Source organism: Mustela putorius, unplaced genomic scaffold (genome assembly GCF_011764305.1).
Source record: "Mustela putorius furo isolate JIRA1106 unplaced genomic scaffold, ASM1176430v1.1 tig00000193_pilon_pilon_pilon, whole genome shotgun sequence".
Taxonomy (NCBI): domain Eukaryota; kingdom Metazoa; phylum Chordata; class Mammalia; order Carnivora; family Mustelidae; genus Mustela; species Mustela putorius.
The window spans coordinates 338,897-599,342 of record NW_025421309.1 but is presented as its reverse complement, the minus strand read 5'-3'; the positions used below and the strand labels follow the sequence as shown (position 1 = coordinate 599,342).

General features: G+C 47.4%; 6 protein-coding genes and 1 long non-coding RNA gene across 24 annotated transcripts; 3 read left to right on the top strand and 4 right to left on the bottom strand.

Moving 5' to 3' along the window:
* Nucleotides 1-6,118: 6,118 nt before the first annotated feature.
* On the bottom strand, nucleotides 6,119-41,980 carry TRPV4 (transient receptor potential cation channel subfamily V member 4). Of its 2 annotated transcripts, XM_004779126.3 has the most exons (16): nucleotides 41,895-41,980; nucleotides 27,702-28,124; nucleotides 24,993-25,165; nucleotides 20,670-20,822; nucleotides 19,846-19,986; nucleotides 19,007-19,305; nucleotides 17,455-17,634; nucleotides 16,057-16,215; nucleotides 15,709-15,801; nucleotides 15,194-15,267; nucleotides 14,302-14,467; nucleotides 13,981-14,047; nucleotides 11,601-11,917; nucleotides 10,497-10,624; nucleotides 9,112-9,233; nucleotides 6,119-8,639 (listed from the first exon to the last, which is right to left on the bottom strand). In XM_004779126.3, the coding sequence occupies exons 2-16, from the start codon at nucleotides 28,091-28,093 to the stop codon at nucleotides 8,482-8,484; spliced, it is 2,622 nt and encodes an 873-aa protein (XP_004779183.1). In that variant the 5' UTR covers nucleotides 28,094-28,124; nucleotides 41,895-41,980; the 3' UTR covers nucleotides 6,119-8,481. The 2 variants fall into 2 exon arrangements, with proteins under 2 accessions (XP_004779183.1, XP_044932647.1); XM_045076712.1 differs by lacking the exon at nucleotides 19,846-19,986.
* A 9,411-nt stretch (nucleotides 41,981-51,391) lies between these two features.
* Nucleotides 51,392-72,750, bottom strand: LOC101687804 (glycolipid transfer protein). The gene is made up of 5 exons (XM_004779129.3): nucleotides 72,520-72,750; nucleotides 58,122-58,180; nucleotides 57,053-57,186; nucleotides 54,156-54,306; nucleotides 51,392-52,576 (listed from the first exon to the last, which is right to left on the bottom strand). Exons 1-5 carry the CDS (start codon nucleotides 72,620-72,622, stop codon nucleotides 52,394-52,396), a joined length of 630 nt encoding a protein of 209 aa, XP_004779186.1. The 5' UTR covers nucleotides 72,623-72,750; the 3' UTR covers nucleotides 51,392-52,393.
* An 18,343-nt stretch (nucleotides 72,751-91,093) lies between these two features.
* Nucleotides 91,094-120,731, top strand: LOC101691778 (trichoplein keratin filament binding). 3 transcript variants are annotated; one of them, XM_045076711.1, is made up of 13 exons: nucleotides 91,094-91,234; nucleotides 92,672-92,865; nucleotides 93,679-93,889; nucleotides 94,472-94,528; nucleotides 97,030-97,098; nucleotides 97,785-97,958; nucleotides 98,865-98,977; nucleotides 99,155-99,221; nucleotides 100,130-100,302; nucleotides 101,087-101,168; nucleotides 102,820-103,005; nucleotides 103,581-103,724; nucleotides 119,526-120,731. In XM_045076711.1, the coding sequence occupies exons 2-13, from the start codon at nucleotides 92,672-92,674 to the stop codon at nucleotides 119,553-119,555; spliced, it is 1,500 nt and encodes a 499-aa protein (XP_044932646.1). In that variant the 5' UTR covers nucleotides 91,094-91,234; the 3' UTR covers nucleotides 119,556-120,731. The 3 variants fall into 3 exon arrangements, with proteins under 3 accessions (XP_044932646.1, XP_004779206.1, XP_044932645.1); XM_004779149.3 differs by lacking the exon at nucleotides 119,526-120,731 and adding an exon at nucleotides 104,909-106,198; XM_045076710.1 differs by lacking the exons at nucleotides 91,094-91,234; nucleotides 119,526-120,731 and adding exons at nucleotides 91,646-91,664; nucleotides 104,909-106,198.
* Nucleotides 116,835-168,111, bottom strand: GIT2 (GIT ArfGAP 2). 14 transcript variants are annotated; one of them, XM_013049249.2, is made up of 21 exons: nucleotides 167,904-168,111; nucleotides 166,777-166,836; nucleotides 163,162-163,295; nucleotides 161,327-161,439; nucleotides 160,581-160,686; nucleotides 158,731-158,817; nucleotides 158,485-158,615; nucleotides 156,204-156,298; nucleotides 148,105-148,150; nucleotides 146,934-146,985; nucleotides 143,455-143,527; nucleotides 143,138-143,235; nucleotides 142,002-142,113; nucleotides 138,231-138,373; nucleotides 136,125-136,274; nucleotides 132,278-132,526; nucleotides 130,308-130,397; nucleotides 125,846-125,928; nucleotides 125,058-125,246; nucleotides 120,798-120,861; nucleotides 116,835-120,072 (listed from the first exon to the last, which is right to left on the bottom strand). In XM_013049249.2, the coding sequence occupies exons 4-21, from the start codon at nucleotides 161,437-161,439 to the stop codon at nucleotides 119,860-119,862; spliced, it is 2,094 nt and encodes a 697-aa protein (XP_012904703.1). In that variant the 5' UTR covers nucleotides 163,162-163,295; nucleotides 166,777-166,836; nucleotides 167,904-168,111; the 3' UTR covers nucleotides 116,835-119,859. The 14 variants fall into 14 exon arrangements, 13 of the variants coding, with proteins under 13 accessions (XP_012904703.1, XP_004779189.1, XP_012904701.1 ...); XR_006605753.1 differs by lacking the exon at nucleotides 166,777-166,836 and adding an exon at nucleotides 121,788-121,994 and having other exon boundaries at nucleotides 120,025-120,072; XM_004779132.3 differs by lacking the exon at nucleotides 166,777-166,836.
* A 2,752-nt stretch (nucleotides 168,112-170,863) lies between these two features.
* ANKRD13A (ankyrin repeat domain 13A) lies at nucleotides 170,864-203,661 on the top strand. Of its 2 annotated transcripts, XM_004779153.3 has the most exons (16): nucleotides 170,865-171,245; nucleotides 172,671-172,969; nucleotides 182,715-182,847; nucleotides 183,637-183,761; nucleotides 186,168-186,213; nucleotides 187,767-187,910; nucleotides 188,585-188,774; nucleotides 192,520-192,586; nucleotides 193,938-194,019; nucleotides 195,096-195,157; nucleotides 195,895-196,025; nucleotides 196,542-196,699; nucleotides 197,492-197,605; nucleotides 199,265-199,425; nucleotides 200,981-201,048; nucleotides 201,629-203,661. In XM_004779153.3, the coding sequence occupies exons 4-16, from the start codon at nucleotides 183,672-183,674 to the stop codon at nucleotides 201,822-201,824; spliced, it is 1,509 nt and encodes a 502-aa protein (XP_004779210.1). In that variant the 5' UTR covers nucleotides 170,865-171,245; nucleotides 172,671-172,969; nucleotides 182,715-182,847; nucleotides 183,637-183,671; the 3' UTR covers nucleotides 201,825-203,661. The 2 variants fall into 2 exon arrangements, with proteins under 2 accessions (XP_004779209.1, XP_004779210.1); XM_004779152.3 differs by lacking the exon at nucleotides 172,671-172,969 and having other exon boundaries at nucleotides 170,864-171,245.
* Nucleotides 203,662-205,927: 2,266 nt separating this feature from the next.
* Nucleotides 205,928-210,910, bottom strand: CUNH12orf76. Its single transcript, XR_201265.3, has 2 exons — nucleotides 210,732-210,910; nucleotides 205,928-207,248 (listed from the first exon to the last, which is right to left on the bottom strand). It is a non-coding gene; the product is annotated as a chromosome unknown C12orf76 homolog (long non-coding RNA).
* A 25,030-nt stretch (nucleotides 210,911-235,940) lies between these two features.
* LOC106004568 (deoxyuridine 5'-triphosphate nucleotidohydrolase-like) lies at nucleotides 235,941-236,480 on the top strand. Its single transcript, XM_045076738.1, has one exon. The coding sequence runs from the start codon at nucleotides 235,941-235,943 to the stop codon at nucleotides 236,478-236,480; it is 540 nt and encodes a 179-aa protein (XP_044932673.1).
* The last annotated feature ends 23,966 nt before the right edge of the window (nucleotides 236,481-260,446 follow it).

Genomic DNA, 260,446 nt, shown 5'->3' with positions numbered 1-260,446 from the left:
CCAGAATGGTCTGGGGATGGTCGCACTACATTCCTTCCCAGCTTCTCCTTTGTCCCCAACACTCTCCAAGCCTCCTTGGGGGGGGAGGGGCAGTGCGACTGCGAGCAGGCCAAAGAGGCTGGGCAGCCCCAGCACACACCCACCTGGGCCCATGTGCCGGGTCAGGCGCAGGGCATCTGCAGGAGACCACCCAAGGTACTTTATGTTTATCAGCAGTCCATTTGTGCTGGGCCTTTTCATACACACTGTATGTCCCTGGAGCCTCACCACATCCTTGCAATGTAATAGGTGTTTGAGAGGAAGAAACCGAGGCTCAGATGTGAAGTGACCTGCCTAAGGTCACACAGCAAGTGTGGGCTTGGAACCCCATGGTTTGGACTCTTCTTTACATCCTGTCTCCGCCTTAATTGCCCAGGCATGGAGGAGCCTGCCGTCTGGCCTGGGGCGGGAACTGGAGAGCCCCCAGTTTGATGCAGGCCTCCCCTGCTATGCACACAGCCCTACGTGGGTGCCAGGACGGCACCAAGCCCTTCGGAACTGGGTCAGTGAACCAAGCGTAGCACCCCACACACCCTGGGGGGGCAGTCCAGGGGTCGTGCTGGGTGACCAGCTATACAGAAGGCCTCTAGGGGTAACCATAAATGGTATGTAAGCGGCAGCTGACTGAGCTTCACTGATCTCCCAAAACTCACAACAGCGACATCAGGTATGTGACAAAATCATCCCCGTTTTACAGATGAGAACACAGAACATGAGAACAGCTGCAAGCACGGTAAAAAGAAGCCGGGTTCCGGCATCAGGTCCCACACCCTGGCTCAGGCCGCCTCCAGACACCCCAGACACTCCAGCAGCCTCTCCCCTCACATGGAGCCGAAGCCCACCTGCGGCCTCACAGCACCCTGGGGGAACCCAGGAGGCAGGCAGCCTGGGAGGCCCAGCCTCTGGCCTGAACTAGAAGCAGGTTGGAATCCTGGCTTTGCTACTTGGAATGACCATAACCCAGACAGGGAATTCAAGGGCACAAAAGCACAGGGCAAGAACTTGGGGTCTAGAGCCAGGTTTAGGGCTGGATGGTGGCCTGTGGCTTGGCTGTTCCCAGGGGCCCACCCACACTGGGGCATCAGGGGAGAGCAAGGAGGCAAGACTGGAGCCACCCCTCTAACTAGGCCAGGTCCCCCATCTGGAGATGTGGGCTGAGGACGGACCTGCCTCCGATCTGGGAAAACCTCGCCCTCAATGGGCAGGATCTGTGGGTCTACACGCAGCGCAGTGGGAGTGCATGGCACAGACAGTCTGGCTGAGATTCTAGCACCACTGGCTCCCAGGTGCCTTGGCCGGGCTCCTTCCTGGGAGCAGGGCTGGCTTATCTCAATGAACCCTCCAGCATGCAGCACCCCTGCACTCCATTCACATAATCACCTTGGACTACCTGCCACATTGGAGGGGCAAGGCAGGTGATGATGACATCACCATCAATGCTATAATGCCCACGGTCACTGTTAGCAGACGGGTCCCCAGACTTGGTGCTAAATGGTATCTAGTCCCCTATAGATTATGCAACATGACATAGATGCATGTCTCCATAGCAGAGGTGGGGTGAGTGAGGCCCCTGGAAGGCCAATCACTTTGCCCAAGGTCAGCCAAGGGTGCAGAATGGAGAAGCAGCTGGGACAGAACCCAGGCCTATCTGACTCCAAGCCTCCCCTGGAGTGGGCTGCACTTTGCAGAGAACATAAAACTACCACCACACCCCAAATATGGCCAATTCGCTCCAGCGCCTCGGTCCAGCCTTGGGTCCTGCACTCCCGGGGGCAGGACTTCACACTGGGTGAAGGCTCAGAGTGGGTGAATCTGCCATCTGTCTGACCCCCACCTCAGGCAGAGCTGCAAGCCTTCCTCTAGGTCTTCTGGGGTGACACTGGCCTCCTCTCCCTTTAGCGGTCTTGCGCTCACGCCCCTTAGTGTCCGAGGTGGTCGCCACATATGGCTGGCACATAACCACCACTATGTGACGCCTATTGTCATTAACAACTGCTAGGAGAGCATCACCCCATCTCACACTGACATCAGAGCAGCCCCAGAGGGGCATGAAAGCTTGAGCAAGTACAGGAGTGGAGCCGCTGCAAGGAACACTCACCTTTCCAGGATAGCTCTGTGCTTTCCCAACTGGTGTAGGCCGGCCTTCCCATGCACCTCCCCACTCCTGGACAGGGGAAGCAGACAAGGTCAACCCCTGACCTTGCCTGGCAACAGCCAGAGACTTCAGCTTGGAATCTACACTGGGGCTTCCAGAGGGGCGCCGCTAGCGTGGGTTTCACATGCACGCCTCCCACTGCCTCACCCACTGTGCAATCCAGGTGGCCTTCAAGGGCCCTCGGGGACCCCACCTGCCCCTGCTCAGGCCTGGAAGGTGTGGCCCAGCTAGGAGGACCGATGGTCAGAGGATTTCTTTCTTTCTTTCTTTCTTTTTTTTTAAAGATTTTATCATTTGAGAGAGTGTCTGGGAGGGGTTGGGGGGTGGGGGGACGGTCAGAGGGAAAAGCAGACTCCCCACTGAGCAGGGAGCCAAACATGGGGCTCTATCCCAGGACCCGGGGATCATGACCCAAACTGAAGGCAGATGCTTAACCAAATGAGCCACCCAGGTGCCACCACCATGGGCCAGCTCCCTAAGAGTGGTAGTGGGAGGGGAGGGGGCAGAAAAAGTGGCCCTCCTTGATGCCGTATGTGACCCTGGGTGGACTTGTGTGGCCTGAGCCTCGATTCCAAATCTATCAGAGGAGGTGGTGGCCTCTGAAGACCTGGGATGTCCACAGGTGACGTGTGATCAGGATGACAGGGCAAATGAGTCCCGAGGCAGTCCCAGGGCAGTGGGGCCTAGGGGCTGAGGATCGGACAGACCTGGTTCCCTCATGAACACCCAGTCTTTGGCAAGTGACCACCTCTCTTTGAGCTGCCTCTTTTTCCACTGCAAAGAGCAAGCACATTACAACCACCAGGGGTTGAATGTTGGAAACAGGTGGTCAGGTTCCCTAGGGGACAGAGCCTCCTCGGGAGAAGATGCCCCCAAATTTAGGCGTGTTACTTCTGTCATCACCTGGTCCAGATGCTTTCACCTTGGAAAATGGGTTTCTAGGTTAAAAGAATTAAAGAAATAGATGCATCCCCCTTCCCCCACCTTAGAGCTGCACAAATATTAGCATATTGAAGGCTCTGAAAAGTCCTTCAGGCAAGGTACCTTTTTAGCTTTAACCCAGCATTTCCCAAATATTTTTGATCACCTAAGTTTTTGTTTCTATCCATTAACATCCCAAGGAACAATACTTCAGGAAATATAGAGTCCTACCTCTTGTGTTGCAGTTAGGGAAACTGAGTAAGCTCCTTCTCTCTGGTGATGTGTGGCCCTCAGTTTCCCCAGTTGGTGGAGCAAGACTGGACTCCAACCCTGACCTGGAGTCATTGGGCCTCAGTTCTGGGGCCACCACATCCTAACTGGTTTTTGTTCACTGTGTTGTGCTAGGCCCAAAGGAGAGAAGAGACCCGCAAGGAAAGTGAAGGAATCCCTCCTTTGACAAGTGGGGGTGTACCCCGATTTTGAAAATGAGGTTCAGAGAGGGAAGGCAACTTGCCTGAGGGCACACAGCAACTAGGTTCTAGACTGTCCAGGGGCAGATCTGGGCTGCCTTCTCTCCTTGTTGGGAGGTGAGGGAATTCCTGAACTCAGAGCCTCAGGGTGCTCCTAATGGACAGCTCAGTGAGGGGCTCTTCTGACCAAGTTGGCTGGTTCTAGGTTCCCTCGGACCTCTGCTGAGCAGGCCACTGGGTATGACTACAGCGGCCCCTGGTGGCCAAACTCGAGGATCAGCCGTCCCACCCTGCACAGGCCAAAGGCTGATCGGTGGGATTCGGTGGCTGCATCCCAAAAGGAGGTGGGGGTAGAGGGTAAGAACAAGCGAGACTCTCTGATGTCACAGAGCACCTGGAGATGCTGAGAAGGCTGTCTGCTGGAATCTGGGTACCTGGGTTCCATTCCCAGCTCCATCCAACCTCCCCTGTCCTCACCTATTGGAACCCATTACAGGCTGTTACAGTGGAGAAATGATGACCACATGCTTTAGAAAGGCCAAAACCCCATGTAAAGACAATCCTACAAATCCCTAGAAGGGTTCTCCTCCGAAGACAGAGGGGGCAAATCCTGACTCCACCACATCTAGGCTGTGTATAGGACACACTTAGGCAAGTGTGTTTACTTCATTGGGGCTCACTTTCCTCATCTGTAAAATAGGAATCAAAACATATTCTTGTATCTGCAGGAATTGGGCAAGGTATCAGGAAACCCTGACTTGCTGGTTTAAATGAGAAAGAAAAATTATCTCCAACAATCATAAGAAGCCCTAAGGTAGAGAGATAGGGTGGCCCCAGGGTTGGTTAATTCAATGTATCATCAAAGATCTCTTTCCACTTTCTATTCTACCCAACCCTTTCATGGTCACAAAATGGCTGCTGCAGTTCTAGGCATCACATCACAAACCCGACTGCCCAGCAAAGACAGCATCTTCCTAGATTTCTCTTATTTTCCCAGGACCCCCCTCCTTCAGCAGACTTCTGCTTTTGTCTCATAGGTCAGAAGCCATAGGTTCATGTGGCAATTCCCCAACCAATCCCTAGTAAGGGAAATAGACTCACAGTGGTTGGCATAGGGAAGCTCCTGACTGTGGAGCAGAGTGGAGAACTCCGAACAAAACAAGTGCTGCGAAGAAGGAAGGGGGACATGGTTTCTGGAGGGACATCCAACACCTGTCCTCCTGTTCCCACACATGGCTCCTGAGACGTGAACACCAAACACTGAGTACAGTGCCTACCAGCACATGATCACCTGCTTCCTCCCCCTATGGTTCCCTCCAAGAAGAGAAGATGCCCAGCTCGCCTGCCTTCTCTGGGCTTGGGTCTCTGCAGCCAGTGCCCTTTCCATCCTGTCCTCTGCCGCGACCATCATCCCTCCTTTTGCTTCATCTCATGAGCCTGGGGTGAACGAAGATCTCCCCCAGTGTCCCGATGGCTTTGTGCTCCTAAAAATGAAAAGGTAAGGGGTGCTTGATTCTCACACCAACGCTTTTGCCAGGGAGTCAACAATTAATAACAGTATGAAGAGAGGCCCGGAGTCTTTACCAGCTCCGTCCAAACAACTGAAATGATGATCAGAACACATGTCTTCCGGGCGAGGTGTGGAGACTGCCGGCTACAACGTTATTATATTCGGAAATGTCAGGAGTGTGCGTTCCGGGGAGATGAACAGTGTGGTTGAAAATGACTTTTGATTTTTAAAAATTCCCCAGCATTCATCTAAAACAATAATAACAGCTAATAATAACAGGGCATGTAATAATGAAGTATTCATAGGCATAAGCGGTAATTGTTCAATTAAGATCTGAGAGTTTCTGAAACTGTCTTTTCTGATGGGGTCCCATTGTTTTTGACTCTAGTAGCACTAATTATTTCCCAGTAGTGCTTTAAAGTTGAGATGAAAAAGCCCTCCTGTCAAATATGACATATAAGTGCTTTATCATTATTAAATACACATACACGCACATAATAAGAAATCTGGGTTGGAATAAAGTTAGGGATATGTTCAAAGAGAGAGGGTTCTAAACAGGAGCTGACAGTCTCAGGGGCTGAGCGAAAGTGGCAGGCAACAGCCAGGGGCTTCAGAGCAAAGGAGGGATCTGGCCTTGTCACCGGTCACCTGTCAGGGGTCAGAGTGCATTCTCTCCAGGATGGGCTCTGAGGGCAGAATGTGGGCGTTCAACTTCCCAGCCAGATGCCCTGGGCAAAAGTCTTCACTTCTCTGAGCTCTGGCTTCCTCATCCGAAACATGGGGGGCAGTGGACATTCTGCAATCATTAGCTGTTGCTGCAAAAGTGATGCCTGCCCTTAAAAAAAAAAAGTAACTACCGCAAAAACTCATCGGCATGGGAGAACAATTCCTTCTCATGCATCTTTGGGGTTCCTCTGTGGTCACCCGGGCTTGCTGCACTCCACGGATCTCGTAGCCTCCTTTCGGGGAGCCTAGACCAAGCATGTCCGCTGATTAAAACAAAACTCACAGTCAAGCCAGGGATGCAAAATTCTGCTTTGTGCACAGTGGGAGAACACCATAGGGCTATCTTGCAAATGCAAAGGCAGAGGGAGGAGCAGGGTAGGGGGGCACCGACCCAGTCTGGCATAGGTACCCATGCTGCAGCTTTCCTCGGGAAGTGCCCCCATTCCAGGCCCTGTGGTCTGGGGGAAGCCCATGCCATCCCCGGCAGCTCGGCCTCTCGGGGGTCCTGAGAGATTAGCAGGTATTGGAGAGCCATTGGGGTGGAGGGTGGGCATCTGGGAAAAGGCTTGCAGCCACTGCTAGCAGGCCCAGTCAGTATGGATTCCTGGCAGGAGAAACTACCTTTCTCCATGTGCCTGTGGGCTTTAGGACTTTGTGGCTTCCTGCCTGCTGATTGGCTGAAGCAGGAGACACGGGACACTATTCTGGCCAATAACAGAAGAGGGGAGGTCGTTCAGGGACAGGTTTCTGCTCTCCTAAAAAGAGACACAAGGAGAACCACCACCATTACTGTCCTCACACCAACGTTACCCTTCCAGCCAATATTACTCTGCCCATGTGCATTACTCTCCTCCCACCAACATTATCCTTCCCCACCAATATTACTCTTTTCACCAATATTCCTCTCTTCCCACTGTGAATCCACCCATGAGCTTTACTCTCACCACCAATATTAATCTGCACCAGCATTACTTTCCTACCATCAACATTATTCTTCCCACCTGCAGGGGAATAATAATACTCTCCCCCGAAAAATACCCTTCCCCCCCAGTAATACCCTTTCCATCAATATTACTCTCCCCAACATTACTCATGCTCACCAATATTACTCTTCCCACTGACATGAAGCCACACCAGCATTACTTTCTTCCTACCAACTTTACTTTTCCTCACCATTACTCTTCCCACCTGCATTACTCTCCCCCCAACACCACTCTCCCCCAAGAATACGCTTTCCATCAATATTACTCTCCCCAACATTACTCATTCTCACCAATACTACTCTTTCCTATCCACATTACTCTTCCCACCAACATTGCTCTTCCACACCAGTATTACTCTCCCCCAACAATTACCCTTTCTCACCATCTGTCCTCACACCAACATTACTCTTCCCACCAATATTACTCTTTATATCAAAACTACTCTCCCCACCAGTACCCTTCCCACCAATATTACTCTCCTCCCACCATTACTCCACCCACCAGCATTACTCTCCCCCTACCAACATTAATCTGCACCAGCATTACTCTCACCCATCAACATTACTCTCCCCCCACCACTATGCCCGTGCCCCACTATTCTTTCCCACTAACATTCCTTTTCTCTTCAACACTCCTCTTCCACGCCAACATTACTCTTCCCCATTAACATTACTCCTCTTCTTCATTACTCTCTCCTCACCAATATTACTGGTGCACCAACATTACTCTCCTCCCCCAGTATTACTCTTTCCTACAAACATTACTCTCTCCTACCAACGTTACTATTTCCTGCCAATATGACTCCCCCTACCCCTGTGTTCTCTCCCTGCCAGTAACATTTCTCTGCCCCTCAGCATTACTCCCTCACCCAGCCAACCTTACTCTTTCCCCATTCCCTTCAACTCCATCTTCTCCCTCCCTTCCAATCTCACCCGTGTCTCCTAGGCTCACACCACCAAATGCCGCTGAGTCCAGCCTCTGGCCATCACCACCACCGCTCCTCATTCTCATCCCTGCCCCCACCAGCATTTCTGAGCTCCCCCGTCTCGCTGCTCTCATCCCCGTGCCATTACCACTCCTCTCATCAGGATTCCTACCAGCCCCAGCATCAGTGAATGAACATTTATTGGGCACCGACAAACCCCAGCCCTTTTACAGAACACACTGAAGGCACGGCCCCACTGCAAGGGCCCCAGCCCCATCACAAAGCCACAGGGTGCTTTGTGCCACCCGGGCCCCAGGCTGGGGCTGGGGGTTGGCTGGCAACGACCTGGAATGGGGTCCTGAGGCTTCGGCCAGGTTCCCTTTGGGGACGAAGGTCACACCACTTTCCTGAGAGCAGAGCAAATAAATAATGGAGAGGCAGGGGACCGAGCCCCCGTGGGCAGAGAGGCCCTGGCCTTGGCTTATGTGACTCCATGGGAGTGAGACCAGCAGTCAGGAGCCACATGCCCTGGGGCAGTGGGGGGGGGAGGCGGAGCTGGGGGGACAGGAGCTGGGGACCAGAGGGTCCTGGGGCCTCCCCTTCATCTCTGCCCAGCCCTCGCCTCTGGAGGTCAAAGGAGCACGTGGGGGATGCCCTGCAGAGGCATCGCTGAAATGCAGGTGGAATAGAAATAGGCGGGTGGAGGGACAGGCTTGGGCTGCAGGCCAGAGACCCTGACCCGCCCACAGCTCCTAGAGGGGCGCGTCATCAGTTCTCCACTTGGGGGGGTAGCTCTGCTGGGGGCCGTCGCAGCTGGGGTTCCCCATGTTGTCCAGAGGCACCACCACCTCATCTGGGTTTGAGTTCTTGTTCAGCTCCACCACGCGCGGCACCACCGAGGACCAGCGATCTGTCGTGAGCATGGCGGAGGGAGGAATGAGGGCGGGGGGGAGAAGGCACACATGGGCGCTGAGCACCTTCTGTGTCCCGGGCACTCTACGGTGATCTAAAGGGGGAGGATTATCATCCCCATTTTACAGAGGCCAAAACCGGGGCTCCGTGAGGTCAAGCCTCCAAACCCAGGAGCACACAGGGGCAAGCGGGAGAGCCAGAATTCAAGCCCGGGTCAGAATGGCTGAGGGCCTGCATCCCCACATCTCATGCACCCAGTGCAGGGGAAGGGAGGTGCCCCAGGCGTTCATGAGTGGCAAAGGCAACAGCTCAGCGGCCGGCCCCTTGGGCTCTCCCATTCTACAGATGTGAACAGGGAGTCTGCGAAAGAGGACAGGACTGCCCAAAGCAAATTGGGTATGAGGACGACCCAGTTCCCCCTCTGCACCTCTGGATATCCCCCACCCAACCCCCCAGCCCCCTGCACTCACCCCTCCGGAGGCGGCCCACAGTGTGCGAGAAGCCGTAGTACTGGTAGTTCTCACTCTTGCCTGGGTCCTCATTAATGATGCCCAAGTTCTGGTTCCAGTGAGACCAGTTCACCTCGTCCACCCTGGTGGGCCACAGCAGGCAGAAAGGTCAGGGGGTCCCCTACACCGACTGAAGCCCTTCCCGGCCCCCAGGCAGCCTCCCTTCTCCAGCTCCCCAACCCATCCTCCTACTTTCCCTAAAAATTCTGGTAAAATACACGTGACATACAATTTGCCATTTTCACCATTTTTAAGTATACAATTCAGGGGATTAAATAGATTCCCCCTATGTTGGGTCACCATCCCCATTACTTCTAATATTTCCTATCACCCCAAGCAGAAAATCTGGACCCATTAAGCCATAAGTCCCACTACCCCACCTCCCCATAAGCTGTGCTCTGCTTTCTGCCTCTATAGATTTGCTGATTCTGGATATTTTGTATAAATGGAATCCTACACTGCATGGCCTTATGTGTGTGGCTGTTTTTCACACAGCATCACGTCTTCAAGGTCCATCATTCTGGAGTGTGCATCAGAACTGTACTCCATTTTACTACTGAATCATATTTCCTAAGGATGCTTCGCATTTTGCTTATCCATTCATCTGCAATGGACACCCTGCTTCTCGACATTCTCTCCCTCCTCTTTATGGAACACCCTGGCAAAGGCAGCAGGCAGCCCCTTGGGCTCCAACAGGCTCAATCTAATTTCCCTCTTGGAAAATTATTTTTTGTCATTTTCATTCAACTGCCCTATTTGGAGCCATTTCTACAGGTTAGTATCCAGTGAGGAAGATCCGTTCACTGTTCCCCTTTAGACAGGCGAGGAATCTTGGGCTTGTTATACGGTTCATAAAAGGTCACGAAGCTGACCGATCAGAGGGTCAGGATTGGAACTTTGGGTTCCAACTGAATAGGACTGTCTGGCTTTCCTAGGAGGCGGGTGCCAGTGTGCAGTCTGCTGCACAGACCAGGAAACTGGCTCTGCCTGACTCAAGGCATGACGGTCGCACTCTATGCCAGCAATCGCTTTACGAAGAATGAGTCATGTTGAAAGAAAGGATTCACCCAGAGGTTCCCCTAAGAAGGGGGCACTCCCTATGCATCTGGGTAACAGCCCAACTCTATTGATTCCATGCAGCTAACCCCGGGGGGTGGTGTCGTCATCCATGGAAAAAACCCAGGCTGGGAAGAAAACCTTCTTGCCCGAGATCACCCAGTAGAACTGAACTGCAGTTGGGCCCATCAGGCCTCAGTGGCTCAGGAAGTTGCAATGGGTAGAAAACGTAAGGAGGCTTGACCAACGCAAGAAGGTTCAGCTCCACTCTCCTGCCTGCCCCGGCTCACCTGAAGCACCACCTGCGGTCTGGGGTGCCATCCGAGCTCTTGCCCACAGTCACCATCTCACCAGAGCGGAAGGCCTTCCTCAGGAACACAGGGAATGAGCGCTCGATGTCCAGGATGGTGGTGGCCCACTGCACGGGGGAGAGGGGCAGGCTATTGGTGAGCCTCCCCCCACCAGCGCCTACTGCCCTTGTGGCAGAAATTACACTCATCCCGACTGCCCTGGAAGCAAGGTCATACATTCAGATGCCCACAGGGCCTGCCAGAAGCACAAATGGGCAAAGCAGCATCAGAGGCAGGAAGGCTGCAGCCCAAGCCCCAAGACACATGCACAATGTCACCACTTGGTGCTGGGAACCACCAAGGAAGGGTGGGGACTGGGGCAAACCAGGGAGTACAAGCCCTGTGTAGAAGCAGGCAGCTGCCTCTCATCCCTGCAGGCACTGCCGGAAGGGAATGTGGACCTGCCCTGCCAGGCTTCCAGCTTTCCAGAAAGGCCAGAAGTCTGGCCTTTTACGAGAAATCTCTTCATTTTAAAATTTTGCATTAATTTTTTTAAAAATCTGGCAATGCAGAAAACATAAATCTTTAAAGGTCAAGCCCACAGGTTGCCACTTTACCTCTTATGAATTATACCCTGTGGAGAAACTGAGGCCTAGGAAAGAAAGCTAGCAGTATGCATAAAGATTAAGAGCAGCCAGACGTTCCCCAAGACCCAGAACAAGGAGGATGACCTTGGAGCTTTCTTTTTTTCCTTCTCATTGAATCATTTCCTTGAAATGCTCCATAAAGGGGCTGCAGCATTCCTGGGTCTCGTGCTAGTGCTGTTTATTGTGAACCTCCCATTTGTGAGCCGTATGTGGCCTGAGAAGGGTGTGACCTCCAAAGGCCATTGCTTTCTAGAATTGCATAGAGCACTTGGGGAAAGCAAAGGCAGCAGACCCCTGTACCAACAAGCCCCACGTCCACATGTCCATTTTACAGACAGAGAAGTCGAGGCAGAAGGAGACAACAGAGTTGGCCCTAAGCGGAAAGAAGGCAAGGAGGGGCCTGCCATGGATCAGGCCTCCCCTGTTCAGGAAGGGTGCGGGGCTCCTGAGGCATCACCTGCAGCTTCCAGATGTGCTTGCTCTCCTTGGAGACCTGACCCACCGTCTCACCCATGAGGGCAATCAGCATGTTGAGCAGCAGCACGAAGGTAAGGATGATGTAAGTGACCAGCAGGATGATGAAGACCACTGGGTATTTGGTGCTGCTCAGCATCTCCAGGTCACCCATGCCGATGGTGAGCTTGAAGAGGTCCAGCAGGAAGGTGCTGAACGTCTCACTGTCACGGCACGAGGGGTATGTGGGCACTGTGCAGTTGGTGTGGTCCTCGCTGCACACCTTCATGTTGGCACATGGGTTCAGAAGGGATACCAGGGCTGTGGGAGGGGCGGAATGACATTCACTGAGTGAAGACACACACTGATGGGTAGACAGCAGCATGCCCCTTCGACAGAGGTGACAGCTGAGACTTGGTGAGGGGAGCGCACTGGCCTGGGGTCCCCCAGCATAAGGGTCCAAAGCCTTGACTCATTCCACAGACTCTTGCTAACAAGGAAGACGGTCCTGGGATCTAGTCTACAAGTGCTCAGCCAGGAGCCGCATTTCCCTTTGGGGTCGTCTGGCAATGTTTGGCTGTCACAACCAGAGAGAGCACAACCAGTGCTACTGGTACCTGGAGGGGAGAGGCCCCAGGGGATGGTGCTAGACATCCCGCCATGCACAGGAGGGGCCCCTATAGAGGATCATCTGGCCCCAAGAGGCAACAGGGCTAAGGTTGGGTAACCCTAATCTAGCCTGTTGCTGGTAGAGGTCTTAGGAGTCTGGAAGGCCAGCATTCCTGGGGGCACACCCTCTGCCACGCTCCTGTTTCCCAGTCCACACCAGCTCACAGAGAAGGGCAAGCTGAAAGCTGGTACCGGGCCCTACTGTTCTAGAGGCTGTGACTGCTAAGGTCGTTGCCCCTACTCCAGACATCTCAAACCGATCCTGGTGCACATCCCTTCCCGCTGAGCCCAGATGAAGCTGCAGGATTCTTCTCAACACAGTTCAGCAGCAACAAGGGTCCCCACACCATCCCAGGCGGGTAGCACAAGGAGGCTGAGCTCCTCAGTCAGTGGGGCATACAAGCCCCTAGGACCTTCATCCTGGAATTACAGTGAACACATTTCAACCCATATGCTATCACTGTTAAGTTGTGTAGTGGCTGCTGATGCATGTGTTGAGAAGGATTCTAAGACCTTATCTGGACCTATCAGAAAGAAAAAATAAATCACTCTATGATCCATTAGCAATGTCGGCCATGGACACAAAAGGCTCATGTGTCATGTTTGTGATAGGTCAGCCTCAGAGGAGGGAATCTAGTGTCCCCTCTTGGGAGAAGCCCTGCAACCAAGCTGACCACTCATTTGCTAATTTAACCCCTAAGCTCCTGTCTTGGTTTCCATAATTAAGACCGCCGTAGGGCTAGACCCTTGACCTTACAGATCCCCCGGCACTCTGTCTAGTTCTTCCCAGTCCTAACCCTGGGAAGGGGCAGCTGTAGCCTCTTGCTATCTCCTCAACCCAATGGCTCAGTCAGCGTCCCCATCCCTGACTTTTCCCCCGCAGCTTGTGCCACTGAGGTTCCCTGGTATCCTGGCATCATGACATCATGGAGAAGGCACAGTGGAGACAGCCAGAACTGACCTGCACTGGTAGATTGCATATTCAAATTCACCCTTCCTTCTACCCATGACCCTTCAACTTGACTTTGCGGGTCTTTCCATCAAGAGGTAGAATCTATTTCCCGACCCTTCAATCAAGGCTGGCCTGTCACTGGCATTGGCCAGCAGAGTAAAGCAGAAGGGATGCCAGGCAGTGACCTTGAACACTTTCACATACATTCTCAGAACCCTCAGACCTGCATGTGAATGCTCCTGAGCCAGCTGGAGGACAGGTGGCCACAGGGAAGAGAGCGAAGTCACCCCCACCGAGGCCATTCTTGCTAGACTGGCCAGCCGGCAGCTAAACCACAGCTGGCCACGGACACAGGAGCTTCTGGAGATGGGCCAAACCTGGCCCAGGTCAGCACCACTGCCCAGCTGACCCAAAGATTTGTGAGCAATAGTAAACAGTGGCTGTCTTAAGCCCCTAAGTTCACGTGACTCCTTTCACAATAATCACTACTATGCCATCTCTACCATTTTCTAGCTTTGGAACTTGGGCAAGTTTTTTTAACATTTCTAAGCCTCAGTTTTCTCACCTGTAAAGGGGACAATAAAAGCACTGACCTCACAGACCCATCAGGGGGACTAACGAGGCGGGGGCGTAAGAGGACTCAGCCCAGCGCCTGGCACACAGAGAGAAGCTCGCGTGCGCTAGTTATTGTCCTCCACACACCAGGCTGCCCTTCTGGTCCTGGCGACAGCCCCACCACATCACCTGGCTCCCCAGAGCTCACCTGAAGCATAGCCAATCATGAAGAGCAAGTAGACCAGCAGGAAGCGGAAAAGGTCTTTGAAGAGGATCTAAAGACCCCAGTGGGAATATGGAGACAAACATGAGACATGTGGTTTCTCATTTTTCTGACTTCTCCATCCCAAGTGTTCCCACCTCCACCATTGTCCCTTCCCACCTCCACCAATGTCCAGACCCTCCCTGCAGCCCCCAAAGAGCCCCATATCCTCAGGGCCAAGGGCACTATCTACACACATAAACTGCACACTTCATGTGCATGGCTCCCACCAGGGACACACAGTCCATCAGGTTCCACGGCCCCTACCTTCTGGATCATGATGCTATAGGTTCCCGTTAGCTTCAGCCCGCGGGTAAAGTAGAGGGCATTCATCCAGCCCAAGACCAAGGCAAAGACCATGACAGCCAGGTAGGCTTCAATTCCCGCCAGGTAGAGGGCCGCAGAGACAATCACTAGCACGGAGTAGATGAAGCTACAGGCAGCAGAGACCAAGAGAGGGCCCAGAGGGGAGAGGGGACAATGAGGCATCAGAGAGGGAGACATGCCCCCAAGCCCTCCAGGGAGCCAGGCCATCCCGATGCCTTCTGGACCCCCTAGAAGAGAAGCAAAGTGGATTCACTGGGTTCTTCAGGATTCTATTGACCAGAACGCTCAATTAGCGGGCAAGTAATATGTGTACAATGGGCCTCAGGCCCTACAGGATCCCAAAGTAATGCCCTTTGAAATTGCTAGAAAAAGTGGTGTTGAGAGGAGATTTTGTGGATAAGTGAATTTCATTGCTCCCTAAGAAAAAGGGGAAAGATGTAGTACCCAGGCAGCAACTAATCCCATGCCCCAGGCAGACATCATTAATCAAGTGCAGTACTCTTTCCCACCAAACACAAAGGTGCCTCGGAATTCTTCACATGGTACTCCTAGCAGACATTAGCAATCAATCACCAGCCTAAGAGGTTACATTACTTCTATCTAACGTGTATGTGGTGATAGCTCTGTAGCAACCAGTATCTTGCTTTAATCAGAAGAGTCTATTGCTTGGCATTGGTCTTGTCCTAACTTTGGGCTAAATTGCCTGGGCTGGGTGAATACACTCCTAATAGAGTCACCTCTCCCCCGCCCCTGTCCCCAAATCTGGATGAAGTCCCAACCCCAATCCCACCTTCCTCACCCAGAATCTGACAGCCTGGGGACCTCGACTCACTAGAGTAGCTGGAAGGAGCCATCAATGAAGAGAGAATTCACTCCTGGGCATTTCTTCATGAACAAGTCTTTGATCTGGAAGAGGGGAGGAGGCAGGTGAGAGGGGTGGAGCTGGCAGGAATGCAGAGGGGAGGGGAGGAGAGAGAGGGAGGCAGAATGTGGTACAGAGACAAGATAATGGGCTCTTTTTTTTTTGGTAAGATTTTATTTATTTGAGAAAGAATGTGAAGGGTGGGGGAGGGGCAGAGGGAGAGGCAGACTCTCTGCTGAGCAGGGAGCCCGATGCAGGCTCCATCCCAGGACCCCAAGAACATGACATGAGCCAAAGGCAGACACTTAATTGACTGAGCCACCTAGGTGCCCCAAGCTGATGGGCTCTTTTCTGTTGGGGAAAGAGGAAAAAGCAGAGAAGGAGGGTATAGGCCTGGAGGAGAAGACAGAAGAAGGGCATGGAAGGGGAGAAATGAAAGGAGGAAGGATGGGCAGGGCAGGTGCTGCAAGGGGCCAGGCACTCACGTTGGTGAAGAAGAACAGCACCCCGGTGAAGAGTGTGACGATCTCGCCAGCCAGCCTCAGGTAGTCCAAAGTGGTGTGGTACGGGTAGGGGGGCTGGGGGGCAGATGGCACACAAGTTCTCACCCAGCCCCTCCAACATTGGCCCCAGATCCAGATGTTCCCCCAAGGCCCCCCAAACCCCTGGATCCTGTGGATCCTCTTCCCTCACTCTCTTCCCCCACCCAGGTACAGGGGAAGGGGGCACTTCCATCATGGGCTCTCTCCAGTTTCTCCCACAGGGACCCCCAAAGGAGGACCCAGCCGTGCCCCAGCTGCGCCCCAGCTCCTGCTGGGCTCCCAGCCACTCACGGTGCCTTCCAGTGGCTGGTAGTAGGCGGTGAGGGTAAAGATCACCATGGCGCAGAGATAGGAGACCACGTTGATGTAGAAGGACACAGCGCCAAACTTACGCCACTTGTCCCGCAGCAGCTCGTTGATGGGTTCCACGGCCAGCATCTCGTGGCGGTTCTGTGGGGGACAGGGCGAGCGGGGGCCACATGGGGTCCAGGCAGGCCGACTCTAACACACCTGTCCCCACCCTTGGCCCCGAGAGCACTCTCTCCTCCCTAAGCCACTCTTCCGTGACACTCAAGGATTCATGGGGAACTGGGTGGGGATTCCAAATCAACCCCACTGGGCTCTGCCCAGTTCTGCCAGAGCTGACCTCTCCAGGCTATTCTGGACTCAGAGCTATTCTCAGAGAATAGCTGGAGAGCTATTCTCATGGTCCCCAAACTCCAACCTGAGCATGGCAGGTCCCCAACTCCTGGTGGCAAAATCACTTAGTTAGGCTTGTCAAAATATATAAATCTCTGGGCTGCAACCTCAGAAGGTCTGAGTCAGGAAACAGGATGGGGAAATTTAGCCCCAGGATGATAGACACTTAACTCATGGGTGACTCTTCTCCATAGGGTGGATGGGGGGAAGTCATCAATAATTGAGCCCTGCACAATAGTTCTTCATACCGGTCCCAGACAGACAGTACCAATCCATCAAAGCTTGCACCAAGATGCTAAACTTCCCACCACCCCTAACCTCAATCAGATTCATCCCTAAGTTCAAAGATGGGGGAAGTGAGCTCCAGCAGCGGAAGGTATCTGTCCAAGCTCATGGAGCTGGGGAGGGAAGGGGAGACCTACACCCTGTCCCCAGCAGTTTCTGTCCCATTTGTATAGTGTCCTGTCCCATTAATGACATGAGTTCCCTCATCACCATGGATTTGTGCAACAATGCAGCCACAGAGATGCCATTGCAGTGTTATTCCTGGTAGTTAAAGGCAGAAACAAACCTAAATGACCAAGAATAGAGGAACGGTTAGTTAGAATGTGGTACATTTACTTGCAGCAATGATATTGCAGAAGAATATTTAATGGTGCAGAATGATGTTCATGAAATACTGCTAAGTGAAAAAAAGGAGCTTTCAAACCTTCGTCTAACAACTACTGATGATAATAGCTGACATATAATGTTTATTTGGTGCCAGACTCTTCTCAAAGGAACTCAGTTGGTCTTCCCAGCAACCCTAAGGGACACGAACTATCCTTATAGATAGATAAAGATAGAGGAAACTGGAATTCAGAGAAGCTGGGTCACTTGTCCTGAGTCACACAGCAAATAAGTTACAGACCACTCCCGGTGCCAGGGTCCTTTCCCTGCTCTCAGCCACCCCACCCTTCCCAAGGCTCTGTCTCCTGCCCCAGCACTCACCTCAATCTTGCTGTTATACACCAGGATTTCCAGCACAGAGGCCTCTTCCCCACACGTGTCCAGAGAGGAGAGGTCATACAGTGAGGAATACACCGGCCCATATGCCCAGTCCTTGAACTTGCGAGACAGGTGTCTTGTATCCTCGTCTGTTACCTCCCGGCGGATGATATGCTGAAAGACCTACACGGGGTGGGGGGTGGGGGGGAAGGGTGGGTCAGGAGGCCCCGGGGAGGGACACCCATACTCAGCCCCTCACATCCCAGGGACCCGGGGACCCATCACAGCCCATCTCGTGGCGCCTCCCCAGAGAACAGGATGCAGAGGAGAGGAAATATTTATGGGGCATGCCTCTTGTCCTTACTCTTATGGTCTTGGTTCCCAGATGACCAAACAGAGGCTCAGGGAAAAGAAGGGTGCTCCCAGAGGCCACACAAACATTCAGCTGACATCAGACTGAACTGGGCCAGCCTTAAAAATCGGAATCGGAACGAATGTCTTGTTTATGTAATTAAAACAACAGTGAATCCATCTTATTGACGTGTTAAATGATGCCACTATCTGTAGCTTACATGCAGGGGATACTGAGGAACAGAAAGGGGGGTGGGCATTGCCCAGAACAACACAGGTTAATGGTGCAAAAAGCCAAAATTTAAACTCAGGCTTTCTCCAGTACCTCAAGCCTCTTACATGAACTGCAGTTTTTGTAGTCTTCACCATGTTTTTAATAGAACAAGAATAATTCCTGCCACTTACTAAGCACCCATTCCAGGGTCTTCATTAAAGACCTTCCGTGGATCACCCTCTCTAGTCGTCGTGGGACATTCATCCCCATTTTACAGCCAAGGACACTGAAGCACAGAGGGGGGAGGGGAGATGCCTGCGGTCACACACCGGTCACACACCAAAGCTGAGCCAGGCTTTGGACCCAAGTGCTCCTGACTCCAGAGCACTGCAGGCTTGGTTCTCAATCAGGGCAACGGTGCCTCCCAGGGAACAAGCTGGCACCATCTAGAGTCTTCTGGGGTTGTCACAGTGGCGGGGAGTGCCACTGGTACCTGGTGGTTCAAGGTCAAGGATATAGCTAATCACCCTACTCTGCACCAGACACATTGCACACCCCAGAACCAGCCTCCGATGTCATCAGTGCCCTGTGCTGTGAGGCCAGAGATGGAAAGAAACTGCGCAGAGCTGCTCAACAGGTTAGGGGCTAAGCTAGGACCCCTATAATGGATTATAGGGGAGTATCCAGGGGTGGAGCCCTGGGACTTTGATTTCTATAAGTGGCTTGTCCTGGCTGGTGGGAGTGGGGCCTGATCATCCAGTGGCATGGGTTGAGAACAGAGGCTCTGGGATGAAGCTGAGTTGTGTGGCTGGACAATAGGGAGCCACAGCAGGTTCTTGGGTGAGGACAAGGGGTTGGCATAATAGGAGGTGGGTGTGCACATTAATAATAATGAATACTACCTATCGCTCCTCCAGTGTGTGTGTGTGTGTGTAGAGGGACAAGAGTGGGGGATGCTGGCTGGTTGTGCCTCCCACTCCCTGCACTCACCCCAATCTTGCCCGTCTTGGCTGCCATCATGAGGGGTGAGAGCCCATCGTTGTTGAGCACGGCCTCCAGGTTGCTGTCAGGGAAGAGGCGGGCACACTTGAGCAGCAACAGGTCATACATCTTGGTGACGAACTTGGTGTTCTCGCGGGTGTTGTCCGCGATGGCGACCAGCGCGTGCAGCACGGTGTTGCCACGGGAGTCCTGCCGCCGCATGTCGGCCTTCTTGTGTGGGTTTTCCGTCAGGTAGTTGACGATGTGGGGCTGGTTGGTGCAGGCTGCCAGCGACAGGGGCAGCTCACCTACAGGCCGGGGGGGAGGTGGGGAAGGTCAGTGAAAGGGGGCCCGGGGTGGGGGAGCTCTGCCCATGGATCCTCAGGGAACAGAGCCGGGGACGCTAGACACAGTCCTGACAGTCAGTAGCAAGGCATTAGGCAGGTGCACATTCTGTGGGTAACATGCTGGAGATGGGGTATGGCTCTGTGATGTGGAGGGACTTTGGCCCTGAACTACTAATAGCGTGTGCCTTAAGCAGGGGTGATGTGGTAGTGATGGGGGGTATGGGATCTGTAGTTGGGATCCTGGTCCCAGCTTTGGAAACTAAAGGACGAGCATGATGCGGTGCTGCGTGTTGGGGCTGACCATCCATCACAGCGCTGGGGGCGCTCATGGTCCCCACAGTATAGATGGGGAAGCTGAGGCTCCAGGAGCCAGTGATGCTCTACTCCTCATAGTAAGACCCTGGGGACCAACACGACATGCGAGCAGGGTTTAGGGTGTCTGGGGAGGAGTCAGGGCTATGGACACCCCATGTCCCCCAGCCCTCACCACCCCCTCCTCACCAAAGTAGAAGTAGCCTCCCTCATCCTTGGGCTGGAAGAAGCGGCCCCGGGCCTGGGCATGGACATCGGCGCCTTGGGCCACCAGGAGCTCCACATAGTGTTTGCAGCGCCGCTCGATGGCGATGTGCAGAGCGGTCTGACCTGGGGGGTAGGGGTGAAGGGCTGTCACCAGCTGGGGGCAAAGACCGGACCAGACTTGAGGGCGGGGGTGGAGGGCTGCGGAGTGTGGGCTGCAGCCCCAGGCCTCGGCCGGCTCCTCCCAAGGGCAACAACGGACCTCTAGACGCTGACTGGATGTGGGATCTCTGCCGTGTGAAGGCCTAACATGTGTTGGGCAAGAGGAATGTAGACTCAGAGGAGAGCCCACGTGTCAGATCCCAAGTGTGGGGACTTGTCAAGACTCACAGGGGGCTTTACCCCAGGAGACCAAGGCATTGTGGTCCCACAGAATTTTGGACTGAATTTATAAAATTCATAGGCTTTGAATCTCCACATCTGGGAATCGGGAAAGTCAAGTCTGATTCATGGAATCTCAAAACTTTGACCCCGGGGATCAGGGACTGGTGATCCCCTTGGCCCTTAGTGCTGCTGGCCCATAGGACTACTATCGTGGAGACTTAAATCACCCAGAGCCATGGCACCTCAGGTCCCAAAGCCAAGTTCACGGACTATTAGAACCAACGGAAGGGCAAGTCATTCAGTGATCAGTTTCTGGACGTGTGATGGCACCCCGGGTGTAGACGAAAGCTCTTGGGGTGGCGTGGGTCAGAGGAGCACCCCCCTCCACCACCCTGCATCACCCCTGCCCCAGTGCAGGGCCCCACCTCGGTAGTAGATGTCCCGGAATGGCGAGTTGATGAACTCTCGCATGTTGCCCGTCCGCTCAGCGATGTCCAGGAGCACAGGGATGGTGTCATTGCGGCCGTTGCTCAGATTCAGCAGGGCCTTGGGCAGGCAGGTCTTCCCCGTGGATGGCTCTGGGGGGACACACATATGGGATGAGGGACAATCAGTCCAAGGAACTAATTGGGCAGCAGGGGACAGGGCACTGGGGCCATGTCACACCTCCCCTCTGAGCCCATTCCCTACTGCCCCCATGGTGCTGAGAGGGGTCCAATAAACCTGGAGGGGCAGTTCTACAAAATGTGGGAAGCCACAGCCTGTTGAGATTGGGATATATGGAACCATAATTTGGAGGGAATTTTAAAAATCCAATAAATGGTGGGGAATCCTGGGTTAAAGAAAGCCAACCAATATTTACTTGTTACAGGACTTGTCAGAGCCTTTATATGCCAATGACAAATGTGAAGCTCTAAAGCCAGACATAGCAGGAAGCATCTGCCACCTACTTGAACAGAGGATCTTCTTCCCATGAAGTATTTACATGAATGCCACTAGAAGGGGGCAGATGGGGTACAGCAGTCCCCAAAGTGCAGACTGCCCACCATTGTGGACATGAAATTATCTTAGGAGGGGCGGGAAAGGGCTTTGGTGTCCCACTGATGACACTGAAGTCCCGCTATGAGCTTGTTCTCAAACCTCTCTCATGAAGCCAGTGTCTGCATGATAGAAACTGGTCCTTAACACTGTCCACTGACACTGGTAATTTTCTTTCCCTTGGGTTGACTTTTATGGATATACGAGTTGACTTATATCTTAAAAGAATGAGTTAATGCAGGGCAGCTGGGTGGCTCAGTCGGTTGAGTGTCTGACACTTGGTTTGGGCTCAGGTCATGATGTTAGGGTCCTGAGATCGAGCCCTTGCTCAGCAGGGTCTCCTTAAGATTCTCTCCCAACCATCTGCCCCTCCACCCGTCCCCTCCCACTCTAATAAATAAATACATCTTAAAAAGCAAGCAAGCAAGCAAGCAAGCAAGCGTCAATGGGAAGAGAACTCCCCTAAGAATGCTAGGGCCTCAGGAACGGCCAAAGCAGAAACGGGATCAATAATAGATGCATGGGGCGCCTGGGTGGCTCAGTGGGTTAAGCCTCTGCCTTCGGCTCAGGTCATGGTCTCAGGGTCCTGGGATTGAGCCCCGCATTGGGCTCTCTGCTCAGCAGGGAGCCTGCTTCCTCCTCTCTCTCTGTCTGCCTCTCTGCCTGCTTGTGATCTCTGTCTGTCAGATAAATAAATAAATCTTAAAAAAAAAAAAAAAAGAAAAAGAAAGAAAGAATAGGAGATGCAGGTGTGAGCTGAGACCTGGGGGATCCATGCACCTTGGGGTTCAACTCCTGGCTTTATTCCCCATTCCTTTGTGACTCTTCTTCTGCCTCAGTTTCCCCTCTGGCTAAACAGGTCACAGAGGACATCGAAGAGCTACCAGATATTGGTTGATGAGCCCAGCGCCGGGCAGGTAAAAGTTCTCAGTCAATACTCCATTACAGGGTGGCATAGGAATTTCTCCCTAGATGCCAGAAGTCAGCGGGAAGAACAAGAAAGACTCACAGAGACCTGAGTTCCAGGCCCGGTGCCCCCAGGACTGAGGTCCCATGGACAAGCCTCATTCCTGACAAGGTGCTTCATGCTGGATCCCTGGTGCCCAGCCCAGAGTCACCAGGAGCTCTACCTTGAATTGAAGGAAAAGCGGACTCCAGTTCCTCATCTGCATAAGTGTGGGGTGGGGGTGCCCCAAATGCTGGTCAAGGGCCCTGGCAAGTCTCTCTGGACACACTCACACTCAGCTGTAGCCTCGAGGAGTTGTCAGTCCATTTCCTAATTCAGGCAGCTTGCAACTCTCTGCGCTCCCTCCCAAAGCCAACTCCCAGCCCACCTATGTCCCCTCCTCAGAGGATGGGGTCTCCCTCCAGCCACAAACCTTTGTGTCACCCTTGTCCTTGTCCTCTTTTCTCCCTCACATCCCCTTCAGCATGTCCTATTCAATCCCTCCACCACTCCCCATCTCCACTGCCACCACCTTGGCCCAAGACACCTGCCAGGTTTCCACTAGCCTCTCTGGCTTTCCTTCAATCCTCAGAGCAGCTAGAGTGGTCATGGAAGAACATGCTATTGCAGTGAGTCACAGGGCCTTTGCACATGCTGTGCTGCACCCCCTCCCTGGTCCTTCCTCCTTTTTTTAACTAGTTAACTGCAACTCATTCTGATTCAGCTTAAGTGTCACCTCTTCCAAGAAGCTCTCCCAGATTTTCCTGACTAGATCAAGCTTCCAAGACAGCTGCTTGTTGGCACACATTACAGTTTATAACTGTTTTTATTTCCTTGACTGCTTGATGAATGTTGATCTGCCCCCAGGAAACTGCAAGCAACTTGAGGACAGGGTTGTGTTCTGACTCATTCACCATTGTTCGCCCTATGCCTGGCACAGCACCTCATGAACTGGTCACCACAGGTAACTCCAAACGACAGAAAACCCAAAATGGTTTGTGTGGAGTATGGAATGAGACCTTGAATTTGGGCTCCAACACCTCCCAGACCCAGGCTATAGCGGGGTCGGGGGCTGCCAGCCTGAATCTTGGGATGAAATGCCAAGAGTGGCGTCTTCCCAGAACCAAGGAGGGACACGCAGTTCTGAGACTCGGCCACCAGGTGGCAAAGCGGCTGCTAGGGTAGAGGGGCCCTTAAGGAATCCCAGATGGGAGGGTGTCAAACTTGGAAGGGTGGTGGTCAGACTCCCCTGAGAATCAGATGAGCTCATGAGCCTCTGGCTAGAACAACATGCAGGCGTGGATCCGGGTTTTTCGGGGGCCTCAGACTTGCATGATTTTAGGGTACTGTTTATGAAATCAAATATGCAATTATGAATTCAAAATTAGTTGTAGGGCCTTAGAAGGGGCAAGAGCAAACGAGCCACCCTATAGCTTACTTAGCCTCATATGCCTCATGGTTAATCCCCCAATAACATGCACTGTTCTCTGCAGTTTTGGGGGACCCCCCACCTCTGTTCATGCACACAGATACACTCGCCTGGGGGCTCCTGGCCTAGGTGACAAGCCCCTGACTTGGTCGTAAACCCAGGAGCAGCTGGAGCCTTGGGAGCCCAGCCCAGAGCTATACGGTCTTGCTGGAGACACAGGAGTTTGCTCTCCGCCTAGCCTATCCCTTCTTGTGCAGACTGCTCTAGGGGGATCTGCAGGGGCCGTTTGGCCAAGGGCTTAAACATAGTCACTGAGACCATTCAAGGACAGGGAGGAGCCCCAACGGGCCACAACTCTAAGCTCATGCCTCCAAGAAGCCCCACCATCCGGCTGCACACCATGAAGAACTATTTTTGATAAATCCAGGAATTCTCTTCTGACAGTCTAGATACTGCACCATATCGCGTTGGTGTTCAAAGGATCTGGTTGGGAAAGATACATGCAAAAAATACATGCTGGCTAGGTACCCCCTGCTCTGGCACTGAATTTAGCTGAAATACTTGAAGTCTCAGAAAACGGCCCCTCTGACCTTCCAGAAGTTTCCCCAGTCCCCAGTGGCAGACAGCCGCCAGCCTTCTAGAGATAGGCTCTCCTCTGTAACAGTTCTCAACATCTTATGTTGATTTGTGGGGTTGTTTGGCCAGTTAATTATGGCTCCTAAACCTGGCACCCGGCACACAGTAGGTGACTGAGTCAGGTCTGGGGGCTCAGAGGGCAACTTTGCCAATTTGCAGGGAAGGCCAGGGTTGCAGGGGGAGCTGATCCCTGGAGGTGCAGGTTGGAGCCCAGACAAGGCTCAGGAGTGAGCTCTCTGGGTTGGGAGAAGTTGCGGGCAGTGGTGACCTGGGCTTCAGCCTAGGAAGGCGAGCCCCAAGAGTTGGTTGGGGTAGGGCAGAGCCCACAAGCAGAAGCCGAAATACTCTGCCAGGGCTAGGCTATTATTATTCCTCAGTTGACAGATGGGGAAATTGGGGCTCAGGTAGGCCATACATCCCTGAAGTAATGGAGGTGGGATTTGAACCTGTGTGAGTAAAACACTGACCTTGCCATAAATTAAGGTTGAAAGAATGAATGAATGAATAACGGTAGCAAAAGCCCAAAATGGTTAAGTAGTATGGCAAAGGACACACAAGACTAGACTCCCTCTCCAGTGCTCTTCATGCCAATGCAGGCCAGCAACACAGGAGAAGAAGCTGAGAGGAAAGGGGGCCCCCATGCCAGGCTTCCCTCATCCCCTGGCTGGCCCACCCACGACCCCCACCTCAGTGGCTCACCCCGGAACTCCTCGTCAGTCAGCCGCTTCTTGTGGGTCAGCAAGAAGGGAAGCAACCCATCCAGGTCAGAAGTGGAGCCCCGGGACACGATGTCAAAGAGGATTGGTCGGTTGAAGACTTTAAGGATGGGGGGTGGCTGTGGCGCAGGAGCTTTGGGACTCTGTGGCTGCTTCCTGGAGGTGGAGGAAGGCAGGGTGATGGAAGGGCTCATCCCCCTCCCACCCCACCATCTCTGGCCTGAGGGGCCCAGGGGTTGTGGTGGAGAGGTGTAGGGAGCTGGAGCCCTAAGAAGGGACTAGAATAGAGGGGAGGGACAGCTGGGGAAACAAAGGAATATCTTATCCCAACAAACTCTACCTAATACCTACTGTGTGTTGGGTAGAAACAGACAAAAAGAAACATAAGCCTGCCTACGCATCCATCCACCCACTCACCTATCCATCCACCCACCTACCAGCTGCACATCTACCACTGGCCCATCCACCCATCCTCGCATCCATCTGTCTGTCCATCTACCCACCCACCCATCCATCCATCTGTCCGTCCATCCACCCGACTGTCCATCCATCCATCTGTCCACCTACACATCCATCCACCCACCCATCCACCCATCTATCTACCATCAATCCATCCATCTGTCCATCCATCCAACCACCTGTCCATCTGTCCATTCATCCACCATTCCACCCCACCCACCCACACTTCCACTCTTCTATCGGTCAGTTACTGAGTACTTAGTAAGCCAGAGACCAAAAAAGAGAAACCAGTAAGAAAAGAAAGGAGGAACTCTGGGCTAAAAGATAAAGCAACTCATTCATTGATTCCGCCATTCACTCACTGGTTTATTCACTCAACAAACATTTGAGACGAATGAGGCCCTGCACACAGGTGCCGGTTTCAAGGCCCCCTGCACAGCAGGACATGGCACATGTTAGTGGACACTGAGGCTATTATCTGGCACCCACTGTGTGCCCCAGAGCCTGTGGGGGAGGGAGGAGGTTGGGGAGAAATGCCAAGCTACAGAGTCAGGTGGAGACAGGGCACAACCCGCAGGGGCTGGGACTGGCCAGTGGAGAGACAAAGTGGATGACCAGAGATACTCACCTGGTCATTGGACAAACACCACTTGGACTCCTACTGCATACTAGGTTTTAAGAGACAAAAGCTGGGAGCAGCACTAGCCCGGGGGTCCCCAGGAAGAGCAAGAATCCTCTCTGTTGTGTCCCCACCCACCCAGCGCTAGCACATGTGGGGCACAGGAAGAACCTGTCCAAACAATTGAACAGAGGGTAGAGCAGAGAAAGACAAAAACAGAGACAGTGGGGGAGACAGAAGGGGAGCTAAGGGGGAACAGTGACAGTGGCAGGTTGGCAGGGGGGAGACTGAGTCAGGAGGGGCTATAGGGCAGAGAGAACAGGTAGCAGGCCAGGGGACATGGACAGTTGCTCTCCTTCCTTCCTGGGCACCAGGCTGCACACTCCCCACCAGGGGCAGGGCCCCACGCAGGGGAAGAAGTGCCCTCCTGAGATCGGGGCATCGACTGGGAGAGCACCTGGACAGCCCCAATTTTATCTGCTCCTGAATTGTGAGCTTGGAACCAAAAAATGAAATGAAAAGAATGCCCTCACCCCCACACCTCATTAGGTGGCATTCGGGGTCTCTGAAGACCTCAGTGCCTGCACAGCCCTCCTATGAGCTATTGGCCCTGACTGTCTGAGGTAGGGGTTCAGTGAGGGCTTGAAGAAGGGGTTCTGAGGATGAGGAAAGGAAGACATGGAACCCACCAGCTTCCAACAGGGCCTGAAAGGGATGGGGACCCTTGGGTGCTTTGCTCTCCTCTGAGCAGAGGTGAAACACACTGTCCGGTAGCATGTAGATGACCACAAGGCCTCATTCCTTGGGCACACTTACACCCTCCAGCCTCGGGTCCTGGTACATGCATGTTGCTCCACTGGAACACCTTCCTCACCCCGTATGGCCACTCCTTCTCATACCTTAGTATTGAGTTAAAATACTGACTCCTCCAAGAAGCCTTCCTGGACTACCTTTCCTGTATCAGTTCCTCTCTCTGCCTCAGCACCTCTCCCAACCCAAACTGTATGTTCATGTGCCTATTTAATTGCTTATTACCTGGCTCACCCTCCAAAATGAAGGTGCCAGTGAAGGCTGCTCAGGGTCTAATCTCAGTTGGAGCAGGATCGGGTGTGGCTCACCCCTAGAGCCACAGGGCCAACCGCACTGCCTGGCATGTGAGCTTGGGGGATGGGTGCTTGAGACACATGCACTACATGAATCAATGACTCAGTGAATAAAGAAAAGGGACAGCTCCTTACTGAGCAAGGGCTTCATCCAAGGGCATAAATGAGTCTGTGACTGGCAAGGAGAACTGGCGGGGATCGGGCAATAATGGGCCATCTCCCGACTTCAAGACTGTCCTCAAGATGCACAAAGAGGCCTGAGGGGGTTTGTTATGGGTTCCGGTGGGTGGGTGGTGGAGCAATCGAGGGTAGAGGGGTACGGCTGAGTGGATGAGCAGGTGGAAAGACGAGTAACCGGAGAAATGAATGGATGGATGGTTGGATGATAGCTGAACAGACAAATACATGGAAAAGTGGACAGTTGAATGAACAGGTAGGAGAACGGATGGATGGATGGGCGGTTGGACTCGACACAGAGGAAACCCTTGGCCAGGGGGCCCGCGATACTCACTCGATGACTTTCCTCCTCCACCGTTTGTTGTCACTGGGGTGGTGACGATAGGTGCCATAGTCAAAGAGCGAGTCCATGGGTGCCTTCTTGGGTCCTGGCACCACCGAGGACTCATACAGGGTGGACTCCAGGAGATCGATGGGGTTGGGCACCCCCTTGCGGAAGGCACCCTGAAACTTCATGCGTAAGTTCGGTCGTGCATCCCCGGGGGCGGCGGGGCGGCCGGGGTCAGCTGGGGAAGGGGAAGGGGAAGGGGAGCCATCCTCGCCCTCAAACAGGTTGGCCAGAGAAGACAGGGGGAAGGCCTCACCGCCAGGGGTGCCGCTCTCATCCACGGGGCTCTCGGCCACCTCCCCAGGCCCGGTGTGGGGGCCTTCACTGGGATCTGCCATGCCGACCCACGACCCGTCTGCGCTGCTCTGCCTGCAAGGCAATAGGAGGAGAGTCAGGCGGAGCCCGGCCAGTGGTGGGGGCTCCAGGAAGCCCCCTCCCATGTGGGCAAACAGCACTGCTGCCAGCTGCTTCAAAGCCACCGTTGTAATGACAGGGGTGTGGGGTGACCACTCCCAGATGTGGTTGGCTGCCGGCCCCAGGCAAGGGCTGCAACAGGAGCCTCTTTTAGGGGCCTAGAAATGCAAATGTGCCTCAGGTCCAACTACCCTGGGCACTAGGGGGAGGAAGAAGGGCCTCAGAGTCACCCCTGAGGCCCCAAGCCTGGGGCCTGGGGCTTTACTCCTGCCCAACCTGGCCAGATTCAGAGCCCCACAGAGCAGGTAAAAAATCTGGGCACCACACTCAGCAACTGCATGGCGTTGGGCAAGTTGATTTCATGACCTCAGTTTTCTACCTGTAAAATAGGGGCGTCCAAGCAGAGAGCATGAATTCCCATGGTCAGGCACTAACTAGAACATAACGATTAAATGCATGCTCCAGGCCCAGCAGGTGCTCAGAAAACAGAAGTGTGAACCCACTGCGTAAGCCAGGGCTCCTCTGTCTCTCCTAGCGCCCATCCTCATGATTCCCCTTTTGCAGACCAGGAAACTGAGTTTCCTAGACTATAGCTGACTTACTATAGTGCAAAACCCTGGCTCCCCTGGGCCAAATGCCCATCCCTTCCCTCCCCTGTTGTTCTGGCTAACTCCTACCCACCTGTGATCCCAGCTCAATTGTCCCTTCCTCTGGGAAGCCCTCCCTGACCATCTGTCCATGGGACTTGTTCATTCCCGGGCCATGAGCACCAGGAGGCAGGGAATGCTTCTGTCTTGTTCACTCCTGCGTCCCTAACACCTAGAAAGGTGCCATGTGGACAGAGGTGTGATGTGTTCCCATTTCTCAAATGGAGAAACTGGAGCTTTAAGAGGGGCCGTCACCCAGCTTCTAGGGAGAAGAGTTGGACTTACACCCAGGTCTCCCTAGCACAGGGCCTGACAGTGAACCAGGAGCAAGGGCGGGGAGGAGTAAGGCCCCTCGGGCTGGCAGGCTGCTGCCCTCTGTGGTGCCCTGCCGGGCGTGCGGTGCTGAGCGCTGAGGGCGAGTGGCCTGGAACTTCCGCCATCCCACCCCGGCCGCAGGGAGATGTCTGAAAAGCTCTCTTTTCTATGTCTTCCTCTCCCTGCCCGACACATGAGCAGGGAAGCAAATAAACACTGCTTCCCGCCTTGTTTGTTTTGTGACTGCTTGAGGGGAGGCTAAGGCCGGGGAGGCAGGGGCACCACCAGAGGCCTCTGTTGGTGGGTACAGAGGAACTTACAGAGGGTCCCCTCTCCTGCTGGGGACTGGCCCTTTTCTGGGCACCAGTAGGGAGGGAAAGCCTGTACTCTCGGGTCACTCAGGCCTAGGTTCTAGGCTCAGCTGCTATTGACAAGCAGTGTGACCTTGGGAAAGTCACTTCAGCTCCCTGAACCTCAGTTTCCTCCCCTTTAAAATGGGTACAGGGGCGCCTGGGTGGCTCAGGATGTGATCTCAGGGTTATGAGATCAAGCCTTGTGTTGGGCTCTGTGCTCAGAGGGCAGTCTGCTTGTCCCTCTCCCTTCCCCTTCTGCCCCTCCCCTCACTCTCTGTCTCTCTCTAAAAACAAATAAATAAAATCTTTAAATAAAATAAGATAAAATAAAATGGGAGTAAAGGCAGCAGCTTTTCATAGCCTTGTGGGAAGAATTCAGTGAGGTCAGGCATTTTCCGTGCCAACCCTGGGAATAAATCAGGGGCTTTCGATGAGTCTAATCAAGGGAGGAAGGAAAGGTTAGGAGCACAGGTGCTGAAATCAGACACACAGGGTTCTTGTCTCGGCCCTGGACTCCAGCAACTGTGGATCTTGGACAAATCACTTCCTGTGCCTGGGTCTCCATTTCTCTCCTTGTAAAACCGGGGTGACCCCACATCCTCCTAGAGATCTTGGGAGGTGTCAGATGGCTTTGTTCCACAAGAATGAGAAGCATGTTAGGCAGGGACAGGAATCTACTGGGTGGAGGCATGGGGGGTAGGTTGTACTTCTAGGGGCAATAGCTCTGCCCACCTCTCTGGGGACCTTCCGGGAGGGGAGGGAAGGCACTGAGGCACGTTCCTCTGCTGTCAACACCCTCCCAATTACCATACCCCTTTCCCCACTGGAGCCAGTGGGGAAATCTCCTGCTTCAGAACGCTCCCAATCCCCCATCATGCCTGCACCCCATCTTCTAAGGAACCCCAACCCAGCCGGTATCTACTGTTTTGGAGGGCTCCATGATGAGGGATCTAAATTCAGCCAAACCCAGGTTCAAATCTCCTCTCGGCCACTCTCTCCTTGCTTGTAGTCTTAGGAAAGGCACGTAGGATCATTATTAGGGTTTAATTATGATAAAATCATAATTATGACAATGCACAGGGGAAACCCCGCTGCCTGGACCGATCTAGCCCAAGACATCAGTAGTGCTGAGGTAGGGGAACCTTGCCCTGGAGGGATGTAAGGCTCTCATTCCCATTTTACAGATGAGGATGCTGAGGGTCAGCGAGACTGAGTGACTTGCCCAGGGCCACACAGCAGGCTAGTGGCAGAGCCCGGATCCAAATCCGAGCATCTGGCTGCCAAGCTTGGGCTACCCTAAGCGCTGGGTTGACTGGGTCTTGCCTGGCCACCAGGCACCATGTCAACCACTGATGGTATCTTGTTCAAGCTGCATAAACGCTGGGAGCTAAGGATGATCCCCGCCAGCCCATGCCAGTCTCTCTGAGCCTCAGTTTCCCTACCTGTCAAATGAGGGTAGTGGCAACAGCCTCCATCCCTCAGGGCTGCCGTGACATAAGGCCGATCACAGGCCTCTCGGGCTCCTAATGAAGCACTAGCGAATGCTTCCATTGCCATCATCACCATTGTGTGTGATATACGGCATATTAACCTGCCCTCCTCACCCCCCTCCCCACGCACAGGCACATGCAGAACTGCAGCCTGCCACCCCCATGCTGGCCCACGAAAGCCTAGTCAACAAAGCTGGGCCCCGCCTCCCATTTCACAGCTAAGGGCACTGAGACCCCCAGAGGCCACCCAGGAACAAATGGCCATGAAGAAGGCTTCTCGATCCTAAGCCTGGGCTCCTTCCACACAGCCCATGACGGTGTACATGCTAGGGAGCACATGCACGTGCACATGCACACGTGTGTGCGCACACACACACACACATGCACGCATGCACAGCCCGCTCTGCTGCTCTCTCACCATTCTATACCCAAACACTACCCTGTCCTTTGCGGTCAGGAAAAGAGTTCCCTCCCTGTTCTAATTTGCCCTGTAGGCTGCTATTACACGTTCCAAACCCATGCCAGGCTTGGGATGGAAGGGGGTGCGGGCAGGGAAGAAAGGCAGAAGAGTCCCCGTGGGCCTCATCAGGGCGGGAACGTCATGTATACTTCTCTGTGTCTTTCCCTGCGCAATGTGCACACACGTGTGCATGTGCCCGTGGTGAGCCCCTGGGGGCTGCCCCACCCAAGAAGGCCTGCACAGCAGGCAGCTCCCGGCTGGCACCAGGCCCACTAGAGGCCCAGCGGAGGATGGGTATGCCTGAGTGGGAACCTCCCCACTCGCTGAGCGTCACTGAAACCAGTCAATTTCACGTGTTGTTTTAAGCATTGAGCTTCGCTTCCAAACATAAAAACCAGATTGTGGTCCATGCAGAGGGTGGCCGGACAGGACGAATGGAGGGGGATCGGAATCTCAGGGCCCAAGGAAAAGGATTAGAAACCACTCCTCTACTCATTTACTCGCCAAATGATTCCTGGAACCTACGGCATGCCAGGTACAGAGGACACAGAGAAAAACCTGGCCCATCTGAGGCTGATCTTCTGGTGGGGGGACAGATTAAATGGCCAGACAAAGCAAGAGCAGTCATGACCAGTGGTGTCAGAGTGGTATAGACCAGAGGGGCTCAGGAGTGACTGGGTTAAGGCCTGCAGAGGTCCCGAGCAGGGTGAGGAGACACAGTACTAACCCAGGGTCCCCAAGCCCCCCTCTCTGCCCCAACAGAGGCTCCGGGCTTTCCAGGAAAATAGCCAAAAGCCACACATTGTGCTCTGACGGACCTGGGGACTCAGTTGGGGCAACCAAACCCACTCTCTCCCCCAGAGGTCCCGCGGGATGGAACTAGTGGGGAGTGGAAAGAGTGTGCATTTTGATCAGACAGATCAGGGGGTTGGCTCCCCCACCCACCACTCTTGAGCTGCGTTACCTTGAGCAAGTGACTTAGCCTCTCTGTGCCTTGCCTTCCTCCCCTGTCCATGGGGATCTTAACCGGGTCGTTGTGCGAACTGTACAAGTCGAGTCAAGGCCCTGGCACAGAGGAAGCCCTCAGTAAACAGCGAACCACAAGTCTAAGTGAAAGGCAGGTCCCTTCTCTCTGAGAATCTCAGGTCCAATAGGGGGTTGAGGTCTCCTGAGCCTTTCACCTGCCCCCTCCTCATGCAGTGGGTGGAAGAAAGGGCCCATCCTCACCATTGCCTGTAGCTTTGCCTGATCTCATGGAAACTCTGGCACGTATTTGTCAAATCCCATCCTCCTGATTCCATGACCTAGGAAAGCTGCTTAAATCTGGTGGCAAGTTTGGGCGTGCAAAACTGCTCTACCCCAGGGGGAAGAATTCCAGGGAGCTAGTTCCTCTCTGATCTCTCCCTTCTGGGATCAATTCACCCCGATGGGCATCTGTTGAGTGCCACCTGTTTGCAAAGCACTCAGGGAAGCATAAAAGTATGGAACCTCACAAAAGAGTCTGGGGGGAGAACATGGATTTTCCCCCTCCAGATCTTTTCCAGGGCTGTCCCCACTTCCTCCCCCTGGCTGGGGCTCCTTGCTCGGGTCCCCTCTTCATAGACATCTCCTGTGAAAAGCCTCTCTGACCTCCAGTCTCAACCAGCTCACTTGTTCATTCATAGAGCACTCAATACATGCCTCCCTTTATAGCTCCTGTGTGATTCAACTTGTACATTGACTTGTATTATTCCTTTAGTCCCCTTCTCTCTTCTCTGGAGTGTCAGCTCCACAGGGAGGGACTCCTGTGTATCTGTTGTCTCCTCAGCTCCCAGCACAATGCTGGGAGCAGAATGGGGAGTCTGTAAATATTTGTCACCTTGAACTGTAAGGCAGGAGCCCTCTGAAGTCCCCAGAGGGTACAGGCATGGGGAAGCAGCATTAACTCCTCTGATGGGGACACAGACAGGGCCATGGATGGGCTGCAAGGAAGGGTGGCCAGGACTGGGCCAGCTTGAATGGGGGCAGCAGGGTCCAATGAGGAAGTGCAGGGGGCACTAGGGAACAGCCTGGGCTGAGACACTGGGACAAAGAAGGCAGAGTAAGAAAAGACAGGTGAGTGGGTGTGGGATGCGTAAATGGGTGGGAAGCAGGTAGACCTCGGGAGAGGTGTGGGGCTCCTACATGGACCCAGGGCACTTCCTCCTCCCTCCATTTTGGGGCTCTGTGCCCAACCTGTGGGGCCCCTGCTTCCTGCGGTCCCCTGGAATAAACAAGACTGCAAGCACCTGTCATTCCCGGTCAGTCTTGGAGGGGCGGTGTGGGTGATGAAGGGGTTAGGAAAACGGGGATCCCACAGAGACAACACCAGCTCTGTCCAACTGCCCCCCCCACCTTCCCAATAAGGAAACTGAGGCTCAGAGAGGCAGGGTCACTCCAACAGTGTTGGCCGGCTCCCAAGGGGGAGGACCAGGAGTCACACCTATGTGGTCCCCAGGATCTGTGCCTCCAATGGACACCTGACAAGGACTGGGAACTCCAGAAGGGAAGGGTGCAAGCAGGAGTTGGAGGAAGGGGTGCTGGATGGCTGGTGGGGACCACAGGCCCCCAAGGCAGATGAACGGCTCACCAGCTGTGTGGCCCTGGGCAAGTACCCTGGCCTTCCTGTGCCTTGGTTTCCCCACCCCTACGAGGCAATGGTCAGAGCACCTACTCCGGGGACTGCTGTGGGCTTAAATGAGATAAATGTATAAAATACTCAGCACAGGACCTGGGGGAGAATGCATGCTCCGTAAAGACTGGCTCAGTGGGTTAGGCCACTGCCTTCGGCTCAGGTCATGATCCTGGGGTCCTGGGATCAAGTCCCGCATGGGGCTCTCTGCTCAGCAGGGGGCCTGCTTCCCTTCATCTCTCTCTGCCTGCCTCTCTGCCTGCTTGTGATCTCTCTCTGTCAAATAATTAAATAAAATCTTAAAAAAAAAAAAAAAGGACTGGCTGTTTTAACATCATTGGTACCACTGTATTATTATTATTATTATTATTACTATTACTACCATTATTATTTTTTATTAATTCTTGTCAGAGGGCAGAGGAACAAAGAGACAGAGGACCAAGGAAGGTATGTCTGCCCGGGAGGGCGGAGTGGCCAGGCCCAGAGCCTGGGACCACAGCCATCTCAGAGTGGCGACAGCTGGGAGCAGCGGGCCGGGAGCTCAGCCCCTTGGCCAGGCGACGCCCGCTGCCTGCCAGGCTGCTTGAGGCTCCCTGGCTCCCTGCGGGCAGCAGCAGCAGGGGGCATCCCGCCATGCCAGGCACCTTCCCCAGCCAGCCTGTGTTTACCTAGCAGGTCTCAGCCCAGCCCACTTCCTGTTTGCTGCACAGTGGCTGCCTGTCCAGGGCAGACAGAGCCCCAGTGTCCTGTCGTCCCCCTCACACCCAGGAGAGTGCCCCCCTCAAGCTCACACCACCCAGGCGGGGCACTCACCCAGGGTGAGTCACCAGGCCCCACAGAGGACAAGGCTGGTGTGGCCACTGCAGGCCCTCATTGGGACATCATGCAGGTCCTTGGCTGGAGGGGCTCCGACCATGTGCGCAGACACCACTGTGAGCTTTCTCGGGTGGCCATTCACTTCTGAGGGCTCCGCGCCCTGGGAAGGAGACCCCAGGAGGTAGTGCGGCTCGGTGCTTTCAAGAGCATGTACCGTGCAACCCAGAAGGCCACACGCTGTGGGATTCCATTTACAAGAAATGTCCAGAATGGGCAAATGCATGGAAACAGACAGCTGATTTGTAGTTCCAAAGGCTGGGAGGGAGTATGGGGATAGTGACTGTTATGGGTCTGGAGTTCCTTTTTGGGGGTATGAAAATGCACTGGAACAGAGAGTGGGAATGTCTGTCCAACTCTAAACACAGTAAAAAACAAAACAAAACCCGAACAAACAAACAAGCAAACTACTGAATTGTACACTTTGAAAGGGTGAACGGTATGGTACGTGAATTACATCTTGATATCCCTGCCTGGCTCAGTGACCTTGGGCAAGTGGCTTCCTTGCCCTGAGCCTCAGTTTCCTCGGCACAACATGGGAATGTCCTGAGTACTGTAAAGGGTCCAGGATGGGGTCTAACCCAAAGCAGAGGCTCTCCCTGTCCCAGGAGGCTCTGCCTCCTTCCATGTCCTCACCCCCTTCCATCAGAGCACAGTTACAGGATTCCATCCAATGTTCAGCACAGGAGGTGGGAGCCTTCAAGAGCTCAGGACTCCCTTCTCTCTGGCCCAGCCCCTCTCCCAGAGGACAGTCAAGCCCCAGAAACTCCCAGAAGGGATTTTCTAGCCTCAGGAATGGCTTGACCCATGTTCTATTTCCCATCTGCCACTCTCAGCCTGGGTGGCCTTGAGCAAGTACCTTCTCTCTGGGCCTCAGTTTACTCATCTATAAAATGGGGGGAATATACACCTCTACCCATATTTGCTTTAGAATTTCTTGTTGTACCATACAGTCAAGCTTTAAATTAAAGAATAAAAGGACAGCTCCTGCCCCAAAGGGCTGGTACAGGGATTGAATGAGATTATTCAAGAGTGTAGGACCGTTCCTGGTGTCTAATAAGTGCTCAACAAGTAGTATTTGTTGTGGGGGGGATTGTGAACATGCCCTCTGTTCACAGCTGGAGAGATGAGGCCCAGAGAGGGCATGGTGGACTGGGCTCTGAGACCCGACTTCCTGGCTCCAAGGCCAGGGCCGGTGATGATGCTCAGAGACCTTACCTTCCAAAAGAGTTTTCTCACCCCACATGTCCCTCTCTCACCATCTCGGGTAGACTATCAGGACGGGCATGGCCCCATTTCTCAGCTGGGAGGCTGAGTCCCAGAGGGGACAGGACCCCACCCACCCACACGGGCATCCCTCAACTCATTCCCATGTGCAACCGGCCCGAGGCTAACCAAGTCAAAGGAGTGAGCAGATCCCCAGGGAGCGAATGGGTCCACCAGGAGCCCAGGAAGGAAGCCAAAGCAGCAGAAAGAACGGTTTGAGATCCTCTCTCTGCCCCAGCCTACCCCTCCACCAGCCTATGCCAACAGCAGGCCGAGTCTCCAGGTAATTGCTTAAAATTGTGGCTGAGGGTCATGCCTGAAATCCCACCATAAGCAGGGTCTGCCCTCATCGGAACATTCCACACATCCCCTTCTCCCTGTCCTAAACCAAGTAATGAATCCAGAAGTCAGGTATTATCGTCTCCATTCTCAGATGGATAAACTAAGTCCTGGGGGAACAGGGGCGGGCAGCTAGCCACCCAACTCCTCCCCCTCACTGAGCACCTTTGCATTCGCCCCTCATCTGAGATAGGCATTGTCATCGTCCTCATGTCACGTGGGTGCCAACTGAGGCTTGGAGAGACGAGGGACCCAGCCGAGGTCACAACGCAACGAGAAGGGAATGTGGCTAGGGTTCCAAACATCTGCTTAGAAACCCGTGTCAGTTTACCACTTCGGGGTCTCCGAAGTCCTCTCTCCAGGGTCACCCTCTTCTATACGCCACCGCTCCTGGAGCTCAGCAGGCAGCTGGGACAGTGGAAAGGAGCTGGGGCGCTACAGACAGACACACTTGGAGTTTGAATCTCGGCTCTGCTGCCTTGTAGCTGTGGGATCCCCAACGGGTCACATCACCTCTCTGAGCCTCCATTTCCTCTTCTTTAATAGGGAGCTAAGCACAGCACCCACCCCTGGGTCACCTGATCATTGTGGGCATCAGAGCCTCATACAGTGCAGCCCTGAGGACTGTGTGGGGCACGATGGCAGCTCTTCTGTTCCTGTCCCCGCTGAGTGCCCAGGGCCTAGAACACAGCCTGACACTAAGTGGCTTCTCAAGATAGACTTGCTGAATGAATGAATGAACTCACAGACACAAATGAACCTTTTTGCCCAATGAACCAGCTCGCTGGCTAACTTCCTTCCTCTCTCCCAACCTTCAACAGCTCATTTATTGTGCAACTACTGACCCGGTCCGCCGGCACTCACCCCTCGGAGAGGCGCACCTGACTGCAGAGCGCTCGCCGCCCAGCCACGGCCACCGTATTGTGCAACTACTGTGTGCTGGGCTCTCTGACCTGTGAGACCCACTGTCGCCAGGAGAGCGACAGTGAGCATGAATCCATTTTGCAGAAGAAGAAATTAAGGCTCAAGGAGACCAGGACACTCGCCCAAGCCCACTTGGTCTCCAAGCCAAGTAGGGGCTTTCTGCTGATGCCCCTGCCTTATTGAGATATATCTGTTCAATCATTCCTTCCTTCATTCACTCTGTTTACTGGTATTCCCGAGTTCCTTATCTTTGCAAGGGGAGACATAAGGGTCCAGTGGGTCCCCCTGGACTGAAATCAACTGGCCCCTTGCCCAGTGGGGTCTCCCCTGAGCCTGTGGGGCCCACTCGGGACATGCGGTGGAAGTCTGCTACCCCATCATACACACACATGAGGAGCTGTCCCAGAGGTAGTCAGGCCTCCCGGTCATCTGGGTGGAACCCAGGCCACTCCACCCTCAGGGAAAAACAGGCACCCGGGAGACTGAGGAGCTCTTTGTGCGGGGGGGGAAGTCAGGGAGGGCGGCAGGCAGGGCGGGCGGCCGTTACTCACCACCCAAAGAAAAATAAGAGTATGCCCATTTGGTCAATGGCTTGCCTGTCTGCCCCGCCAGTTACACCCTACTCCTTCTGTCATCTTTCTTATCCTCTGATCTCATCAAGAGCAGACCCAAGAGCATTTATGGAGAGCTTCCTATGGCCCTGGTGTGGTGTCTGGCCCTCCATCACCAATGAAGAAACTTGCTCAGAGAGGCGGGGTGACCTACTTGGAGTCACACAGCCAGCTGTGGCCAGGGGCTAGGGACTGAAAGAGGAAGCAAATGATCAGGAAGGGGCTCCGCAGCAGGAAGGAAGTTGGAGTCATAGTGAAAGTAGGGGGCTGGCCTCTCTTCCTCATTCCTGTTCAGCCAGAGTGTCGGGACCCAAGGGAAACCCAGGCAAAGGGAATCCAGGCTGGGGCAAGAATAGCGGCCAGAATTACCCAAATCCCCCTCCAGCAGAAAGAGCTCAGACCTCCAGCAAATCCCAGGCTGCAACTCCAGGAAGAGAGAGGTTAAGCTACCTTCCAAGGTCACACAGAAGCAAGCGGCAGAACTGGACCAAGTGGGTCAGACTCCAAGGCAGAAGCTCTTCAGGGACCCAAAGGAACAGAGTCACTAAGATCTAGCTTCCAGATCCAGCTCTGCCTGGAGCCCTGAGTAAATTGCTTCGCCCTCAGGAGACTCAGTTTCCCCAGCCATAAAATGAGATCCAGCCTTCCTGCCTCTGCCCACCAGCAGTGGGGGCCAGGCTGTGACATCACCGAGATGAGCATCATGTGACAGACACTGTCTATCCACTAAACGATTAGCTAAGTATGAAACGTTGACTGCTCCTGGCACTCAGTCAAGGCCTGTAAATATCTCACGGCTGAAAAGGCATCGTCCTTTGTCCAAATGCAAGTCTAGCTTTGCCCCTGCTCCCTTCCGCCTGCCTGCCTGGCACAGAGGGGCTCTCAGAGGCTGCCACTGGGATGAGCTGGAGGAAAGCATGTCCAGGAAAAGGCCAGGGAAACAGAATGAGGAAGAGGATAGTGCTTCGGAGCCCCACCTGTGTGCCTCGGACTGCCTTGGCAAAGTGGGAACCGAAAGCCCTATTGACAGACAAGGAAACTGAGGCTCAGAGAGGCCTGGTGACTTGCCAGAGCTTCCCTGGGGAAGAAGCAGCTGACGTAGGTCTTAAGGCAGGGCCTGCCTGAGCCACCAGGGTTCTTCTCTCTCTCTCTATACTGCAGTCTCTTCCCCCATGACCCCGGGTCAGGACAAATGGGGACAGGCCACCTTGGAAGTTAAGGGTGTGGATTTTGGAATCAGGTGAACAGAGTGCAGATCCCAGCTTTGCCCCTCCCCAACTAAAAGACCCCACAGCAAGCAACTGCACTACCCAGACCTCAGCTCCTCCCTCGCAAAAATGGGTACAATTATAGTTTTGTCTCCAAATGTACTAAGAGTGTTTGGGCCAGGGCCTGGCATACAGGAAGTGCTCACTAAATGCTCACGACCATCATAAGGACCACGAATGCAGCCCAGGCTTGGCTAAAGCGAGGCGGAACATTGTACCTGGTGCTCCAAGCACTAGCTGCGGGGCCCAGGGCCGTAAGTATCTCGGGAGATCGGAATTAATCTTTAACAGGTGAATTCCGCTCTAAATGGGTAAGCATTCCAGAAGGCCTGCTGGCATGCAGTGTTCTCTTGGCTCCCCCAAGAGAGCCAAGAAGTGGAGCCAGGGATTTGGGGAGGGGCCTGAGGTATCTTTCCCAGGGGGAAAACTGAGGCAGAGAGCAGGTCAGGGGCCTGTGAGGGGTCAAGATGACCACTCACACAAACTCCTCCTCCATCCAAGGAACAGATGACGAAGCTCAAAGAACTCGGGCCCTCTCAACAACGTGTCCAGTCCCTCCACTGGGCAGTAGACATTATGGCGCACCTGCCCTGTGCCAGGCCCCATGAAACCAGCTCTCAAGTGGGTCTCTCCCTCCTAGGTCTTCTGTCGGCCACGCCTCTCCAGTCGCCATCCTGGGCCTCCCGTCTCCTGCCTGAATGACTTCCCCAGCCTGGGGACCTGCCTCCTTGCCTGGCCCCCACTACCCTCGGCCAGAGGGACCCTTCCAGACCACACACACAGCATGTCCCTCCCAGCCTGGTCTTCAGGGCTTCTGGGTCTGATCTAGCCCTGCCTGCCCGATCCCTTACCCTTCCCGTCCACATCACACATTCCAGGCCAAAAGAACCATGTCTTGGCTCTACGAAGTCCAGTTTTACCTACCTGGCAACAGGTAGTGCCCTTCCTTTGCTAGTACCCTTCTCTTGATCTGAATGCCTTTCCCCCAGTCTGCATTTACTCTTGGAGGTGTGGCTCAACCCCCCACCTGGATCAAGCCCTCCCTGATCCCTTCCCAGACTGCTGTCTCACCCCACAGCCTTCTCTCCTGGCTCCCATTCATTCAACAGCACACATTTGCAAAGCATTTACCACACCTGCTCACCTTGCCAGGTGCCCACAGGTGGAAGCAGCCGAGGCCCCGCTCCCACCAGGGGAGGCAGCAGAGGCGCCCCCTGACCCCCTCCCCAGCAGTAAGGCTCCAGATTTCTCCAAGGGAGCCCCAGGCACCTTTTCAGAAGCTCTCACCCTCACGCCCTTCCCCTCAGGTGCCATTCCCTACACCTGGGAGCACTCCATGCCAAAGGACCCCACCTCCACCTTACACCCCTGACCCTGACCGGTCCAGCAGAGCCATCTGCCATTTGTTTTGAGAGCCCCTCCCCCTGCGATTTACCTACAAAGGTTGGAAAGAGGGGTTCCCCCGCTGTTATTCAAACCGAGTGAACTAGGAAAATGAGGGAATGACCAATTAGCATTAAGAAGCCCAGGCTGGTGCTGAGCTGGGCCATCTGTCCTCACCATATCCCTGGGGTGGCCCTAAGTCCACCCCCATTTCAGAGACTGACCCAAAGTCACTCAGCAGCAGGGGTGGGAGGAACGGGGGCCACACAGGCCCCGCTTCTAACCCCGCAGGTGACCCGGACCTGACCCTTCTCCTTGACTTCTCTAAAGAGACCTCCTTTTCACCTTCCTCCCTGGTAGTCAAGGAGTCACCTCCCCCTGTTCTTGGCCCCCAGATAAAGTGGCGAAGCTTAAATCCTCCAGCCGTTCTTAGTGTCCCCAGAACGAAGTCACACATGTCATCACACGTCCCCAGCCCCAGCAGAGCCCCCAAAGGCACAACCCCTCCCCTATAACTCACAGGGCACCCCTGGGTACCAGGCAGGGAGCTCCAGGGGCATGTGGTTGGTATCTCCAGGCAAGTGGGGCGTGAGAGGTCTCTTTCTGCCTTCCCGGACCTCCCCAGAGTCTAGAGGCAGAGGTGGAGGTTAAAGATTGTCCTGCCTCTTGGGGGAAGAGCCATCTCTGGGCCTAACGAAGGCTAACTAAGAAGTGGGCTTTGGAAGTTCCAGACTTCCAATTCCCTCCTGCTTGCTTCCCGGTAGAGGGCAAACCTCAGCCCCCCACCTTCCACCCGCCCCCAAAATGGGGGTGCCCCCAAGGTGGGCTGCAGGGCCTCCTAACTTTTTGGGTTCCTGGGCTTGGATCTCGAGGACTCCGGGACCTCCCTCCTGCAAACTCGCGACCCCAAGGCCCACGACCGTGCCCATTTCACAAGTGATAAAACTAAAGCCCAGAGTAGGGTGGGGGGTTGGCCGGCCCAAGGGCACCGGGCGGGGTGGCAGCAGCTGGCGGGACCCCGCGCCTCGCTCCTGAGCCCTGGGCCCAGACTTTGGAACCTTGGAGAAGTCCCCAGGGTAGCGAGAGGACCTCGGCTGAGCATGCCCTCCCGGGATCCCTCGCCCCGAGGGCCCAAGCCCCGCTCACCTCCAGGACGGCGCGGCGCTTCCTGAATCCCGGCCGCCCGGCGCCCGCCCGCCCGGCACGACTCTCCTCCCCCGGCTCAGGTTCCAGCGCCGCGCACCGCCCCCGGCTGCCCCCGCCCGGCGGATCGCTAAGTCTGCCGGGGCGGGGGCGGGGGCGGGCCCCCATCCTGGGAAGCGGGGCGTCACGATAATAGCGGCCCGAGGGCCCTGGCGCTTCCCGGGGTGGGCCCCGCTTGGGACCCTGAGTTCCCTCCGGGGCTCTTGATCTCGCCACCCGGGGGCTGCCTCCCCTCTGGTAACGGACGAGGCCGTCCTCGGTGCATTGGCTCATTCATTCAGAAGACAGTTCAGTGGGACGCGGGCCCCCGGGCCCGTGCCCTTAGATCGCTCCCAGTCCCGCAGGCGAGGTGCAGGAGTGGCACAGGGGTAGATAGCGAGTCTGCTGTCTGGGGCTAAATAAATGTGAGCTCCCTTTCTTCACCTCTTTACCAGCACGTGGCATGCAGCCCGGCACCTAGGAGGTGCTCCGGTGTGTTTTTTTATTGGGTGGTGAAGGTGAGCCCCTACCTGCAGTCTGGCTTTTTACTCCAGCCACTTGAATGCCTCCACAGGATGGGCAACTCACTTCTGCTGGGGTTGGTTGGGAGCCTAGTGGGCCTGAGCTCCATCCAGCTCCAGGCTCCCTGAGCCCACACTCTGGCTCTGGACTCATCCCCTGAGCAGCCAATCGTTCCACCTCTGAGCCTCAGTGTCCCCACTGTAGAGTGGGGAATAGCTATGTTGTTCCCCACCTCCCACAGTCCTGGGGGAGATGCTGGGAGCTGCCGGTATGTTCAAGGCACAGGAATGGTTTTAGCCCTTTTATCATTATTGTTTTTTTATTTAATTGAGCTAACTCCCCAAAGACAGCGGGGTAGGTCCTTCCCTCCTTGGCCTGCAAACAGAAAGAGCTCCCATACAGTGTGGTTCGGCAGCTAGGAAGTGGAATTTTGAAATTGTTGGAAAGAAAGAGAGAGAGAATCCAAAAGAAGCCATGTGTTCATACTACAAGTACAAGACATTTACAAAAAGAAAGAAAGGAAGGAAGGAAAGAAGGAAAGAAAAGAAAGAAAGAAAGAAACTTTAATAATTAACTCAATAAGCACAAGGGGAGATTCCTTTTGAGGGAGGGGTTGCTGTGCCCACTTTACAGATGGGAGTCTTGGAGAGGACTTTGGCGTCTCAGAAAGCTGCTGCCTCCATAACAGGGTGAGAAAAGGTTTCCTGCTGGGTCTCCAGGATCTTAGCCCAAACAAGCAGCTATCTGGCTTGGGGTGAGGAATGTAAACAGAGGAGGGTCTGGGCATGCCTTCCCAACAGAAAGCCTCTCTCCGGCTGGGGCTGGACCCAGCTGGGAAGCGGAGGGGGTGGCAGGAAGACTAATCCAGAGTTCATTCCTGTAGGGAGCCTCCACGCCCCACCATGAAAAGAAAAGGACAAGGATGATCCTGGCTACCAGGAGGCTGATGGAGACAACTGTAGGAGAAAGGGCCAGGGCTGGTATCTACTCTTCCCTGAAGTCAGGGGGAAGTGGCATGAGCCCTCAGTCCCAGTGTCACTAGCCCAGCTCCCTCCTGACCCTCACTTCATAGACTGGACAACTGAGGCCCCGTGCAAGGAAGGAACTCATCTTGGGCCAGGAGGCTGGATCTTGGCCTCTGGCTGATTCACTGGGAGGCTGTGAGCAAGAGCCTCCCTGCCCCCGGTGCCTGTGCCCTCATCTGGAAAGCAGTACTGGTTTCCATGAAGCAAGGGATCATGTCCGTCTTGCTGACAGTCGCGGGTCCCATTCTGGGCACTCAGTAGCCTCTTTAAAAGCACTGGTGGAGGAGTGTCTGGGTGGATCTGTTGTTAAGCGTCTGCCTTCAGCTCAGGTCATGATCCCAGGGTCCAGGGATCAAGCGCCACATCAGGCTCCTTGCTCAGTGGCTCAGGGGGAAACCTGATTCTCCTTCTCCCACTCTCCCTGCTTCTGTGCCCTCTCTTGCTGTGCCTCTCTCTGTCAAATAAATAAGTAAAAAACTTAAAAAAAAAAAAAAAAGTACCGGTAGAACCGGAGGTAGGAGTGGGGATGGGGAGTCTGTGTGTGCTGGAGACAGAGCTTTAGTTTTAGGAGATGAAAACTCTTCCAGAAGTGGATGGTGGTGACGTTTGCACGACAGCCAGAACATACTTCACGCCACTGACTGGAATTTTGAAATTGTTGGAAAGAAAGAGAGAGAGAATCCAAAAAGAAGCCATGGCTTCTTGTGGTGAATTCTATTATGGGCATTTTACCACCGTAAAAAAGCAATGGTGGGGGGTGGGAGGGAGGGATGGGGGAGAGAACTACTGGTTGATTGAGAGCATGAAGGTCTGCCTTGCCAGGAAGGGGTGAGTAGGAAGAGCAAGTGAGGTGCTCAGGAGAATTTCCCGAACGTGAACAAGGGCCACTGTGAGGATGTGACTGTCATTATTTTGCTGTTCTTGTCACTGGTGAAGCTCTTTGGCTTCTGTTCTGGAAGGACAAGAGACTCTTAACAGGGACAGACAGAACTTCTTGTCTTAAGGAAGGAGCAAAATCATAATGCCTTTAGCACACATAGGCTGTGGCCCAGCCCAGCCCTTTGGCCAATGCAGCTTCTGAAGTGCCGGGGGCGGGGGGGGGGGGCTCTGCCACCACCATGAAGGGAGGTCCTGGACTGCACCTAGGGTCTATGCATAGCAAGCACTTAGTGCCAGGCACTGGGGAGAGATCTGTGGGCCAGAGGGGTCAGCCCCAGATGGACTTCATTACACCTGGCGCACCTGTCCCCAAACCCCGTGGGGGAGGGTCAGGTATAAAAACAAGAGGTGTGCACCTCACTTGACCGTTGGCATAACTCCAATGAGGGGCCACACCTGGGTCATCTCCTAACAGCCTGGAAAGGAAGGATTCTTTTTTTTTTTTTTTTTAAGATTTTGTTTATTTATTTGACAGACAGAGACCACAAGTAGGCAGAGAGGCAGGCAGAGAGAGAGAGGAAAGGAAGCAGGCTCCCTGCTGAGCAGAGAGCCTGATGTGGGGCTGGATCCCAGGACCCTGGGATCATGACCTGAGCCGAAGGCAGAGGCTTTACCCCACTGAGCCACCCAGGTGCCCCGGGAAGGATTCTTATACCATTTTCTGGAAAGGGACACAGAGAGGCCACTTGCCTGAGATCCCACAGCTAGTAGGATTGGAACCACAGCCCGATGGATGGTCCTCAGGGTAGCAGAGTCGGTAAGGACGTGGTCTCAAAAAGATGGACAATGGTAAGTGTCAGCAAGGACACTTGCGGGGGAAACAGGGGTCCTCAAACACGGCTGGTGGAATGGGAAATAGGGCAACGACCTTGAACATCAGCTTGGCGGAGGCTCAGAATGTTCAATCTAGAGTTACCATATAAGCCAGCAACTGCACTCTGAGGGATTAAAGCCAAGAGAAAAGAAAACGTGCGGCCACACCAAAAACTTGAACGTGATTGTTTGTAGTGGCATTATTCACAAGAGCCAAAAATAGAGACAACTCCGATGGCCAACAGATGAACGAAACATGGTGGAGCTATGCAACGGCATACGACCCAGCAATAGGAGGAGTGACATATTGACATGGATGAGCCTGGAAAAAGTGATGTTAATGAACAAAGCCAGACAGACATCAAAGGCCACGTGTTGTGTGATCGCATTAGTACGAAATGTCCAGGAGAGGCAGATCTAGACAGACAGAAAGTAAAGGAATGGTTGCCAGGGGCTGGGGAGAGGCGAGGCTTGGAGGGTGTTACCTAAGGCATCTGGGGTTTCTTCCTTTCTTCCTTCCTCTCTTTCTTTCTTTCTTTCTTCTTTCTTTCTTTCTTTCTTTCTTTCTTTCTTTCTTTCTTTCTTAGATTTTATTTATTTGACAGAGAGATCCCAAGTAGGCAGAGAGGCAGGCAGAAAGAGAGGGGAAGCAGGTTCCCTGCTGAGCAGAGAGCCCGGTGTGGGGTTCGATCCCAGAATACTGAGATCATGACTGGAGTTGAAGGCAGAATCTTAACCCACTGAGCCACCCAGGCGCCCCTGCGGTTTCTTTTTGGGTGTGATGACAGTGTTCTCAAGTTGACCGATTGATGCACTGTGAATATAGTAAAAGCCCTAGAAAAGTGCATCTTCAACGGGTGAATTGCATAGTATGTGAAACTTATCCCAATAAAACTGTTATAGAAACAACTTTTTTTTTTTTTTAAAGAATGTGGTCCTGGGACGCCTGGGGGGCTCAGTCTGTTAAGCATCTCCCCTCAGCTCAAGTTATGATCTCAGGGTTCTGGGATCAAGTCCCTATATTGGGTTCCCTGCTCAGCGGGGAGTCTGCTTCTCTCTCTCTCCAGTAAAAGAAATTAAAAAAAAAAAAATCTTAAAAATAAAAAGAATGTGGTCCCTGGGGCATCTGGATGCAACCGTCCCCTGTGTGTTAGCTGTGTGACCTCAGGCAGAGGTCTGATCCTCACTTTTTCCTCTACAAAATGGGGAGAGTAACCGCTCCTACTTCGCACAGTTGGGAGGATTCAACGGGTAGTGCTCTGGAGAGCAGGGCAGGAACAGGGTAGCTGCTCAGTGACTAGTCCCCAGAGGTCCCCATGCTTCCCCCACCCCGCCCAACTTCACATCCCCTGCCAAGCACCCCGACAATCACCCAATGTCCTCCCTCCTATTACTGTAACATCTTCCCCCTTGTGATTCCTTCAGGAATCTGGGTAGGTTGCCACCGCTGTTCCCATTTTACAGGTGACAGCTATGGAGCCCAGGAGAGAGTCGGCATCCCTAACACAGCCCTTCCACCCAACACTCCCAGGCAGAAACTTCTTTCCTCTCCCCGCACACCCCGTGCTGTTCCTGTCCCGTCCAATTAAATCCCCTCTTTCTCTTCACAGGCAGTGACTTAGCCCAGCCCAGCTTGGGCTTGGTTAAGGCCAAGGGCTGGGGGGCCTAGACACCAGGGCCCCCTGTGAAATCGCATCTACCCAACATTTGCCAAGAAGCCGCCGAGATAGGATAGGAGTGGCTGGAGACAAAGACCCTGGTTTGTCCACCTCAGTCCCGCATATGGCCCTGACCCAGAGACTGGAGGCCCTGCCTCGCCAGACACCTTCAATGAGGCTCTTCTGGAATTCTCCCTGGGGCAGAAACCTGAGAGCAGGTGGGAAGGAAGCCCCTCCCTTCAGAGGACTGTTGCCATGGGCACAGCCACCCTCCTATGGGTGTGGTTGGGCCACCACTGCCCACTGGCATTTCAAAGATGGCCTTCCTCTGGAGTTGTGGTCATGGAGTGGGGGTGGGGGGCATGTAGACCTTGGTGCCAGCAGGCTCTCAGTAATTCAGGGCTCCCCAACTGGGGTCCCTGGGTAGGCTGCTGGGGGTCTGGGGCGATCCCTGGAGTGATGAGTGAAATCATCACAGTGAACCTGTACTTTCTGCAGAGAGGCCCAAGGTTTTCACAAAGGCCTGGGACCCTACCTCGCTCACACATACATGTGATGAGGGCTCCATTTTCCCAGCCAGGAAGAGGCACAGGTGGGGGAGAGGAGGTAGCCTCTTTTCTGAGTCCAGGAAAAAGACTCATGAAAATCCTTGCAAAGAGCTTTATAAACTGTGAACTGACTTTGTCACCCTCTACTCACAGAGGCTTAGGACTTCCCTTGCTCTTAAAACAAAAAGCGAAGTCACATTGGTTCCATCCCTCACTTTAATCTCCAAACTCCCACTTTAATCTCCAAACTCCAGCCACTCTGGCCTGACTCTGTCCTTAGACCATGCTGCTTTCTCTCCTGCCTCAGGGCCTTTGCACTAGCCGTAGCCAGCCTCATTTCATGGCTTGCTATTTTTCCCCCTTCAGATCTCAGCTCACATGTTACCTCCTTAGAGAGGCCTTCCCTGCCCTACCCCATCTATGTCTCTTCCAGCGGTCCATGGGCCCCATGGAGAGTAGGACCTTATCTCTCTTGTCCCCAAAAGACCTCCTGAGCCAAGCTCAGGGCCTTGTGCATAGTAGGTGCTCAGCAAACAGCAGCTGAATGTCTTGCCTTGCAGATACTCCTCTCTGGGCTAGATCAAGGGCCATCTAAGGGTGACTCATCATCATAGCTCTCCTTTACCAAATACCTTCCAAGTGCCAGGCCCTGTGCTGAGTGCTTTGCCCTTGTCACGCCCTAGATGTCACAAGGAAGGACTAATGGCCTTCGTGTCAGGATGTAGCGTTGATTTCGCTGGAATTCTGAATACAAATCAGGGGCTCCTTACAAAGACAAGGGGTGTATACTGTTGAATGACAGAGCCAGGAGTCTCCTGATTTTACATATGAGAAACTGAAGCCCAGGGGGAAGAAGGAACTTGCCCAACATCCCCAGCAGATCAGCTGGGAGTGAGAAAAGCAGCCAAACTGCACTATGTTTTCGGCAGTTTTTCTACTGATCTGTTGACAGGGACCCTGCTGTGTCTTTAGGAACAAGGGGTAAGTGAACATGCTGAGGTTTAACTGCATGAGGGGCCGGGTTGCCCCTTCAGGAGCCCCTGGTTTGTATTCATAAGTTCATTGTGTTCAAATCCTGGGATGCTGTAGCACGGTAATAAATAACTACAGTCCATTTGTTGAACGTGTCAGGCACGTTACAACAGAATTTTATGGACTCCGGCTAGGTACAGGGGACCCTGTCCCATTTTACAGATGCAGAAACTGAGGCTCAGAGCAGCGAGCTGGCTCCCGTGGATCACGCAGCCACACAGTTATAGAACCTGGACTTGAACCCCAAAGGTGCTGGGTGGCAGTGGTGATGGTGCTATGGGTAGTAGCAGCAGTAGTTGTCAAAGCGTATCAACAGGACACATCTCTGACACAGACGCTGTCCTGATGTCAGAACCACAAAGCATCGGCTTGAGAGCCTTCCCCAACAGTGTTCAAACGGGGCTCCTCGTGCAATCCTCGGAAGCCACCCCATCACCAGTAGAGGGGCGCGGGGCGGAGGCGGGGAGGTCCGTGCACCGTCTGGCGCGGACTCCCAGCTGTGCCGCGGCGGCGGCTCAAGGCCCACAGCGCCACCTACCGGGACTCTTGGGAACTGCAGGCGTTCAGTGCGCAGGCGCGGGGCGCCTGGACGCGGGGCCCCAAAGTCCAGCGGGTGTCAAACTCCGGGAGCTCTATCAACGAACCCACCAAACCCAAGGAAGGAAAGAGCCCTCTCTTTTCCCATAACGCTCCGTAAATGATAAGTGGACCAACACCAGACGATTACACCGCCCAGGGCCCAACCTGAGCCGGGAACTATTACATCCCCATTGCACGGATCAGGGGACTGAGGCTCAGAGGTCTGTCGGTGGCGACTCAGCTACAGCACAGCCGGGACTCCAATGCTCAGTCACATTATACACACCCGGGTGCGTAAATAGAGCCTTGCAGTTTTCTGTAATGCTTAGCTAAGACAGCTTTCCATATACTTCAATTGCTTTACAGATTGTAGCATTTAATTTAAACACCTCACACCCCGTGAAGTGGGTATTAGCGTGACCTCTGTGGTCCAGAAAAGGAAACTGAGGCTCTTTTTAAGGGAGAAATGAGTTTCTGCTCCTTGTCTGTAAGAGAGATGTATTATGATGGGTTTGAAATATTTTATGAGGGGCTTGAAAGTTCAATGATGTTTAATGGAATGAACCCAATAGGTGAGTAAATGGGTCAAACTGTGTCAGACTTTTGGGGTCATCCGGGCTTCTGAGCGCTGTCAGGTTAACCAGGGTCCAATGAGCGACTCCCCACGGTGGGAAGGTTGTGGCAGTAGGATGTGCTGGAAGGTGGGCTCAGTCTCTACTGGTAAAGAAGTGACCATGGTCCAGGGGAGATACGGAGTAGGATGTGAAACCACAGTGCCCCCCCAGGCCTGGCCAGGTCACCCTAAGTCCTCTTGCCCTGTTGTCAGGGGTTCTGCTTCCTCATCTGACAAATGGGGCTCCTGATGCCCACAGCTCAGGGGGTTGCGAGATGGTGTCTGTAAAGAATGTGTGTAGGGTCAGGTATATAGCTGGTGCTCAAGGTGTGTTCCTTCCTCCCCGCCCCGGGGCAGAAATCAGTCCCACTTTGACAAAAATGAAATGGGAGAACACAGCTGCTCTACTGGCTTTGTCTCTGGGCATCCAAAGTGCTCCTCGGGGCCCAGCAGGTACCGAGAGTAAAGGAGGCTGGCCGGAGAAAGTATGGGCCTTCCACAAGAAGACCCTGCCTTTCTGGTCCCATTGTGCTATGTTAGAGACATAAAGAAAGGCTATTTACTTATTTATGTATTTAGATTTTATTTATTTATTTATTTGTCAGAGAGACAGTGCGTACAGGCCAGCAGATGGGGGAAGGGCAGAGGGAGAAGCAGACTCCCCACTGAGCAGGGAGCCCGATGTGGGGCTCCATCCCAGGACCCTGGGATCATGACCTGAGTGGAAGGCAGATGCTTAACTGACTGAGCCACCCAGGCGCCCCTCTTTTATTTTTTTTAAATAATCTTTACCCCAACGTGGGGCTCGAACTCACCACCCCAAGATCAAGAGTCACATTCTCTATGGATGGAGCCAGCCAGGTGCTCCCAGAAAGGCTGTTTTTAAAAGGAAGATGCAGAATTCTTTTTACGTGTTGGCAGAATTTTGTGTTTCCAGGAAACCCAAAGTTGGGAGGGGAAAAAAAGCCTGAAAAGCAGTTACAGCTTAGAAAGGTCAGTAGCATTCCTAGACCAGCAACAGTAGAAAATATAATGAAATCAGAGACAGTAAAAAACTTAGTTCAGGTGTCCATCCCTTGTTCATGCTGGAGGCAGCCTTCCAAACTGGCTACCAGGCTGGCTGGAGCAGGAGACTTCTGAAGGCGTTTCATCATTTTCAGGGTCATGTTCAAATCCCTTCGTAGCACAATTGAGTGCGTGCACATTATGTGCTGTGTGTCAGGCCACCAGGTCTTTGCCTATACCTCACCTTGGAGTGTGCCCTGCCCCTCCTCCTCTGCCAGGCTCTTCCCCACCCCCCACCCCTTCCATGGAGGCTCAAGGAATGAAGTAAAATAAAGATTCTGTCTCCATTTAATGCTAGTATCAGAAGTGTCAGCCTATGAGAGAGTGCCGAGAACCCTGCAGGTCAGGGAGGCAATTGGGATCACTGGAGACTGAGGCAAAGTGGCGAATGCGTTTGTCCACTTGTCCCATCTGGCCAAGGGGGCGGCTATCTCTCGGCATTTGCCACGCAGTCCTTTTTTTTTTTTTTTTTTTTTTTCCGGAAGAAGCTAGAGATCAAGATCTGTGTGTGAAATGTCCCCTGTTTCTCAGTGTGGTCACCGTTTCTATTTTGGTAAACCATAGAGGCCAGAAGACAGGTCCCTGGCTGGTCCCCAGCTGTAACCTCTGTTCCAGGGCGGGAGAATGGAAAAAAAAGAGAATCAGGAACCAAAACAGCACACTGATGTGATTCCAAAATAGAGATTTATTTATTAAGGATCATTTAGTTTCTCACATAAAAATCACCAAATGTTCCTCATTGGGTTTGGAACACACATCAGTTCCTCTGAGGTTGCTCTGTTTACCCCAACGCGTTAAAAAATACAGCTCTTTTTTAGTGCCAGAAAGGATAGTTAAGGCAGTGAGGCGTTTTCCTGGGTCTCAGCAGATGGAAGGGTTTGCCCTCTCCCCTTTGAGAGAATACACATGGTCGGTAGTTTCTTAGGTTGGAAAAGCTGTCCCTGAAGAAAACTACTATGCAGAAGAATGCAAATAGTCATCTGTGGTCACTTATTTGTGCCTGATAGCTTTAAAATGCCCCCCCCCCACTTGCCCATCAAAGGCTTGCTGGTTGGTTTCAGCTATAAAAACACTGTCTGGCCAAAGACAGTAAGAAAAAGCAGGATCGATAATGACAGTGTTGTGAGGTCGGGCCATACAAACCACATGAGAAGACACAACAGTTTGCTTTAAAAAAAAAAAAAAAAAAAGCCCACTGCAGGGGCCCTGTGTAATTTCAAATCAAACTTCTCATGGTCCTTAAAATACCCAAAACATCATTTGGTCAGATCCTAAGGACATGTGCTTCTTTTTCAAGTGAGGTGTATGACACACAGCTCCCCGCAGAGTTATGCTCCGCATGCGGAGGAAGAAAAAGAAAAAGGGGAAAAAAAAACACCCCTTAGGACTTGATTAGAAACATTAATTGATTTTTACCACACTGAAATGGAGGGATGGAAGTCAGTCTGTGCTGTTGTGAAATTCAAAGGGGATTCGGAAGTAGGACTGTTATATATTGCTCCATTAGGATAACCCCCCAAAATGACTTTTTAAAAAATGAAAACCAGGGCTTGCCGTCCCCTGTAGGCCTCCACTGGCCTCTGGGCAGCTCCAGGGGTGGCCTGCGGGCTTGCTTCACAGTGATTCGGGTTCACCAGGTGCTGTGAGGGGTCCCCTGCCCCGGTCGCATCTACACCTTGTAGTTGAGCTCGGCGTTCATCTTGGTGTACATCTCGTAGATGACGTCAATGGTGGCCGTGTAGTTGACCAGGAAGAGGCGGACCTTCTCCAGGCACTCCTCCTCCGTCACGTTCTGCCCCTTGGAGAGTGCTTTCAGGAAGTCGGACTTGTAGGGAGCCGCATACAGCGCTGCCTTGTGACGGGCAAAAGTGGGGGGAGTAGGCGGCATGGCGTTAGGGGACTGATAGGGCCACCAAGCGGGGCCGCAGGGCCAGGGATGGTGGGGTCCTGGGAGGGGATGTCCCTGAGATCCATGCTCCTTGTGGTGTCAGAAGGGAAAGGAAGAGGGAGATGTGTGTGCCCTTCTACCCCCGTGAGGGACAACAAGACGGACACGAGCTCTGGGGACCGACAGACCTGGGTTCAAAGTCCAGCTTGTGCTGCCGACTAGCTGTGAGCCTTGAGCTAGTTACTTAGCCTCTCTGAGCCTCGGTTTCCTCATCTGTAAAATGGGGATGATGATGGCACCCACCGAATCAGGTTGCTCTTGTAAAGGATCAGGGGGTGGATGGCCAGTGCTCGGCATGATACCAGGCATGGGGCAGGTGCCCAGCACCCCGGAGCCTCTGGCCTCTGGGTTCCCTGCTCTGGAGAAGGTGGACCGGGGGAGCTCACTGCTAATACAGACTGTGGCCTCTCCTGGCCTTCAGGGGGCACCGCTTCAATAACTCTCAGGGTTTCCCTGATTGATGAGAAGTACAGAGAACCAGAAATGCACAGAACTTCAGAACCAGAAAGGAAAGGACATTGCTGGATGAGCAGCTTAGGCTGAGTCGATAGGCTGAGGCAACTGGAAATAGTATGGTCATAACGAATACCACCGGCAAGACACAGAATGACAGTGTAGAGTGTGCACTGAGCACTTTGTATGTGTTAGCTTGTTCGATCATCACTATGACCCCTGGAGATGGGGCCTAGTTTACGCCCATATGCAAGAGGAGGCGGCGAAGGCTCAGGGAGGTAGAATCCCAGATCCCCTCTTACTGTGCAACCTGGAGCAAGACAGTTAACCTCTCTGAGCACTAATTCCTCATCTGTGAAATGGGGGGGAACTGCACCCGTGCCCCCCCACCCCCGTGGTGCGTTCATGAAGAACACAATCTGATGTGGGCTGCACACACCCTCACCACCCAGGTGCCGGCTGTGAGGACTTGGCAAGGAAGCAGCACACGGGGAGGGCCGGGCTTCATCGCGCCCACTCAGGATGGGCCCTGTCGCCAGCCATGCCGGCGTAGCCTGGAGGGGGCCTAGCTCTTCCTGCCTATACCCAGCCTGGCTCCTGGCCCAGCCCGTGGTACCCTGTGGGAAGGAGGCAAGCCTGGCAGACCCCAGTTCGCAGGGGGGTGCAGATGGGCTGCAGGCCAGAGGCTGGGCCAGGAGTGCTGGACAAGATGAATGTGCCCAGAGAGAGACAGTGTGGCCGGCAACAGTGTGCAGGGTGCCCCACGGGCCTCTTCATCTCCAGAGTGGGCCTTCAGTCTGGCAACCCTGGGAGCCTCATTTCCAGGAACCTGGGCCAGTATCATCCCAACATAAGCCACCAAGACCCCTGCAGGCCAGGGTCTCTTCAACAGATGCCCCAGTGGGTCCAGAAGCCTTTCTTCTCTTCTGGGCCCAAGCACATGGGACAGGGCCCCCTGGTGCACCCACCTCCCCCCGCAGAGACAGGGAGCCCTTTGGGAGCCCGGGGAGCCCACAGCTAAGGGGCTCACCTGGAAGATCTTCTGCACGATCCAGCCATGGTACTTCTTAAGGGCCATCTCGTAGGCCTTGGTGGCGTTGACACGGATGAGGTTGGGGTGATTCTCATCCCTCTCCCCGTCACAGATGCTCTGGAGGAAGACCTGGATGAAGCGGAGGCCTCTGTGGCACAGGAGAGACAGCCCTTCAGGATCCCACATGCCACAGCCCGTTGCCTGGCTCATGCACTCCAGCCTGGGGCAGACCCCGATGTGCCTGGACTCAGGCACCTGCTGTGCGCCACAGGTATGCACACGCACACAGCAGGGGTCAACCCCCAGCTGTTGTCATGAACCTGCCTCACGTAATGTGACCAGCCGGTTCAACGCAGCCTGTCCCCAGCGTCTTGCTGACCACGGTCGCCACTGGGCCGTACAATCTATGAGGCAGGTCTGGGTCCGCCTTGCCTATCTCTATGCCCACCTGGCCTGCCTCAGCTGGCGCGGCAGGCAATGGTTGTCAGCACTTGAGGGCTGAAGATGCAGTACTGGCCCTCTGAGGGCTCACGGACCACGGACTCTGGACACACTGGGCATGCTGAAGAGCCTGGCCCTGCGACCAGGATCCCCACCCTGACCGTGGCCCCAAGCCACTGTCCACACTTACAGAGGCCAATTGGGCCCTTCCTCCAGGGTAAGGATGATGTTTTAAGAGTCAGGAGAAAGTCATGGCCATGGGGTACAGCAGGGTAACTATGTCAAAGATGGGAACAAGCTAGTCCCTTAATGCACAGCATTTCACCTCCTGCTCCCTCAGCTCTATGGTCCGCCCCTTTCACAGAGGAGAACACTGAGGCACCTCTGAAAGCCTTGGGCAAAGGCCAGGATGTGAACTCAGCTGTCTCACCCCCGAGCTGGACTCCTTCCTTCGCCGTCCCTCACTGTCCCTCCAGGGTTCCTGCATGAGCTGCTCTGCTCCTTCCCTGTAGGGAGGTAGGGATCGGATTGGAGGGCTCTCAGGGGCAGGAACACTGAGACTAAAGGATCTTTTATCGCCTATGACGTAAATGGAAGTTCTCTGTGCATGAGTTAGAACCCCTATCCATCAGGAATCAGCCTGGGCTGTGGAACTGAGCCCAGGAGACAATCCCAGCCCTGCCCTGGGTCAACCACCTCTCTTGAGCACCTGCCTACCCCCAGCCCGAATGACCAGCTCTCTACCCAGCAGCCAGGATGAAGCACCATCTGACTCTGTTGCTGACCAGCTTCATGGCCCTTGGTGGCTCCCCAGCACCCCGATCATGCTGGGACTCACCCTTGTCCAATCACACCTGGTCCCTCCCTGCTCCTGCCTCACTTTCAGAGCCTGCTCCTGCCTCACAGAGCAGCAGATACAGCAGGCCTCTCCTGCCCTCCCACCTCTCAAAGTCCTCGTCCTCCTGGGACCCTCCTGCTCAGTGCCGGATAATCTGCCTGGTACCCCTCCTCCAGGAAGCCCTCCCTATTTTCTCTCTGCTCCAGGCTCTGCTATCCTGCTGTCAGGATCCACCCACCAGCCCGATGCCCTGCCCAGGCTGTGATACCCCCAGTGCGGCCCTGCCTCATTCAGTGGGGCATCCCACACACCCAGCACAGAGCAGGTGCTTATCACATGCTCAGCCTGTTGGCATCTCCCTTCACCTGCCCTCCCTGTCATCTGGCTCTGTCCACGTCTGACCTGGACACGAACAACCTAACTGGGCTGAACATCACCATCTGCCTTGCTCCTCTCCAGAAACCCACAGAGCATGCTGATGGAGAGACCACAGCAATCCTCATGCGAGCCCGGGAGTGTCTTGTTGACAGAGCCAAGTGGGAAGCTCAGTTCCTACAACATGCTGTAAGGATGTCAATCACAGCCCACCTACCCCCTGACACGCACAAGGCTGTGCCCTCCAGGGAGCTGACTGTCCCTGCTGTATTTCACCAGGGAAGTATGTGTTGGGGAGAGGGGACTGGCTCCAGGGGATGTGGGGAGAGACAGGGGAGGAGCACCCTTCCTGACACCTGACATCAGGCCCAAGAGAGGGCAACACCAGGAACATCTGTGGGGCCAAGAGTGCATCCCTGGCTTTGTGGTGTCTGCACAGCTAAGTGAGAATTCTGTAGCTGGCAGAGAGCAGTGGGAGTGCAGCAAGCAAGCTGTGTAATGCGTAATGTGACCAGCCGACTCAACGCAGCCTGTCCCCAGCGTCTTTCTGGGCCTCGGTGGCCTCATGTGTAAGATGGGAACAACCATATCTGGCTTCAGGTATTTGATGGAAAAACAATGTATATAGTGATTATGAGCATTCTCAAGTCTAGGGTAAGATCATCTGGGTTTAAATCCCATATCAAGGTACCCTGCTCCCCAACCCCCCAGCCCAGGGGACAAATCTATGCAAATTAGATAAGAGTTTCTTCTCAAGACACTGTATTTATGTCAAGTGCTGTCATATGAATCTACCATATACAGGATATAACCAACCCTAGACAGGACACCTCTGTGTAATGCACAACCTGTACAACGGTGCTTGGTCACTGCATCCCAGCTCTGACCTTGTGACCCAGGCACATGATTTGGCCTCCCTCTTTGAGACGAGGATAATCATCACACCTAACTCCCACCACATGAGATGCGATCAGGCTCAGGGAATATTTAGCACAACGCCCAGAGTATGCACTCACTTGCTATGTCTCTGGTGGGGCTGGAACAAGGAGCATCACCAATGGGCGGGCCTTGACCCCTTGGGCACTTTTCCTCAGCTACTAACTAGCATCACACAAGGGCGCCTATGTGGAAGAAACGGAGGTGACCTTGCAGGGCAAGAATAGGGCCGGACGTCCCTCTTCTGCAGAGCGGGGCCCCCGGGCCGCACAGCCACACACACCCTGCCATCCAAGCCCGTCACCTTTTCAGCCACATGAGCGCCAGTGTGGCTCCCACTTTGGGCCACTCTGCTCCATACATTTCCTTCTCCACCTCCAGGATATTCTGCAGGGTCCGGAACTTGGCTGGGTTGGTGTCATAAACCGCCTTGATTTTCTGAAATGGAGCACATGGGGTTGTCCCCTTGAAGAAGCTGTCCTCACAGATGGCCGGCCCCCACGCTCACCAGGGGAGCACCCCCTCCCCCACCCCCCCGCCCACCAGCACCAGGCCCGGCAGTGGGGCTGGTAACTGTAGCTGCCATGACTGGTTCCATGTACTGAGCACCTCCCACCAGCCGACGGGTCATGGGCGCACGGCTGTGTTTGGTCTGCACAGCAATCCCGACACAGCTCTGACATTATCCCAGTCTGCAGATGAGGAGATCGAAGCTCAGAGAGGGGACAGTGACAGCTGGAATGGGTGGCCACAGGTTCCAGCGCAGACGAGCTCCAGAGCCCGTGTTCTCCAACCACTACTGAGAGCTCCCCAGACACTGAGCATCGGAAGTAGACGGGTGTCCAGGAACAAGGCTCCTGAAGGGGAGCCAGGCAGTTCGGCTCAGAATCCCACCTCTGCCCCCTCCTTGCTGTGTGACCTTAGGTGAGCTTCAGCTTCCTCATCTGTAAAATGGGGATAAGGACAGACCAGCTTCAAAGGGCTGCTGGGACGCGCCCAAGACTGCAGGCCAGGCACTATGTGGGTGCTCATGGGGAGTGGGGGTAGCTAGGGGATGGCAGCGGGAGCTCCCAGGAATAGGGTAGGCTAGGGCCGAGCCGCTGCACCTGTGTGCTTTGGAATTTATTTCTGATTTGGTCAGGGTGGACACAAGAACTGCGTTCCTGCTTAGGTCAACCCTTCAGATCGTGGTCCCAGTCAGGCTGTGCTTGGGAGGTATGACTGCAAAGGAGGACCAGGAACCCTGAGCCCTGGGCTGGATGAGCCAAGGGCCAAGCCCCTTTACCCCATCTCCTTCCTATTTCTCAAGCTTGCAGCAGGGACCAGGGCACTGGAGCAGACTCTGGGCTGTGGCTGCCGGGCCAAGTACATACCGTGATGTTGCCACTTATGTCTGCCTTGATGGGAGTAAACACTGGGGACCCAAGGCAATCTGGGGACAAAACAAGAGAGATTCAGATTCCCAGCCAGGATGAAGATTCAGGAATGGCCACAGAGGCTTGAGAATAGGAAGGAGGGTCACTTGGTGTATTGACAGAAAAACCATGCTATTTGTAGGTGTTGAAAAGGTTCGTGGGCAAGTTAAGATGGAGTGCTGGGCCCCGGTGAGACCGGTTTCTTGCTGCAGGACCTGTCAGAGCCTTTAAAATGCAACTGGAATATCTAGGGGGCAAACCCTTTCGTCCACAGTACCCTTTCTCCCTCGGATGGCACTGTCCAGAGCTTCATCCAGTGATGGAGATGTTCTATATCTGCACTAAAAATAGACCCCATGTGGCTACCGGACACTTGAATGTGGTACGACGGAGAAGCTGGCTTTGCACTTTAATTTGACTTCCGTCCACTGACATATAAATGGCACATGTGACCCATGGCTGCCACACTGGGTGGCACAGCTATAGAGTACCTTGCAGAACTGAGGATCTGATAAGCCTATCTTGGCCAATAAGGCGGGTCACCGCTACCTGACCAGCTGGCCAGGAGGCAGCCTGAGGGATCTTATAAGGCAGGAGATGGGCCTGATTTATTAAAAATGACCCTCTCATTGACCAGCTTCTAAGAAAGAAATAATTTGGGGACTCAGAGGCTCCATGGTTCTGAGACCCTGCATTAGAGCCTGACGGGGGAACACACTAGCAGTGGGATCCCAGTCACTTAACAGAGCATAAGGAGGGGCGCCTGGGTGGCTCAGTGGGTTAAGCCTCTGCCTTCAGCTCAGGTCATGATCTCAAGGTCCTGGGATCAGGCTCCGCGTCGGGCTCTCTGCTCAACAGGGAGCCTGCTTCCCTTCCTCTCTCTGCCTGCCTTTCTGCCTAATTGTGATCACTATCTGTCAAATAAATAAATAAAATCTTAAAAAAAAAAACAAAACAAAACAGAGCATAAGGAAGGTGGATTCGACCCCTGCAGCTCTGCACGCACGGGCTGTGTGAGCCTGGGTGTGTCCCTTCAGCTCCGCCAGCCTCAGCTTTCCCATCTAGCTAGTGGGGCAACAGGACTGATCAGACATGCCGCAGGCAAGAGTTGAAACATTTCACTTCCAATACACAAGTTTTCTTTATCGCTGGAATCAGAATGTTCTTAACTGGAGGGTTTTTTGTTTTCCCGTTCTTGGTTCCTTTCTTGGTGTTACCAGTGACACCCTTGGCTTGCAAAAAGGCAGACCTAGAAATTGGTAGACCTGAAACGCGAGCAGTCGGTGGCCTGCCTGGCCCCCTTCCCTCCTTCGGGACCCCCTGGCAGACTGTCATGAGGACTAGAGATGAGCAGGCTCAACATGGACTTCCCCTTCAGAGCCTAAAGACAGCTGAGCTCCCCAACACGTGCTCGCTGTCCTCAGTGCTGCATCCAGAGACCCTCCACACTTGATACAGAGTGCAGGGGACAAAGACGCTGGAGCAGGCTGAAGTGGGTACCAGACCCATGGGTGGGCGGAGAGGAGGTGGAAACGAGGTGGAAAGGAGAGTGCCAGACTCTACTTGCCTGGCGGGCCTCAGTGTGCATGCCACCTTGACCGCACAAGAGCAGAGGACAGGGGGAGGGACCACCGCAGGCTGAATTCCACCCAAGGTGACCCGCCACACCTGCCCAGTCATCGGGAACAATCTAAGCATAGCTGTTAAAGGAAGTGCACTGGGGAAACAGAGATGAAATACCCCAAAACCCAATTGGAAGAAAGTGGGGTAGTCACACAGCCAGGTGGAGTTCGAATCCTGCAGCGACCATTCCCTAATGAACAAGTCTCACCTGTGTGCCTCAGTTTCCTCTCACGTCAGAAGGAGACAGTAGTAACACTTAATTCATGGGATCATCACAGGAATTAAAAACCATGCATTGGATGCATCTGGCAGAGTGCCCAGTGCATGAACACTCAAGAAATGGATTTGGGGGACGCCTGGGTGGCTCAGTTGGTTAAGCAGCTGCCTTCGGCTCAGGTCATGATCCCAGCATCCTGGGATGGAGTCCCACATCGGGCTCCTTGCTCGGCAGGGAGCCTGCTTCTCCCTCTGCCTCTGCTGCCACTCTGCCTGCCTGTGCGCTCACTCTCTCTCTCTCTGACAAATAAATAAAATCTTAAAAAAGAGAGAGAGAGAGAAATGGATTTGGATCATTTCTGTGACCTCAAGCTCCATGGTCCAGCATATGCCACCTAGATGTCACCCAGCTGTGCTTATAAGTCACCAGGACCCACAGAATCTCTGCTGAACGGGAACCCACTTGGCCTGTGCCTGCATCCCCTCTATGTTCTGACTTCCTGAGGCCCCTCACTGTAGGGCCGGGGGCTGGGGCCTGTGGGGACAAACCTCCCTCCAGGGGGCCGTGCTGGTGCAGCTCCAAGGCGCTGGGTTAGGGGGTCCGGGCAGCTGACTGCCCTCCAGTCTCACAGGCTCACCTGCCCAGGGCAGTCCTACAGAGCTGACCACTTCACCCTGCTCTTTCATCCCGCCTGGCGAACCATGGCCTTCATCCAGCAGAAGCCTCGACAGGTCGTGCCATTTGCTAGCCCTGTAGCACAGGACTAGTAGCTCCCACAAAAGACCAGACGTTCTTGACTCTACGAACACTGCACATGAGCCCAGACGCCCACTGCCACCTGTAGTGCCTGTTCCCCTCTTGGCCATGCGGCCAGGGATCACCAACACTGACCCTCACTTGGGCCAGCCAGGTGCCACGGGTGTGCAGTATGTGGGGACCAGCACAGCCCATCTAAAGGCACGGCTGCTCCTCAGAGATGGTGTCAGGTCCCCACCTTCCAAAAATGCACACTGTCCCAGCATACAGGTGAAGTGATGGATGGCAAGCTGGGACAGTGAAATGTTAATGGCAGAGTGGAGGTGGGGGTATACAAATTTTCTCTGTAAAATTCTTTCACTGTCGCCCTGTGTTTGAAAATGGTCATACAGGGACACCTGGGTGGCCCAGTCGTTAAGCGTCTGCCTTTGGCTCTGGTCATGATTCCGGGGTCCTGGGATCGAGCCTTGCATCAGGCTCCCTGCTTGGTGGGAAGCCTGCTTCTCCTTCTCCCACTCCGTCTGCTTATGTTCCCTCTCTCGCTGTCTCTCTCTCTCTCAATGTCAGATAAATAAATACAATCTTAAAAAATAAAAAAAAGAAAAGAGAAAATTGTCCTATCCAATGCTGGGGGGAAAGTCAGGGTTATATTTGTTGTGGCTGGTTGGTTGGTTGTTGCTCCTAAAGTCATGTATTTTCCTTTTGCTTTTTTTACAAGTCTGTTTCACTGGGACCGTGCTTGTGGTCCCACATGTGCCTCCATCTACCCTCCGTCTCCCCCTTGGACTTGAGTTCTGACAAGGCAGGGACCAGGCAGCCTAGGTTTTCCTGTGTCCCCGGCACCTGGCGAGTGACTGGACCTGGTTAGGCGCTCAGGTGGCATCTGGGGCCCGAATGAGGTGGGACACCCCTGGCCAGACTCCTCAGGCTGCAGGTTGATGGTAAGGCACACCACCCAAGCAAGAAGAGAGGAACCCTGGGGGCAGGGGGTGCCTTCACCAGAGGCCATCATCAGCCGTGCCTGGGTGGCTGATGGGTGCGTCCCGGTGACCCCGGTCATCCAACATGCATTTCAGAGAGGCAGAGAAAGGGTATCAGCCTCTTGGACTCTGAAAAGGCTCTTGTGCAGTTCAAAGTGGCCCTGGTGGCAGAAGAAAGGCTTTTTGTTCCCCGTTCCCCTGACAGTGTGCTCTGTGGGTCATGAGGCCCCACCGTCAGCAGTTGCCGGGCCTTGACAGCGGTGGTTCTGTGCAGCATGGCCCGCACGCGGGGAAAAAGCTTCTGTTCCACCGGGGGGCAGGAAAGCTGGCCACAAGAACACCTTCTAGGACTGGAAGCAGAGCGGGAGCTGGGAGGGGGAGGTTGGGGGGCAGATACCAGAAGTCACTTCCAACAGCAAGGCATCCCTGTGGCCCCCACATGCGCCCACTGAGGTCAGTTTCAGAGCACCTGGAAGCAAGCCTCCTGGGGTCAGGGAAGCAGCCATGTGGGATTCTAGAGCCTGCCACTCGGGGTTCAGATTTCAAGTCCACAGAGTGACTATGCAACAGTGCCTCATCCATGCTGGGCTTGGGCCCCTCACTGGCCACAGCCCACAGGTGCCAGGCCAACGAGGGTTGCTCACTGCGACAACCCCAAGGCCACAGGGCCCAGAGAAGCCAACAGACCTGCCTAGGGTCACACAGGGGAAGCCAGGCACTCAAACAGGACACAGGCTCATTCCACTACTTCCTCATCTTTCTTTCTAGAATGTTTCCATCCCATGTGAACGCAACCAACGGGAGAGTACTCCGACAGGAAAACCAGAAGATGATTTTAATCATCAAGCACATGGTGGCCTTTCAAACAGTTTAAACTCAGGCTGGCCCCTGCTCTGGAGAGAGCGTGACACTGTCTAGGCTTACCGCTCCTATAATTATGCAGCCTGGCCTGCAAATTGTCTTTCTTGTTTTACCAGTCTGGCAGATACCTCAAAGTTGTTTTTTTATTGTTGTCAGCAAACAGGCTCTTTAAAATGCTATCCAGAAGCCCTCTGCCAGAAGGGGGGGAGGGGCGCCGGGGTGGCTCAGTGGTGCCTTCAGCTCAGGTCATGATCTCAGAGTCCTGGGGTGGAGCCCCGCATAGGGCTCTCTGCTCAGCAGGGAGCCTGTTTCCTCCTCTCTCTCTGCCTGCCTCTCTGCCTACTTGTGATCTCTGTCTGTCAAATTAAAAAAAAAAAAAAAATCTTTAAAAAAAAAAAAAAAGGGAGGGAGGGGGCTTGGAAGGCTACCTGGTTCTTCCTCCCAGCTCCAGGGAGAAAGGAAGTTGTCTACAAAAAAACAAAAACAGAAAACCCAAACAACAACAACAACAAAAACACACACACACAAAAAGAAAAATCAGATATAACTCCACCATCTTACTCCATAGGACCGATTCTAATGAGCACAGATTCTCAATACAGATAAGCCTTGGTTATCTGGAATATGTGGCAAATGGCCCCCTCTGTTTGGTGTGGAACATTTTTCTAAACCTGCTACTGAACCCAGAAGGCATGAAGGAAAATACCACAAATCTGATTACAAAATCCAGCGACCTCTTGTGTGGGGCATAAAGAGATATCCCATCACTAATCACAGGCAAACAACAAACTGATGGTTGAGGGTGCTGATCAGTGAAACAAACCATGGACTGATGATTATTGTCCCTAATATGTAAAGAGCTCTCACAAATCAATAAGACACCCAACTCGAGAGAAAAATGGCAAATCACAGAACAATAATAAAATGCCTTATCTCAAGAATAATAAGAAAATGAAATGAAAGCAGTGAAATATTTTCTCACTACCAAGTTTTATGAATGCACTGGCCATTCTGTATAGATTCATCAAAAGGTAACACAAATGTCCCTGCTTTTGTAAAGCACACCATGCACAGTTTTCTGAATGGGGCCATCATTGAAAATATGAATGATGATAAAAGTGTGACCCAGTAACTTCACAGACCCCTTCAACCCTTCACTAAACAGCTCTGCACAGTTCAAAAGAAACTTGCCTTGAGGGGCAATGGTCACTTCCTCCTGCTTTCTCTGCAGTGTTTTCATTTTGCTAGATACTTGGAAAATAAATAGCCAACTGTGTAAGCATCACCCACAAAATGTGGGTACCAAGAGAGCATTTGGTACCTGGTCTCTGCAACAATTCTGGCTGGACAACCTCCTACCTAGGTCTTCACCACAGTTCAGATGAGTGAGATCCGCCAGAGAACAGAAGTCCCTGCAAGCCAGCAGTTAGCATATGCCACCCAGAATCAGGCTCATTTCTGCCTTCTCTGGCCTCAGCGTGGTGGGAAAGCAACAGTCCCCGTGCTCTGAGTGAGACCACAGCATGCTCCATGCGAGTTGCCCCAGGACACCTGCCCAGACCTGGCCCACCCTCTCAGTGCATCTTGGGAATACAAAGCCTTCCATTTCTTAGACACATGCCTTCACTTTCGGCCTGTGTAACTCAGGACTCAAAACACCTAGCCCAACCCACAAATACTTACTCCAGAAAGGAAGAACAGGATACCTGTGTTGTTGATACTAGGAGCCTGGTTTGGGAAGGTTCTATTTCTTTAAAAATTTTTTTAAAAATTTTATTTATTTATTTGACAGACAGAGATCACAGGCAGGCAGAGAGGCAGCCAGAGAGAGGAAGGGAAGCAGGCTCCCTGCTGAGCAGAGAGCCCTATGCGGGGCTTGATCCCAGGACCCTGGGATCATGACCTAAGCGGAAGGCAGAGGCTTTAATCCACTGAGCCACCCAGGGACCCCGGGAAGGTTCTATTTCATATTCAATTTTTCCCCCCCTGCAATAGGTGGATAATAAGGTTTTGTTGTTAAAGACGTGGGGCGGATTAACTTTACAGGTCCTGGGTTACAGGATCATAATGAGAGGCACTCAAATTACAGCTGAGGGAGGTGAATCATTTATTAATCCACAGGTATGTGGGGTGTGTGTGTGTGTGTGTGTTTATGTTGTGTATGCGTATGTGTGTGTATGATGGCTCAGTTTGCAACAAGGCCTGTTCTGAAGAATAAGAACACTAAGAATGCCCACCTTCCTAAAACTAAAACTTATTGAGATAAGGCATTTTATTATTGTTGTTCTATGAGTTGCCATTTTAAAAAATCCTGGCTAAGGAGGAAAGAATGTTTACAAACGATCTAAAACATTAGTTTTTAAAAATCACCCCTATGACATGCCAACTCTCTTTGTCCACAGATGCCTGCTTCATTGGGCAAAAACCAGCCTTGACAAGGGAATGCGGTTGGGAAATGGGTTTATCTTCACTTGCTGTGTGGCCTGGGAGAAATCAGTTAACCTCTCTGAGACTCCATCTCCTCATTTGTATAACAAGGCCCAAAATGGACTCTGCCTAGTCAGGCTGACCTGAGGCTTAAATCACATTGTGGTCTTTGGCACCTAGGAAGCACTCCAGAAACAAAGAAGTATTCTTTATGTTTATTATTATTACTACTATATAAATGACACCATCATTTCCATCTTTTGCAACTGGCACAGGAAATCCAGAAAAGAATGATCCTGATGACTGAGAAATCAAAAGACAAAGAGAGGAAGAGAGGGAGGGAGGAATGGGGTCTCCATGAATGGGTATGGCTACAATTAGCAGGAAACCTCCAGTCGTAAAATCATGACTTCAAATGTATTCCAGAAGGCTGGAGTGGAGTAAGGAACTGGGGGTGGGGAACAGCAAAGCAGAAAATGAATCATTTCCGAGCACAGGGAAGTGTGAACTAGCTGGTTTTTACAGGACCCTGGAGAGGGCTGATCAGCTCTAATGACTTAAAAGCTCAGCTACAGTTAACACTCTAACAATAAAAGAAAAGAAAAGATAAAAGGAAGAAAAAAGGCCCCTGATACAAGTAACACTGTAAGAAGGTAACAAAAGGAGTTAACACCCACCAGTGCTATTTTTTAAATGGAAACAATGAAACCTAAGACCAGAACCTCTGCATTGCCAACCCAGGGCTCAGGGAAGTAAGTACTGTCATGCTAGGTGGGGACCTCCTACCCCCTTGCCCAAAACACACAAGCCATGAGGAAGGGCCAAAAAAAAAGAGCCTTGACTCTGCCAACTTAAGACTGCCTCCCTGTCCCCATTGTAGAGTCTGCCCACATCTAAGCCCTGTAGATCCACTTTCTAGCTGCTCCACCTGGTCAAATCCCTTTACCACTCTGAACCTCAGTGTCTTCTGTGAAATGGTACCAACTCTTCTTCATTCCTGGAGTCATCATAAGTGGCTAGTTGAAAGCTTGGCCCATGGGAGCCACTCAAAATGGGGGTTAAGCTAGCTATGATGGCAGGGGGCAGGGCACGGGGATATGCATTATATTTTATAAAACCCTGTCATTCATTCTTTTCCTTTTGCTTTGACACCCACTAGGTGGCTCCCCTTGGCCGGATGCACTGCCTGGCCCCAGGAGGGCCCAACTTTTCTGACCCTAAGGGATTTGCAATGGGGCCCTGTTCCTTCAAGCAGCCCCATGCTGGAGGTGAGGAGGGCCTCTTAATCTAGCAAGAGACAGAACGAACAGTTGGTCTTTTTTCTCCTGTTTCGCCATTTTATTCCCTTCAGGAGGAGAGGACAGACTTTGACCCTTGACCCAAGGGCCAGACTCCTCAGAACATGGAGCAGAGGAGAACATGATCACAATCCCTGGAGAACAGAACAGATGGGCATCCTGGGTTTGTGCTTCATGCTGACCTTCGGAGGTTATAAATGAGCGTTTGGGAGCAGTCTCAGATGGCAGCCTATCACCAGACACAGAGATGGCTTCTTTGGGAAAGATCTTCATTTCCCAAGGGCCGTGTGGCAAGAGAGAGAGTGTCTGAAGGCCTGGGACCACCTGTCCTACTTGTGCAAAGGTGGAGCCATTCAGGGCATCGAGTACAAAATTATTGGAGAAGATCACCTCCATCAGTCCTCCTGGGAGGACCGGTGTCCCTGCTTTACAGTCGGGGCTGTAGGCCTAGGGAAGGGGTGAGCTTCTGTGCAGACCCAACCTTGGCACCAGGGAAACAGGGCGGGAGCTCAGGCTGGCTCAGCCTGGCACCAATGCCCCTATTTCTTTCCATTTGTCTACCTGTGATGTTCAGAGGCCTTCTGCACACCACAGACCCCAGATGTCTTGGTCTACCCAAAGTGACTCCTCCCTGCTGGGCCTCAAAAGCAGCCAACCCACAGCCATTCCGGAGACAAGAGGCTGAGAAAACAGGGCCAGCTTCGGAAGCCCTCCCACCAGGTGTTCCCCCGATCTTACTGGGACTGGAGGAGATCGGAAGTGGGACGTATTAGGACAACAAGTAAGCACATAGTAGGTGCTCCTTGAGCCCAGTGGGCCCTCACTACTTGCAAATGCACTGCCAACTAATAACGAGAGTCTGCGGGTGGTTTCAAGATTGCAAAAACCCACTGCAGAAAGGGTATTTCTGGCTTCTTTCTCTCACAGGACATAGTTTCTTCCTTCTAGAAGTGTCCCTCCCAGGCATACGGTCTATGTCCCATCCCTAGAGAATCCAGCCCTCAACAGACACTTAACCAAAACGAGAACTAACCTGCTGTAGTAAGAGGGTTAACTCTTCTCTTTCTGAGGATATTCTATATAAAACCAAAAATAAACATCTATCCACAAAAACTTAAAAAGCAAAACAAAATACTGCAGAGATCTGACAGGTGGTCGCTGCAATGGGGAGAATAACCTTCCCTAAAGAAGGAGAACCTCTTACTCATAGACCAAGGAGTGCTAACAGGGCGGATTCCCAGGCAGGTTAATGCCTCATCCCAATTACAGGAAAATCTGACCTGCTTGGGACCTCCCCACTGGAGGACTTCCATATCCTAGTCATTCACACTTGCATTCAAATGAGCAAGGGTCATGGGTCTCCCTGGGCAGGCCAACAATGAGGCACACACCCCAGACAAAACCTGTATATCTGGTCTACAGTTCCCTGCATCTTGGACAAGTCACTGTGGGCCAGGCCAAGCCCTGTGCTTTTCCAGTCCAGGCTGGCTCCATGGTAGGCAGGAAGGGATGGTTCTCCTCTCTCAGACAGGAAGCCAGGAGAGCAGGAAGGCATGCACAAGCCAAAACTGTGTAAGGAGTCCGGAGGCCAGAGTTCTGAGTTACAGTTGGACTCTACTCGTTAACTGCCAGCTGTGTGACCCTGGGCAAGTCACTTTACATCCTGGGCCTCGATTTCTCCGGCTGAATAACAAGATTATTCTGTGCTTCTGGGCTGCCACTGACCCCCCCCCCCCCAAAATTCAGCAAGCACCGAACCAAAGGGATGGGAAATCACTTTTTCTGGGGTTTTCTCTAGGACTACTTGACGAGTACCAGATACGTGTAAGGCCTGATTCTCTAGACATTCATTTAATTAAATAAGAGATCTGAATGAAGAAAAATCACTCCCAGAATTTGGATTTCAGGACCTGGGAGAGGGAAATCATCCCGTTTGGTTCTTGCACCATCTCCCTAAACGGCGAAAGTGGATAGGTGTGACGTCACACACCACATCTGACCTGGAACAGCATGTGAAGAAAAATGCCAAGGTTGTGTCTAGACTAAAAGGGAGAGAACAGGGTCACAATTGATTAATAATGCCTGCAATAGGTATGGTTTAGGAGTTATGTATTTTAACTTAGAAAGGGAGAGAAAAGCAAAACTGCTTCTAGAAAGAACCTGGGGTTGCGGGGGGGAATGGGAGAGGAACCAAAAGCATTCACTCAGCTTGCCCTCACATCTAGCTTGCCCAGGGTTAGGCACTGAAATGGCTCGAAGTCACAGAATGTGATAGGTTCTGCGGTAGTCTAAGGGAGTTAGGAAAGACTTTCTGGATGAGGCAACCTTTCCGTGGAGACAGGAGGAACCCAGCCAGGCAAAAGCGAAGGTGGTAGGCTGGAGAAGAGTGGCGTGCCAGGCAGAGGCAAGTGATGGTGTGGTACCGTTTGTGGGGCTGTAAGCCATTCAGAGAGGCTACAGCAAAGATCTGAAGGTGGGGTAATAGGGAGCCACTGAGGCTTCTGGGCAGGGAGTGACAAGATGAAATGACATCTAAGTCTCTCCCTCCACCCTCTAGCTGTTAATGCTAGAGGGCATTGCTGCATGATTGACCTAAAAGATGAGAGAGCAGGTCTCCCAAGTCAGTTGCAAGCTGATCACTCAGAGGCGAGATCCAATTACTGGGTCACAGTGGAAGAAGATGGACAAAGGGCTGGACTCTAAGTGGGCATCGTAAAAGCTGGAGAGAAGCAGGAAGGGCTAACCCACAAGGGGGATGCTCTAAGCCACATCTGACCTGCAGCCCCAAGAATAAGCATCCACCCAGGCCAGCCTATTCTGCCACAAACCACACCGGACAGAAGTGAAAGTGATGTTGTTGCTCTAATAGGTTAAAAGCCTTCACATGCATCGACCTTGCAATTTCACTTCTAAAAATTAGAACTAACAACAGAAGTACACAATGAAACATACACTGGGATGTTCACTGCAGCATTGTTTACCGGAGCAGAGAAGGGGAAGCGATATGAATGTCCCATGGGGTGAGAGGGGTGGCACGGGTTACATAAATGACAGCCACATTCAAACAAAGGAGTTCTAAGCAGCCCTGAAAAACGAAGACTGCCTGGAAAGATGGCTAAGTTGTAGAGCTGGGTGGAAAAGGCAGCTTATACCTTTTCCCCTTAAAGGTGGGTAAAAATGAGTCCAGAAGGAAAATACCCTGAAAGCCCGGGAGAGATGCTCTCAAAACAAAGACACACAAACCAAAAAACCATTCCTCCAAAGGTTCTGAGAGGATTACTGAATGCATCTACATAGAGGACTGGCACACAGTAAGTGCTCAGTAAACGATCGACTCTTGATCTCAGCTCAGGTCTTGATCTCAGGGTTGTGAGTTCAAGCCCCACGTTGAGCTCCATGCTGGGTGTGGAGCCTACTTAAATAAAAATAAATTAAAAAATAAAAACACAGCTTCCAGCCCCTTGCCCCGTGTATATCAAGAACAGTGGTTCTCAGCCATATTTTTTCTCCTTGCAGACATTTCTGGATGCTGCAACTTGGGGAGAGGGGATGCTACTGGCGTCTAGCCAGGGACATCATTCGAACATTCTCCAAGGCGCAGAGCGGCCCCCAACTCAAAAAGTGTCCTGGCCTCAACTGCTTTGGAGGGAACTGTCACTGCAACCTCCCGCGGACTTCTTGCAACCCTTGAGCCAGACCCACTCCATTCAAGAGACGCACACAAACCACCCAGATCATCCAGGTGACCAGCCGCTCCCGAAAGCTCAGAGTCCCTGTGTTACAGCCAACAGTGGATCTCAACTGACCCCTGAGTCCCAGAGAAAAGCCCCTGGTGGGAGCGTCCTCAGAAACCTTAAATCCTCCAGAGGAACTCTTCTCCCCAGATGAGCATAATGGTTCCAAATGGACCATTGCATTTTTTTTTCTTTCTTTTTAGAGTGCTGAGAACGATTCTGTGTGGGCCAACCCACTGGAGTTTCTGTATCAATGGGGCTTCTGTCAACAGATGTGATTGCCCACAGCACACAGCTCACGGCCAACACAAGGGTCCTTTGAGATCAGGGAAAGGGAGGAGGGGATGCTCTTCAGCCTCAGGCATCAGAGCACGGCTGGCTCCAGAGGCCACCATCTCCTTTCCTCTAAAACCAGCCAGATAATCACATCCAATGAAGAGCCACCCCACCCTCTCCCCTCAATTCCAGGGGCTACAGAACCACAGGACATGTACCAGTGCTGACAATAAGGAATGAAAAGATCACAAGGCTTAACTCTGGGTTTCTCTCGACAAGGCTAACATTTGGGGCTAGATCCATTCTTTGTGGCCATGGCTGACCCATGCACAGAAGGGTATTTTGCAGCCTTCCTACCTGCCAGTGGCCACCTCTCTGCACGGCCCTACCCAAGCTGTGACAAACAAAAATGCCCCTAGACATTGCTGGATGCCCCTGAGAGGGCCAAACTGCCCTCAGTGGAGAACCACTAGCTTCAACAGATTCTGAATCCTTGTCCAGGCCATGCCAGCTCCATTCAGCAAATGTTCACGGAACAAGAGGCAGGGTGGCGGGAGGGCACAAATAAAAGATTCCTTGAGCCCCTGCCTGGAGGGTCTGTGTTATCTCAAGAACTGAAACACCAATAATAAGCACATTTCCTTCAGTCTGTGAGTACTGACTAAGCACCCACTATGTGCCAGGCACTGTTCTGGGTCCTAAGGACACAATGGCAGACATAAAGGACCAACACCCTGCTGTCGGGTTGCTTACCCCAGTCTGAGGATCATACAAACCCAGCAAATGCACTCCCTCCAACACTGATTAACTACTATGGAACCAAAACCCGATCCAGGAAATCATATGACAAGGCCCCCCACTCCATCCCACCCCTACCTAGGATCTATCTGGCACTTAAAGCCTCAGTGCTCTACACACATTTACTCCTTGCAGCTAGCCTTAGAAATCGGCATCCCCATTTCACGGATGTGGGGGTATCACCCATGAGGGGGAATGTGAGTGACTGCCCAGGTGCCAGATCTCTTCAGTTCCAAGTCAGTGTTAAGGTTCTGTCTCTTTGTGGGTTGCCGCCAACCTCTGTCCTGGGGACTGGGATCTTCCTGCAAGGCCACTGAGTGCACCAGCAAGGCAGGGTGCTGGGCAAGCCCACAAGGAAGAGAAGAAAGCAGAGGTTCAAGTTGCACCCTTTAGGCAGGACCCGAAAGGCAAAGGGCAGGAGCAGATGGTATTGTCTTCTATTTCCCATTTTTCATCCAGGGCCTGGGCTGGGCTCAGGGAAGAGAGGGATGAGGCTCTGAAGCTGGGTTAGGGATTGCCTTCCTCACGCTCCCACAGCCTTCCTGGTCCTGATATACAAGGGAGGGGTCTTCTTTTAGAGTCCATGCCAAGCATCCTGTGTCTGATGTCACCCCAACAAAGCAGCTTCCCCTGTCCCAACCCCCATTCTAAATGGAGGAAAAAGCTTAGGTGGTTCCCCCTACAAAGGGTTTTGCCAGAGTTTCGAAACTCCAACTTCAAAACCCTCCTCCTCCTCCTTCCTGGCTTCCTTGCATCTCTTTTGGAGTGTGGGTGGGGTGGGTGTCTTTGATCTGGAATGGGGGAATTCTGAGGAAAGAGGGGTTCAAAAGGTCCTGTGGGGGAGAGGCTAGGAGAATCAGGCAAAGAGAGGGCTTATGAAATGGGAGGATTATTTTAAGGGGGGAGTGTTGAAAGTCATTCTGAAAAGGAAGAAGGAAACGATGGGGTAAGGGATATGGGATTTGAGGGGAAAGGGGGGGGATGCTTTCAAGGAGATGGAAGACTGGAAAATTGAGGGGTGTCTGGGGGAGAGGGACGATTGGGGGACCCCAAGAAAGTGGAGAACTGGGGGCATCTGAAGGATATGGAGGAATGTGAGGCGCCTGGAGATGAAGGAATGGAGACGGAGCATCTGGGGGTTTCTGGGAAGAAAGGGAGGATGTGCCATGTTGAAGGGAGGAGGATCTGGGAGTGGTCCGGGATAGGGAGAACTGCGGGTGCCTGGAAGGAAAGGGGGTCTTGGGTACCTGGGGAAACAGGATTCGGAGTGTCTAGGAGAGGGATGGCTGGAAGATGCTCGGGAGATGGGGGTTCGGGGACGTCGGGCATCTGGGAGCGCTCTGGGGCAGAGCTGCGGGCCGGCTCCCCCCCTCCACCCGGGCTCACCGAAGAAGGGCGGCAGGTGGGACACCGCCTCCAGGAAGGGCCCCGTCTCGATCTGCTTGTCCGCCGGCAGCGGCTTCAGCAGGTGCTCCGCCAGCAGCGCCATTTCGGGGTCGAGGCCGGCGGTGATGCCCCAGCCGGCGCCGCGGGCGTCCACGCCGCCCCCCGGGCCGCCGCCGTCAGCGCTGGGGCCGTCACTGCCGCCCGCCGCAGACTCCGGGGACTCCAGCGTCGCCACTTCCGCTCGCGCCGCGCCCAGCGTAGCCGAGCGCTCAGCGCCGCCAGCAGGCCGAGCGCCTAAGCGTCCCGCTGCGCCGCCCCGCCCCTGCCCGCCCGGACCAATCCGCGCCCGCCTTGGCAGGCCTCCGCGCCGCCATTGGTCGGGGGGCGGGGCCGGCCTGTCGGGCGCGGAAGCGAGCTGACTCGCCTGTCCAGGACGTCCCCGGTGAGCCGCTCCCAGGTGAACCTTCCCCAGGTGTTTGCTGCAGCCTCCCGGTGTATTGCCCCTCCGCCCCCAACCTGGGCGCGCAGGCTTGGGCCAGGTCCTCGCCCAATGCGGGCGTAGAACTGCTCAGGTCACAACTCAACCCACCTACCAGCCGAGGGGTACAGCCCAACGCAGCCAGCGCCTCTGAGGACACCTGTTTCCTCAGCAACAAGAGTCTGTCTTCCAACAGTCCCGAGCAGCCTGTTGGACACCGATTGGGTCTCAATCTTCTTTAGCTACAACAATGGGGACGTCTGATTCTTCTTCAATGCTCTCAGATCATACCAATACCGTACTGGATGCTGCTCAAGTCACAAGTTTGACATTCCTAGCTAAGACTCCTGTTTCCCAAAATCTGGGATCCAGTCTGACCTGAACAGTCCGATGTACCTGCCTGTCACCACTTGGAGCACAATTCACATCAGTTGCAACCCACCTAAATGCTTGTGTCCTAAAACCCAATGCCCATCTTCTCCAAAAACCCTAGCACATAGTTGTTGAGAAGCTCTCATTCATGCCAGAATAAATATTCATTTTGTGCCCAGCGTGGGCCGTGCATTGTGTTAGGTAGGAATTGTGGATCAAAGTTATGAACAGTACAGCAAAATTTCTGCTCTCCTGGTGCTGCCATTCTGCTTCGGGAGACAACAAAATACACAAATAAGACAATTTCAGACACTCATAACTAGAAATGAAGAAAATAAAATGTCAGAGTGTCAGAGGAGGACAGAGGGAAATAGAAGGTAGGAGGTTGGGGCAATAAGTACCTATGAAGAGCCGAGACCCGAAGGGGACGTAGGTGACAGCCAGAGTGGCTGGAGACTGTGCAAAAGCCTTAAGGTGACAAAAAGCCTGATATGTGGAAGCAACACTGGGGGATCAGGGGAGGGAAAGGGAGTGGAGAGATAGGAGTTTCGTTTGGGGAGGAAAGCAAGGGCATGTTGGGTTAGGTTGGGGGTGGTATAGAGTGTGGATTTTATCCTAAGGGCAATGAGAAATCACTCATGCTAGAAAAGTAATGGCCAAACTGTAATAAATATTTTTTATCTATTTCAGGGGGGCAGGTGGGAGAAGAGATTGTTCTAAGACAAGGGTATAACCCAAATACAATCAGGAAGTGAGAGGGTCTGAGGGAGTCAAAGCTGTCATCATTCTTGCTCATGACACAGACCCTGACATGCCCCATCAAGTCAGATCTCTCACTGATAGGAGCCCAAGCCATCCACTTTGGCTTGTTCCCACCCCACCCAACCTCACCACCTCAGGCATCCTAAGATACCATCTCCTTGAAGCCTCACCATCCCACCCAGCACCCTGGCTCAGTGCCAGTACCCCACCCACATTTCAGACACCTCCGTCAATTCCACGGAGAGATTACAACCTACAATGAGGACCTCCAGCATCAGACAACACCCTGATTTCTTAACTTGCTCCATCCTAACCAAACCACCCAGAAACTGTGGGTAACACAAGACTTTCAAGTCTGTAAGAATTGTCTGACCATGGGACATTAAACCTGCTGAGAAAGGTCGTTACTCCACGTTAATGGAATATTTTCAAAGTTTATCTATCTACCCATCTTGTCTACCCACTCATCCATCCATCCAACATGTTTTAAGTGCCTGCTCTGGGGCAGGGCGGTTCATACCTTATGATAGGGATTGGGCTGATCCCAGGGACTAGCTGCTAGCACAAATGGATGCTATAGGCTATGTGTTATACAATAAGGAGGGATGGACTGAGGAGTAAGGGTGATGGGGACTGTGGAGTAGGGATCACATGGCCCATCTAAAGGGCAATGTGGGGGACTCCTGGGTGGCTCAGATGGTTAAGCATCTGCCTTCAGCTCGGGTCATGATCTCCAGGTCCTGGGATCGAGCCTCAAGTCAGGATCCCAGCTCAGCAGTGAGTCTGCTCCTTACTCTCCCTCTGTCCCTCCCTGCTGCTTGTGCTCTCTGTCTCTCTCTCTTTTTCTCAAGTGAAAATATAAAATCTTAAAAAATAATAAAAAATAAATCTCATGATCGCAGGGTCATGAGATTGAGCTCCCTGTCCGCTTCAGCACTCAGTTAGGAGTCTGCTTGTCCCTCTCCCTTTGCTCCTCCCCCTGCTCTGTTCTCTTTTCTCTTTATAAAGTAAATAAATTAAGTAAATCTTTAAAAAGAAGCAGCAGCTAATCACTTTGGGGAAACCAAGGCAGCTCAGTGGCTCTAAGGCTTCTCTCTCACAACAAGGTAGAGAAGGCTAAGGTTCCCAGTGATCTTCTGGGAAGAAAGGGTCCAGAAAGATCAAACCCTTCCGCCTCAGGAAATATCAGATTATTCCTCATTCCTAGCTACTCATGTCCCTAGCAGAAAGTTCTGGTGAGGAGTAGAAGGAAGGAAGCTCTAGATCAGTGGTTCTCAAACTTGATTAAACATGGGAATCCCAAGGGCTTTGTAAAACACAGACTGCCAGGTCCCCACCCCCCGTCCTGCTCATGTACAAGCACTCTCTCTCACTCTCAAATAAATAAATCTTAAAAAGTATATTAAAAAAATAAAGGACACTGTGACCATTCACCGGGCCACTCATTGCCCAGAGCTGTTAACATTTCAGCTTTCCTAACAAGTGAGAAAACTAGATTAGAGGTAAAATCTGATTTTTAGAATTTGACAATGATTTCAAAATTAAAAAAAAAAAACACTATGTAGGCCACACAGAACATTTTGTTTCTTTTTTTTTCTTTTGACATAATCTCAAACTTACAGAGAAGTTGTGAGTACAATTCAAGTAACTTTATACCCCTGAACCATTAGAAGTTTGTTGACACAATGCCCATCACCCTAAATAGTTCAGTGCATATTTCCTCCAAACAAGGGTGTTCTCCAATGGAATCACAGTACATCCATCAGTGCTGGAAATTAACACTGATTCATCATTACCATCTAAAGCTCAGACCCATTCAGGTTTCACCATTTATCCAAATGATGTCCTCCGTAGTAAAAAGGTCCACTTCAGGATATCGTGTTGCCTATGATTAGTTGTCTTGTGACATCTCTTGACTCTTTTTCAATCTGGAATATTCCCAAGTCTTTCTTTGGCTCTTATGACCTGGATACTGTTAAAGAGACAGTGTAGTGGGGCACCTGGGTGGTTCAGTTGGTTGAGCCTTTGCCTCAGGTCATGATCCTGGAGTCCTGGGATCGAGTCCCACATCAGGCTCCCAGCTCCATGGGGAGTCTGCTTCTCCCTCTGACCTTCACTCTCATGCTCTCTCACTCTGTGTGTATGTGTCTCTCTCTCTCTCAAATAAATAAATAAAATCTTTTTAAAAAAGAGAGAGACAGTGTCATTACTTGGAGAGTATCTCTCTCTCTTTATGTTTGTCTGATGTTTCCTCTTAATTAGATTCGGGTAATTCATTTTTTGAAAGATTTTATCTATTTTAAGAGAGAGAGAAAGAGTGGGGAGGAGGGGCAAAGGGAGAGAGAGCGCGCAAGAGAAGCAGACTCCTGGACTGAGCAGGTAGCCCGACTAGGGACTCGATCCCAGGACCGTAGGATCATGACCTGAGCATGACTGAGCCCAGGCACCACTCAGGCCATGCATCCTAAATTCTATTTTTTAAATAATCCCTACACCCAACATGAGACTCAAACTCACAACCCCAAGATCAAGCGTCATATGCTCTACTGACCAGACCAGCCAGGTGTCCCATGCGTCTTAGATTAGAGGTGGAATGTAGATTCTACATATCATTAACGATCGCAGAAGTGATGCTGTGCCTTTCTTGTTGCATCATAACAGGTGACGCCTGACCTCAATTTGTCCTACTTGGTACTGTGAACTTCGATCACTGAATGAGGTGATGTCTTCCAGGCTTCCCCACTGTGCAGTGAACCTGCTCTTTTTCTCATTAAGAAATAATCCATAGGGAGGTACTTGGAGACCAGGTAAATGTCCCACCTCTCATCAAACTTTCCATTGGTGTATGTCTGTAGAGACTGATGTAAATGACTCTGGGGGCTATAGTACGTTACTGCTTTTCTTTGTTTAGGTGACATTTCATCCCAGACTGGGCCTGTGATGGCCCCTGCAGGTAGGCTTCTGTGTCTTTTTGACATGTCACTCATTCTGTGAGCACTTCCTTACCCACTAACACAATATATGTGTCCTTTCCCTGCCCTAGGCCTGAATACAGCCATTTCTCCAAAACACAGAAGTCCCTCTTTGTGGAGAACAGTATTCTGTATTCAGTATTCAGTATTCAAGATCTAGATGTGTTTCCTGTTACTGGGGAGTCCCTGCTCCTAGATCTTCTCCGTGGACAGAATTACACACGCGTGTGCACACCCATGTACACACACATTTATGTCAATATTTGTCTCCATTTTCCTCTATAGTCCTCTGTTATATTAAGGACCATGAGTTTGTGATGCCTGGGTGGCTAGGGCAGTTAAGCATCTTCCTTTGGCTCAGCTTGTGGTCCCAGGGTTCTAGGGTCAAGTCCCGTATCCAGCTCCCTACTTAGTGGGGAGCCTGCTTTTCCCTCTGCCTGCCTCTCCCCCTGCATATGCTCTCTCTCTCTCTCTCTCTAACAAGTACATCAATAAAGTCTTAAAAGAACAACCACCACAAAGGAAAAAACCATGAGTTCATCCTATGAGATCCAATTACAATCCAAGTCCCCAGAGCTAATTACCGTTTTCCCCCTTTCCACATGGTAACTCCCTTGTCCACTGAGAAACCTGATGTTCTTGTTGTTTTCAGTGTGTTCGCTTATTTGTCCCCATATATGACAATTTCTTAATGTGGATGCCACCCTCCCCATGACAGGGATGCTCTTTCCAGCCCACTGGAGCTCAGACACTTGATACCAGGCTGCCTGTCTTCGAGGATGCTCTCCTCCCTCCCATGAGCTCTGGTCCCCGAGGCTGTGCTCCTTCTACCCCATGCGGGCTAGGACACTCTCTGTGGGGTCAGCATGTCCCCTCTCCTTGTTCCCCCACTGTTGATGCTTACCTTGCTGAGACCCACCTATGGCTCTCGGGTTGAATGGCTCAAGAATAGAAGGGAAGGGGAAAGGAAGGGAAAGGAGGAGACACGAAAGGAAGAGGGGAGGGGCCGCACGGTGTGTTTACTCTGAACCAAAGAGAGCGGAGGATGAAATCAGCAATAAGTAAAGTGTTATGGGGGACAATTCAGCCAGACACAGAGGAACTACCTCATCTTTTCGCACTGTCGGGCCATCCTATTTGCTCCATCTACGGCAAACTCCCTCTTGAGCTTATCTGCAGGACCACCTTAGCCAGTGGGAGTTTACTCTTGTGATTGGAACTGACCCAGTGGGGCTGCGGTGTTCACCCTGTACAGTTTCATCATCGCCCCGAGCCAGCCCCACCCGGGGTTAATAGCTTCTTCCTAAACTGAATCATCCAATCCTGGTTACTCAGACTGTCTCTCCCCAATGGGATCTGTCAGGATGGATAAAGTAGGTCAAATCCATGGTCTTTTTGACATTTTATCCCCAGTCTTCCTGCAGGCAGCAGTGATAATAATAGTAACAACAACAACAACAACAACGACAGGTCCTGTTTTCTGAGCATTTACTGTCTTTGAAGCCCAACACCTCCACTTTCTAGCTAGGTGGCTGTGGACAAGTCACTTCCTATTGCAAAGGCCCACAAGCCTGGTGGGTTAAAACAACCAAAAATTTATTCTGTTTCAGAGGCCAGAAGTCTGAAATCTGTATCACCAAGGCAAAATCAAAGTGTCAGCCCCATGGCATGTCCTCGGAAAGTTCTAGAGGAGAATCAGCTCCTTGCCCCTTTTAGCTTTTGAGGGGTCTGGGCATCCTTTGGCTTTAGGCTGCACAGATCCAAATTCTGCCTCTGTCTTCACATAGCTTTCTTGGTGGGTGCATAGCACCCCATCTCTGTCTTATAGGGTGCTTGTAATGGCGGTTAGGGCCCACCCAGGTAAGGCAGGGTAATCCCTCCAGCTCAGGATCCGTAACTTGATCACATTTGCAAAGACATCTTTCCCACCTAAGGTCACATTGAGGGGTCCCAGGGAATGAGAACCCCTCTCTTTGGGGACACATTCATAACTTAGCCTACCATACTTTCCCTCTCTAACCCTCCATGGTTTTGTTGGGGGACCAGATTCTCCTGTCCCTTCAAGGTCCTCGCTGGACCAAGAATCAAGTTGATGTAAGCCAGATTAACAGGAGAAAATCAGATTGAATTTCGAATGTATGGGGGAATCCACATAGACATGGAAATTCCAAAGACAGGCACAGTGAGCTGTATGTGTCACACTGAACTAAGGAGAAGGGGTAGGGGGTCTGGGACTTCGAAGAGAAGGAATGCAGTTCACAGGAAGATGAAAAAGAGTAACTATTTGGAGGCTGCCTGGGTGGCTCAGTTGGTTAAGCATCTACCTTTGGCTCATGTCATGATGCTGGGGTCCTGGGATCAAGCCCTGCATTGAGCTCTCTGCTTGGCGGGGAGCCTGCTTCTCCCTCTCCCTCTGCTACTCCCCATGCTTGTGCTCGGTCTTTCCCTGTCAAATAAGTAAATAAAAATTTTTTAAAAGAGTATTTGGTAAACACGTTTGCTGGGCTGCTTGGGAACAACAGGATATTAGAGAGGACTTTGATCCAAGTGGCCTTCCTGGGTCCCTCCCTGTCCACCATACCTTGTTCATACCATAATGTGGTTATATATGGTGCTAGCTCTCTTCCTTGAGCAGGTCCTCTATCTAAATTATTTTTAGGCAGTTCCAGCGGGAATGGGTGGAAGGTAAAGCACTTTTCCTGAAGCCGCTGGGGTTTGATGGCTTCTTAACTCCCCATCATTTCATGCCGATGCAGCCGATCCTGGAGTGGCCCATCCTTGGCCTCTATGGTCTCATCGGAAAAACAAGGCTGGTAGGTCATGATCATGACCTCTCAGGGCTGATGTGAGGGTGAAGGGGTTAATGTAAATGAGGCAGTTGGCAAGTTGGCAGGGAGGCAGCCCTCGATGAATGGGGTGGTTATTATGAATTGATTTCTTGAGTTATTTCCACCAAGGACTGGCAGTCCTGGGGGTAATTGATTCCAGTGATGTCCCCTCTACAACTGCCAGGTTTTCAGCAGGACTAAATGTGCCAAATGGGCTTTGTTGAGCCAACTCCTCTGAGTGTGAAGAGCCACCATGCCAACCCGCCTTGCCAACCCGCCTTGTTGTTTCCAGGGCCCGTCTGCTGCTTTTCCCTAATTAATGCACAGGCGACACCCACCAGCAGGCCCGCTTGCTGCTGTCCCAGGAAAACGGCACAACATACTGCAACTCAATATTTGCACAGTTTTTCAGTTACTGGATGAAAATAGTATTGGGGGCATTGAAACAGCACAGAGCCGAGGAAGGGGAAAATACCACCTCATTCTTGTACCCACACAGGACACAGTGCTGGGGGGGGGTGTTTGGGGGAAAAATGCAGCCAGCAGACCCAAGCATTGTGTCCCTGACCCAACACTTCATGGCAAACAACCGCTGTTAGCTGGAGAAATAGAAAAATTGAAAGCTGGTCTCCTTCATCCCACATCACTTCTTGAGTTTCTCCCTTCCTTTTTTTTTTTTTTTTAAGATTTTATTTATTTATTTGACAGAGACATAGAGAGCAAAAGTAGGCAGAGTGGCAGGCAGAGAGAGAGAGAGAGAGAAGCAGACTCCCCACTGATTAGGGAGCCCAATGCGGGACTCGATCCCAGGACCCCAGGATCATGACCCCAGCCGAAGGAAGATGCCTAACTGACTGAGCTACCCACGTGCCCGAGCTTCTCCCTTTTCTAAAAGGAATAAATCATGCACTGAATCTGAGCATCTCAACCTGAGACAAGGGAACAGACAGAAACACAGATTCTGCATTCTGGCAGACACAGGATCAAACCCTCCGGTATATCACTTCCAGCTGCGTGACCTTGAGCAAATGACATTATCTCTCTGAGCCTCTGTTTCCTCATCTGCAAAATGGGGATCCTAATGACACTTCCTTCAAAGTATCAAGGACAATGTTCAGGGGGATGGCATATTTAAAGATTCACCTGGGACACATGTTGGCACTTGACAGAGGTCCTATGGGGATGCCAAGGGTGATGTCGCTGACTGTCAACATGCTCTCCCTGGCTCTCAGAAATTCGGGGTAAAAGCAGGGAGTCCAGGAAAGTAGAAAGCACCCAGGCCCACTTGTCAGGGGACCTGAGATCTGGTTCTAACCCTGTGGACTGGTTTCAAGACCTGATATCCCTCTTTGAGCCTCATTTTCCCTGAGGGTAAAGGGAGTAGGTCTGGCCTGATAATTTCAGAGGTCCCTCCCTCTGTTATGAGCACTCTATGAAGACACACACACACACACACACACACACACACACACACACACGAGATATGTCTTTTCCACAATGTCAGCTTTATTCAGTCCTAAAGCCAGGTTCACATAATTACAAAGCAGGTTCAGGATTTCAAAGTCAATGACATTTCACCACATGATTGACTTGGCTTCTTACACAGCACGCAGAGCAGAACACTACACAAGTCACACAACCAATAAGATGACAGAGGGGGGAGGAAGTTAAGGAAGGAAAGAAAAAAAAAAAAAAGAAAAAATGTGAAGTCAGTCTGCGAGCACTGTTGAGAAGAGACCTGGGTTTAGTCCTGGTCAGCTCTCAGCACTTACTGCTTCTCCTTATTCTGTTCAAACCGGGAAGGATCTCAGTTCTGTTGGGAGATTGTCGAGCAGATTGTTGGGTGGTGTCTGCCTTTTTTTCAGTGGGCAGACAGAGAGGGGTTCATGGCTGAAGAGTCTGACAGTTTGCTGCCAACATCCTTTGCCATTGAAAGGGGTTTATCAGTCCTGGACTGCCGCACACCTGCTCTGCTCCTGCTTGCTATCAGCTCGGGTGTGTGGTCAGCTGGGGCTGGACCTGGCGATATCTCACAGCCGAGGTTCCCTTAGCAGCTGGCATCATTACTCTGCACAGGACCCTGCTTGACATGAGTGACTCCATCTTGTTTTCTACACCCTTCTACCTTCTAATTTCAATAGTGGCTTTGGGGGGTGTGTTCCTTGCTCCTGCTGCCCTTCCCCCAGGACCCAGGCCAGTCATATGAGTCCTTTACTGTCCTGGTGAGGGTGGTGTGGAGACAGGACAAGTGGGGAAGACTGCCCCAGGGACAAAGGCTCTTGACATTCAGGAGAGGACTCAGGAATGGCCCAGGTACTTGCTCAAGCGAGACTGTGCTCATTTTCAGGAACCAGTCCTGGCACATGGCCCAGTTGGGGGCAAACTGCTGGCAAAAGTGTGGTCCTCCAGCTCCTGCCCCCACGTCCCCAACGACAAGTGTGCTTAGGTTAGTGTCCCACTGGCCAGAGTTTCACTCACTCCTTCATCCAGTATTTTTACTAAGCACCTGTTGTGGACCGATCAGTAGAGCAGACTTGGTGACACATCATAGGAACTAGGCAGCAAGGTCCCTGCTCTCATGAAGCTCACAGTCTTGTGTGCGTAGGTTACTAAGTTTAAAAAATCATTGCTTTCACACTGCAGTGAACGCTATGGGCAAAAATGCAGTGTGTCCCAAGGCCAGGCATCCTGACCCCATTAGAGAGGATCAAGGAGGGCTTCCTAGAGAAAAGACAAAAGGATAAAGAGGAGTCAGAAGCCATGCAGAGCCTTCCGGGCAGAAGGAACAGCATGGTAGAAACTGGCCATGGGAGTCAAAGGAAAGGCTGGTGTAGTGGGTGAGTTTAGCCAAGAGCCAGACCCCCATTCTGGGTCCAGTGGCCTGCTCATGGTGTGGGCTTCACGCAGAGGGAAATGGGGAGCCCAGAAAGGCTCAAGCAGAGAAGGGAGTTGCTCTGACTCCCTCCACTGATCAACTTGAACTTGGGAACTTAGGAAATGGAAGCTGTCTGCCATCCAGGATTGGCCAGTGGGTGCCCATGTCTGGGAAAGTCTCAGAAAATGCAAGGCTGGCTTGATGATGCCCCATTTCAGTGGACTGGGACCACACTTGACAGCCCAGCAGAATGGAACTGGTGTGGGCTTTGGGATGGGGACCCTGGACAACACGAAGCCTCACTTTCCTCATCTGAAAAGTGGGGTTGCGATAACCATATGTTCCAGAGACACTGTGAGAAGGGAAGTCACAGGGAACCCAATGCTGAGTGGGTACCGGCTGAGTCTCCCTTTCTCTGCGGCTTCTTCCTGCCTCCGCTCACTGAGGCCACCAATGCTCTCACTAGACACGCCAGCTCTGCTGCTTACCCAGTTTGGGCATGCCCTCCCCTCCTCTGGGCCTCGGCTCTCCCTGTGTAAAGTCGGGGTAAGCTCCACCAAGCTGAGTCACGTGACTCTCCAAAGAGGTCTTGGGGCTCCCAATCCCAGGGAGAACTGGGTAGAGGTGAAGCAGGGGGCATGTGTGTGGGGAGATCCTCTGACATCAGTTCTCCAGATGCTGTTGTGGTTGAAGAATTATCCTCAGATCGCATATCACATTTTTCCCTTGGAAGGCATGCTGTTTGCACTCAGTGTGGGCGTGTCTTCTGAAATTCAGCCATGGCAAAGGCCACCAGCCTGAGTGATTCAAGCTCCACTCTAGGCCCCTGCTGCACCCCTGGGGGGCAGGGGAAACAGGCTTCCAGCAACATCTCCTATCTGTGGGCCATGGCAAACTACCAACCTGCCTGGGGAAAAGGGTATTTGAATATTTTGTTTTCTGGTGTCTTTTTTGGCCAGTCGTATCTTGGGCACAGAAATACCAATCCCCACCCGCAGTGTGATAAGTGCCGTGGGAGTATTATTATTGTTATTATCTGTTCCCACAACCTGATTTTGTATATTAAATAACAGCTCAAACACACTGAGATGGTTGCCCAACCTTGTGAGTATGCTTTTTCTTTTTTTACGATTTTATTTATTTACTTGAGAGAGAGAAAAAGAGAGTGTGCACAAGCTGGGGGTGTGGAGGGGCAGAGGGAGAGGGAGAAGCAGGATCCCTGCTGCGACAGCATAGGGCTCCATCCTAGGACCCTGGGATCATGACCTGAGCCAAAGGCAGATGCCTAACTGCCTGAGCTGCCCAGGCGCCCCCATTATGAGTGTACTTCATGCCACTGAATCGATCGCACACTTAAAAATGGTTGATTATACAAGTGTATTTTAATATCCTCTTTCCCATGCATATATGATGTATCACTGTTAGCAATGTTGCTCTAGAAAAGTCTGTTGATGGGAATGCTTCCTGGTAACTGAAAAATGACTTAAAGCAAGAAGTCTCTTTAGTTTACCTTTTAAAAAGGAATCTCACAGCATGTATATACCACATATTCCTTATCCACTAACAATTCTTTACTGTCTACTTAAATCTTTGTTAAGGGCAGACACCCGGGTGGCTCAGTCAGTTAAGCATCTGCTTTCAGCTTAGGTCATGATCCCAGAGTCCTAGGATCAAGTCCCAAGGGGCTCCTTGCTTGGTGAGGAGTCTGCTTCTCCCTCTACTCCTCCCCCCTGCTTGTGTGTGCTCTCTCTCTCTCTCAAATAAATAAATAAAATCTTAAGAAAAAAAACCAAACTTTGTTAAGGGGGTAGGTATCAAGTTATATGTTTTTTGTTTGTTGTTGTTTTACCATAAAACAGTAATAAAAAGAAAAACTTAGAAGAAAAAAAAGGAAGCCCAAGCTATGGGGTTAGGCCCCACAGATGGGCTGATTCCGTTTCTGAGCTCACCATATCACCACCAAAAAGGAGATCCTTCTCTCTTCCTGCCCTGTGATGAACACAGCCAGCTGTGTCAGGGGCCTTCCTCCTGGTGGGAATATGGCTGCAGCAGCATCCTGGGTCTCCTCCAGAGAGGACAACTCCCAGGAACCTCCTCCCATACCCAGCAGACCTCCCCTGAAGCGTCTTTGGGCAGAACTGGGCCACACGCCCCCTCCCACACAAGGGCGTGGGTCCACTGCTGTTGGTTTAGACACATCAGGATTTCCTCCTGAACCATCCAGCAGAGGGTACTCCACCAACAAGGGTGCAGCTTGAGTGGGGAAACGGACAATGGCTAGGAATCGATCACAAACCCAGGTGTGCAAATAAGTAACAGTTTCCCAGCACCTACCTTTCCGAGAGGGGGAGCCGAACCCAGCACTTCCAGAGGCAGGCGCTACGCGGAAAATTGTCAGTTATCGGGGCCGTTGTAACACCAACAGTGATGATTTGTCAGGTCCTGACACTGGGCCAGGCTCTGGGCTAAGGCAACTGTTAATAACAAACTCGTGCTATCATCCCCATTTCACAGATGGGAAAATTGAAGCTCAGAGATACAAAATGATTGAGAGCTTCATGGAGGCTCCTTCCTTCCTATTGGCTTGGTCTTGAAAAATAAAAGGAAGACCAAAAACAGTGCCATTCCATCAAAGGGATATATTCTAGCAGCTGGAAGCAGGCTGAACTACCAGAGGGCTCTGGATGGAAAGTTCTGGAACATGACTGCATTTTGCAGCAGCTTCCTCTGCACATAGGAGCAGGGTCTGAGGAGCTCACCTGATTTCCAGATGGAGCATCACTGGTCATGGGAGGTCCCCGCCAGGGATCTGAAAAGGGCGGACTTACCTGCACAGGTGTCTTTCAGGACAATGATGTCCACACTGGGAGGAATGAAGTAAGCATGTGCCATGCTTGGGGCGCCTGGGTGGCTCAGTTGTTGGGAATCTGCCTTCAGCTGGGTCATGGTCCCAGTGTCCTAGGATTGAGTCCTGCATTGAGCTCCCTGCTCAGCTGGGAATCTGCTTCACCCTCTGACCCTCCCCTTCTGGTTATCTCTCGATCTCTCATTCTCTCTCTCAAATAAATAAAATATTTTAAAAATGAAGCTATTCTAAAATAAAGTTTACTCAAAATATGGATGAGCTTCCAGTTACATATATCAGTCCCCTGAATGATCAGTACAACAAAGGGAACACAGTCAATAATATTGTAACAACTTCAGCAACAGATGGTGATCACACTCCCTTTTGTTATGTATGTGATTGTCCTGTCTGAAGGCTATATTGTACACCTGAAACTAACGTGATATTGTATATCAACTCTACTTCAATTAAAACTTTTTTTATTTTTTATTTTTTACTTTTAAAGATTTTATTTTTTACTTTTAAAGATTTTATTTATTTATTTGACAGAGAGAGATGGAGAGAGAGCACAAGCAGGTGGTGCAGCAGGCAAAGGGAGAGGGAGAAGCAGGCTCCCTGCAGAGCAGAGAGCCAGACATGGAGCTCGATCCCAAGACCCTGGGATCATGTTTGAACCGCAGGCAGATGCTTAATCGACTGAGCCTCCCAGGCACCCCTCAATTAAAACTTATTTAATTGAAAAAGGGCACATGGGTGGTTCAGTCCGTTAGGCATCTGCCTTCAGCTGGTCATGATCTTAGGGTCCTAGGATCAAGCCCTTTGACTGGCTCCCTGCTCAGTGGGGAGTCTTTCTCTGTTGCCCTCTGCCTCCCCACCAAAGTGCCCTCTCTCACTCTCAACTACAAACAAAATCTTTAAAAAGGTTTTTAATTAAAAAGATAAACTGCCCCATCCCTGACCAATTACATCAGAACCTCTGTCTCGAGGATCAAGCATAGGATTAAAAAAAAAATCTCTCGGGACGCCTGGGTGGCTTAGTGGGTTAAGCCTCTGCCTTCTGCTCAGGTCATGATCTCAGGGTCCTGGGATCGAGGCCCGCATCAGGCTCTCTGCTCAGCAGGGAGCCTGCTTCCCTTCCTCTCTCTCTGCCTGCCTCTCTGCCTGTGATCTCTGTCTGTTGGATAAATAAATAAAATCTTAAAAAAAAAAAATCTCTCTAGGTGATTCAGACCTATAGTCCAGGTTGAGAGCCATTCACCACGGAAAGTACTTCATAAAGCCTTAAGCACGATGGAAAGGCAGGTTGTTAGGATTCACCAACCTTGTTTTATTATTAGTATTTTAAATTATACAAGTATCAGTGACCAATTGTAAATTTAAAAACCTAGGGACAAATAAAAATTCAAATCACCCTGAATTGTGCCCCCTAGTGATTTAGTCATTGTAGTTGGTGAATGCTTTTTTATACTTTCTTTCCCCTAGATATCTACAGTTATGATTATTTCTGTTCTTATTATTAAGACACACAACTGGGGGCTCTCACAGGCAGCCCCATAACCCCAGGGTCTGCTGCAGCATCTGTCATTTTCAGGGAGGATAGTCCCAGTGAGAAGAGAGAAGCCAGAGGAGTGGCTGATTTTGAAACCCCATGAAAACCCAGCTTCGACCAACGTGCCTTGGCAATGCCACCTACTAATTGAGGGCCTGGCACGGCCTCCAGTGCCACCACCCTTCAGCCAATGGGGAGCGGCTCCCATGTTGTCATGCCATGTCTCCAGCCCTCTTTTCTCCTCTTATGCTGGGACACCCAAAGACACAAGTCCAAGAATAGCCTTCCTCATGGCACTGGCCCAGGGCCCAGCACGAGCAGCATCCAACTGCCAAGCCTTCCCCTCTCTGCCTCCTGTGGGCCAGTCATCAACCTGTCACTAAATATTTAATACTGAACTCTTTAAATGGCCCAGCTGGTCCACATCCGCTGGCCTCTTTTAAGAGCTACACCTGCAAGTTGCAAGCTCCTGGAAAAGCAGTCTGAAGAGGGAACACAAGCACCTGGAGGTTGCATGTGAATTCCCGGTCGCACAATCCTTGCTTTGTGACCTCAAGGGAGTGGTTTCACTGCTTAAGGGCCTCAGGTCCCTTAGGTACAGGATGGAGGCGGGACTCCCACGGGCTGGAGGGAGGCTTAAGGGAGGGAATACATCCCAAAGCGTTTGGTGCATGGTATTCAAATAACATTAGCTCTGTTTTTCTTTTTGCTTTCTTTCTATGTTATGCTTCCCTTTTCCTTTTGGAAAGGAGGAAGGGACTCAAAAGCAGGGAATCTACTCATTCATTTGCAACAAATATTTATGGTGAGCCTCCCCTGTGCTGGAGGCGGGGAGGACAGCAGGGAAGGGGGTGATCCCTGCTGAGAGGGCCCGGGGGTCCTGGAATCAGACAGGGTGGGGCTTCTACCACCTTACTTGAGCAAGGACACCATTGTCTGAGGCTCATTTCAGACAACTTTAAAACAGGAATAAGGTGCTCCTGTTGCACACAGTGGAGTGTGCGACTCTTGATCTCTGCGTCATGAGTTCAAGCCCCGAGATGGGTGTAGGAATTATACTTTAAAAAAATAAAATCTTTTGGGGGTGCCTGTGTGGCTTAGTTGGTTGAGTGTCCGACTCTTGATTTCAGCTCAGGTCATGACCTCGGGGTCCTGGGATGGAGCCCTGCGTTGGGCACTGCGCTCAGTGGGGTGTCTGCTTGAGGATTCCCTCCCTTTCCCTCTGCCCCTCCCCCTGCTCCTGCACACATGCAGTCTCTCTCAATCTCTTTCTAAAATAAATAAATCTTTAAAAATGTTTTAAAGAAATAAAATCTTTTTAAAAAGTAGTAGCATGGGAACAACAGTAAAATATCTCACAGGGGTCCTGAGAAGAACAAAGGAAAAGATACTTGTAAACATGCTTAATGAGCTGCAGGAAGCTATGTAATCATGAGGGTAGAAGCTGATTAAGTGAGGGCCGGTGGGGATGGCTGCCCAGCAGAAGAGGCCCAGAGAACATGGCCTGAGGGCCACACCAGTCAAGCCCTAGGCCCTGAAGTCGCACTAGTGGAGGCTTTTTGGTCCTTTAAGGTAATTATTATACAGATAAGAAAATCAAAGTCCTGGGGAGCAGAGGGGACTCACTCAAGAGGCACAAAATCAGGACCTAAGCCAGGTCTCCCCCTACTCGATTCAGATATTTCTTCCTCCCCCCCACCCCAATTCACATATTTCTGAAGTTCCTACCACACTCAGAGAGACCCACCAATAAACATTCATGTATTGGGCTCGTTTGCTGGGTTGGCTGACCCCCTGGGTATCTGCCTCCTTGGCCTGTTTGGTGGGCAGGGGCGATACAATATGGAAAAGAGGCCATGATCTTGGCCAAAGAGGTAGGGACTAACAGGAGGGTAACCCTGGGGAATCTCATGCATGGGGTAGGGCCGACCCCGAGTCAGCAAGAGTCAAGTAAAGGGAGATGGGAAGAAAGTACTTCCCGAGATGTACCAGGTAAACAGGGCCTGCGTGCTCTCCTTGGAAACCTTCATTTCATCTCACAAGGGCAATGCTAAAAAACTGCTCTGCTGATACTCTTGTTAAAGGGTACACTGAGGCACATTAAAATTTCCAAGCGTTTATTAGGGCATATATTTATTTATTTAAAGATTTTATTTGACAGGCAGAGAGTCAGGCGGAGAGAGAGGAGGAAGCAGGCTCCCCGCCGAGCACAAAGCCGAGCACAAATGCAGGGCTCGATCCCAGGACCCTGGGATCATGACCCGAGCCGAAGTCAGAGGCTTTAACCCACTGAGCCACCCAGGTGCCTCTATATTGATTTTTTAAAAAAGAGTTTATTTATTTATTTGACAGAAAGAAATCACAAGTAGGCAGAGAGACAGGCAGAGAGAGAAGGGGATGCAGGCTCCCCGCTGAGCAGAGAGCCCGATGTGATTTGGGGCTCAATCCCAGGACCCTGAGATCATGACCTGAGCCAAAGGCAAAGGCTTTAACCCACTGAGGCACCCTGGCATATATCGGTTTTAACTGAGTAGCACCAAACCAAAGGTGGGTAGGAGCTCTCCTCCAGCGGGCAGGACCTGGGGGAGAGGCTTTTTACAGAGAAGAGGCAGAGGCAAAGCAAGGAAATCGCTTACGCAGTTGCCTTATTTGGGAAAGGCCAGATTCTCGGATTCTCAGTTTTAAATTTTCTCAGATTTCTTGTGTGCAGCCTGGCTTGATTCTGGTTTAGGTTTTGTTTGCTTGCTAGGCTAGCAAGGAACCAAAGCTGCCTGGTTTAATGGTCTCTCTGTTCCATTTCCTTACTGCTCTCATTTCCAGAGAGAAGTGACCTGCCAGAGACCCCAGAATTGGCTTGATGGAGGTTGGAATAGAGGCCAAAATGTTCAACAATTTGCTTTGCTGCACCCAGAAAAGAAACTAGACAAATGAATAAGAATGAAGGGAGGAATTAAAAGAATTCAAGAAAAATGGGCAAATGAAAGAGGCTGAATGAGTGAAGTTGTCTATTTTTTTAAGGTAAATTTATGTATTTAAAGAAAAAATTGGGGGCGCCTGTGTGGCTCAGTCGCTTAAGCGACTGCCTTTGGCTCAGGTCATGATCTCCGGGTCCTGGGATGGAGCCCCCATCCGGCTCCTTGCTCAGTGGAGAGCCTGCTGCTCCCTTATTGTCTCTCTCTCTCTCTGTCAACTAAATAAATGAAATCTTAAAAAAAAGAAAAAGAAAAAATTTTAAACTAAGTTTTATGCCCAACATGGGGCTTCAACTCACGATCCTGACATTCAGGAGTTGCAGGCTCAACCAATGAGCCAGGCGGGCGCCCCTTTATTATCTTTTTCATACATAAAACAATACATGTAACATAAAAAGCCAATAGAATGAACACCCTTGAACTCACCACCAAGGTAAAGACAATAACCAATAAATGTATCCATTTAGGCCAGCGGTTCCCTCAGCTGGTTGCACGCTGTGTGCACCTGGGGAGCTGAGACAACCCCTGACAAACTGATGGGACTGGTCTGGAGTTTGGTCTGGGCATCTGGATTTATTTATTTTGTCTTCTTTAAAGGCACCTGGACTTTTAAGACCTCCCCAAGTGATTCTCGCGTGCAGCCAGGCTTGAGAACCACTGACTTGTTCCCCTGACCTTCTCTCCACCTCCCCACCCTCCACCCCGGGCAACCCTCACCTTCAACCCCCAGGTAACCACCTTTCTGAGGAGTAGTGAGGATTCCCTTACCTTCATCTTTCCCCGTTTCCGGGACGAGCGACGTTTGGGATTGATCTCCCGCCTCCCACGAGAGGGCGCCAGAGGAAAAAAAAAACACAGCCTCCTTTCTCTCCGCGCATTCGGTATCGCGCTGGAGGCGGCTTGGCCCTTGCGGCACCCCGTCGTCCGTCCGTTGCCACGGGCAACGAGCGGGGAAACGGCGGGCGTTGGTGCAGCGCGGCCGGGCGGGACTTGCTGGCCCTGGTTGGGGCATGCAGGAGCTTAGCGGGGGCACTTTCCGGAAGTTCCAGGGCGCGGAGGAACGTGAGTCGGAGGACTGGCTCGGCCAGAGCCGGCGTGGGGGTCGGGACTCGGGGAGCCCCGCCGCAGTGGCCACGCGCTGGCGGGAACCGCGGCTGGCGTCCGGGGACGCGCAGTCCCTGCGTGCTCTGGGTCCGACGCCTTGCTCTGCAACCCCGTTTGTCGTCTGTGGACGTTGGGGCTGTGAGAAGGATGGGACCTATCTAGGACCGGAGTCTCGTTTCTTGATTTTTGGTGCAAAACTTTTCCGCGGGCGGCTTACAGGGCAAGGAAAAATTTAGGTGCAACTTGCCACAGTTCCTAGACAGATTGTGAACTGGCAGCCGCAGGCTAAACTTGGCCCATAGATGTGGATTATTTTCCCCCAGCTCTGAGCACCGAGTCTGAGGCTTGGCCTGGACCCAGACCTATCCGCCTATTCAACAGACGTTCCGTAAGCACCGTCGTAGCCAAGCACTGTGTAGACCCTGCCCATCTTGGCAGCTCTGGGCTTAGGGAAGGAGGTGTCTAGAGTGAGACTGCTCTCAGCTTTCAAGTCTCCGTTGTGTTCCCATTTTGCTCGGTTCGATTCCTCTCTGGGTCTCAGTTCCTCCATCTGTAAGTTGAGGGATGTGTCCTTCATGCCAATCCAGAACACTTCCAGCTGTGACCGCTGGTCTGGGACGCTCCCTGGGGGTTGCCAGAGCCAGGGCACATTGGTCCCCACAGGCAGCCTCTTGCTGTCTACAGAGCCCAGGCCTTGGTTTGACACTGTCATGAAATAGGATCCCGGTCCTTTCATTTCCTCTGCTTCCTAGCTCTGTGATCCTGGGCAAGCCACTTCACCATTTTGTTTTGTTTTTAAATTTTATTTATTTTTTTAAAGATTTAATTTATTTATTCGACACAGGGAAAGATCACAAGTAGGCAGAGAGGCAGGCAGAGAGAGGGAAGCAGGCTCCCCGCTGAGCATAGAGCCCGACGCAGGATTCAATCCCAGGACCCTGAGATCACCACCTGAGCGGAAGGCAGAGGCTTAACCCACTGAGCCACCCAGTCACCATTTTGAGCTTGAGTTTGCTCACCTGCCAAATAATGGAGTGATTTTAACAATAAAAAATAGTTTGGCACATATATATGTTCCTGAAATCATTATCCCTGTTACTTTGTGAGGAGCGTTGAAGTCCCCAAGTGTTTGGACCAGCATTGCTAGGACGGGTTCCCTGCCTTCATCTGCAGCATCCTCGATGGTGTCTGGCTCACAGCTGGGTACAGTCCAGGCTTATTTAAAGTGATGATTTGCAAAGCATTTGATAAATGCTGCTGCCTGGGGGCCTGCACTAAGACTTTTTTGATACCATTGGTCTGGAGTAGGGTGATTCCGGGGGCAGCCAAGAGGTGAAGACCACTCATTAGGGGGCTGCAGCAGGCTCATTTTCCTACCATTGCCATTCTCCTCAGATGGCACTCCCCACGTTGCCCTCTTACTGGTGCAGCCGGAGGCTTCTGGACCAGCAGATGGCCCGACAGCGACACCGAGAGCAGGAGGCCCGGCTTCGGCAACAGTGGGACCAGAACAGCCGCTACTTCAGGATGTCTGATATCTGTAGCTTCAAACAGGCTGAATGGAGCTCCAAGACCTCCTACCAGCGGAGGTAACTACAGTGACTTTAGGGGGACAGAGGCAGGAAGCCACTTGTTGGTCAGGGTGTGTGGCTTTAAGAACCCAGGGGGTGGGGGTGAGGGAGTGGCTTAACAGCACGTTTTCTGGAGGAATTTGCTGGATGGCATAGGTTCCCTGCATGGTCATGTGTTTCCAGTTGAAAACTGAAAAGAAAGATCATCAGTGAAATAATATATTTGCATTGAAAAAGAGAAAACAATAAGAAATATATGTAGAATCTGGGTGTCTCCGGGTGACCCTTTATCCCCAGAGAGAACCACAGTTAACAGTCTGATGCAGATCCTCCCGTACTTTTCCCCAGCTGTGTGTGTGTATAAATTACACACACACACACACAAACACACCCATTGTTACAGAAATAAATGTAAAAAACATGGAAAGTAAAAGCGTAGGCTTTGGAGTTAGACAAACCTAGATGGAAATCCTGACTGTGTCACTTGCTGTGTAAATGAACCTTGTTTCCTCCTCTGTGATGTGGGGCTACAACAGAATCCACTTTTTAGGATTTATGGTGAATAGGAAGCCATCCATGTATCTAGTACCTGGTACATGGTAATTGCTCAAGTGTTAGCTACTACTATGACTGTGTGCATATGGGAGACCACTGTACACTTCCTTATTGCGAAACCAAGCTGCTGTTATGCATAGCGTTCTGTGACCTGCTGACACTTTCCTGGGTCACCACGTCACGTCCATCTTAGCCTCTTTGGCCACACAGCAGAGCAGAGCCTGCCGCGGGTGGCTGTCACATGACTGATGTAGGGAGGGCTCCTTCTACCCCCAGCATGTATGCCTATCAGAGAGAGAAGTTGAAGGAGGAGAAGAGGAAGCAGCTGGAATGCAGGCGGGACAGACTCAGGCAGCTGCTGCTGGAGGAGCAGGACCTGCTCGCCAGAGAGCTGGAGGCACTGCGGCTAAGCATGGACTTCCAGGAGGGAAGGATCCGGGAGCGGCATGGCAATCTGAAGTCCGCCCGAGAAGAGCAGAGGAAACTGGTAACGTCTTCTAGTTCCTTAGGAGCCTAGGAGAATGGGAGTGTCCCTAGCCGGTCAGTGCAGCTTATGTGGGGGCTGCCCCTGGGCACTCTAGTCTGATGATCCTGCCGTTAATGTCAGAGCCTACGGGGCAAGGGGTTTGTGCTATGTTGTTCTTCACGTGTGTTTCTCATGAATCACTTCTATTCTCTTTGGCCCCTTAAATCATGACCTCTGAGTCCATTGCCTTTATTCCAGTCCCGTGGTCCTGCAGAGGCTTGGCAGTACTTGTGGGGAATGGTGAGCCCCAGTCTGTGTATTGAAGCCTGCTTTATCTTTTGCAACGGATCTGTCACATCTGGGACCCATCTGTAGCATCAGATCTTGGCATCCTTCCATCACCATGTGGCAGTCATTTGTCAGGCTTGTCTGGTTCTGTTCTGGTGTCTCCCAGAGCCAGGGGTGCACGGTGGGCAGGCGGTCTGAAGGGCAGGTGCGGTGACAGCAAGCCCGGGCGCTCAGCCCGAGCTGACTTCTGCTGAGGGTTATCCAAAATGCGAATGGATTTGAGAAGTGACATGAGGCTTTGTGTTTTCTTGACAGATCGCTGAACAACTTTTATATGAACACTGGAAAAAGAACCACCCCAGACTTCGAGAGGTTAAAACCTTTGATTTGCCTCAGTAGATGAAATCATGTTTCCCTTCTTATTTTTCAACTTGCATCTCTTTCTGGGGGTGAAACAGGAGAGAACAGCCACCTGAAAAATGCACCAGGCTGATCTGGTTCGTTTGGTCTTGAGCCAGCACTTACTGAACATTCGCTGCCTGGTGTAGCCCCTGGGCATGTGGAGATTAGGTGGAGTCCCCAGTCTTCAAGAGCTTGCTGCCCAGTGCAGGAGACAGTGGGCAGCTCGTTACAGTGCAAATTGCAGTGGGCTGGGCAGGCCCAGAAAGATGGGGGTCAGAGACACATCTCAGAGGAGTTGCTGGGGTGAAGTTTGGAAGGACATGGGCTTTTACCTGATGGTGTGGAGGTGAGGAAAGGACATTCCAGATTGAGGCAGCTGAGCGAGGATCAGGCCTGAGTGAGTCCACAGAGCAACAGTGGCTGGGAGGTTGCACCATCAGAGAGGGAAGGGGGACTGCAGGAAATGAGGCTGGTGAGGCAGGTGGGCCCAGACCCTGGCCAGCCTTGTGTGGCCTTCTCCTGGAAGCATGGAGAGTACCTGGATGATCTTAAGCAGGGGTACAGCGGGACCCAGCTGCATTTTGGGGAACGTAGCTTTGGTAGCACCGTGGAAGTCAGCAGGAAGGGGTGAAGCCAGGGAAGTGGTGGTGGAGGCCAGACTGGGGTGGCAGGAGAAAGGAGGACAATGGATGAGATCTGGGAGCAAGGGAGGGCTGGTCTGGCTTGAGCGGCACCCTTCCACGGAGACGGGGCTCGAGGAAGATGACCCGTGATGTTGTCAGTAATTTATTTCAACTTAAACTTTGTGTCTTTCTTTGGTGGGATGAGTTTATTTATTCCTAATTATATTTGGAAATTGCTAGTTACTAAGTAATGGAGTAATTTGGTGGTTTGGAGTTTTATACAGTAAGCACTAAGACTTTCCTGGGGCACCTGGGTGGCTCGGTGGGTTAAAGCCTCTGCCTTCAGCTCGGGTCATGATCCCAGGGTCCTGGGATCGAGCCCCGAATTGGGCTCTGCTCAGCAGAGGAGCCTGCTTCCTCCTCTCTCTCTGCCTACTTGTGATCTCTGTCAGTCAAATAAATAAATAAAATCTTTAAAAAAAAAAAAAAGACTTTCCTTGGCCATTTGAGGGTTTAGGTTGGTGCTCCAAAATCTTTTACTCAGAAATGTTTATTTAGGGGCTCCTGGGTGGTTCAGTGAATTAAAGCCTTTGCCTTCAGCTTGGGTCATAATCCCAGGGTTTTGGGATTGAGCCCCGCGTTGGGCTCTTTGCTCAGTAGCGAGCCTGTTTCCCCCTCTCTCTCTGCCTACTTGTGATCTCTGTCTGTCAAATAAATAAATAAAATCTTTAAAAAAAAAAAAATGGGGCACTTGGGTGGCTCAGTGGGTTGAACCTCTGTCTTTGGCTCAGGTCATGGTTTTAGGGTCCTGGGATTGAGCCCCACGTCGGGCTCTCTGCTTGGTGGGGAGCCTGCTTCCCCCACCGCCCCTCCTGCTGCTCTACTTGTGATCTCTCTCTCCCTGTCAAACAAATAAATAAAATCTTTATTTAAAAAATGTTTATTTAGACACTCAAATTAGGGAACCCTGGGTGGCTTAATCAGTTAAACATCTGCCTACAGCTCAGGTCATGATCCCAGGGTCCTGGGATCAAGTCCCACATCAGGCTCCTTGCTCTGCAAGAGGCCTGCTTCTACCTCTGCCTGCTTCTCCCTTTGCTTGTGCTCTGGTTCTTTCTCTCTGATGGTTTCCCCAATAAAAGCTTTTAGGTAGTGCTGTAATTCATTTTCTGAGCCAAAAGATTCTTTAAACCCAAATCTCTTCTCTCTCTCTTTTTTTTTTTTTTGGAAGTAGGCTTCACGCCCAGTGTAGAGCTCAACATGGGGCTTGAACGCAGGGCTCTGAGATCAGGGCCTGAAATGAGATGGAGAGTCGGACACTTAACCAACTGAGCCACCCAGGCGCTACCCCCTCATCCCGAAATCTCTTCTTGACTACCCCCAGATATGTCGCATCTGTTGCTACGGGAGTAGGTGTTTATCCAGCTCTGCAGAGGGAGTTCTGAGGAGCCAGGCAGAAGGCTGAGTCTGTCCTTCAGCCAGCTCCTGCTGCCCTGAGGCCTTCCATACTTTGGAGCAGCCAGAGGTGGTCTTTCAGATCCTGTTTCCATTTCAGTGTCCACTGCCCAGCTCCTGCTCAACCCCAGGGTGCTGGGAGAAAAGTTTATGCTCCTTTGTTACAACTCTTACGGTTTGCTTAGAACTGCCTAGTCCTTTAAGTCAGTAAACACCAACTGGCTGGCATTCGGACTGTCCATGTTGGGGTCCCCTTGTGCTCCCCTGTAAGGTACCTGGGCCTCCCTGCATCCTTGAGTGGGGAACTTAGGGCCACTGCCTGTGAACCCTGCAGCATACGTCTGTCACGTGAGCCAGTGAGGAAGTTCATCTTCTCTTCCTTCTCACCCTCAGATTGAATCAGCCCTGCACAAGGAGCATGTGATAAACTCTTGGAAAATGCAGGAAGAAGAAAAAAAACAGGTGTGGTAAATGGCTTGGGAAATAGTCCTTCGTGCTGTGGTGGGCATGCTGTCTCCAGGGCCTTGAAGTTTTCTTGTTTTCGATGTTAATGACTCTGATCCAGGAATAGACTTGATCAAAGTTGATGTAACATGCTAACACCGAACGGTGGTTGCTCTGACACATATGACAATCCGTTGTGCTCATTCCCAGGGGCAGAGTCACACAGGGGACCAGGGTGGGCCACTGGCAGGTGGAATGCACATCTTAAAGGTCACTGTTGTTGCTGGCTGTCTCTTTTGATGTAATTTGCATCGTAAACTCTCATCCTTGGCTTACGGCAGCCTCTCTGGGAACAAAAGTCTACACCTCTGTGAACCCACAGCTGTGTCTCTGGGTTAATTTTGGAGAGTATTTTGCTGGCTTTTGGAAGGGGAAGGAACCCTAACATTCTTGAGCCCCTCCTCTGTGCCAGGCCCTGTGCTTAGTCTTTCCTCAGTGTCGTCTCTGAGGGAAGCATCACACCCATGCTTCTCACCATGAGAACAGCCCAGGAAGGTGCTTCCTCACCCAGGGTCACGCAGCTGATAAGTGGCATGATGACTTACTCTGGCGCAGACACATCCAAATGAGGAACAGCGGTGGGGACCTGGGTCTTTGCTGGCCGCGTTACAGATACTGACCTGGGTTCCTTTGGGTCCACGTAGCAAGAAGCCACCAAAGAGGAAGAGAACAAACGGTATGAAAATGAGTATGAACGGGTCCGAAGGGAAGCGCTGGAGCGGATGAAAGCAGAAGAGGAAAGGAGGCAGTTGGAGGGTACACTCCAGGCGGAGGCGCTGCTCGAGCAGATGGAGGAGCTGAAGCTGAAGGAGAAGGAGGTGAGGGCATGGTCCTGGCTCCTCTCTAGCAGCTGCCTGTCGTTAGAAAATGGCATTTTAGAAAGCTGTGCTGAGAAGGTCCTATGCGGGGGGAAGGAATGAATCTAAGAAATATAACAATGCTGGGTTTTCCCTTTTCACATGTATTCCCAGCTGTGGTTTTTCCATCCTCCTAGGTTGTATGCCCGGATTCTAGAATGTTCATGATATGGAGAGAGTACTTCTCTTAGGTGTGTTTCCAGAGTGGCTGTGTGAGGACCTTCTTAGAACTTGGATTTTCCAGGGCACTAAGTAGACTTGAATTAGTCTGATGTTCTAGCACACAGCTACACCTCTCCTCAGCTAGCAGGTTGGGGATCTCAAGGCATAAACTGTGAGGGTCTTTGGTTCAGGAGTTCAGGAGGCTCTTTGAGCATGCAGTTGCTCTGAGCTAGATTCCTGGGCTGCGTCTTCCCATTCAGACGAGGGGAAGCCTGTCCTTCCTCAGGCCCAAGTGATTCAGGAAACAGGTCCTTAATGCCCATGATCTGCTTGATGCCAAGCACTGCACTGGGCTCCAGAAACAGCTGTGAGCAGGGCCAACAGCCCTGGCCTGCAAAGCTTCTGGCCCTCACGGCAGGAGTTACAGGTTAAGACAGGTTAAGTTACAGTAAGGCGTGGACGAGTGCAGGGTCCTGTGGCAGCATGGAGCATGGATCTCATCCTTGTCCACAGGCCGGGGAAAGGCTCTTGCAGGAAATGAGTGAGCTGGGCCCAGGGCTCAGAACCCAGAGGTGAGAGGGGTTTCTGATTGCCCCCCGCCAGGCCAGCCCTGTTGACTTGCATTTGGTGAAAATACAGATGAAGAATGAAGGGAGCTCTGATTCTGATGACCTTAACTGGACTTAACTGTCATTGTCACCACAGGCCACCAAACTGAAGAAGGAGCAAGAGAATCTGCTAAAGCAGCGGTGGGAGCTGGAGAGGCTGGAGGAAGAGAGGAAGCAGGTGGCAGCCTTCCGGCAGAAGGCAGAGCTGGGGTGTGTGTGAGCAAGGCCCCCAGTGGCTGCCCTGGCCAGGGGGGCGAGCCTCTCACTCTCCCAGACATGCATGGGTATCCCAAACCAGAGAGGACACATTCTGTAGTAAGCAGCTGTCTGATCTCCAGTAATTGTTTATGAGACACTGAAGGCAGCCCCTGTTTTGTTCATTTCTAGACACTTTCTGAGACATCAGTATAATGAGCAGCTCAATCGGCGTACGCAGCAGATCCAAGAGGAACTGGTGAGTCTGGGTTAGCCTGGCATTTCTTCACCCTCTTTGGAAGATGCTTTCTGTTGCTCAGTAGCTGGGTGTGCTCTCATAATAAGACCCCGGGGGAGATTCCGCCTTGCTCAGCCTTACAGTCCCCTCCCCTCCCCAGAGGGGTCTGCCGTGGTCTCCTCCCAGATACATTGACAGGATGCCTGGAGAGATGAGCAGTGGGGTTCTTTAAAAATTGAAGTGGCATTCCTCAGCGTATTTACCTAATGGAAAACCTCATACTGGGAGTGAGCTTGTTCTTTTGTACTAGCTGTCCGTGGGCTCGCTAGTGATGCAGACGGGGAGAGTGAATGAGCAAGCCTGCTTGCCTCCAACCTGGTCTGCAGCAGTCAGTTGGGCCAGGGGTGGCAGCGGTGCTGTGCTTGGGCCGGCACGCCGCTTTTATCCAGTGCGTGTTTCCCGTCGCGGGACCTCCAGAGCCCCCTTGCTCTGCACAGCACTCCACTGTAGCAGTGTGCATCACAGCCCGTTCCGTCGCAGTCGCTTGTGGTTCTTTCTTCTTACAGCATGGCTGCAGTGAGCATTTTGTGCACATGGTCTCTGTGCCTTTGGGTCTCCAGTCTGTTCTTAGAAGTGAGACTGTTGCCCAACAGTGTTCTGGAAAGCTGTGCTGCCAGGCCTGTCCAAGGGCAGGGACATGCGTGTGGTGGCATAGGGGTCTCCCTTGGAAAGGGAAAGCTCCTGGGTTGTTTAAAACCGTCCCTAAGTGATTTTATTGACTCTTCCATCTCTCTCTCCGGAACCCTTGGAAGCCTCAGGAATGTCTGCTCTCTGTGCTGAGTGCAGGAAGGAGGGGCTGTGGGAGTGGGAGGCTGGGGCCACAGAAGAGCTCCCATTGCCCCCGTTGTGCTTCCTCGTCCACCCTCCAGGAGGCGGACAAGCACATCCTGCAGGCGCTCCTCGAGAAGGAGGATGAGAACCAGCGCATGCACTTGGCCAAGAAGGAGCAGGCCCTGGCTGACGCAGCGTGGATGAAACAGGTCATCGAGGAGCAGCTGCAGCTGGAGAGGGAGCGGGAGGCAGAGCTGCAGCTGCTGTTGAGGTGAGAGGTGGCACTGACACTCCTAGCCTCTACTCTGGTCCTCACAGCTGCACAGGGACCACAGGGGTCTCCCTTGTGACCAAAATCTCTGCCCTTGCTCAGCTGTCCATAGTGAGGAGCACATGTTTGCTAACAGACCTGGCTTCTGGGGGTGTTTCCCTGAATAAATCATTAGGGTTTAGAGTAAGGGTCTGTTCATTTAAAATTTTAGAAATTTGATGGGAAATTATTATAAACTGTGGAGATGCTAATACTACAGATGGTTCTGGACCCTAAAAATTCATCTAGGAGATTGAAATAATCAACTGAAAAGTCACGTTTACTAAGCACAGATTGTGGGTCAGACACTGCAGAGCGCTTTCCAGTCCTCATCTTACTGAATCCTGACATCCCCAGGACTCAAGGAGGGTGACTCGCATCCTCCACTGCTTATCTCTCATGTGAGCCAGCAGTGACCTCAGGAGCAAGGTGACAGAGCTCAGGCACAGCAGGACTCCTCTCTCTCTCTCTGCCAGGGTCCTGACTGCTGCAGTCACCTGGGTGCTGGTCATCACAGTTGTGTTTTTTAAGGAGGCAGGAGCCTGACAGGCAGCCCACAGCACTTACTGGAGGGACAGTATCTGGGAGCTTGTTCGTAATTGTCACCTGTGGAGAGTTGGGTGCAGAAGTTGGTGTGAAGGTTGGCCCCAAAGGAGATGTGTGTGCGGAGCCCTGTGGGTTCTTTTGTGGCCTTCTGCCATCGATGGTGGCAAGGAGCCTGCTATCATCTGCTCTGTGTTCCCAGGGAGGAAGCCAAGGAGATGTGGGAGAAGAGAGAGGCGGAGTGGGCCCGGGAGAGGAGCGCCCGAGACAGACTGATGAGTGAGGTAATCGCGGCTGCAAGCACATACCCTGCCAAATGTTCTGGAACGCAGGTTTCTCTGGTTATCTTAAAGAGACTTGAATTGTCGTTATGAGAGTAGTATCAACTTAGTAGAAAACAGTTCGTGAGTACAGGAAGTAAATACCAAGTCACTCAGACCCCCGGCACCTACAGTCACCATTACTTGGTTTCCTTCGACTACTTGGGTTTCTGTGCATGACCTGTGTCTCTGTGTTTTCCCTCATACCACGCTGTTTGATTTCAAGCATTCTAACATACTGTCACGTCTTGGAGCTGTTTTGACAACTGCATATTATATCACATGCGTGTGTTGTAGTTTGTGTTCTATTCCTTTCTTGGGGGTACTCTTTTTTTTTTTTTCCCTTCCCCTAATTGTGAGGCATTACAAGAATCATTGCAGTTAACATCTTGGTCCATAAGGCTTTCCGTTTTCCATATTTAGGGTATTTTTTTCTTGGCGTGTGTAACCAGAAGTGGATTCTTAGAGGAACATAGCTGTTTTCTTTGTCGGAGTTAAGGAATGCACATGAGCAATACCCCCATTAGAAGGAAATCTTTTAGGGGCTCCTGGCTGGCTCAGTTGGTGGACTGTGCACCTCTTAATCCTGGGCTCATGAGTTCAAGCCCCACATTGCGGGTAGAGATTCCGTAATTTAAAAAAAACAACAACAACACACAATTAAAAAAAGGAAATCTTTTAGAGAAAAGCCTTCGTTATCCATGTATTGAAAGTTAAAGTGGGGACGCCTGGGTGGCTCAGTTGGTTGAGTGGCTGCCTTTGGCTCAGGTTACGATCCCAGCATCCTGGGATCGAGTCCCACATCAGGCTCCTTGCTCGTCAGGGAGCCTGCTTCTCCCTCTGCCTCTGCCTGCCATTCTGTCTGCCTGTGCTCTCACTTTCTCTCTCTGACAAATAAATAAATTATCTTTAAAAAAAAAAAAGGATGTTAAAGTGGTTTAAAATGGAAATTAATTTTCTGCTTGTCATTTTGGAATCCATGAGGAGTCGGGTCCCCAGTGGTGCTCTCTCACTTTGGGACTACCCATACTCTGCAGTACCTTTTGTTTTCTTATTAAAAATGTTCCTCCTCGTTGTGGCCACTTATGTATTTCCGCCAGGGAGCAAAATTGTTGGGTGTGGGAGGTGGCTTCCCACTGTTCCTGGTTCTCCAGGCCTGACTATGCTCTGGATGTTACCCTGTGGTGAGGCCAGGTCTCAAACCCAGAAGGTTTCTGGCACTCTAAGCAGTACATTTAAATCCAAAAGGTTGAGGGGGTGACCCAGACTCTATCTCTGGTCATCTGCGTGGCTTATTGTTTCTTTTTCTAGAACTGATGGATAGTGAGACTCACAACCTTGTTGCTATGTTTTTCTATCCTGGGTAGGGACCTCCATCCCCTCTAACCTTGTTGGTGCCCAGCTGTCTCTCCCTGCCACAGAGTCTGTGTGCATTTTGTGTGTGGTGGGGACAGGTGGGAGGCAGGGCTGACACTGTGTGGGCCACTCCTATGATCTGGACTTGGTTTCACCTGGCATATTCAGCCCTGAGACTGAGGACAAGGCTGGGGCTAGCAGAACAGGTACCTGTTAGCATCACGCTAAAATCTGCTCTTTGCCTTCCCACTGCGGGTAGGTTTTGACAGGAAGACAACAACAAATACAAGAAAAGCTTGAACAAAACCGACGAGCACAGGAGGAGTCCCTGAGACACAGGGAGCAACTGATTAAAAATCTTGAAGAAGCAAGAGAGTCAGCTCGCCGTGAGAAAGAAGAGAGTGAAGAACTGAAATCGGCCAGGAAACAGGAGCTGGAGGCCCAGGTGGGCTCAGCTGGGGGTGGGGTGGGGGGTGATGGAGGGAGGCAGCCTCAGCCAGGAGGATGTGAGCTACAGGTAGCAGACCTCGAGGTGGCCCCTTCCCGCTGTGGCACGGGATGCTGAGACCCGTGACTTTCTTCCGTGGCCTGGCAGTAGGACCTTGTCCGAGAAGCCCACACTAATGGGCTCAGTGCATCTCTTTTCCTTTCTAGCTGAAACCCCAACCCTCCTGATTAGTTCCAGCTTTACTCTAGGTCCTCTGTCTGTGTGGGAGCAAGATTGTCATGCCTGGCCAGCCTCTCTCTTTCCTGTCTGCATCTGCCAGGCTTCGGCTCACTGGGGCACAGTTTATTCAGTTTGGGACCTGATAGGAGCACAGAATGATCTAAGTACATGGGCACACCCAGAGCTTTTGTCTGTCCAGTCTCATAATTGCCCTTCCTTCTTGCGGCACTCGCCGGCACTGTTCCTTAGCTGGGATTGTCCAGCCGGCACAGATCCATGGGCTTCCCCTCGTGATCCAAGGCAGGGCTCCACCCCAGGAGCTTGTCCTGGGTGACTGTGCTCTCGGTGGCCAGGTTGCACAGCGGCAGCTGCAGGCATGGGAAGAGGACCAGCAGCAGGAGGAGGAAGAAGAGGAGGCGAGGCGGGCAGAGCAGCTCAGCGACACCCTGCTACAACAGGAAGCGAAGATGATGGCCGAGCGGGGCTACCGGCCCAAGGTAGGAGTCTGCAGGGGATGGGCCACGCTGCTGAGCCACTACTCGGCCTGGCCTCTGCCATTCCAGGCCTGTTTGTAGCCCTGTGTTCGGCTCCATTTCCCAACCAGCGCCGGTTCTTCCTCGTTCCTCCTCAGTTTCTCCCTTTCTTGGCCAGTAGGGGACCTTAACATGTGGTTCTTCCAGTTCTTATTTGGGCTTGAGATGGTTTTGCTTGGGTCCTGAGTGCTGAGCTGCGGGCCATGTGGCCCCCTCTGGGGCTGGGAGCCATCTGAGAGCCCCGGCGCAGTGGTGCCAGGTCCTGGCTGTGCACATGGTGGAGCCCAGGTTTCCCTTCCTCTCAGCACCTCTACCTGCCCCCTCCCCACTCTGTGATCCTCTCCTCTCCTTCCTTCTTTCCCTGTCTCTCAAAGTACTTGAGTCACCCCTATGCAGGACACCACAGGGCGCACAGAGAAACAGAGGCTGGCATGCTTTGCCCAGGGAGTTGACAGCTAGAGCACCGGGAACCAAGGGACAGCCCAGCAAGAGTGTCACCCCACTGCTGCTGTACCATGGCCGTTCTGGTCCCCCTGGCACTCTGAAGTGCTGTGGGACCGAGACTGGCTCCTTCATGGTCAGATAACTCTCAGAAGCCATCGAGGCAGGTAGAGCAGGTGCTACACTGGCAGCAGTTTTGTCCTACACCTACACTGTTTTGTCCTGACTGGCTTGGGCTCTCGAGGTGCAGGGAACAACATGTTCTCAACTCACTTGACTATGGATCACTGAGTGCCCCGGGACTAGGCTTCACAGAGTGCCTGTGGACGTGTTATTAAGAAAGGAATAGGGGCGCCTGGGTGGCTTTGTCAGCTAAGCAGCTGCCTTCGGCTCAGGTCATGATCCTGGGGTCCTGGGATCGAGTCCCACATTGGGCTTCCTGCTAAGTGGGGAGTCTGCTTCTCCCTCTCCCTCTGCGCCCCTGCTCCTGTTCTCTTTCTCTCTCTCTCTATCTCAAATAAATGAATAATATCTTTAAAAAAAAATAAAATGCCTTAGTTATGGCTTAGGGTCAAAGTTTTGTCACTTGTAAATGAAAAAGCCATTTATTTATACTGCGCTTTTAGTTCTTATTTAAGTTGGGCTTCATTCCCAGTGTTCCTGAGATTGCCGATCTTCTCAGACTTGTGTTTTCTTTGTTTCCTCAGCCCTATGGACATCCCAGAATTGCTTGGAACTGACTCCATTGGTACCATAAGCCCAGAGAGAAGGGATGCTGAGGCCTTCAATAGCAGGCACCAGACAGTTGTACCGCATTCCGGTCGAATGTTCGGTTCAGTGAGCCTCTTCGGTTCCACAGTTAAACAGAGCAAGGGCCTCACCAGATGAAGGTGTTGTGAGTAGGCAGCACCCAGCAGGAAGCCCCCTCCTGCCTTTCATATCCAAGGATGGGGCTCCTATAGTCACATGCTGACAGTGCTGTCACACAGTCCCCTCCTAGACTGCACCTGCGCTAGGAGCTGTGGGGTATGTCCTATTGCAGGGTATATGGTTTCCTGTTGCCTCACGCTAATTGTCAACCTCCAGTGAAGAGTCTCTCTGGGAGAAGTTTCTCAGTTTTTAAACTTGCTATTTTAATTTCATTATTCTGTTGAGAACAGACTCGTAAGTCTTGATGCAGTTTATTTCAGGGTTTATTAATTTAGTGGTCCCCCAAGGATCATGTCTTGTTTTCTGGAAGAAAAAAGCTATGAAACTCTGAGACAGTCTGATGTGCTCCACAGATGCTTTCTGGAAAGGTGGCAAGAAGTGGGCCTTTCCTCCTTCAGGAAACATTTGGTAGAATTCCCATAGAGAGCCCTGTGTGGGGTGATCCCAGCGTGGATGTTACTGAGCCCCAGAAGGGAGCCTCAAAAGGCCACTTGGGTGGCTAACCTTTTGGCTGACACTTTGGACTCTCGTGTCTTGGGAAGGTCTTGGCAGCATGCAGCCTTCTGGGATGTGTGTGCCCAGAGGAAGGAGCCCTTAGCCTGAAAGAAGTAGATCACACTCAACCAGATAGACCAGAACTTCCTCTTCCCACTGTTCTATCAATGTGACAGAGTTCTAGATTGATCTCTGCAAGGAGTACAAGATCCCTGCAGCAATAATCATATTTTTATGACTTGTATTTTTTTTTTTTTTCAGATTCTTCCTCTGCGGTTTCAGTTTTATTATATTGTATTTAAGATTGCACATCTCAGTAAATTACAGCTAATTATAGGGCTACATGCCAGGTTATTAAAAACCAGAGTTTATTAGAAAAACTCCTGTGTGTAAGGGCTGCATTGCCTTCTACATCCATTGTGCTATAAAACAAATGATATATTTTTCATTTTCTTGTCTTGAATTTCTTTGGCTATGATCTCCTGAGCACCACTTTCATTATGCTTGCTCGTATTCGCTTCCCCTGTTCAGATGTTCATTTATTGTGAAATAAAGTTCTGGTGTGACAGCAAGTCTTCCTGGCTTTGTTACTGTCGCTTTTAGTAATTAATTGTTGCCAAGTGGGCCCTGTAGAGTGAAAGGTTTGTACTGACTTAATCCACATCTCCTATAGCTTTGCATATTTCCTAGGACTGCTCACATTTTCTAGGCTATGTCAGTTTTTTCTTATGGAAATCGTCGTATCTCCCCCTCTTATTTTTACTAGATCCTCTTTTAAGTAAACCACAGGGAATTACTAGCTCCACTATAGATTTGATGTGGCCAGAATGCCTGGTAAGTAGGCACGTAAATATCTTACTATTTCTTATTTTCAAATTTCTTGTTTTTGAAGCCTTTTTTGTGATGCCGATCTTCTAATTCATGTAAATGCTTCCTCTCCAAACTCAAACCAAAATAATAGTCTCTAAGTTTCGAGCTTCCCTTGCCTTACTGCTTCCAGCATAGCCCAGAGTCCTCTTCTCTCATGTGTAGTTTGTTCTCTGGTCATGTATGTATATTGGCCATATTGTTTCTAAGCACCTTTTTCTTTTTCCTGTTTTTTCTAGCACCTTTTTCTGTGCCCTGTAAAATTAGTGTTTTTTTAGATTATTCTTCACAGGTTCTTCTATGAAGTTCAGTTCCTTTGGAACAGATGGTGCTGAAGTCACTACTAATATTAAAGTAATTCTTATATTCTGTGTTTTCACTCTTCATGCTCATTCAGCACATACTTCGAGTTGATTTTTGTGAAGGGTGTCAGGTCTGTGTCTTTATTCATTTTTTAGTCACGTAGATGTCCAGTTGGTCCAGAACCATTTATTTGAAAGAGTACTTGTGTCATCACAGTACCTTGGCTCCTTTGTCAGAGATCAGTTGACTGTATTTATTGTCAGTGTATTTCTGGCCTCCTTAATCTGATCCATTCTATAGTCAATACCACTGTCTTGATTCCTGTTGCTTTAAGTCTTAAAGTTGGGTAGTACCATTTGTTCTTTTCCTGCAATATGGTATTGGCTCTTCTGGGTCTTTTGCCTCTCCACATAAACGTTAGAATCAGTTTGTTGATATCCACAAAATAACTTGCTGGAATTTTTTTTTTTTACTTTTTTTTTTTTTAAGTTATTTCTATACCTAATGGGGGACTCGAACTTGCAACCCCAAGATCAAAAGTTGCATTCTCCACTGTCTGAGCCAGCCAGGCTCCCTGCCAGTTGTTAGGGATTGCATTGAATCTGTAGATCAAGTTGTGAAGAACTGACATTTTAACAATCTTCCTGTCTATTAACATGAATGAAATATATCTTTGTAAAAGTTCATTCATCAGAATTTTGTTTTCCTTCTGATACATTTTTTTAAAATTTATACCTACAGTATTTCATTGTTTTTGGGTGCTAATGTAATTGGTACTGTGTTTTTAATTTCAAATTCCACCTCTTTGTTGCTAGTGTGTAGGAAAATAATTAACGTTTGTACATTAACTTTCTATCCTATAATCTTGCTATAATTGCTTATTGGTTCCAGGAAGTTTTTTTGGTTAATTCTTTCAGATTTTGTACATAAAGATGATCATGTCATCTGTGAACAAAGTCAGTTTTATTCCTTCCTTCCTGATCTGTATCTTTTACTTCCTTTTCTTCTCTTACTGCGTTAGCTACAACTTCTGTGTTGAAAAGGAGTGGTGAAAGGGGACATCTTGCCTTGTACCTGACCTTAGTGGGAAAGCTTTGAGTTTCTCACCATTAGGTATGATACTAGATATAGGTTTTTGTAGATTTTTTTTTTTTATCAAGTTGAAGAATTTCCCCTCTCTTCCTAGTTTGCTAAGAGTTTTTATTACAAATGGGTATTGGATTTTTCCACAGATCTTGTCTTTTCTTTTCTTTTTTAAAGATTTTATTTACTTATTTGACAGAGATCACAAGTAGGCAGAGAGAGGAAGAGTGCCCAATGTGGGGCTTGATCCTGGTACCCTGGGATCATAACCTGAGCCTAAGGCAGAGGCTTTAACCCATTGAGCCACCCAGGCGTCCCTCACAGGTCTTTTCTGCATCTATTGATATGATGTGATTTTTCTCTTTTAGATTGTAGATGTGATGGATTACATTAATTGAGTTTTGAATGTTGAACAGTCTTGCATACCTGGGATAAATCTAACTTGGTTGTGGTATATAATTCTTTTTATACACTACTGGATTCAATTTGCTAATATTTTGTTGAAGATTTTTGCACTTATGTTTATGAGAGAGATTGATCTGTAGTTTTCTTCTCTGGTAATGTCTTTGCCTAGGTTTGGCTTTAGGGTAATGCTGGCCTCACAGAATGGATTTTGCATTTATCTTCTGAAAAAAACCTATGGGGAATTGGTATACGTTCTTCCCTAAATGTTTGGTAGAATTCTCCAGTGAATCCATCTGGGCCAGCCTGGTACTTTATTTTTGGAAGGTTATTAATTATTGATTGAACTTCGTAAGTAGGTATAGGCCTGTGCGGATTGTTTCTTCTTATTTGAATTTTGACAGGTTAAGTATTTCAGGGAATCAGTTCATTTCTTCTAGGTTATCAATTTGTGAGCATGGAGTTGGTCATAGTATTCCTTTATTGTCATTTTGATTTTGATGTTCATGAGATCTGTAGTGATGTCCCCTTTTCATTTCTGATATTAGTGATTTGTATCCTCTCTTTTTGTCTTAGCCTGGCTGGAGGCTTATTGATTTTATTGATCTTTCTAAAGAACCATCTTTTGGTTTTGTTGATTTTTCTCTGTTGAATTCCTTTTTTCTAATTCTACTCTAGTTAACCTATACATTATGTAACAGGCTTACAGTTAACATATTTTTTGCTCCATCCAGGTTGACAATATAAATGAGGTTCTTTGGGCACTTTTTTTTTTTCATTTTTTCAAACTGTCCATTTAGCCTAATGATTTCTATTTCTTTCTTTTTTCTTTTTTTTAAAAATTTTTTTATTAACATATAATGTAGTATTAGCCCCAGGGGTACAGATCCGTGAATTGCCAGGTTTACATACTTCACAGCACTCACCATAGCACACACCTTCCCCAATGTTCATAACCCAACCACCCTCTCCCTACTCCCCTTCCCCTGGCAACCCTTGGTTTGTTTTGTGAGATTAAGAGTCTCTTATGGTTTGTCTCCCTCCCAATCCCATCTTGTTTCATTTATTCTTTTCCTACCCCCCAAACCCCCCATGTTGCCTCTCAACTTCCTCATATCAGGGAGATCATATGATAATTGTCTTTCTCTGATTGACTTATGTCGCTAAGCACGATACCCTCTAGTTCCATCCATGTTGTTGCAAATGGCAAGATTTCATTTCTTTTGATGGCTGCATAGTATTCCATTATATATATATATATATACCACATCTTCTTTATCCATTCATCTGTTGATGGACATCTAGGTTCTTTCCATAGTTTGGCTATTGTGGACATCACTGCTATAAATATTTGGGTGCACGTGTCCCTTTGGATCACTACATTTGTATCTTTAGGGTAAATACCCAGTAATGCGATGGCTGGGTCAATACCCAGCTCTGTTTTCAACTTTTTGAGGAACCTCCATGCTGTTTTCCAGAGTGGTTGCACCAACTTTCATTCCCACCAACAATGTAAGAGGGTTCTCTTTGGGCACTTTTGCTGTCACTCTGGCCTTTGCCAGTTGTAACCCAAGGAGTGACAGCCTTTGGGCCCAGGCTTCTCTTCACCACATAGGCCCTTCCTACATGATGTGAGCCAGGCGTATGGCTTCCAGCACTGTCTACCCATTAAAACATCCTAGATCTGTATCTCTAGTCTAGACTCCTATATCTACCACCCCTTTTGTATCTCTACTTCGATATGTATCTCAAAGGCACCTCCAACTCAGCACAAGACTAGCAAATGATCTCTCCTACTAAACTCCTATCATTAAACAAAACAACAGTAAAAACACTGGCTCTTCTCCAGTGTTCTCAGATAAGTGAGTGGCATCCCTATCCCTCCTGCCAGCTGCAGAAGCCATAAGCCTAGGGGCACTGAGTCCTGCTACTTTGAGCTCCAGCAACCTCCAAGTCCATTTGCTTTGCTCCCTCTGCCCCTAACTTTCATGGCTACCACTGAGTTCTGTCTGAAGTCACCCATGTACCTCACTTCCTTCTCCATCCTGCAGTCAGAGATCTTCTACAAACACACACCTAAAATGAAAATCTCCCACCTTCTTCAACAGTGTCCCTCTGCATCTTTAGACCAAGAGTCACATGCTTTCGTGGCCTCCCAGAGAAGGCCTTCCAGGGGCCCTCTCTGAATGTGCCATGCTGCCTCCTGGCCCAGAAAAGAACAATAGAATTGGGATAAAGATGTTTCTTACAGCATTATTTATAATAGCAGAAACTGATAACCTGGATGTCCAACACTAGGAGACTGTTTGAATTTGGGATGTTATGCAGTGCATTAAAAGGAAATGAAATTTTGGGGCACCTGGGTGGCTCAGTGGGTTAAAACCTCTGCCTTCAGCTCAGGTCATGATCCCAGGGTCCTGGGATCAAGCCCCGCATCGGGCTCTAACCCTTCTCTCTGCCTATTTATGATCTCTGTCAAATAAATCTAAAAAAAAAAAAAAAAAAAAAAAAGGAAATGGAATGCCTTTTTTTTTTTTAAATGTTCATGCTGTGTAAAACTGAAAAGTTGTCCCAAAGAGGGGCATCTGGCTGGCTCAGTTGGTAGAGCTGATCTTGGGGTCATCAGTTTGAACTCCATGTTGGGCTAGAAATTACTTTAAAATTTTTTTAATTAAAAAAACGTTATTCAAAAGCAGCATTTATGTAATTCCCTCTTTAAGGAAGCAAAACACTCTCTTCGTGGTATTTCTAAAAGTTGGGATGATGACTATTTTTCATTTTGGGTGCTTTTCTGTATTTTACACAGAGAATATAACCTTTGAAACGAGGGAGGAAATGTTTTTTAAAAAACCGAAAAAGGCAAATTCTAGAGATAATTAACAAAACTAACTGACAAAACTAAACAACTGTGCCTCTTTTCCTTAAAGAGATACTTCCTACCGGCTGGCAGGGAAAATTAAGGACTCTTTTCCAAATATGGATGTGGGAGGTTTCTGGTGAAGGCACAGTCCTACGATGGCCTCTGGGGCCTCTATTGAGGCCCCTGGTCTCTGAACAACTTGGAGGGGTATTATGGAAAAAGGCAGTGTTGAAAGGTCATGTCCTGTGATTGCATTTGTATAACATTCTTGAAAGGACGGAGTTGCAGAGCTGAATAGATTCACAGTTGCCAGGGCACAGGGTTTGACTCTCAAGGAGCAGCGTGAAGGAGATGCCTTTGGTGATACAGAAGGTCTGTCTTCACTGTGGTGTGAAGGCAACAGGAACTGACATGTGGATATGACGGCATAGAACCACACACCCACCCACACACACACATACACACACGCACACACGCATATAAAGTCAGGACATCTGAACAAGGTCTGTGATTGTGCCGATACCCACATCCTGATCTTGATACTGTACTGCAGTTTGTTAGAAGCTATCATTGGGGGAAACTGAGCAAAGGGCACAGGGGACCACTACAATTTTTGCAACTGTTCTGTGAATCTATGATTATTTCAAAATAAAACATAATGGTCTAGTGGAGGGGAGGTTTCTTAAGACACAAGGAACACAAACCATAAGGAAAAGATTGATAAATTTGACTACATTTAATAAAATGCTTATTTCAGGGGTGCCTAGGTGGTTCAGTCAGTTGAGCATCCAACTCTTAGTTCTGGCTCAGGTTGTGATCTCCTAGATCATGAGATTGAACCCCAAGTCAGGCTCTACTCAGTGCAGACTCTGCTTGGGATTTTTTCCTCTTTTCCTCTCTCTCCCCCTTAGCCCCTCCTCCTTTACTCACAGGCTCTCTCTAAAAATAAATAAATCTTAAAGAAAAAAAAAATTCCAAACACCTTATTTCAAAAGACACCTAAGAAGGAAAAGATGTGCCACAGAAATGTTAAAGGATGTTTGTAACACAGTAAACAAAGTAAAGGATGTTTGTAACGCTAATGTTCAAAACATTTTTAAAACTCCTATGAAGAATAATGAAAAATAGAACCTAATTGAAAAATGGGTAAACACTCAAACAGGCATTTCACGAAAGAGGAAATCTAAATGGCTAATAAACCTGGAAAAGCACACAGCAATATTGTCCAAGAATGCATAACGAAACTGAGATGCTACCATAAACCCTGTGGATTGACAAAATTTTTTTTAAAGATTTATTTTAAAGTCATCTCTACACTCAATGTGGGGCTTGAACTCACAACCCTGAGATTAAGAGTTGCATGCTCTACCAACTGAGCCAGCCGGGTGCCTCTGGATTGACAAAATTGACACAGCTTTTATATCAGTGTTCCTGAAGATGCAGAACAATGGGAAGTCTCACATTCTGCTGGTACAACACTTTGGAAAAAGGGATAAAAACAGCATTACACATTTGGAGATGTACGTTCTCTACAATCCAGGTCCATATATATCTCCCACAGAAGTATAGTCCTACATGTACCAAAAGAAAACCTTTCAGAGTTTTTTAAGAGCCAAGAACTAGAAATAACTGAAACGTCCATCACTAAAATACTAGATAAATAAATCATGTGTATACAATGCATGAATGCTACACAACATGGGAAATCTTAGTAGAGGCATGCACATTGACCTAGCTGACTCACAAGATTGAGGGAAAGAAGAGAATACACCATTAGGGTTCATTTACATGTTCAAAACCAGACAAAACACAGCTCTTACTTAGGTCTGGGAACACACACAGGGCATGGAACCAAAAGCTAGGAGCAGTGAGCACTGAAGTCCAGGGGAAGGAGGGGCCCATGGGGGCTCCTGGGGGGAAAGGCAGTGTTCTCTCTCTTACCTGGGTTGCAGCTACCCAGGCGGTCACTTTAGAATTCTACGTGGATGCGGCAGACGTATTTCTGAATTTAGAGCTCCCGTGGGAGGTGGTGGCAAACAGAAGTGCTGGAGTGAAGGGCAGAGGGTGTGGCCCAAGCGCTTGGGTTCTCTGATGCTCTACCTCCACTATGTCGAGGCCAGGGGGCCCCTCTCTTGGCCCTGTTCATCTGTGAAATGTGGAGAAGGGTGATGTGGATGTGCTAAAGGTAAATAATAAAAAGCGCAGAGCCCAAATGGACCTGTTTTCCTGCCAAGAGGAGGCCTCCCTGCCCCTAGGAAACAACCTGCCTGCACACCCTGGTCCCTGTGTCTGGACTTGGGTAGGATTTCATCTTGATTTAATTGGCAGAAGCAGGTCAGATTCCGGCTTCTAGCCTCCGTGGGGAGCTCTCTCTCCCTACTCTGGGAATGGGTGAACTCCCTGTCCACGTGTGCTGGGCCCTGGAGCCCTCCTGCTTCTAGCGACAGGTCCAGGGCTGCTCCTCCCAGTAGGGCTGACATGGTGTGTGTCACCACGGAATCTGTGAGGTCCCTGAATCACGGAAACTGGTGAAATGGGCAACATCCTCCACTCACAGATCAGTCTTATTACTTGAGCAGCAGTTACTGAGAGTTTCAATTTCAAACAGCCTGAAAAGGCTGGAAATATTTGTGGCAAAAGTAAGGAGGGGAAAGACGAAACACACATGTTGTCACGTGGATCCTGTTCCTCTAAGCCTGCCTGGGGTGGGCAGGGGACCACACAGACATGGGCATGGACCTTCCTGCTCCGCCACTCCCAGGCAGGAGGAATGGTAGGACTGCAGGGCCACCAAGCCTGCTGCATGTCTCCCTCCCACCTTACCTCTGCCAAAGTCACAGCTGGCCTTCATCCTCCTCTGCTTCCAGAAGCTCTGTCACCTGCCCATCCCTCCAGCCACCTTCCTTGATGGTCCACTGTGCCAGCAGAGCCCCGTGATGAAGAACACAGGCCCTGTCCTCTAACTTCCTGCCCTACCACCAACTGTGCTTTGAGGTCTGAGCCTCAGTGTCTTCATCTGCAAAACAGGGGTAGTTTCAGTCCCTACTTTATGAAAGGGTATAGAGCACGGTGGCTGCGCACAGTATGTGCTGGCATTCACTCAGCCCTCATTCAGAAAGGAATAGCTGGGGTGCAGTGGGGAAGTGTGGAAAGGGCCAGGGCCTGGGAAGAGGAGGGCTGGAAGAGGGAAGCCCATAGTTAAGTGTGGAGCAAGGGGAGACTCAGGCCAACCTTAGATCCAGGATCAGAGTGGGGGTTCAAGTTAGACTTCAAATCTTTCCTGTTTGTAAATTGTTCCAGGCCCATGAGCCATATGGGGCTTGCAGGACTCAGCCCCAGCGAAAGGCCATGGCTAGGGGTGGAGTTCCGAGGGGGATGGGTGCAGAGCTGGCTGTGGGGAGGGCAGGACACAGGGGTCCCTGTTACAAGAGTGGGGAATGGGGTGCTTGAGAGGGAAGAGAAGGGAAAGAGAAGTCCCAAAAGACGGGAGGGGCTGGAAGGGGTAAGAAGAGCGATTTTGGAGGAGAGGCGGGTCCTTGGAGATAAGCTGCATTTGGGGGAAATGGGGCAGAGATGTTCCCATCTCTTGGGTCTGGGAAGGTGTGTAGTCAGGAAGCTGTGTGGCAAGAGCCTGGGCAGGAGGGAAGATGGAGGTGAGGTGGGAAGGAGGGAGGTTTGCACATGCCTCTCCCTGTCCCTCCTCCCGGCAGCAGCCCCCACTCCACCCCAGGGGAACCTGCTCTGTGTTGAGCTGACCATGCCCTGGTAAAGCTGTGGGGGAGTCTGTCCCACCTCCCATGGCCCTGGTTTTTGGTGGGGTACCTGGCTGGCACAGACCACAGTGTCCTCTGCCTGGCGTCTGTGGGCCACAGGGCCCGGTTCCTCGACATTCCTGCATGCCACCCTGCTGGGCAGCAGGTCAGCCTCGGGTGTTGCTGAGCTGTCCCTGTGTTGAAGCTGCCCCTGCACAGCCCCATGGGTGAGAAAGAACTGCTCGTGGTCCTTGAGAGCCAGCGGACTGTCCTTCTAGGGGTCATTTGGCAAACGCTGGTGGGGTCCCAGCCCCCAAGGGCTCAAGGGTGAGACAGCCCTGCTTGGGGGGCCCCATCTTAAGAGTCACAAGCTGACTGTGCCGCGTTTATCCCCATAGTCTCATGTCATGCATGGGCACCCCTCTGATGCCTGAAATGGACCCTGGGGAAACGTGGCACCCCCCTGGTTTCACCTCCAGTGAGGCCACGAGGCTCTGCAGTCCTGGAGTCCTGGAGGGGCAGGAAAAACCAACTGGGTCGTTTTGTGTGTGTGTGTGTGTGTGTGTTTTAAGATTTTATTGATTTATTTGACAGAGGTCACAAGTAGGCAGACAGTCAGGCAGAGAGAGGGGGAAGCAGGCTCTCCGCTGAGCAGAGAGCCTGATGTGGGGCTCAATCCCAGGACCCCGGGATCATGACCTGAGCCGAAGACAGAGGTTTTAACCCACTGAGCCACCCAGGCGCCCCCCAACTGGGTCATTTAAGAGAAAGACGAACTGGACTACTGACAACTCACAGGCCCCTCCTCAGCATAACTGCTTGGGGAGTAACCGTCCTCATTCCTGCCTGCTGCACAGGGACATGGTGAGGATTACAGGAGTCAATACCCATCCGGACCCCAGCACAGCACCTAGCACAGTCAACAGCTAATACAAGCCAGTTGTAATTATGAAAAGCAGATGGCCAGGAGGTACATGGTAGGGTGCAGTGGCCTATAGTATACTGCGGGCCAGGGACTCCGGGATCCTGACTGTGTTCCAGCGAGCCATGCTGGGGATGTGATGTGGGTGCCCATGAGAACCCCAGCCTAGGAGGAACCTCCGGGTGTGAGCTGATGTGTATGGGGCCTCAGACAAGCTGGCTCCCATAGTATACTGCATCTCCCCCAGCCTTTGTTGCTTGGAAAGGCATGTGCGATGGCCATGCCCTGCTCCTTCTGTTTGAGAGAAGAGCCCCAAATCACCGCTCTAGAGGAGAACTGTTGGGGACTGAGGGTGGCCCCCATGAACCCAGATATACCCCACCATCCCTGTGGGAACCTTTGCCATGGGCCTTGCTCTGAGAGTTAGAAGACTGGTGGCCTTAAGAGACCAAAGTAACCTACAGACCCCTCACCTGGTAGAGGAGGTGGAAGCACTGTGCCTGGCTGGCTGTCGCTGAACTTGAAAAATAAAAGTTCAAAAATGAACACATCATGGTAAGATCAACGGAGTGGACAACAGAGCGCAGTGATGTGTAGTTTCTTTTAAGAGAGCTACTTGCTAATAAGCAGGAGGGGGAAAAAGGTCTTCACTCCTGTAAATTGACAAGAGCCACCAGGGTGCAGACATATTCACCTCGGTCTCATTAAAGATGACCTTACAGGGGCGCCTGGGTGGCTCAGTGGGTTAAGCTGCTGCCTTCGGCTCAGGTCGTGATCTCAGAGTCCTGGGATCGAGTCCCGCATCGGGCTCTCTGCTCAGCGGAGAGCCTGCTTCTCTCTCTCTCTCTCTCTCTGGCTGCCTCTCCGTCTACTTGTGATTTCTCTCTGTCAAATTAATAAATAAAATCTTTAAAAAAAAAAAAAAAAAAGATGACCTTACAGGAGAACTTTCTTGAAACTTTGGCGGAGAATCTGGAAACATCACCTAACAGCCAGGAAACACAGCATTACCACAAAGATACTGCAGAGCCTGTTTATTGCATAACTAGCAGGCACAAATTTCAGAACGATCTTACAACGCTTACAGGGTTGTACAATAATTACAGGAATAGAATGTACAATAAACATGAAAGGTACAGAATAATGGGTCACATGGATAGAACACATTTAAATGAAAGGCATTTCGTTTTTCCTATGCAGCATTTTCTTTCATAAAAACAAGGGTGCCTTTCACAGGGGACAGGGAGAGAACATTCTAGGATTGGAGAGCTCACAGCCGCTGTGGATAGACACATGCTCGTCTCACTCTTGGTTCTGCAGCTTCAGTCACTCCAGAGGTGTGTGTCTGTGGTTCCAATTGTGCGAAACGCTGTATTTGTTCTTTGGCAAATAAGAACTATTTGCGTTCCGAGGCAGAGGAGGACTTCAGGGCGGAGCTGTCTTGGTCGGCAAGTGTCCGTTTCATAAAGTGCACTTCCATCCTATCAGCTTGTGGCCCGGGGGTGGGGGGCGATTTGAGAACGAAGAGTAAAAAAAGGACTTTAGAGAACGCAGGCATTAGTGCAAGGCATGGAGCACATGTGCAAAAGGTGGTGAATGGCCGTCCAGGCAAGGTGCGATTTGCCAGCAGGACTGTGTCGCAGAAGAGGCTGAGGAAATGTGCAGGGTAGTAAAGGAGGCATCTCACTCCACCCAGAACTACTCTCTGGAGTCCTGGCACTGGGTTCCCAGAGCAAACGTCTATGGTGCTCTTGCGATTGGAAATGCTCTCTGGTCCCTGCACTTGTTGACCTTCTCTAGGGGCACAGAGACAAGGTCTTTCATCACCTGTTGAGTGTTGCAGTAAAGATGCCGCTGCATCGCACCCCCGACCCCAGACGACTCATTATTTAGAAGTCTGTCCTCCCTGGGAGGCTGAGGCACCGACTCAAGATGGCCCTTCCCAAGCCAGGTGTTTGTCAGAGAGGGGAAGAGGGACAGCGAAGTACGTGCAGCACGCAGACAATGTTGTCAGATGGTGCTGGAACTTAATTTAAGGTAGATGTCCCCTCGGCATCCGACAGGAACATGGCACTTAGGATTGTGCAGACAAGTGGATGAGTCTTTTGGAGATGTGGACCTTTCCCCAGGCTACTCAGTGCAGCGAAATCCAGCAAAAGCATCCACACCCCAGGACTTAGTAAACCAACACCATCATGGTGCTTCCTTCACAACAGCATTCGGTCAAGCTATGAAGATATTTGTGGGTCAAACAGTTCTGTGACAAGACAGGCTTATTTAGCACACACTGAGGCAACTGTGATTACTCTGACTTCTTCATGTGTATGAATGAAGCACTATGGGACAGACTGTATGGGTAAGATGAGGACTAACAGCAACTTGATACAGGGTAGGGGCGGCCAGGGGACACATAAGGCTCGGAAGTAAACCAAGCGTGGCCTCCCCACTGCAGCAGACAGGACCCCTCGGCAGAATCTGTGAGCTGGCTGCCTAGAGACTACAGCTCACCCCCGCTGTGTGCTGTGAGAATGTTTCGTTGCCAACATTTATAAATAGAGAAATGGCAAAAAACTATTCATATTTCTGGTTATTCTTAAAAAAATCAAAGCTCTGTCAACCCTGGCCCCACTTTTCCATAAGGTGGCCCAAGTGGAGCTGGAGAGCTGCTGTCCCTCCTGGGTGTGCCATTGCTCCCCCACTGGTCCTGCGGCCCTGCTCTGTACCTGCCCACTCCATTCATCTCCATCAATGCTGCCTGGCCCTTCCCGTCCACAAAAACACCACAAGAATCAGGGACAGGGACATGCTTTACCATTCAGAGCAAGAAAGGTAGTCTTAGCAGTTTAAAAAACCAACGTCAGTATGTTCTAGAACCTAAACCTGTACTTTTGTAGCTTCAGGATAGCTGGCAGTCAGCTAGAGCACTCTCTCTGAGGAATTTATGAAAGAGGAGGTCTAATTTTTAAGTACCAGTGAGGTAATGGAGGAGAAACAAAATCAGATTGTATAAACCTTACCTTATAAGAAGTCCTTAAAGGTGATGAGATGTGCCAAACAGGCCGTGGGAGGAAACTTTAAGTGGTTAGAGGAACTGAGTTCTGGGAGAGAGATACATTACCATGTCAGGGAGTAGGTCATTTCTCTTCCCACAGTTTATGGCAGTGGTAGCTGAATGGGGTGGCACAGAATTAGTCATGGCTTGTGGGACACGGCATGTTTGCCACATGTTTGTAATGACACATCTGGTTTCCTGTGGGAAGGCAGAGCACTGAGCCGTGTGTGATAACATGGCCGCACTCCTACCTGGACAAAGCCAAATGACAAAATGACACGGGACATGGGGGATGAGTGCTCACATGGCACCACGGGGACCTCAGGATGACAGTAAGAGACGGAGGATCCAGACAGAAACATCAAATAAAAGAACATCTAACAAGATAAAACAGTTAAAAGCAATGAAGCAGTTCATTGTTTCCTTCCAAGAGAGACTGTCACACTACTTTTAGAGAGGAGCAAAGTCCTTTCTCTACATCCGTGTTTGTAGACCCCCCTACTAAACTTAGAGATTCTTGCACTAGGGCTGGAAAATTCACTTATTGCACAATGCTTGCTTGGGAATAGATGAGGTGGGTTTTTTTTTTTTTTTTAATCCAACTCTCCCCAGAAAATGTTTCACTAAAAATCTCATTTATAATATTAACCCTAAACAGGCAGTTTTCAAAGGGATGGAAAAGGTCTAACAAACCTGAAACAATGAAACTATGCACTTGGGAGGACTATGACCATCAACTCAACAACAGTCACTGACAGCACGACAGAACATCAGCAAGGAAACTGGCAAACAGGCACAAAATAAGGCAAGTGGGTTAAATTAATAGTTGAAAATTTGTTAGAAAACATGCAAAAATAATACTGAGTTTTTTAAAAAAAGTTCTAAACTTTCATTAAATGTTTGTTTCTGTAAAAACTGGCAGAATTCCACGTCTCAATTTGAAAGTGGACCTTAAAAAGCCAAGAAAATGCAAGGGCCGGGCACTGAGCTGTTCAGTTGTTGTTCTCTTTGGTGGTGATGGTGACCAGCTGCTTGGCAGCCTTGGCGATGTCGTAGGCGCACTGGATGACCTGCTGCGTGACCAGCTGGATGTCCGTGGGCAGGCCGGGCTCCCCAGGGAGGGTCTTCTTGCACTCGGACTGGAGTCGGTAGGCACTGGATGTCAGCAAGCGCAGGGAAGTCCTCACCGTGTCAGACTTGGGTTTCTGAATGGAAGAACACAGTCGCCTGTGTGAGCTGCATGGTGGATATCCAAGCACAGGGACAAGCATTCCTGTGAGGACAGCTCAAGCTGTTCCATGGGGCATGCAGTTTCATCGTGCCCTTTCTCAGTGGGGGTGCTCAGGACATGCTCAGACGCCCAAGTGCTCCAACTCAAATGTCAAAGTGTACGCAGTGCTGTTTTAGGACACCCTAGTCTGAGCTGGTTTTTCAAAAACAGTAACCCGCTCGGGTGAGATATTCCAGATACAATTTTAATCTATTTCTGCTTTGCCTTTCAGCACTGGGCTCACATATTCTTGCCTTATTAAAACCAATATTCATAGGGGTGCCCAGGTAGCTCAGTTGGTTAAGCGTCTGGCTTTTGGTTTCAGCTCAGGTCATGATCTGACGGGTCCTGGGATCGAGCCCCGAGTCAGGCTCCTCACTCAGTGGGGACTGAGATTCTCTCCCTCTGCCCCTCCTTCCCGACTCTCACGCATATGCATATGTGCACTCTCTCTCTCAAATAAATAAATAAATCTTTACAAAACAAAACAAAAAAAGCCCACTGGTATGCATGTAGGACAAAATGATTTCCAGGTCCCTATGACTGTTTGCATATTTAAAAACTTGTGCTAAATAAAGGTTAATATACTATCAAGGATCCTGAAGAAAATTTCTTTCAGTTCATTTAAAAGGGTCTGAACCAAGTACGGAAGCAACTTACTTTGGGGAATAATGCTGCCATTTCAGTAACGGCCACGTGTATCCTCTCCGAACAGGGGATATAGCTGCAAGAACATTGAAGAGGTTATTCAAAGACAGCAGAAGCACGAAGTACTGCAGAGATAGAGAGAACTCATGGGCCAGAATGTACTCCATTTATATTCCCCCAGAGAAGGGGTTGGGGCCACTGCCAGTGGATGCCATGCCAATAGGAGCAGGGTCCCCATCCTTTCCTGAAAGTTCAATCAATCTGCTACAGTCTCCAGGTATGGAATGTAGGCAACACACAGAACTAGCCGGAGAAGCCATAGCCAGCCAGCCAGTCTGTGACTGCAGTCCCACCACTTCTGGGGGGGTCATTAGATTCTCGTATGCTTCACCTTTCTCAGTTCTTGAGAGAGAGAGGATTTCCACACCAAGGTCACAGAACTTAAAAATAAAGGACTGAAAAAAGTCCTTAAAATTCAGAGTGGCGCTTACACCTCAACATCCACACTTTGGTTAAAACTGATGGACACATCTCAACTGTTGGGGAATCAAAAGCTTTACTTTGGGTAAAGAGGAAACACTGAGGTCCGCTCTTTTTTTGGATCACTCACCCACTTTCTCATGAAGCTGCCATGACTTTGCTTGTAATAACGGGCTAGGAGTACAGCCAGCACTTTCTCTGCCTGCTTAACAAGCTCTAAGAAGACAAAGTGCATGGACTCCGCCTGTCCTCATTCTTTCCTCCGGGCACTGGCATCCTAAGGGCCATGAGATGGATGAGAGCTGAGAGCTGAGGGTTTGGGAGCACTGAGAGAATGCCAGCTCTGTTCCCATTTTTCAAAAGAGGAGAAACTGAGGCCTGGAGAAGCAGAGAATGTGTCCAAGGTCCCACAGTCGGTGAGAGGAGAGCCGAGCACAAACCCAATTGTCCAGCACCTGAGCCCCGGCCCCTTACCACATGCCACAGGCCTCTTCTGCTATCAGAGACACAACACATTCACACCTTTCTTTAGAGCAGGCCACTTTTCATTCATGACTGGTGACTCTAACTTCTTAGATGAGGAGAACTGCAGGGATGGAGACTTGGGCTTCACTCGGCTTCTTATTCTTGGCACTGGGATGTGCAGCATATGGGGCTGGTTTCCCGCACCTTCAAAATATTAGGCTCCCACCCACAGCATGTGTTACGAGGTCCAGAGACAAAGACACGCTGAAGATAGACAGAGCAGCAGCTCTTAGCCAGCATGCTACCACTGGCCAGGGCTCTGGTTTCAGAACAACTGACCCAGAACTTGGGGCGGGGGCGTGGGGAATGGGATATGAGAAAAGCTCACTAGCAGCCTGTTTGCAGCATGTTAAGAAATATGGTGTGAATATGCAGGTATGGCCTTCCACAAGCGCCCATGGGGCTGTTTTAAAATTTCCTTTCCAAGACAGGGAATGAAATCTCATTCAGCAACCAGCTTAGCACTTAAAGTCCTCAAGTAAAATTCTTTCCCCATTTTTTAAGTCATAAAGTTGGCTTCTGCTTAAACACTGTCTAATAAGCAACCTCTGTATTTCATCTTTGTGAGAAATCTAGTCTCAAAACTAAGACTGGCTACATTTTACATTTCAAGAGAGTGGTTTATATTATCTTGAAATTCTTCAAATGAGCGATCCTGACTTTTACCTTTGTGAGCAGTTAGAACCATACTCCATAGAGTAACAAAAAAGCCAAGGCAGAGGGAGTCATTTCCCTTATAAATGAAAGGGTGACAACCCATCTGGACATACAAACACTCAGGGAAAAAGGCTGTGTCTATGGCAACCACTGTTTCAGCCATAAATCTTACTTGAACTAGTATGTCCATTAATAACACGTTAACAGAGACTCATACCTGAAAGATTTTTGCTTAGAGTTTTCCTTTTGACCCAGAGATATAATTCAGTCTTCCCTCTGCTACACAGAAGACAATTTTCTTATGGAAACCTCCCCAAAACTCTCTCAGTACGAAATATTTTAGGAAGTCCTCAATGGGCCACAAAAGAAAGCACATGCAGATAAATGAGAAAGTCGTCCTCCTCCTCCTCACTCAGGGGAGTTCATGTTCACAACTTCAAGGTGTTATCCTTCCTCAAAAAAAGGGTTTTGTGTGCAATATGTAGTACTCCTGAGTTGTGTCTTTGTGCACGCATGTGTGCATGCATGAGAGACAGACAGACAGGCAGGCAGGGAGTGGGGGTGGAGGCCCAGGGGAGGATCAGGTTGAGGCCAGGTCAGGAGCTGTGGGCAGCTTGCCGGGCTCAAGCGACCAGGGCGAAGCCTGAAGGTGTCTTTGTAGGCTGCTGGTCTACTTGGGATGAGCATAAGCAACAGATGAACAAGAGGAGAAGGCATGGGTTTAATCAGTACAAGGCAAAATTAGAAAGTAGATGTCTTGTATATGTCAGTAACCAGAGATCTTAGAACATTGAATAAATCATAAAATACTAAATCTCTAGATCAATTATGATTTAAACTAGAAGAGTGAACTAATGACTAAACTCTGCATCATTCTCTCATGCTCTTAAAAAAATCAGATCCTGAGGTTTTTGAATGGGTTTGTACATCTTAAAAACAAACAAACAAACAAAAAGTACCTTACTGTGGTCTCTGAGGCCAAAAATGGCTTCTGGGCAGATATTTCTGACAACTACTGAAGAGAACAATGCAATGTAAATATATTTTTTGGTTTGAAATACAGTGTGGCACTTCTGAACTGGAGTAAAATGAAAAGCGAAGCCTGTTGTCGACTGGTGGGAATGTCTTGAGTGGGGAGGCCATCTCGGTATTGGGAGTCAGTTAAAGACTGCCCTTCGGTGCGCTGTGACATATGTTTACGCAGGGAGCTCCTGAGGCATGGGGGTGTGTGAGAGGGAGGCTTGCCTGGGAAGAGGGGGATGAAAAGCCATGTAATTCTCATGGAAGGAGGCTGAGCAACAGCCTTCCGTTTTTTCTCCGAGGAACCTCCAGCAGTCCACCCAGAAGACGAACTCTCATCCTTCACTAAACACTGTCCACTCCTCTCCTGTTGAGTGGAAGAAGTGACCCTGGGGGAAGTCAGAGGTGTAGAAAAAGGGAAAGGGGAGAGAAGGGGAGTCTAGTCTGGCGGTGCTGGGATCACAGAGAAGACAAAAGATGCTGGTGCATCTTTATGTGGAGTGAGAGAACAAGGAGGTGGAGCACAGTGTTCCTTGAACAACTTACACTCTGCCGACTACAGAAGACAGTGAGATTGGTGAGGGCTTGTGCCTGACCTCTGCTGCTTTCATAAACTCAATGGGAGGATGTTACATGGGTTTCACGAATGTCTCTCGACACGGCTGCCCATGTGAAACTAGGACGTCACCCCGAACAGTGAACAACTCATCACAAGTTCTCAGAATTCGTGCTCAGTGAACAAAAGGTTGAGCTCCAACAAGAACCAGTCCCTTCTTCACCATAAGAAATAACTCTGCAGGGGCCACCCAGGGGGCTCAGTCGGTTAAGCGCCTGCCTTTGGCTCAGGTCATGATCCCCCGGTGCTCGGATCGAGCCCCTTATCCGATCCTTGCTCAGCGGGGAGCCTGCTTCTCCCTCTACCTGCCTCTCCCCCCACCCCACTCCTGCTCTCTCGCTCTGACAAATATAAACAAATAAATTCTTAAAAAACAAAACAAAACAAAGCAAAACTGCAGGATGTGGTTCTGCTCAGAGTAAGATGCCTCTTACTTCAGGAGCATCGTATTATTTGGGTGTCAGTTAGATTCACTTTTATCTGTAAACCACTTTGTTTCCTAGATGTTCACACATGCTTGCACACATGCACACACATACATGCACAAAAAGGAGACCTAAGAAATCAAATTCGTGTCAGGATACCTTTTAAATCAGACAACTCTGCTCTAGCTAGAGAGACCACAGGGAGCACAGGGGTTGGAAGAATCAACCGCAAGCTCTAAGGAAGCTTCTTTCTTTCCTCTTGATATCCAGCACCAGGAATAGGACTAACCCTAACTAGGCTGCAATTCTATTTCTAGAGGCATCTGTTTCCAAAGCACTTTTCATAAGAACATGGAAAATGGAAAATACCAAGTAAAAACAAAAAAAACCCCACTGAAATTTACAAATTGTTCTTAAGCCTGTTACACAAACTGAACTTTAAAAATAACAGCATGCTGAAATAAACCCAACCCATCCTTGTTGGTAATGGAGCAGCATCTCTTTCAGAGCATGTGTACTTTTCCAGGTGGGATTTCCAAGCCCTCTTACCTGTCATGTTTATTTTCTTGAGCTGCTCTCAAGAGCTCCTGTATGTTTTTGGTGATCTGTTCAGTTTTCCGGATGACGTCTTCCGTGCTGGGGAGGATGGGGCTTGGGGCTGTGTGGGGTTCCGCTGTATCTGGTACTGAGCCGTCGCCTTGCCACACCATACTCCTCTGCCTTCCCTTTCTGCCTGACCTGTGACCATCAGAAAGTGCCTACATGTGACAGGTGCTTCTCAGCTGCCTCTCTGCTTCTAGGAGCCAGTGCATGTGCACCTGCTGAATGCATGAGCTGGCTGCTTATGTGGTTTCCTATATCCTGTCGGGCTGGAGACTCACGGTGAGGCTGCTTCCTCAACAGGCAGCCACAGCTCACATGGCGGCTGCTTCATGCTACCACAGGGCTGGAAATTATGAGTCTCAGAGAAAGGGTCAAGATGGGGAAAGGGAGGAAACAAGTGGAACAGCAAGGATGTGCTGTTACAGAGCTATCCTTAAGCCAGCTCATCCCTTGGGCTACAACATAGAATGTGACCTCATGTTGACTTAAGAATACTGATTTTAAGCACATTACAGCCTCAGAGACGTGTATAATATGCTGGTAAAAGAAAACCAGGCCCCTGGGGTAATAATAGGATAAGAGGTTGAACTATGAACTTATGCTTCCATGTTTTATGACCTCTTGGGTCTGAAAATACAGAGCAGGCACGTGGGGGATAAAGTGCGTCTCCTGAGCACGGCTGCTAGGTCTCAGGTTCAAGGGCCCACCCCAGGGCAGTTCTCCTGCAGCTGTACCCTGTGTCGTCTGGGTCCGTGTCATTCGGGGTGTTGTCATAGTCACTTTCAGGCGTGCTGTTCTGCTTCTCCAGCCTGGATGCCTGCAAGAGAGAAAGGCAACACCCATTATGTTTCAAGCATGAGACATTTGGGAGCCTTGCCTAGGAATCAATACCTATTAGGCTATGTGGCCTTCAGGCCCCAGATCTCACTTGGGACAGGAATGAACCCTTTATTGAAAATTTAGTAGAAGCTGAATAGTAGATCCAGAAATGATTTCTCTCCTTCTTGGCACCATTTTCTTCTTAGCTCAGTGGCAACTCCATAAACAGATCCCTGGTATAAACTAACACAGACATGTGAGGCAACAAACTATATTTAGTTCTCTAAGGAGTATGGAGTTTAACTAAAATACAATGCAACACAGGGTAGCACTTACATACTCAAGACCTTTGGTGCTAGAAGCTGGCTGCAGATTATCTAGTCTAATACCAGATGAGAAAACAAAGGGCCAAAAGAGCTAAGGGACAACACCAAGGCCACAGAATCAGCAAAAAATCAGCACCAAGAACCTAGATCCCGTCTCCTACTAACTCCAGTATTCCATGCCTGGGGCCCTGAGGATTGTCACTGCTCAGAGCCCTTAGGGCTCTCCAAGAACTGCCCTTAGAGACAGTTGGTATGAGCCACACAAGAAAACTGGTATTACTGTTGCATGTTTTTTGTGAACCAAAATGGATTAATCCAGCATGACACTTGGTTTCCAACCACTTTTATGTTTCCCAAAACATCTATCCCTTAGGGTACAAATAATTGATGCAATTGTGGAGTTTTAAAAATGAGACACAGATTCAGTAGAGGAATCCTAAAAATGTTTTGGGCAAACGCCAGCACAGTGAAGCATAGGTCTTCCAGGGTGACCAAATTTGGAGGGGACCACATTACATTCCCTTGAAGGGGGCTATTAGTTAGTTCTGGAGTGTTATAAAAATGATTTCCCAGGGCGCACGGGTGGCTCAGTGGGTTAGAGCCTCTGCTTTTGGCTCAGGTCATGATCCCAGGGTCCTAGGACTGAGCCCCACATTGGGCTCTCTGCTCAGCAGGGAGTCTGCTTTCCTTCCTCTCTCTCTGCCTGTCTCTCTGCCTACTTGTGATCTCTGTCAAATAAATTAAAAATAAATAAATAAAAATGATTTCCCCTCAGTATTTATTTTATCCACAATGTTTGAGAATTTCATCCTCTAGAACAGAAGTCAGTGGAATCTGATTCAAAACCTAACAACTACTTTGCAAAATACAAATACGAGCTATTTCCACCTTTACACCTTGAATTTAATCCAAGTTAATTGAAACATGTGACTAAGGAATTTTATTGATGCTGCAATGAATGTGGCTAAAGATATGGCTGTAAATTAAGACCCTTGTTCAAACCTATGGAGACTTTGTATCTTCATCCAAAAGAATGGCTAGCATAGAGTAAGCCAGTCTAAGAGTCAATATGAAATCTAATTATCTGCTCCTTGCTGGTAATGCTGCTTGACCCTCTGAAGGCCCGATGCAGACTGGAAAGGCTGCCAGCCCCAGGGTGAGGAAAGACTTATTCATGCCCCATTTCGCTTTACTCTCCCCATGGCCTCCTTTTCCCCTCCCAGGGCAAAGGCGCCCTTCCACTGTATGCTGAGGTTTTCCCATATTTGAGTGTTCCTATTTGGTTCTCTAATATAAGATGCTTGCCAGGTTCCTAAAATTCAATGTGAGTTCATGCTCTATCTAATCAAATTCATCTGGCAAATGATTTAAAGTGTTGGCTTGGACCCATGTGGAGAGTCTGTAAAGCTACTCTATAAAATCTACGACAACCTTCCAGATCCCTGAGTTTTCCTCTCCTATCAGTAAGCAGTTCTGTTTTACCGGGTGCCTTATTCTGACCTGGCTTTATGAATCTATCAGTCAGTTACTGGATCCTAGAAGTGTAGCTGGAAGACCAAAGCTAGGCATGTACCCTGTGCAGGAATAGGGAAAGCAGGCTCTTCTAGAGGTGATCCAAAATAAACAAAAATACCCATCTTACCTTTCACAGGGAATGCTTATTTCCTTTAGTTTTAATATACACATACACATGTGTATATGTGGATGTGTGTCTGTGTGTGTACACACACACATGCACATACAAAAATGAAACATAAAAAACTTGCATTTAAATAATTATTCTAGAAAATTCATCCAGAGCTGCTCCAGTGGAAAAATCTAGAAAACAGAATTAAACCCAGAAAATCTCACATTTTTATAATCAATCTTTCTGTTTTCCTTGGTGTAAATGTGATAATTACAAAACAAATGCATTACCCCGCAATGATTAAAGTACCAGGTTTCATTCAAACATTTTAGAAGAGTTAACAACTCATATATCCAACAAGTACTCAGGAAATGCTCCTCAAGCACAGAAAACAACATATAGCAATAACCATCTGGGAAATCAGCTACTCACAGTCTTTCATCGTTGTCAACAAAAGCAAGGTACAGGATTTCAAATTAGTCAGCATTTAATTATATAAAAACGATTGTAAACATGCAGAGCTAAGATTAAGACCTATTAGTTAAAGTGCTGCTCTCTCAAAGCTGTTAATAGAAAAGTTACCTTGTAGCTGGTGCTGGTTTACTTTACTGAATAGATGTGCAGTTTTCTCTGAATACCATAATAGCTTAAACTCATGATGAAGCTGTCAGGAACAATCAAGATTATCAGTATAGGGGCGCCTGGGTGGATCAGTGGGTTAAGCCTCTGCCTTCAGGTCAGGTCATGATCTTGGGGTCCTGGGATCCAGCCCTGCATTGGGCTCTCTGCTCTGCAGGGAGCCTGCTTCCTAACCCACTCTCTGCCTGCCTCTCTGCCTGCTTGTGATCTCTCTCTCTCTCTCTGTCAAATAAATAAATAAATAAATAAATCTTAAAAAAAAATTATCAGTAATTGTATGTAATGATGTAACTGTTAATCTTGTATAAAACTGTCTCAGCAAGCAGCTGTGTACGGATTTTCAAAACTACCAAAGATAAATTTTTTTAAAACAAATTTCACAGTGGGCAAGAGATTTACTTGACCCTTATTAATAAAATTTCAAATAAGTTGTTTCATTTCTATTTAACTGTCCCTCAGTTAACTGAAAAATTACAATAAAAACATTGCAATTTAATTTCTGAACTCTTCAGAAGACCAATACAATAAGAATTCCTTTTAATAGATTACCTCCAAGTGTTGAAAGGGCCTGAATGAGCCATATGGCACTGGTAGTGGGGAAGACAGACTCTCTGTCATTCCTACTGATGTGGAAGGAATGGAAAAAAGCCTAGTGCAAACCCCACCCTGTCTGGGAGAGTACTGCCTCACCCACAGCCACCTTCCTTCCTCTCCAGTTAACCCTTCTGTTAAAGAAAGTGTGCCATGACCTGAATGCACATCTTCAAAACCTGTACACTCTCCCACTGTTTTTCAGCTTGACATCATGAACTCTTTGTGTAGGAAAGGATTTTTTTTTTTTTTTTATTAATTAGCTCCCCATTCAGCTTGGAGCCCAGTGCAGGGCTTGAACTCATGACCCTGAGATCAAGACCTGAGATTGAGAGTTGGATGTTTAACCGACTGAGCCAGCCAGGTGCCACAGGAAAGGATTCTTTAAACTGACCATGCCTTTGGGAGCAGGAATGTCATTCAAGTCCCTAGGATACTTCGACTTACCAAAAGGTTGGGTATAGAGGAGGTGCTTAATAAATGTGATTGTCTGGCTACTCTTAAAGGGGCTTATTACCTGGATCACATACTGTTATAGGGAATGTAAATCATACATCATACATACACAAATGATGTATGATTTACAAGCTGGACTTGACCAACTCAGTAAGTGATGATCACCATACTAACAGCTGTCTACACCTCCAAAGCTGCCCCATGTTGCAATTCTGATGCAGGACACAGGGACTGCAAAATCTGGGTATGTCAGGTATGGCATGGACATAAAAAATGTCAACAGGCAAAGAAATAAAAAAATAATAAAGCATGATGTCTTAGTGTTTCAGTTAGCCCAAGTATACTAATGTTGATCTGATAACTGTTACTCTCGACAAATTTGACACAATTACCCTATTACAATATTTAACCAGCAGCCAGCTAATTTTCTGATTGTTTAAAGAGACAGTATGTTCTGAATAAATGTTATAGGGCGAATTACAAACTTTGTTAATATTAAGTGAAATTGAGCAACACGGGGTTAGAGAAAAGGGAGACCGCCTCCTACAGACATGCATGTGCGTGTGTGTCTGCGCGCGTGTGCATGTGTGTGCCCTTGAGCCGCTGTGGTGAGACACCTGGGGGAAGTACTGCCTCATGCAGGACAGAAGGGCAGTTAGTGGAGGGCCAGGAGAAGCACAAAGCACGGAGGGGCACTGCCCCTCCTCCAGAGAGGAGACCGGTCAGAGTGTACTTAACCCTTCGGGTGCTTTCGTCCCTCGACCAGGAAAGTGTGGAGGGGAAGGAAGGCAGAGACGAAGAGGAGGTCACAAGCGCACTCCTCCCGATCTGGAAGGGGAAAAAAAAACACACTCGGGAAAATACAAAACAAACAAAAAACCCTACCACCTACCCTGGCTTTAGTCCAGGGCTTCCCAGTAAAAGAATCCTAAAAAGTAACTCACTGTGTGAGATCAATGCTGAAATTTCTGTGACAAGCAGGCTTACTGCCATGCTAACTGATGACAGGTCCCCAGAAATGTTTACTCCTTTAGTGAGATGCCTCCCAGAAATTACTTGGAATTTACAAAGCTACTTTTCCATAAAAGAAAAGATAACATCTAGCCTAATTTGTTCATTTTGTCAGTTTTTTTTTTAATGGATGGCCTTAAATGAATATTTGTTTTTTAATCAGGATATACTTGAAATAAGAAACTATATGAATGGTTCAGTTGATATAGGTTATTAATCTATTCTTCAGTGCAGATACAGAACTTTAGCAATAAAATAACATTGCATTCTAGGGACGCCTGGGTGGCTCAGTTGGTTAAGCAGCTGCCTTCGGCTCAGGTCATGATTCCAGCGTCCTGGGATCGAGTCCCACATCGGGCTCCTTGCTCGTCAGGGAGCCTGCTTCTCCCTCTGCCTCTGCCTGCCTCTCTGTCTGCCTGTGCTCTCTCTCTCTCTCTCTGATAAACAAATAAAATAAAAAAAAAATCAAAAAAAAAATAACATTGCATTCTAAATGTTTCTAAAATAAAAAAGGATACTGTGAAAACTGACAAAGTTGCTTTTCCTAATTTTTGTTTTCAGTTATACAAAAATAAGATTAAGTTAGTTTGATGGCATTTCCATTACACCAAACATATCAAATCAATTGCCTTAGGATGCTTTAGCCGAAACAACTTAAAAAGCTGAAGAGACCCACCCCTCGCCGCCCAACTACAATACAACACTGAAATTTTATTGCACTTAAGCCTGACAAAATTAAACTAGGGCTTAATTTACTAGACCATATCCTTTACTCTGCATTTACTCAAAACTTCTTGGAGACTCCTATAAAATTTGACTAAAGAAATAACTTTCACATTCATGAAAGATAAATACTACTCTCTGAAAAAAACAAGTTCTAAAGGGCTGTAACATTTTGTCAAAACATGGGTTTTTAAAACAAATTAATCCAAAAGAAAAGTAACATTTGAAAACCTCAAAACACAATACTTATTCCACTGTAGAACAAGGTGGTTAGCAGCCTGTTACAGAATGCAATCTTTGGCATACAATACTTGTAAAATTGGTATAGAGGTTTTACATTTTCCTTTTATGAAATGACACAGCAACATTTTCTCCATGAAGGGGAGGAAGGGGATGCAGAAGCTAAGCAGGCAGGCTGACCACATGCTGAGAGGCTGAGGAGGCGCAGAGGCTTCCAGACCTACCCTGAACGTCCAGGCCACACACACCACCTGCCCCGCCGGGAGGGAGCAGAAAAGGCACACTGAGTTCTAAGGGCTCCATTTCACAGAGGGGCACCTATCTGTCTACATCATAGAAGATGGCACTTCCTTCTGCTGGTGACCTTTACCATTTGTTTTAGGTTTCAGAATTGGGGAAGAAAGTTTGTTACAAAAGAAGTTCCAGTACTGGCTGGCTAGGAAAGATATGGATATGAAGGAGAAAAGTGGCGGGGGCGGGGGGGGGGGAGGTGTTGTAGTGCTCAACAGGAACCAGAACCTGAATCTTGCTATAAAACTTTCAGCCAATGGCCCTGTCTGCTTGCAGGAGTATAATGAGCATCTGTTGACATGTTAATACAGCAAACACAAGGATAACTCTCCTAGCCCAATTTGGCAAAGCAGAGACACAGGGATCTGCAGGTTCAGAAGAGGGAATGCAGGAGTCAGGCTGGACAGAGAGTGAAGAGCGTAAGCGCCGGTGGTGTTACTTACGTGCGCAGGGAAAGGCTGGAGTCTCGTCCTGCTCTCTTCGGGGTGGTTCACTTCTCCCATTGGGAGATATGGTTTCTGACCTGATCCCGTCTCGTACATGGACATGGGCCTACTGCCCCGGGCAGACGGACGTCGCTTTAAGGAAGAGTGGTTCGAAGTGTCTGTGTACTCAGAACCAGTTTGCACCTGATAAATATTGGTTGTGGCCTGTTTCCTGAGGTTCAAATTTTCACTCTGGAGTGTTTGAAGCTGAAAGAAATGTTTGGCAGTGGGACGGTGTTTTTCTATAGCAAGCAGAAAAAGCAAACACCAAGTAAACGCATACAACTACCAGCTTTAAACAGTAAGAACAGTAACAGCTAGCTGGGTTGAAAGTTACAGGCAACTACAAACAAGAGCTCGCTCTCCTAGAATGAGTGACACAAATCAACTCACTTTATCACTCAAGCAAATTAAACAGGCTTGATTTCTCATTGCAGAAAAGTTATAGTTTGGACTTTTTAAAAACAAAATGTCTAACCACTTAAAAACTGGTCATGGTGGGCCTAGGAAATGTTTGCAGGCAAGCCAGACTCTGGATTCTTCTAAGGCTGTTTCAAGCAAGAGCTTGAGATCATGATGATTTAGGTAAGCTGCTTTTCAAATGAGCCCTGAGCAATTTGCAAATGCCAAAAATGCCAGCAGACACCATGGAAGCAGCACAAAGATAACCGGAGTTGCTTTGCAAAGCAAGAAAGACAGTGAAGTTCAGCTTACAAAAAATCAGATGGGCTACTGCTTCCCAAAAAGCCAACAAGAAAAATTATAATCAACAAATTTTTATTACAGAATACTCTTGATATTCCAAACAATTTAGAACTTCTTTAAAAAGAGAGGGAACCGAATCATGGTACGTTTGCTATATTAACATATCACGAAGAAAAATGGAGGCCTATCAAACTACGTTAACATCTTCATCTGAATGCTCCACGTAGCACGCTTGCTTCCCTCTGGTGATTGATCAGCTTTCAGCCAGGGCCGGAATATTTGGCCTCTCTCCTTTGGCTTTGTCACCCAAAAACGCGACCTTGGCGGTGTCAGCTTTAATTACTCTAATCTGCCTGGCACCACCCTTAGAGGCTGTCACTTGGAGACTCTGACTGCTCCTTCCATTCCTCACATGCAGGCTGCTTCATGATGTTTGATGAGTTAGAGATAAGGGATCAGCAAGGAATCGTGTTACTCCTTAGCGTCTGGTATTTGAAACACAATTAACTGAGTCCTGTCTGCACAGTGTCCTTCCCCTCTGGTGCTCCTTCATCTTCTAAGACATTTTATAAGCTGGGTGTGGTGTAAGTTCAGCTGTCTACTCTTTGACAGAGACTGTAAACTCTGACCAAATTCCCCACCGGGGCCAAGGCTTAAGTCTGCAAGCAAATGTATTTGCACCAGAAGATCATTACTTTTTCGATAGTAAACCCATTCAGTGTTAGGAGTTACTTTCAATTTTTATTTAGAAAGCACCGATCTGTGAATTATACACCAATAGTGGCTGCTCCTCTTCATTAATTAGCATCTTTTCCAAGCAACTGTTAAATATGAAAGATCAGATACAAATCATGCTACTTTGTCAGCTATATAGATAAAAAACTTTTACCTAACTTTGAAATAAAACCAACACATCTTTGCAAAATAAGCAAATTCTACATACTTTACAGTAATAGCGCCAAATTTTGGGGACAGTCTGATTTATACTGCCTCTGCCACAGAAATACCCTAACTTCTGTTTTTTTCCAAGGATCATCCACTAAGGAATGATAGAGTGCTTCTATACCACAAAGGCTTACACAGTATAACTTCTATGTGCGACTCATTTCCTAATGAAAGAACAGCTACAAAGTGACAAGCAGCCACTGAAAATTCCTACATTCCAGGATAGAGACAAGCACAAGGTGCCTGTAAAACTATTTATTAGTGAGCCCATGTCACTAAATGGACACAGTCCAGAAAGTGAGGAGCAGAACCGCACACGCCCCTCCATGAATGACCAGTGTGTCTGGTCATGTGCCTGTCTATGTAAAAACCTTCTCTTAAGAGTTTTTTAGGTAGTGCTTTGTCATCCAAAAATGAATGCCTTGAAATTTGAAACTTCAACTTAACACTTGTCATGCCTCTAAAATATCCAGGGTGGATTTTACTTGAATGTGTTTGAGAGCACAAGTTCCTTGTCTTGATTTAAAAAAATTTTAGTCCTCGGTATTTAGAGAGATGTCCTAGAATAAACTTGATCGATGCTATCTTAGTAAGAATCAGACTATACATGTTTGTTTGGAAGGAGTGTAACAGGAAACGAGAAGTTACAGGTAATCCAATAGCTCCAGAAATCAAAAGCATTTCTAAGAATTGAGGAGATAATCCATGAGCAATGGCAAATAATTTCACTTTGCATTTCTTAATGCAATTTTTCTTAAAGCAAATGTGGCATTTGCTTTCAGAGATATGAGGTTATCTCTGGCAATTTCTACAAATACTAAAGGAGCATTATAAAAAAAAAAAGAAAAAAAGTGATGGTTAGCAGACTGATTTACACTGGCAAAGTCAGCATGTTTCAGAAAAAGTCACCTCAACAAAAATTATTAGTTCAATTAATGGGACAAACTGTAATTCATTAAACAAAAGATATTTCAGAAAAGACAGAAGTGCAAGCCCTGTATGATACAGCAGAAGGGCTCTTGGTCTACCCTGCTCACAGTTGCACACCAGCCCTTGATAGGGCCAGGCTGGCCCAGAACAAAGGGTGAATTAAATCTGGTTGATCTACAGACAGTATTACAGGTTTGGGGCCATTTATCTAAAAAAAAAAAAAAAGATCTAGAACTCCACACCAAAAGAATCCTAGACCAAGCCCCAAGCGAGAGTGTACTGCAGTGTCCTTCCCTGACAGGCAGAGGGGACAGACCTCCTTCTTCTAGTTCCTTGGGCTTCCTTTAGGGGACGAGACTGGGAAGGCCCAACCACACAGGGAGCGCACCTTGTCCTCTGTTCCTGATAATGATTCTGAAACATTACTCTTCAAATGGCAGAATTAAGACACAGATACATACTTTGTTACTTTGTTTTGTTTCTATTTAAGGGGAAGTGCACAAAATCTGACAGGGACAGCCTTCTCATGAAGAGTTGCACACATAATCCCCCTTTAAGCATATTCCTTGCTACTAGTAGCCAGGCTCCTTTTAGGGGCAAATACATTCATGTATTTCTGTCTCTCCCAAAAGGCAGTGAACGAGAACATGCCAGGCAAGTGGGATTGTCTCTTACTAGTGTACAGCTCTTGCCAGTGCAAACGAAAATGTTTTCTTATATTTATGGAGTCCCTACCCCACGGCAGGCCCTGCTCTAGGCTCTGAGGATACCCTAAATTAGTAAGTACTGGGGATGTGGGGACAAAGCTGCCAGAGCTGGGTGGGTAACAAGAGAATATGAGTGAGCAGGGATGGCACCCTCTGCATGGAACGCTGAGAAGGGCTTCTGCCTGCTCTGTCTTCACGGTGTGGTTCTTTAGAATGAGCAATAGGATGGCGTGCATCCATGAGGGGCATCCACACTCCCAGGAAGCACGGAGCAGTGCAAGGGTGGCTGCAACTAGGTTCAAGTGCCTGGGAAACTCACTCTGGACTTATTTCTAATCAAAACCACTTCATTTGAAATATCCAAATACATACTGGTTCCAAAAAGCTTGGTCCAAAGGTTTTTAGGTCTGTTACAATAACTGCTTTTCTTCCCTCTGCCCACCAGCATTGTGCCTGGGATTCTTCTTTATACTACAGGGTTAAAGAGTCAATCATCCTGGCATTTATTAACATGTTACCTTTTTCTGCATAATTCTCAGCTCGTCACTCAAGTTGTTATTCACCTTCATTAGCTGTAGTATCTTGGCTTCAGAAGCCACTAGAGCGTTTTTGACCTCCATAAATTCCTGCACAGTGACTGGTCCATCTGATAAATCTGAATCTAGGCTCTAAAAATAAATTGGGGAAAATGTTCACAATCTGAGATGACGATAACATGCAAGACTCATAGCTAAAGAATTTTAAGTTCTGACCATGCCAGCTGGACTGCAAAGTTAATCAAAGCAAATCAAGGCTTCTGGGAGGAACACAAAAATAAAACATAAAGGTAGGGTTACTATAATATCTGAAAAATATCAGAGTCAGTATTTTCTAACAGAACAGGGAGTGTGGCCACAAATCTAGTCTGACGAGGACTCCCGGAGCACCTGTCTTGTATTGCCTGTCTGCCTTCTCTTGCTCATTCCTTTTTCCTTTTTTCAATACATTCTTTCAGTAATTCCTTCATTCCAACCTATTTGTATTGAGCATCAGGCAGTATTCTAGGGACTTGGGATATATAAAAAAAAGAAAATAGACAAAGATTACTGCTTCCATGGTGTTTTATACCCCAGCAGAGTGGGAGAGAGACAAAATAAAAATAAGTGACTACCTAGTATGACAGCAGATGACAAGTGCTGTGGAAAACAGAGAAAATGGAGCAAGGTGAGGGGCTGGGGAGACAATTAGGAGTGAAGGTGGGTGCCTTTTAATGAGACAGGTGGGATAAGCCTTTAGGTAGGTGAGATATGAGTAACAGCTGGAAGGACATCAGTCCAGTGGCTGTCTGGAGGAATGTTCTAGCCAGCAGCAGAGCTTAGCCAGAGGGAGCAGGTGTGCAAGGCAGAGAGGATGCCAGCTGGTAGGATCCCATCATGACTTTGGCTTTTGGTCTGAATCTGGTGCTTCCGGGGACGCTGGGCAGGGGCGTATCAGATGGGACAAGTGACTCTTGCTGTCCCCTCTGCATTCCCTGTATCTGCCGGTGGCACTACCCTTCTTGCAGTTGTGTGAGCTGGACAGCTCTGGACACATCTTCTGTAGGTCTACGTCCCCACTTCAAACATCTGAACTTATTGCTGAGACCTGTTTATCTGTCTTTGTCCATTCTCAAACGTTTGCTGAGCTCCTTTGGGGCGAGATCTGGGGCAAGGTCTTGGGGACTCAGCAGCAGGTGGACCAGCAGGCCTCTGCTGCCTTCTCCTTGGGTCCATACTCCCTTGGCTACTGTGACTTCCCTTCCATCTGGACCCTCTTAGCATGGGCTCCACAGCGGCCTCTTCAGCAGTGCCCCAACAGGGTTTCCTTCCTTTGCTCTCTGACCTACAAAGAACCGTCCTCCCCAAAGAGAGGAACCCAAATTGCTGACTATTGCCCCCCTGCCCTGCCTAAGAGGTTCCTGGGCTCTACACTGCCTGCCAAGGTAGGGACTCTTCTGTCTGAGGTCATGTTCCTCCATGGCGTGACCCCTGCCCTCTGCTAGAGTTGTGTGTCCCAGTCCTTTCAGGTTGTCTCTACCAAAAGCAGGTTCTGCAAGACATCCTCCTTCACCTTCTCTCTGCCTAGATCACCCTCCCCTGCCTCCCCACACACCTAATCCCATGCATCCTTTAAAGCACATGTTGACAAGACACTTACACAGTGCCCCCGAACACCTGTCCTTGCCAACAAGCTGGGTGTCCTCTCACATCCCTACCCCTGGCTTCCATGTATCACTTTGTACTGCTGACTGCAGTTCTCTCTCCTAACAGGCAGGGGGCGGCCTCACAGGAAAGGGACTGGGCCTCATTCGGGAGAGTATGATCCAGAGAAGTTACTTGACAAACATTTACTGAGGGAATAAAACACATCAGCCCCTCCTCACAAGTTTTATAAATCACAACCGAGGTAGGACTGTGATTCAGCAATCAACTTAGGGACACAGGATCCCCTATTTTAAAACGATTTACCTTGCTGGCCCAAGAAGTAAACCCAACTTTACCTCCAGAGCACTTTTCACAGTGGTTTACAAATAAGACGATTTTGCAGGGGGAAAGATTCCAAGAAGAAACATATTCTCCCTTTCTGTGTGCAATATGTCACCTCACCTTCTGCCTGTTTGCTTTGCTTGCAGTAGCTTCCAGATCCGTGTCTTCATCTGAGGCCACACTGTCATAGTCTGGCTGGTCATTGTCTTGACTCTCAACACTGTGCTGGTTATTGATTGTTTTCAGTATAAGCTCCACATTGTCTATCAATAGAAGCAAATAACTTTTCTTCAGGCTTAAAAAAACCTTTTTCCCCTAAAATCCACTGGGAGGAGTTTTGGGTTTAGCCATTTAAAGACTAAAAGAAAATGACAGAAATTCCAATTTTACAGTCACACTAATGTAAACATCACAGGGCAAGTTATCAACCAGACAGAGGGCCTACCGTCAACTGCACAGAGGCATTTCAGCGTCTCTCTGGGTCACTCACCAAATCTGGGCAAATTAATTAGGTGGTTTATGAAAGTGCTGCTCAGACTGAGGAGGCAGGTTCCTGAGTTTCTCATCATTCCAGGAGACAGAGTGTAGTTCCAAATCAGGGAACTAAAGTTGTAACTAATATAAAATTAACCGTGATTCAACTGTACCTTGTAACTTGTTTACAAGGTAATGTCACTGTAAGGACACTGTTAAAATGGAGCCTGGAAACTTGCTGCTCAAAGAACAGGCTCGCTGGCATTTAGTCCTGACTGCCAGAGAGAACTGAGAAAACAGAACAACCCAGTGGACAGACACACATGCACACCAGGGAGGTATGGCCTACAGGGGAGCAGGGAAGATTCCACATTTTGAATAAAAGATTTCACAAATTATCCAAGTCTCTTCCAACTTCTCTGAGGCAACTAACTCAAGGTGACCTCTGATTTCCAACAGGAATTTTAATCTTTCAAATTTATATTTAAAATGGATATATCATCTGAATTACAGAAGTAATACTCAATACAGAAAATCTGAGGTATGCCTGGGTGGCCCAGTTAGTTAAGCATCTGCCTTTGGCTTGGGTCATGATCCCAGGGTCCTAGGATCGAGTCTGGGATCTGGCTCCTTGCTCAGCGGGGAGCCTGCTTCTCCCTCTGCCTGTTGCTCCTCCTTTCTCAGTTCTCTCTGGCAGTCAGGACTAAATGCCAGCGAGCCTGTTCTTTATTTGATACATAAATAAATAAAATCTTAAAAAAAAAAGGAAAGAAAGAAAAGAAAATTTGAAGCTAGTGGTAATCAATCATAGCTGTTGATTTATTTTGGTCTATATCTTTCCGGTCTTTTCCTAAACACATAAAGAGTCCATTTCATCACTTGTATTGATATGGTCCCTAAAGGTGTAAAGACTGAATTAGCAAATCTTGAACCACTGTTCCAAGAGGACATACAGGGGTAGGTTCCTGCCAGCCTTTGCTCATGTTTTTGTCCACTGATCAATATGGAACCTTACTTTATGTGTGTTTCTGCTTACACACCATTTTTTATTTTCAAATTTTTTCTCTTTTTAAAAAATTTTATTTATTTATTTAATTCACAGAGAGAAACAGTGAGAGAGGGAACACAAGCAGACAAAGTGGGAGAGGGAGAAGAAGGCTTCCCACTGAGCAGGGAGCCCAATGTGGGACTGGATCCCAGGACCCTTGGATCATGACCTGAGCTGAAGGCAGATGCTTAAGGACTGAGCAACCCAGGCACCCCAATTATACATTTTTAAAAAACATTTATTTAGGGGCTCCTGGGTGGCTCAGTGGGTTAAGCCTCTGTCTTTGGCTTGGGTCATGATCTCAGGGTCCTGGGATTGAACCCCACATGGGGCTCTCTGCTCAGGAGGAAGCCTGCTTTCCCCTCCCCCTCTGCCTGACTCTCTGCCTACTTGTGATCTCTGTCTGTCAAATAAATAAAATCTTTTTTAAAAAACCCCCAAACAAAAAAACATTTATTTATTTGAGAGATAGAGAGTGACAGAGCACGAGTAGGGGAGGGGCAGAGGGAGAGAATCTTTCATGCAAACTCCATACTGAGTTTGGAGGCTCCCATGGGGCTCAATCCCACAACCTATGAAATCACAACCTAAGGGGTGCCTAGGTGGCTCAGTCGGCTAAGCGTCTGCCTTCAGCTCAGATCACAATCCCAGGGTTCCTGGGATCAAGCCCTGCGTCAGGCTCCTTGGTCGGCAGGGAGCCTGCTTCCCTCTCTTTGCTACTCCCCCAACTTCTGTTCATGTTCTTTCTGGTAAATAAATAAATAAAACCTTAAAAAAAAATCATGACCTGAGCCAAAACCAAGAGTCAGACGCCCAACTGACAGAGCCACTCAGGCGTCCCTGTTCAGACACCTTTAATATACACTGTTGATTCATTAACAGTGAACTCACAGCCAAGAGCACTAAAACCCATGTTTGAATGAAACTTATCTAACAGGTATTTTCTCCATAAGGCACATCACAGCTTTCTTGTGCTAAGGAGCCCCAGACAGCACTATGAAACTACGCTTGGGGGCCATTTTAAACAGCAGAATCATCAACAAAAAGCAGAAAAATGTAAAATGTGGTACTAAGCAGACCTAAAAAGGCAAGTGGTACCTAAAAATGTGTACCAAATGTGGTACTAAGCAGACCTAAAAAGTATGACAGTTGAGACAAAAAGACATACAAATGTTTTGTTCAATTTTAACGTACGTGAGTTTTGGGCAACTCAAATTTTTTGCCTCTCTGCACATGTCCGTAAGTTGCTATGAAAGTGCTGATTTCAAAGTTACAGATAAGTTTTAGTAGATGAATTTGCAAATATGCGATCTGAAATAATGAGGATTATGTATTTACACAGTACTTAATGCAGTGTATTTACTTGTACATATGTATGTGTATAAATGTTTTTCTTACAAAATGGGGATTACATTAAATACTTAAAAAAAGACTAATCTATTCCTTTATGTTGTGTCATTATATATTCTTTGGGGGGGGAATATGTCTGCATTATTCAAATATATAATTCTATTATTTGTTTCTAATGTTTTCAAAAAAGTATTACATATTCTCATAACATCTCTGATTATTTCCCCTCAAATAAGTAGAAATAGTAATATCAAATCAAAGAGTATATACATTTTGAGATTTCAAATTTATGTATCACTGCACCTTCACCAAAATTTAGTAGGTTTTCTTAGAATTTGCTTATTCCTGGTTGAGCCAGTAAAATCAAAAACAAACTAATATCAGTTAATGAACTGAAACCTTAATTTTTATGGTATGTATTTCTTCTGTTTAATGTTTTATAATTAAAATGTATTACTTCTATAATTAGAAAAAAACCAAGAAGTATATAGTAATAGAAATGGAGAAGAGTGTGTTCTTAAGCGCAGAGCTAGGATGTGGAGCTACTAAGCTAGACTCAACAGGGCATCTTGGAAATAGGGCTCGGTGCTCTCTACATAAACTACAATAATTCTTACTATAGACATATAAAGTTTATAGTAACAAATTTTATTATTTAGCGCTCAATTCTGTTTGTAACCAATAACAGGTGAGCTGAAGTATCAATCAAGAAGGTTGATTTTTCTTCTGCCCTTTAATGAGACCTAAGTCAGACTTTTAGGTTAATTTCAGGATGCAATTTTATAGGGAAGATAGGTCAGGATGCAATTTTATAGGGAAGATAGGTGATCTAAGAGGAAAAAACATATTGGACAAATTTGAATAGCAGTTAACAACCCTGAAATATTTATAGTTTCTCAGGGCTCAAAAGGGTAAACTTTTCATGATAATTGTTTTAGTTAATTTATAATTCTAAATTTAATACTTGTGTCAAGTTTAGAAGGCCAAAGAATCAAATTTTAGCAGCTCGAAACAGTTACCTTTTGAACCAGAAAGAGGACTGCCTTGCTGTCTCCTCTTGGCGTCACTGAGAATGTCGATGACCAGTGTGGCAAACTCATGGGCGTTAAACCGAGCGAGTTTCTGTCTGCCCTGAGAGAGGAAATAATTGGAAATATTCCCAAATGTGAAAACATACACGTGGATATTCACATAAAACCAATCACATTGTTAGACTTGAGTAAGACTCCCAAGCAAAGACTTCCAAGCATGATCAAAGTATCACCGCAGTCTAGGGGAGGCACACACATCAACATTTTCCTTGCAAACAGGGCAGAACCATCTACACAAGAGAACTAAATAATACCGTGTGCATTTATTTTTGTGAACAAAACCAAAATATTTCTACCTGATGCTTTTTTCCCCATTATCAATGCAGTTTTGAAGTAGGCCCAGTAATGAATTACTGATTTGGAAGAAAATTCAAAATTTCAAGATAAAGTTATAGCCTAGATGCTGGAACTTCATCATTATATATAGCAGTTAACCAATAAAAATTAAAAGTCCTTCCCAATTTTCTCCTCCTGACAGAGACTTAGGCTGTTTTCAATGCTCTATTATTTTATACAGTGCTTTGATGAAAATCACTATGCATAAATCTTTATTTTTATTTTACTAGCATACATTCCCAAATAAGGATTATGTATGGGAAATGATGGACTTAGTTTTGAGACTTCTAAAATCAGTTAACAAATCAGTTTTCTGAAGTCTACAGCAATGGAAACTCTTATCTGTAGCATAAGAAAGCCCATTTTCCTATATCCTTACCAGCCTGGAGTAGTTGATTGATGAAATTTTAATGAATGCCTTTAGGCTGCTTTCTTAGATCACTAGTTAGGTTAAACATTTTTTTTTTTTAAGAGGTTAAACATTTCTTCACATTTGTAAGCCATTTATATTTCTTCTGTGAATTATTTTATATTCTTTTCTAGTCTTCAATTTACATTTACTGCTTTTCTTACCAATTTCTCGAGTTGTGTGTGTGTGTGTGTGTGTGTAAAAGATATTAACTTTAATCAATCAAAAAATTAAAAATACCTAGCCTCGGAAAATTAAATACCACATCAGCCCTTCCCAAAATACCACCACTGGTTACTTCTCAGACTCGGCCACTTGCCTGGTTCCGTGTTGAAGAGTACTCGGGATTGACTGGAAGGAAGGGGACGACAGTTGTCTCGGTTACCAGGGTGCTGTGGTTTTGCGTGGCAAGCCAGACTAGCCAGAGGAAAGAGCCAGAGACAGAATCTTATCACCACAAGTGTGCCACTGCTTCTCTGAGAGCCACAGCTCGGGCATCACGAGGGAAACTAGGGGAAGCACACTCCAAAACCAACATACACAAAAGTAAATGTCGACAACATGCAACAACAGGACAGTAGAAGTACCACCCATCAACAACAGAAGCTTGTAAGAGAAAGCCACACTTTCAGTCACCTGCATCGGTCTCTCGCCTGTCAACTTCATCATACACATCCATGGCAAGTTCTTCAAACAAATGATTACTTAGCTGCAAGTGAAAAAAAAAAAACCAGGAACACAAGGGACAAGGATTAACACTGGGAGAATGAGTGGGCACTGTGACTTATTCACTCTTTAATCTCCAATGTCTTATCCAAAGCCAGTGCTTAGTAAATACCCACTGTCAAACAGACAATAACATTTCCAGAATAGTACAGATCCTCTAGAAATATCTGCCTCCCACAGCAGCCTCACTTCTTTGTGACAAGCAGACAGGGGTGTGCTATAAAGGAGGGCAGAGTCATCTGAAATGCAGGGTCCAGTTCTTGACTCTCTGACCCTTTAAAGTCCCCTCTTTTGCTCTTGAGCATTTGTCGGTGCCCACAGATAGAAAGGATCCTAAACCCATGGTGGGACAGAGATGCCAAAACATGCCATTTTCAGAATGTAAAACATGCCACTACAGAAACCATCATCCAGTCTTCAGTAAGCCACTTTGCTATATTCTTCAGGAAGCAGGCCTCCAATCCCGGAAAGTACTCAGCACCCCCCACAAATGGCAGCCTGTCTAATCAGCGTGCCGTGCAGTGTCAGCCAACAGAATAGTCTCCACGCCAGCAGGCAGCCACTGGGATGGGAAAGACAGCTGGGTCTTCGTCAGTCCAGTTGAGGCTAAGCCTCCACCAGGATGGCTCCAGCTCTCTGCAGTTTTCCTCATAAAACACATCCTGATGGTTGGTGGCTGTCACTTTTTAGTTGACACTGAATCTTATTCCTTACTGCGTTCCTTATGTCCACCCACAGTACCTGGCCCTGAGATGGGGCCCAGTAAATATCCAGTCACACAGTGACCAGAAGGTATTTTATGTGGCAATTTAAAAGGCTGGCTAAACAGACCTCATAGGAGCTTGTTAAAATGGGTAGACTGTTGGGTGAGAGAAGCAGGATATACAATCTTATAATTAAGATTCAGCTTCCATTTTAAAAAAATGACATGCAGGGGCGCCTGGGTGGCTCAGTGGGTTGAGGCCTCTGCCTTCGGCTCAGGTCATGATCCCAGGGTCCTGGGATCGAGCCCCACGTTGGGCTCTCTGCTCAGCGGGGAGCCTGCTTCCTCCTCTCTCTCTGCCTACTTGTCTCTGTCTGTCAAATAAATAAATAAATCTTAAAAAAAAATGACATGCATATAAAATGAGAATCAGAATATATCAAAATATTGAGCCTGAGTCCATTAAGAATATAGTGAATGAAGAGGATTCCCCCTGTCCATTTTCCATATTTTCTCTTGTGTGCTAAATTTATATTTATAGTTGAAAATAAACTCTGAGAGCCTTTTGCTGGGACTGGGAACTTGAACTTGCCTCTTAAATATCCAGTCTCTTCCCAATAAGGGGCTACAAGCTAAGGTTATTATTACTCAGTAACTACAACAGCAAGACTGAAGGCTTACATCCCAGGCACTGTGCTACTATCATCACATTAATACTCATGACACCTCTATTAAGACAGGAACTACTATTATCCTACTTTACAGACAGGAGACTGAAGCACAGAAGTTAGGAGCTTGCTTGAAGTCACAAAGCCAGCAAGTGATAGACACGAGATCCAAGTTTAAGTCTCTCCAATGTTAACACTTACTAATTTAAGAAACATATTAGTCTTCTATTTCTCTCAGCTGGAGAGAGGGAGATATTTTAGGATAAACACTGCAGTGGCACTGGTCCAGCTGTCCCCCGTGAGGGGGAGACCATGGGGTGGGGTCAACAAGTAATAACAGCAGTCCATCCTCACGGAGCATTTCAGATCTGTAGCCACTGATTGATCATTAGCTCCCTTTCCAGGAAAGGATGCCAAGACACGGAGAGGTTAAGGAGCTTGTCAGAGATGAGCTCTGTACCTGACCAGTCTGAGCCAGAGCCTGAGTTCTTGAGAGCTATACTCAACTTTGTTCCACATATTTATCTAGTGCCTGCCACATGTTGGAGATATGACCGACCTAACCCCAACTTTTGTGCAGCTCTCTCAGCATAGCAAATGTAGGTCAGTCAAAGGGAGCTGGACTATTACCAATAATGTTTGTATTATTTAAAATAAAAATTGGCTTATATACTCTAATTAAAAGGAAATGAGACTATTTAGTGCTATCTGATTCCAAAGCTTGTCATCTTAATCATCCTACCATGATCTCCTAAATTTGAGAAACGTGGTAAAACACAGACACACATAACCACAGATACAGAACACAGAGACACCAAATTGCATAAAATACATTTATTTCATAACACAGTTAAATACTAGTAATGATAAATTCATTTTATGTAATATTTAGAACTTAATATTATATGAAGTGTTAGTAAAGGGTCTTCTGTGAAAAGAGGAACAAAGAGAAAGTCATACATTAGGGGAGAGGCAATTTCAGAGTCAGGCTTGGGGAAACTCCCTTCTACACTAGGTGGTCAGATTTCAGCTACTTGAATGACAAAAGGGCTGGAAGCCCGGAAAGCAGAACACTGCAGAAAGAGAAGACTCCCAAAGAGGATCTGAAGGTGGTCTCGGAGAGTGTTAACCCAAAATGGAATAAATACATTCACACATGTGTACATGCATGCACACACGCAGGAGGAACCAGATGGCAACCAGGGCAAAAACTGAATGGTGGGCACTGGATGATGCCCTTCAAGGTCATGACAAGAAGTTAAGAATCTTGGTTCTGATCCAGAGAGCTATGAGAACAGCCCAAGGCAGGCAATCTGGTGCTTGAGGCAGCGGGGAAGCACCCTGGTGAGGCCTCATCTGTGGGGATCAAACTAAGAGGAAGCTGCCCAGAGAAGCTGATCTGTTGGGCCCCTGACTGAGGCAGGCTGGGAAGAGGGACGCAGACGGAAGGGAGGCTCGGCCCTGCAGAACTGGGCAAGCTCTGAGCATGCAGTTGGGGAAGGACCACCAGCCCTTGAAAACAAACACTTACAAAGCTCTGCTGAACACCGTGGGCTCTGCAAGACAGTGACGATGGTGGCCCAATCGCAAATAGTGGCCAAGTGGATCTGCGGCACTCACAACTCCAACGTCAGCTCCTGCCTTTCCCTAGAGTCCTAGGTGGCTACCGGAAGGCATCCCTAAAAGTGTGTCCTACTCTTGAGAGAAACTAGGGAACTCTCAGGAGAACTAGGGTACTCTCAGGAGAAACAACTCCCTAACACCAAAGGCACAGTCTTCACTTTCAGAATGACAGAGAAAAACGCCATTACCTGATGCAGAGCCGATAAATCAGATCTACTAAACTTAAGAGTACATCCTATCTCTTCTCTAAGTACTTAATGTTCTGCTTCGGATTTTATAACATCCCAGAGGAGGAAACAAAGTCATTTGTTGCAGCAGGTAATGGGCTGAGGACAGGTATCAGCAGGATGCATGGTTTCCCACACTGAACTTCACTAGGAAACAGAGATACTCACGGACTGAAGTTTCTTCTTAGCAGCTTTTGCCAATTCAGACAAATCCAGGCTGCTAAGAAAATGTACAGAACTAATAAGCAAATAAATAAAAAACATTTTATGAGTTCTATAGAACATTAAGATAGGCAAGGCATCAATACATTAAGTAACAGTTCAGGGACACGGTCAGGACCAAAAATTCTAAGCCCTTTAGAGTTAGCAAGAAAACTTTGAGCATAAGAATGTGTAACTCCTTTTAGAAAAATCAAAGTCACGCAACATGGTACAGATAAAATTAATCACTGAATAACTAGTAGACAAGAATTACTGATGATTCGTCCCCAGGCCCTTTATGTGAGAAGTCTCAATTCTTGAAGTATCAAAAAAAGCATGACAGAAGGAAATATGAAAGGGCAGAATGTGAACAACCAGAGTGGCAAGATTACATGTGGAATAGCAGCTAACTGTTTCATAAACTCTTGACAGTGTTTGTGCAAAGGTAATTGGATAAATAAGGATTTCAAGCTCATTCCTGCTGTGAACTTTGCTAACCTCACAGACCAGGGGTTGGCAGATTATGGCTCATTTCTTTGTTCAGCCCATGAGCTATGCATGGTTTTTACATTTTTAAGTGGTTTGGGGGAAAAAGCCATTTGTTTCCTGTTTTCCTAAAACAGGAAAAATTATATGGCATTCACATTTCAGTGTCCAGAAAGAGTATTTTCTTGCAACTGATTTGCCCTTTATTTACCTAATGTCCACAGATGCTTTCGTCTACAACTGGCAGAGTTGAGTAGTTGTGACAGAGGCTGTATGGCCCACAAAACCTAAAATATCTACTATCTAGCCCTTAAAAAATTTGCCAATCCCTGTTATAGACAAAGAATATCCTTTCTTATAATACAGAAATATTCTATGATACAACCTATCGACACGATATTCCATCACAACTAGCTAAAACTGTGGCAATATCCCTAACTCCAATTTTACTAGTATGTCTGTTACTTGTACTCTTTCAAACTTAAGTTTTACATGGTGGTTTACTTACAGCCGTCTTATTTCCAAATTGTATAGCCGTAAAAGAGAAAAATGTATGGGCTTTGTTAAATACAAAGTATAATACACTTAAACACTATACAACCAAGGAAATAATAGTGACAGATAAAACTGATTGGTATTTCAGTGGCCTTACCTGTCTGCCATTTGAGGTATTATAAAGTGCTGTCCATTTTTGTGATCTGAAACAGAAATCAAGCCAGAGTTTTGTTTATATAAATACTGGTAAGATTGATAAAGGAACACTACCATAATTTTCTTAATTTACGTCTTGCCATCAGAAGTTTCTCATAACTATGAATTATTTGGGGAAGGGGCAGAAGTGTCAGACTGACTACGAACTGTCTAAGACCTGGCTAGTAGCAAGAATCATATTTCCATTTTCTTCAGGCACAAAGGTCCAGACATCATTAAGCAAAAAGGCTGTGCTCACCCTAATCCTACACTTCATTTCATTCCCAGTATAACTGATGATCTTTAGTCATGGAGAAAACTTTTAGGGAGCCTAAACGAGCAGAGTGGGCTTTTGTCAGCTCTCCATGTGGGATGGAGGAGCACCCTTGGGCTTTGGTGGCTTACCCTCAAATTAATCAATTAGCATAAAACCATCAAGGCAGATGGTCTTGGCAGATCTGGGTGGGGCTTCCTTCTCCTACAACACTTACTGAGCCAGTCCTAATGTAGCTTCTGGAGGACACTGATCACATGTCAATGAATAAAAAGCCATTACAAACATTCAAATATAGGTTTTTGTGTAACATCAGTCTTTATTTCTCTGGGATAAATACCCAGGAATGGGAATGCTAGGTTATGTAGGTACTAGGTAAATGTGTATATAACTTGGTAAGAAACTGCTAGACTTTTTGGCACAGTAGCTCTATCATTTTGTTTAGCAGCCAGCAATATAAAAGTTACAGTTGCTTCACATCTTCCCACTCATGTTGTCAGTTTCTTTGGCAGGTTTTTAAATTTTAGTCATTCTAATAGGTGTATAGTGGTGTCTTGTGCTTTTAATGTGCATTTCCCTAATAGCCAATGATGCTGAGCATCTCAAGTTCATGTGCTTATTTGGCATCTGGATATGGTCTTCGCCCAGTTTGTACTGGGTTGTTTGTTTTCTTTCTGTTGAGTTTTATATATTTAGGTATAAATATTCTGGACCCAAGTCTTTTGTTAGACACGTGATTTCTTAGTATTTTCTCCCAGTCTGTGGCCTGTCTTTTCACTCTTTCTTAACTGTAGCCTTTGCAGAGCAAAAGCTTTCAGTTTTTATGAAGTCCAATTTACCCATATTTTCTTTCATGGGTTGTGCCTTTGGTGTTACATGTAAACATTTTACAAAGTCCAAGATCATCAAGATTTTCTTCTGTTTTCTTTAGAAGTTTTATACTTTTAGGTTTTACATTTAGACCTACGATCCATTTTGAGTTACATCCTTTATGCCAGGTGGAAGGTACTGAAGTTTTTATTTCTGCATATAGATGACCAGTTGTTAGAACACCATATACTTAAAAGACTGTTCTTCCCCCGCTGAATTGTCTTTGCAATTCTCAAAAAATCGACTGAAAATATTTGTGTGGGTCTATTTCTGGATTCTCTCTACTGTTTAACTGACTTGTATGTCTTGTCTCTCCTCCATAACCACGGTCTTGAGTTCAGCAGAGCTTTACAGCACAAGTTAAAATTGGGAGGTGTGATTCTGCCCACATTCTTTTGCAAAAATGGTCCCATTCTAGTTCCTCTGCTTTTCTGTGTAAATTTCAGAATTGGCACATCTATGTCCACAAGAAAATCCTTGAATTGCATTAATTTTACAAATCAATTTGTAGAGAATTGACACATTACTATTCTAACTCATAAACACAGTTCTCTCTCCACTGATTCAGATCTTCCTTGATTTCTTTCAGTAGCATTTGCTAGTTTTCAGCATGCAGAGCCCATGAATATTTTGTCAGATTTATAGCTAAGCATCTAATTTGGAGCTATTATAAATGGTATTGTTTTTCTAGCTTTTCCAATTGTTCATTGCTAATCTATAGAAATATGATTGATGTTTCATTATTTCCCTTATATTCTGCAACCATGCTAAATTCATTTATTTGTTCTAAGAACACTATTGTAGATTCCTTGGGATTTTCTACATAGAAGCCATCTTATTTATGACCAGCTGTATCTCTTCCATTTCAATCTGTATGCCTTATATTCTGGGGGATTTCCAGTGTCATGATGAATAGGAATGGTGGGAGTGGACGTCCTGGCCTTCTTTCTGATATTTGAACAAAAGCATTCAATCTTTCATCATTGAGGATGATGTTAGCTGTGGGTTTTTTTGTTTTTTTTTTTAAGATTTTGTCAGAGAGAGGGGGAGAGAGCACAAGCAAGGAGAGTGGCAGGCAGAGGGAGAGGGAGAAGGTGGCTCCCTGCTGAGCAAGAACCACCCACCCCACCCCCGTGCAGGGCTCAATCCTAGAACTCTGGGATCATGAACTGAGCCAAAGGCAAATGCTTAACTGACTGAGCCACCCAGTCATCCTCTACAGATACTCTTTATCCGCTTGAAGAAGTCCCTTCTATTCCAAGTTTGCTAAGTTTTTTCTTATCATGAAGGAATATTGAATTTTATTAAATTCTTCTTCTGCGGGGCGCCTGGGTGGCTCAGTGGGTTAAAGCCTCTGCCTTCAGCTCAGGTCATGATCTCAGGGTCCTGGGATCAAGCCCCACATTGGGCTCTCTGCTCAGTGGGGAGCCTGCTTCTTCCTCTCTCTCTGCCTGCTTCTCTGCCTACTTGTGATCTCTGTCTGTAAAGTGAATGGATAAGATCTTTAAAAAAAAAAAATTCTTCTTCTGCATCAACTGATAAGATTGATGGTTTCCTTCTCCTATTCTGTTAATATGATAAAATCATATTGATTTTTAAATATTTACTTTTGGCATCTAAAAATTGTACTTGGTTACGATATATATGATATATATATGGACTCAATCTGTTAACATTTTGTTGAGGATTTTGGTGTCTATGTTCACAAGGGCTTTTTTTTTGTGTGTGTGTGTGTGTGCTATCTCTGCTGGGTTTGGTGTTAAGGTAATGGTAGCCTCACAAAATGAGTTCAGAATGTTCCCTGCCTTTTTCTTTTCTAAATATCATGTAGAACTGATGTTATTTCTTCTTCAAATGTTTGGTAGAATAGTCTCATTTTATGTGCAGAACTTGGAGTGTGAATTCCTAACACTTAAAAATGTCCACTAAGAATCATAATTGCAAAGCTAGCAAATCACATGAATCATAAAACCTATCTGTTGATGGGGCGCCTGGGTGGCTCAGTGGGTTAATCCTCCACCTTCAGCTCAGGATGTGATTTCAGGGTCTTGGGACCCAGTTTAGCATAGGGCTCTCCGTAGGGAGCCTGCTTCCCCCTACCCACCTCCCCCGCCTGCCTCTCTTCCTACTTGTGATCTCTGTAGAATAAATAAATAAATATCTTTCAAAACAAAACAAAACAAACCTATCTGCTGAATTGATGGCAAAATCACTTCAACTTGTTCACAGTACTTACCAGTGAAGTCATGTGGGTTGCGGTTTTCTTTAATGGAATGTTTTAAAGTATAGATTAAAATTCCTTAAAATTTAAGATTATGCATTTACCTCTTTCTTCTTGGGTAGGTGGTTGGTAGTTAGTGGCTTTCAAGGAACTGGTTCATTTTATCTAAGTTGTCTAATTTGTGTGCATTGTATTATTTATAATATGGCTAGACATTTATTCATTTTTTTTTTTCCAAAATCAGTGTTTGGTTTCACTGATTTCTCTCTACTGTTTTCCTTTTTCAATTTCATTGATTCCTGCTCTTATCTTTGTTATTTCCTACCTTCTGCTTACATGGGGTTTATTTTACTCATCTTTTTGGATGAGTAAGCAGTAAGAAGCTCACAGTTTCTTTTCTTTTCTTTTTTTTTTTTTTGAGACTCATAGTTTCTTATGGTGTAACCTTAGCTGGAGAATTTGAGGGCTTTCTTGTGTTCTAATGCAAGAATTTAATACTATAAAATTTCCTCTAAGAATTGCTTTAGCTGCATCTCATAATTCATTCATCTGAAAATATTTTCTAATTTTCCTTGAGATTTCCTCTTAGACCCATGGATTATTTAGAACTGTGTTAATTTCCAAACATTTGGGAATTTTCCAGTTAGTTTTATTACTTTTTAGTACCTTAATTCCATTATGGTTAGAGAATATACTCTTTAAGATTTTAATTCTTTTAGATTGGTTAAGCTTTGTTTTATAACCCAGGATATGGTCTAATTGGTGAATGTTCAACATGTACTTAAAAGGAGTGTGTATTCTGACAATGTTGGATAGAGCACATAACAAATGTCAACTACATACAGTTGGCTGACGATTTGGTTTCAGTTTGCTATCTTTGCTGATTTTCTTCTTTTAAATTTCATTATATTTGCTTTTTATTTTTAAGTGGTCTCCATCCCTACTGTGAAGCTTGAACTCACAACTCTGAGATTAAGAGTCACATGCTTTACCAACTGGACCAGCCAAGTGCCCCATATCCTTGCTGATTCCCATCTACCAGTTCCATCTATTACTAAATGAAGGCTGCTGAATATCCAAGAATTGGGGATTTGACCTTTCCTCCTTTTAGTTCTATCAAAATTTGCTTCATGTATTTTGAAACCCTGTTGCTAGGTGTGTACACATTTAGAATTGTTACATCTCCTTGGAAAACTGTTATCTCTATCCCTGCTAATTTTCTTTGCCCTGAAAGTCTACTTTATTTTTGTTTTTTTTTAAGATTTTATTTATCTGTCAGAGAGAGAAAGTGAGTGCACAAGCAGGTGGAACAGCAGAGGGAGAAGGAGAAGCAGGCTCCCCGCTGAGCAGGGGAGCCAATCCCAGGACCCAATCCCAGGACCCTGAGACCACGACCCAAGTTGAAGGCAGACGCTTAACTGACTGAGCCAGCCAGGTGTCCCTACTTTGTTTGGTATTAATATAAACTCTTTAGCTTTCTTTTACTGTGTTCCCAGGATATATCTTTTTATACCTTTCTGTTTTTAACTAACTTCCATCATTATATTTAAAGTAGGTTTTTTTTTTTTTTTAAAGATTTTATTTATGTGACGAGATCACATGTAGTCAGAGAGGCAGGTAGAGAGAGAGGGAAAGCAGGCTCCCTGTTGAGCAGAGAGCCCGATGCGGGGCTCGATCCCAGGACCTCAAGATCATGACCTGAGCCGAAGGCAGAGGCTTAACCCACTGAGCCACCCAGGCGCCCCTTAAAGTGGGTTTCTTATAGAGAGCATATAGTTATTAGAGCTCATTTTTTATTTTAAATCCATTCTGACAATCTCTGCTTTCTATTTGGTACATTTATGTCATTAACATAACATTTAATGTAATTATTAATATGTTTGGATTTAAGTCTAGAATTTTTGTTTAGTTTCTGTTTGGTCCTCAGGTTTTTGTTCCTCTTTCTCTCCTTTTTTCTCTTTTCTGGAATGTTTTGAAGTCTCTTTTGTTATTTGAGTAATTTTTAACATTTCATTTTATCTCTAGAGGTTTTGACCACCTTCCATTGTGTAGACCATTTTTAATGGTTGTACTATGCATTACAGCGTACATCTTTTAGTCTACTTAGAATATTTTGTCAACTTAAGAAGAATGTAAAATCCTCACCTACATATTTCTTTTACCTATTCCCCTTTTGTGTCGTCCTTATCTATGTATCACACTGACATATGCTGAACACCTCACCAGACAAGCATTAAACTGCCATGCATATCTCAAAGATCTTAGGAGGAAAACAGTCTATTAGATCTATTTAGATATTTATCATTTCAGTTGCTTTTCTTTCACTTCTAAAGTTCCAGATTCCCTTTGGTATCATTTCCCTTTTAACCAAAGAACTTTCTTTCACATTTCTGTTAGAGCAACTAGTTCTCTTCATCTTAAAATGTCTTTATTTTGCCTTCATTCCTGAAGGTTATTTTCACTGGAAGAGGAATTATGAATTGATAGTTTTTTCCTTTCAGGACTTTAAAAAATTGTTCTACTTCTTTTTCATCTTGACTCTTTGCAACTAAAAACCACAGCCATTCAAACTGTCTTTTCATATGTTGTCATTTTTTTCCCCCTTGGCTGCTTTCAATTTTTTTTGGTCTTTGGGTTTTCAGCAGTTTGATTTTCATGTGTCTGAGGGAGGATTTTATTGAGTTTATCCTATTTGGGAATCTCTGAGTTTCTTAAATCTGAAGTCTACGTCTTTTGCCAAATTTAGTTTTGAAACCATGTTTCTTCAAATACTTTTTCTGAGCCAGGCTTTTGGATCTCTTTCTTGGAGTCTGAGAATACAAATACAACCTTCTGATAATGTCACATAGGTCCCTGGGCTCTGTGTTCAGTTTCTTTTTCCTCCCACTCTTTCTTCTCCCTGTTGCTCAAACTGGGTAATTTCTAGTGATCTATTTCAATTCATTGACTCTTTTTCTTTGTCATCTCTAGTCCACTATTAAGTCCATCCATTGAGTTTTAAAATTTTTGTTATTGTACTTTTCAGTTCAGCATTTCTATCTGGGTCTGTTTCTCTGCTGAGACCTTCTATATTTCTATTTGCTTCAAGAAAATTCACCCTCACCCTTACTTCTTAATGCATGATGTTGCTATCTGCTTTAGTCTTTGTCTGATTAATTCCAACATCTGTGTCATCTGGGGTTGGCATTTGTTGACTATCTTTTCCCCTGCAAGTCTTTGGAATTTTCCTGGTTCTTCCTACGTCAAGTAATTACAGTTGATATCCCAGACATTTTGTGTATGATGTTGTGAAACGCTGAGTCTTTTTAAAATTCTATGGAGAACATTAATATTCTCCATAGAAGAATTTTAGCAGGCAACTGACCAGGTTAGGCTCTGCCTCCTGGCCAAGTGATGAGAGAATAGAAAAATAAATGCAGTCAGGATTCTCCTCACACTTTTTGGTCAGAGATTTAGGCAGCTGTGCTGCCACTGCTGCAGCCACATGACTTCCTAGGGGCTAGGGTGGGGGAAAAAGGAAGAAGGAGGAAAAAAAACCCCAGGGGAACCCCCCCAATTCTCTGTCCCATAAGATCCCATTTACTGCTCTATAGACCAGAGAGAGAAGGCTTCTTTGCACCTGTTATACAGTTCCAGATTTCAGGCTATCACAAAGGCCGTATCAGAAGTAAAATAAACAGGACACTCACCACCAGCTTGATGGTACTTTGAGCTCCCTAAACCACCATCCAGAGTCCTTAGATAGCTACTCCATGCTTCTGGTCCAGGGTTTTAAATTGTAGTTAGCAGGAAAGAAAGGATGGAGTGTGCTTACCCCATCTCCCTTAGAACCACACCAGAGGCTCTTAATTCCATCATACAACCAAGTTATTAACTCCATCATACAACCAGGTTAGGAAACCACTGTTCAGGTGTATGTGGATATTCTAATCAGGGACTGGCAAACTTTCTGTAAACGTCCAGACAGTAAATATTTTTTGCTTTGTAGCCATATGGTCTTTGTTGCAAACTCAATCTACTCTCTTCTTTCCTTTCCTTCTTTCTGTCTTTCCTTCTGTAAGCTCTGCACTCAATGTGGGGCTCAAACTCATGACCCCAAGATTAAGAGTTACCTGCTCTACTAAGTTAGCCAGGCAGCCCTCAATCTACTCAGTTCTGTGACAGTAGCATGAAAACAGCCAGACAGTATGTAAATGAATTGACATGGCTATCTTGCATCAAAACTTTAAACAGGTGGCAGGCTAGATTTGGCCCACAGATCACAGTTTGCCGACTCCAGTTCTACTTCATAAATAAACTTGGCAAAGTTCATTTTTGGACTCTCTTCCATTCCTTTGATAGGAGAATTCTTCAAATAACTACGTAAGTTATTGCTCTGCTCTTCCATTCTTAGTCTCATTATGCACAAGAACTATAGTCAAGAACTATAGTGCACATTCAATTATGCTCTTTGGTTCTTAAAATAGTCACTCCTCTGGAGCTAAAGTCTTAAAAATCAAAATTCCAGGAGTTTTGACTGACTATACCTTTTATATATAACTGAATATGTTATAGTTATTTCAAATAAAAATCGTTATTTGCAATTTTCTTAAGGATACGTTGAAGTAGAAGTCTTGGGTAACAGTGTTCCAACTTGTTTTTCCAGAGGTTAGTTACCTGACAGAAGATGTAGAGAGACTGCTGTCCTTTCACTCACCTGGTCTCCTGCCACAGAGATAGAAGGCTAGTCTGTCGGTCAGCTCATACTGTATTTCTATAAGGCGTTCTGCCAGCTCATGGTGTCCTCCTTGCCTACCAAGAGAAAACAAAGTACCATTTATATTCCTCACCAGTCACCACTGGCTCTAGAATAAAAAAGTACAGAGATGTCTTCTAAGACACCTGAGCAATTTATCAAATGTGACTTCTCAGAATAATCAACCTTTTGTGTGAGGTAAAGTGTCAAGGTCTACTTTGATTCCCACATTAATTCCCACATTCCTTTATTAATTTACAGAACAGAACACTTAATAAAGAAATGAAAGACTTAAGGGAGTGATAAAGAATAACTTCATCTAATGAGGTAGAAAATAAAACCAATAAATGGTCTACAGTAGAGGTTCTCAAAAATTAACTGAAGTGTTTTTAAAAGCATATAGAAATCTAGGTCCCAACCTTGGGAATTCTGCATCAGTAAGGATGGGATGAGTGTGAACGTCAGTATTTTGAAGAAGGTTTTTCCCCTAGAGGCTCCTGATGCAGCCAGTCTGATTCTGGATGACAGTTTAGTATCCACTTTAAGGTTTGTAATTCAGGGAGAGACAGACCAACAGAAAGCACAGCTCCCACTCATAGTTACTTTTACCTCCTAAAACCTTACTTTGCCTAACAGAAAACACAAGATCTGCCTTTCTTCATTCACCAAGTAAATGCTTAAGCTGCTTGAAATCTGTTTAGTAACCAGGCATATAAATAAATTATTACACTGAGAAACTATTATATATGCAAGGCACATGAGGAAACTACAAGGTAAGTGATAATAAGTACCATGTACCAAGGGCTCTCTTCCCTTAAATGCCGAAGTCTAGTTTCTGCCACTTTCTCTTCCCACCATTCAAGACACTATAGGACATTCCTTCGATCTACCACACGTTTGATTTCTGAGATATGTATATTTTTTCCTCATTTTTTTTTTAAAGATTTTATTTATTTGACAGAGAGAGAGAGATCACAAGTAGGCAGAGAGGCAGGCAGAGAGAGGGGGGAAAGCAGGCTCCCTGCTGAGCAGAGAGACGGATGTGGGGCTCGATCCCAGGACCCTGAGATTATAACCTGAGCAGAAGGCAGAGGCTCAACCACTGAGCCACCCAGGCATCCCTCTTTTTTTTTTTTTAACAGCTGTGAAATCAGGAAGCACACTACAATTGATGGTTCGTCATCATTTAATCAGCCGAGTTGTTCTCGTTTTTAGTGGTATATCAGATAATGATGACTTGGTACAGTCAGTGGAGTCTCGGATCTAGGGAATACTACATACCTCAGCTCTTATTCCCAGACACATTGCTCTACCTAGTAAAGTCCTCTGCTGTGCTGAACATGCCCGTCCAGCTCTCCCTCCTGAACTTAAATCATGCCTTTCTTTTTCACTTGGAATGCTTTAGCCCCTCCTTCACATACCCAAATCCAACCCATTTTTCAAAGACCAACTAAAGAAGTTTCTTCCTGACCTAGGCCATAATGAAGAAACCTTACATATGCCTTTTAAGACCAGTTACCGATTCTGGCAATTAATTCCACATTATCTTGTTTCTTTTAACTCTTTTATGCCTTTATGAATCATCTCCTCCATGAGAGAAGAAGAAATTCTGGGATGGCACAGTTTTGGCATTTTACCCATTTTATCTTCTGCAGAACAGAATAGAGCACTTTGCAGTTGATAAAAAGTTAATTTGGAAAAAGAAGGAAAGATGAACCATCTTCTATCATTTAAATGATATTCAAGACTAACTTATGGATTAATTTTTCCAGCATTTTACAAAGTTTTTAAACCAAGAAGAAACTTTAAAGGATTTTATGGCAAGCACCCAGACATCTGCTACCTAAAACCCACAATTAACATTTTACTATTACTTGTTTAATCAGCTACCTATCTGCACAGATCTGTTTTTAAGTTCAAGCAATGACTAAATGTATTAAGAAACTGGGGAGTGGGTTTTGCAATTCTTGATACCTGCCCATGGCTCAAATACCACTGCGTTAGAAGTCATGTGAAACACTGGAAGCTAAGCACACTCGTTAATGGTTCTACCTCCTCTGACTTTGCCAGGCTCTGAGCTCATATGTATCCGAAATGTCTTCATCGGCAAAATGGCAGGATGTAAATCCTTAACTTAAAGGGGTTAAATGTTAATCATACACAATTTAGCCACCTAGCAATGGATCATACCCAACATAAATAATCCCTAACCAAGGCAGTGACAAGAATCTAGGTCTCTCACCTTGCATAATCCACAGGAGTTTTTCCACTAGAATCCTGTGTGCCTGGGTCTGCTCCATATACTGCCAATAATTCCGCCTGTAAAATCTGCCCTGCTTTGGAGGCGACGTGGAGTGGGGTATTTCCTTTTTCCTGAGAAATATTAATAAAAAGTAGACAAACAAGCAAATTAATAAAACCAAAGGCTACACAAACACAACCCACTTAGTTTCAATTTAATATCTGAATCATTTCATGCTTTTCTCACAGGGTGAAAGAAGTTGGCTTGTGCTCCTAAAGATAACAGCCTCAAACAGGTTTCGAGATTCCCCGTTCTCACACTTGAGTGGAGTTGCTAAAAAACACAAACCAAAAAAATTTTTGTTACAAGTATAAAGACTCGTATACCAGAGCAGCTGGCAGATCATTTTAATATACATTATATTAGTAATAACTAATCTTTATTTAGCTCAGTAAGGTGGAAGCAGCACTTCTCCCTTGCTGCTCACAACTACCCGGGATCTAAAGAGGGGCCATGCCTACTTTACTGAGAAGGGAACGAGGGCTGGGAGGGCCGATCTGCCCAGAAGCATGATTTGTCTAGGTGGCACAACCAGACCTGAAGTGAGAGGTGGTAGGAGAAGGAGGGTGAACTCTGCAGTCTCAAAGACTTGAAATTCAAACCATACACCGTTCAAGTTAGGTGACCTTGTGGAAGTTCTTTAAGCATTCTGAACCTTAGTTTTTTCAGCTCTAAAATGGTGATAAAAATGCCACATATTCACAAGGTTAGAAGTTGACGATATAACGGAGTGCTTAGCATGGAGCCTATTACACAGGAAATGCTCAAAGACTACTGCTGCTGTCATTATAAACATCATTATTATTTGCTTTTACTACTGAACCTAGGATGTTAGGGCTGCATTTCCTACACTGTGTAAGCTACAGGATTCTGCCGTATAGCACACCCTCACCACAACACCATTCTTGGCCTTGTATATAATACTTAAAGTCTTTCTGGGTGGGAAATGGGCCTGAGTATACCAAATTCTGTACCACTGCATAAAAGCTCTTACACATGCAGAAGATGAGTTGCTTTCCCTCAGGTCTAACCTAGAATTGTCCAAAATGTAATAACCATTATTGTAAGAATGCAGAAATCTACTCCAGCATCTATAGCCACATCTTATTTTTAAAATTAATGTATTTAATATTTTAAAGTTGTGGTAAAAAACCCATGCCAAGCCTTATTAATAAGCAAAAGTAACAGTTATATATATTCTGTGCAAAGTTTAAAATTCTGATTGTGAGCACCCACACTCTGTGTGAACGTTTCCTAAGAGCAGTGCTTTGAAAAAAAAAATGCATATTTCTCATGGCATTTCTAAAAAATATGCGAAGGCCCACATAAAGAAAGCCATCTACTCATTTTACAAGTATAATAAAGAATCCCAAGCACTACAGCTTTGAGTCATCCTGCTTCCTGAAGATCCTACTCAGTATGCAGTCCAGAAACCTAAAGAAGTCCCTTGAACTTCCTAGTCCCTTCTAGAAACAAACTCAAGGATGGTTCCTACTTCAAAGTTAAACAAAAAACTTAGAGAAGTATAATTTTAAAACATATGAAAAAATGCAAATCATTTTCTAGATACATACTTATTTTTTCCTCTTTGCCCTTGTACTTCCACTAACATGAATGGCTGCCACTTGAACTAAAATTAAAGATGAAACCAACTGCAAAAAGGGCTGTTATTAATTATTTAGAATACAGAAAGTTTTTTTGTTTTTTCTTTTCCTCCTCTTTAAGTTTCTTGCTTTCTTGTTTTTCCTGTTTTGTTTAGTTTTTGTTTTTGTTTTTAAGATTTTATTCATTTACTTGACAGAGAGACAGCGAGAGAGGAAACACAAACAGGGCGAGCAGAAGAGGGAGAAACAGGCTTCCCACTGAGCAAGAGCCTAACACAGAGCTCGGCCTCAGGACCTTGGGATCATGACCTGAGCTGAAGGCAGATGCTCAATGACTGAGCCACCCAGGCACCCCCTCTTTAAGTTTTTTCCAAACAAAACAATATAACATTTCATCCAGCAATTTTAGGGATTTTAAAAGGTATGACCCACCTTGCTAAGGTCTTTGGCAGTCACGCTGTCATCATCCCGGCAAGGCAAGCGATGTACGAATGCTAACATCTGATACTTGGCTCTGATGAATTCTGCTTTATTAGGACTGGTTTGCAGGGGAGGGAAAAAAACAGCTCACTCACAGCTCAGATGTAACATTCCCCATTCTTTAGGCTGTAAAAGGAAAAGGAAGTGACCCGCATCCCCTACTTGAGAAGAAAAGGAACAATAGTGAAGTAATAAGTTCCAGCAGGAGTTTAAAACCTGAAGCCTCAAAATGTCAATTAGTCATTCTAATGGCCAGGATTGCAGAGTATTTGCTTTTCAGAGCCTCTCTTTTTTCTTTGTAATTTTCTTAATTGACCTAGCAGCCTTGTGAGGAAGCAGCTGTTACATCCCATCATACAGGTAAAGGCATCAGGCAGACTGGAGCCCAGAACCTAGATCTCTGGTCTGACTGCCTCTTGTCTGAGCACCTAAGCTTAAGTCTGATTACATTAACAGCCCCCAAGCTTTAGTTTCAAACTGGAGAAGCCACTGACTCATGCCGTGCAACCATGCAAAAGAGATGGTTCTGTGCGGGGGGCTTGTTCTCCATTTCTAATAGCAAAGAGCTCCATGCACAACTGGAGTGTAACCACCTCCTGTGCTGCCGTTGGTGGAGGCTGGTCCAAAGTAGCTGCACTCCTTTTTGTGATCCCCAGGGGTTATGAAGAAATAAGAGTATTGATAAACATTCCACTCACTGTACTTTATCCTGTGGATTAGCTTTACGTCTTCCGCTCATAATAGAGGCAGGGTCCAGCAAAGAATGCTCCCATATAGAATTAGCACCATTATTATACAAGGTTTCAACCATCTAAAACCAAATAGTATAAAATCATATTTTAATGTATTTCCACAAATATTCACTGGAAATTGTAGTGACTGAGCTGGGAAAACCAAGCCCTACTGCAAACATCAGTATGACGGGGATGTCCTACAAATCATTGCTTTCTGATTCCAGAAAGAGAAGGATAACCCCTATATGCAGTATTCAGGTCTGACCAGGAGGATGGCTAAGTATCTAAAAGCGTTTGATTAAATTGTTCTTACATATTATGAAGAGCACTTTGACACTTTGGGGCAATGATCATTCAAATACAGTTTTTAAGATTCTTAACAACCCACGTACTGTCTAGACCTTCTGTCTAAGATTTTCCTTTAATCCACTCATTTAAAAAAAACTTTTACTAGCAATTATGGCTTGGTGTGCTAGTTAAATTTTCCTATAAACATTAAACTAATGCAACCATTAAAATAAATATTTGAGTATTACCTACATTTGTCTTGAGTACCACTGGTCGTTCATGTGCCATCCTTTCGGAATTGTGTTTTTTTTTTTTTTTTAAAGATTTTATTTCTTTGAGAGAGAAACAGTGAGAGACAGCATGAGAGATGAGAAGGTCAGAGGGAGAAGCAGACTCCCCGTGGAGCTGGGAGCCCAATGTGGGACTTGATCTCGGAACTCTGGGATCGTGAACTGAGCTGAAGGCAGTTGCTTAACCAACTGAGCCACCCAGGAGCCCCTGAATTGTTCTTTTAGGGTCAATCCTGGCATTTTAAACTATTCATCTCTGGACTTTCTTCAGGCCCTATAATGAAATCTCTAAACAAAGACCTGAGAGCAATAGACACCCACTTTCACATGAGAAGAAGCTGTTAGAAACTTCTAAGCACGAGTCATTAATAAATCATACTTCCCAATTTCATTTCAAAGCATGACTCCTGACACTGCCCCATCTGTTTTTTTTTTGCACTGGTGGAGACAAGTGTCACATCAGAGACCCAAACCCACTTGTTCTGGTCTGTTGGTTTATATAGGCATGTTTAAGGGACATGTTGAGCAGCTGCCACAGGTTTAGTAAAATATGTACTCAGGACAAATGAAAGCGAAACACATGCTTAATTCTGACTTCCAAACAGAACTTGAAGAATAGTTCCTTCTTGCATTCCATTGAAGAATGCACCCCAAAATAGAAGTAAAGATGACATGACATCCAACCCCAAAGAAAACAAAGAGCTCACTTGACACTTACCAGGGTGTCAGGCATTCTATTGAAACATGTCAACCCAATTTGGTGTCTAAATTGTAGCAAGAATTTCAAGAAGACTTAAATCAGACGTTTCAGAGATTTCTGAGGAGTCTCAGTCCATGCTTCCATCAAAGCAGGAAACATAAGGAAAATTTTCCGAGACTGCAGCTTTCAGAAACATTGTGGTGTATGAAAAAGATGGACCATTTGAAAACAATTTCTGGTTACAGTCCAGAAAGTCAGCCGTGAAATATTACCAGGAAATTTTAACAATTATTTTTCTATCTATAATTGAGTTTTTGAGACAAAATTTATTTCTTAGAAGGGGAAAAAAAATCTTAAATGAGGAATTAAGTTCTCACATACAGCACTAATAGGCATAGCACCTCTATTCAGTTACAATTCAAACGTTTTTGTAAGATTTAAGTGTAGTAGGGGAATTTAGTTGCTAAAACCATGAACCCTACAAGCTCAAATTACAAACCATGAGAATTCTTACTGTTTACCTGCAGCAACGTGGGAGGCCACGGTGTGTGTTTAAGATGCCTTACTTGCGAGATGTGGCGCCCCAGGCTCCGATGGACACTGCAGCACTCGTCACATATAAAAGTTCCCCTATTTACTGATGCCCAGGAAGGATCTGGAAAGAAGAATGACATCTCAGTGTCGAGGATACCAGGTGGCTGCTATACTGACAGATGGCCAACAACAACTGAGGTTTGGTTTTCCAGAAAAATAAGACATTTCTGTTGTCTTATGATGCTAGTCAACATGCCGAGCTGGTGAGCCTGTCTGATGATACCACCTTTCTTGGCTGACTGGGTACCACACTGATTGAGATTAAACACATGTGCTGAAGCCCTAAATAAGCAGTTGTCTCCTTTCTGGAGTAGGGCCACAGTCTGTAGCCCTAATGTGATCTACTGTCTCAGATGCCTGCTCCTTCATTCAACATAAGAGAAGCAAACTGGGAGAGGACGGATGAGTCATTTCAAACCAACCTCCACAAACAGCAAGTAACACAGCCATGTCAATGAATAATCCAGACTGTTATCTGAACTAAATGCTGAAGAGACTGCTACCCTGATCTACTGCCATACTTGTGCACGGCTCAAGGCCTGGCAGAAAGCTGCAAGCAACACAGTAACACTGGGTGGCTATGGTGGTTCGAAGGACACACTGAGGAACCTGGCCTTCTCTGCTAGAAAATATTCTATGACATCCATTAGTCGTTTCAAATAAACTGCTGAGTTCCATCTTGCAACTGCTCTGAAAGAACAGAAGCTGGAATAAGAGCTGCTTTAAAGGGGCAAAGGTGTAAAATAAAAGTGAGTAACATTTTTGGTGTGTGTGTGTACAATACTTCTTTCCCATGAAGTCCTACGGAGCTTCAGCAGACATCCTTTGAGATGAGGAATAATTTGCACTTGGTAAGGAGTGAGAATAATCCACACGGGGCAAGTAAACTGAACACATACACTTAGAAACCCCAGACAAAAAAAGACTTTCTACATTTTGTCAGACTCACAATGGGGTGACAAAAGGTGCCACTCAAGCTGCCTGGTCTAAGAGTTATATTTAGAAATTCTTCAATGTCCACAAAAATCTCTAAAATGCATCTACACCATCTTTGCCATTTTTAACAGTTTATTCAAATCCTTTCCAACCATATAATGAAATCAGAGACAAATCCTGGGAGTCACAAGGTGTGGTGGCTGCGAGGGTGGCTCTGGAGACAAGCAGTCCAGGGTTGGAACTGCAACTCTGCCACTTCTAATGATCTCAGATAAGTTATTTTTTTGAGCATCCTCACCATGGGTTGAATGGGAATAACAGCACACCTTAGAGTAGGGGGCATATAAAGGGTAAAGTTCTCTGCATATAGTAAGTACTCAGTAATGTCAGCTGTTAAAACTTTTACAAATTATTTTCGAAGTACCATTCAGGTATTTTCAAGAAGCGCTGAGATTCCTGACAACTGGAAAAAGTTTTGATTGTCAATACTTAAGACTTCGACTGTTTCAGGTGAACACTATTACTATAGTGAAAAATCTCAAATGGAGTTTTCAGATAGTTGAGCTCCGAGAACAAACTATTTAAAATGAACTAGATTTGGGGCACCTGGGTGGTTCAGTCGGCTTAGGGACCGACTCTTGATTTCGGCTCAGGTCATGATCTCAGGGTCGTGAGATCAGGCTCCACCTGAGCACAGAGTCTATCTGGGAGTCTCTCCCTCCTCTCCTTCCCTCTGCTCCTCTCTGTGCATGTGTTGGAGTGTGCACGGGTGCACACTTGCGCTCTCTCGCAAAATAAAATAAAACAAAACATTTAAAATGAACTAGATTCATTAAAGAGAGATTCATTAATGTCGCCATTTAAAAAAATGTATTTGCTGAGATGTGATCATGATAAAAGGTTTGCCATGAAATAAAACAAAAACAAATCAATGAAGTATAATTCTGTCAGTACTACTATACTATTCTGAAATGCAAAGACTGAAAATGTCAAGAGCAAAGATCCCTACAAAGATACATAAGAACACCGTTTTTTGGGGGGCGGCTGGGTTGCTTATTGGGTTAAGCCTCTGCCTTCGGCACAGGTCATGATCCCAGCTTCCTGTCATCCAGCCCCACGTAGGGCTCTCTGCTCAGCGGGGAGCCTGCTTCCTCTCCCAATCTCTGCCTGCCTCTCTGCCTCCTTGTGATCTCTGTCTGTCAAATAGAAAAATAAAATCTAAAAAAAAAAAAGAACACAGCTTTTTGTAGTTTGGTACTAATACTTAAAAAAAATAAAAAGACTATTTTGAAGCTTTTGTTTTCACATATCATTCAGAGGATTCACAGTGTTCCTGGAGAAAATTAAATAGGAGTAAGACAACAAGGATTTAATACACATTAAGCAAGGTTCTCAATTCATCACTTTAACATCATGGATCAGAGTCCCATGGAAAAAATATTAGAACATTCACAGCACAGCAAAATCAAAATCGAGTTCATATGAATGAGGCTGGGTGAAACCTTTGCCTAAAGGTAAACTGTTTTATGCTGGGGCTTCTTCCCCAGACTCCACCATGGAGAGTTCCGCCCCAGGAACACCACAAATGGACCTCAGAAATATCTGTGACCCCATTAAGAAATTGAGTTCTGCATGAAAGAGTGACTACATGTGCATTTTCTGGGGAGAAGGCCTCAGCAGTCAACAGAATCTTTAAAGGGACCCCTTCAAGAAAGAGGCAACTCTCTTGATTAGGGCTCTGCAGAAAAGGCAGCACAAATTCCTAGCTGCTCAAGTTCACACAACATTTCAAGGTAGCCTAATTATATTCAAAACAGGAAGGAAGTGACTCAAGTCTCTGTAGATTAGGCATTTGAGACTACAACGAAAATGATACAATGGAAGAAAAAATGTTCTGAAATATGCACAAAATGCTGCAGAAGGGCAAGACAGTCATTAGTGCAGCAATGGAGAAGCAGCTTTCCTTTGTTCCCTATCACCTAATGAGTAAAGAATACACATTCCAAGAGGAAGTCTGAAGCTAGACTCATGTGAATGAAACACATCACAGAAAGTTCAACTAAAAACAAGTAAGAAGGGGCGCCTGGGTGGCTCAGTGGGTTGACCCGCTGCCTTTGGCTCCGGTCATGATCCCAGAGTCCTGGGATCGAGTCCGGTGTCGGGCTCTCTGCTCAGCGGGGAGCCTGCTTCCCTCTCTCTCTGTCTGCCTCTCCATCTACTTGTGATTTCTCTCTGTCAAATAAATAAATAAATAAAATCTTAAAAAAAAAATTAAAAAAAAACCAAACAAGTAAGAAAATAAGGAAGTGGAACAAATAACATTTTCAGAGAATACGATGGAGTCTGTATAACCCACAATGACTTGAGGTCCTCTTTTTCAACTCCTCTACCCCCTTCCCCATCTGCAAAAGAAACTGGTAACCTACTTGCACTACACAGGCCATAAAGGAACCACACAAGGTCTGACTTATCACAGTACTATGTAAAATCAGTCTCCACTGCCACACAACAAGATGAAGTTTGGGACAGTTGCAGAAACACTGGTGTTCAGTGATTTAATTATGATGGTTAATTGGACTTTATTGTAACCAAAGAAGCCATCTTACCTTTGAATTGCTTCAAATTTCAAAGCAGGTTAATCCAAGCACCAAGAACAGCACGGAGACCTGTCAATTTGGTTTCAGTTGCTAAGAGGGATCTGAACTCTAAATATGAAAAAGCTAAATCCCTTAGGCAAGGGAAGAGCGGTTCTGACCTTTCAACACACCAATGTCTATCCTGCCTGAATGCCCAAATGTGTCTGTTGCCAATCATTTTGTTTTGTAGGTTGTAATTAATGTATGATTTAGAACCTCAACTCCAGCTTTAAGAGACAGCAAAGGTTCTGTACTAAACAGCGCAATACAGAAAAGAAAAAAACTTAGATGAGATGATCCTAAGAATATTCATCAACTCTTCCTTACCACTGAATGTGGGTCTCCCAATTATCACCATCGGAAAAATGAGGAAATTAAGGCTGGGCTACATGAAATCACCGGTCCAAGGTCACCCAGAGACAAAAGCTAGCTTGAACCCAGGCCCTTAAGACCCCAAAACTCGAGACCGGTATTGCCTCCCAAGCGCTGGTTGTGTCTGCAAGACCCGGACCTTATGGAGATTCTCCCCGGTGGAATCTCCCCGGTGGAGATGGAGCGGGAGACGGGCTCTTAGAATAGAGAAATACGGGGGTCCTATGCAGAGTATCAGTAGACGGAAGCGGCGAGCGCACCCACCCCAGGCAGGGGCCCCTCGCGGGGCAGGGTCCGGGGGGCTGCGCGGGGAGCTGGGGGAACACCTGCAGCCTCTGGGGGCCGCAGCCGGGAGAACGCTCGCATTTTACTTCTGTAATTGGCCTTCCTGTGGATTGCCCAAGCCCCTTCCTGTTGGGGAAGCAGCCTCGACCCCGCAGCCTCCCCGCCCGGCCTGGGACAGAGGAGAGGAAAGGGGATGAGACGAGAGAGAAGGGAGGGAGGGGAGGGAGGGGAGGGAGGGGAAGGAGGGCGGCGGGTCCCTAGCCCGCCCGGCTTTGACAGGCCCCGGACGGGTCCCGCCCGGAGGCCGTGCCGGTGGCTCCTCTTTGGGACCCGGGGTGTGGGGTTCGGACGCCGGGACCCGCCCGACCCAGGGGGCGGCCCCGGGGCAGGGGTCCCATCGGGCAGAACTGAGGGAAGCGGGCCCGGCCGGTGCGACTCACCCGGCCCGCTGCAGTCAGCGCACACCTCGCTGCTCCGAAGCCGCTTCGACATGGCTCCCGCCTCCCACCTGCCAGGAATCAGGGTCCCCGGGACAGCAAAGGCTGCAACGGAGGCGCTTCCGCTCTAACGGGTCCCCACGGCGGCGCTGGCGGTGGCGCCTCTCCCCTCAGCGCCTCGCAGCCGCGTCGCAGCACGCACGCGCGGGGAGGCGCCCTTCGCCGAGGGGCAGATCATGTGACCGGAAAGGGCACGCTGCTTTGTCGCCATCTTGAATGAGGGCAGATATGTGCCTGAACATCGTCTGCCCTGCCTATATATTTTCTTCAGTTTGAGTTTCTCTCTCTTTGGAAGTCCCAGCACTGATTAATACCAGGAGAAGCAGCAAAAATCTCGTGGCCAGTGTTCTGCAGCCACATGTTTCCCGAGGCCATCACTTAGTATAACTGGTCAAGTTCATTCACTTATTCAGCAAATACTTACTGAGCATGTGCTCTGTTCCACATACTGTTCCAGGCGCAGAAGACATGACAGTAGGCAAAGAAAATTTCCTGTTCTCATGGCGCTTACATTCTATTGTGGTAGATCTACAACAAGATACGTAAAATAACCAACACTAGGTGTTTCTTTGGCTGCAGTTTTAGTCTCATATGCAAAATGGAGCTGATGTGTTTTTTTCCTCTAGTGCACGCTTTTTGTTTTTTTGGCAAGTCTTGCTACATAAGAATGTTATGCCTGATTTTCGTCTCTGAGAGAACACCAAGGAGCCAAGCACGGATGCAATCACACAAGGATTTATTTGACAAGCTTAAGCTTGGGCCCAAGTATAACCGGCACAGCGGAGTAGGGACTTGGACCCAGAGCTTAGTGAAGGCAGGGCTGTTTATGGGTTCCTGTTACTAAAGCAGGGTGGGGGTTTCTGGAACCTAAGCAGGATGGGGGTCTCTGGAACTAAAGCAGGGTGGGGCTTCCTGGAACTAAAGTAGGGTGGGGGGGGGGTGTCTCTGGAACTAAAGCAAAGTAGGGGAAAATTCAACCCTTGGGCACAGGGATCTGAGATGGCTGCCAGAGCTAAGATAGATGTACCTATGCTAAGTCTAAACCTGAGGTGGGATGGCCTTGATTTTTCTCGGCCTCCACAAGAATAATTTTTTAAAAAACATTTTTAAAGGATTGTAAAGAAGAAAAAGAAGAGGAAGTCGATGAAAAATATCTGACAGAACTCATGTATGGCCAACGGAGCTAAATATTTACTATCTGGCAAAGGACAAATGGAATAATTTACGGAAAAATGTGGTGTGCCTGCTCATTGTAAGCACTCAATAATAGTAGCTCCTGCTATTCTTGGTATTTAGTATTACTACTAGTTTCTAATCACAACTTTTTGTTTTTGAGAATAAGAATAGATGACCTACAGTAATCTGTAGGATACTGTGAAACAAACACAATGAGATGAGTTTAATCAGTGTGAATGAGAGAAGAGATGCCACCCTAATACTGTGAATACTTATTGTATGTATTACATGTAAATGCAGTCATGATCTGCATTTGGGAAATACTGGATGCCCATTAAGGGCCAGGCACTATTTTGACTTTAGATACTCTGTTATGCTGCCATTGTGGAGTTCTTCAACTCATGAATAAGAGATATGTAAAATAAGCATTGAATGATGAAAAGAAAGATTAAGTTGTATAAGGCTTCTGGAAAGATAGGACGTCCTGGAAGAGGTCTTAGAGGCTCTGGATGTTGGTCTTCTTCTCCATTTTGATAAATGTGTGGTGTAGCAATGACGGGAATAATTCCCACACATTCCACAGCGAGGGCCTCTGGGTCATATCCTGGTGCTCCTGCACCCTGCTTTGTTCCGCAGACTCACAAATCTTGCCGACACAACACGTGTGGAGAACGGATTAGGCCAGGATTCTTGAACAGCTGTTGTGGCAGGCATCGGATGCATGCAGGCTGGGGAGGGAGAGGCTATGCTTTCAGGATGCACTGAATAACTTCACCCGGCTGTGTGGTCTAGTTGCAGACAACTGTGGCTGGGGAATAGCTGTTAAGTTGACTTGGCTCTTCACTGAACCAAAGAGCTGTAGTGTCTGAGGTTGAAACTCAAAGAATGAACTTAATATTTGCAGAATCTGATCAAGTCTGGGTATTCTCTGTGAGTCTTTTTCGCCATAACCCCAAACTCGAGTGGCTAGTATGAAAAACCAATGCCCCTCATATGTGGAAACCACACTGTAGGTCACTTTGAATCCTAACTCGGTGTGGCGTTCTGGTAGAAAGTGGTTCTCAACTGGGGATGATTTTTCTCCCCGGGGGGACATTTGGCAGTGTCTGGAGACATTTTGGCCAAGAAGTGCTACAGCATCCAGGGGATAGAAACGCCAAGGATGTTGCTCAACATCCTAGAAAGCACAGGACAACCCTTACAGAAAGAAAATTACCGAGTTTACAGTGTGCCAATGTTGAGAAACCCTAAGGAAGAACAATCCCCTTGTTAGGCAAATCTTCGATGCCACTTCTGCAGAGTTTGTAATAGTCCCTCTTTAAAATTGTTGGGTGTTGCCCACTTTCAAAATGGCTTCTGGCCAATCATGGAAGCACTGCCCAATTCCAAAAAGGCTGCAAGGGAGTCAGTAACTGGAATGGTTTGGTCCAGGCCCCAGCGGCCACCCCCTGAATCCAGAGCAGATGGAAAAGGCCCAGTTGTGGACTGAACCATATGAGATAGCTGGAGCAGGGGGATAGAGGCTGGTGAGGGATAGGCCGAGGTGTCCGTGTCGAGATTCTGGGGGAAGGGAGAGAATGTTAGCTCTGTTTCGAGATTGAACTGTGTTTTCCGGTGTGTAGTTGGGAGTGGGTGCGGTCGGGCCGACTCTGGGCCGCGCGCCTGGCCTCGTCTCCCCCTGCCGCGGAGCGCGGTGGTTCGCCCGCGCACTTCCCCTGTTTGGGGCAGTTCGGCCTGCAGAAGTCGGTTCGGGAGCTGTCAGCGCGGGCGGGAGCGCGGCGGGGCTCGGGGTGGGCGCGGTCGACCCCGTCCCCGACCCGGCCCGCGACCCCCGACCTCCCGCGCGCCCCGCACCCGACCCGTAGGCCGCCCCATCGCGTACCGCGCCCCTCGCTCACCCGCTCGGTTCTCTCTCTGTCTCTGGTCGGCCGCCGGACGGGCGGGCGCCGGAGACCCCGCCGGGGCTGAGGCTTGGCAAGCGGGCAGTGCGGGCCCGGCTGCGGCCTTCTCGCCATGTCCTCGGCCCGCGACAACAGCGGCCACTTCCCCTTGCACCTCCTGGTTTGGAACAACGACTACCGGCAGCTGGAGAAGGAGCTGCGGGGCCAGGTGAGGGGCGGGGCGGGGGTCTGCCTGTGGCGAGGGGCGGGGAGGGGGGAATCGGGGGTCGCTTCGTCCTCCAGAGCCCATCTCCAGCCCTCTGCCTTCGGGGTCCCGCAGACCCCTTCAGTTCTGTAGCCTGCGACAATAATAACAAAAGGACATGTATCGGAGTGCTTACTGGGTGCCAGGCCCTGTGCCGAGGGATTTAGGAACGTTTTATATATACATATACATATATATATATATATATATATATATATATATATATATTTTTTTTTTTTTTTTTTTGGCCTTTCCAGCAGTCCTGGGAGGTAGGCTCTCTTATTATTACATTTGCCAGAGAAGGAAACTGAGGCTCTCAGAGGTTATGTGCCTTATGCAAGGTCGCCCACTTAATAAATGCCAAGTCGGGATTTTAACTCTGGCCGGCTGGCTCGAGTACACTGTAGTAACCAGTTAAGTTTTCCTCCCTCTCCCAAAGAGGTAAAAATGGCACACACCGCTCATCCCCGCGCCCCTCCCCGTCCCCGCCCTTTTCGTAAGGAAGGGCTTGGTTGGGTTTGGAGTCCAGGTTGTAACTCGCTCTGTGACCTTGGGAAAGGCATTTTCCCTTTCTGGCCCTCATAGGCTGATACATCCCAAAGTTTGAGAATCACGGGGGCACAGGATCCTTAAAATCCCTTCCTGTCCTCCAGTGCTTTGAGTCCTTGTCTTTTATTTCTTGCCATCTCTATAAATCAGTGGTTCTCAGTTGGAGGTGATTTTTGACACACACCTCCCCACCCCCAATGGTAATGCGTGGAGACAGTTTTGGTTGTTACCAGTGGGGAATGGGTGCTACTGGGATCTTAGCAGTAGAGGCTAAGAATGCAGGTCACCATTCTCCAGTGCGCAGGCCAGCTCTCCACAACTGAGAATTATCTGGTCTAAAGTGTCAGTAGTGTTCTGCGGGAGAAAGCCTGCTTTTAAAGGCATCTCAACAATTCAGGGAGTTATTGGTGCCCTCAGGTTCCAAGCTAATGTACTTTGCCATTAGGATAAGGATTTGTAGTTATTTGGTGTAATTCTTGTTGACTTTGAAGTCCTGATTTTTGAGTGGCTCAAAATCGATGCTAATTGTCAAGAAATTTTAAAGAAAAAGCACTTTTGGTTGGCAAAAATTGAGCAAGGTCAGCATCACCCCGTTTGGTGAATAACGTTACTGCTAAGTGAGTGTGTTCTTGCCTCTTGCTATATTAACAAAAAAAAAAATCTGCTGGGCACTTGCTGTAAGTCAAGAGTTGGTCTTTTTTCATTTAAATCCTCTGTCCAGACACAATATACTTTTATTGAAAGAGTCATTGGTCTTAATTAGATCACGCCCCCAGAGTAGATGACTCACCATTAGGTGTCCCAGTATACCTGGTGATTTCATTCCCTTTCTGTTACTAGATGTGGCGCAGAGGGAATCCTCCATCATTTCGCTCTCAGCTCTCAGCGTTCTCACCTTGGACACTTGAAAAACAACCAGAGAATCCTGCTGTGTTGTGCATCTGCACTTCCTCAGTGTCCCTGCTGCCCCAGCTTCTTGTGAAATACTGAGATAAAGTACAAAGAAAGTCGCAGAACTAAACTACCTTTTGATAGAGAAGTTGGTCACCACCATTAAGCCACACACTCTTTCAATACTGATTTCTGGAAACAGAAGGCTTTCTATTCATCGGGGGTGAAGAAAAGAACTTGAATGCAGTGTAGGTTTTCTTTATAGGAAAAACTTGTTTGATAAGAACACAGGCTTGGTTTACAGTCTAAAATGTGGCATAGATGAATTTTCTCCTTTTCCTGTAGGCTGTAATTCATTCAAAGTTCTCTGTGCCTCTTAAAAAATGTTAAGGACATTCGTGATCAGAGAATTACAATTCTGCAGTAGATTTTCCTGGAGTAAACTGATTCTTTGCACCTTATACTGTCAAGTTGGGGGTGTGTGTCAAAGGAAGAATATTAATACTTGCTAATTATTTGGTTTTGACTTTGTTATCGGTTATCCCCATAGATCATTTCATAGTATACCAATCCTTTCTGAGTAAGAGGCAGTTGAAGCAGATGAATCATAAAGAATATCTTTACCGTGAAAGCTTGACTGTCATGACCTCATAACCCAATCTCCATCCTAAAGCTTGGCCATTGAAGGGGTAGAGGTTGGGTTGGCTTCAAGGGGTATGCTTGGTATAATGCTCTGTTTTCACCATCTTGAAGTTCTTTTTTTTTTTTTTAAGATTTTTATTTATTTATTAGAGAGGGAGAAAGCGAGCACAGGCAGACAGAATGGCAGGCAGAGGCAGAGGGAGAAGCAAGGAGCCCGATGTGGGACTCGATCCCAGGACGCTGGGATCATGACCTGAGCCGAAGGCAGCTGCTTAACCAACTGAGCCACCCAGGCATCCCTTGAAGTTCTTTTTTAAAAAAGATTTATTTGAGAGAGCATGAGCAAGAGCAAGACCGCATGGGAGGGGGCAAAGGGAGAGAGAGAATCTTGAGCAGACTCCCCGCTGAGCCATGGAGCCTGACTTGACTTCACAATTCTGAGATTTGACCTGAGCTGAAATCCTGAGAGTTGGAGCCTTAACCAACTGAGCCACACCAGGTGACCCCACTGCCTTGCATTTTCATTTCTCACTGCACCCTGCAAATTTTGTAACCAGTTCAGGGTTCAGGGTTCAGAAGTTATTCATTGATATCATTAAAACGTGGCAGGAAATATTTTGTTGCTTTCATATTTGTCAAGATTCTCTTGATTATGAAACAACTACAGAGGTCTGTGACTTACAGGCAGTTGGGTTAATGGCCAGTACGAATACTGATAACATTGTGAGCCTGGGCAAGTTATCTACCCTTGCTGAGTTGTGTTATCATCTGTAAAAATAGGGAGAGTAGCCCTGAAAGCCTAGCGGTTTGTCAGGCATTGTGCTGGAATGCTTTCCGTGCAATTTCAGATTTAATTCTCACACCCTGTGCCCAAGTGAATGCAATCATGATTCCCATTTTATAGATAAGGAAACCAGATAAGGTGGGGAGGCTCAGCTGCACACTTAGCCACTGGCTGAACCAGGGTGTGAACCCAGAAGGTTGGGCTCTGTCCTGATGCTGTATTCTTAACCCTTCCATTCTGCTGCTTTTTCCATAAGAGTCCCTCCAGTTCAGAATTATGGAAGATAAGCCAGAGAGCAGATCTGAAAACGCAGGCACATCATAATGAGAGTGATCCCACTTATCCTCATTGCTGCTGTGATTATTGTAATCGTCCTGGGCATTCAGTTTCTTTTATGTATGGCCCAGTTTTTCTGCAAGGAACACGTACTGGCTGCAGAGTTAGAAACAAAAAATTCCTATCGGCCCAGCAACACAACCAGCTGCTTCACTCCGTTTGTTTGCCAGTAAGCTTCTGCGGTCTATTCCTTCATTCCTCCCATCCCACGAGTGAGACTGGAAGAGGGCACACTGGTAGCTGCAAGAATTGTATTTTGTTCTAGGAACAGCAGCACAGAATCAAGTTTATCCAGATGAGGAGGATAGGCATGTTTCCGCGGGCGCGTGAGTCACCCCCATCCCAAGGTCTTACTGAGAGCTGAAGTGTGGAGTTTGCCAACTCTGCAGTTGTTTCACACTTTCCACGTTGGCTCAGCAGGGGCATTTTATTAAGTGCCTCTTGACACATCAGCTCTACTATCTTTAATATTCAGTGGGGCCTTGAAGCTGGTGCAGTGGAAGTGATTTGTGTCACGGTTATGTTGTTTGTCATTTAGCTAGAGAGGTCTGTTAAACATCCCTGGCTTTCTTACGGATGCTGGGAGAATGAGTGAACATTTAAAGGGATGTATGCAAGTCAGTCAGTGCACCTTGGATGGGGGGAAACCAGGACCCAGTAGGGTAGAGGGTGGCAGATGAGGCCCAACTCAAGGGCCAGCCCCCAGTGAGGAAGCCGGCAGGTGAAGGGACACCATCAGGGCAAGAAGAAGAGGGAGCTCGACAGGGAGCTACCCTGGGGTTCTCACCCCCATCTGCTGCAGGCTGAGTGGGGCCCTGGGTGCACATTCAGGTTGGTGCCTGTTTGGCTGGAGGCCTGCCAGGAGCCAGGGGCCCAGCATCCAAGATGAAGAGCTAGAGCCTGCCCTCACGTGCTCCCTCTTGGCCCTTAGAGGCTCAGGCTCCCTTGAGGGAACTATGCCTATGGATATCGTTTCCTGCTGGACTTAGGGTGGGGGAGTCAGTTTGGGTCACAGCCGCAGAGGACGAGAGCAGCCTGAGAGATGCACAGGAATGAGAGTGGATTCTGGAGAGAGAATGGAAGGCAGCCTCTTGGTGGAGGGCACCCCGCCTGCAGGTGGCAGTCGGAGTAGATGAGGCACTTACTTCGTGCTGGGTGCTGAAGAACAGAAAGGTTGAGCATTGCACCTGAGGCAAGTCAGGGGCCTGTCTGTGGGCCTGTTGTCTGGCTTTACAGCCTGCACTCAAGGCTTGGCCTTTTACTGCCTCCTCAGGGTCACTATTACAGTTTGAAGGGGTGGGTATTTTTAATTCGGTACAGTTCATGACTGGAGAAACATAAAGGAAAACCTGAAATGATGAGCTTCCAATGTGAATTCTAGTTTAGCTCTGAAATCTCTTGCTCACTGAGCTAATGTCATTGGTTGGAGACCCTAAGCCCCACTATTAACTGTAATGAAATCTGAACAGATCCCTTTTAGGAAGAAACTGACTGATTATATACGCTCCGTAATGTGGATATATGATAAGAAGAGCTAATTCTTCTTAGTGCTTCTTACAGAGTTAGGTATTATACCTTTACTCTTGCAAGAACTCTATAAGGTCAATTCCTGCCTCCCCCCCCCCCCCCCCCCCCGTTTTTTATTCACAGTTTACATGGGAACAAACTGAAGCTCTGGAGAAACTAACTTATCAAACAGTATATAGATGATGGATTCATTTTATATATTACATGAAGCACATACATAGGTTTTTTTCAAACATCTTTATTCGGCTATAATTCACTAATCATACGATTCACCCATTAAAGTATAACTCTCAGTGGTTTTTAGTGTCTTCACTGGGCTGTGCAACCTGCACCAGCATCAAATTCCAGAACATTTTCACCTCTCCAGAAAGAAACCCCGTACCCTGTAGCCACTCTCCATTTCCCCTCCACCCCTCCAACTCTGGGCGACTGCTAATCTACTTGCTCTCTCTTTAGATTTGCCTATACTGGACATTTCCTATAACTGGAATCCTACAGTATGTGGCCTTTTGGACTTAGCATGTGTGTGAGATTTCATCCACACTGTGGGACAGATCAGGCCTTCATTCCTTTCTTTAGCTGAAGAGTATTCCATTATCTGGGTGTGCTGGATTCTGTTTATTGTTTTACCAGTTGATGGATATTTGTCCCCGCAGAACTTTTTGGCTGTATGAATAATGCTGTATGTACCTTTGTGTACAAGTTTTCATAGGGATGTATGTTTTTATTTTTCTTGGGTCAGTACCCATGAGAGGAATGGCTGGGTCATATGGTTACTCTGTGTTTGATTTTTTGAAGACCTCCCACCATTTTTCAGATTGGCTGCACCATTTTACATTCCCACTGGCCATGCGTGAGGGTTCCAGTTTCTCCACATTTGCTGTTCTTTTGGACACTAGTCATCCTCGTGGGTGTGAAGTGGTATCTCATTGTGATTTTCTTTTTTTTTTAAGATTTTATTTATTTATTTGACAGAGATCACAAGCAGGCAGAGAGGCAGGCAGAGAGAGAGGAGGAAGCAGGCTCCCTGCTCAGCAGAGAGCCCGATGCGGACCTCCATCCCAGGACCCTGAGATCATGACCTGAGCCGAAGGCAGCGGCTTAACCCACTGAGCCACCCAGGCGCCCATCTCATTGTGATTTTGACTGAGATTTCCCTAGTGATGAGTGAAATTGAGTCTCTTTTCATGTACTCATTGACACTGGCATATCGCCTTTGAAGAAATGTCTATTCCGCATCCTTTGCCCATTTAAAAATTGGGTAGTCTTTTTATCCTTAAGAAGTTCAAGTTCTTTGTATAATCTTGATACTTAGTAGCCCCTTGTCAGATAAATGACTTATAAATATTTTTTTCCCCTTCTGTGGGATGTCTTTTTACTTTGTTTATGATATCACATGAAGTACAAAAATTTTTAGTTCTGAGGAAGTACTATTTATCTCTATTTTCTTTTCGGTATTGTATCTAAGAAGGTTTTGCCTAACCCAAGGTCACAAAGATGAACTTTTTTCTTTTCTTCTAAGAGTTTTATTGTTTTGGCTCTTCTATTTGGGTTTATGATCAATTTACAGCTAATTTTCATGTATCATATATGTAAAACTTCATTCTTTTGCATGCGGATATCCAGTTGTTCAAGCACCATTTGCTGAAAAGATTATTCTTTCCCCACTGAATTATTTTGGCACCCTCTCAGAAAACTAATTGACCATAAATGTGTAAGTTTACTTCTGGAATTTAAATTGTATTCTCTTGATTCTGCCTTTCTGCCAATACCACACTCTTGATTGCTGTAGCTTTGTACACAGTTAAATTTTGAATTTGGTAAATGTGAGTCTTCAGACTTTGCTCTTTTCCAGATGGTTTTGGCTATGCTGGTCTCCTTGCACTTCCTTAAGAATTTTAGGATCAGCGAGTCAATCTCTACAAAAAGTCAGCTGGAATTTTGATAGGTGGTGCATTGACTCTGTAGCTCAGTTTGGGGAGTACTTTTTTTTTTTTTTAAGATTTTATTTATTTATTTGAAAGAGAGCATAAGGGGGGATGAGAGGCAGAAGGAGAGGGAGATGGCAGACTCCCTGCTGAGCAGGGAGCCAAATGTGGACTCTATCCCAGGATCCTAGGATCATGACCTGAGCTAAAGGCAAACACCTAACTGACTGGGCCACCCAGGTGCCCTCAGTTTGGGGAGTATTAACATCTTTTTTTTTTTTTTTTAAGATTTAAAAAAAAAATTGATTTATTTGACAGAGATCACAAGTAGGCAGAGAAGCAGGCAGAGAGAGGGGAGGAAGCAGGCTCCCTGCCAAGCAAAGAGCCTGCGATATGGGGCTCGATCCCAGGACCCTGGGATCATGACCCAAGCCGAAGGCAGAGGCTTTAACCCACCCAGACTCGCCTAGAATTAACATCTTGAATATTAAGTCTTCTGACCCATGAGCATGGATGTTTTTCCGTTTATTTAGGTCTTAAATTCTTTCAGCAGTGCTTTATAGTTTTCAGATTGTATGTTTTGTATTTTTATTTATTCCTAAATATTTTATTTTTTTGATGCTATTGTAAATGGAATCATTTTCATAATTTCATTTTGAGTTGTGTTACAAGTGTATAGAGATACAATTGATTTTGTTTCGTTTTTCAAAATGGAATATAATTAACATACAATGTTCTATTAGTTTCAGGTGTACAACATATTGATTTGACAGTTCTATACATTTTTCAGCACTCACCATGATAAGTGTAGTCAGTACCTGTCACCAAATAATGTATTGACTGTATTCCCTATGCTGTACTTTTCATCTTTGTGCCTTACTTATTTTATAACTGGAAGTTTGTATCTCTTAATCCCCTTTATCTATCTTACCCATATCTCCATTCACCTCCCCTCTAGTAACCACTAGTTTGTTCTCTGAGAAACATAATTGGTTTTTGTATATTGATCTTGTATCCTCCAATCGTGCTGAACTCCTTCATTAGTTCTAACCTTTTAGTGGATACCTCAGGATTTTCTGTGTATAAAATAATGTAAAATATGAATAGAAATTGTTTTTCTTCTTTCTTTCTAATCTGGATGCCTTTTCTTTCTTTTTCTTGCCTTATTGCCCTGGTTAGAACATCTAGTACAGTATTGAATAGAAGCGACAAAAGAGAATGTACTTGGCTTGTTCCTTATCTTAGGGCGGAACATCCAGTCTTTTACTGCTAAGATAATGTTAGCTGTGGTGTTTATAATGGGATGCTCTATGAGGAAATTCCCTTTTATTTCTAATTTTTGAGTGCTTCTTTTTTATTTTTATTTGGTATCATGAAGGGGTGTTGGATTTTGTTAAATGCTTTTTCTGCATTGTTTTAGCCTTGTTTGGGCCACTGTAACAAAATACCATAGAGGGGGTAGTTGATAAACAATAGAAACTGACTTCCTAAAGTTCAGGAGGCTCTCGGTCCAAGATAATGGTGCTGGCAGATTTAGTGTGGTGGCTGGAGAGGGCTCTCTTCCTTGTTCATAGCAGGATCTTTCCAGCTGTGTCCTCACATGGTGGAAGTGGGGATAGAAAACTCTCTGGCCTCTTTTATTAAGGCACTAATTCCATTCATGAGGGCCCCACACTCACGACCTAAGCACCCCCTACAAAGGCCCCACTTCTAATACCATCATCTTTGAAGGTTAGCATTTCAACATAAGAATGCAGACTACATTCAGACCCTGTGCATTTATTGAGATGGTCATGTGTTTTTAAATTTTATTCCATTGATTTGATGTGTTATAGTAATTATCAGATGTTAAGCCACTTTTGCATTTGGGATAAATCTCACTTGGTCCTGGTGTTTAATAACCTTTCTGTGTATTGCTAAATTTGTTTTGCTACTATATTGTTGAGGCTTTTGCATCTATATTCATTAGAGGTATTGGTCTGTGGTTTTCTTTCTTTGGCAATGTATTTATTATCAGGATAAACCAGGCTCATAAAATGAGTTGGAAAATTTTCCTTTATCTTCTATTTTTTGGGGGGGTGGATTTGTGAAGAATTGGTATTAATTCTTTGGATGTTTGGCAGAATTCACCGGCAAAGCCATCTGGGCCTGAGCTTTTTTAAAGTTCAAACATTACTGATTCAGTCTCTTTACTTGTTACAAATTATCCAGATTTTCTGTTTTTTAAGTCAGTTTTGCCGGTTTGTATCTGTCTAGGAATATGTGCCTTTCATTTAAGCCTCTAATCTGCTGGCATACAGTTGTTCATAGTATTCCTTTTATTTTTTTTTTTTAAGATTTTATTTATTTATTTGACAGAGAGATCACAAGTAGGCAGAGAGGCAGGCAGAGAGAGAAGGGGAAGCAGGCTCCCTGCTGAGCAGAGAGCCCGATGTGGGGCTTGATCCCGGGACTCTGTGGGCTTAACCCACTGAGCCACCCAGGCACCCCACATAGTATTCCTTTTAAATACTCTGTATTTCTGTAGAGTTGGTTGTGACATTCCTTCTTTCATTCCTGCTTTTGGTAACTGGAGTCTTCGCTCTTTCTTTTCTGGTCAATCTAGCTGAAAGTTTGTCAATTTTTTTGATATTTACCAATAACCAATTTTCAGGTTTTTTTTTTCCTGTATTGATTTGCTGTCCTCTGTTTTTCTAATTTCCACTTCAATCATCCACCATCTTTAATCCCAGTCCCCATAATATTCTTCCTTCTTTCTCTCTTTTCACATGATTCTCACATGAGAAAGAGGCACAGGAGACTCCGAAGGGCTACAGTCAGCAACACAAAATGTTGCTGCTGTCTGGCTCATGCATATTTTTTTTTCCTATGGTCCAAAATAGGACAAAGTCAACAACTTAATGAATTTGGCTTTAATTTTACACATCATTATCTAGTGGTTGCCCAGAAGCTTGAGTGTCAGTCCTTGGTCTGAGATGTTAGTTTTGTTCTGGGGTGTGAATTGCATAAAATAGAATTTGTCCTTTTTGTGTGACAAATATCATTAAACATTGCCTCTCTCTCAGGCAGTGTGCTAAAACCCAGCACCTTTCCCATAGACTGAACTTGTTAGGTGAGGAAACAGTTTATATAACAGATATGTAAAGAGGTAATGAACTTGTTAATTATGTCTCTCCTGCTAAACTGCAACTCAGGTAAAAATCTTTAGCTAGATTACTTTTTAAAAAATAATGGTTTAATGCAAATTAGAGACCTGGGTCGCAGAAGCTAGGGAATATGAGATATGAGTCTTGGATCCGGCCCTTTGGAAGAAGATCAGTGTCTCTGGTGAGAGGGACAAGCCATGCCCTTGGGGAAAGCCAGGGAATCCTGGGAGGTGCTGTGGGCCCCATTCCAGGAGATGTGTTGGTATTCCAGCACCAGAGAGAACACTGACGTCTGGGATTGGTCCAGGAGGACGTGTGCTTGCTTTGCAGAATGTCTTTGGCCACTGCTGTCATTCCTCGAGAACAGTTGCTGTCTGCACGGTAGCCATGATGCCCTTTGCAGAACAGGGAGGTCCAGTAGCTGTTGGGCAGTAGCTGTTTAGTTCTGCTTACCTTTCTCCCATGTGGCCAGTAAGTGGAACATTCTGGTTATCTTTGGAAGCTGCAGTTAATGCCTGCACAACAACTAGCATCTCAAATCAAGATAAAAGCACATTTCCAGAGAAATAGTTGAGCACTTAAAATGTTTTACATCCTAGAAGTACCATGGTGGTTTATTGTGTCCTTGGAAGAACGTTCAGAGCCATCTTTGGAAGGCAGCCTTCGGCCATTCAGACTGAGTTCAAACCAGAGAAACTGCCACTTGGCTCTCTACCCAGCGCAGGTTGGGGGAAGGAGGACAGGAATAGGAATGAAGAGTAGAAGCCAGATGGCTGTGTCTAGCATGGGGAAGAAAACCTTCAAGGGGAAATGGACAACAGTGGCATGTGTCTCTTCTCACATTTACCTATAAATATGTCCATGTCCCTGTCTGGCAAATCGTGCTCATTGTAGGACCTGTGAATGCTGCTGCTTCAGGGTACTTGGAGCTCCATACAGAGCAATGAGAGTGGCGTTCTGGTGGGAACCCAGCTAGAGAATGTAGTTTTAGTCTGACCCCAGTTCTCTTCTGTGCTTTCCGTTTGGTTAAAGTCCTCTACTTCCTGTTCTAGACCTGATACATGCTTGAGAAATCCCCCATGTTCTGTGTCATGGGCTGGTTGCATTCATTAAAGCCCCGGCTTTATTTAGACTTCTTTTGAGTGCTGTGGAGGGCATAAGACGTGCCTGATGATCCGAGGCCTACGGCTAGTGTTTGTTTCTTAGGTGCTTCACTTTATAGAAAAAGGAACTCAGTAACCATCATCTTTTTTTTTTTTTTTTTAAAGATTTAATTTACTTATTTGGCAGAGATCACAAGCAGTCAGAGGCAGGCAGAGAGAGGGGGGTGGGAATTAGGCTCCCTGCTGAGCAGAGAGCCCGATGTGGGGCTCGATCCCAGGACCCTGAGATCATGACCTGAGCTGAAGGCAGAGGCTTAACCCACTGAGCCACCCAGGCGCCCCACCATCATCTTTATTATAGCCTCAAATTAATATTTCAGCCACCCCCGCATGCAAGCAAGCATTCTTTCTTCCACACACTGCTGTAACGTGCAATTTTCCATTTTATATTAAATTTTATCTCTCACACATTTCCTTATTTTGATTTAATATATACAATTATATAAATGCCAGTGTTTACTTCACAGAATGTGGAGGCTCTGGATCCACGAGGTCGAACCTTATTGCATCTTGCTGTTTCTTTGGGACATTTGGAATCTGCTAGAGTCTTGCTCCGACATAAAGCAGATGTTACAAAAGAAAATCGTGAGGGATGGACAGGCAAGTATATTTTGAAAATATCTGAAAGCCTTTTGTTTTGATGTCTCTTTCTGAATAAAGGCGAGTCTCAATGATAATTGCCCTCAAGTTATCTTTATATTAAGACTCTTTCTCTCTTGGGAGTAGGGGCCGGGGCGAGGAGATGTGGGCCTCAGAGACCTGCGGCACAATGGTCCGAACTGTGTCCTGGGCCAGAAGCCCTCAGTGGAGGGCGACTCCTATCCAGAAAGCAGCTCTCAGTGCAAACCCTTCATCACACATGAGTATGGAGGCCAGATTCCTCCTGAGGAATGTGATGGTAACTCCATTGAATCTGTCAGGATAGGCAAAATGAAAACGAAATTATGGCTGCTTCCGGGGATATCCTGGCATTTCACTTGCTTGCAAGCTCTCTGTTGGTCAGAGTAATTAATTCTGTGTTGGCTGAGCAAAGATACACATAAGCCCTACCTGCCCAATCCACATATAACCCCAGTTGTGTGATCACACAGGTAAAGCCTGCTCTCTGAAGACACTGTCAGGATTTCAGAACCAGTGGTAAGAGAGGAGGTGTGGGGGGAGGATGGAAGTCGGCTTGCTCAAGAGGCTACAAGCCCTATATTTTCTTTTCACTCAGTTAAGAGCTAGCGATAAGCAGTCATGGTTGTAAAAGTAAGGTGGGGCTGTAGCCTCTCTTGCTCTTTGAAGAAAATGTTTGTCTTTGATCTGTAGACTCACTTCGAACTAGCTTAGGAGTCTGTCACAGTATGAGACTACTGGATGATGAAGTTTCACCTTTTTGGTTTTCAGTTTTACACGAGGCTGTGAGCACCGGTGACCCCGAGATGGTGTATACCGTTCTTCAGCATCGGGACTACCACAACACATCCATGGCCCTTGAAGGAGTTCCTGAGCTGCTCCAGAAGATTCTTGAGGTATCCATAAAAATGTGGCGATGCCATAATTTGAGTTAAATGCTGACAACATAGCTGGAGAGACACAGTTAGATGTCCACGTGTACCTTCCCACGAGTGTAACAAATAGTAAATAACGGTATATTTAGTACCAAAGGGCATTATCCCTCATCTATTAAATGTATGAGGTCTTTCACAGATTTCGTTTCTCCGTCACTAGACCTACCCTTCTAAGTGCGGCTCAAGACTTGTAACTGAACACAAATGGACATGAAGCAATTTGTCTAGGTAACTGTTTTCTTAACAGTGGCGTTCTAAGCATCTTTCTTTTGAGAGAGAAAGTGTGCGTGCACATGTGAATGAGGGCAGGGGCGGGGGGTGGGATGATGGTGCTGGGGAGGGCAGAGGGAGACAGAATCTTTAGCAGGCTCCACACCCAGTATGAAGCCCGAGACAGGGCTCGATCTCACAACCGGGACATCATGACCTGAGCCGAAATCAAGAGTTGGATACTTAACCGACTGAGCCCCCACAAGGTGCCCCTGAGCATAGGTCATCTTGAGGAAGCTGTGATAAGCATTGGATACTGTACAGGGATTTCCAAGGCTTCTTGAGGCTCTGAAGTGTGTATGCACCTTCTCCTTGCCACTTGTTGACTCTAGGCATTAGCATTTTGTGACTTCCGGTCCATTGGCCTAATTTATTTACAACCATTGGTTTTGGTCCCGTAAAGACTGTTCCCCCCCCCCCCCCCACAGGCATTGCCCGTAAAGACTGTTATCTGTGAATTAAAGTGTATGGGCTCTGTGACACTTGGAGGTCATTTTTATGAAAATTTACTTCTAGGCTCATGGACTGTTCTGCTTCATGGTTGCCCTTCTCCACAAAGTGTCTGTTACCTACAAGAACCATCTTAGGAGCCAGTCATGGAATGTTCTCAGAGCTGTGGGAGACAAGAAAGTATCAGTGCTTCAATTTTCGTGTCATTTATTCTTAAGTACATAAGGGAGCTTCCCAAAATATCTCCAAAGATATTTGCTAGATAAATCCACTTTACAACTTTAGTCAACATGTTTCTTGAGAAAAATTAACAGCTCTGTTGAGAAAAGGAACAGCTTTGCTGTAAGACAATCACTGCTCATTATCTGAGCACACTTTGTAAAAAATGTATTTCTCTGACACTCAAGCAAAATTGTTCCCAGAGATACTCATTTTTCACAGAGTACACAAAACCTTCCATGAAATATGAAATAGTTGTCTGCGTTGTTTTTAAGCTGCGTTGTGTGTGAATGTGCGAAAGATCAAGGGGATTTCTTGTTTTCTTGTCTAGCTTACTGGAGGAGGAACTAAAAACACATTTGCCCACTTGGCAAATCAGAAACTGACTTAATGTGTGGTCACTCTTCATTTTAAAAATGCCATGTAAAGGACTTTCTGTTTTTTAACCTGTACTGAGCCATACCAGTAAACTGCATTGGGTTGTGTTCTCTGCTTGAAGTTAAACAGAGCCTGTGAATGACCTGTGTGCCCAGGTCTCCAGATGTTGTTGCTGACATTTTGTCTTTTAACAATGGCTCTTTAAAACAAGCCCTCCCCATTCTTGTCTGCTGCCCCTCGGTGAGCCTTTGCCCATCACTGGAATCCTGATTTTACTTAAGGGTAGATTCTTGGTCTTCCTTTCTGTTGCTTCTGTAAAAACCACGACAAAGCCATTGTGGACAGAGGGGTAACAGAGCAACACCTGGAATTTCTAGCATTTCTCTTCTTGGATAGTAACTGTCGGATTTCTTAAGTAAGCTCTCCAAGAACCTTCTGTAAGAATTTAGGGCAGATCAGAAAGTCGCCCTAAACAGGACTTCTCTGGTGGTATAAAATTTTATAAAGCCAAATTCTCAAAGTTTAAGAAGAACTGGAGGGAACATGAACTTCTTAGAGAGGTGATGTCTGGCAGCCTCCTCTGGTTTGGAGGTCCAGTAAATATGAAGCCCTTCCCAGCACACAAAACCTGTTGCAGTCAGGCAGATAGAATAGATGGAATTGATGTTTCTTTCTCTTTGTTCAGAATAGCCTGCTACCCACATTGCATGGCAGTGTCTAGGCCCATCTTCCAGGCTCATCTTTCTGCTACTGTTAGGAACCAGAATGAGTCCTAAATCAGATTTGATTTTATCCTTCTCTAACCTTGTTGCTCTTAGTTAACTTTTTTAACTGTCTAGACATATTTTATATCAAGATAAAATAACAGCCTGTGTATAAAATAACCATTTACTTTGATGGGTTTGCATTTTATGTTTCTTATTTTCTGTGTTCTCTCCTCCTCCCCACCCAAACTTAAACCCCCAAACCTAAAACCTCATTAACCCTTACCATGTTTGTGTTCGGTTTAATAGTGCTAAGGATCATTTACTTTAAACCTTTGTCCTTCAGGCTCCAGATTTCTATGTGCAGATGAAATGGGAATTCACCAGCTGGGGTGAGTGGCTCTGGGCTTTCTATTTTATTTGTTTCCAAAATTATTGAGCCTGAATATACGTTTACTTTTCCTTTATAAAAACAGAATTTTTTAAAAAAATTAATTAATTTATTTGACAGAGAGAGACACAGTGAGAGAGGGAACACAAGCAGGGAGAATAGGAGAGGGAGAAGTGGCTTCCCACAGAGGAGGGACCCCGATCCTGGGATCATGAAGATCCTGGGATCTGAAGGCAGACACTTAACAACTGAGCCACCCAGGTGCCCTGAATGTATTTTTTTTTTTTTTCTTAAATCTAAGAAATGTGTAGAAAAGAGTATGAAAAAACAGCCACCTATAGTCCCACTTAAGTGCAACTACTGTTCATGCTTTGGATATTTTCCTTCTAGTTTTCTCCTCCACACATAGGGATTTTTCTCTTGAGCATCTTGTAAAGATAATATATAGACAATTTTGTCTCCTTTTTTGGTCACTTAGAACTGATACCTGTCCATATTATTAGGTTTTTTAAATGGCTAAAATTTTAGTAAGTAGATTTGCCATAATTTATTACTCATTTCCTTATGTGGTTCAACTTGCTTCATTTAAACTTGTTATTCTATGGAAGAAGATGAGACAAATGGTGGGATAGCTTAGTTTTTTACAAAATGGATGTATTTCGGGGCGCCTGGGTGGCTCAGTGGGTTAAGCCACTGCCTTCGGCTCGGGTCATGATCTCAGGGTCCTGGGATCGAGTCCCGCATCGGGCTCTCTGCTCAGCGGGGAGCCTGCTTCCTCCTCTCTCTCTCTGCCTGCCTCTCTGCCTACTTGTGATTTCTCTCTGTCAAATAAATAAATAAAATCTTTAAAAAAAAAAAAAAATGGATGTATTTCTCTAAAATCTTATGTAGGGCAAGTTGACCGACAGTAATTTTCATAGATGTTCCACTTCTATTTCTTGTAGATCAGTTAATGACAGCTCTTAATTCCCAGGTTCCCAGCTGTTTCACACCCAATTTTTCTGTCAGGCAAGAAGTCATATTTGTAATGAAACATTTAAATGAAGTAAAAAGTATGTAACAGAAGAGAATTTCAGGTTCTTCTGGAAACCTTACAAGTTCTTTTCAATGCCGAAGCAGCCACAGATCTTAGCTGTGTTAGGTCTGATATTTTGAAGGGTGGATGTGGCAATGTGGCAGGTCATGGCCATGTGGCCAGAGCAGTGTATGTGAGCAGGAAGGCCAGGTGGACACGCTGTATAGCCCTGATGGTGTTGGTGATGGTCACAGAGAGACTTTCAGTTTTGGGATTGAAAATACCTCTGGGAGATTCATTCAGGGTCTTCTCTGGGTAAGACATACACCTACACTTTTATAAAGAACTGTAGAACAGAAGGTCTGTTTTTTAAAAGTGACCACCTGGATCCTCAGTGTGGGAGCCAAGCCCAGTTCTGTCTGGCAGTCACTATCCAACCACTGCTTTCCTTTTATTAAAGTCCCAATCCAGATTTCCTGGCCCTACATGTTCTGCTTGGCCCTCAGGTTTCTCCTCAGTAGTACGTTTCTCTTCTGTAGTGCCCTTGGTTTCCAGAATATGCCCGAACGATGTGTGTCGCATTTGGAAAAGTGGTGCCAAGCTGCGTGTGGATATCACATTGCTGGGATTTGAGAACATGAGCTGGATAAGAGGGAGGCGTAGTTTTATATTTAAGGGAGAAGGTGAGTGATTCTGTTCTGTTTTCATAATCACTGCTCACGCTAAGTTACAGACTGCTTTTTGACCATCAAAATGTGTTTATATTCCTATACTTTATCTGACCCTGTCTGGGGCACTTTTTTTTTTCTTTTTTGGTTATTCTTGTTAACTTTTCAGCTCTCGATTCCTCAATTTTCTTTCTTTTTTGAATAGTTCTCTTGATTCTCTTGCCTGTATCATTTACCCTTTTAACATGCATCTGTCCCTCATTCCTGAGCGTTGAGTGGGAGACTGTCTTGTATCTCCTTATATTCCCTCAACAAGCAGGCGTAATCCTCCTGATGGAGGGTGAGAAAAATTGTATTGCCAGCCCAGCATGATGCATAAACAATTTACATTAGTTATATAAATTGTATATTTGTAAGTTGTGTATTTTAAAAAGTGCATAGATGTGTTGCCAATGAAAAAGGCAAATTGTTTTTAATGCCTGTAGTTCTGAGGAAGATGGCCTATGGGCTGTGGAAACTGGCCAGATAATCCCCATGTAAGTAGGTAGTGAATAATCAATAGTCTTTAGGTTTTATTTGATAGCACTTGAGGGGAAAAATGTGAGATGATGCATTTTAACTTTTGAGGCTTCCTTGTTTTTGTGTCTTTTTTGCCTGGCACTTGGTTATGCTCTGGTTTCCATTAACAGACAACCGGGCAGAGCTGATAGAAGTCAACCATGATGACAGAGTGGTCACCACCGAACACTTTGACCTTTCCCAGGAAATGGAGCGCCTCACTCTGGACTTGATGAAGCCAAAAGGCAGGGAAGTTGAGAGGCGGCTCACAAGCCCAGTCATTAACACCAGCCTTGATACTAAAAATATTGCTTTTGAAAGGTACGCATTTTGGTTCTGCATTTTAACATCTAATCCCTTTACTGCTATCTTTAGTCGAATGTAGATATGAATCGGAAATTATGGGTGGGTTGGGATTTTTCTAATCCGGCATAATAAACAGTAGTGGGTTTTAACATTGCTTTCTGTTCTAACCAAGTAAAAGCCATAGCTGACTTCCTCTATCATAGATCATTTTTACAGCACATTGGTTACATCTTGGAGAAATGTCTTCATATTCTTTTATGGGCCCTTTCTAATGGATTTTATTTGAATTTTTTGTTCTGGTGTTTGGGGATCCATAAGACTCCCTAGTCCCAAACCATGGAGCTTTGAGTTTCTGGAAGCTAGAACTGACCCAGTATTGATTGTGGTTGTACTGATATTAGTCATATTCACACTTACTGTATAGTTTAATGTGGCCCTTTCCCCATGTGAGGCCTGAGAGTTTAGAGAAAGAGTCTGGAGGAGTTTTCGGTTCTCTTCCAGATTCTACCAGAAGAAACTTCTGGAGAGGTTTGTACCTTGGTTAACCTGGACGAGAACTGGTCATCGGCCTCTGGGCTGGGCAGAGGCATGGAGAGCTTTTGAGTGTAGGGGAAGCAGAGGCTGTCAGAGCCGTTGGCCTGAGTGTTTTTACCTCCAAACACATTGAGCTGAGGGAGTCTGCAAGAGCCCTGAATGTTTGCCTAGGATTTCACATCCAGCTCTCTGTAATCCAAAGCAGCACAACCTGAGATAACATGGACATATATTATCCTAGATATAGGCTTTCTTTACTTTTAGTGAATATACTCCCTTTCCTCTCTTTTTCTTTTCTTTGTTTCCATAAAATCAGTTTGTAAGACTGAGAATTTTCTGATGAGTCAAATATAAGACTGAAATACTCCTCTTTTCGAATTTAGATAGAGCATTGGAATTAGGGCATCTGTTAGTAGCAGAAGAGAAAACCCAAGTGTCAGCCTGTGTGGTATCCTAATACCACTGCTGCTTGGGTAGTGGTACCCCTGTGAGGCGGGGTCAGTGCCCTTTCACCAGCCTTGCCAGGTGATCGCTGTCTACTAGGGACTGACTGTGACTTTACCTGGGAGGGTTTGGGGCAGACCCCTGAGGCTTGGCACACACCTCTGCAGACACCTTCAGCTAGGGTTCTGTTGGGAAAGCTGGAAAGAGAGGAGCCTGCCCTCCCTGCTGCAGCCCAGCTGTGGAGATGGGGGTGAAAAGAACTGAGTGCCACTGGCAGGGCCCCTGAATGACTATGTGGCTTTGGGGAGGTAGCTTGGTCTCTCTGGATTTCGGTGTCCTTGAAAGAAAGAAAGGAGTGAATCTTGAGATATGCTGCTAAAGTCCCCATGATCCTAAGATGTCATGAGAAGAGCTGCTGTTCCCTCTAGTTCCCTGGCAGAGTTGGTAGAGTCAGTGTTCTTAAGTGTAATTTACAAAGATCGTGCTGATTACTGGCTGAAGGTACATGTTATACGAGGGCACGTTCCATTTGTGTGGAGGACTAAGGCACATCTGATATTCATATGGTTACTAGGTTTTCAGAAGGTTTAAGCTAACCTCCTTTTTTGCAACTGACAGTGGGTCTCACAGGAAGGGTTTCTGGAAGACAGGTGCTTTTTTTGGTGGTGCTCAGAATTAGTATGCAGTTGGTGAGTTTTGGAGCCACTTGAGTGGTAGAAATGGTATGCGCAAGTCCTTCCTACTGGAGGTGGGAGTGTGTGTTTGATTGAATCTGGAAGGTGTGCTCTTTTGTGATAGCCGTTCTCGTCCGTTTCTTTCCTCTGATCTGTTCTGACAGCCTGAGGCTTGCTTCCTGCATGAGTTTTTGGCCTCCCTTAAATACTCTCTGGCTGAAGTCTGGGTTGGTCTCGTCCCTCAAAGATTAGGCTCTGCCAGCCTTAAACAGAACATTCCCAGCCACCCTCAGAGACTTTCTCTGCATGGCTCAGCAGCCTCCATGCTGCAGCATTGGCTCAGTGGCCCCTGGTGTGGCAGTCTCAACAGAGGTAAAAATGGCAGAGGGGGAGCTGGTGTCCCCCTGTCATTTTCAGATGTCTCTGCATGTAAAGTTAATGAAGAGCCAAGGAGTTATTAGACTTTTGGTTTTAAACTAGGACACTGAATTTAATAAGCAAGCTGTCAGAGGGGGAGTGGAAAGGGAAGGGGAGCAGCCAGGACTGCCAGCCAAGCAGATGCAGAGAACTGAGCAGCATGGCGGTCTCCAGGGAGAATGGCGCAGCTCCGTTTCCCCAGCAGGCCCTGCAGGATGAAGGAGAACAGACTGAGTCATCCTTTGGTACCTTGGAAGACTGTGTGCCAGGAAACAGTTCTCCCCAGGCCAAAATATCAAGTGACTTGGTGAAAGACAAGGAACCAAGGACTGAATCTATTAACTAAAAGAACTGTCTCTTGATTTTCAATTCTTGATGACTAAGAGGGGACTCGGGTTTATGACTCAGTGTGGACCCTAACCCCTTGCCCCCTAGATTTCAGTTTTGTTTCTGAAATGTGAAGTGGAGATCCTAGCATTTGGTGTAATCCCTTTAGGGTTTCTCGCTCTCCCTCCATGGGTCATTCTTCCTTCATTGTGGACTAATGGGAAAGGTGAAGCTCTGGTCCCTCCTTTCTCTGATGGGCTGTAATGTACGCATAAAACTTTGCATACCCCATCTGGTCTAATAAAGCCGTTTGGAAACACGAGATGCAAATGGCCTGTATCTTTGTTGTGAGTTGGCTCACCTGCCAGTTCCCGGAGCTTCCTGTGTGATGTCCCACTTCCCTCTGGGGTCAGAGCAGAAGGCAGGCAGGCCAGTTCTGCATGGGGCCAAGTGCAGCATGGAGCTAGAATGTGATGGAGTGGAGCTAGGATGTGATGTCCTAGACAAAAGGGCAGACCAGACTGGTCAGGGCTCCCCTCTGAGTGATAGTATTTCCCAGGATGAGCTGCTTTGAAAATGAACCACAGCCTCTTGGCCGCTCTTGGCTCTAAATGCATTTTTACCCAGAAGTATGTTGAGTGGAATAATTGGGTTTTCAGGCACCTTGACCAACGCCATAGCTGCCGCTGGGATGCTGGGTTACTTTAAAAGCAGTTCCACAGACCTGGAATTAATGCCTGGGCTGAAAAACTGCTTTTAACATAACATCCTTTCCTCTGCTGCACCAAACCTGATAAAACATGTGACTCCCAAGCCATTTTGCAGGCATTAATGGCTTCTCCAAGCAGCTCGCCACAATGATGAGTTCCTGCCCCACCTCCTCTCTCTGGAGGAGCAGAATAGTCTGTGCCTTCTTGTTCTACGATTTCCTCGATTGAGTTGTGGCTGCTCATGGGAACAGAGCTGCTGACGTCCATGCCCACAGTTTCGATGATCCAGACAAATGCTCAGACCCAGATCGCACCTCATGGCGAGCCCTTGGACGCTGGTCATCTTCATTTCTTTAGGACAGCTGTCTAGTCAGTGTCACCATGTTTGTCCCCTGTGCTGGTGGTTTCTGTAAAGAAGCCAAGAGTGGGGGCTTTCTATGCCAGGGGTGAGGTGAATTGATTAATAACTGTGGGAGGGGGTGGGGCTGCGTAAGCCATCTGTCACCAAGAGCATCCTTTTGTGGACAGTAGGACCATAGTCACCAAGTGGCCTTCACTGCCTTAAGCTGGGGGAAGTAAACTATAAAGGCGGCAGGGATAAATCTGAATGGCATTTTGTACATGTAGAAATTTGTGGTGTTCACTTTTTATCAGAACTAAATCCGGATTCTGGGGCTGGAGGACAGATAAAGCAGAAGTTGTTAATGGTTACGAAGCAAAGGTAAAAGGAAACTCTTAAAATAAGATTTAATATAGCTATTTAGCTTCTATGCAAATGAGGAGTCTGTTCAGATTGTTTTCATGCCTCTGCCGTGGAGATACTCTGGGGAATAACGTACTGCTTGGCGTCTCTCAACTTGGATTTGTACCTGATCTGACGTTCAGAAAATAGAATAGCATGTCCCGAGGAGGCCCCTAGGTATGCCAAAGAGAAACAGCCCTGTAGAGAAGTGAGTCTGGGTGTCAGTCATCCCCCGGGGAGTGACCATTCCTTTAATTCTTTAAGGATGAAAAGAAAGGATTAGATTAGACCTGCATGTCAATCTTTTTTTATAACCTGAGTGGGTTTAAAGAAGAAAAGAAAAGTAAAGTAGCTTTAATAATCTCGCATTTTTGTAGTCAGCCTAATTGTAACCAGTGACTTGACAACCCACTCGCATGACGTCAGTGTGTTAAGAATACAGTTGTCAAGAGTGGAGACTGCTGTCAGTCGGGGCCTCTGGTGTCTTGTCAGCGGGAGCACTCTACTTGCTGGCTTCTCTGTAGCCGTGCAGTCTAGCAGGGATTGCTGTCTCCCAGGGCCGGAGTCCGCTGCTACAGGATTCTCTGGTGACCTCTGAGTATGCAAAGACACTTAACGTCATGCTCAGCAAGATGCATTTAGACACTGTCGCTCCAGTGCTGTGTGGGTTTCCTTGAGTCTCTGATTGTGCAGGAATCCACGGAGGGCACATACAGTTAATTCCGCTTACCATGAGATTTGGTCTTCCAGAACCCCACATTCCTCAGGCGGCCTTGAGAACAAGAGCCCTGACTGGTGGTGAGGATAATTTTTTTGTCTGTAGAGGGAATAGCTTTTTAAATAGTGACTTGCCAGTTTCCTCGTTAAGTCTTAGAGAACCTTGTGTTTGTTCCGTTTTCCTTCTGCCCAGCAGATGGCTGTCTAAGTCAGTCCTGTTATAAGATCACCACAGATCAGTACAGAAGCCCATGATGCGGCTGTGGGATAGGAATAGTGTGATAGGAATCCAGCAGGGAGGCCTAAATATCAGGACCTTTGTTCAAGGGTGTTTAGCAACACAAAGGGCAGGCGGGAAGCTGCAGCCATCCCTGTTCACTCCTCAGTATTTAAAACTGTCAGAGATGCAAATTAACTGCTGATGCATTTCTAAGTTGATAGCTTATATATTTTTCTCTGAAGGATCCTAATGATTGTCAACCATTTCTCATTTTTATTTTGCTGAATTTTTTCTTTTTTCTTTTTTTGGCTTCAGCATTCTTGCTCTTGCTATGCTTATTTTTTGAGTTTTGATTCCCTGTGTCACTGTGTTCTTTTGCACACGTCTCTCAAGGTTTACACAGTAAACAATGTGAGTGTGATAACCAAAATCCGCACAGAACATCTGACTGAGGAAGAGAAAAAGAGATATAAAGGTAATCCCCACCTTTTGTTTGGCCTAGAGAGAGAGAGCCTTTGTTGGCTTCATTAAGTTTTGGGTTGAATGTGGTCAGGTCAGGCTCATCCTAACCCTAATTTTTTACAAAAATTTCCTTAGTCTGGCTCATTATTTTTTTTTTTTAAGATTTTTATTTATTTATTTAACAGATTGAGAGAGAGAGAGAGAGATCACAAGTAGGCAGAGGCAGGCAGAGAGAGAGAGGAGGAAGCAGGCTCCCCACTGAGCAGAGAGCCTGATGCGGGGCTCGATTTCAGGACTCTGAGATCGTGACCTGAGCCAGAGGCAGAGGCTTAACCCACTGAGTCACCCAGGGGCCCCTGTCTGGCCCATTCTTGAAGATATTACCTGTAGTTGGCTTCAAGTGGAATTAAAGCCATGCAGGAGGGTTTGTGCTTGTGTTCTGAAGAACAGTTGCTGGATCTGACATATAGGTAGATAAAGGTATTGGAGACTAGTTCTCCCTGAAATGAGCGAGTCAGTCCAAACTTGTACCATGGAAGATCTGGACAGAACCTGGACTATGAGCCCAAACTCTGCCAATGCGCAGGGATTATATCCAAGCCCCACCAGTGGCCTGTTGTTTGGCCTTAAGTTACCTACCCTCTGGGGCTCATGTTCCTCAGCAGTGAAATGGGGGTCCTTGGGAGGATGGGACGAGTTGCTTCATGCAAACCTTTGCAAGGTTCCTGCAGAGTGTGGCAAGCACACGGTCATTGTTGGGTGCCTCCACCACCGCCACTGTTACTAGGATTCTGGTTTCACAGATGAGAACGCTGTGCCCCCCCACCCCAGGCTCACTCCTAAACCCAAATTCTTTCTACTCGAGTTCTTGTAACTGTTGCTAACCTAGGTTAGAGACCCTAATAAAAAATGTCCTATGAGGGATAAATTAGCTGATGGTTATTATAGATGATTTTACTAGCCTGCCCATAAATGGACTTCCTAACCTAGGTAGCTGGGATCCAGAACTTTAAAACAGGACAAGAATCTCTTTCTGTAGTCACAAGTAAGGCATAATAGTAGACATTAAACTTTTCCTTCCTTCTCTAGCGGATAGGAACCCACTGGAATCTTTGCTGGGAACTGTGGAACATCAGTTTGGTGCTCAAGGGGTAAGTGGTAGCAGCGAGCTCTCAGGTTCAAGAAAGGACATGACTTTGCTGTGCTTTACTGAACCTGACCAGGCCTCTCTGTCTGCAAGGCTGAAGAGCACTCCCAAGCTGAAATCAGAGATACTCTTTTGCAAGAGAAATAAATGAGTCTTACAAATACAGATTTTAGAGGAGGGTCATGACTGTGCAATTCAGGTGCTTTCTCTCTCAACTGTAAACTTAGAAAGGATTCAGGACTTTCTGTTTTAACCGAGCACCTTAACAAACATTTTCTTACTTGATCCTTATGAGAACTCTGTGGAGTTGGTATAATGGCTGTCAGAGGGTCAGAAAACTGAGATTCCCTTTCCAGTGTCCTGAGCAAGAGCCTGACAGAGCTGGAATGTAAGCTCCAGGTCTCCTAGGTCTTATGTGCTTTCAGCCATTTCTCTCTTTTTTTCTTTTTTCCTGTCAGGAGATAAAAATGCTAAAGAGAGTAGAGAAACGTTTGACATGGAGAGACCCGTTAGGCTTCCCGTGTCATTTCCTCACACCTTTGTGGATTTTCTTGTTCTGTGTAATAACTTAGTTTAAAAAAAAAGTATGTGAGGGGCGCGGTTAGCGGGGGCGGGGGGGAAAGACTAGATCATCCTGATCCATAGCTGGTTAACACATCCATCTCTGGGGCTGAGTGCCATAGGTCTCCACTTGTGAGCACCAATTGGCATTTCTGATTCCCCTGAGTTCTGGCTTGGCAGGACCTCACTACGGAATGTGCCACCGCCAACAACCCCACGGCCATCACACCTGAGGAATACTTTAATGAAGAGTTTGATCTGAAGGACCGGGACATTGGAAGGCCGAAAGAGCTGACGATTAGAACGCAAAAGTAAGAGGGGCTCAGCAGCCACACGCATTCTTGTTTCAGAAGTTGTGCTGTTTCTTGGGGTCGTGTTGTCATTTTTGTGTCCCTTTCCTTTAAACATCATTTGGAAGTTACTTTATCTGAGAAAAGCAAATAGCAGATTGCACACCTTCTTATTAGCCCTTTTCCAAATGGAATAGAGATGGGATATAAGAATTCCTTCTACTTTTTACTGCCAGCAAGCTTCAGCTGATCCAGTGGAAAGATCCACCAGCGCTCAGTTCCTTCACGCTTGCTGTCAATTCCAGCTGCTGCAGGGGGAGGTCAGCGTGCTGGGCATTTCTCCTGATGGCCAGATTGCATGGTCGTCCGAATTCTGCACAGGTCTAGTCCCTTCCCTGCTCCACATTAAGAGAAGTACTGTGGCTGGGAAGGCTGCATTCAGGAGGAGGCTGGTGCTGTCTCGCCAGCTGCGTGCAAGTCATTCACTTTCCCTGTTTGGGGGTGTTGGCCTCACTCTTGTCTTGGTCTGTCTTGCAGGTTCAAAGCGACACTGTGGATGTGTGAGGACTTTCCGCTCTCTCTTGTGGAGCAGGTCATTCCCATCATTGATCTCATGGCCCGAACCAGTGCTCATTTTGCACGGCTGAGAGATTTCATCAAACTGGAATTCCCACCTGGATTTCCTGTCAAAATAGGTACTGACTATTAAGCCACAGGAGCACCTGCAGGTTCTGGCCATTTCTGTGGGTGACAGAATGTACTTCAGGGCACTGGAATGTTTTTTTGTTTTTTTAAGATTTTATTTATTTATTTGGATAGAGGGCAAGAGAGAGCACAAGTGGGATGGGGGATGAGGTGGGGTGGGGAGAAGGAGAAGCAGGCTCCCAGCTGAGCAGGGAACCAGATGTGGGACTTGATCCCAGGACCCCAGGATCATGACCTGAGCTGAAGACAGATGGTTAACCAACTAAGCCACCCGGCACCCTGGCACTGGAACATTTTAGGCAAAAGTAGCAGACAGTACACATAATGGAGGAGGTCACAATGATCCTTTAGCTTAATATGGCTTAAAGAAGGATCATTGGGAATGAATGGAAAACATTCATTGTTTTCATGTCACACTTAACTTAGGCATCAAATTAGATTGTTTCTGAGGAAGACCTCTGACACCAAGATCTTTGATACCTAAGTATGTTTTAGGGCCTGTAGTGGAATGCATAATCCTAAACACAATATATAGAACTTGTGAAGAATCTACAGTTTGGATAGTTGCATACTGGTGACACATTCTTCAGTGCGGGCTCAATTGCTTATTCACTGTGATCTAGGAAAAGCTGCTTAACCTCTCTGAATCTCAGTTCTCCCATCTGTATATTGGGAAAGGTAGTTATGTTAATGTATTTGATGTGTACAAGCACAGTAGGCAGTCAGTAAATGGTGGCTATTAGTCTCGTAAAGTTTATTTATAAAAGCTTTTATTTTGTTAGAAATTCCATTGTTTCATGTCTTAAATGCACGGATTACCTTTGGAAATGTCAATGGCTGTAGCACTGCTGAAGAAACTGGATCTCAAAATGTGGAAGGGACCCAAGCTGATACAGGTAAAAAAAGAAAAAAAAAAGTTGGGCTTTGTGGTTTAAAAAAAACAACACCACATCCAGTTAATTACTGATTATTCAGTTTGACATTGGAGTATCTTATGAAATAGATCTCTGCAGTGAATGAAAATGTTAGATTTCTTTGAGAGTCAGTATAAAAACTTATAGAATATGACCCCACTTGTATTTTAAAAAAAAAAGCATAGTTTTAAAAACCAGCTCTATTGAGGTGTACTGTATATACAGTAATATGCTCCCACTTTAAGTGTGACAGTTCAGTGCTTTTAGACAAATGCGTGTACCCACAGAACCACCACAGTCAAGATGTAGAGCATTTCTGTTACTTGACAAAATTTCCTCAGGCTCCCTTGCCATTCATCCACATTATCTTTTGGAGGCTACTATAAGTGGATTATTTACTTACTTTCCAGTTACTCGTTGGTAGTATATAGAAACAAAACTGATTTTTTTTTTTTAGTTGTTTTGTCTGTTTTACTGGGGTAAAATGGTGTTCTGTGTCTTGGACTAGTTGAAGGATACACAGGCATTTATTATTTTTTGAGAGAGAGGGACAGAGAACATGTGTAAGCTGTGAGGGGGGGTACAGGGGGAGAGAATCTCAAGCAGACTCTACAGTGAATGTGGAGCCTGACTCAGGGCTTGGTGCAGGACTCAATTCCATGACCCCAAGATCATGACCTAAGCCGAAACCAAGAGTTGAATGCCCAGCCGACTGAGCCACCTAGGTGCCCCGTTTTATTATCATTTTTAGTTTAGTTTATAGACATCTTACTTTGTTTTATATGTTTACTGTATTCCATAGTAAAAAAAGGGAAAACTACAAAGAGTCCTTGGTGTGGCTATGTATTATTCACACACATACACACACCGCATTTCTCAAAAGACATGCAAGGGAACACTGGTTACCTCAGGACTTTGGAAATAAGAGAAAGGGTGTAGGGAGACAGAGATCTTTATTTTTTTTATGACCATGAGTTAATTTTATTACTTAAAGGAAAAGACTGAAAGAAAAGGCTATATTTTGGTACTTTCCTGTCAAGGTTATTGTTCCTCAAAATCTCTCTCACATAGCAGCAAACCTATATCTTAATCATTTTTTTAAAAATTTTTTAATTTTTTATTTTTTTATAAACATATATTTTTATCCCCAGGGGTACAGGTCTGTGAATCACCAGGTTTACACACTTCACAGCACTCACCAAAGCACATACCCTCCCCAATGTCCATAATCCCACCCCCTTCTCCCAACCCCCTTTGTTTTGTGAGATTAAGAGTCACTTATGGTTTGTCTCCCTCCCAATCCCATCTTGTTTCATGATCTTAATCATTTTAATCCTTTTGTTTTCTAACTGAACAAATTTTTTTTTAAAGATTTTTATTTATTTATTTGATAGAGAGAGATCACAAGTAGGCAGAGAGGCAGGCAGAGAGAGAGGGGGAAGCAGGCTCCCTGCCGAGCAGAGAGCCCCATGTGGGGCTCGATCCCAGGACCCTGAGACAATGACCTGAGCTGAAGGCAGAGGCTTAAACCACTGAGCCACCCAGGCGCCCCAACAAATTTTTATATATTTAAAATTTTAAGTTTGAAGTGGAAATTTATTTTGCTGATTTAGGCACCGACTCTTACCCTTTGTGTTTCAGCTTCCCACGTCACAAACTTTGAGGTGGATCAGTCTGTATTTGAAATTCCAGACTCTTACCACGTTCAAGACAATGGCAGAAATGTGCATTTACAAGATGAAGATTATGAGCTAATGCAGTTTGCCATCCAGCAGAGTTTACTGGAGTCCAGCAGGAGCCAGGTGCATTTAGCAGAACAAATGGCAGGGCACGGGAGGGTTCAACCTGTAGCTGATTTGTGAGACTCACTGGACATCACAAGCTGGGCAGATTCTCGGTGTACCCAGAGGTCCTATTTTCTGCACCTGGTCTTTCCCAAAAGCTGCTTCTCTGACACCATGTGCACAGCCCAAGTCAGCATCATTCACAGGATGTCTCCCGACAGACTTCCTTCTCCTCAGGTTCACCCATGCAGCCCACAGTCACGTAGTTTTCAGAGCATTCTATCTGATATGTAGTACTGAAACCGTAGGTTCATGCTAGCTTCTCCCATCCTGTTTTTTTCTGGAATATTGTCCACATGTTGGTCGTCTTGTAAGAAGGCATGTGGATTTGAATCCTAGCTTCCTCCCAAGGGAAGACTAGTCATTGTGTTGTGGTTGCTCAGTGTGTGATGAAAATGGTGGTTGAGTCTTTGTTTGTTAAGTTTGTTTTTTACTCCTATGTTTTACTCTGTTGCAAAGGGTATAATCCCAAACTGTCAGGGACTCTAAAGGGTAGAGCTAAGGGTGGGGCAGACCAGAGTAAGAACAGGTGCCCTTGGTCTCCTCAGGTGGTTCTTCCTCCAGGTCTCACCTGCCTGGGACAGTGCAGGCCTTGAGCTCCTCCTCCCCCAATGTCAAGTCCTTCCAACCCTGCCCTCTTGTGCTTTTCTGATTCTGCTGTGGCGGGCTGTCTTTCTGTGTCCCCCACCTTTTGGTGTCCCACCTTTTGGTGTCCTGGGCTTCTGCTGTTTGTTCTTGGTTCCTTGTTTCCTTCCATCGCTCATTTGGCACATGTTTGCAGAGCGAGGATTCTTTGATGAAGCAGGCCCAGCCCCTGAACTCACAGGCCCCCCCAAGGTTTGAGAGTGGTACCCACACTCCAGCGTCCAAGCTCAGATTTTTGGCATTATGGTTTTATTCTTGAGATTCCAAGGTTGGGCAGTGGACGTGCTTCCCCTCCTCCATTCCCCATCAATCTGTTCTTAACCATTCAGTTTTCTGAAGCTGCTGGGCCAAGGGCCACACCCATACCCAGCATATTGCCTTTGGGAGGCCTCCTGGGAGAAGCCCAGCCCTTGGACCTCACTGTCCCTCCAGTGCGCCTTGCCCTTCTTCAAGTGAGCTCATTGCTCCCTCCTGCCCAGTATCTGCATAAACCTTGTTGACCATAAATTTTGCAAAGGAGGGGGGTAGCCAAAGTCAAAGATGATAAATGTTGAGTTATATATTGTCACCTTACTTTACAAGAATGACCTGCCTTGTTCATTTAAACTTTGCCCAAGGTTGTTTTTGATGGATTCTGTGTCAAGTATGAGAGGCTCTGGCCGTTAAGCAGGGTAGTGTACCACATTCCATCTGACATTTAGGTGTCGTGTTTGAGATCACCCAAGTCTCTGTTCATTTTTCATGTGGTGTTATCAGTAATGGACATGGAAAAATTTTTAAATTTTGTTCTTGTGCTTTCGTCGCCTTATCAGTATGATGCCTCCTCCCTCTAGGAGGTATTCATGTCCATCATATTTGTTTTTCGCAGGAACTTTCAGGACCAGCTTCGAATGGAGGGATCGGCCAGACACATGCCTACGACGCCCAGTATGAGAGGTGACTGGCATAACTTTTAAAGTGAGGCCGACATGGGACTTAGTGTTGATCCATTTGTTGACTAGCCACAGGCCAGTGCCATTGGCAGAAAGGCTCCCAGTAAATGCTTTTTGAGCGGTCTGATCTTCTGCAAGGAGTATATGCTCACAGGGTCTAGATGCCCTCAGCAGGAGGTAGATAGTTTTAAGAATGAGGAGGCTTTGGGGAATACGGGGATGAGTAGATTATCTTTTTAAAGGAGAGGGTAAAGACTGGAAAGATTTATTTTATGGAGTATTTTCATGTACTCCAGGCATATATAAAAGCCCACTGAAAGAAAACTTAGGTTTTGCTTTAAAATAGATCCAAATTCAGTTCCTGACCCCATCCTTTAGCAGCTGGGTGATCATGGGCGGGTTTGCTCACCTCTCTGAGCCCCAGTTGCTCACCTGTATGCAGCACCCTGCCTCAGACGTAGAGGGGACTGAATGGCACCGTGCCCAGTATGGTGCATTCTTGGAAGGCAGTTAAATGTAGGTGCTGCTGCTGCCCTGATGATATTGGTAATTGTTTTCCTTTTTCCACCTCTTTCCCCCCACAGGGCCATCCAGGAGAGCCTCCTCACCAGCTCAGAAGGCCTGCACCCTGGGGCTTCGAGCGAGACAAGCCGTTTTGATAGCGACCTGCAGCTGGCCATGGAGCTCTCTGCCAAAGAGCTGGAGGAGCGTGAGCTCCGGCTCCGGGAGGAGGAGGAGGAGCTCCAGCAAGTCTTACAGCTGTCTCTCACTGAGAAATAGACCTTTCTGCTCACCGGCTGCACAAAGCAGAGGTTCTGGGCCGCACAGGAGTGCTGCATCACTAGTGCCCCGGGGCCGAGGGACTGCACCTCGCATGCATGCAGCCAACAGCAGCTGCCCTTCCTTCTGCAGAGGTGCCGGACCAGGGACTCCCAGGCCCATCCATGACACTCCCCCGGGGAGGGGCTGGGGACCAGCAGGCCCCTTCTCCAGGCTAAGGGGAGGAGAGCATTGTCACTTTCCATTAGATGTATTGGCTTGCAGGTCACGTTTTTACTACTACCAGCTTTAGACAAAAACCCCAATCCCCGCAAGTTTGTAGATTAATTTTTATCAAGGAGTGATAACAAAACAAGTTATTGCAGAGTCAGGGTGCTTTTATATTTGAGAGCAGCAGCCTTTTTAGAGCGTGGTTTATGAAAATTTATGAGACAATTCTTTACAGTTCACCAAAGAAATGGATAATCTGTGCCGATCTATTCTTTTGTTTTTACCTTTATACAGGGTTTCTAGGACACTCACTGCTCCTCCTCCATCTCCACTTTATTCCATCCCACCCACCCACCGCTGCTAGAGTCAAAGAGGAAACGTGTACAGGATACCTTTTAGATTAGGCGTAACTATTTGCATCACATTAGGCTATACAAATGACCACGGATGTTGCCTTAGCCTTAAAAATTACCAGTAGTTTCAAACCACCTCACTCCACCCTGAGGGGTCTGATTTGAATTTATAAAGGCACTTCATTTGAGAGCAGGATCCTCCAGGCTAAATCCAAGGCAGCTAATCCTGGCCCCGAAGGAACAGCTAGGAGAGCCTGAGGCTTGTTCTCGAGGCGGCAGGCTGGCCAAAACATAAGACAGCACAGAACCAAAGTAGGTGTGTTCCGCACCTTCCCTAGTGACAGATTGCCACGGAGAGGCCAAGGGAGACCCCACTACAGGCCTAGGTTCACTAGAGAAGAAGGAGTGGTCTTGTAGTTAGAAAGGGAGCTCCAAGCAGAACTTAATATTAAGCTCTGTATTCAAAAGGGAAAATGAGGATTCTGCATTGCTTTTTAGAGTTCAAATCAACATCTTTCTGGATAAATATATTTTTTAACAGAATATTTTTATTATTTTTAAAAGATATAAAGACAACTACTCCCATCAGTAGCAATACAAGGTTATACATTTTAACCAGATTTTCTCAGGCCTTTTTTGGATACCTTTAGTAGTTTAACGATTTTATGTGACCCTTCTGTAAATAAGCACTGCACACCACACAGAAGAACCCCCGGGAGGAGAGCCGAGGGCGCCCTCATTCTGGCCCATCTGGTCGTCCCCACAGGCTGACTGACATGACCTGGTAACAGTGGCCACCTCAGCTCCCTGTCTCTTTCCTGTCTGCTGTGCTGCTTTCAGGATGGGAAGAGACAGAAACTACGCTGCAGTTAGCATCCGTATCCTCCAGTTAGTGCTGCCAGTAAAATGCTCTTAGTTACAGAGGATTGTGCTCTGGATTCCACATAACCACCTGCCTTTTTAGTCACGGCACACACACGGCCAGTATACCGGGGGGTCATGTTTGTTTCCAACACACAGCTTGGCATTCTGTTTACTCCGTGTTCACCTTGAGTGAAGACACTTCTCGGGAATGCATCAGGCTGCAGCGTTTACTCCCTGAGGTGAACCAGCCATGATTTCTGTGTTTGCATTCCACTGGCCTGCTTCTGGAGGAAGGGGACTCCCCGGGAAGGGACTGAGCGTTCTGTCCATCTGTTGCAGCATTTATCATCTATGTGTTCACTCTTAAAATGCAAATAAAGACTGCTTCTTGAGAGGGTGCTCGGACAGTATCCTAGCTAGCCTTTGAGTCTTTGTTCCTTTTCATGGGGTTTCTCTAGTCGCTGAATGTTCCCACACTCCATGTTACGTATGTGACTCCAACAGGAGAATGCGTCATGCCACCTGGCATCCATTACCAAGGTGACCTGCTCCTCTCAGCCTCCCCACCGGGGTCATATAGTCCACATGCCCCACGCTGCTCATTTCACATAGAAACTGAAAAGCCCACTAGCACAGGGGCTGCTGGGACAGACTGCAGTGGTTCTGCTGGAGGTGGCCTGGCTCCTCTGGAGTCCGGGAAGCCGCGCCAACCTCAGATCGCTCCTGGGACTGAAGATGCCCCCACTCTGAGGCTGATGTGCTCTGTGAGGCTGATCTTAGAAGTTCAGGTGATAATTAGGGCTTCCAGATTTATCCTACACCCAATTACTTCGGTATTAAGAAACGGGGATGGGGGGGCGCCTGGGTGGCTCAGTCGGTTAAACCTTCAGTCCAGGTCATGATCTCTGGGGCTTGGGATCGAGTCCCTACATCAGGCTTCCTGCTTAGTGGGGAGTCTGCTTCTCCCTCTGCCCTTCCCTCCTCCCCGCCCTGCTTGTACTCTCTCAAATAAAAAATAAATCTTGAAAAGACACAAAAACACAAACGGAGGCAGTGACCAGTAGAAAATCATCTGGGCTCCAGAAATGCGGCCTTGGTATTTCCAGGAAGATGTGAAGGAGCTGCTTTGCTTTGGGGGAAAGTAGACAATACTGAGCCAGTGGGGCACTGTGAAGAAAACTCATTCGCCTTAGGCCAAGAGGCAATAACTTTATAACTGTGGATTACCTAATTAAAAAAAAAATAAGTTTCTTCACCTTTACGTTCATTAAAACTTAGGTAGTGCAGTACCAGCAGGAAACGGAGCTGAAGCACTTTAGATACTGTTCCATGAGCAAGCTGAACACACCATACGTAACATGGTGTTGGCCTCTCAAGGAAGGGAGGTCTGCTCTTAATAATGACAGGGAAGAGATGGCCAGACTTACTGTAACCAGGGGTTTCCTGCTAAACGCCGAAGACCTCAAGGAAGGCAAGTTGCACGACAGCTGCTTCCCAGGACTATCTGCAGTGCAGGTAAGTGTTGGGGTTCAAAGTCCAAACTACGCCTACATCTGGAAAAGTGTAGAATTCAGATTGGGGTCCAGCTGAAAAAAATGTAGTAAGACTTCCAGAGCCCCCAAATCCCAAGCAGCACTCACAGATTTATTCATCTCAAATTTAAACAAAATTAAGATTAATACTTACTACGATCAGCCATTTTTATGGTTGGTATAAATGAAGTGAATACGTTAATTTGGGTTCACGGTGGGTATTCTGGGCGCAGTTCAGTTTAGGGGCTTTGGCTGCCTCCCCCCAACCTTGTATTCCCAGAGACACAGGTAAAGGAAATAATGGTGCTTCAAAAGTATTAGTGGTCAGTCCCGGTACATAAAAGTTTTCAGTAGAGTTCTGTCTCTCTCTCTCCCAGAATTGAGGTTTGTATCCTTCCTCATCTCTGTAATAAGCCTCTTTCTACAAAGATTACTCTGTGTCTGACTTTAGACTGAAATCTCATGCTGAACAGATGGTAACGTTGGAATGAAGACATAGGCTGGGTTTTGTATATGGAATTACTATTGCAAGGTTGTTTCTGAAAATTGGGACGTGATTCTATTGTAAGCTGCCTAGTTATCACTGGGCAAACAGCAGGTTACAAGGTTGGTTTATGGGCCTACCAAGTTTTCACTGTTTCCCTCTCAAGTCCTAAAAATGCCAGTAAATTTTTAGGCAGCATATCAAAATATGGCATTCCAGATGAGGTAGGATGTGCCCTCCTGGGACTTAGCTGTCAGTGCCAGCCTCTCAGAATCCCACCTGCTCCTCCCTGCAGTCCCTCAGTAACCTGGTTTTTTATGGGACACGCCAAAGGTGGTGACCCCACCCTTGTCACCAATGGTTTCACAGTGTTTGATCTTCACCATAATTAAGAAAGATAAGGTGTGTATAGCACCACTTTGCAGGTGAAAAACTGAGGCTTAAAGAAGTGGGGACACAAATCCAGCTTCAGACCCCTGGCCTGGCCTGAGAGATTACTTATGGCTCAGTCTCCAGAAATAATACCTTGCCTTGGGGCAACTGTCTTACTTCACATACATAAATTTTAAAATGCGACTTCACGGCACTTCCCTGAGTAGAGCAGATGCAAACACACACCTGCATTTTAGACACTTAGAAAATAAATCACTAGGAGTCAAATAGCATGTAAGATTTTAATTTTAATTGACACTTTGCTCAAAACCACAAAACAGTGAACATTTCAGTGGCTCAATGTTAGGGTTACACACAAAATCCTGATGTCCGACAGTCACAGTATCCTACATTAGTTATTTCACATTCAGTGTGGGTTGTTAAAAGAAAAACCAAAACAAAAAACAACACACATCAGTGAGGTGACTGGAATACAAGACAAGCATTTCAGTTCAGTAACAAAGAAAATTAAGCCTAGCACGTTTAAAATAAATACTGTTAACCACTTTGTAAGTATGAAAGTATCATTTCAACAGGAAAAAACAATCCATTTCAACAGTGCAAAACAGCAGCATTTCAAGGTTGAGATGAAATCTGTGTAAACACACATGCACTCGCCTCTCAGCCTCCTACTATGAATGCACACTTCTGTGGGTTGAGGACCTCCCCCCCCACAACTAAAAAGAGCTCCTGCTGAGTTTCTTTTAGATTCCAAATCTGAAAAGCTGCCACAAGCTTTAGGCCAGGGGCTGGAAAGTCTTGAGTGCAGCCCCAAGGAGCTCGATGTATTTAAGCAGGATGGAGCTCTTTTTCAGATGGGTCAACCAGTAATCAGCCCAACTCAGAGCCTTCCAGCCCTAGGGTGCTCATGGTCACAGGCTAGCTAATGCGGCCCTGACTTCATCGGGGGCATCTGGGTGCAGACCCAGATGTGGCACGAGGACTGATGGCCCAAAGTTCCCCACAACTGACACTGCTTTGCAACCAGGGCATTCCAGGCCAACTCAATCTAACTAAAAACACGTGTGACTCTTAACCCCACTGTGACCAAATGGTTCTCAAGTATGAAATGTCTACATGTCAAGTCTTCCTCTTATGAGTATTTTCCAATATTCGGGATGAGTCCTTTCCAGTGTGGTTTTCCCACCACTAACATAGTTAGCTGTCTTCCCATCTTTATACTGAAACTTGTAGCTTCAGGTCCTTCTTGTAACAAGTGTTAAGTGCAGCCAGATATACAAAGAAACATCAAGAAGCAGAGTCAGTTATTTACATTACAGTGTTAGGAAAAAAAATAACTGCCAGATGGATGTTTTTTCTAAATCATTTCACATTTACCAACTGTCCAGACTGAAGGTCATTTCCAAGTGGTGAAGTTCTAATTCCAACCTCTCCAATGACCCATGTGCAACACAATTTATACTTTCCCCCAATACTTGTGGAAGAACTTGGTCGCTCAGCTGTCACCGACGGCGAATGGGCTTGTAGACACAAAATGCCATAAGGATCACGGTCACTAGCAGGATGCTGAAAATGGTTCCCATCAACACTGCAAAAGGAAAACAGGTCACCTCCTCATAGCAGCTCCACGTTGTCATTCATCCATTTTTTGCCGATAATTTGCCAAATGCCACTCAGTGCCAGGCACTGTGCCAGGTGTGTGGGAAACAGACACCAAAAGATTCTAAGGATGTTTCCAAATAAGTGGGGGAGAAAATGTAAACTAGTAAGAGCAGCTCACAGGGCCTGAAGAAATGTGACAATGATAGGGGTAGAGGGGTGAGGAGGGGTTACGGTAGGTAGGGCAGTGGAGAAAGCATTTGAGGAGGTGCCACACAAGCTGGGATCGTGATGAGAGGAAGGAGCCAGCCCTGTGAAGATCTGCAGGGAGAGCACTGTGGCCCCAAGGGTCAGCAAAAGCAAGCTCTTGGGACCAGACAAGCCGAGAAAGCCAATGAATAGAAAGAGGCGAGCATGGCTGAGGAGGGAGGAAGTGAGGCAGGAAATGAAGCCAGAGAGGAAGGCTGCAGCCACTTCATGCAGGGCCTCGTGGACCACGATGCCAACATGGGTTTACTGTAAGTTTAAAGGGAGGGCCAAAGGCAAAGAGTGACATGATGTGATTCAACGTGGGAAACCAGATCCTTCTGGCTGCATGGAGAACCACCAGATTATAGGTGACAAAAACAGAAGCAGGGAGCCCAACGTTTTTAAAGCCATTCATAAAAACTGGAGATGAAAAAAAGAGTAAAGCATTTTAATCTCTAGAAGAGACAAAGGCCTTTGGATCCAAGAAGCAATGAACTTCACAAACCTATTCCATTTCAGAGAGTAAATTTCAGGTCTAAAATCTCCAGGGTGCTCAAGTGAGAAACGGAACCTACAACTAAGCCCTCGGGTTGAGCCTCGGTAGAGGACTAGACCTAAGGACTGAGGCTTTAACGTAACCAGTAACCCATGGAAGGGACCTGTGACTACCTCAGAGGTCTAACAAGAGTTTAAGATGTTACCTTTACCAAGCAAGTGTACATTTGTTTTTAAGTATGTGGGCCCATCCCAGGTTCCAATGGGAAACTAACCATGGCTATCCTCTAGTGTGCCTACTGAAAAAACAAGATTTGACCAAAGTTTTATTTAAATCAGTAATCTGGGGTATTTGTGACCCCTACAAAATGCCCCCATATGGAACCCAGTTATTTAAATACTGACCATACAGAAATACTTTTTTTTGGTGAGGAAGGGGAAGAAAGAATGTAGGTGATAAAGACAACCTACAACTCATATAAGCTAAATGTCCTATCTCAAAACAGGCCTTGTTCTCTAAATACCTGCCCTTATTTACAAAGTTTTGAATTCCACGAATTTCTAAGGTTCTCACTGTAATTGGACCTCAAGTTGCCTTATTCCATTTAAACCATTCTCCTATATTTGACATTCTGGAAGGACTCTCAAAAACAAAACAACCCTCTTTCTCTCCCCACCTTCCCCCCAAAAACCCCCCAACCAATTCCCAAAGCAGGAATGTAGGAGGCTGGAAGTAGAGAACAATCTCAAAAAGCATTTGAAAAGGTTTAAAATGATGGGTTGTTAGGTACATAATGCCCATGTAGATAGCTACCCATGTGGGGCTTGATAGATTCTCCCATTCTTCATCTTTGTCCTCCCCCACACTTTGCACATGGTATTAGTTACCTGAATGGCAGACTCAGGCAGAACCTTAAGACTTCTTGGGTCCTTCCTTATTGGTCACTTCCAATTGCTGAACTTCATTTCCTACATCTATAAAATGTGGCAAGTGAAACCCACCTCAAGAGGGTTTCCTGAAACCTAACTGTGGTATCCTATGAAAAGCACTCAACAGAGTGTAGACATAGAACATGCAGACGGTAAGTGAAAGCCGTTATGATGACCAAAACAGGCAACACGGCACAGCGGTCATGAACTCAAGGTGTGGGGTCAGACTGTCTGGGCTCCCATCTATACTGATGGGCTATGTGTTCTCAAATAAATTACACAATCTCTTTGTTTCCTCCTCTGTAAAGATGGAGACAAAAATACCCCCTGCACAGGACTGTTTAGGGTAGTGTCTTCTACGCTATCTGTGGTAAAGGACTAGTTTTTATAACTTGTGGCCAGTCCCAGGCCATTACTATGTGCATGACTAGTAAGCAGCTCCCTCTACTTATTAAGCAGGTCAGTCCATGGAACCTAGGTCTGGTCTCTACTTGCTTGGATGTGGCGACAGTGTCAAACTGTTAATTTTGTTAAAAACACTAAATTTCTGTAGTCCTCTCTTTGCAGATAAATAATTTGGAAACCGCATTGGCCTGCAGACCACTCTTTGAATAGTATTATTGTTCAGCAGTGGTTCTCAGCCAGGGCGATTTTGCCCCCAGTGGACAGCTGGCACTCTTTGGAGTGATCTGGTCCATGATATCACAGTACCACTGTGGAGACACTCTCCTGCTCCAAAGGATTAAGCAGCAGAGCACGTGGAAACCACTCAGCAGAGTGTTAGGTACACAGTAAGTGGACAACACAGACATTCAATTCAAATGTAAATGAGTTTCAAGATAATCCAAAAATGATACTACTATGTGACACAGAGATTCAGATATATCACTGAGGAATAGAGGAAAGAAATGGCTTTGGCAGAAGAGGAAGAGTTATTGGGAACTTTAAGCTCCAGGACCCCTTCTAAAGCCATGTACACCGTATATACTTGTGTGTGTCAATAGGTGTCTTCACAAAACCTAGGTTCCAGTGCTAGTTTCCTACGTTCTCTGAAAGTCCTGTGCCCATGAAAACTTTCCTAAGCAGAAATGGCATATAGCAAAAAAAAAAAAAAAAAAAAAAAGTTGCCATTAATTTAAGCGGAAAAAACTGAGCCTCCCAGACCCCAAAAATAACCTTAGACTTTTCTGATACCTTAAGACACATTTAGCTAAGGGATACACAAAATAAATCGAGAACACGCACAGATACTCAGACACATTTCAAAGCTGTAACGGCATGATGCTAATAGGCTGAGTGTAGTTCCAGGAATGTAGTTTTGTGCTGTCACTCTCGCTGCTGGGGGTGTGTACTGCAGAACACCTGGTGAGCTCTCTTTTCACTTTTTTGCCTTTTTTCGTAAAAGGAAAAAATCCCCTTCGGATTTCTTTAGGTTAGCGAAAACAGATACTCATTCGAAAAGCAGGGTGTGTGTGTGGGGTGGGGGGTACCAGTACTGGCTGCCACCGCTATCCTAATTGGGTAAACGTGGGCAAATAACTTCACCTGCGTTTCCTCTTCATCCGGAAAACGGGGTTGCACTCCTGAGCTTTCTCAGTAAGTCACCCTTGTTGCCTAGCCTGGGCCCACGCAGCCAAAGATGGGCCTCAACAACGAGCTCATTCATGCAACCAGCACACAAGAAGAGCCTATCTGGTACAAGCCTGGCGCGGAGTGGGACGGGCTGAGCACGGCTGCAGTTACACAGCCCTCCCTCCCATGTCCCCTCCGCCCTGCCATTCCGCCGGCAGCCGCTCACCCAGATTCTGCCCACGCAGCACGGCGTAGGGCCGGCTCTGCTCCCGCGGCTCCACCGGGCTCGGGGCCTCCGCCTGCCCCGCCAGAAGACTGCCCAGGCTGAAGGACAGCCACCACCTCACAAGACGCGCCATCTTTTCCAGGCGGCTGGGGCGGAGAGGTCACCTCCGCCCAAATCCCCACTTCCGTTCCAGCGCGGGGCTCCTTCCGGCGCTGCCCCACCTCCCTCGCCTTGTTGCCAGGGTAACCATAATCCCAGGCAGGGTGATTCTCTGTCCAGGGAGGTTCCTCCGGGATTGATGTCCCTCTTTGGTGAACGTTTTTAGTTAGCCCCGGGGCCATTTTTTGGAGGGATCACCGTTCTGTCTGGGGCAATGTCCATCTCGATCACCATTCCGTGGTGACCAACATTCCCCTTTTTGTGGGCGCCGGGGGAGCCTCTTTCCGTAGAGGGTTTTTGGGTCTGTTTTGGGTCTATTGAAGGTTTTTTAATGTATCCATGTATTTTCTTATTAGATCTTCACTAAAGACCCAAGAAATATGTTATGCCCCAATAATGGGTCCGTGATTAAAGGAGCGAGACTGATACAAAGCGAAGGTCAAGCATAACTTTATTTCGCGCCAAGAACCAAGAATCTATCAGCACGTTCAGGGCCACACCTCTTACAAGAGAGGGCGACCCTTCTCTGTTTCACAGTCTAGCTTTTAAGGGCAAAGGCCATGATGTCGGGCCTGGCCACGCACAGGTGACCAATGAGATTGTAACACACACAGGAAACTCCATAGTGATGCTAGGTGACCAATTGAGTTACAATTTACCTTAGTAGACATTTGATTTAGCCCATCACACCTTGGTTAGGATTGGCGCCCAAAAGGCTCCCAAAGGGCGGGGCCCATACTCCTTGGTAACCAGGGAGACAGTATGCATCCCCCCCCTACTGATCGGATGTCTCCATCTGGCCTGACCCACCCTTATATCTGGGCTTTGTTACCTGGAGCTGGTTTCCAGGACTTGTTTTAAGTGAATCCCCTGGGGGAAGGGGAGCAGGGACAGTTTAACTTTAATGAAAGCCTCTTGCTAAGTAGGTCCTTACAAAATAGACACTGTAGTACCATCTGACAAATGCCACCTTCTCAGGAAGCCCTTACCGGGAATCCTTTTCTAAAATCTCCTACAACAAAGTGACTACCCCTGCAGCCCAGACAGTGAGAAACTGTCATCACGCTGAATTCTTGCTTTTCTGCAATGGACTTTCCTTCAAAACACACCCCCCCACACACAACTTCCTCCTTCTTTGTCATAAAATAAGTCCCTCTTCTTTGTTTGTTGAATTTGTCTATGGTTTTGCCATAGCTTGCAGGTCCTGAATTGCAATCTCTCTTCGTCCCAAATAAATGCATGTAAACGACATGATACATTATAAGTGATTGAGTTTATTCTGTTATTCTGGATTATTCTGTTATTATTATGGAAAATGTAGCCCACTTAGAAAAGTGGGCTTAAAATGGACCCTAAAGGGGCGCCTGGGTGGCTCAGTGGGTTAAAGCCTCTGCCTTTGGCTCAGGTCATGATCCCAGGGTCCTGGGATCGAGCCCCATATTGGGCTCTCCGCTCAGCGGGGAGCCTTCTGCCTCTCTCTGCCTGTCTCTCTGCCTACTTATGATCTCTATATATCAAATAAATAAATAAAATCTTTTAAAAAATTGACCCTAAAAATCACTGTAGTCTATGTAAGGTTTTTCCGGCGAGATAAACACAACACCAGGTAAAGTGGGTGCAAGGCAAGATTTATTAAAAACGCTCTCCAGCGAAGTTTCAGGGCTCAGGAGAAGGGGAGCCAGGAAAGTTGCGCCGGGAGGAGGTGGGCACCCTCGGGCGAGGTTCCACCACTCTGGAAAGCAGAGTGGCGGAAGTCGCGCCCAAGGCAGGGAGGAGGGGGCTTTTAAGGGGTCTTGGGGAAAGCTCAGGGGTCTTTTGGCAAGTTTCCCTTATTTGGATATTCCACCGCTCATCGGGATCCCATTGGTCCACAGGAGCCCGGGGCGGGGGTCTCAGATTCCTGCTTGGGCCTTTGTTTTCCTGTCCGAGCTCAGGTCTTGTGGCGGGAACTTTCTCCATCTTTGGTAGCCCTTCCTGCCAGCCCAACATTCCGACCTTTTGCTTAATATAATGGTGTCAAGGGCGTCGACTCCGTTCTGGCTACTTCCTGCTGACAGGGGGCGTCGTCATAGGGGTAGTCGGAAGAGGGCAGGCGAGAGTAGGGCTGGAGGCAGAGTTGATTGACAAATACTCAGGCAAGTTCTTGTAGGCGACCCTGCAAGTACTGGAAAAGACAGGGAGCAACTGAGATTAGGAGGAGGATTATGCATACAGGTCCCACCAGAGGGAGCAGCCAGGTTACCCAGTTGTAGGGGTCCAGGCCCCAGGAGGACGTGTCTCGCCACCGTGCTTGGATCCGATCCCTGAGTTCTTTGATCCTGGAGGTAACTATATGATTGGTTAACAAAGTAACAACATTCTTTATTTAATAATAGGCAGGTCCCCCCTTTTTCAGCGGTCAGAAGGTCTAAGGCCCGTCGATTCTGTAGAGCTAAGGCTGCCAGGCTGGTGACTTGCATCTCTGTAGGGCTGTGAGGGAGTCAGCAACCCGTTCCGTGTCATCATTCAGGGCTTGGGAGAGTTTGTAAGAAAAGTCTATGGAGGTCCCTATCCCCGCTGTTCCAGTTGCCACCCCTGTGGCTATTCCTGCCCCTGTTATGAATGGGAAGAAGGCAGCCCTTCCTCCATGTTGTTGGGGAAATAGGATGGACAGCAGCTGGGATTCAGAGTAGATGGTGGTAGAAGGAGATAGTAGAATGAATATACAGCCCATGGGAGTCATTAGTGGTCAGGCAGCGATAGATTCCCTGAGGGCACAAGAGAAATATTCCCGAGGGAGTACAGTACAGGAGGGAGGAGTTAGTGATATGGCAGCTGCGGTGGTAAGGGAGGACACATTAATAATAGGTATGTTTTCCCCGATGGGGCCCATATGGACCGTATTATTTGTGGCCCTGAAGTTGGGGAGTGGCCAGTCAATAGGGAGGGGTATCCCCAGGTCGTAGAGTGAGGTAAGGTAGATAGGATAAAAGAGGCGGGGAAATGGCTGGAGGGCTGTGATTTCTAAGAAAGGGCCGGCCGTATAGTAATTCAAATGGGCTTAAGCCTGAAGACTCAGGGGGCGTAGCCAGGAGTCTGGTGAGAGCTATAGGCAGAAGTGTAGGCTAGGAAAGATGGGTTTCTAGGGTAGGTTTGGTGAGTTGGGCTTTGAGCAGCCCGTTGGCCTTTTCTACCTTACCGATGACTGTGGGTGGTATGGGATGTGAAGTTTCCAGGTTATGTTGAGGCTCTCAGCTACCTGTTGGGTTACACTGGAGATGAAGGCAGGTCCGTTGTCCAACTGGAGGGTCCGGGGCAATCCGAACCTCGGGATGATGCGCTCGATGAGTATTGTAGCCACTACATCCGCTGTTTCCCGGGCCATGAGGTATGCTTCGATCCAGCCTGTGAATGTATTTTATGGCAAGGCATGGGAGTGAAGTCCAGGTGTCAGTCTTCCCCCGGCTGATGACCTCGGAGCTGTTGGTTAGGCCCTGGATTCCTCCTCGTGAATTCACGGCAGAACAGGTTTTGCAAGCCCTGTGGACAACTTCGATTACCTTAGATAAGGAAGGATGATAGAACAATGGCTGAAGAAATTAGTGGAGAGCCTCTGGGCCACTATGGAGGGATTGGTGGATGTCAGTAATCAAGGTGTGCACCAGATTGCCTGGCAGGGCAATCCTGTCCTGGATGTAGATCCACCCCTTATCTGGCAAGGGTATAGGCAGTAAAGTTGCAGGGTTTAAGCGGGGGGAGGTAGAGAGAGAGAGATGCGGGTTCTCTAGGAATAGCAGATGGAATAGCTGGAGACGAGGAGTCAGATGGGCCAGAGATCGGTGGCTAAGGAGGTCTGTGAGTCGGTGGGGAGAGTAGACCGTGATGGGCTGCCCTAAGGTCATGTTGAGGGCCTTAGAGGGGGGTACTTGATATCCCTTGGCCCCCAGAAAGTTAAGTAGGGTGGAGGTGTCGTCTTGGGAGACCGAGAGGAAGGGGCTACAGAGGAGGAGGTCATCCACATATGTAGTAGAGTACTGGCCTTAAGGACGCACTGCTGTTAAGTCTGTAGGCCTGGCCGAAAATGTGAGGGCTGTCCCTGAACCCCTGGGGTAGAACAGTCCAAGTTAGTTGTCCAGAAGCATGCGTGTCAGGATCCTCCCAGGTGAAGGCAAAAAGAAAATAGGAATCAGGGTGCAAGGGGACGGTGAAAAAAGCGTAAAGTGAGAGGTGTTTGGGGGAACGCGAGACATAGGGTGTAGGGGTTAGGAACAACTGGGTGGAGGGAGACCACGACCTCGTTGATAAGCCTAAGGTCTTGTACCAGTTGATAAGCCCCTGAGGGCTTGCGTACTGGGAGGATGGGGTGTTACGGGGGAAATGATGGGGATCAGGAGTCCCTGACATTAAAGCCGTTCTATGATAGTTTCAGGCCCTGGCGGTGGGCTAAGGAAATAGGAAACTGAGCTCTAGAGGGAAACTTAGAGTTATCCTTAAGCTGTACTTTAACCGGGGTAAGGTGGGAAGCAATGATGGGTTCTGAGGTGTCCCACACCTGAGGGTCCACAGTAGGTAGGTCATCTGGAGCGGGGGTCAAGGGAGTGGAGAGGTGTAAGATGAGACGGGTTGAGGTGGAGGGAGTAGAAGAAGGTGAGAGACAGATAGTTGCCCTCAGTTTCTGGAGAATGTCCCTACCCAGTAGAGGGACCAGGCAGGAGGGAATCATAGGAACGAGTGGGGGAAGGGAAACCCATCCAGGCTACAGGTAAGGGGAAGGGTCACCCTAGGATTGGAGGAGGTCCCATCGATCCCCATAACAGTAATTGGTGAGGTTCGAGTAAGTCCCGAGTAGGAAGGCAGAACAGAGTAGGTAGCCCCCGTGTCCAGCAAAAAAGAGATGGACTTACCCGCTACCTGGAGCGTAACCCTGGGCTCGGCCTGGGTGAGAGGGGTGGCCGAGTCTGGGCTTCGTCAGTCGTCCTCCAATCCAAGCAGTTGAAAGGCCGGACTTACTGTCTCGGGGGGTCCCCCACGTTGAGGCACCGAAGATACCCCGAGATTAGGGCAGTCGGATTTCCAGTGGCCCATCAAATGGCATTGAGGGCAAGGCCGAGTTGGCGGCTTTGGATTGGGGCACTGGCGAGCCCAATGTCCCTCGGCCCTGCATTTGAAACAGGCCCCCCGGCGGGGTGCGATTGGTTTCCCCTCTCTGCTGGCTCCCGGAGCCGGCCGGCCGCAGGGCTGCTACCAAGGCTTGGGTCTGCAACTGAACCTTTTGCTGGAATATGGCTTGTTGTTTAAGCTCAGCTGCCTCCTCACGGGAATTAAAGACCTTAAATGCCATTTTCACCAAGTCAGAAATGGGGGTCTGAGGGTCCTCCTCAGCCTTCTTTAACTTTCCCTGTATATCCGGTGCCGATTGAGAGATAAAATGAGTAGCCAGTACCGTGGCCCCCGCAGGAGAGGCAGGGTCCACGTGAGTGTACTGGGTTAAAGGTTGGGTCAACTGGTTAAGAAACATGGTGGGGTTGTTGTAGGGGCCTGGACAATCTCCCTAATCTTGTCATAATTAACGGCCTTATTAGAGGCTGCCCGCATGCCGGCTATGAGACACTGGACCATGCGGTCGCGGCGCCAGTGGCCATCTTGGCCATCCTGATAATCCCAACCTGGTTCTACAGCTGGGACCGCCCGGGCTCCAGCATCAGTGAGCTGGACCTGATCCGCGTGCTCCCGGGCAGCAGCCTGGATGCGTTCCCTCTCCTCTATGGTGAGGGTGGTCGTCTGGACCACATGTAAATCATGCCAGGTGAGGTCATAGGCTTGTGCCAGATACTGGAATTCTTTAATATAGTTATCAGGACTGGCCGAAAAGGAGCCCAAACGTTTCTCAATTTGGGAAAGGTCCTGTAGAGAGAAGGGCGCATGAACTCAAACTTCCTCAACTCCAGCAACCTCCCTTGGGGGGCAGACTAACTCAGCGGGGGGCTTTCGAGCCCTAGTGCTGCTGGAGCCACACAGACACATTCACGCAGTCAGGCACTCTTCAGATTCAAACAGATTGGACACCCTCCCCTTTGGGTATCCCTGGCTAATGGGAGGTGATCAGTCTCCCCTTCCATTCTTTATGAAAGGATCTAGCTCAAACAGTAGCCCTGCGGCTGTTACAACAGAATTCAATTAAGCACAAAAGGTGTTTACCAACAGATTTCAAAAGCGTAAACCTAGTTCTGGCGACCAGCGCTGGGGTATTTTATCCCATTCTGTTAAAGGTTACCAAAGACTTTGAAAGCTACCTTAAGAATGACCCATTAAAACTCTGAGACACAAGTAACCAGCAGTTCTAGTCATCTCTTTGCTAGCAGATTTTAACAAATAACAAGAGCCTACTTGACCTTCAGTAAACTTTGATTGGAGTTTCCCGTTTACTGCGGATAAATTTGTCAGGAGTTCGGATAGGAGTGGGGAGGGGGAGAAGAAGGGGTAGACGAGAGCGCCGGTTCAGAAATCCTGAATTTAAGGGACCTTGGGGTGAAGGATCGCGGTAAAGAGGAGGAGGAGGAGGAACCAGAGGCCCTCTTGTCAGTGGATGGGTGAAGCTCTCCGAGGGTTCAGAGAGAGGAGACGGGGAGGAGAGGTCCGAGTCTTTGGGAGCAGTGGGTGGCAGGGTAGGGGGAGGGGAGCAGGCCAAGAGGACCTGTGAGGTGGAGCAGTGAGAGCAGAGGAAGGGGCGAGAGTGCAGAGTCCAGAAAGCTGGACATAAGGGACCCTGGCCCATCTGCCTTGGTGTCTGCCGAGGTTATTTAGGTCCATGAAAGTCTGATAGTTAAACGTGCCTTCCGGAGGCCATTGGGACTGATTGTCTAATAGGTATTGTGGCCAAGCGACAGTACAGTAATGTCGTTTTTGCAGGTCCTGGTCCAGTTCCAGGGTTTTAAGATTGGCCAGCAGGCCTAAAACACCCCCGGGATGTTTTAGGGTCGAATTTGGATTGGGAGGTCCCCACGATTCGTTGCCGGGCAACCCGAGGGCTGGAGGAAGGCGTCCCCTCGTCCACCACTGGGTTGCGGAAAAACTGTGTAGACTGCCGTAGAGGTTAGGACATCTCCCAGCCTCTCGGAGTCACGGAGGTCACCTGGTGACCGTCGGGGTCCACCCTGACGCGGCCGTGATTAGGGCAGGGCTTTCCGGAAGGAGGCGCGGAATGGGGGAAACTCACCACAGCTTCGGAAGTGGCGTTCGGAAAGGCAGGTCCAGTTCGGCCAGGGAAAGGAGAGAGCCTCCATACTGTGTGGGGGCTCAATCTCCTTCCCGGGTTTCGGCACCAAATGTAAGGTTTTTCCGGGGAGATAAACACAACACCAGGCAAAATGGGTGCAAGGCAAGATTTATTAAAAACGCTCTCTGGCGAAGTTTCAGGGCTCAGGAGAAGGGGAGCCAGGAAAGTTGCGCCGGGAGGAGGTGGGCACCCTCGGGCGAGGTTCCACCACTCTGGAAAGCAGAGTGGCGGAAGTCGCGCCCAAGGCAGGGAGGAGGGGGCTTTTAAGGGGTCTTGGGGAAAGCTCAGGGGTCTTTTGGCAAGTTTCCCTTATTTGGATATCCCACCGCTCATCGGGATCCCATTGGTCCACAGGAGCCCGGGGCGGGGGTCTCAGATTCCTGCTTGGGCCTTTGTTTTCCTGTCCGAGCTCAGGTCTTGTGGCGGGAACTTTCTCCATCTTTGGTAGCCCTTCCTGCCAGCCCAACAGTCTACCTAATAGTTTGTGGATTAGCTTTATTTTCTTTCTTTGGCTGCCTATCAGTTAACTATTTCAGTTCCCTTCAATAAAAGGACTAGGAAAAAAAAGAAAAAAAGGTGATTATTTAATGAGAATGTACCATGTGTAATTACGTCCCCGGCACTTTGACCTCGGTTTTTGTTTCTGCTTCAGGATTTTTACTGTTCCCTTTGCTGAAATGCTTTTCCCTATGCCATGCGCACGACAGGCAGCTATATAGCACCGAGGCCTCCGCCCAAGGGTCTGTTCCTCAGAGTGCCCTTTCCAGAGCCCCCAACACAGCCTCCACGCTCACCCTACCTTCTCCTATGGTTGTCATTACTATCTCAAGTGATTCTGTTCTTCTACGTTTCCCGGTTGTTACCTGTCTTCCCCACCAAACTGTGAACTCCATGAAGGCAAGACAATGTCTGTCTGGTTCACCACTCTGGTGCTGGGAAAAGTCCCGGGAACAGGAAAAGTTTTCTCAAATGTCTGTTGCGTGGATGTGGAGTGAGCAGAAAGGCAAGGGGAGGAAGAAAAACAAGAAAAGTATTGAAAATAGCCCATTTTCTCCACTTAGTTGCCTACATATATTTGTACATTATATGTACTATATGTCTACTAAAGTAGCAGACCATTTACAATTAAATATAATATTTTCTACCTCCAAGTTCTCACAGCCCTTGACCTTTTGATGCTTGGCTCATTGTGAAAGACCCCCCCTCGTTAACTAATTAACTGCTCTTTTGTTGTGTAAAAGTACCCCTCCTCCCCTTGCAGTGAAAAGACCCTTCCCCCAGGGTTGAATTCAATGTAACTGCTCTTTTGCCTTTCTGTAACCGCTTGGCTTTTAGGGCATGACACTTGACTCCTGTTTGAACAAGATACCCTCTCCTAATAGCCGGGGCATGGTCATGTAGGCAAGGGGGCTGCATGGTCACATAGGTCACATAGACAGGATGCCTTTCTGCTGAGTGATAAGGTCAAACTTCCCCTCTTTGTTTCCCCTTCCCGCCTTTCTCTTCACGCGAGGGGGTCTTCCAGGGCCAATCCACTAACACCAAGTATGCCTTTTTTCAAATGTTCAAATTGTCAGCCAATCGGCCCTGTCCCATCCGGGACTTGTTTGTACCTGTCTATAAAAATCCTGCACCACCCCAGCCAGGTGTGCTCAGCTAGCAGGAGCTGCTGACCACCCGCAGGCGTGCGCTGACCACCCGCAGGCGCCTGTGTAACAATAAAGAACCTCTTGCTGATTGCATCCAGTGGCAGTGTTGGATTCTTGGGTAAGGGGATCCGCGGGTCTTTCAATTGTACTTTGTATTCTGGTGATTTGTGAATGTCATTTCTCTAACTGGACTACAACTTTCTTCCATGGGGGGTGCAGGGCATTCATTTAATTTTAATTTCACAGAAACAATGAATAACAATTAGCTAAAGGACATTCCTAATATTGTATGGGATATTATACTTGTTGCTTATCTGAAATTCAAACGTAAATGAGCAAAGCTGTGCTCTTATTTTCTGCTATATCTGACAATTCTACCTTCAGAGCACAATCTGAAATTCATTTGTTTTTGCACCCTTCTTCCCCAAATTCCTAACATGGTGTGTGCTTTGCACATAGTAGGTGCTCAGTAAATGCTTGCATAGTGAATACGCGCATGATCACAGACTGTAGTATTTATCTGTGATAACTAAGTCCCTACATTTCAGGTAATACATTTCCATCTATAATTCTTTCTTATAAAAGCATCAACTGTAAAGTTTTTCCAGCGAGATAAACACAACACCAGGTAAAGTGGGTGCAAGGCAAGATTTATTAAAAACACTCTCCAGTGAAGTTTCAGGGCTCAGGAGAAGGGGAACCAGGAAAGTTGCGCTGGGAGGAGGTGGGCACCCTTGGGTGAGGTTCCAAGACTCTGGAAAGCAGAGTGGTGGAAGTCGCGCCCAAGGCAGGGAGGAGGGGGCTTTTAAGGAATCTCAAGGGGAGCTCAGGGGTCTTTTGGCAAGTTTTCCCTTATTCGGGTATCTCGCCTGCTCCTCGGGGTCCCATTGGTCCACTGGAGCCTGGGGCGGGTGTCTCAGATTCCTGCTTGGGCCTTTGTTCTCCTGTCAAAGCTCAGGTTTTGTGGTGGGAACTTTCGCCATCTTAAGTAGCCCTTTCTGCCAGCCCAACATCAAGAAAAGCAAAAATGACAAAATTTTGGGAGTTGCTAATCAATCAATCAATCAACTAATTAATATTGTGATTAAATATACATAATATATTATTTATCATTTTTACCATTCACAAATGTACAATTCGGTGGTATCAAATACATTAATAATGTTGTATAATTACCATTACTGTTACCTAGATCCAAAACTTATTCATCATCTTCTACCAAAACTCTCTATGCATTAGACAATAACTCTCCCTTCTCCCCTCCCTCAGTTACTCTATTCTACTTTCTGTCCCTAGGAACTTAACTACCCTGGGTACTTAATGTAAATAGAATCCTCTAATATTTGTTCTTCTGTGTTTGGCTCATTTCACTAAGCATGATGTTCTCAGAGTCCATTCATATGATCAAATATTTCAAAATTTCATTCCTTTGTGTGGCCTAATAATATTCCATTATATATATTTCTTTTTTTTTTTTAAAGTTTTGTTTATTTAAGTAATCTCTACACCCAATATGGGGCTTGATCCCACAACACTGAGATCATGACCCAAGCTGAAATCAAGAGTCCAAATCCCAGCTGACTGAATCACCCAGGTACCCTCATCCTAGTAGTTTTAAAATCATATATCACTGTGGTTTTGATTTGCATTGGGAGGCACTCATTTTTTAAAATTTCTTTTTCTTTTTTTTTAAGATTTTATTTACTTTTTTATTTGACAGAGAGAGAGAGAGAGAGAGAGAGCAAGCACAGGCAGGGGGAGGCAGAGGGGCAGAGGGAGAAGTAGACTCCCCGCTGAGCAGGAAGCTGGATGTGGGACTTGATCCCAGGATCCTGAGATCACGACCTGAGCTGAAGGCAGACACTTAACCGACTGAGCCACCGAGGCACCCCTATTTTTCTAATTGCAGTATAATTAACATACAGCATTATATTAGTTTCATTGTATAATGTAACAATTCAACAGTTATTTTTTTAAGTAGGCTTCTTGTCCAGTGTGGAACCCAATGTGGGGCCCAAACTCATGACCCCAAGATCAAGACCTGAGCTGACACCATGAGTCAGACACTTAACCAACTGAGCCATCCAAGTGCCCTGTGATTCAACAGTTCTGTGCATTAATCAGGGCTCATCATGATCTTACTCTCCATTGCCTATTTCACCAATTCCCCACTCACCTCCCCTCTGGCAACCACCAGTTTGTTCCCTATATTTAAGAGTCAGTTTTTTTTTTTTTTTTTTGCCTGTCTCTTTTCCTCTTTGTTTATTTTGCTTAAGTTCCACATATGAGTGAAATAATATGGTATTTGTTTTTCTCTGCCTGGCTTATTGCACTTAGCATTACACCCTCTAGTTCTACCCATGTAGTTGCAAGTTGCAAGATTTCATTCCTTTTCATGACTGAGTAATTTTCTGTTGTATATACATAACACATCTTCTTTATTCATCTACCCATGGGCATTTGGACTGCTTCCATAGCTTTGTTACTATAAATAGTGCTGCAATAAACATAGAGGTGTGTATATCTAATTCAAAAAGATACATACAACCCTAGGTTGACTGCAGCATTGTTATACAATAGCCAAGATATGGAGGTGGGGGGGGGGACGCCAAAGTTTTAACTTAGGAAAGAAGTGTTTTGTGACTGTGGTTTAGGAAAATACTTTAGTGGCCTTTTTGGTTATAAAGGCAAAGCCCAGAGCATAGTCTGGAATGGAGAATTGAAGACAAAAGAAGCTAAACTTCTTAAATAATGAAATCATCTCAATTTCTAATTTCACCTGGTACCGAGAAACACATGGTGTATGTCTTGAGATGGAAGCATGATACAAAGAGCTGGGAGAATAGCTGGCTTGGGAGGAAACTGATCCCAGCCATCTGGCATCACAAGATGGACAGTCAGTGCTATCTGGTCTTTGGGGTTCTCTGGTTTTCTGTGATGTGCTCTAATTCCAAACCCACTCACTGTCCAAATCTTTAGTCCACTTGGGCTGCTATAGCAAAATACCATAGACTAGATAGTTTGCAAACAAACAAAAAAAAAATGATCGCTCACAGTTCCAGAGGCTGAAAAGTCTAAGATCAAGTCAGCATTGTTACTGAACCCAAGTCTGGCTGCCCGTCACCTGAAAGATCATCATGGAAGAGATGAGTTTCTATTGAAAAGGAATTTGAATTTCATTCAGGAGACTGGCAACCTGTGGAGAAGGTGGGCTCCTGTCCAAAAGCCAACTCTGAGGTTTCTACCTGGCCCAGGAGTTTTTAAAGGAGTTTAGGGCCATTCATCAGCAAAGGGGGTGCAGTGGCCTGCAGTGTTTCTTCATCATGTGCAGACTCTGTGCCAGCTACAAATGTTGCCTTGGTGGTCTGGAATTGTACAGGGAGATCTGATTCTTGTTCTGTGATGTGCAGGAGTCCTCTCTTCTTTCTGCAAAAGAGGGCAAAATTTACAGCTCCACAAAGGAGGTCAGTAAAGTCATTTGTGTGTCTTAAAAGAGAAAAAATAGGCTGATCAGAAAGCTGAGCTGGCTTCAAACAGACTTGCTGGCCTCTGTGGCCTGGGAAAGCTCTGGTTCTTCATTCCTTAAGGGGAGCAGCCTGCAAATCTCAAAGCAAGGCCATTAGTTCTGTCAAGAGCATTAGGTTAGCAAGTAAGGAAAGTGTTCACTTGAAGCAAGTTATGCCTTAAGACCAGATGGAGTGTTATCAGGCATCATAGTCATTTTCTGGGGAGAGCCCCCTTCGTTGTTCTTAGCTGGTGTCTTCTTGCTTTGTCATAATGCAAGGGACTCTGTAGGATCTCTCTTTTTAAAAATTTAATTCAATTTTGAAAAGGTTCTACTTACTATTTTTTTTTTTTTAAAGAAAGCACGAGCCGGGCACAGGGAAAGAGTGAAGTAGAGGCTCAGTCAAGCAGGGAGCCCAATGTGGGGCTCAATCCTAGGACTCTGGGATCATGACCTGAGCAAAAGGCAGATGCTTATGGACTGAGCAACCCAGGTGCCCTTTCTCTATTTTAAAAAAATATATTTATTTATTTATTTGAGAGAGAGAGATTGAGAGAGAGAGTGTATCCTTAAGGTGATTGCATACAAAGCATGGAGCCAGACACAGGCTTGCTGGCAAGGACTGGGGAGATCATGACCTGAAATGAAATCAAGAGTCAGCTTTTTCATTGCCTGAGCCACCAGGTGCCCCTGTGGGATCTCTTTCATTATACCATTTGTGAGGGCTCCACCATCATAACTTAGTCACCTCCCAAGGCCCCACCCCCTAACACCATAACATTGGGGGTTAAAATTGCAATATATGGATTTAAGGGGACACACACATTCAGACTATGGAAGAGATTATGCACATTAATGCATAATAGGGGCATCTTGGGCAACAGAAGAAGAGGGTCATGTCCATGTTTGAAGTGATTCAGCCTAAAGCCACAGAACCCTGACCTCAGGAGAGTTGAGGAAATTACCAAGGGTAACTGGAAAACATATGGGAGAAATTCTGAGCAGGAAGCGAATATCAGGAGAATCACTGGAGATGTTCAAGAAGGACTGGACATCCCTTGGTGAATTCAGTTTTTGCCTGCCCAGGATTTAGTCCTCTCTTCCCAATTACAGCAAGAGACCGGTGGGGAATCACCCACCCTTCCAGGTTTATAAGGTAATAAATATTCCCGAGCTCCACCAGTTAACACATGACCCAGATGTGACCAATCAGCATCAGCCATTCCTCTGGCTACAGTGATTGGTTCGGAACCTGGAGCATGTGATTCAGAGATAGACCAATGGGGATTCTACTCAAACTTTTTTTTTCTTTTGCCTGATCTGTTAAAAGCCATTTTGGGTCTCTGTGGTGGTGATGAAGTCAACACGGAAGAGAAGAGATCTGCGATGATGATGGTGATGGAAATGGTGGAAGTCTGATGACACTGAGCACCTAGCCCGGGACTCCTGGGCTATTATTTTCTTCAGTCACGCAGAATTCATGAGCAGTCATGCAGTCACTAAGCCAATTGATCTCATTTTTTTGCTTTAGCTTGTTTGTTGGGTTGGGTGGCTGTGATTTTCAGCCGGAAAGATCCTGACACATGGTGGATCCAGAGAAACCCGAGTTGAAGAAGTACTCCAGTTATCTTAGCAAAGGGGATGGCTGTCTCAGTTGTCCTGTCAGGTCAGCCAACACAACTGTCTGCGCTCTCGCCTCCTCCCTCTGACTGGGGCAGTTTATCTCAGTGCTCAATGTCATCAAACCGGAATCCCCTTAGAGCCTTCATGTTCTAAAGTCTAAAAACCATTTATTTTATTACTTGGGCCTGGAGATTACATCTTGAAAATGTTAAAAGTCTGTCAGAAGTGGAGTGTCAGATGATGACGGTGGACTGGCTTCCAAAAAAGTTATATATTTAAAATATAGCGCAAAATGTGTATTTTTCAGCTACATTTTGAGCAGAGAAGCAAGGGTCTTCTCCTGGACCGTTTGCCTCTTCTGTTGTTGATTAAGGTTGATTTTTTTGTTTTCCTCAAACAGAATCCTGTTTATGCTCTTGTGTCCTGAGACAGGGTGAAATTTAGTTCTGTTAACATTTTAAAACCATCAGCTCTAGCAACTTTTTCCTTCTGCCAGTCCCAGTACACCTGCTTTGACTGCTTCTCAAGTTACATATTTTCTTTGTTTGATGACACTAAGTCACATCTGTATTCCAAGGCTTGTGTCCTTGGCCAGGGAGTTTTCTGTAAAAGAAACTCTTCCTCCTCCTCCCTCTCTCCTTCTCCTTCTCTTCACAGACCCTAGAGGGTGGGTTTTGGCCTTTTTCTCCTGCAGTTACTTACATTAATTTCCCCAGTGGGAGTTTGCATAGAGAGGAGCTTGCCTGCCTTCCGCTGGGGCAGGGTAAAGCTTTCCTTGCCCACAGGAATGTTTCTGCATGGTATGGTTTGACTGGACTCTATGTTTTACCATCTCACTTTGCAGGGGCCAATTCCTTCCTCTTGTCCCTGGATGTGTGTCACAGAACCCAGGACAGTTCAGTGGCCTCACTCTGGAACTTCACATCCTGAGTTAAAGTGGAGAGTAATTCCTGTCAGGGCTCCAGGTCCCTGATCTTGGACACGAGCTCCCTCAGCTGAACACTTGTCTTGATCCCACTCTTCTGAGGGACCACAGAGCAGAACAAACATAACAAATCTTCCCCACGGGGCTCCTTCTGCCCTGAATTGGAACACTTGTGGCCACAGACATAAGCACATTTTAGGTACATGGGTTTCCTAAGATAACCCAGGCATCTACTTCCTTCTTTAAAATGTTCAGCCAGACCCACTCTCTGCAGAAAAACACGTAGACTGGAGTTTCCTAATGACCCAAATGACCTTGAGTGCTTGGATTCTTAATCTTCTTTGCTTGCATAGACATGTTATGTAGCTACTACACGTCATCCCTCCACTAGGAAATGACACACAATATAAAGATAAGTGAATTTTGGCCACAAACTTCTGATATTTGAGATTCTAATGAGAATAAAAAGCTCAGTTGGTCATTCAGCCTTGACCTGAGCTGGTGAATTGAACCAGATCATGGGTGTCCAATACTGTAGCCACCGACCACCCGTGGCCATCGAGCACCTGGAGTTCAGCTCCTCTGAATTGAGATGTGCTCTGAGGGTAAAAGGCACACTGGATTCTGAACCTAGAAGAAGGAAGAAGAAGTTAAATAATCTTATTGAGATCTTTAGAACAATTCTTATTGATGTAAACACATGTGGAAGGGATACCATTTTTCCAATTACAATTTCGATTTCCTTTTACTGTGTGTAATGTGATTACAGAAAATTTGTAACTGATGTAGGGGGGACACAACAGGTTTCTGCAGACATTGCCAGACTCAACTCCCGAGAGCCTCCAACTTGGAAAGCTGGTCCTACCTGGCTGCCACTCAGAACCACAGCTGCCAGTGAGGGGTAGAATCAGTCAGTGGGCAAATTCAGTGCAGCATCTCGTAGAGTAGTCTGAGCTATGATATGGTTAAGGAATAGAAAGACTTGGTCCTCTCTCCAGTGTGGGTATGGAAAATCTAGTCCTTCCCACAGCTCCAAGACCAGAAAGCCCGAGTGTACGCAGTGTCTCTAGGTACAGACACTGTGTTTGAATTGAGTTGGCCTCCAAAACATTGCTGTATTAGGAAAATACTTCATTACCCAGACTTGCTCTCTCATATTTGTTTTTTGTGGAACCCTGAAATTTAAATAAAAAAAGTTTCAAGATTGGATGTGTCCTCTATGAGAGTTTTCTCCGATCTCCCACTCCCTCCAAGGTGACTCGGTTCTGGAGTGAGATTGATCCAGAAGGGATCTCTGTTAAAGGGTTCTCCTCCCACTCTACCATAGCAGCAATCACCACTTAAATTTGATTCTTTTTAATTTCATTCTAGGAGAAAAGCGATTTACTGATGACAGAAAAGTGGCCACAAATGTTTGTACTCAACATTCCCTTAGGCCTGGGACACTTGTCTGGCGCTGCCATACACTCTTTTTGCAAGGCCTCTCTGCTCAGGAGCCCCAAGGATGTTCTTCCAAAGGAGAGCCTCGCGTCTGTGGGCTCTCCGTGAGAAACGCACCCGCCACGCACTCTCCTCACACCTGCTCAGGCAGGGCCAGGGCCTACTGCTCCGGTCAGACTGAGAGCGGGGCTTCTCGGAAGTGCTCTTGGTGGACTCAGAACTGGAGTCTGCGTTGTGCTGTGGGTCCTGGTGCATGGGCTCCCGCTTAGGGCGCGGGCCTGGCAGAGCTCAGCCAACAGAGCCCTGTCAGCATGCTGGGTTGCTCTGAGGCCCAAGTTCAGGTGGGCGCCTTCTCGGAGATCCTCTGAGCCGAGCACCTGCCACCTTCCTTCCGCTTCACGCACTGCACACGGGTGGTGAATCTTTCTCTCCTCAGGGAAGAGCCTATCTCCTGAAAGTCTTCCCGTTTAGAGGCCTTGTTTCTGGTAGTTGCGGGCGTGGCACACGGCTTAGGCTTCCTGGCCAAGGTTTGTGAAGCTTTTTCTCCTTGAAGTCGCGCATCAGGGGACAGTGGTCGCCTTCCTAATAGACTTCTTTCCTTAAAGGGCAGCAGCTAGCCATTTCTGCAAGTGTTCCCACACGTACCCACGGAAATGGCTTCCCCCTTCAGGACGCCAGATGGTGACTTAAGCGCGGCTGGCCCTTGAGCCCTGTCTCTCCTGCGTGGGGACGCGCGCCACTTCCTGGCAGAGGGACTCTTCCTTCTTCCTGGAAAGTCTTTGTGTGAGGAGGTTTTGCCCCTGGAGAGTTGTTTCTTAAGCTTCAGGCCACAGCACGCTCGTTGCACTTCCCGGAGGCTGGGTGGAAACCGTGCTGTCTCCGTGAAAGACGGGTAACACGGGAGCTGCAGACGTGCCCCTCCGTTGTTCCTTTTTGGCCTGAGTGAAAGGGCGCCTACTCTGATGTCCCCCGATGCGAGGGCAGGGTACCTTCCTCAGGATTCCGCACCAACACACTGGCGCATGAATCTTTCTCCCCCCCGCCTGCACGTGAAAGGCAGCTCGGCTTCAGGATTGTTTCTTGGAGGTAAGGTTGTGGTTCTCTCTCTCGTTGTCCAAGCTCAGCTTTGAGAAGGCATTCTTCTCCATGGAGCCACGAGTGCAGGGACGGTGTTGGCATCACACACTGACTTCTTTCTCACAGGGAGGCAGAGGGACTTTATCTTAGGCGTTCACACACACTCTGAGTTAGCAAACCGCTTCCCCGTGTACAACGCCAGGTGTTGAGCTGGCAAGGGCAGGGCGCTCAGCCTGGGCGCTCCCCCGTCAGGAAGGGGCTGCTTCCTCGCACATCCAGCTTCTCTCTTCGCGGACACTGGGGGAGGAGACTTTTCCTGGAGAACAGTGTTGCTTTGAATTCAGGGCCCCGCTGGCTCGTTTGGCTTCCAAGCCCCTGTGTGAAACAACTCTGTCTCCATGAAACACGCTATCATACCAGAGGTGCTGGCGGCTCCCACAGTTCCCTGGGTTGGAAGCCAAAGCCCTCAGGGTGTGTGTATGATCGCCAGCATCTGAGAGAAGTCATTTTGACTTTAGGGGAAACCGGAGCTGACTGGGTCCCCTCCATGAAGCTCCTTCAGGGAGGTGAGGGGTTCGAGCCTTGCTCTGTGCTTCTGGGTGTCAAAACTGCTTCTCTCTTCATGGGATTGAGTGTGGCAGGCAGGGTAACTGCAACATCCTGATGTACTCTCGTGGAACTTGCTTTGTGCTTCCACACCTCCTCCACGCCAGCTCTGTGCTCTCCCCCATTTCGGGCAGATCTCCCTGCACAGGCTGCATCCAAGGATATGTGCCTGAAGGAGGGTGTCAACGACCTGTCCTCTGCCTGAGACAGGTATGCAGCACAGTGCTTTCCTAATGCTTGCTCCAGGGGCCCAACGATGATGATGGTCAGGCTGAGATAAGCGGGGCTGCTGTCAGAAGTACTCCCCCGCACTCAGACCTGCAATGTGTACTGCAAGGGTCCCGCGGACATGGTAGCAGCTAGAGCCGGTTTTGATGCCCTTGTGCGAGGCTTCTGTGAAGCTGAGTGAAGGGCCATCTTCTTGCATGTCCTACAAACCAATGGTCGGGAACATTCTTTATGCTTCTGCACCAACTCGCGGGCACAACCCAAGGGCCCTGTGGTGGAGACCCAAGCCATCAGGGTTTGTGCACTTGCGTCCACTTCTGAGAGAAGGCTTTGGGCTTTAGGGGGCCCCGAAGCTGACAGGACCCCCTCCGTGAACCTGGTTAAAGGGGTGAGGGGTTGGCACTTGCTCTGGGCTTCTAAGTGTCACCACCGCTTATCTCCTCACAGGATGGAGTGGGGCTTGCTGGGCCAATGCATCGTCCTGAAGCAAGCCCGTGGCACAGGTTCTGCGTGTCCACCACCCGTTTAGGGCAGGGCTCAATCCTTAGGGCGCCGCCAGAAAGGTTTGCCTGAAAGCCGGCGTCGACGTCCTGTCCTAGCAGCACGGTGCTCTCTTAACACTTGCTCTCATGGGGCAGACTGACGGGTGGGCGTGCGTCGGGTTGAGGCAAGCCAAGCTGCTGTCAGAAGTCTGCCCGTGCGGGGCGCCTGGGTGGCTCAGTGGGTTAAGCCGCTGCCTTCCGCTCGGGTCATGATCTCAGGGTCCTGGGATCAAGTCCCGCATCGGGCTCTCTGCTCGGCAGGGAGCCTGCTTCCTCCTCTCTCTCTCTGCCTGCCTCTCTGCCTACTTGTGATCTCTCTCTCTGTCAAATAAATAAATAAAATCTTAAAAAAAAAAAAAAAAAAGAAGTCCGCCCGCGCCCTCCAAAAGAGTGTTTGTTCTGCGGTGGGTCCCGCTTCACGGTCGCAGCAGGAGCCGATTCCGACGCCCTTGTTGGGGCTTCAGTGAGGCCGAGAGAAGGGGCCGCCTGCTTGGACGGATCATGACCCCAGGCCCGGCAGGCAGCCTTCCTTAGGTTTAAGCCCCAACCCGACGCGCCATCTCTTTATCTCTTCGAGAAAGGCCTGCACGTGAAAGGTAGCTCGGCTTCAGGCTTGTTTCTTGGAGGTAAGGCAGTGGTGCTTACTTGAGGTTTCCAGGCTAAGCTTGGAGACGGCATCCTTGTCTGTGGAGCTACGTGTGTGGGGACAGTGTTGGCATTCCACCCTGACTTGTTTCTCACAGGGAGGTCGAGGAGCTTGACCTCGGCGTTCCCACACACTCTGAGACAGCAAACCGCTTCCCCGTGGAAGTCGCGAGGTGCTGCCCTGGAAGAGGCTGTCCCCACAGCCCCGGTGCTCTGTCCTCAGGAAGCAGGCCCATTGCTCTCACATCCATGCTTCTCTCTTTGCGCACGTCGTTCAGGGAGGACATTTTTCCCGGAGCACGGTGTTGCTTTGAATTCAGGGCCGCGCTGTCCGTTTCGGCATCCAGGCCCCTGGGTGAAACGACTGTGTCCCTGAAACGCACTGTCGCAGCAGAGATGCTGGCGGCATCCGTCTGTCTCTGATATGGAGGCCAAGCCATCAGGGTGTGGGCACGTTCATATGCGCTTAAGAGAAGGCTTTGGGCTTCAGTGGAATGGGGACTTGACAGGGCATCCTCGGTGAAGCTTGTTAAACGTGGTTAGGGATTGGCGCCTTGCTCTGTGTTTCTAGGTGTCACCACCGCTTCTCTCTTCACAGGACGGAGTGGGGCGTGCTGTGCAAAGGTGTTCTGCTGAAGCCCTCCCTTGGCAGTGGCTCTGTGCTTCTGCCAAAACATCAAGGCATGCTTCCCTGCTAAAGCGCCCCCAGAGAGGTTTGCCTGAAGACCAGTGTAGCCGTCCTGTCTTCTTTGTGAGCCGGGTATGCAAGGACAGGCCTGTTTCTGCCCAGACTCCTTTCTCAAAGTGGAGCACGTGCTCCTGACCTAGTCATCCCCTCGTGTCTCCTTAGCAGCCAGGCGTCTGTCTCACAGGGAGCGGGTGACACTTTTCTTGCCACCGGCCCACTGTTCCTCAAAGGGCAGGTTCTCGTGCTTCACGTCAGGTTTCCGACAGCAATGCCAATGGCTCCTCACTTCTCTTAGGGCGGCGTGCTGTGCCTTCCCCAGACATGCTCGTGGAGAGAGTGGTGACAGGTGTGTCCCTTTTCTCAGGGCTCTTACCACAGGCGCGACCATGCTTCTCTATCAGGCAGAGGGGATGTCTGGGCAAAAGGGTTTCGCTCTATGTGGGTTTTCCCCACCGCGCTGCCCAGACTAGGCTCTGGCAAGCAGAAGCAGCAGCCCACAGAACAGACTCAAATTTCCCAGCAAATGCTGAGCTTTTGCAGAGGTTTTCGGCTTAGCGCAAACTGCACTTTGCTGCTGCTTTTTCAACAAGGCTTTGGGCGTTGGCTCTTTCGTGTCAGGGAAGAAGAGTTGTGGGAGAGTTGGTACCTCTTGGGCCTTGCTTTCCCAGGCACCAGGTTTGCGCCCTGGGTTCACACTGCCTCTCTGAAGTCAGCAGACACAGCCTTGACCCATCAGCAGCGTGTGTCGCCTAGGGAGGCACTCTGTGCTGACTGTCATCTCACGGCTTAGCCAGGGCCTGGCTTTTTCCTCTGGCATTCAGGCGAACTTGGGAGCATGCCTGTGCCTTCCCCAGACGAGAGGAGAGACAACAGCAGCATTGCACACCGCCAGCCCCCTGGCATGGGGAGGTGTGGGGAACTGTCCCCGCTCCTTCCCCAGATACCACTGCATCCTCAAAGGCTGCCACATCCTGGAGGTAGGCGGTAGATGACTGACCATTGCTCCAGGGAAGAGTTTCTGGGAGTTCAGGGTTGCGCACCTGGTGGCAACCCGAAGCCTGCCCTAGGGACAGGTGGCCAAGGAGCTGCTGTTCCCTTGGGACCAGAGGCCCAGGACAGGCCTGCCTTCTGCCCAGACTCCTTTCTCAAAGTGGAGCACGCGCCCCTGCCCTAGTCGTCCCCTCGTGTCTCCTTAGAAGCCAAGCTTCTGTCTCTCCGCACAGGGAGCCGGTGACACTTTTCTTGCCACCGGCCACCTGTTCCTCAGACGACAGGCTCCCCTGCTTCGGGTCAGTTTTCCCACAACAATGCCAACGGCTCCTCCCTTCTCTCAGGGCAGCGTGCTACGCCTTCCCCAGACATGCTCCTGGAGAGAGCGGTGACAGGCGTGTCCCTTTTCTTAAAGCTCTTACCACAGGCACGACCATGTTTCTCTCTCTGGCAGAAAGGATGTCCAGGCAAAGAGACTTTTGCTCTATTCAGGTTTTTCCCACCGCACTGCTCAGACTAGGCTCAGGCAAGCAGGAGCAGCTGCCCGCAGAACTCACTCTGATTTCCCAATGAATGCTGTGCTTTCGCAGAGGTTTTCGGCTTGGCACAATCCTCACTTTACTGCAGCTTCCCCAACAAAGCTTTGGTCGTTCACTCTCTCGCGTCAGGAAAGAAGAGCTGCAGGAGAGTTGGTGCCTCTTGGGCATTGATTTCCCGGGCACCAGGTTCGTGACCTGGGTTCACACTGCCTCTCCAAAGTAAGCAGACTCAGCTTGACCCTGCAGCAGCGTGTGTCGACCAGGGAGGCACACTGTGCAGAATGTCACCCTGGCTTAGCTAGGACCTGGGTTTTTTCTATGGCATTCGGACGGTCTCGAAAGCATGCCTGTGTCATCCCCAGACAAGAGGAGAGGAAACAGCAGCACTGCACACCGCCCGAGCCCTTGGATGGCTAGCATGTGTGGAACTGTCCCCGCTCCTTCCACAGAGAGCACTGCCACCACAAACCCTGCCACATCCTGGAGGAAGATGGTAGCTGACTGCCCATTGCGCCTGGGAGCCGTTTCTGCGAGTTCAAGATCGGGCTTCTTGTGACAACCCAAAGTCTGCCCTAGGGACAGGTGCCCAATGAGCTGCTGTGCCCTTGTGCCCAGAGCCCCAGGACAGGCCTGGTTTCTGCTGAGACTCCTTTCTCAAAGTGGAGCACGTGCCCCAGCCCTAGTCGTCCCCTCGTATCTCCTAAGCAGCCAGGCTTCTGTCTCTCCGCACAGGGAGCAGTTGACACTTTCCTTGCCACCCGCCGCTGTTCCTCAGAGGGCATGCTCTCATGCTTCGCGTCAGGTTTCCGACAGCAATGCCAACGTCTCCTCTCTTCTCTCAGGACAGCTTGTTGCGCCTCCCCCAGATCAGCTGCGGGAGAGCGGGGGGACAGGCGTGTCCCTTTCCTTAAGGCTCTTACCACAGGCGCGACCATGCTTCTCTCTTGGGCAGACGGGATATCCGGGCAAAGAGGGTGCACTCTATGCGGGTTTCTCCATCTGCGCTGCCCAGACAACGCTCAGGCAAGCAGCAGCAACAGCCCCCAGAACCGACTCTGATTTCCCAGCGAATGCAGAGCTTTCACAGAGCTTTTCGGCTTGGCGCGAACCACACTTTGCTGCTGCTTCCCGAGCAAAGCTTTGGGCGTTTGCTCTCTCACGTCAGGGGAGAAGAGGTGCGGGAGATTCATGCCTCTTGGGCCTTGCTTTCCTGGGCAAGGGGTTCGCGCCCTGGGCTCAAACTGCCTCCCCAAAGTAGGCAAACAAAGCATTGAGCCTGTGCAGTGTGTGTCACCCAGGGAGGCACTCTGTGCAGAATGACAGTTCCTGGTTAGCCAGGGCCTGGCTGTCGGGGACTGCCTTTGGCCGTGAAAGTCCCCGCCATTACAAGAAGGTGCTTGGCTCACTGCTAGCAAAACATGCTGCAAGTATACAATGAACTTTCTGGTGAAGCCCGCCTAAAGGAGGACATAGTTATTGGCTGTATCAAATTTAATCAGCATAGTAACAGGACTCTCATTGGCTCTCCCCTTGCTTGACCCCTTATTGGTCACCCTGCTGTATATAAGCTAAGGAGATGATTAAATAAACGGAAATGAAGCATTAACACCATGCCAGGCTCATTGTCGTCCTTGCGGGCCGAGGGCGACAAATGGTGCTGAGACCCGGGAAATATTAAGAAAAATAGAAAAACCTTGCAAGGGAGAAGTCCGCAGGTAAGCGGGGAAGGGACCACGATCAAAGTGGTGGGAATCTTGTACAAGACTGCAATAAGAAGCAGGGCGGCCTTAGAGCCGGGATTAAGCAGTGAGTATACACGGAACAGCCATTAGGTTGGGATTCTAATTATGGGATCTGGACTGTCAAAGTCGAGGTTAGAGGGTTCCCTAAAGGACCTTCTAAAGGCCAATGGCACTCCATTAAAAACGAAAACTGCTAGGACATTCTTGAATACAGTTGAGACAGTGGCGCCTTGGTTTCTGGACGAGGGCTTGCTAAATATCCCCCAATGGGACCAGTTAGGTGAGCATTTTAAGAAGAGGGATAAAAGTAAATCATTGCCGCCGGGAACTTTAGTTATATGGACTCTAGTCAGAGCGTGCCTGGGAGGATATAAGCCGAAATGTGATTCAGTTATTCAGGAGGGCGCTGAGGCACTCGAGGAAGTGAAAGAAGAACGCTCATCTCTTGCTTCGGAAAAGAGTAGTTCTAGCGAAGGGGAAGAAGAAATGTCGGGGGAGGAGCTAGAGTGGAAGTTCAAATTAAAACCAGACCCTCCCTGTTCAGCAGTGACCCCTAGTGCTCCGCCTCCTTAAAATCCCCTGGTGGGGGAGATAACAGGTAAATGTCATCCCTCTGCTAATGAGGATTAGAAGACCTGCATGGAGGGGGGCCAATAGCAGCTCGATTTTCCCAGTTCTAGAGGACCAAAATCATCAACGGTATCACCAGCCCTTGGAATTTAAATTAGTTAAACAATTAAAGGAAGCGGTCATGCAGTATGGCCCTCAGGCAGCATTTACTATTTCTCTAGTGGAGTCCATAGCAGGCATGAATTTATTTCCCGAAGACTGGGGGAATTTAGCAAGGGCAGCCCTCTCTGGAGGGCAATATTTGGTCTGGAAGACAGCATGGCAAGAGCATTCCCAGGATGTTGCACAGCGTAATGCCGTAGCAGGCAATCCACAATGGAATCTGGATATGCTTATGGGCATGGGGCCATACACTGGTAAACATGACCAACTGCAATACAACCCTGCCGTATACATGCAGATTGCGGCTGCTGCTACCAAAGCATGGAAAACCCTCCAGGGCAGTGGGGACTTGCAGGGTCAACTATCTAAGGTGATACAAGGACCAAATGAAGCATATGCTGATTTTGTTGCAAGATTGATGCAAACAGCTGGGAGAGTATTTGGGGATGTTGACACAGCCATGCCTCTAATTAAACAACTGGCCTATGAGCAAGCCAATAAATGGTGTAAAGAGGCCCTTAGGCCATGGAAGGCTAAAGATTTAAGCACATACATTAAGGTATGCAGGGATATTAATGACAGTGTTATTCAAGGACAAGTACTTGCTTCAGCCATTACTCAAGGCCTTCAGGGCATTCAGCTACCCCAACGTAAGGGCGCTAAAGGAAATTCTGGGGAATGCTACAAATGTGGAGCTCAGGGGCACTTTAGGTGAGAATGTCCTGACAGCAAGGGTCCCCCAACAGTAAAGCAACCTGGCATATGTCCTAGGTGTGGCAAGGCTACACACTGGGCGAATGGATGTCGCTCAGTAAAAGATATTCAAGGTAATCCACTACCCCCAAGGAATTAAAAAAATGGGAAATGGGGCCCATCACCCCAGGGCCCTCAAATGTATGGGGTGCTTCAACAGGTAGCCCGCACGCATTACCCGCCGACGAGCCAAGGCGTGCTACAAAAGGAAGCGCCGGATTGGACATCCGTGCCACCACCAGACTTGTACTAACCCCCGAGATGGGAACCGAGGTGGTGGAATCGGATTTTAAGGGCCCACTGCCTGTGAACACTGTAGGCCTATTATTAGGGCATAGCTCCACAGCCCTTGCTGGATTAATAGTACACCCCGGAGTAATTGATGCTGATTATACAGGAATAGTCAAAATATTAGTGTCTTCCCCTCATGGCATTACAGTTATCAGTCCAGGTGATAAAATAGCACAAATTATAGTGTTACCAAGCTGTCATAAACTATTCCCCAACACAGAAAAATCCCGTGGACAGAGGGGTTTTGGCTCTACTGGCCTGCCCCTCGCATGTCTAACACTTGGAATGGAGGCTAGACCTCTTTATTCTCTGTGGATCAGAAATAAAAAAATTTATGGGCCTTCTGAATATCGGGGCTGATCGTAGTATCATTAATGAAGTTGATTGGCCAAAAGATTGGCCCCTACAAAGGGCTGATCAAACCCTTAGAGGCCTAGGGGTTGCCCAAAGTCCTATGTGTAGTGCTGCTACATTACCATGGAAGGATTATATTGGACAGAAAGGTACCCTTTTACATAGGGCATATCAGGGCACATACAGCTCTCCCCGGCCCTTGATGGAAGGCAATCGCACTGCAGACATGTTAACCAAAGAGCAATTTATCTTCATTTTAATGGAAAATATTCAACAAGCAAAACAATTTCACAAGCTATTTCATGTTAATGCTCTTACTCTCAGACTTAAATTCAACAAAACAAAAGCTCAAGCCAGGGACATTGTAGTCTCTTGCAAAAACTGTGTTACCCTCTTGCCATCCCCCTCCTTAGGAGTTAACCCACGAGGCCTGTTACCCAACCATATATGGCAAATGGATGTTACTCACATCCCTGAATTTGGTAAACTAAAATATGTGCATGTTTCCATGGACACATGTTCTGGTGTCATATTCGCCTCTATCCATGCTGGGGAAAAAATCCAAAGATGTTATTTCCCACTGCCTTCAAGCCTTCGCCGCTTGGGGTAAACCTCGACAAATAAAAACAGACAATGGACCTGCACACACCTCACAAGTATTTCACAGTTTTCTTACTCAACTAAACATTACCCTAAATCATGGTATTCCCTACAATCCTCAAGGACAGGCCATCGTGGAACGTGCCCACTTAACCATCAAACAAACTCTTAAAACAAAAAGGGGGAATAGGGTGATGAGGGAGCAGGAGGCTGGCTGAGGACAAAGCAGGAGCTGGCCCCTTGCACCCCCTCTTCACCCTTTCCCCTCCATAAGTGTAGCATCCCTCAGGCAGCCCTGACTGCCATGAACAATAAGCAAATAGTTAACTTGCAGAGCTCACAATCCTGCTAGACAGGAGTCTCCCTTGGCTTACAAATGTTCTAAATCTCACTAACAAAGACGATTGATAGCAGGATTGTGACACCCCACCAAAAAGTCTCCCAACGATCTTAATGTTAATGGCTGGTCTAAAGACAACATTGATCCAGCAGCAAGGGCAAGGCCTCCGGCAGGCCTGGAACATCCTGGCACCTGTAGGCCCTCTTTAGCATATGAAAACTCCACTGAAACCTCCCTTCCCCTCACCTTTCCCCCAACAGCAGGGTACATAACCAGCCATCCCTCACAACCCGGGGCAGCAGCTCTTCCTGCCCATGGGTCCTGTCCCCGTGCTTTAATAAACCACCATTTTGCACCAAAGATGTCTCAAGAATTCTTTCTTGGTCATCGGCTCCGGACCTCAGCCCACCAAACCTCACCTAGGTTCTAGAACTTCATCAAGGGGACACGTTCTGGTCCCCTAAAGACAAACTAAATACAATTCTATTTATTTTAAGTTTTTTGACGCTCGATAAAAACGGTCAAGCAGCAGCTGAAAGACATTCAGCCCGTATGGATTCTTCCCCCAAGCCCTTAGTTCTTTGGAAGGATATCCTTACGGGACAATGGAAAGGCCCGGATCCTGTATTAATCTGGAGCAGAGGCTCCGTTCGTGTTTTCCCACAGGACAAAGAAGTGCCGATTTGGATTCCAGAGAGATTGGTCCGGAAGGCCCCTGAGAATGAGGATGAGGACAGAGGAAGCCGTGATCCTCCTACTGTCGTGGGGGACTCTGATATTCCTAATTCCCCCGACGGCAACACGTGAATTACGGGCTATTCTGAAGGCTTGGCCCTATTGATGAAGTCCCAGAACCTAAGTCAGGTTCGGTGGGGTGAGGAGGTTCGGAGCCGACGACTAAAGAAAGAATTCTTAAGACGTCGTTGGTGCAAAAGGTGATTTATTAGAGCACGGGGACAGGGCCCGTGGGCAGGCAGAGATGCGGCTGCCCCGGGTTGTGAGGGGTGGTTGGTTATGTACCCTGCTGTTGGGGGAAGGTGAGGGGAAGGGAGGTTTCAGTGGAGTTTTCATATGCTAAAGAGGGCCTACAAGGTGCCTGGATGTTCCAGGCCTGCCGGAGGCCTTGCCCTTGCTGCTGGATCAATGTTGTCTTTAGACCAGCCATTAACATTAAGATCTTTGGGAGACCTTTTGGTGGGGTGTCACAATCCTGCTATCAATCGTCTTTGTTAGTGAGATTTAGAACATTTGTAAGCCAAGGGAGACTCCTGTCTAGCAGGATTGTGAGCTCTGCAAGTTAACTATTTGCTTATTGTTCATGGCAGTCAAGGGTGCCTGATGAATGCTACACCTATGGAGGGGAGCGGATGAAGGGGGGGGTGCAAGGCGCCAGCTTTTGCTTTGTCCTCAGCCAGCCTCCTGTTCCCTCATCACTATCCTTTAACTTTAACTAATTCTTCCTTTATCTCCCCCCCCATTCTTCACTAGCTGATATACTGAGTGTCGGTTCTATTGTTCCTTTTTCTGCGCTTTGTGTTACCCCTGTAAAATTCTCTCAATTTAATAAGGCCAGCAATTCCTCCCAACAGCTCTCTTAGTATTTGCAGGGTACTTGGTCTGACGATTTTCAAAATTTCACATGAATCCTTCTGGCTGAGATAACTCGAGTAAATAGTATGCGTGTGCAACCAGCTTCCCTTCCAGAGCTATTTCCAACATTCGGCAATATGTTCCAGTTCACCAAACAATGGGCTGATACAATTGGTCATCTTGTCCTCCTCCTTACTGGCATTCTGCTTCTATTCAGAAACGTTCACCAGTGGAGAACAGCAGCGAGAGCAGAGCCGAGCTATAGCACAAGCCCCTATGTCAATAGAGGCTGGGACATCTCCCCAGATATGGCTAAGCATGCTAGATCGGTAGTCAAAGACGGGTAAGATCAGTAGAGAAACATACCAACCTAAGACAGGACAGAGATCATCGATATCTTGTGTCTGATGACGGGTAAGGATGTTTTCTGCTACTGACGACCTAAGACAGGCACAATCTCTGCCATAAAACAAAAAAGGGGGAGATGTCGGGGACTGCTTCCAGCCGGGAAAGTCCCCGCCATTACAAGAAGGTGCTTGGCTCACTGCTAGCAAAGTACGCTGCAAGTATACAATGAACTTTCTGGTGAAGCCCGCCTAAAGGAGGACATAGTTATTGGCTGTATCAAATTTAATCAGCATAGTAACAGGACTCTCATTGGCTCTCCCCATTGCTTGACCCCTTATTGGTCACCCTGCTGTATATAAGCTAAGGAGATGATTAAATAAACGGAAATGAAGCATTAACACCATACCAGGCTCATTGTCGTCCTTGAGGGCTGAGGGCGACACCTGGCTTTTTCCTCTGGCATTCAGGTGGACTTGGGAGCGTGCCTGTGTCTTCCCAGAGAGAAGAGGCAACAGGAACACTGCACACCGCCCTTGCCCTTGGATGGCTAGCATGTGTGGAAATGTCCCCGCTTTTCCCTCAGACATCACTGCCACCGCAAACGCTGCCACATCCTGGAGGAAGATGGTAGCTGACTGCCCGTTGCTCCTGGGAGCAGATTCTGCGAGGTCAGCGTCGGGCTTCTGGTGACAACCTGAAGTCTGCCCTAGGGACATGTGGCCAATGAGCTGCTGTCCCCTTATGCCCAGAGGCCCAGGTCAGGCCTGCCTATTGCCCAGACTCCTTTCTCAAAGTGGAGCACGCGCCCCTGCCCACGTCGTCCCCTCATGTCTCCTTAGCAGCCAGGCTTCTGTCTCTCTGCACAGGGAGCAGGTGACACATCTTTGCCACCGCCCAATGTTACTCAGAGGGCATGCTCTCGTGCTTCACGTCAGGTTTCCGACAGCAATGCCAACGGTTCCTCTCTTCTGCCGGGACAGCTTGCTGAGCCTTCCCCAGACAAGCTCCTGTATAGAGGGCTGAGTGGCATGTCCCTTTCCTGAGGGGCGACCACGCATCTCTCTCGAGCAGAGGGGATGTCCAGCCAAAGACGATTTCACTCTATGCGGGTTTTCCCCACCACGCTGCCCAGAGCACGCACAGGCAAGCAGCAGCATCCCCCAGAACCGAATCTGATTACCCAGCGAATGCTGAGCTCTGTGCAGAGGTTTTTGGCTTGGCGCGAACAGCCCGTTGCTGCAGCTTCCTCAGCAAAGCTTTGGGTGTTAGCTCTCTCGCGTCAGGGAAGAAGTACAGGAAAGTTGGTGCCTCTTGGACCTTGCTTTCCCGGGCAGGAGGTTCATGCCCTGGGATCAAACTGCCTCTCTGAACTAGGCTGACAAAGCCATGACCCTGCAGCAGTGTGTGTCACCCAGGGAGGCACTCTGTGCAGAATGACATCTCCCAGCTTAGCCAGCGACTGGCTCTTTCCTCTGGCATAGGTGGACTTGGGAGCATGCCTGTGTATTCCCCAGACGAGAGGAGAGGCAACAGCAGCACTGCACAGTGCCGCACCCTGCGATGGCTAGCATGTGTTGAACTATCCACGCTCCTTCCCCAGACGGCACTGGGACCACAAACGCTGCCACGTCTGGGAGGAAGATGGTAGCTGACTGCCCGTTGCTCCTGGAAGCAGTTTCAGTGAGTTTAGGGTCGGGCTTCTGGTGGCAGCCCGAAGTCTGCCCTAGGGACAGGTGCCCAATGAGCTGCTGTGCCCTTGTGCCCAGAGCCCCAGGACAGGTCTGGCTTCTGCCCAGACTCCTTTCTCAAAGTGGAGCACGTGCCCCAGCCCTAGTCGTCCCCTTGTATCTCCTAAGCAGCCAGGCTTCTGTCTCTCCGCACAGGGAGCAGTTGACACTTTCCTTGCCACCCGCCGCTGTTCCTCAGAGGGCATGCTCTCGTGCTTCGCGTCAGGTTTCCGACAGCAATGCCAACGTCTCCTCTCTTCTCCCGATGCTGCTTGCTGCCCCATCCCCCGACACGCTCCTGGGGAGAGGGGTGACGGGCGTGTCCCTTACCTTAAGGTTCTTCCTAGGGGCGACCACGTTTCTCTCCGGCAGACGGGATGTCCGGGCCATGAGGGTTTCGCTCTATGCGGGTTTCTCTCACCACGCTGCCCAGAGCACGCACAAGCAAGCAGCAGCATCCCCCAGAACTCACTGTGATTTCCCAGCGAAAGCTGTGCTCTTTGCAGAGGTTTTCGGTTTGGCGAGAACAGCACTTTGCTGCTGCTTCCTCAGCAAAGGTTTGGTACTTCGCTCTCTCGCGTCAGAGAAAGTGCGGGACAATTGGTGCCCCTTGGACCTTGCTCTCCCGGGCAGGAGGTTCGTGTCCTGGGTTCTAACTGCCTCTCTGAACTCGGCTGACAAAGCCTTGACCCTGCAGCAGTGTGTGTCCAGGAGGCACTCTGTGCAGACTGTCATCTCCCAGCTTAGCCAGGGCCTGGCTTTTCCCTCTGGCATTCAGGCGGACTTGGGAGCATGCCTGTGTCTTCCCCAGAAGAGAGGAGAGGCAAGAGCAGCACTGCACACCGCTCGCACCCTGCGGTGGCTAGCACCTGTGGAACTGTCCCCGCTCATTCCCCAGACACCAGTGCCACTGCAAATGCTGCCACATCCTGGAGGAAGATGGTACCTGACTTCCCGTCACTACAGGGAGCAGTTTCTGCGAGTTCAGAGTCGGGCGCCTGGTGGCAACCCGAAATCTTCCCTAGGGACAGGTGGCCAAACACCTGTGGTCCCCTTGGGACCAGAGGCCCCGGAAAGGCCTGCCTTCTGCCCAGACTCCTTTCTCAATGTGGAGCATGCGCCCCTGCTCTGGTCGTCCCCTCGTGTCTCCTTAGCAGCCCGGCTTCTGTCTCTCTGCACAGGGAGTGGGTGACACTTTCCTTGCCACCCGCCCGCTGTTCCTCAGAGGGCATGCTCTCGTGCTTCACATCAGGTTTCCGACAGCAATGCCAACGGTTCCTCTGTGCCTTCCCCACAGAAGCTCCTGGAGAGCGAGGGTGACAGGCGTGCCCCTTTCCTTAAGGCTCTTACCACAGGCGCGACCATGCTTCTCTCTCACACAGACGGTATGTCCGGGCAAAGAGGTTTTCGTTCTATGCGGGTTTCTCCCGCCACGCTACCCAGACAACGCTCAGGCAAGCAGCAGCAACAGCCCCAGACCCGTCTCTGCTTTCCCAGCGAATGCAGAGCTTTCGCAGAGCTTTTCGGCTTGGCGCGAACCGCACTTTGCTGCTCCTTCCCCAGCAAAGCTTTCGGCGTTCGCTCTCTCCTGTCAGGTGAGAAGAGGTGCAGCAGAGTTCAAATGCATTTATTTTTCAAAGTAATTGTTCACCAATATTCATATAGCATAATTTCTGATTAAAATCAAGTAACATTTACTTGCATCACCAGTTTACTTGCTGATCCAGTAATATTCTTAATTTGGTCAAATCTAAAACATACTGGCAATGATTGCATTTGCATTCATTAGTTTCATTTTATGTGTCTTTAAATATTAAATTATCTGAATTTTCAAAAGAATCTTAATCAGGTCTGAACAGAAATATCAAACTTGTAAAAATTGCTAATGGCTAGAGAAATATTTTTCAGTATAGATTTTCACTATTTTCTACACATTTGTGAGTGCATTTACATTTAAAAATATTTCCTCTGCTCTAGCCCTATTAGATATAATTAATTAAATACACCCAATTTTAGAAAATAAGTATCTTTTTAGAAGATCGAGATTATCCTTTTAGACATACAACTTTCACATTTTCTTTCTTTTCAAAAATCATATTAAAATTATATGAAAAATGTAGCACCAAGCATTTTTCTTCTGTAAATGTCATCACAAATATTATCATTGTGTATCTTTAGCATAAATGGAGTTGACAAATTGTCAGAACTCATAAATGCATAGAGGTAAAGAAACTGAAACTTAGTCCCATCTCTCCTTAAGAAGATTTTCTCCCTTCAATTATTAATAGGTACAGGAAGAAGTGAAATGTTAATAGTAATTATTATAAAAAAATTGAATGTTGATAATTAGATATTTTTATTTATTTCTGCATTTCTTTGTTTTTGTTTTCTAGACTACTACTAGTTTGACTGCCTCATCTTTTATTATTTAGTCAATTATCAGAGGGATATTATATACTAATCAAAGAATTACAAGTAATAATGACATCTACATTTTATTTACATGAATATATTTGCACTAATATCCACACACACAAAGGAACAGTCCTATTTCCCTAACTTCCACTAGACTAAACTCTTCTAAGGAACTCAAATCTTGACTTCTTGAAAAAATTTGGCTGATCATGAATTTAATGTTTTTCTTTATATCTCAGCATTAAAGGATATTATTTGAACTTAAAATGTTACTGGGTAAATTTCAAACACAATTTTTTTGAATCTTACTTAGTGGTAGACAGAATAACAGTTCCCCAATATGTCTACAAATAATGATCTCTAAAGAGGCTTAGATATTTCTAATCTGTGAATGTGCTAGTTTGTATGACAAAAGGAAATGACTTAAGGTTGTGGGTGAAAGTAAGTTGCTAATCAATTGACCTTAAAATGAAGAAATCATCCTATATTACTTGAGTTAGACCAGTGTAATCACAATAATTTTTAAAAGTAGAAGAGGGAGGGGGCAGCTCACTGGCTCAATTGTTATAGCATGTGACTCCTGATCTCTCTCTGGGTTGTGAGTTCAACCCCCATGTTGGGGGTAGAAATTACTTAAAATCAAAACCTTTGAAAAGAAAAGAAAGTGAAAGAGGTAGGCAGAAAAGAACCAGAGATTGTCACATAAGCAGGATGTGGTCAAAGTTTTTGGCTTTGAAAATAGAGAAAGAAGATGAGCCATGAGCTAAGGAATGTGGGCATTCTCAAACTGGAAAATGAATTTTCCCTTAGACCCTCTGAAGGAATGTATACCTGTCCACATATCAATTTTAGTCCAGTGAGATGCCTTACGAACTTCTGACATCCCAAATTTAAAATAATGCATTTTTGTGAGTCATAGCTAGTTCGTGTATGAACAGTTCATTCCTAGAGAGAGAAATGTTTTCTACTTATTTTGATCTGAAGATTGTGGCACATTCAAGCCAGTCACTTGCAGGGTCTCAGTGCTCCTCCTATAACACTGCACCAAGTTCCAATGGATATGTCTATAAGGCTAGGAAATGTAAGCAAAAGAATCTTCCTAGGGAAAAGAAGCAATGAGAGAGAGAGAGAGAGAGAGAGATCGATCTGTGTGTATGTACGTGAAATCATGGGAAAATGTAAGTTTAAAGGAAACAGATGAAATTCTAGAATAAAGGTAAGTGGCCTATTTATTTTCTTTCTTTCTTTATTTTTAAGATTTAATTTATTTGACAGAGAGCTAGAGAGAGAGAAACAATCGGTCGGGGGTGGGGCAGGCAGAGGAAGAGGGAGAAGCAGGCTCCCCACTGAGCAGGAAGCCCTATTTAGGCTCAATCCCAGGACTCAGATCACGACCTGGATTGAGGGCAGACACTTAACTTACTGAGCCACCCAGAAATCCCTGGACTATTTCTGCAAATAAAGAAAATAAGATTGTTGATGAGTTCTATGTCTATAAAGGCATTGTTTAACTTATGAACCAGGAACATCTCATCAAATTTATTGGAAGCACACACACATCAAAGATGGTGGACAAACAAGAGTAAATTTAGTAGATCTGGGTTGCTAAAATCTTATATATTCCAAAGGAAAGCCCATCTTCAGAACTGGCCTTTGGATGGCTCCCGAGGCACAACCTCAGAACTCTTATGATACTTTGTTTGAAAAAAGTATTTTTTGTATGCCTGTAGGCTTGGGTCATACTCTACTAATCTGACCAGGTGCTTGTCCTAACAATTTAATTTATGATGTCTGTTTTTGGTTTGGGGTAAAAGATGGCTGGAGTCTGAGAAGTTGAAGTCAGTCACATGGGAATATTTTGCATATATCATAATGCCCTGTTACTAGGGCATACTTTTCTGTATGACTCCATTAGTTAGTGTCACCTGAAAGCTTCCACTGATTTATCTGAACTTCATTCATCCCACGCATCTTTTTACTTTGTTGATTTTAAACTGTCTTTTTGTGTGATAAAGTATAACCATGGGTATGAGGGGTTTTTTTTTTTTTTCTTTTTAAAGGACTTCTTCTTCTTTTTTTTTTTTTTTTAAAGATTTTTATTTTATCCATTTGACAGAGATAGACAGTGAGAGAGGGAAGACAAGCAAGGGGAGCGGGACAGCGAGAAGCAGGCCTCCCACTGAACATGGAGCCCAAAGGGGGAGGGAGTGATTGATCCCTGGACCCTGGGATCATGACCTGAGCCAAAGGCAGAGGCTTTATGACAACCACCCAGGTGCCCCATAAGAGTTCTTTTTAAAGACTGGTGAGTCCTAGCAACTTATGGAGACTGAGGTAGGTCTCAATGTGAAGGAAAAAGTCCATAGAGGAGGAAAAGAATATTATAGTATAATGACATCTATTTTTCTCTTACTTACAAATAAAATGTATCTTGCTTAAAGAAAGTCCTAGGTTCCGATTACTTATTCCATGAAAACTTTAACATCAGTCAGTCAATTAAAGTTAACCAAAAATTTACAGCAGTGATTTTTTTTCTCCCTAGCTCTGTGTGCTATACACAAAAAACAAAGATAATCACATTCACTCAAAAATAAAAGCATTAGGGAAATTAGGGCACCAGGGACTTTCTGTCCCATAATAAAATTTGATACTGATTTTTTCTATTTCTCACAGGAACACACCTTTAAATATATAATATAAACAGCAACTGGGTCTTATATACACAATTTCAATTTATAGTAAACTTTACAAAATTATTTTTAAAGATGTGACAGAAATGTGGTATGTATTGATGCTTAGCAGCCACCGTGTTTTCTTCTAGTGTGCATTCATATTTGGAGAGGTTCAAGAACTGCACTTCTTTGATGTCTTTGCATCTGGTTTTCTGGATGCAATTTATTTGCTCAGGCAGATAAACTTACATGAAATAGACTCAGAACTGAATTAAAAGCAAAGGGATATGGAACTTGAGGCATCCCTTGTGCTGCCCCAGATCAGGACAGAGAGAATGCAGGTATGTCATCTCTGCTCTCTGATTCTAAGTTGTTTGTTTGTTTCTGCAATGGAGAACATGATTATGGTAAAGGCAGTTTAATTTGGAAGGTGAAATCATTCCTGAAGTGTGGCCAGGATCTTTTATAACCTACTTCCAATAATTTTATATCTTCCTAATATTTGCTAATAAATCCCTTTAGGTTTAAATGTGCTAGGAAAATTTCAATTGCCTGAAAGCAAACCCCAAATTCAAGGGATTCAATATTTGGAGGAAACAATTCACCTTTAATTTATGCTGTTTCACAGCTTTGCTTGAAAAACATAAAAAAATCAATATTTCACAGAATTTTCATGCCAGTGTTTTCTTCTTCTTCAATAGAAGCACAACCAATTGCAGTGCCAATTTACCTAATGAATTCCCAGCCTACCAGAGTGAGCTCCAGTCACATAAAAGGCACAGTCAAAACCTATGCACAGCTTTGTTCCAAGAGGTTCTTTATGTTTAGTTTAACAATGCAGGAACTCAAGATGAAATGAGATTATTAACTGGATATAGATAGTTCTCTTTTAAAACCATAAAACAGATATGCCAACATGAGAGCCACTTTTATAGACCCACCTCAAACCATTTATTTCTTAACCTCTGTCAGCATCTCTAGAGAGCATCAGCATCGATACAGAACAGATCCATCCCATTTTCTGTAGCCCACAACAAAGAAAACAGCCAGGAACACATGCTGAATCATAGGCCAGCTAAACTCCTGCTATTCACTCTAACTCTTTCCTGCCTTAGGGACTTGCTAACCTAGAATTCTGAGTGAATGACAACAAGAATTCATAATTCTGCTTCAGGTAACTCCAAGGATTTAAGAATTAGTAAAGCATCGAAGGAGTCAGATTGTTGATAGGTCCAAGTCTCCCCAAAACTCATATTCATGAAGGAATTTGCATTTCTATTTCTGTGACCTGTAAATAAAACAAAAGAGTCACTAGAATAAAAACATGTTATCTTTGGGAAATTGTTTTATAAAATCGGCATGAGAGGAGCCTGAAGCTGAAGGGTCCTTGCAATTTTTTACTTTATGTTTTATAATCTTGTTGTAAAAAGAACATGTTTATTCATGTTCTATCATTTTTTTTAATTTTTTATTTTTTATAAATCATGTTCTATCATTTATTTATACAAGAATTATTGTTAAAATTAGGTTCTGAAAAATAATAAATGTAAGACTTTAAAATTCAGTTTCCAATATATATTTAATTTCACTGATGAATGAGAAAAACACATATCAAGGTAGCAGAGGCAGTTTTAGTTACCAGATAGAAAAAAAAATAGAAACTACAAAATGTAATGAAAAAGCAAGATGGCAAAATAGAGCCGTAATCTTTAAACAACCCAGGTAATGTATGGGAGTTGAAAAAAGAACAGTGTTAAAATATGTGGAAATAGTGTTTGAGCATTTGTTTGTCTCTCTAAGTAACAGAGAATGTAAGAAAAATGGTATGTGTGCATCATCCCAACTCTAAGAATAAAGTGTATGTGCAATTGTCTTCAGTTTCTGATCACCATATCATACTATAAAGTGTCTCTTCCTTGTGTAAGTCCCACTTTAAGTTGAGCTGAAAAATCATTCAGATACATTTGCTTTGGATTTCCCCCCAGAATATAAGTAATGTTATATTTGATTTAAGGGAGGAACTAAGGGAAATAGTTGATTAAGATACTAGATAAGAGAATAAAGCAGTAACAAGTCAAAGAAGAGATCATAAAATCAAGCCTGTATTTAAAAAACAAAGGCATTTCATTTTTGTCTTGTGTTATGTGCTAGACAAAGTACATAGGTCAATAGAGCATTTTGAGAGTGAGGACAGGAGAGCTGATTCTTTTCCTTCCCTGGAAGCTCACACAGCTCCATTTGGCCATCAGATCTCACCTGAATTTCTTCAGAAACTTCAGATCTGGGATCCTTGCCTCTGTCTCATGCTGCTATCTCTGCACAATACAAACAAAGCAAAAACAACATTTCTCTGTTGCTCCTAGCGTTCTCCTTTCAAATAAATAACAAGTAATTATATCAGTTACAGTTTATTAAAATCCATCTATGGAACCCAAGTTTCTGGAGAATAGATGCCCTTATTTGACTTGGTTACACAAATGGCATTGTCACTTAATCCCATACTCATTCTGGATTGTTTGAGTTGTGTGTTGAAGTAGCAAGGGTTTTTTTGCTGTTGTTGTTTGTTTGTTTTTTGTCATGAAAACCCATACTTACTTGAAAGTATGACTGATAGGTAAACTAGGGTTATTCCTATTTGAGTATTTATACAGTTTATTCTTTTTAAAAAATCAAAGGAGTGCTCCTTTCACTTTGAGGAAAGAAAGTGAAAGAGTTTGAAGTTAATGGTAATTTTAAGGTTTTCAGTATATTTTAGAATTTTGAGAAACTCATAATCTCCCACCAAAATCTTTATATTTTTAGCCCCTTAAAGACTTTAATATGATTTTGTATTATTCTATAAAATTTCTACATTTGGAAGATCTGTGTACTTTCAGTGAGTCAATAATTTCCAGATAACCAATTCAAGATGTTAAAAAAAATTAGTATAGATAAATAATCAAATAAAAGTCCAAGGTAGACCAATGGGTTGTTAATTTTACTAAGGTTATTTTTTAAGAGATGTTTTAGGTTCACAATAGGGGAACATACAGGGAGTTCCCTTATGCCCCCTTCCCACCCCAACACGTGCATAGCTTCTCCCATTAGCAACATCCCCTACCAGAGTGGTACATGTGTTACAATTAATGAACCTACATTGTCACATCATAATCACAAGAAGTTCCTTACTGACCATTCATTCTTGGCTTTGTGCATTCTATGTTCTCATAGATGAATGTCTAATGACATTTCTATCATTATGGCATCAAACAGAGTATTTTCTGAAAATACTCTGAAAATCCTCCATGTACTACCTATTTATCCCTCTCCTCCACCATCCCTAGAAGCCACTGATCACTTTATTATATCCATATTTTTCCCTTCCCTGAATGCTATGTATTTGGAATTATACAATATGTGGACATTTCATTTTGGCTTCTTCAACTTAGTAAGATGCATTTAAGTTTCCTCCATGTCTTTCATGGCTTTATAACTCAACTTCTTTTATTGCTGAGTAGCATCTTGTTTTCTGGGATGTATCACACTTTATCTGCTCACTTACTGAAAGATCTTGGTTGCTTCCTAGTTTTGGCAAGTATGAATGAATAAAGCTATTATAAATATCTGTGTGAAGGTTTTTTGTGAACATGTTTTTAACTTCCTAGGGTAAATATCAAGGAGTACAACTGTTAGATTGTATGATAAGAATGTACTTAGTTTTGCAGCAAGTATTTTATGGATATCAACAAACTTATTCTAAAGTTTATATAGAGAGGGAAAAGATCCAGAATAGCCAACACATTATTAAAAGGGGAAGAATGAAGAACGAAGTTGGAGGACTGACACTATCTGCCATTAAGACTTACTATAAAACTACACTAATCAGGGGCGCCTGGGTGGCTCAGTGGGTTAAGCCTTCGGCTCAGGTCATGATCTCAGGGTCCTGGGATTGAGCCTCGCATCGGGCTCTCTGCTCAGCAGGGAGCCTGCTTCCTCCTCTCTCTCTCTGCCTGCCTCTATGCCTACTTGTGATCTCTCTCTGTCAAATAAATAAATAAAATCTTAAAAAAAAAAAAAAAACTACACTAATCAATACAGTGTAGTATTGGTGAAAAGTAGACAAATAGATCAATAGAAAAGAATCAAGAACCCAGAAATAGACCCCCATAAATACAGTTAACTCATGTCTGATAAAAGATAAAAGGTAATACAATGGGGAGCAAAGATAATATATTTAACAAATGACACTAAAATGTGCACATACATGTAAAAATATGACCTGTAACTTACACTGATCACATAAATTAACTCAAAATGGGTCACACATGTAAAGCACAAAACTATAAACTGCTAGAAATTAATGTAGGGGAAATACTCCATGACTTTTGATATGAGGATGACTTTTAATTCAGACAAATAAATCTGATTTAAAAAATGGACCCAAGACCTTAGCAGATACCTCATCAAAGAAGATGACAAATAAGCATATGCAAAAATGTTCCATATAATATATCATCAGGGAAGTTCAAATTAAAATAACAATTGGATATCACTACCCACCTATTCGAATAGCCAAAATCTACAACTCTGACAACACCAAATATTGGTGAGGATGTGGGACAACAGGAAATCTCAATCAATGCAAAAAGATACAGTCATTTTAGAAGATTATTTGGTAATATCTTACAAAAATGAAACACATTCCTACCATATAATTCAGCAATTAATCTCCTTGGTATTCATCCAAAAGAATTTAAAATGTACAAAACCCTGAACAAGGTGTTTATAACAGCTTTATTTATAATTTCTCAAATTCGAAAGCAACCAGGATGCCCTTCAGTAGGTGAATGGATAAATAAACTGTGTTACATCAAGATAGTGGAACATTCAGCACTAAAAGGAAATGAGCTATTAAGCCATGAAAAGACACAGAGGAACTATAAATGTGCATTACTTATGTTAACAAGCCAATATAAAAAGCCTATACTTTGTATAATTCCAACTATATGACATCCTGGAAAAGAGGAGAATATGGATATTATGAAAGATCAGTGATTTCCAGGGGTTTAAGGAGTGGCTGAAGAGATGACTAGGCAGAATACAGATTTCTTGGTCAGTGAAAATACTCTGTATGCTATTATAATGATGGATATATGTATTGTATGTTTTCCAGGACCATAGAATGCACAGCACCAATAGTGAACCCAAAGGTAAACAATGGACTTTCAGTGATTATGATGTTTCAGTAGAGATTCATCTTTGGTTAAAAAAAATACTATTCTGATAGGTATCATTGACAATGGGGATAGATATATATCTATATAGAGAGATATATAGGGACAATGTGGAAAGATATATAGATATAGATCTCCATTTAGATATATAAAGGAACGAAGTATATGGGAGACATCTGTACCTGCCTTTCAATTTTGGTGTAACCTTAAACATCTTTAAAATATAAAGTTTTTTTAGGGGTTCCTGGGTGGCTTAGTGGGTTAAAGCCTCTGCCTTCAGCTCAGGTCATGATTCCAGGGTCCTGAGATTGAGCCCCGTATCGGGCTCTCTATTCAGCAAGGAGCCTGCTTCCCCCCACCCCTGCCCCCATCTGCCTCTCTGCCTACTTGTGATCTCTGTCTGACAAATAAATAAAATCTTTAAAAATACATAAATAAAATAAAATATAAAGCATTTAAAAAAATACTTAATATTCCAGGGCTCAAGGTGTGCCTGGATGATTTAGTTGGTTAAGTGTCTGCCTTTGGCTTAGGTCATGGTTCCATGATCCTGGTATTGAGCCCATGTCATGTTCCCTGCTGAGCAGGGAGCCTACTTCTCCTCCTCCCACTGCTGCACCCCCAACTTTTGTGCTCTCTCTTTCTTTCAAATAAATAAATAAAATCTTAAAAAAAATACTTCACATATTTTTTTAAAGATATATACATATTTTCATGTATAAATACTTACGGGTATATTTTACATGAATCACCTATCATAAACTGGTCATGTCAGTCCCACCCGATGGTAAGATTGGGCATGACAAGAAGCAATTTATCATTAATATTGAAATGGTACATATGAGAAGTGACCTGAGCAGGTCCAGAAGTAAAAAAAAAAAAAAAAAAAAAAAAACCAGTGGAGGAGGAGGGACAAGATGGCAGAGAAGAGCCCCTGTTTCAACCAATCCCCTAAAGAGAGCTAATTATCTAACAGAACATTCTGAACACCCATGAAATAAACCCATGAGATGTAGGATTATACACTTCTTAATCTCTACAGGGGCAGAAGACACCAGTGGAGATGTAAAGCAGATTGGGAAAGCCGGACTGATATCGGAGGATAAACAGAAGTTGGGAGAGAGCCACCAGAGTAACGCATTAGAAAGTAATATCCCATATGAGAATGCTCTGTGAATGGGCACGAGCATTAACTTGGAAACTGGTTAAAAGCACTCAAAAAGAGCAAATGATTGAAAGGGGCAACTGGTGGAATCGGGTGATTACGGGCATGGGGCTAAGCCCATGGAACCATGACGGCCACCTCTGGTGACCACCTGGGGAAGAGAGAGTACAGCAGAGCTTCCAGCTCCTGGTCCCTGAGTCCCCAGGGCTGTGCAGCTTGCATCACCACTTGGCTGGGCACATTCGCATCCCCACATGAGGGAGTCAGGTGTGGATGCCAGCCTGTGCTCTCTAGAACTACAGCCTTTTGCAACTCTGTGAGTACTTCAGGACCAAGCTCTGACCCACTCCCCACTCGCACCCGAGAAAGCTCCATGTGGCCAGTAGCCAGTGGTCTCTAGGAGAAGAAGAGGGTCTGGATGTTCCAGACCCTCCTGAAGGAACCCATCATGATCTCTGGTCAGTAGCCCTCTGTGGTGACCTGTGAAACCCTGAGGCCTGGACCCCAGACAGCTGTCCTGGCAAAGAAACCACCATAAGTGGCCTCCCTGGACCAGTATCACTCATGGTTTTAGTGGCATGGGGGTGCAAAGATAAGCAGGCACTTTGGGCGACTCCTGGGATGGTGCCAGGGAATGTGCACTGCCTGTGGGAGGTTTCAGGGTTTAGCAGAGTTTGCAGAGGGAGACTCTGTGTGTTTTGGACCACCCAGATTGGTGCAGACAGGCTTCTCTCTGAGACAGAGTTCTGGGTGCAGTTTGCTTTCCACTAAACCTCTGAAAAGCGACAAAAAGCTGCCAAGAAAAAAACTTCCAGAGAACAAAAGCCTGAAAAACCTGTATCCACAGAGCCAAGCCTCTTGATAGGGGACAGGAGACCTCAACCCAAGCAAGACTGACTGAAAAACAATGTGGCAGTCCCCTCCCCAGAAAGCAAGCCAAAAGAAGTAGAGGACAACCATCACAGGATTTCCATAAGAACGTAAAACCCCAACATCAGGGGAAAACAATATATTAAGCTCCCAGTATTGCCCTAAAACCTGGATATTTCCTAGATGCAACTTTTATACTTAATTTGTTCTCACTATTGTTCTTTTTAATTTTTTAACCTACTTATCATTACAATTAGAGGTTTAATACAACATATTCCATAATAACCTTTTAACTTGAGCTTTTTTAATACATATACCAGTGTTTTTCTTTTTTTTCCCCTAATTTTAAAAATATACATATAGATATAAGCTGCAAGGCAATCCTCTTTCCCTAATCAATACTACCCCTATATATAAACCAGTTTTAAACTCCTTTTATCTCTGAAAAGTTGAGTCCTTTAACAAAGATATTAATATAAGCCAGGAAGAATCAAAATAACCTTCCTCACCCACACTGAGGATTTATAAGCACCCTACTATCTTTTTCTTCTGTCAGTGTTTCTGTGCATTTGTTTTTGTTCTGGTATTATATAAATCTTATCTCTGGGGTTTATTTTGGCTATTTTTGTTTTTTTGTTTTGTTTTTTCCTTTTCACTTACATTTGTCACTCTTTTTGTTTGTCAATTTTTGTTTGTATACCTTATAAGCCCAAGAGGGAAATACATAGACATCCCAACCTCACTCAAAAAAAAAAAAAATCTTGAATATACCAATTCTCTTTACACCTTAAAGAACTGGAAAATCAACAACAAAAATTAAGCCAACCCCATGCACAAGAAGGGAAATAAGATTAGAGCAGAGATCAATGAGATAGAAATTGAGATAGGAGAACATGTCAATAAAACCCGAAGATGGTTTCTTGAAAGAATCAATAAAATCAAGAAACCACTGGCCAAACTAATCCAAAAGAAAAGAAAGAGGACCTAAGTTAATGAAATTATGAATTAAAAGGGAGAGATTCCAACTAACACCAAAGAAATAGAAACAATCATCAGAAAATATTATGAACAGGGCACGTGGGTGGCTCAGTGGGTTAAAGCCTCTGCTTCCAGCTCAGGTCATGATCCAGCGGTCCTTGGATCGAGCCCCACATCAGGCTCTCTGCTCGACAGGGAGCCTGCTTCTCTTCCTCTCTGCCTGCCTCTCTGCCTACTTGTGATTTCTGTCTTTCAAATAAATAAATAAAATCTTTAAAAAATATATCATGAACAGTTATATGTCAATAACTTAAGCAACCTAGATGAAGTGGATGCATTCCTGGAAACCAATGAACTTCCAGAACTGAATCAGGAAGAAACTGACAACCTGAATATACCAATATCTAGTAATGAGATTGAAGCAGTCATCAAAGACCTCCCAAAACACAAGAGCCCAGGACCTGGTGGATTCCCTGGAGAATTCTACTAAACTTTCAAAGAAGAAATAACACCTATTCTTCTGAAGCTGTTTCCAAAAACAGAAGCAGAAGGAAAGCTTCCAGACTCTTTCTGTGAAGCCAGCATTACTTTGATCCCCAAACCAGGCAAAGACACCACCAAAAAAGGAGAATTTCAGACCAATACCCCTGAAGAATATGGATGCCAAGATTCTCAACAAGATCCTAGCTAATAGGATCCAACAGTACACTAAAAAGATTATCCATCAGGACCAGGTGGAATTTATCCATGGGATGCAAGAGTAGTTCAACATTCACAAATCAGTCAATGTGGTAGAACAAATCAATAAGAGAAGAGAGAATAACCACATGGTCCTCTCAATTGATTCAGAAAAAGCATTTGGCAAGATACAGCATCCATTCCTGATTAAAACACTTCAAAGTACAGGGATAGAGGGAACATTCCTCAACTTCATAAAATCTATCTATGAAAAACCCATAGCGAATATCATCCTCAAAGGGGGAAAGCTGACAGCCTACCAATTGAGATCAGGAACATGACAAGGATGTCCACTCTAACCCCTGTTATTCAACACAGTACTAAAAGTCCTAGCAACAACAATCAGACAACACAAAGAAATAAAAGGTATTCGAACTGGCAAAAAAGAAGTCAAACTGTCTGTCTTCGCATCTCTCTTCGCAGATGACATGATACTTTATATAGAAAACCCCAAAGACTCCCCCTCCCAACTACTAGAAGTCATAACAGAAATTTAGTAATGTGGCAGGATACAAAATTAATGTACAGAAATCAGTTGCTTTCTTATACACTAACAATGAAAATATAGAAAAGGAAATTAGGGAATTGATTCCATTTCCTAAAGCACCAAGAACCATAAGATACCTTGGAGTAAATGTAACCAAAGAGGTAAAGGATCTGTACTTGAGGAACTACAGAACAATCATGAAAGAAACTGAAGAAGACACAAAAAGAATGAAGAGCATTCCACACTCATGGATTGGAAGAATAAACATTGTGAAAATGTCTATACTGCCTAGAGCCATCTATACTTTCAATGCTATCCTGATTAAAATTCCACTGGAATTTTTCAAAGAGCTGGAACAAACAATCCTAAAATCTGTATGGAACCAGAAGATACCCCGAATAGCTAAGGAAATGTTGAAAAAGAAAAACAAAACTGGGGTCATCATGTTGCCTGATTTCAAGCTTTACTACAAAGCTGTGTTCACCAAGACAGCATGGTACTGGCACAAAAACAGACATGTAGACCAGTGGAACAGAGTAGAGAGCCCAGATATGGACCCTCAACTCTATGGTCAAATACTCTTTGACGAAACAAGAAACATATACAGTGGAAAAAATTATCTTCAATAAATGGTGCTGAAAAAAAATTGGACAGCTATGTATGGAAGAATGAAACTCAACCATTCTCTTACACCATACACAAAGATAAACTCTAAATGGATAAAAGACCTCAAAGTGAGGCAGGAGTCTATCAAAATCCTAGAGGAGAACATAGGCAGTAACCTTTTGGACATTGGCCACAGAAACTTTTTTCAAGACATATCTCCAAAGATAAATGAAACAAAAGCAAAAATGAACTTTTGGGACTTCATCAAGATCAAAAGTTTCTGCACAGCAAAGGAAACAGTCAACAAAACAAAGAGGCAATCCACAGTATGGGAGAAGATATTTGCAAGTCACAGTACAGATAAAGGGCTTATATCCAAGATCTATAAAGAATCTTTCAAACTCAACACCCAAAAATCAGATAATCACATCAAAAAATGGGCAGAAGACATGAACAAACACTTCTCCAAGGAAGACATACAAGTGGCTCACAGACGCATGAAAAAATGTTCATCATCATCATCAGCCATCAAGGAGATTCAAATCAAAAGCACATTGAGATACCATCTAACACCAGCCAGAATGGCCAAAATCAACAAGATGGAAAACAATACATGTTGTGGAGGATGTGGAAAAAGAAGAACCCTCTTACACGGTTGGTAGGAGTGCCAGCTGGTACAGCCACTTTGGAAAACAGTGTGGAGACTCCTTAAGAAATTAAAAATAGAGCTACCCTATTACCTTGCAATTGCAGTACTGAGTATTTACCCCGGAGATACAGATGTAGTGAAAAGAAAGTCCATCTGTACCCCAATGTTCATAGCAGGAATGGCCATAGTCGCCAACCTGTGGAAAGAGCCAAGATGCCCTTCAATGGACGAATAGATTAAGAAGATATGATCCATATATATACAGTGGAGTATTATGCCTCCATCAGAGAGGATGAATACCCAACTTTTGTATCAACATGGATGGGACTGGAAGAGATTAGGCTAAGTGAGATAACTCACACAGAGAGAATTAATTGTCATATAGTTTCACTTACTTATGGAGCATAAGGGATAACATGGAGGACCCTGGGAAATGGAAAGGAGAAGTGAGTTGGGGGAAATTGGAGGGGGAGATGAACCATGAGAGACTGTGAACTCTGAGAAACAAACTGAGGGTTTTGGGGGGAGGGGGTTGGGTGGGCCTGCTGGTGGGTATTAAGGAGGGCACATATTGCATGGAGTACTGGGTGTGGTGCATAAACAATGAAATTTGGAACACTGAAAAAAATTAAATAAAAAAAAACAATGGAAAGGGGCGCCTGGGTGGCTCAGTGGTTAAGCCGCTGCCTTCGGCTCAGGTCATGATCCTGGAGTCCTGGGATCGAGTCCCGCATCGGGCTCTCTGCTCGGCAGAGAGCCTGCTTCCCTCTCTCTCTCTCTGGCTGCCTCTCTGTCTACTTGTGATTTCTCTCTGTCAAATTAATAAATAAAATCTTTAAAAAAAAAAACAATGGAATGATATATATCACTCCACCTTCAAACACATTAAAGGATGCAGAGATGTTCTCTATTTTATCTACATTGAATTTGTTGGGTTACTCTTTGCAAAAACTAGGTGGACCAAAGTAGCAATGACTTACTGATAAAATACTCAAGTAGTAACCCACATTCTACTTATTGCACCTAATGTGATAACTTCACTAGGGAAGTTTAGTGTTAATTTGTGTATGTAATAAGCAGCTATTAATCTTATGAATGACTGTTTTCCATATGCATCATGAAAGTGAGTAAGAAGTCAATTTCATTCACATGGAACGATATTAATTCACAATAGTTCCACAAGCATTCACAATAATGTCATATTAATATTAATGACATTATTAGTGTGTTAATGACATTTGCAATCATGTCATATTAATTTTCTTACCTTATATCATAATATATTACAAAGTTTACTGGGCCATCTGGACATGTTGAATTGATCTACTACAATAATGAAATCATGTTAATCAAATGTGGTGACTGACAAATGGAAAATACTTTGGAAACCTTAATGAAATAATATGTTCAAGCAAGTTGGAGATAAACTGTAAGAGTCAGAAGCCAGCTACATGGGTAACAGTTCAGAATCTAACAATTTGAGTCGTGATGGTATCTGTACAAAGTAAAGTATAAATTATTGCATCTTGCTTTTTACCATTAAGTAAGAGACACAGTGCTTGGGTTGGACTTTTCATGATGAGAAGCAACATGTTTATGTCATGCTTTAGACTACAGCTCAATCCTGAGACATGGAAGGATGACTATTTTGGATGATGCCTAGAGCAAGAAACTTTCAAAAGGAGGTCACAGTACAGGTATCCCTGCCGTTTGACCCATATAATTGAGCATTCAATAAGTAGTATCTGGATTTTAAAAAGGACACTACGTGGAGTTTCTGCCAAGCCCCAAAAGGAAGTTCATAGCACAAATCCTTAATGTACTATAATAAGACCATACTTAACCATGTATCCAGAAACACTTGTCATGTGCTGGTAATATCAGTCCTACCTGGGTAAGATTGGGCAGGCCCAGATGCAATTCATCATTGAAGTGGTACATACAGGAAGTGACTTGAGTAGGTTCCTAAGTCACAAAGAAACAGAACAAATGAACTCAATGTCTTCTCCCATGCCTATACTGAGATTTCTCCTTCAATTCCCACCTGTTGCCTAATGGGAGGTCCTTATGACGAGCTGCCAAAGAAAGAAGAAAATCAGTCTTCATTCACAGATGAATATGCCCAGTATAGGAAGGTGCCACACTAAATGTAAACTGCTGCTGCATTATAGCTACACTCAAGAGTGATCCTAAAACACAATGGTAAGGGAAGTTCCTCCTATTTGTTGGCATTTTTGGATGCTGTACCTGGTCATCCCTTTTATATGGAGAGAGAATTGGCTTGAGTTAAGCATATGCATGAGTTTATGGGCATTCAAAGATGGCTTATTTGGTTAGTTAACGGCCTGAAAGAAAAATTGAGGATTAAAGAAAGGAAAAAGAATGCAAACAGATCTTTGAGATTACGTATAAATGAATAAAGATCTCTCTATTAGACATTAATGCCTGTTAAAGAGCACTTATTGCAGAAGAGACACTAAACAATCAAGTATGAGATGAATTAGCCAGTCAGTGTCAACTAGCTTCTGTCCTTTATCATTCCGATACTTGCAAAACTCACTCTTTAACAGACTAGTCATGATGACAGAGATGGAGTCTATAGGTGGGCCCAACAACATGGGCTGACATTTACTAAAGCTAATCCAGCTATTGTTGCTGAGTGGCATTTGACTCATTAGCAACAGAGGTGGATAGTGAGCTCTTGATTTCTTGATTTTTTTGAGGAGGTTAATCAGCACAGAGACAAACTAATTATGTCATATTCATTTCACCCTTTCAGCAGGGACAGAACAGTGACTCATTTGACCAGATAAGCACATAATCTCATGAGTATGAGTTTCCCTTCCTTGTCTACAATACCTTGAACTTCAGCGCTAATCAAAAGCTCATAGAGGCTTTGATTAAATAACATGGGATTCCTCATAATATATCTTGGAACCAAGGCCACATTCTATGAAGCAAAAAATTTAGCAACTGACATAAATATGTAACTCACTGGAAGCGTGTGCATGTGTGTGTGTATCCATAGATATGTGTAAATGGAGAGAGAGAGAGAGACATAGAGAAAAGTAGATACAGATAGAGAGAGAAAAAGAGAGAAAGAAAGAGAAGGTAGGCCAGCTGGTAGAGACCCAGGAGAGCTGTCTTTTGGTCCAAAGCCAGTCTGCTAGCACAATGCCTTCTTGCTCAAGAGAAGTGAATCTTCATTCTACTAAGGCCCTCAAACACTTGCCACCTATATTCTGGAAGATAATCTACTTTATTAGAAATCCACTGATTTAAATGTTGATTTCCTCTAAAAAATATTCATGGTAACATCCAGAATAAAGTTTAATCAAATATTTGAGCAACATGGCACAGTCAAATTGAGACAGAAAATGAACTGTCATAGGGAAAAAAAAAAGGATATGTGTGGCAATAATATCTTATACATCTCCCTCATGTGATCAGTTGGCATGGACCTAACCACTGCCACAATTTGTGATTGTTTAGCTACCCTTCCTAACTTAGTGGAAAAAAAAAATATATATATACACACACACACACATATATATGACAATTCTTAAAATTTACA

Bases quoted from the DNA above. Each gene is read 5' to 3' on its own strand.
- LOC101691778 (XM_004779149.3), top strand. From the start codon at position 92,672: ATGGCACTCCCCACGTTGCCCTCTTACTGGTGCAGCCGGAGGCTTCTG. The intron at 101,169-102,819 runs GTAATCGCGGCT...CACTGCGGGTAG, and splicing joins GAGACAGACTGATGAGTGAG to GTTTTGACAGGAAGACAACA. The intron at 103,725-104,908 runs GTAGGAGTCTGC...TTGTTTCCTCAG, and splicing joins AGCGGGGCTACCGGCCCAAG to CCCTATGGACATCCCAGAAT.
- LOC106004568 (XM_045076738.1), top strand. From the start codon at position 235,941: ATGGGGCCCATCACCCCAGGGCCCTCAAATGTATGGGGTGCTTCAACA.
- GIT2 (XM_004779132.3), bottom strand. From the start codon at position 167,955: ATGTCGAAGCGGCTTCGGAGCAGCGAGGTGTGCGCTGACTGCAGCGGG. The intron at 148,151-156,203 runs GTGAGTGAAAGG...TTTCTGTTTCAG, and splicing joins TCTCTGTGGCAGGAGACCAG to ATCACAAAAATGGACAGCAC. The intron at 136,275-138,230 runs GTGAGGTGACAT...ATTTATTTTTAG, and splicing joins GCAAAGCAAACAGGCAGAAG to AGCCTAGATTCAGATTTATC.
- TRPV4 (XM_004779126.3), bottom strand. From the start codon at position 28,093: ATGGCAGATCCCAGTGAAGGCCCCCACACCGGGCCTGGGGAGGTGGCC. The intron at 15,802-16,056 runs GTGAGTGGCTGG...TCTGCCCCCCAG, and splicing joins ACCAGCCACTGGAAGGCACC to CCCCCCTACCCGTACCACAC. The intron at 8,640-9,111 runs GTGAGTGCAGGG...TGCTCACGACAG, and splicing joins TGTGGGCCGCCTCCGGAGGG to ATCGCTGGTCCTCGGTGGTG.
- ANKRD13A (XM_004779152.3), top strand. From the start codon at position 171,150: ATGTCCTCGGCCCGCGACAACAGCGGCCACTTCCCCTTGCACCTCCTG. The intron at 183,762-186,167 runs GTATCCATAAAA...TTTGTCCTTCAG, and splicing joins TGCTCCAGAAGATTCTTGAG to GCTCCAGATTTCTATGTGCA. The intron at 199,426-200,980 runs GTGCATTTAGCA...TGTTTTTCGCAG, and splicing joins TGGAGTCCAGCAGGAGCCAG to GAACTTTCAGGACCAGCTTC.
- LOC101687804 (XM_004779129.3), bottom strand. From the start codon at position 72,622: ATGGCGCTGCTGGCGGAGCACCTGCTGAAGCCGCTGCCGGCGGACAAG. The intron at 57,187-58,121 runs GTATGTACTTGG...GCTCCATTTCAG, and splicing joins ACATAAGTGGCAACATCACG to AAAATCAAGGCGGTTTATGA. The intron at 52,577-54,155 runs GTGAGCCCCTTA...GCCCGTCACAAG, and splicing joins TCGTGCAGAAGATCTTCCAG to GCAGCGCTGTATGCGGCTCC.